The following is a 214720-nucleotide window of genomic DNA, read 5'->3' on the forward strand; positions in this document are numbered from 1 at the left end:
GGTTAAGACTCAATGCTCCCAATGCAGGGGGTGCGGATTCAACCCCTGGTAGGGGAACTAAGATCCCCCCGCACCCCCAAAAAAGAAATTACACCACAAAACTTCTTTGGTTTTTTTAAAAGTATTTCCCCCCTTTGCTTTCTTTGATATTATTTGGTCCTGTCTATTTGTACTCATTCAACATATTGATGTTTTATCACACTTAACATAACAAAGGTTTGGGGGGTTTATATTTAAAAATACATTTAAACTGCAGTAGTATTTTCTTAGGGAGTTCTATTTGTCTCCTGAGAACCTCAAGTGAGGGTTAGAAATACTAACAGTTTGTCCGGCTGTGTGCAGATTGGGCTTTCACTCCCTGGGACTCGCACAGACATTGAGCAACACAGAACAAAGGGCCATAGAAGCAGAGTGTGAGGCTCTTGAGCCGTAAGTAACCTTCTTGTCTCTGCTCTTTGCCCACTTCAAGGCCTATCCCGGACTGACCTATCACACCCAGACACCTTACCTAGGACACACTGTAATCACAAACACTTTGATATTCTCTTCAGTGTATATCAAGGACATTTAATCAAAGTTTTGGTATTCTTTACTCAGCCCGTGTTCTCAACCATTTTATCAGCAGAAAGGGTAAAAGGTTTTATGAGAGGAGGCCCTGGGCAGGGAAGTTGAGAACTTTCTGGGACCCACCAGAGCAGAGAGGATTCTCCTGGGAAACAAACCCAACCTGGATGCTTCCGGTGTGTCTGCCTTCTTCACCAATAAGTCACAATGAAAGTAAAACTCATAAGAGAATGGGGTAAAGATGTGTGCACCCACAGGGACTCTCTGTAGAGATGTGCACAAGATCCTTTTATCTTCCTATTCTACCTTCTTAGTTTTCCAATCGTGAAGGTCTTTGGAGTCTTATCTGGGCTGTTCTGTGAGAAGCCAGCACCATAGATTATTTGCAGGGGAGGGTTCTACTGATGTAACCCAATTTTTGGAAATGTAGAAAAGCATAAAGAAGGAAATAAAAATCATCCATACTCTTACTACCCAGAAATAAACACTGCTAATGGTTCAGTGTACTCCCTTGCAATGTTTATACACACACACACACACACACACAAACACACACACACACACACACACACACCCTGACTTAGGGTCTTAAGGTACATATAATAATATGTTATAAGCATTTCCCTATATCACTAAGTATTGTTTCTACATTCTTTTACAGCAACATCATTTATGTTGGCTGAATCATATTCCAATATATGGCTGTACCATGACTTATTACTTACTATATCTTTTATTGCTGGATATTAAATTATTTTAAAGAAGAACATTAGAAAAAATTAGAGCTAATAATGTTGGAATTCATAGCCTTGCAAAGCAGTGAGCTCTCCTTTTGAAGAGGCTAGAACATAATTTTTAGGGGATATCTCAGAAGGAACTCCTACCCTAAGAGGGTACGTTCTTTCTATTCTCTGGCCCCATTTCTCTTAGCAATTATTTTTCTTCCTACTATCTGTCCTCTTTCCCTGTGCTTCAGTCTCACCTCAGCTTTATCATCCTGGTCGTCTCCTTCTCCCTCCTTAGTGCAAGATTCAGAAAGCACTGCTTTTGCATCCCTGTCTCTACCATAGGGCTTTGCAGTCAAATGCTCTACCAATGTTCTATATCCCCACTATCATAGGGCTTCTCTCTTCCCTGGCCAATCTAACCAGATGCTCTCTAGGCCCAATAACTTTTTTTTTTTTTTTGTGGCCATGCTGCGCGGCTTGGGATCTTAGTTCACTGACCAGGGATCAAACTCGGCAGTGAAAGCCCCGAGTCCTAACCGCTGGACCGCCAGGGAATTCCCAACCTTTTCTGTTTAATAGTTGAGTAGCTTGGCATCACATCATAAAAATATCCTAGGCCTTCTTAAAAATGGAATACTATTCAGGGTGGGCATGTGAAAGAGTTGGTAGAAGAAGTTTAAATATGTTTAAAACAAGAAAAAAATCTTTAAGGGGGATGCTCTTTCTTCTCGTACCAGCTCCTCGGGCCCATATAATAATATTAGTATGTGTAAATAAGAGTGAAAATAATTCTGTTCTGTCATTAGTTATAAAGTTTAGCAACACTAAATTACCCTCTTGAGATCCTCAGTTCTGACTTTAATCACTTCAGGGCAGGGACTCTGCTCTTCTTATTTCTGTTGCATCCTTTACAGTAGCTACAAATCAGTATTTGTACAGTTGATTTGTGGTGAAAGAGTAAATTTAATATGTAGGATCCAAAATCAAAAGGGCATCCCTAAATTTTTCCAAAAGCTAGTACATAGCTTTCATTTCCTATTTAGAGTTTTCCTATCCTGCTATCTTGTCCACCTCTAACATTTCCTATTTAGAGATGGCTGTTTAATCGATATAAGTTAAACTAAGCCTGCAATTTAATTTCAGACAAAGAAATCTTTTGGACATACTTCAGCAACCCTTATCATCAATCAAAGGGAATAAGCCACATTGTCCTCGGAATGATGTGTTTACAGAGAATTATAAACACAATTCTGAATGCTTCTGATAAAACACCGACTTGCAGAGCTTCAGACTCAAATAAATGACTGACCCACTGCTGGTTTCTAAAGTGCTGATTTGCCCTTTTCTCAGCTTCTCCCAAGCTGGCTGTAACTTTGCACTTGCATTGAGAAACAGTGTTCTTTGTTTAGGGTCAAACTGCCTAGGTTTTAGGAAAAAAGACCCTTAGATCAAAGTCTTTGTTGGATATCAAACTTCTTTAGTGAGCCCTTTTCTTCCTAATACCTCATGGTTTTCTCCTTTGACATTGGATTTGACTCAAATTTAGTACAAACGACTAATAATAACTTGAATTAAATAACATTTTAGTTTATAAAGCAGTATGTGTACCTCATTTTGTTGAATTCTTACAACAGTTCCGTGGGGTTGGCAAGCCAAATGTGGTTTGTCTTTTCCTGACTGGGGAAGCTGAGTTTGAGTGACGTGGCTTACCCACTTGATTACCCCAGCTAATCAATCCTGGGATTGGATTGGCAACTTCCAATTCAATACTCTTTCTACTGCATGTAAGAAAATAAGGAGAGGGAATGTAAAGTGATGCAGTCATTGTGGAAAACAGTATGGTGGTTTCTCAAAAAATTCAACATAGAATTTTCATATGATCCAGCAACTCCACTTCTGGGCATATATCCAAAAGAATTGAAAGCAGGGACTTGAACAGCTAATGCTTCATAACAGCATTATTCACAAAAGCAAAAAGGTGGAAACAACACAAATGTCCATAGAGAGATGAAGGGATAAATAAAATGTGGTATGTATCTACAATGAAATATTACTCAGCCTTAAAAGGAATGGAATTCTGATACATGCTGTAGCATGGATGAACCTTGAAGGTGTTATGCTAGGTGAAATAAGTGAGACACAAAAGGACAAATACTGTATGATTCCACTTATATGAGATACCTAGAACAGTCAAATGCATAGAGTTAGAAAATAGAACAGTGGTTACCAGGGCCTAGGCTGAGGGGAGAATGCAAAGTTCTTGTTTAAAGGGTACAGAGTTTCAGTTTGGGATGATGAAAAAATTCTAGAGATGGATATTGGTGATGGTTGCATAACGATGTGAATGTGCTTAATGCCACTGAATTGTATCCTTAAAGATGGCTAAAGTGGTAAATTTTGTTATGTAAATTCTACTACAATAACAAAAAAGTCGGGGTTGGGGGGGTGAGTATAGGAAAAGCAGTAAACCTTGATTCTAGCCCTGGATCTGCCTCTAACTGGTTGGGTGACCACAGATAACCTTTTTAGTCCTCAATTTCTTTATCTGTAAATCAAGGGGGACTGGATTAGATGATCTCTTGGTATCCTTCCAACAGTCATCAGAAAAATGCATGTTCTGAGGACAAAGCCATATCAGGATTTCTATTGGGGTCCCACCTGATGGTCAAACATTTGTGGAAAAGCCACATCCCCTCAGTAAGTGATAGAGAAAAATTGACATTTGCTATGCATTTCAGAAATGAATGTTAGAGTTGCCAGGCTTATTAAAATACAAGTCTGTAGGAAGAAGTCCGGATAAACAGTCTAGATGCTTTCTGAGTTGTTGTTGTTTTTGTTGTTTTATTATTTAGGCACCAATTAGAGTCTAGAGAAACTACAGAATAAAGTTGGTAAAGCTAATTATCTCAAGTTTGGTGGGTAAAAATCAATCTCTTATACAAATATAGCTTATAGCTTTAAGTAAATAAACACCATTTTAACAAATGCAGTTTCCGATTACAAATATTTATGATCTCAAGGATGCAAGCCAACAGTCCTTGTAACCATCACAACGAATCTTTATATATCACCAGAAAGCTCTTTGCCCTTCGTAGCAAACAGCTTGAGAAACTCAACTTCATAATGACAAGCCACTGAATAAGTATAAACTTTATGGTACTTATGGGTAAAATTCATAGTCTTTTTCCTATCTTTTTTTTTTTTTTTTTTCTTTAAAGAGATCTGTTTAAGGGGAGCCTGGGGGAGAATGGATACATGTATCTGTATGGCTGAGTCGCTTTGCTGTGCGCCTGAAACTATCACAACATTGTTAATCGGCTATACTCCAATATAAATTAAAAAGTTAAAAACATTTTAAAAAAGAGATCTGTTTAATTTTGTTTAAATTAATTTTGTTCAAATTCCCTATCATTTAGCTGCAGAACCCTTTTTTGATATAACTCTTAACATTTCAGTGGCCTTGTGTTCCAAATAACGTCTTCCAGGCTTCCTATTGATAGGAGAGCACTGCAAGCAAAAGTGAAGATGACTTTAATGGCTCTCGCCCTGTCCCAACCCCTCCCTGCCTTTCTGGTCCTTCCCACCTTAGCTGCAACGTGAGAGCACCCCAGGCAGTGACTGGAACAAATCAGGGCCAAGCCGGTGGGCTGTGATCACGTCAGGCTGTTTGCGAGGCTTCAGCTGGGGACCCACATCGGGATCACTTGGGGATCTGTGCTGCTGCCTGGTCAGAGGGACTAGGGCATGTGTAATCTTTTTTGTTATATCTAGCTAAGATGCACTGCCTTGCTGAGTATTTGTCTTGTCAGTACTCGGGTTCGTTGTTGAACTGCTGGGGGTTGCTTCAGTAATAATTTGTAGCCAGTGTTGAATTGAAGAACATAGGCCTTAGAATTTTGTCTCCTCACTAAAAACCAGAAAAGGGAAGGATGAACTGCGAATAGGAAAGCTAGTTCTTTTGATGTGGATCATGTAGGAGTCAAGATATTTAAGAGGGCATTCCTGGTTGGGGAATGCTGGAAGGCCGGCCCTCCTCAGTGTTCTGCCGCAAGTCCTCCTTGAACTCCACACATCCGCTCTTTCCTATGTTTCACTATCTCTATAAGCTAGTGACACCCAAATCTCCATCACCAGTCCAGATTTCTCACCTGTGGCTTGGAACCTCTCCGCTTAGAGGTGTTTTAGGTACTTCAGAGTCAAGTCCAAAGATAAAATTCATCTGGATCATAAAGTGTAAGGAGGAGGAGGTGTGAGGAGAGCTGCAAAAGATGAGATTATAAATAATGTAAGGCCTTGTGAGCCGTGAAGGGAAGGAGGCGGGGAGAAGGAGGAGGAAGGAAAGGAGGGAGAAGGGGAGGAGGAGAGCATGAACTTGATTTTAAGAGCAATGAGGAAAACCTAAGTATTTTAAACAGGGAGTGACATGATTATACATCCATGATTTAGGAAGATCACTATCGATCCAATACAGATGATAAACTGGAGAGAAACAAAACTGTGAGCAGGGAGAACTTTTAGGTAGCTATTGAGACAATCTGGGAGAGAGAGGAAGGAGGCGGTGGATCTGGAGAGGGGACTCTGCTTGGGCCAGAATGCTGAAGGGGAAATGGAGTGCCCCGTGGCCAGCAAGCTGGTGCCACTGATAATGCCCACAGTCCTAGGAAGAATCCAGGGAAGGGAGCAGGGCTGCTTGGTCACCTGCCTCTCTCCACCTAAAGAGGCTCATCTCACACTAAACCTCCTTCATTCTTTCCTTCCCCCAAATATTTATTGAGTGCCTACTATGCGCCAAACACTATCCTTGATACCAGGGATACAGTCATTAAAAAACAAAAATTCCCTGTTCTTCTGGAGCCTACGTTCTAGTAGAGCAAGAGACAATAACAAACATTATGTTGGAGAGTGATCAATGCTCTCATAAAAATGAAGTAAGATAAGGAAAAAGAGGGATAGCGAGAAAGAAAGGCAGCAGAAAAGGGTGACCCCAGGTTGCTGCTTAAAAAGTCCTGTGTTTTGTTTTAGTGTTTCCTGTAAGAATTAGTTCCTTCCCTCCTTCCTTTTTACACTCAAGTCATTAGAGTGAAAAATCATTAAGCCCTCATAAGCTCTTAAAGGAAAAAGGATCCCTTCCCCAGTGCCACCTTCAAAAAAATGCCAAGAAGGATAGGATATAGTCAGAGATCAAGGTTAAGAGTCATGAAAATTATTTTTGCTAAAGAAGATGTAAATTGATTTGCATGCAGAGCTATACAAATAGCACACAAACTAGAAACCTGTTTGGTTCAGCCAGCAGATGTTCCTGAATAAATTATTTTGCACCAAAGCTCAAAGGCATTCTAACTTTCTGAATTTCTAAATGTACTTTCTAATCACAATTATACTGAATAGAAATAAAGAGGTAGTGACCTTGAAAGAAACTGATATTCTTCCTTCTAGTTTTGTACTTTATTTAATAGGCATTAAGGCCTGTATTTGGTTTCTTAATCAATTAAGGATCTTTGGTTCCAAGCAAAAGAAACCAACTAACTTAAATGCAGGAGTGGTTTTGAAGGATTAGGGCAATTCACAGAGTCAAAGTCAGACTTCATCAGCTCCTTAATAAGACCCCAGCTCATTAAGAAGACCCAAGGAGAGAGGGGAGCCAGGGTAGCCCAAGAATCTCTGCAGCAGATACTCTGGACCTTCTTTCCAGTGCACTGCTGCCGGATGGCATCAGCTTTCAGTGCCATCCATCTCAGTAGGTCGTCACTGTGTATGCAGCCCATGAGAGATGAAGTCTGATTGGCCTAACTTATATCACATGTCCAATAACATGCAAAGTGTTATCGAAAATCATATATGTAGCCATGAGCTCTAGTTTTGAAAAGGTCTTAATACGTACATATCTAAATTCCATAGTGGAAAAGCATAGCTGTTGGGAGTTCAATGATTTTGAAAATTTGCTTCCTTTCTATAATGTGTCTAGCTGGGAAGGCTGGGTGACCCTTCCATCAGGACTCTTACTGGGTAAAGCATTGAGAATGAAACTGCTCTTTGTGCTTCTAAGTAAATTACCTTTTCACCACTTTTCCCTGCCTGATAACACGGAGACTGGCTAGGAGAATCAAGGAAGGGAGAAGTGGGGCAAACATAATATACTTGAAAGCTAAACAACAGCTTCAGTCTTCACACCTTACCAGTAAAAGTTGGGCCACCGAGGCATAACTACTTACAGCTATTGTTATGGGCTCCTACTTCTCCTCTAAGGAAAAAAATTATTGCATAGAGTTTAAGAAAAGAATTAGACAGTCTGAAGAAAACCAACTAATAATTAGGCAGTTATGAATAATGGAATTTTTTCCTTCCAGTTTTATTGATATAACTGACATACAGCACTGTTTGTTTAAGGTGTACAGCATAATGAATTGACTTAGATACAGCATGAAATGATTATCACAGTAAGTTTAGTGAACATCCATCCTCTCATATAGATACAAAGTTAAAGAAATAGAAAAAATATTTTTCCATGTGATGAGAACTCAGGATTTACTCTCTTAACTTTCATATACAACATACAGCAGTGTCAGTTACATTTATCATGTATTCAGAAATTCTCCTAGGACTATATTTCAAGTCAGGAGGGCATATGGTTATCAATACTAGTGACCAAACTTACTAGTAAGAAACAGATTTTGTAATGCTGAACCTTAGGGGAAAGTCGTGATGTCATAAGGGGATGGATAATCACAGATAGAAGGGAAATGAAACTTCTCTCTTAATGTGGATAAAATTTATAACTTTCTTCACCAAATCCTACCAGCCTGACTTGGATGTGGAGGCAATCAATTACTCCATTGTCCCATTTCTAGGTTCTAATTTTAGAGGACTATTTGAGGAGCTTTCATATCTTCTACCTGCATCCCTAAGAAAATACTTTTCTTATAAAAAATTCTGTGAGCAAAACCAGTACCTACCAAGGAAGTGTGAAAATCTGGTTGAGATTGATGTCACAATAGTTATTTTAAAATCAGAAATTCCCAACACACTGCTATTTTTTAATCATTTCCTGGAAGACTGTAATTGTTCTGGGCTTTAAAAGCTAACCTAGTTTAGTAGCCATTTTTTTTTAATGAAGCAGAGTAGTGATTAAATTTTTATATTTGATGAAGTGAGAGCATAAGCTTTGGGGTCAGAAACTTGAGTTTGAATCCCAGATCTAATACTTCTTTTTGTGGCTTGCCTCAGTTTCCTCATCTGTAAACTGGGGAGAAAATCACCACCTCAACTATTGGGATGTCGTGAGGATTAATTGAGTTAGCATACCAATGGGACCTGGATTTAATGGCTAGATTTAATAGAAGTAAATGCAATCTTTACCTGTTGCTCACAGGGTTGATGTGAGAATGTGTGTTCAAATGAGAAAATGTATACAAAAATTTGGTAAACCAAAAAGTATTGTGTATGTTATTATTTTGAGGTGTGGGAGTTACACATGTGAGTGTGGAGCTCAGTCTTTAAGAGTGATTAGTAATGGTGATAGAGGAAGTGGTGGTGGGGATAGTGTGTGTGTGTGTGTGTGTGTGTGTGTGTGTGTGTGTAGAAGTGAAGGGTTTAATGGGTTCTGTGTTGAGCCCTTGGTCTATTTTTTTTTTTTTTTTTAGTATTATCTGAACCACAGCCTTTCCCACTCTCTTTGCCTTATCTTTTCCTGGGTCAATACTCCTCAAACCTGGCTGTCCACCCATGGAGCTCTTTAAGAAACACAAGTCTCCCCCCTAGAGATTCTCATCAAGTAGATCTGTGTGGACCCTGAGTATCTTTTTATTATTATTTTTATTGAGGTATAGTTGATGTACAATATTATATGTTTCAGGTGTACAACATAGTGATTCACAATTTTTAAAGGTTATAGTCCATTTATAGTTACTATAAAATATTGGCTATATTCCCTGTGTTGTACAATATATCCTTGTAGCTTATTTATTTTATAATAGTAGTTTGTACCTCTTAATCCCTTACCCCTATTTTGCTCCCCCCCATTCCCTCTCCCCACTGGTAACCACTAGTTTGTTCTCTATATCTGTGAGTCTGTTTCTTTTTTGTTATACTCAGTAGTTTTATTCTGAGGGTTTTTTTTTTTTTGGCCACGCCATGCGGCTTGTGGGATCTTAGTTCCCCAACCTGAGCCCTCGGCAGTGAAAGTGCCGAGTCCTAACCACTGGACTGCGGGGGAATTCCCTGAGTTTCTATCTTGTAATAGACCATGGAGTGACTTTTACATACAACCAGGGTTAAGAGTTGGCTGTGTCACTTGGCCTCCAGGAAGAGTAGCTCACCTCAGGTCTGTTTTCTCTTCCATCGACACTTGCTCTTGGTACTCTCACCTTGTCCTGTGGCTTTAAAAGCCCTGTCATTAGTATCCCCACGTGCAATGTTTTCCTTGAACTTCAGGTTCCTCTTAATTCCAACTCACTATTCACATTTCCCTCGGACGTTTGATAACTAGGCATCTTGACTCAATTTTCCCAAACAGAACTCTTTATTTCCCCCACAAATCTGCCCCTCCCCTTATCTTCTTCATTTCAGGAAGTGGTCCTCACCTACTCAGAGCAAAAATACTGAAATAAATCTTTACTTCTCTCTTTTCATACCCTACTTGCAATCCATCTGGCAATCCTGTAGCCTCTTCCTTCCTAACAAATGCAGAATGCAACTATTTGTTCCATCTCACCACCTTGGTATCATCCGATTTATCTGCTTCTGCTCTTGTCCTGCCTACTGTCCGTCCTCTACATAGCGACCAGAGTAATTAATCTTTATAAAACCTAAATCAGATTACAGCACTCTTTTGCTCGGGACCCTCTAATGTGTACTCAACACATTTGAAATGAAACCCCAGATCCTTTCTATGGACCACAAGACGTCATGTAATCTGGCCCCTGCTGCCTCTCTTGTGCTTGCCCACTCAGCTCCTGCGGCTCTGGCATCCTTGTCATTCCCCTTCAGAGCCGTTACACGTGGTGCTCTCTTTGCTGGTTGTTCTCCATATAGTTGCATGGTTTATTCTCTCACATAATCACATTTCTAGACAAATGTCACCCTCTCAGTGGCCTTCCCTTTCTGCTCTATTTTCCACTCTCCATTCCTTACCCTGTGTGGTTCATAGTACTCATCACTACTTGACATCTTATGCATCTACTGGTTTATTATCTGGTCTCCCCACTGAGGGCAGGGACTTTGTCCTTTTTGTTCATTCCTGCATTCCAGTGCCTAGGAGAATGCCTAGAAAAATAGTAGACTGCAATAAATATTTTTTGACTGGGTGAATGAATACTCACCAATCCTTCCAACAGGAATGCCAAACCCATTTTTACTTTGCTTTGTCTCTTTCACTTATCAACCAAGTCTTTGTCTCTGCCTTTGGCAAGGCCCCAGACTTTTCTACAAGGCAGGAATTTCCCAACAAAACGATAAATATTTGAGACCCAAAGGAAAAGAATATCTGCTGAGAATCATACCTTTTCACATAACTAATTCCATGAATTCTGGCAACAATCCTATGAGATGATATTGCTGTTTCCATTTTACATATGAAGAAACTGAGCCTTCAAGGAGATCACACAGCTAAGGGGTGGAGCTAAGGTTTGAACCCAGGCATCTTGACCCATAGTTCAAAATGGGCAACAGGAAATGTCTGTTAGCAGCGTTGGGATATAATGCGTGGGTAGGTAGGGTGGGAAATAGTCTCATTATTTTTCTGTAAATGAGACTTTTTAGATTCCTGGGAGAGAGTACTTTGGAGTTCTCTACTTATGCTCCTAACACATACCCTTTTTCCAGTCTCTACTTAACTGAAAGAGTTGCTGTCTGGAAGCATCTTGGGATATTTCATTAAGGTTAAGTGGTAAGTGCTTTAGAGGGCCGTTAAAAACTCTTTGCTTTCAATTCAATATTTGGTCACCACAAGGCTAATATATTTAGTTTGAGAGAGCAAATCAGGGACTGTTTGCCTGGTTTGAGTTGTTTGGAAAAGTCTTTCAATTCCACTCAGTTAAGTTCCTGGAACAAAGGTATAACTGGTGTAGTTTAAACATATAACCTCTCACCATAGTCAACCAAATAAAATTGAACAGACTAGATCCCACAACTAGATAATAAGAATAAGAATATCTTTTCAGTTTACAAAGTGCTCTTGCAAAAAGATTCTCACATCAACTTCATGAGTAATGAGGAATTTAAACATTGAGGACAGTGGTATCAGAGAGAATGTCTAAAGAAATTAGATTAACAGCTTTAATATGTGAGTGAACAATGCACAGAGAAATTAATTGCCTATTTAATTGACTTCTTTTAGGAATCCTGTGATTAAACTAAATGCAGAATGAGGGGATTATGCTGCCTGAAAGGGTAATTAGGATTTCTGTGTGTGTGTGTGTGTGTGTGTGTGTGTGTGTACGTGTATGTCCTTGTATGTGGTGACTGATGCAGGAAAACAAGAGAAAACTGACAAGATACATAGAACAAACATCTAATTTGAAGTCAAAGAGCCTTTTTGGAGAAGCTAGTCTATTATTTTTTCTTGCTAAGAGACTTGGGCTCTTGGGCTAGATATTTAACTTATTTGAGAGCCACTTTCCTCATTTATAAAATGGGAATATTTATCTCACAGTGTGATTATCGTATCTGGTACAAAGAAGACCAGTCAATAAATGTGTATTGAATTAAAAATTCTATTTGTTACCATCCATCATTAACAAACAAAATATTGTACAGTCATAGTTCATTTGGATTTCCTTGAAAAGTTATTCAAGTATTCTTTATAGAATTTATTCTTATGTTTTGAAAATGTATTAATTCCTAAGGTATCTTGGGATATGTAATAAATCAAAAAGAAATATAAACTTTAAAAAAAGAATAAGAGAAGCCACACAACAAGGTACAAACCAGACTAAATAAATGTGACTTACATCCTGCCCTGAAATGCAGCTCATAAAGGTGAGAGTGATCAGGCCTGGACAGTTACTTTGCTGAAAACATCTTTATTTTGGTAGCTGTAGGAACTCAGTGGGCACCCCATGTTCTGTTTACTGAACAGCAGATGAAATCCTCAAACAAACTTCTGCAGTGCACTCACAGCTCAGTTAAATGCATTCTCATGTCTACAACCCAAACAAAGTGAACAAAAAGATCCACTGATCTAGTCAATGGTAATATTTTAAGCACTTGCTTTTTACAGCAACAGCTGAGGATGAGTTAAGTTGGTGAACATCACAACCATGAGGAATGCAGTGGCTCAGGAAGCAGACCTGAAGACAGTCACCACTAAAAATCAGGAAAAAACTTTCCTATAGAATACAACAGCAGTGGGACTTCCCTGGCGGTCCAATGGTTAAGACTTCACCTTCCAATGCAGGGGGTGCAGGTTTGATCCCTGGTCGGGGAGCTAAGATCCCACATGCCTCTGGGCCAAAAAACCAAAACATAAAACAGAAGCAATATTGTAACAAGTTCAATAAAGACTTTAAAAATGGTCCACATCAAAAAAAAAAAAAAAAAAAGAATACAACAGCAGCCCAAATTGTCATAAGCATTTCATATGTATTAATCTTATTACCATTACAAACCTGTAAGCCAATTATCTGTGAAATGAGAATACCCCACTTCACAAGACCTGGCATGCAGGGAGAACTACTGAATGCTAGAACCTTAGAACAAGGAGTTAGAGTAGAACGATTTATTATGGCAATGATAATTAATGACTTACCATCATGCTTACTCTTCACTTAAACTTGTCGTTGACCTTGTAAAGTAGGAATGATTGTCCTCTACGAGTGAGGGAACTGGAACTCTGGAAGTGAGCACAGGCATCACGTGGTAGGAGACCAGGGACTTGAACCTAGTTGTTCTGACTCCAAATCGAGTCAGATTTGTACCTCAGCAAACCCCCATAGGTTCAATCTTGTTTTGGAGCACTGTAAGTGCTGAAACAGCAGGAGACCTGGCCCTGGACCCAAAAAGGGCCTAACAGTTTTTTTCCATCCAGTATAATTTGGCATCTGTCACACAACTGTCTTACCTTGTTGGTATCAAGTCTAAGTTTGTGTGATCTTATGTGACATCTCTGCATCATTTTGCACTGTTGATCATGCTCTTCTTGAGACTATCTACTCCTGTGGCTTCCATGTCACATGACCTATTTCTATCCCTCTGACCCAGATATTTTGTACTAAACTTAGCCTGAATACTAGCTAATATTTATTGAGTGCTTCTTACATGGAGAGTATTGTCCCAATCTCTTTACATGTATTCACATGTATTAATTTATTTAATCCTCATAATAATCCTATGAACCAGGTGTTATTGACTTTCTTGAAAAGAGAAGGAAACTTAACAACAAAAGAAAAAATAGGATTTTTTCTACATCAAAATTAAAGATGTCTGTGTGTCAAAGGACACTATCAAGAGTGAAAACACTACTCATGGAAGGGGAAAACTATTTGCAAAGTATATATCCGATAAAGGATTAATACCCAGACTATATAAAGAACTCCTAAAACTCAACAAGAAAATAAACAAATAGCCCAATTAAAAAATGGGCAAAGGACTTGAGCAGACATTTCTCCAAAGAAGATATACAAATGGCCTTATCTTTCTGGATCTTTTAGCAGCATTTGACATGTTAACCACTGCCTCTGTTATAAAATACTTTCTTCATTCAGCTTCAGGACACCAATCCTATGTCCCTGACTGCTTTCTTTAAGTCTTCTTTGCAGTTTCCTTTTTTCTTTTTTTTAAAAAAATAATATTTAGCTCTTTACATTCTGATTACTTTATATATATATATATATATTTTTTTTTTTTGGGGGCTGCGTTGGTCTTCGTTGCTGTGCGGGGGCTTCTCCTTGCAGTAGCTTCTTTTGTTGCGGAGCATGGGCTGTAGGCTTGTGGGCTCGGTAGTTGTGGTTCACGGGCTCTAGAGCGCAGGCTCAGTAGCTGTGGCGCACGGGCTTAGTTGCTCTGCGGCACGTGGGATCTTCCCGGACCAGGGCTCAAACCTGTGTCCCCTGCATTGGCAGGCGGATTCTTAACCACTGCACCACCAGGGAAGTCCTGCAGTTTCCTTTGTATCTCGATTTCCAACTTCAGATGCCCCAAGGATCTCAGTGCTCTGACTCCGTCCTCTGACCTATGTTCATACTTTAACCACCACCCTAAATGCTGACATCTCCCGGTCTGGATTGCTCTCCTAAACTTAGACTCATGTATCTAATTGCCTGTTCAACATTTCCACCTAAAGATTAATAAGTATTTCATATTTAGCCTATCCAAAACCAGCTCAATTTCTACCCAAACCTCACTTGGCTGCCCCATCTCAATAAATGACAACTCTGTTCTTCCAGTTGCTCAGGCCAAACACCTTAGAATTCTCTAGACCTCCCCTTATATTGCACATTCATTATATAAGCAAGTCCTGTTGGCTCTACCTTCAACATATATCCAGAATTTGATCACCCATCACTACCTTCACCACCACCACCCATCATCCCTCACAATCACTGCAATAGCCAACAGGTCTCCCTTCTCCCCATCCCTGTCAGACGTCCACATGGAAGAATGCTTTTTAAACTTAGTAACACTTTAAAAATCTTAAGTCATGTCACTCCACTGCTTAAAAACCTCCAGTTGCTTCCTAACTCAAAGTAAAAGCCTTATTCATTCCAAGGCCCTCCTTGACTGGCCAGCCCCCCTTCTCATGGGGCTTCAGCCACACTTGCCTCTTTGCTTCTGTTCCTGCCTCAAGGCCCTCTCACTTACTGCTTTTGTAATACTCTTCTACTTGTGGGGCTGGTTCCCTCACTCCCTCATACCTGACTGCCCTATATAAAAAGCACTCTGCATCCTCCATATCCCTTACTTGGCTTCATTTTCTGTATAGCTGACCCACCCAATATATTAAGTTGTCTGACTCTCCTCTCTAGTGTTCAATGAGGGCAGAAGGTTTGTTTTGTTCACTGCTGTCTTCAGCACTAAGACCAGTGCCTGTCATGCAGCACACACTCAAACTAAAAGGCCATTATAGCTTTGGCTAGTTTAAAAAAGAAAAAAAAAAAAAAAAAGAGAGAGAGAGATTGGGAGGGTGTGCAGCTTACAGGGTTTTAATTAATATATATTATGTGATAGGTGAAAATTATTCAAAGCATGGGGCCCATGGGGAAAATAGTATCAGGGGTCCTTAGTTGATAAAATGTTGAGAACCTCTGGATTATTTATTCCAGGTTTTGAAGTTCAACTGAAACTCAATTTCAACATGATTTCAGTAAGAAAACATTTTGAATTTTGGTACTGTGTCAGGTCATATCCTGGCTTCAGGACATATACAAACTTAAGGGTTTTTTTTTCTAGCCTAACATTTCTCTGTATTTTGACCAACTTATTTCTGCAAGAACAGAAGATTGCAGTCTTGTCTCCTTTTCTCTAGCCTCCAGCTTTAACCTAAGAGGTGATGGCTTATATGAATGAATATAAGCCCAAAATAACAATGACACCCTGTACATTTGCAACTTATCAATTTCTTAAATTACACTCTTTTCCCCTATTATACAAGTGTTTCACGTTTATCCTGGTGAAAAAACTGGATAAAAGTCACCCTTATGTTACTGTTTAAGAGATTATCACTGTTAAATTCTTCAGATCTTATAAAATATTCACATATATAATATACTGTACATAGTAATTTGGCTATCAGGCAAGGTAAGTAGTTTCATGGCTAATAGCTTCATAGGTGCTAAAGAATAAAGCGTTTTAGATCACGGAACCACACCAAACTCCATTTCGGCCAGCACTGGCTATAGATAGTCCTAGATATGAAACGAGAGATTCTTTTGTTGCTGAAATGAAGAAAAACAAGAAAATTCTCTTCCCAGAGAAAACCTTGCAATAGGACATCCCTTCATGATTTAAAGATTATGTTATCTAAGGGGAAAGAAATAATGTTATCAGAGAGAACTGTTCCTTTTGAATTCTTAGACTCTCCTGTTAAATACTTGTATTGGATTGCTTTAAAAAATAAGGCATACTTAGTCCTTAGCAGGTTCTGTTCTATGCTGGACCAGCTACATTGTTTTAAAACTATTTACTATCTCCCTCCCCTGCCACTTCTTCTTAACCTTTCTAATCTCTAAAAGTTGAGTAATTTTCAAGATGCTCACCTGCGCATAAATATAAGCTCTCTTGTACCCTGGAACAAAATGACAGATTTGGCTTTACATTTATTAAGAAACAGACAATCTTGAGAATTTTACTACTAGAAGAGGATTTTAGAGGTCTAGTCCAATTCATAAATCACAATTGTTAGGTTTTTTTCTTACTCAGGAAACTGTGGCTCATTATAGTTAAGTGATTTGCCTGAGACTTAGAGAAGTAGTTTTGTCCATAATCCAACTCTACTGACTTACAAATTCAGGGCTCTGTACTTTATCTTAGAGGTTAACTGTAAAATGAAAAGTATCCACAAGTAGCTTATCATAATGATGAACAGATGTTGGTGTCTTTTTAGGATTGGTTGGGATACTGGGACTGCCACTCCATGTGTATGACTATGAGTGAGAAAATTACTGAGCCTGTTTCTTTATCTTCAAACAACATATTCAAGTTCCAGGATCATGTTTATTACCTAATATTACTTTGTATATAAAAATAAACATTTTCTCGTAGGGACACACCTAAGATCTTACTTCAAACAAATAGGACTACTTTTCATATGGTCAGATTCTGAAAGTGTTTTATTAATTTTTACAGATGTACATTCGGGGAAAATTACTATTTGCCAACTTTATTTTCAATGGTTACGGCACATCTGTTAAGGACCTTCAAAAGCAAATTGTGAAGACAAGGAGGGATTATCATATGGGATATTTCCTACCCAATGACTTCAGAATTCGGTAGAGTAACCATATATAATCTACCTTATCTCACACTTTTAATTAACAAATCCCAGACAAGGGCCAAATTTCAAGAACTGCCTTTATGAATATTTATTCCTTGCCTCAAATCTTTTCTGCAAAGAGGTAGCTTTTTAATTTAAAAGTTCAGTTTGAGGAAGGTCACTTTCTCTTTAACCAGCATTCAGTCTGCAGAGCCACTGTGGAATTACCACAAATGTTCCCAAGACTATAGCTAAGCTTAGGAAAGTTAAAACCAATCATTCATTCATTACATAGGACAAGTATGATCCACTGGACGTTAACTCCCTTCTTAGTTCAGTATGTCCTTTCTGTCAGGGAGGCCATATAAGTCAACAAATACAACAGGATTGGAATGTATCCAGTGGCTGACAGTCACTGAGAATGGTTAAAATGGAGCTTTTAGACTTAATCTGCTGTTTTCACTCTGATAAAATATTTAATACAATGTGAGGCACCTGAATGACCAAACAAAACTTAAGACTAATGAATCCAAGGCCTAGACAACTGCTGTCTTTTGTGGGTATATTAATAAATTCTGAAAAAATACAATAGAAAAATAGAGACAGAAGAAGGAAGAGAAAAAGAAATTTTATCTTTTGGCTTATTCATGTTGCAAACACCAGAGTAAAAAAGGTACAAAATATAAAGAAGTACAGATTTTACTGGAGACTTCTTAACCTTAGAAGGAACAACAATAATACAGATATGTACAAACCTACTGTTGGGTTTTGGTAAAATCTTTTAAAACAGTTGACAAAAATTCAATATAATAAAACACATAGTTATTAAAGAAATTACTGTGTTAAAAAAAGTTATACTCTCAAGTCTTCAGTTAAGGTTGGAAATGTACAGTTTTACTATATAAGTAGTCAAAAGGTAAAAATTAAAACATATCTGAAAGAATATTTTTAAATTATATTTTAAAAATGCAGCTTAACACTCCAAAAGTATCTAAAGTGAAGGCAGACTTTAGAAACTTACTATCTAAACATGCCTGAACTCTGTTGGACAGTACACAAATTCCTGTTTTCAGTGTTCATATGTAACAATGTTAAAAGCGAGTACAAAGGCCCTCCCCTAACTGAGAATACTTACTGTACATAAACCTAAGATGGGCTCTGTCAAGAAATACAGTTAACTATGCTCACAGATTAGTGCACTCATACAAGAATGCCGATGACAGAACTTTTTCATGTTTGGGTAAATACAAAATGTCATAAATTCTGGCAGAAGCTGAATATAAGGCTCACCTATTTAATTCTATATAGTTCATTAGAGAAAAAATGAATGAGAAGACTTGAGGCATAAATTAAGAGTGAATTTACAAGACAATAAAAAGCATTTAAATCATTTAGCTTTAAAAAGAATCAAAATCCAAAACCATTAGATCCAAAGTCTACTGTTTTATTAAAATATATGTATATATATACATAGTAACATGTACAGTGTTTTGATTTATGCAAACAGGAAAACATTGTGCAAAAAGAAAAACACTGAGAGAGAAGCTTAAACATAATAAGATTTAAAAGGCAAAAATAATAGAATCTGTGGGATGAAGCATCTACATAATACATGTAGTACAGAACTAATCCCAGGGTTGAGTTCTTCAGAATGAGCTTCAACAGGCTCACAGTCCTATTTTAAAGGATTCCTCATTGACCCAATTTTTCTGGTGTGACAAGCTTGGAGGAACAGCACAGTTTCAGCTCCTGTCATGTGTAGAGTCCCTGATTAGTCTGCAATTATTTCTAACATGGTCTAAACCTACTGAAATGCCAGTATTACCAAAAGTATACATTTTCATTGTGTATAATAAATAACCTTTGGATTTGGGGGTCTTTTCAATGCCTTTTCAGAAATCTTGTCCTCCAAATTAAACAAAACATGTTATGTGACTATAGCGATGTCACAGTTACGATGTGAGACTATTTGATTAATCAACTAGGTCAGAATATTTTTAAAATCCAGAGCAGCAGGGAACAAAAAAAAAAGAAACCTGCTAAAAACCTTACAAAATACTTTTGTAAAATGTGAGGTATCAACCATTTCCACTCTATCATCCTAGATTTTCATCAACCACAGCAGATTCTAAAATGTAGCCTACGACGAGTCTAACAAGGGACAGTGTGTCTACAAATGATGCTAAGGTTCTTCCCAGACCTGAACCTCAAAAAGCAAGCTGAAGGCAATGTGGTAGATTCAGTAACAGATTAAAAGAAAAAGGCAGGGGCTTCTCTGGTGGCGCAGTGGTTGAGAGTCTGCCTGCCAATGCAGGGGACACGGGTTCGAGCCCTGGTCTGGGAAGATCCCACATGCCGTGGAGCAACTGGGCCCGTGAGCCACAATTACTGAGCCTGCACGTCTGGAGCCTGTGCTCTGCAACAAGAGAGGCCGCGATGGTGAGAGGCCCGCGCACCGCGATGAAGAGTGGCCCCCGCTCGCCACAACTAGAGAAAGCCCTCGCACAGAAACGAAGACCCAACACAGCCATAAATAAATAAATTAATTAATTAAAAAAAAAAAAAAAAGAAAAAGGCATTAGATTCCAGAAACAAGAGTTTAAATCACTTATCAATGCAGCCAGAATGCAAACACTAATACCTTTTAGAAACTATGAAAAATTAGTTAAATGAGAATGATAATAATATTGTTGAGTAGAAAGTCTTTGAGAAAAACAAAAACAGAAATCATTAATTTGGGGGAGAATTTGTTTTGGTGGCTAAGTTGTTTAACCTAAAAATAGAGACCTGGGCTTCCCTGGTGGCGCAGTGGTTGAGAATCTGCCTGCCAATGCAGGGGACACGGGTTCGAGCCCTGGTCTGGGAAGATCCCACATGCCGCGGAGCAACTGGGCCTGTGAGCCACAATTACTGAGCCTGCGCGTCTGGAGCCTGTGCTCCTCAACAAGAGAGGCCGCGATAGTGAGAGGCCCGCGCACCACGATGAAGAGTGGCCCCCGCTTGCCACAACTAGAGAAAGCCCTCGCACAGAAACGAAGACCCAACACAGCCATAAATAAAAATAAATAAATAAATAAAATTAAAAAAAAAAATAAATAAATAAAAAAAAAAATAAATAAAATAAAATAAAAATAGAGACCTGACAATTAAGAACAATTCTTCTCACTGGCAATTAATAATAACCATATTACATACCACATTCCCATTGTGATAAATTACTATAATGTCAAAGTCTGGTAAGACTTTATCTTGTCCACTGTCATCCCTTTATTTTAGAAGGATTAACCAACCAATTCTTGCTAACATGTAGGCACACATACAAAAAAAAGTGAACGCAGGATGTCTCGTCAGCCTCAGGTTATCTTCCGTCTTCATACTCTTGACGTTCCAGGAATGATGCGCGAGTTTAGGTTGGTTCTAGGATAGGCCCAGGGGCCTGGTTTGATCTGGGATCCCTGGGACCATACCTAGAACAAACCCAAACAAAACCAAACTCCTTGGGAGTGCTTTCAGCTCAGGCAGACTTCTGGGCTTTTCACTCATATGGACCTCCAGGGCTGTACCAGAACCATAAGCCAGTCTTTAAGGGATGGGAGTAACATATCTGGAGCTTTTTCTGTACATTGCCAGATGCTAGTACTGTGCCTGAGTGAGCATTATTTAAGTCATGGTATGAACAGAAGGTACAGGTTGGTGAAATAAAAGTGCAGAAAATACTTTGATTTAGAAATGGAGCTAATGCAGATTGACTTGGGAGGGGAAAAAGTATATGTAATTTCTCAGGAAATATTATAAAAGAATAAACTTGTAAAAGACATGTTTTAGTTTTTAAAAATATGTTCAATGATAAAATAATTTGTAGGTAGCCAACCTTTAAGAAATGCTACAAAGTGAAAAATGTCAAGTCCAAAATAGTAAAATTATCCCTTAGTTTGAGAAACTCTTAAAATATGAGAGGAAAAATATATTTATACAACAATATCTCATAGAATATACTCACTTTTTAAAAGTGTAATCTGAAGCATACACAACTTAAATACTGTCCTACTGCAGTAACATGTTTGATATATGCCAAATGAAATTCAGTAAATAGGGATGAAGCAAACTAATTTAATTGCTAACAGATTAAAATATATTAAAATTTACAGCATTTAAAACACTATCATACATATTTTAATTTATCACACATTTTAGGATATTCATAAAATCAACTCCTTATTCACGTTAAACTTTTATATGTGTGAATTCTGGAATCAGTTCATCCCTCTTTTTGGTTTATAGCAATTACACTAAGTAGAATCACTTTCCTCTCACAACTATACTCAAAGAGAATTTTTCTCCTGTACCACCAAACCAAGTTTGGCCTCATATCTATTTTGTAATAGCAGCCTCAACTCAAGAAACAGGTTTGGATCATCTATTTTTTGATGAATACTATATCATAATTCCCTTCTAGTAGCATGAATAACTGAAAGCTGACTTAGAGGCATGGCCATAAAATAAGTAGATTGATTCTCTAATTACCCTGTAATTAGATGGAAGGATGAATCAACATATGGTTACTAAAACACAATCAGCCTATCGGTAAAACCAAGTTGTTCAATGCTAATCCCAGACAAATACCCCTTTCTAGACATTTGAATTTTGCTTGCAATCATTATGACATGCAAATTTAATGTTTATTTTTCACGAGAAAAATCATCATGCTTGATTAATTAACATATTAAATTATCATTTAAACATGCAAAATATAGAATGACAGTGGGAATTTAGTCATTCAAGTATCTGTCAATATCATTAGATCTAACACTGTAACGTTTGGCCAGCTTTTAATACACATTTAATTGAATGAAAATAAAGATATTTTCTTAAAAACCTGCATAATCAAAGAATAAATTCTTTGTGTATAATTGTCTACAGTCTGAAAACCTTATTACTTCTCAGTTCTCTATGGTATCAATAATGAAAAGTTTCCTTATTTTCCAGGGCTCAACCTACTTCATATTTTGGAAATGAAGATACAGGTCTCTAAAAACAAAACCAACATAACAAAAACAACCCAGCCAAAGAAATTCTTAGCAGCATGTGGCATCCAACTCAAATAGAAAGTACTATAGGAAATGCTAACTTGAGTGGACTGGTTTTAATTGGAGCCGAACAACTAGAGGAGTGAAATATATAGAAGGTAAAGTATGGAAACAAAATGGTTCCTTTTGTACACTAACAGTTCTCCTATTTTGAGAACAGGAATCTAATCTAGTACACTTATTTTAAAGATAGCAATGAAATAGGTAGTAATAGATGTCACAAAATCCACATACTTAAGTATAATCCAGTTTTTCAGGTCTTCACTGAGTCAGTTTACTCTTACTTTGTATTTATACATTCTGCTAGCTGTCTTAGTCACCTGGTTTCCAAAACTGAAGCAGACTAGAAGAAGCATTATGAAGGTGGAGAAAGTCTATTGCTACAGGCACACTGCAGTGAGCACTAATATGAATTAGAGGAATCAGAACTATTAGAAAACAAAGAAAACAAAAAAGGCACAGCAGAATGGAGTTATTTAGTAAAGGGGCATATAGCTCTCAATGCCTAATTAGTCTATTACAGTAAAACTATTGTTAGTAATGATCATTTTGACATCTAATTTATTTCATATATTGTTTGAGAAGACAGCAATACATAGTAAGTTTTAAAAACACTTCCATCAGGGCCTTCCCTGGCGGTCCAGTGGTTAAGACTCTGCGCTTCCACTGCAGGGGGTATGGGTTTGATCCCTGGTCAGGGAACTAAGATCCTTCAGAAATTATTTCAAAATTTTTAAATGCTTAAAGAGGTTTAAGCGCCATAGAAAACTGGGATATCTAGAATGACTCATTCCCCAAATATTCAGTTAGGCAGTTCTTACTAAATTAGCCAGGCATGTTTAGTCTCAAACCAATTAGTTCTAGAATATAAATCTTGGTGAACACAGTTGAAGTCCATTTATAGTGCTCTAAGTTTAAACTCTGCATACTATACTAGGACATTTAACAAGAACAGAATATTTAACATTTCCCTAAAATATACACAATGATTTATACAAAGATGATAGTCAAATTTTCTTTTATAGCTGAATTCATTAATGGAAAGTCCTAGAAACATCACCATATAAAAACTGAATTAATACTTTAAATGTATGGCAATCACATATACAAACAGGTATTTTTAGCAAATTCTTAGTAAAGAACTAAGAGGCAAACAAAAGTATGCTAAGCAGCCAAACAGGTACCACAAAGTCCATGCACTTTACTGACAGAAAAGCCCCTTAAGCTTTGTTCAGTCTACTTACTCTTATTTTAGACACAATTCTAGCAAGCTTGGCAATCTGGTTTCTCAGTCCACAGCAGATTAGAAGCAGCAAATTAGGGCCTAGTGCGGAAGGCAGGCACACAAAACAGCAGCAAAAAGTGACAGTTGATTAAAGGGAAGATAGAGAAACCGTGAAAAACAGACATAACTCAAAAAGCATAGCAATACAAGGTCATGTAGTAAAGGGGCATTATATATCTCAGTAGCCCCTAAGTGAATTTCTGTTTATTACCCTATGATAAGAAGTAATGTTCTTAAAGATAACAAAGAAAACATGGACAAGTATAAAGTATATTTTAGAATATTTCTTACAAAACTGTTTTAAAAAATTAATGATTAAATTGATTTGCTTCAGTTAACTGAAAAATTAACTTATGCAAGTTAGTCTCCTGTCAATGATGATATAAGTGAATTGTTACTGTACTTAGGATATTTCCCCCCACATTTTCTCTTCTAAAATATTTGTAGCTTCATTTTGTAATTTTAAGTGTGATTTGCATAGATATGTCTTATAAATAGAATTGGAAGAATAAATCAATCTCTATGTTTTCTCTGGTTATCATTCATGGCATATCCAGTTTAGTTCAAATAATGAGTTATACCACAGCATTATGGTATTTAGCTCTTGTTTTGTTGGGATACAGAAACAATATACTATGATTAAACCAAACCCGTTGAACTTTTCTTCCCACATGATTTCTAATAATTTATCAAAATATTTTATATAACTGATGATGTGTAAGTAAAATCAGTCACCAGAGTGAAATGACCTCTAGGGTTTACTTTTGATGAACACTCCGTTGACTTATAATTTTGTGAAACGTATCAGAATTTGATTCTTTCTATACTTTAACATTAAAAGCTTTACTGTTTTTATTATGTGAATCAGAATATTACTATTTATTTTTCAAGAAAATTGAGTTTTAAATTTTTTAACCTATTTTACTAACATATTTACTAAGTAGTTACTAATATAACCAGATCTTGTCTTCTAGCCTCAAAAGTTTTATTTCCTTTTTAACTATTGCTGAGAAGTCAGAAGTCGCAAACATCATTTAGCAATTCAGAGAATTTGGGTTTTGCTGGAAAAACTCCCCATGATATTATTACAGCAGCTGCACTCAAAGCTTTTAAATGATGGTCTGGAACTTAAACTCAGATCTATCCTTCTGTATTAAACCCTTAAACCCATATTCTTAAATTTCCTTAGTAATTTGCCTTAAATGTGTTTCTCCTGACTTGCTTGTCTTCAACTTCAGAAATCAAACTTGAGTCAATGCATCAGTTCCTAATGAAATATATTCACAAGCTGTTAAGTACAATCAATTTTAATGAGGTTTTACCTTATGAAGTCAGATAAAACAGACAACTTGCGAAAATAAGCAGCAGACTGCAAATCAAAGACCAGCAAGAATCTGGCCCTACACAGGCCAGATATGTAGACTTTTACTGAAAGCTGGGGGAAACAAAGGGGGGGCGGATTTAAGATACGATAACTGTCACCAGATCATTTACTGCCATGACTTTCCTAACGGTAAGCAAAGGGCAAAAATCTTGTCTTCAAGAGTGACCTAAATGCCTCTTTTCATATATGTCGTACCTTAAGTACTAGGTTTAAAATAAACGATGGAAACGTTCACATTAAAAGCTGTTAGGATATTACTCCTTACAAGAATTATTCTGTCAAAATACCACTGTTAAATTTGGAAAGCACAATTACAAATTTTCCCCACAAAATATTTTCCCCAGAGGGCTTCTTTTGGACATAGGGTGGCAGCTATTAAAACTAGTCACAAGCCTGATAAGAAAAAGTGAAATATTATTTGAAAAGTAACAAGAATATCTAGTTATATTACATGGACTTATTTGTTTTATTTCCTAACGTATTCACAGCAAGAAGAATAAAGTCCTAGACAGAAGTTCTTAGATTTTACCGGGTATAAACATCAGCTAGGTCTCATTTCAAAATGACCAACTAAGAATAATTGGGAGTGTGGCACCAGATCTGTATTAAAAAAATAAGACCTACGATTTATTCTAACGCAGGTGGCCCCATGAAAAAAACAGAAAAACACTGACTTTTAGACTATTATAAGAGAAAATTAGGAATTTTCACAGGGAAGATAATATTTTATCTTGGAAATACTCTAAAAGTTGACAAATTTTGAAAACTACATAAAAAGAACATTCAATTAAAATTCCAAGATCCTTATTTCATGGTTTCAGTAAGTAGAATTTTCATGGAACTAAGTAACAACTAGTGAATTAAACAGATCAGACTGGAAGGTTAGGAATTCCTGATTAAAATTAGCCTTTCAATATTAAAAAGTATCACCTTAGAAAGCATTAAATAAAACTGATATAATATTATGAAGATATTTTCCCCAAGCTGGTATAATAAAAATCATATATAATAAAAGAATTAAAAATTATTAAACTCTAATTCTTCTTATATAAGGTTACAGATTAAGAGAAAGATTACCAAGTTTTTCCATAATTCTTCTAAATTCAAGGAAAAAAGGAGTCTGGCAAACTAAGCAATTTAAAATGAAAATAAACTTTAAGCATTGTTATGTAAGAATATAATAGTCAGTTACAACACAAGAGTTTTTCTTGAAATTTAGCTAACTATCTAAGTGGTAAACTAGGCCCACCCTAAGATATTGCTCCTAAGAGCTTAATTATGGGTTAAGTCCTATAATATTTAGCAACAGGCAGAATCACTTATAGTACAAAGGATCGCTACTATTCATATAAAGCATAAGCAAGTTTTTCCTCGGGGTAAAAAATAAATTTCCTTAGATTATTGAAAAAAAGTCCCCTTTGGTATACGAAAATTTACTCACTTGAAGTGCTAAGTTACAGGAATTCAAAAGCGTTTTTTAACTCCAAAGGCATACTAGATTCACAACTTCCTTTCTAGGACAGCAGCATAAATTGAGTTTTTCCTACATTTTCCTCCAATAACGTCTATAAACTATGTCACTGCATAGGAGCTATAGGTATTAAAAAACAATATACTCCTGGAAATGTCACTCTTTGAAAATGTAATCACAACACAAAACAGATGAGATTGGACGATTTGGAAAGCAACCCCTTTTAAGAGGTAGTTTGTAAATAAAGTATTAAGGAGACAAGGATGCTTTCCAGGAAGCCGACAGGATGTTTCCAGAATCTTATTAAGGTGGAGAGGGTACAGCTTCAGGCTAGAAATCAGCAGCATGGTGACCTGCTTGTGTTAATGGCACCCATTATCTCTAGGCAAACTGATAAAAGGAACTTTTTTGCAAAGTTGAGGATGAGGCCTCAGACTATAGGGATCCCACTTTGATATCATCTCTTTTCATTGCAACAAGAACAGAAAAAGATAAACACACAAAACTGAAAGGGTAATTCTTAAAAAGGTACAATGTGTTTTTTTAAAAGATCATTTAGAAATCTTAAAATTAACCACTGAATACACATACGAACAAGGAAACATAAGACACATGTTATAACCCAAGTAATTTTGAAACTACATTTTAGTTCCAAACCCCAGTACACATCAATTGCATGAATTCAATTTTCTTTTTATTCAGAACGTGTATCTTTGTTTTAAGACTGGTATAAACAAAAATAAAATACAAACAACTTGTTACTGACATGATAGCTGCAGTCATTAACTGCAAGAATACAGTAAAAAGGAGCCATACTAAATGTTAATGTTCTTGCAACAGAATTACCCCAGTCATTTTATGGTAGTAAATTCTGGCAAGAAATGATAAATTCATTTGTTATTAAAGATACTTAAAGAATTTCCAAGATCAATCAGTTGTGCTGAAAATAAAATAGCAGTTTATTCAAAAGAGCCCTTACCTTTCTCTTATTTTCCTAAAAGGTCTGCCATTTACAGGTAAACTACTATTTTCAGATCAGTTGTTCAAACCAGGATTCTTCCTGTAAATTCACATCTTAGCTTTAAATATAGTAAACTTACACTCATTTTCCCTTTCCAGTGGAACATCTAGTCTTGAAGTTAAAACACTTTCACAAAAAAGAACAATTTAAAATCCTTAATGTAAATCTTGGTTCTTACTTTTCTTCTACCTCATTTTCATTTTCTTCCATTATTTGTTCTTCCTCCTCATCACCAAAAGTCTGTTCCTGCATGGTAGTAAAGGAGAGAGATCGAGCAGCCACTTCTGCAGCGAGGCCAGCAGTGAAGGTAAAATCCGGTGACAGCTGTAGCTGTGCCAGCCTCTGCTTGATGGAGGGCTGCGATGAGGCCCCGTGGGTTGGGTGGGCAGGGGCCAGGCCACCTGCATCAGCCTGCTGGGACTCATCTTCGCTCTCACATTGATAATACACTCTTTCTTCAGCTCCTTGGAGGAAGACTTCATTTGCAGAATTGTCTTTATTTTTACCATCTAGAGGGTATTCACATAAATACTCAGTCCTATTACTTATTTCATTTTCGGTTGTAGAGGGTTTATTATTTTCCTCTTCAGTATCATTTTTACAAACTTTCCCCATATGTGAATCCACTGATGGTTCTGAATTACTTATGGGTTCCACTGGGTCTACAGGACACAAGGATTTCAACACAGCTTCAAAGGAAAAAAACAAAGAAAGAAAGAAAGGAAGAAAGAAAGAAAGAAAGAAAGAAAGAAAGAAAGAAAGAAAGAAAGAAAGAAAATAACTAAAAACCCAGCAATGATTTAAACTTTAATTTAAACTCCCAGTAGTTTTTTCTTATAAAGAACAATAAATAAATAAAAGCTAAATAAAACTTGCCAGTAAATCAATGTAAATTTATAAAACCAGAGAAATTTATAAGAGATAAAATGCCTAAGATATGAAATGAGATGGGGTTTTGATGAATATTTTACAACACCTCACATATCTCTTATTCAAAATATTAAAGCAGTGGTTCTCAAGGTGTGGCCCTTGAACCAAGAGCATCAGTCAGCATCACCTAGGAATCTGGTAGAAATTCAAATTCTTCAGCTCCATCCCACACCTACTGAACTGGAAACTGAGTGAGGATTGGCTATGTTTTACAAGCCCTCCACTGGATTCTGATGCACACTAAAGTTTGAGAACCACTGTACTAAAGAATAAGCAGCATGGTTTTCACTAGTAGTATGTCAGATAAAACACCTAACAGTAATCCAGGTAATCATCCTATCATCAACACATATATTTACAAGTTAAAACAGCATGGGGAAAAAATGCAACATACAATTCAACTCACTTGCCAACCACCTAACAAGACCCTGATGAAAATAAAGCCAAAACTTGTACACATTTTGTAATGCCACAGAAAAATATAAAATTAAATAAAACCTGCATTCCAGATCAACTACTGTACAAAGCGTAATACATAAATATTATATCCATACGGCAGAAGTTGTCCTTTCAAGGAAAATGAAGTTTTATTTAGCCCCTCTTGATGTTAGTAGGCAGTGGGTTGCTTGCTAGGCAGTCTCTCCTCCCATTATGAGGGGTTAGTACAATATAATATGTTATGAAGCATGACGGAAGAAAAAAAAAGCACGTCTTGAAGATCTGGCGTTTATTGAAAAAATAATTTTGTAAAACGTGTCCATTTCCAAGAAACAGATCCCTAAGCTGCAGTAACTCCACTAGAGAAGCAGCAACAACAGAAAAAAATGGCCACAGCAGGTTCCAGTGTAGAATTTCCCTCTCTAATTCCATTCGGACTTTACCCCTGTAGGCAGAGACGAAAACAACTCTGGAAGATGTACTGAAATTTTTCATGGGAAAAGCATTTTAAGGTTTCAGCTTTTTATTTATTTTCACAAACTAAATTAGCATTATTGCCTTTTCAAATGTAAACTATGGAAAACACATACCTGAAAAAGAGATACATTTCTCTCATCATTATATCTTTACCCATACTGTCAAGAAGATAATTTTAAAGCCACATGAAGAAAATACTAAACAATAAAAAAGGATATAAGTTCACATACAATGTTATTTTCAGATTTCATGTACAGTGTTAGTCTATAAATCTGCTAATTCTTAAAGAATGCAACATATATTAGAAGTAGATTGATATTCCTGATTATTGTTAATTAAATGGGGGCAGGTAATCTGTATAATGCATCAACTGACTAGTGTGTTAACTCTGTGCTAGAATATAAACCTCCAGGAGTATGGGGATTTTTGTCTCTCGATCTATGTGCTAGGGATACAGCAATAAACAGTATCTTAATATCTACTTGTTGAGTGAGTAATTTACTAAATGAATACTGTGGGGGATAATAAAGCCCCTATTTAAGACCAATTTAATTACAGAAACAAAAAAAAATTGAACGCATAGGAAACAACAGTGTCTAAAATATAATACTCTTAATCTCTTATTTATGTAGGCCTTAAATATATGGACAAGCAAGTTTCAGGAACTCTGTTTTTACTGCTGCTTCTGGGAAGTTCTTCATCTACTACATGCTTTGCTGCTCAAGATGTCCTTTCATTTCACTAGAGTGCCCCCAGGTGTGAGGGTCTGTAGTGGTGGGAGAGGTGGTAGGACTGGAGCAGTAAGAGGGGACTCATGGAGGAGAGACTGGTGGAGAGGACAGCATTCCTGGTAAAGGGATCACCATAAATGTTTTTCATTAATAAAAACAGTAACCATCGTCTAATTAGATAGATATAAGCAGAGGAAGATATCTATATTAGAAATAGTGGGGAACATAAATGGATATGATGAACTCATGATGGAGAGGCTTGAAACCAGGAAAAGGAGTTTAGATTCAATACAATTAGAAAGGGGGAACCACCATAGGTTTTTAAGATAGAAAGCTATAATCAGTGTGCTGTTTGAGAAAAATCTAAGTAGCTTTCAAGGATAGATGTAAGCTATCCTAAAAACTTAGAAGCTATCTTCTAAGAATAGCTTAGAAGAAAAAGGTATTGAAAATGCAAGTCAACTAAGAGGCTATCACAATATACGACCATAATCTTATGAGGACCTGGGCTACAAAGGGGGCCAATGGGAAGAAAGAAGGATAAAATCAAGAACTGGGGGTTTCCCTGTGGTGCAGTGGCTAAGAATCCACATGCCAATGCAGGGGACATGGGTTCGAGCCCTGGTCTGGGAAGATCCCACATGCCACGGAGCAGCTAAGCCTGTGTGCCACAACTACTGAGCCTGTGCTCTAGAGCCCGCGAGCCACAACTACTGAAGCCCGTGCACCTAGAGCCCGTGCTCTGCAACAACAGAAGCCACTGCAATGAGAAGTCCACACACCGCAACGAAGAGTAGCCCCCGCTCACCGCGACTAGAGAAAGCCTGCACGTGGCAACAAAGATCCAACACAGCCAAAAATAAATTAATTTAAAAAAAAAATCAAGAAGTGTACATCTGGACAAGGGAGGATGGTACGGCTCCTAAGAGAAGAAAAGAGAACGACAAGGAACCTTCCAGAGTATAGGTAAACTATACACTTCTAGTGAAAAAGAGAAAAGGAAGAGAAGGCAGTTGATTCTGAGGCTCCACATACTCTAAAATGGAAGGGAAGTCCCACTCTACCTTCTTAGAAATCCATAGGAATTAATTCCTGAATTACGAATTAGCTAGTTTGATATTGTCAAGTACTAAGCTTCCCCTCTTTCCCTCTCCTGCCTGCCATGAAGTTCGACTAAAGAAAAGAAGGGTGGTTAACATAAAGAAGTTTAAGGGTAATCTTAGGTATTACCAGTCATCCAACTTTGTCCGAATCCAAGTATGGAGATAGCGTGCACAGAAGCATCTCTGCTTCCCATCTACTAAAGTGCTCAGATCAATTAAGTAACCTAATGATATAGTTAAGGCCCTAGGTTTTAACTCATTTGTTTTAATAGTGAACATAGTTATTAATTTTGTGTTTTGTTAAAGTAATTATAAAATCAACATAGGACAGAGTTTAGAATCTCAAATTCACTAAATTTGAAAACACATCAATTTATTCACAACTCACTACCCATTTCGAAACAAATTTAGTAAAAAAAATCAAATAACCGATGAAAAAGTCTAATTTCGTATTCCCAATCTGATTATATACCCACTCTTTTATTGATCAAGTTAATTTTGTGTCCAGAAGAAAAAGCACTATACTTACTGGTGGATCCCTAAAATGAAAACCGTAAGAATTCTATACCTAAAATAAGATTTATAGTTCAAGAAAAAAGAATCCCTTACATCGAAATAACGTTTTACTCTGAAGTCAGTGCTTACCATGATCACTAAATAGAAGTTGCTTCCACTTCTGCCTTTCTGCCTCTGATGCTTTAAATCCCAGCACGGTTTTTAGTTCTTGGAGTACCCTCTTGGATTCTTCATGCTCACGCTCCTGTCTCTCTCTGTCTTCTTGAGACAAGTAATAAAAATCATCCTTTCTGAAATCACTGTCCATATCAATATCATCTACATAAGCTTCTAACTCCTGAAAATGAATAAAAGAAAACGCACTGTACTTCAAGAGGACAATTTTCTAGTAGCATTCATTTACCTGCACCTATTGATCGCCAAGATTAAAAAAAATGAGGACTCCTGGCACAGGTCATTAAAGCACAGTTGGGCGAACAAAGCAAACATAGATAAATTGAAATCTTAAAAAAACTTACCTGATATGAAAAAGGGTTGCGGATAAGAAGTTTAACAACTTCGATTGTTATTTTTCTACTCTGATACCATTCTATAGATCTAGTCAAGATTACAGCTTTAGCTTTGACAAAACCAATCAAAATGAGCAGGGCTGGTGGTCCGGGGAGGTGGTCAGGTATGTTAGTCTTCTTTGGTAGACATTTGTGGTTCTTTCTGACTTCCCAGGAAGTTTGAACACTATTGCTAGGATTGGGGAACACCTCATCTTATGGTTCTCCTTATCTCTAAGGGAGAGGGTAGGATCCTGGCTTACTCAGCTTCCCTTGCAGTTATGGTTAAGGAAAATGAGTTGAGATCCTCTAATCGGGTGTACCTGGATCAGATCTGATTCAGAAGTTTGTTATAAAAGAAATAGGCATACTACCAAATGTAAAATAGATAGCTAGTGGGAAGCAGCCGCATAGCACAGGGAGATCAGCTTGGTGCTTTGTGACCACCTAGAGGGGTGGGATAGGGAGGGAGGGAGGGAGATGCAAGAGGGAGGAGATATGGGGTATATGTATAGCTGATTCACTTTGTTGTAAAGCAGAAACTAACACATCATTGTAAAGCAATTATACTCCAATAAAGATGTTAAAAAAAAAAGAAAGAAAGAAAGAAATAGGCATTTTGAGGAATCCATTCCGGCAAGGATGGTGGCAGATCAAGTTTCCAGAGGTAGAGGTTCTGAAGATAGTTTTCATTATTCAACATTGATGGAGCAAGTGGCAACATCTGCACCCAGTGACTTAGCAGTGATGTTGCCACTGGAACAGTTCTTTTGAGTGATTTTGGCTGTTTACCCCAGCCTGCTTCAAGCCTGATTATCTGGACCTCTGAAATATTCTGTCAGCTATGTAATGTTTTTAAACAAATTTCTGGTAGGTTAAACTAAGTAGGGTTGGTCTCCCTTTGCAATTAAGAATACTGAATAGACAGTATGACCTAAGGAAAAGAAGCCTTCTTCAGAATGAGCAATCTGTTGTCAACATCTAACACAATCATTTTAAAAAGTGTTTTATAAAGGGTATAACATATATACATGCAGCCAAATGCACAAATCTTAAATGTATAGGATTTTTACATAGGCACAGGTACTGGTAAACCACCACTCTGATCAAGATAAAAACATTTCCAGCATCCCAGAAGGTACCTTTGCTAATGCACTAATTTTTAATGCATTTCATCACTTTTGAGTGTTTAAAAAATGGACAATTAGATATAAACAGGAAAATGTGTGGGTAGATTCAATGGATCCAAATTCAAGGCACTAAGAACTAATGATATGATATAAATTCAATACATCGTATTGTGATTTTGAAGTTCATTAGAAATATAAATTCAACAACTTACATGAACTTACCCATGTCACTTACAGAGAAAGTTAGGTAAGTTATGTACGTGAAACTCTTTAGGGGAAAAAAAAGCAATTTTCACCCTTACCTGCTCCTCAGGGATTGGATCCTTGTCTGCAATGTGTAGAGGAGGCTGCATCAAAGGTACCACAGTACAGTGTGGGTTTTCACATGCCATTTCAGGTTTGCCTTAAAAAGAAACACAGAAATGAGTGAACATCTATTAAAGTTAACAAGAGTAATATCTATAGATTTACAATTTAAGTTAAACTCTTGGAGAAGAAAAACCTGTTTTTTCTCTCCCTTTTTCACCTTACCATAGTATCTGGCACACAGTAGGTACACTAAATACTCGCTGAACAATCAACTTTGTTCATGGCACAGAAACAGGCTCAAGACAGACCCACTGTTCCCTACAAAAAACAAACTTTGATCTTGCACTTCGCTTATACTATTTTTATTCTCAGGAGAAGTTAGGATTGGAAATGAGTTTCACAAGTAAATAGATTGAAAAGATCACCCAGGTGAGCTTAACTTTAATTATTTAAAATTGGTGTTTGGCATCTAATCTCGGGGTTACTTAGCCTCATGTCCAGCTCTCTATCTTTTATCATTATCTCTCTACTTTCAAGAAGCAGGGGTTAAGCCTCTAGGTTTTTACCTTTCTAGAGTAATGATAGATACATGGTTGGGAACAGAGTTGGGGGGACTCTTGGCTGGCATGGGCTGGTGTGGTCAAAGCAAGCTAGGCTGGGGTGGGAAGAACCTTCAATAGGTGTGAATCAGCAGAAATGTGACTTAGCCCACAGCAGCAGGCGATTGGTTACATACAAAGGATTGAGTAAATAAGTAAATATATTGAAACTAATGACAGCCAAGCTTCTCATAATCACAAAAGGGAGGAACAAATATAGAGGGGGGAAGGCCAGAATAAACTATGTGGTATTAGAATTGAATTGGAGGTATTGGTATGAACTCATGGCTTACAACATATATGGATAGACAGATACAGAAATAGAGATGGAGTGTATACATGTATATACGCAGATGTATTTCACAGCTCTGTACACTGAGAAGTGGTCAAAGAAGTAACATCCCAGTGGCTCTGAGCATACCCAGCACCTAGATCTTGGTTTCTAAATGTCATTTTCCATTAAAAGGAATGAGGGCTTCTTGGAGACAAGGCTGATGTTATGGCTGGAGGCAGGGAAAGTATGAGACAAAGTAAAGAAGTGCTCAAAGAATGATGGTGACACGAATCACCTTGAATGGGCTCCCTCTGGTCAAACTTTGGACAACCTGGGCAACAATACAATATAAAAGTAACAAACTATGATCTACTGAATAAAATAAGAATCCATATATCCACATTGATATAAATAAGTGGAAAGGGGGGGGATGCTTAACCTTATAATAGAGTGTCAACTAGTAAGTGTAAATGGAAAATGGAAGTAGAAAATTACCATTTGGCAACCATCACAGTAATATCCAATTCAAGCAAGAACTATCAATGGATGCTAAAACTAGTGGGTGAAAAAATTTTAAGCTAATTTATTTTATTCACTCATAAAATTCACTTTTTTGTATATACAATTTTATGAGTTTAGACAAATTAGAGTCATGTAATCACCTCTACCACCAAAATCATGATACAGAATAGTTCTATCACGTCAAAACATTTACTTATGCTGCCTCCTTATACCCTATTCCTCCCTCCATATGCAACTCCTAGTAACCATTGATATGTTTCCTGTTCCTATTAAATTTTATCATTTTCAGCACGTCATATAAATGGAATCATACACTATGTAGTGATTTGAGTCTGGCCTCTTCTGATTAGCATAGTGAATCTTCCATCTTATTAATGTATCAGTAGTTCACTTCTTTTTTATTTCTGAGTAGTATTCCATCGTATGGGTGGATATAATGGCTTACCTATTCATCAGCTGAAGGAGCCTTGGGCTATTTCCTGATTTTGATGGCATACTATGGGTATGTAAAAGAATGTCTGTTTTTCAAAAATGTGAACAGAAGTATTTAGGGGTAATGGGGTTTCATGTCTGTATCTTACTCTCAAATGGTTCAGAATAATACCACCAAAAGAATTTATAGACAGATACACAGAGAGATAAAGCAAATGTGGTAGAATGTCAACAACTGGGGAATCTGGATGAACAGTACTTAGAATTATTACTCTCGTGATATTCCTATAATTTTGAAATAACTAAAAAAAAAAAAGATATGGCTAACTAAAAGCACCTGCTTCTTAAAAAAATTCAAACGAACAGTTTTATTTCAAGTTGTGTAGCCAAGGCTACTATGGGCATTTTAGTGAGAAAAGTTTGTGAATACTTGTATCTTACTTCATGCCATTATCACCTATGAGCAAAAGCCACATATACAGAGGATATCATGAAATGGCTTATCATCTGCCCAATGATTTGGAGACAATTTTAACAATCATGTTTGACTGACTAAGATTCAACATCTCAGAGTATGCTAAGGGAGGGGTGAATGAGATGCATCTTTTAACACCCAGTGGTCTTCTGAGTGTTTCTATTTATGGAAAATATACTTAAAAGCTCTAGAGTCATATCAAAAAGCTTAATATGTATAAATATTTGCACATATTAAAAATTCTTGGCATATTTATCCTTTGGAGAAAGAATTATTCACCATTTACATTTGAGATATAAAGGAAATCTATTGGTAGTATATCGGTAATTAGCTTGTTAACATTTCCTTTGAAAAAAGTTAATACTTTTACTATCTAAGGACTTTCTCAGTTTGTTTAAGACATTAAACAAAGTATTACAGATCTAGCCGTAAACAAAACAATGACTAACAGGATGATAAAGCATTACTCACCTTTGGCAGCAATACAATTTCTATACATAAATCTGATTAACCTCATAATAAGGTTCCAAGGGATAAACATGGTATTGACTTGTAGCATAAGTTTAAAGATTAATATGTCAGCCATTTACAATGGAATTAGTGAAATTAGTAAAAACAAGTATAAAATCTGGGTCCAAAGGAAAGCAGTTTTGCCGAAAGTTTCAAGACTGCCTTTTTACCTAGCAGTACAAGGCACTCTGATGCTCCTATTAAATAACGGCACATTTTAATACATTTTCTTTTTTTTTTAACATCTTTATTGGAGTATAATTGCTTTACAATGGTGTGTTAGTTTCTGCTGTATAACAAAGTGAATCACCTATATGCATACGTATATCCCCATATCCCCTCCCTCTTGCGTCTCCCTCCCACCCTCCTTTTCCACCCCTGTAGGTGGTCGCAAAGCACCGAGCTGATCTCCCTGTGCTATGCGGCTGCTTCCCACCAGCTATCTCTTTTACATTTGGAAGTGTATATATGTCAATGCTACTCTCTCACCTCGTCCCAGCTTACCCTGCCCCCTCCCCGTGTCCTCAAGTCCATTCTCTACGTCTGTGTCTTTATTCCTGTCCTGCCCCTAGGTTCATCAGAACCTTTTTTTTTTTTTAGATTCCACATATATGTGTTAGCATACGGTATTTGTTTTTCTCTTTCTGACTTACTTCACTCTGTATGACAGACTCTAGGTCCATCCACCTCACTACAAATAACCCAATTTCGTTTCTTTTTATGGCTGAGGAATATTCCATTGTATATATGTGCCACATCTTCTTTATCCATTCATCTGTCAATGGACACTTAGGTTGTTTCCATGTCCTGGCTATTGTAAATAGTGCTGCAATGAACACTGTGGTACATGACTCTTTTTAAATTATGGTTTTCTCAGGGTATATGCCCAGTAGTGGGATTGCTGGGTTGTATGGTAGTTCTATTTTTAGCTTTTTAAGGAACCTCCCTACTGTTCTCCATAGTGGCTGTATCAATTTACATTCCCACCAACAGACAGCACTTAATACATTTTAGATCCAATAATAATAACAAATATGCAGTACCAGCCAACATAGCATTTGTATACTGTTTTTAAATGACTGAAGTATTTTATCTTAAAAGTAAACTCAATTTCTGGCCCCTGACTACCAAACTCATTATTACCCTAACTGGAAAAGAGTTTCTGGAAGTCCTAATAATGGAATAACACTATTAAAATCTATTTGTTTAATTCAATTTTTTAAAAAGGAGGTATATGATTCAGGGAACTTTCAAAGCATATTCATTTTTTATTTACAAAAATAAGAGCCAAGGCTTTATATTCAGTGTCAATTGGTACATATAAATTTAACTTTTTTTTTTAGTAAACTAAGTAATTTTGTCAAGTCAGTTTCATCACATAGATAAGAAGTACACCTAATAAAATCTTACCAGAGAAGAATAAGCATATCTGATAAGGGTACGCAAAAGAACTCTCTCATAGGTACCTTTTTTATCTGTATTTCTTCGTAGCAACTTGTCCACTTGAGAAATGGCCTCTTCCCAGCAACTGTTGCTCGCTTGAACATGGGGCTGAATCAACTTTAATTTCTGTTCTAGGATTTGATAAGCTTCTGACACTAGTTCTTGTGTTTCTCTAGTACAAACAAGCTTTTCAAGTTCATCTTCAAAAATTATTACCCTGAGTAATAAAGAAAAACAGCAACAGATTTCTATGAACTGTGAACTGAAATGTATAATTCACAAGGTTGATTTAAGAAATAAGTTTATAAGATGAAAAAAGCTCTGGACATGGAAGGTGGTGATGGTTGCACAACAATATATATGTACTTAATGCCACTTAACTGTATGCTTAAAAATGGTTAAATGGTAAATTTTATGTTATGTGCATTTTACCACAATTTTTAAAAAAGCTTATGAAGAGTATTCATACATTTATTCAACAAGTACTTCTTGCATACATACCAGGCATTTTACAAACTGAAAGGATAAATTAAACCCATTTCCTACTTATAAGAAACTTATACCAAATCAGGGGAATTATACATATACAATACAATATCATAAAAAATTAAGATTAACATTTTATTTCCATTCCAAATTAGGTCTAGAGAGTTGAAGAAACTTGCCCAGGTCATAGAGCTGGTAAGCTGTGAAGCTGGGCTAAATCCAGGCACAAAATGACTGAGACATAAAGACAGACTTATAAGAATTCAGAAGAGGGGGAAGTTACTACCAGCTATGGGTCCAGACAGGGAACAGCTAAGGAAGAGGTACTTCTGAGGCAGCACTGAAGGATGGATAAAATCGGAGCATGTACAGAAGACGAGGAAAGTCACTGTAGATGGTACATGGGGAAAGGAATTTATACAGTTTGGCGGGACTGAAGGAAAGAAGTGAGAAATAAAGACAGAAAGCAGCCTGTAGTCAGGTTATGGCAAATCCTTTCTGTAGAATGTTTTATACAGACTTTAGTCTAAGCTGTTATAGTCCAAAACCAGTGAAAATTTTCAGATAAGTAAGAAAGCATATATATGCCTCAGAAACATTAATCTTGCACTCTAGAGGCCAGGAGAACAGTTAAAGGGTTAATGTCCTAGGGTAGGCAAGTGAGAGTGGGAATAGCAAAGGGGACAAGCGAGAGGGAGGGACGAAACACAAAATTTTTTAGATAACACTTTTAAAAGTTGTGTGTGGCAGTGCTAAAGGGCAAATCAGATATGATGATTTGTGACTGGTTTGCTCTCTAGTGAAAATATTTTGAAAGGTGACATGTAGTAGCATATATAGAATATTTCATTTTTAAATAGGAAACATACTTCCCATGCATCATTCATAATCCCTGACCAAGGTACAGAGCCCTTCTTTATCATTTTCATGTCCATCCAGTGTAGCACTCCTCCTTCTCGAGCCACCTTCCCTCACGCTAATGCACTCCATTACGCCCTGTATATTTCTGATTCTATTGCCAAACATTAATTCTTTATAGACCTTGGCTTTGCCTAACACAGTCTTTCCACTGAAATCTTTTTTTCCTCTCATGATGATCCAACTTTTGCCACCCACTCAAGTGGAGATTGCCTTATCTCCCATATTTTCTGTGGGAGACAGGGTTTTCTTAGAACGGCAGCAACAGACCACTGGAACATCCCTGCCTCACAGTTTCTTAGTTTTTCCCTATGCTGTAATCTTTACATCAAACTTATATACCCATCTCAGACCTTGAACTGATGGGTAAAAACTTCTCTTCTTAAAATGTCTTTCTGACCTTCATTTCCTATCCTTGTACATCACCTCCTTCTTCACTCCAGTAAATTAGCTTTTTGATTTTACTGAGACTTCAAGTCCTTTTGGCCCATTTTCTTATCTTACAAAATCAATTGCTGCCCTCCCCCTTCTACTTCTTGCCTGGTATCCAGGGTCAAGTACATCAACTACAATCTTCTCAACTCATTAAATTCCTATGACCTTCCCCTGATTACAATACAACATGAACCCAATCATTCATTTGATCCAGTCCTATACTATGAGTATCTGTTACAGAAAAATTTCACTGAAATGACTGGACCCTACATTTCACTAAGGCGGAGTATCAAAGTAGATCAACAAATATAAACTATGGATTCTGCATTTTTATTATTCAACTGGGGCCAAAAAACTTGTTCTATGCTATAGAAAAATGTCCAAACCTGCTCTGATTTATTCAGAAAAACAGCAATATTTTTCTCATCGACTGTATGTAATAATACTTCTCTGCTTTTGTCCTATCTTTCTAGGTTTTCTGTTGACATCAGGTAAAGTAAAAACTATAAATGGCTCCCCCAAATTACAGTACTTACAAATCACTGTTTGTCTGCTACATTTGTACCTTTAAACCATCGTTTAGGCTGCATGTCTCAATTTTGCTGCTGCTTTTTAGCTAGGACATAAGCCAACAACCACAATGGCACAAGACTGAAGCTTGCTAATCATGGGGACATTTCCTTACATGGCTTCTAAACTTACTCATTCAGTAATGCTTTCAGATGGAGCTGCAAGCTGCGTACTGCTGTGTGAACATTATTCAATTCTCTTGACTTCTGCTGAGTTTTGGATAAACGCTGGGGTACTGACTGGTGCTGAGTTTCAAAGTACCGATAGAACTCATAGCTGCGCTTAAGCTCTTCCAAACAGGCAGAATGAGCATGAGGTAGACCTTGAGTCACATCAGATAAAATATGATGAGGCAAAAGTGCTGGAGTAAGTAAGGGCCCAGGAGGTGAATTAGCCGTAGAAAGTAACAGGGCTAACCGCCTGAAGAACTCTGAACTCTGAGCCACCCAGAGTTGGAACAAAACCTAAAAAAAAAAAAAAAAAACAAGAAAAAAGGACTAGATCAATAAAAAATATTGGTCAACATTCAAAACAACAAAACAAACTACAGATTTGTTTATCTTAACTTCTGGTTTAAACTCTTCACTTTATTCTAAGTAATGAATATAGCTGAGTTTGAACTAACTCTAAGAGTAGCCAAGAATGTTAACGTCAAATTATATAGTCATGGCACATGGGAACTTCTGATCATAATATAGCAGCTAATACCAGTATATAATTTAGTACAGTTCTGTCCTAAAAGAGAAATGCTGATGGAATGAGACACAGCTAATTAGAAATGAATGTTCTTTGATGAATTATTTAAAAAATGTACACAAAGGAGAAAAGGAGACAGCAGGAATGACGGACCTACGTAAGTCCAAAGAAACAACTCATTGATGGAGCCAGAGTTTGGGCTTCAAACTATACCATTATTTTGGCCTAGGAAATAGCTAAGAAAAAACATAAAAATCAGTCCCAGAGTGATCATACTCAGGAATGTCTAGCATGAGAAACTACAACACTCATTCTCGTAAGACGCAACCTGAGTCTGGCAGCAAAGGATTCCTCCAGATAGTACTGTTCAAGAGGACAATATCAAACAAACAAATACAATCTAGTATGAACAGGAGTTAGCAGACAATAAAAAGAGGATAATTTACCAATCTGGATAATTTAGATTCCAATTTTTTATAACCATGAAAATGGACATTATTTACACTGTTTTATTAAATGAATTTTAAAATTATGCAAATAATGAATTAAGATAATTTAATGTAAACCTATTTTACTTTTAACTCATTTTTTTTTTAAATGGGCAAGGCCAAAATTCTAAATCACTGAAGATACACTATCTAGGGATTCTTAAATATAAATACAAGGTATCTCACAAGTCTTCTTATTTAACCATTAAATTTTGTTACTAAAATGATTTTCTTTATCCTTTATTTTTTCATTCACCAAATATTTCTTGAGCAGCTATGATGTGCCAGGCAGTACTCTAGGTGCTGATAATATAGCAGAGAACAAAAGTGAAAAATATCCCTGCCCTGATGAAGCTTATATTCAAGTAGGGGGAGTAATAGATATTAACAAGTAAAATAAGTTTCTTGTCTGATGGGTATGGGGAAAATACAGCAGAGAAGGGGAACAGCAAATGTGTGTTTGTGTGTGTATATGTGAGGGGAAGAAGAGGGAGAGAGAAGCAAAGGGAAGGAGGGGTGGCTAGGAGGGTCTCTAAAGTCATCTGAAGGAACTGAGCCACCATGAGCAAAGAGTTCCAGGGAGCAGAAGGTTCAAGTGCAAAGTCCTGTAGTAGGAGTATACTTGGCACATCTGAGGAACAGCTAGGTCCATGCGGCTGGGACATAGTAAGCAAGGGGGAGCATGGTAAGTGATGAAGTTACCGAAGTAACTCTGGTTTTTACTCTAAGAGAAATGGGGAACCACTGAAGGATTCTAAGCAGAAGAGTAATATTATCTGAGTTAAGCTTTAACAAGATCATTCTGTGTTGAGAGATCATAGGGAGGTGAGCACAAGTGAAGACAGTTAGGAGGTTACTGCAATAATCCAGGTGGGAGTTAACATGGTAGCTCGTACCATAGTGGTTCGTGGTAAGAGGTAAGTAGCGGTGAGACAACTGACAGAATCTCTTGACAGACTGTTTATGAGTAAAGGTGTCAACAAGGATGATTCCAGAGTTTCAGACCACAGCAATTAAAAAATCAAGTTGGCATAGCTTACCGCCATTTTAAAAAAGACAAATTTATTATCTAATCACTGCCATATTATACAATTAAACCAAAACTCAGAAATACACATTTTTTTGTTTGTTCTTTGAATAAGGGAAGCCGCTCTGGATGAGGGGATAACCATAGTTTATGGGCAATTAGGAAATTTTGATTTAAAGCATTTTCAGGGAATTCCCTGACAGTCCAGTATTTAGGACTCGGTGCTTTCACTGCCATGGCCCGGGTTCGATCCCTGGTCAGGGAACTAAGATCCTGCAAGCCGCGCAGTATGGCAAAAAAAAAAAAAGTATTTTCACAAAATGCAGATTTGTTTTTTAAAGCAGGAAATACACTCTTTATAATAATTTTATAAAAAAACTAGTTAAAGTTTTAAACTAAGAAAAAAAGAGGGATAAGGACTCTGTACTAGATATTTCACATGTCTCTCCTCAGGATGCAATTAGGAAGTTTCTTTCCTTTTCAAAGACGCAGCACTTGCAATTCCTAAGTTCTCCTGAGGGAAGATATGTGAACAATTAAAAAAGAAACAACCCCAAAATGTATTTTCTTTAAAGAACACAATGAAGATTACAAAGGAAAACAAGAGGCCCCAATTTATTTGTAAACCATCTTTCACTACATTTTTAAAAAAGCTTTAGTTAGTGTTGCTCTTTTGAGAAAGAATTTTAAAATTTAACTTACAAAATCCATTTTAAAATTCTTTATCTGGATATAATGCCAACTGTACAAGGTGGCACTACACAGTTTTTGAACATTACAGGGATTTTCAGCAGTTTATAAACTCTGTAAGTCTCAAGATAGGCTTCTTTTGGAGTCCGATATTCCTGGTAACAATGCAACACAATCATCAAGTTTAGTTATAGATTAGTTATATGTCAAAATAAAGCAGAATTAAAATACTAAAGTTTGTCTGACTTGTAAAATAATATGGGTGAGCAAAAAGGATCTAGCTACAACCAGTACCATTGGTGGTGGAGTAGAGAGATAACAAGTGAACAAGTCCCACAGTTTAGAGTAGGTCATGTCAGATGCAATTTAAAAAATCAGCTAACGTTTATTAATCACTTACTCTCTCCCAGGTATTGGACTGGCAAATATTTAATCCTTTAGTGATCAGCATTATGGTTATCTCATTTTATGAACGCAGAAACAATGACTTGCTCAAGACCATATTAGCAGTCAGGTGAGAGTCAAACCTAGAAAAGTCTGACTCCAGGAGGCCCACTGTTTCTTTTTGCTGCCTGTACTTGGGCCAAAATATAATCCAGGATTTAACAAGCTTTTTAAAAAGCATAAAGAAATAGGGAAATCACTGAGACATCTTGATGAGTAAACAAAAAAATAAGTTAAAAGGGAAATTAAGAAATATGACCATAATTCTTTCTCCAAATCCTTCTTAAAGAGTAACAGCTATTACCATTTTGGGTTAACCATTATACAACAAGCCCTGTTGTAGGTATTTTGTATGTTTTCTCATTTAATCTAACACCTTGCAGGGCAGGTATGGTAACCCCTTTTTACAGATTAGGTAAATTCAAAGAACAACTCACTAAAGGTCAAATGACTAGTCAGTGTCAGGGCTAAAATATAAACCCATGTCTGCTTAATTCCAAAGTCCCTGCTTTTTCATCATTAAGAATCTCCCAAATTGTTCTTTGAAAATAACTTTATTTCCATCATAGAGTAAAGCATGGTCATGGTATTGAATTGGGAAGTAAATGGAATTACCTATAGTGCAACCACACTAAAGAGTAGCTATTGGTATATTAGTATTTTCTCATGGTCTTTTTCTAAACACAGAGTTAGTAAATATATATTTATGTATCCTGATTGTTTCACTGGTTTCTCCAAGTTTTTACAAAATCTTTATAAGCAAGTTGTAGCTGGTATACAATGGTTCACCATGTTGGACTTAGTGTAATTCATGCAACTATTCCTCTACTGCTGCACATTTAGGCTGTGTTCCATTTTTCACTATCATAAGCAAAGCTAATAAGCAACCTGGTATATAAAGCTTTAATATATTTGAAATCATTTCCTTAAGAAAGATTTGCAGAAGTGGAATTACTGATTTAAAGCATATATCATTTTTAAGGCACTTTAAATGTCAAACTGCATTCTGAAACAAACTTTAGGGAACTAAGGAAACCAGTAAGAAAACTATTGTAGCAGCCTCAGTAAGAATGATGGCAGCTGGGACTAGAATGGTGGGAAATGACATGAAAAAAAGTGAATGAGTTTAAAATGTATTTTGAAGGTGGAACCAACACAAAAATCTACTCATAGCTTATACATGAAGGGTAAAAACAGGGATAAGGAGGATAGTGCCCAGGTTTCTAGCTTAATAAGTTGTATGATGCCATTTATTAAGATGGGTTAGAATGAGGTTAAAAATAAATCAAGGCAAATTTCAAGTAACTGGAAAGAAAAACAAACAGGAGAACTAGAACTTTTATGTGGATCTGAAAATTTTAAAGATGTAAAAGTTTATACGGTCTCAAAACAAAATGAATCTTGAAAAATATGCTGTTAACTACACTTGCACTGATTTCCATGGTATCAAGTGAAGTTTAAAGGCTAGAAATAAAAAAATATCTAAGTGGAGTTTGCTAAATACTGAAAAGGAATTTAAAGACATTTGGCTTGACTTTTTAAAAATACTACTGGAATCTTACAATGCATACAGTTAGTTTTTGTAAGATGCTTTAACTTATGCTTTTAAATGTTATTTTTTTCTACTACTAACTCCAAAGCAGTTTATTAAATGAATGTACCATAAATCTTATTACCAATCTCAAATCACTGAACTCTTAACTCATTTCGAAGATTTGCTGCCGTAGTAATATTATGAACATATATCTTTGATTACTTCCTGAGATGAATCTGTGAGCTTAAAATTGCTGGCGTAAAGGGTACATACCTTTGTGAAGACTGGTATTCACAGCTAAAGTGAAGCAGTTTATACTTTGACCACTGGTGTGAGGTCTCTCAGAATTTTCACTGACAATGAGTATTATCAACTTTCAATATCCTTGGCAAAATACAAGTAGGCTGAAAATTTTTATCACATTTATTGGCCATTTCTGGTTTCTGTGAACTGGCAATTCACACACCTGACCTATCTTCAATAGGTTTCACGTACCTTAGTGCTCTTTATACAGAAAGAATTCAAGCCCTTTGTTTATAAATCACTGCAATTGTTTTCCTGAGCTTATTTACATTTAAAGTATACAGCATTTGGGGCTTCCCTGGTGGTGCAGTGGTTAAGAATCCGTCTGCCAATGCAGGGGACATGGGTTTGAGCCCTGGTCCAGGAAGATCCCACATGCCGCGGAGCAACAAAGCCCGTGCACCACAACTACTGAGCCTGTGCTATAGAGCCCGCGAGCCACAACTACTGAGCCCATGTCCTGCAACTACTGAAGCCTGCGCGCCTACAGCCCGTGCTCAGCAGCAAGAGAAGCCACTGCAATGAGAAATGAGAAGCCTGTGCACCGCAACAAGAGTAGCCCCCGCTCGCCGCAACTAGAGAAAGCCCACGTGCAGCAATGAAGACCCAACGCAGCCAAAAATAAATAAATAAAATTAAAAATATATATGTATACAGCATTTCAAGTTTAGAAGTTTAATTCTTATGTAGTCAAATATATCCTTTTATGTGGTTTTTAATATATGAAAAAATTCTTGTTCTAAATAAGAATTTTGGAGATTTTCCAAGGAAAGATGCAGATCTTGTACGTTCTTTACCCATGTTTGTTGAAACAAATGGCTAGTAAATAAAATCACTCATATATTGGGTTCCTACTAAACTCATTTATCTTCAAACTCTAATTTAATACAAGAAATGCTTATAGTAAGAATTTAAAGTATTTCAATATCAGAACATAAGGATCTCCTCTATTCATTCATTGATTCATTTATTTATGGCTGCACTGAGCAGCATGTGGTATCTTGGTTCCCTGACTGGGGATGGAACCTGTGCCCCCTGCAGTGGAAGCGCAGAGTCCTAACCACTGGACCGCCAGGGAATTTCCACTCTTCATCCAATCTTTACAGTGCTGTCCCTCTTTAAAGGCAGTTTCAAAAACATCAGTAAGGTTATTATGGTAATGGTATCCAGCAAACAACAAAAGAAACAGGTGCACCATTTATGTTCAGAAAGCACAGGCACAATCCAAATGCATCCATCTTTTCTTCGGCCCTTCCCATCCATGAATGGATTACCTTCAATGCAGGCAGGCTGAAGCCATCTGTAAGGTTATGTGCTTCCTCTTCTGAAATCTGCTCTTCACTAAGTCCAAGGCCCAGCTCCTTAAAAGGCACCACACAGATGTAGTTGGTTACATTGTCACTCTCAGAGTTCAGGGGGTAGGTTAAATTAGGTTAAGGCAACCAACAAAGTCTTTTCATTAAAGCATAAAGAGTACAATAAAACTGTCCAAAATTACCTTTACTTATCTTTGTTCTGAACTTTGAGGAGATTTACATCAGTTTTTCAAAAAAAGAAACTAATCTTAAAATCTAATATATTAATATACCTCAAATCTTACAGGATACTTGAGAATAAAATATCTTTATAGCTAGAGAATTAAAAGTTCAAGTCTTCACAAGCGCTAAAGTGCTAATTTAGTTATTTTTCGCATCTACCTTTTGAAACTGTATTATGTACTTTATTGTATCATGGCTCAGGCCCTCACCACCCTACAGCAAATACTTCCTCTTTTCCTCCAGGTCTGCACACTGCAGGACATCATTACCTGACCGTTACCTGGAAACAAAAACTACTGATGTAACTAACACTAAGCCTGTTCCACCTAGGTTGTTGACATAGACGGCTGCTCTGTTTCTGCCTTCCTCTTCCTCATGCGCATCTATCAACATTACTATGTGATTTCCTCCACTTTCATTGTTTTTGTAAAGAATTATATCCATACAATTCTTGATATTTGAACTCTTCATGTATTTATAACATATCCCTATTTTGTCGTATTATAATAATCTTTTGATATAGTACTAGGCGGAATCTATAAATATTCTATTTGTGAGATTGGTTTTTATTTGGAACTGAGATTATAGCATCGGCATAAATAAAATGATGTACTGTAGCTTTCTATCTAATCTTTTCTGAAATAGCTTTTTTTTTTAAACTACAAAACCATCTGGACCAGGGAGTTAAACATTTTTTCATTCACTTAGTTTTTGAATAAGTAATATATTCATAGGATTAAAAATTTATAAGGGATTAAGGGGTATAATAAAAACTGCTTCCTACCTCTATCCCTTAGCCACCTAATTCACCTACCCAAAGGCAAAGGCAATCACTGTTACCAGTATCTGGTGTATACTTCAAGATATTTTATGGTTATGTACATACATAAAAGGAAATCCAAATATAAATGTGTGTGTATGTGGGGATATATATATGTGTATATACACATGCACACTCTTATTTATCCCCTCATATATACAATCCCTTCTATACACAAATGGAAGGGTAGTATAAATACTGCTCTGTGCAATTCGCTTTTTTTTTTTTCATTTAACAACATAATTTGGACATCATTCCACAATAGTGTATCAAGACCTTTTATCACTTTTTTACAGCTGCACATTTTCCATTGTTTACATATATAACCAGGTGCTTTTTTTTTTTTTTTAAAGTATTTGTTTATTTATTTATTTATGGCTGTGTTGGGTCTTCGTTTCTGTGCGAGGGCTTTCTCTAGTTGTGGCAAGCGGGGGCCACTCTTCATCGCGGTGCGCGGGCCTCTCACCGTCGCGGCCTCTCTTGTGGAGCACAGGCTCCAGACGCGCAGGCTCAGTAGTTGTGGCTCACGGGCCTAGTTGCTCCGCGGCACGTGGGATCTTCCCGGACCAGGGCTCGAACCTGTGTCCCCTACATTGGCAGGCGGACTCTCAACCACTGCGCCACCAGGGAAGCCCGCTTTCTTTTTTTTAAATGGAATTCTTTTTATTAATCTCCAGTTTCTGAATTCTTCCTAGGTCAGTTTTAGAGATTTGTGTTTTGATATGAAATGATCCATTTCTCCCTACAGTTTCAAAGTTGTGGCCACAAAGTTACAAATACTATCCCTTTATAATAATTTTAATTTCTTGCTCTGTTCTCATTACTAATCTTGTATATTTCTATTCTTTTTACTTTGATCAGGCACACGAGGGTTTATATAACTTACTGGTCTTTCCAAAGAAATAGTTGGTGGTGGATACTTTTTTAATTCCTTAAGGTTTCTTATATGGAGAATATGATCCGGCCCCTGCCTACCTCTGAATCTCATCTCATACTCCGACTCCCAACTTACTGTGCTGCAGTCTTCGAGTATGATGGTCCTTTTTCTATACTCCAATCATACTAAATTCACTCCTGCCACAAGATCTTTATACTCACTGGTCCATCTGACTGGAACTCCATCTCAAATCTAAGTTTAAATTGAAGGCCTTCCCCTATCATCCAATCAAAAACAGCAACACACCAATCACTCTCTATCCTATTCCCCTGGGGTTTTTTCCCTTTATAGCAAATATCTGAAAATATTCTGTTCAGTTTTTATTAATTATATCATCCACTAGAAGGCAAACTCCATAAGAACAAGGATCCTGTCTATCTTGTTCACTGCTAGGTTCCCAGTATCTAGATAAGTGACTGGCCCACGGAATTCATACCATCTGCACTCTTTGTTAGGGCCCTCTCAGCCCACCTCACTCCCAATCCCTCACTAAACTACAGGCTCCCCGAGGCAGGGACCATGTCTATTATGTGGACCACTGTATATCTAGTGACTAGCAAACTGCTTGGCATAATATTCACTGAATGAATAACTACTTGCAGTTAACATCCCACACTGTCATATCTCTATTTCCTTCTGTATCTTTTCTTCCTCCTACTTGCAATGCACACTTTTATCCTCAAGGTCAACTCCTTACTCATTCCTTGAGGGTCAACTCAGGTGTCGCTTCCCTGAAAGCCTTCTGTGTCTTCACAGAAGTCACAGGTCAAGTACATTGTCCTGCTATGCTGGAAGGCACCCTGGGCACTTATACTGTATTATGAATATCTACTGACTACACTCAAAAGTCTTTAAAAGTAGGTAGTACAGGTTTTTGCTCTGTCTTCCTAGCACATTGCAGGCAGGTATTTAGGCAGTAAACAAATTGAATAGACAAGTTCTTGACTAAAATGAAAGTGCTTTCTCCCAATTTCCAAAGAGGTAATACAGTACAGTATGTGTATGTATGTATGTGTGTGTGTGTGTATCTAGATATAGTAAATCTATACATATATAGAAAAGGTTTAAAGTCCTAAGTCCTACAGTCAAGACACAATTTCACCTCTTACTAATTGTGTGACACCGGGTAAATCCCATATAAAGTAGAGATTTTATTTAGTTTTCTCATAAAGTGGAGATAAGAAAATCTAGATGGAAAGGTTTGTATAAGGATAAAATGATAGAACATAAAGCACTCTGTAAACTTTTAAGCATTATATTTGTCAATGTTAACAATACTCAGCATACTGAAGGTACAAAGTAGTTTTTGTATCCCATTTACTCATAACTTACCTAACTAAATTTTAACTAAAATAAAGATCTTATACACTTTTATTTTCTAACAGACCTAATTTCCTGATTTAGTAAATTTAAGAGACAGACTTATTGTCATGCAGTCCTTAAGTGCTTATTATATACCAGACACTGCCTAAGCACTTTATATGCACCAATTCATTTGGTCTAACAAAAGCAGTCAGGAAGATTTTGTTATTATTGTCAGTTTACCAATAAATAAAACAAGGTACAGAGAGTGAAGAAACTTGCTTACGGTCACCTACACAGTAACTGATTCAGCCCAAATTTAGACAGCCAATCTGACTCTAGAGCCTCTGTTTTTTGAAAGGGGAAGGATTTCCTGTTGCCAGTTTATTTCCATGTCATGACGCAAATTTGTCACGTTCAGCAATTTGAAAAAATGTCTGACCTAGAGAAGCCAGGTTATTTTGACTTTATTCTTTGGACCAGTGAAGGGAGGGACTTCAAGTGTTTTCCTTGTTAAAATGAGCCACATGAGAGCAGAAGAACTTTCTTCCTGTCTATTATTGTCATTCCCCTAGTTTTAAAATAGAAGTGATGATGGAAATAAGCTTCAAAATAGGCAATTTCAGTTTACAGTTAACTTTTATAGGATGCAGCTATGATATCTATATTCAGGACTCTGGGAACATTGCTTATTCTTACATATAGACAGAAAAGGATATTTTTTCAGCATATATAGGGTAGCTAGCCTTGCTGCTTGAAAGTTGGCTCTTACAGTTCTGTAGACAGCTTTCCGAAGACCGATGAGATGCTGACTGGGATGCTGTCCAGCTTTATTAAATGGGCAAGCAGCACTGACCCTGTCAAGCAAACTTGAAAAGTAAAATGTGATACAACTGTACAGGTGTCCTAAAGTTTTTGTTTTCTAAATCCACAATTCTATTAAACTTAGGAAAAAAAATTCCTTTTTCATGATTTTCATTAGAAAATGCTTATAAATATCCCAACTCAGGTCTCATAAATAGATATTTCCCTGACACATATATAGCCACCAGAAAAAAGACAAATGAAAAATTAAAATCTCAAAGAATAAAGGCTTCCTCTGATATGGGGAAACAACAAATTTTAATTGAAATATAGTAGAACTGTAGGAATATTTATGTAAGAAACTGTAACTTTTTGATATAGACACTCTATCTGCCAGAATATACTAAAGTGGTACTACTTTACATTTAGTTTTCAAAACCTATGTCTACAGTAAGTATGAAAGCCTTAATTATAAACACTTTCACATTCTTAATATGCATTTACATATGTTCATCAATCATATTTTTGGTCATTTGTACAGAACAATCAAATACTGTATAGAAATACATTCTGTACATTCATAAAAGTAGGGTAAAATGACTTACCCACCTGCAGCCACTGGCACTTACCTACTCAAAATGAAGTAGGGGACGCAGAAAGATAACAGGACCAGTGGCCAACAGGGGAATGCAAGTAGAAAGGCAAAGTAAGGGTTACTACGTAGTAGCATAGCTACTCTCGAAACTGTTCAAGAGGAGGCACATTTCATAAGCACTTTTCCAAAGATAAATGGGGAGTACCTATTTGCAACAACACCATGTAACGTATTATGCTTTTATAAATGAAACTATGAGTGATTTCATATTACACAGTTTTCCAGACAATAAGTTTTTCACCTAACTAGTGACCTCTCCTAATAGTAAAACAAAGTATTTGGAATTTATAAATTTCTTACACTATAACCACAAATTTGTAAAATAAGACATCTAACTCAAAACTTAAAAAAATGTTAAACCAAACTAAACATATTCAGGCATTAAAAATCTATAAAAAACAGGACAATGACGGATAGGCTTATTTTAAAATAAAGAAATGAGGCAAAGAAGGGTTAAATTATTTGCTAGAGAGGAAAAGTTGAGGTAGAATAAAACAGCACTAATATTTTCAATATATGGACACTATCGTTTGTGTTCCATTTTACTAACTCAGTCTTAAAAATGAAAATATTTCTAAAAAATTATGATTCAAAATTTATTATTCCTCATAATTTTTTCAATCCATTTTCCAGTTAGATGGAGACAAGTGAAGTACAATTGTTCCAAAAATTTTTCTGTCTGTCTGCATTTGAATAGATAGAAGTCATAATCCAGAGGGAAATCATGCCTAATGGGCCCATTTTAGCTCTTCATGCCAATTCTATACATATGGGTAAAAGTGGGACAATGACAAAAGGCACAGAATCCTCTATACAGGCCTAAGCATTAACTGGACACAGAGCCACTTTGCTTAACCTGTCAGTCCTCTTGTTGTGCAAGTCCAGGATGCAAAGGAGCTATATTACTTACTTAGTATGATTTTTAACTTTTAAAAATTGACACTCAATATTTGCTACGCTCTATCAACAAGAAGTGGACTTTAACTACAATGGAAGGACCAAAATTAACAGACACTAAGGACTGTTACATTTTGAATTAAGCAGAAAGAGAAGTTATAAAATCTCTCTCATGTCTCAGGAGTTTAAAACACTGTTCCAGAACACAACAGAGTGAAGAATGAGAGGATTACTGGAGACTCTCCTACTTTCCTGTTTCATGATATTCCAAATACAGCTTTTATGTCAAGATTGTTTAGGTACTACTCTAGAGTGAGCAGAGTGGAGGATGCAATGACTACCCAAGGTTCTTCTGCCCGCCTCTTTTCATGACTTTCCAGATACAACTAATTAAGAGCAACAATTATTCTCTGCCATATACTTACTTTCTCCCACCTATAGGTTGCAGACGTTATATGAGTTATATAAATTATTAAATATACTATACTACAGCTGTCATCTGTAAGTGCTTAGCTGGCAGCCTAGTGTACGGGAAACAAGCTTTAGAGGCAGATGGAATGAACTTGAACATTTGCTCTACCGCTTATAATTGTATGCCTTTAGTTGTATGCAAAATTGTCTGGCATAGAATATGGAACATAATTGGTGTTTTCCCTTTAATAATAGAATAAATAGCCTATCCATCCGGTAGCTTAATACACTTACAGCTAGACTGTTGAATATTTAATTTCCCGTATTAAATATCAGTGAGAGTATCTGAGAGCATCAGTGCCAAAATATCTACTAATATTAACCTAAAGAATATTATTAACACATGGCAAGATTTTTCAAAATGAATTCTTGTCAGATACATCTATCATGTAAACTGAGTAAAGAGAGCATCTGACAGTGAGTAAAGAGTACAAGTATTTATTGGGTAACTACTGCATGCGAGGATCAAGGCTCTCTCTTTATATTATCTTATGTAATCACATGGTAACACACAGAAATAATCATGATTCTCAAAGCACTTTGGTTTCTCAAAGTAGAAAAAAGAATCATACCACTTATTAAATCTAATATATAATGTATTTATTCCTTCACTTAGCAGTTAACAGACTTTAATAAGTGCTAAAGAGAAACCTAGTTTTTTCTGTAAATGCAAAACAAAAATGAAAATAGGTAACATTCTAATTTAACTATGTAGTAGAAAAGAATTATTTAAAAAATAAAATGAAAAATGAACTCACAGTGTAAATCCTCTGGAAATGACTTCAGTTTCTTGAATGAGACGTAAAGCTTTTCTCACGAGGTTAGTAAAACCTCGGCTATTTGTTGCTATATCTTCCAAATGGACATTGTATTTTTTTAGGGTTATTTGTAGTTTTGCTGTCCTCCATAATCTCAAAGCTCTTATGATCAGATAAACAAATAGAATCACTCCCCATAGCAGCCAGGAAGATACAATCCACCAAGTGGGAAGCATAATGAACAAACTAATGAAGGCAAATAGCACTGAGACATCCCTAGAATAGAGAAGCCAAAAAAATGATATCCATCAGTCCAGAGAAAGATGAGTTACTTTAGTCAGCAATTCAGGTTTCCTAAAATAGATAAAATGCTAGCTTCTTTATAAAGTATGACTTTATAAAATATGACATTTTAAAAAGTAATATGAAACAGTTAAAAAATATCTAGCACCACTGTCTAGTTGCTAGATACCCACTGTCTAGAGCTAATCAGTTTAGGTAAAGGACATAAATAGGTATCTTCTGAAAAAACCTTTTTTTTTTTTTAAGATATGTGCTCTTTAACCTAAAAACAAATTACAGATTTTAAAATCTGATTTTACAAATATAAAATTTAAAAAACTTTAATTTTTACTACTAAAAACCTTTAATATTTGCAGATATCATGAGGTCTTTTCCCCTAAAATTAGACTTTAATTATCTGTGCAAAAAACATATAATACCTCAAGAAAATATAAGCATTCTTCCAATTAGAAATAATATATACTTCATGAGTAATTGCTTTGAATAAAGTCATCTTATTTTATTTTATCATTAATTTTAAATAACCATCACCACAATTCTGGAATATACATATTTATTGCAGACTGTAACATGGACAAGCTTTGTACTTTTATTTTATTTGTACTTTTATTAAATTTAGGTCAATTACAAATCTACAGACTAACATACATCATTCAAGCAATGAAGGCTTAGATGAAAATGTGAAAATATAAGAAAGAGGTAAATATAGGGGAGCTGTATCTGAGGATATCCGAAAAACAACATCAACACTACTTGAAGACAGTTATATAGTCAAACTATAAAGAAAATGTAAGAATGCTTCTTAGTAAATATTTGCCTGCCTTAATTTCCCTTGGAATCCTTTACTGTTAGACAATATTGGTAATATCATAAAGCAAAATCTCATCATATACTTTTATGTATTTATAGCAAAGTCTATAACGTATTTATAGGACTCAGAATTGCTTAATGACATTTGAGGTCAAAGAAAACTTGAATATAAAGTTATAAAATTCTTAAAACCTATGCTTCCTTCTAGCAGCTCCTTAAGTTCTTATATTTTTAAAGGGTAAGATGCTTTACTTCATCATGACATCTGAGTGACTACATATTTGGAAAACACACCATACTTTGCTATCTATTACAATATGAAGCATTTGTCAATGTGACAGGAAAGACAGATAAATTCAGAACACTGAGGCCAATGAATGTAACTGCCCATATAACTTGAACAGCTGGAGCAATAATTTAGTTCATTTAATAAACTCATACTTTAATAGGAAGAGGATATTAACAGTTCTGTATATATAATCCCTTTTTACTATACATGTATATTTCTTTTTAAGAGATTATGGCCTGAGACTTCTGCATTAGACCCAAATACTTCAAGTGGTTGACAAGTTTTAAGATAGTTTGAATTGTCTATTGTCTATGATCTCTTCTCACCCAACAAAGCAGGAATCAACTGTTTACCTCCATGCCCCATGTCCTATCCTTGGTGTCTCTACAATGTAATTATTACATAGTCTATTAATGGTAAAGAAACATGAAGCACAGGCTAGGCCTTCATGCGCACATGTGTATAGGTATATGGGTAAGAGAGATTTTTTTTTTGGCATATGTTATACCTGCTTATTGGGTTGTTAAACACAGCACTAACTATAGTGAGTTGAAAGTATATAATAATCAAACTGGATATTTTTTCCACCTTCACTTGGAATAGTATTTACTTTAGAAAGGGACTTTTTTTTTTTTAACCTCTAGCATATCATTACATTAATTAAAATGCTAAAATGTTTATAATGCCTTTATAATGGAGAGCGTGATGATGGATTTCCTCTGGTAATACTCTGTATGTAAGCAACGGATAGATGTTTTCTGGACAGTACCAAATATTAGGGGTCGCCAGGGAGCAAAGTGTTGGAAGGTGTCCATTTTCCTGTTGTTGAGGTTGCCCTGCAGACAGGACACTGGGATCAAGTAGCTCAATCAGTTCCACATCCTCTTGTAACAGGACTTCCTGTTGCAGGATGGTATGTAGTGAGTCGAGTCGGAATCCAATATCCTTGCCATTAAAAGACCGGAAGAGAGGTATTAATACATGCATTATTTTGTATTAAACATTAAGCTCCTACCATGCTAATAAAATTAGAGGTGTTTATTTTCAGTACAGGCTCCAAGAAGAAGAAACAATAGTCAACCTATTTTCAGTATGATGGAGAGGGTTTTATTTTCATTATAAATGTGAAACAATAAAGACTGAGGTAGACATTATGGAGCCACATGTGAGTGAAATATATATTTTTAATAAACAGATGTGAAGTAATTAGATTAATAAACCTGTTGAGTTAAGCCTAATTAATTAAATTGTTGGAAAACAACATGGAAAATATAATCCTGTAACAGAAGATGCTGTCCCTGGATGCTGTAACAATATAGCCAATACCTAAGAATTATATCAGCAGGATCAAGGCTTTCTAAAAATGGACATTTAGAATGTATTAAAAATACATCATTAAGGACTATAATACAAAATGACAACAACATGTGCATAGCACTTTATAGTTTACAAAATGCTTTCACATATACAAGCTTATTTATTCCTCCCTCTTTTCCTTCTACCCACCTATCAAGGAATACATACCAGGCAACATGCTTGACATCAAAGGCATAAAAAAATGAACAAGACATACAAGACTTTACTCTTAGAGAGTTCATAGTCTAACGCAGAGGACTGAAAAGTAAGTGCAAAGAAGTGCGATGAGGTATAACTAGGTTATTATGAAAATGGCATAGAAGGAACAAAACCTGCAACAAAGAGGAAGTAAAAGAGGTGATGCCTAAACTGAATCTTAAAGATGAACCAGATGAAAGAGTCGGAAGAATGGGATGAGACAGAATGAAAGCAAGTCTCTTCTAGTTTGGGGACCTGCAAGTCACCAATATTAGTTTTTGCAGAGTGTAGCTGGTGGAGAGGTGAGAGATGAGGTAGCAACGTTAGAGCAATTCTCACAGGAACCCTGTGATGTACATTATCATCCTCCTGTCCATTCTACAGAGGAGGAAACTGAAGCTCAGAGAGATTAAGTAACTTTCCAGGATTATGATTTCAAACCCTAAGTCTTTGGTAGTTGATTCTTCTTCCCTGAATATAGTCTTCGCTACCAGAAAATCTAGTTTTATGTTGTATTAAACTTAGGAATAGGGAGATACTATTGTATGATAAAAATAAAGAGGACTTTTAATGGACAAGACCCTTAGCAATTAAAGTAAAACCAGTTAGGTCTAGGGTTTGAGGGCAGTGGGTTTGCTCTTCTTAATCATCCCCGCACCACAGGTTCTAGCCGCGGCTAACCATGAGGACTTAAGCAGTGATCCATACGCTAAGAGCACGTATCCTCTTGATCATGGGCTACACGTCACTTTTAGAGAAGGAGAAGAATATTTTTAATATTAGGGCTACTTGGATATATTTCTTTTAATTATCTAAAAAAAAAAAAAAACCTCAGTGGAATGCTGATCTTCCTTTTAGCCTATATGGCTTTTTTACCATCTACTGATACACCCTGCACATACCTCTGCAGCACCTTTACGGTTCATATTTGAACTACTGCCTCCTCTCTCTTACAATCCTAACATTAGGAACCACTTAGTTTTTCGACATTCCACCCCACTTTCACAAAGAGAGAACAGCACAACTCACTTTATATTACTGTTGCGGGTGGAGAGGGGGAAGTGGGCTGCAGGGTAGCGACAGCAGGTGGGCAATGGAAGGCAGGAGGGCAGCGGGTGGAGCATGGTAGCTTTTCCAGTAATCCTTAAAATAAACCTTCACATATTGGCCTTATAATTTGGTTTGGATTCCCCAATCAGACATGACCATATTCAAATACAAGTATTAAAAATAAAACTTTTGCTACAAAAACTTGAAATCAGGCCTTTTATGAGACCTCTATGTAATTGTATAGGGGTAAGTTTAAAGAAGCCTAATTAAATGAAGGCTAAGGCTGACAGAGAGGGGGAGGCTGTTAATGCAGATTGGGAACTCTTCCTCTGCACAGACCCTCTTCTGGGCATGCCGCTTAATCAGGAACTCACTTTCTTCAACACCACTCCTTGGCATCAGACCTGTTGCAGAACTGGGATAAAGCCTCCCCAAAACCAGTGTGATTCGAGGCAGTATTAATAGTATAGGTGCTCTGTGCTGGGGGGAGGTGTGCTATGTGAACTTTGGCTCGCCCTCAACAAGTCTCAGTGTCAAGACTTAGTTAGTGCCTGGGTTTATATTTTGGTCCCACAACTTAAGCAAGTTAATAACCTTTCTGTTCCAGTTTCCTCATCCTCAAAGTGAGGATAATAACAGTACCCACTTCACAGGGTTGTTGCAAGGATTAAATAAGTAAGTATTTATAAACTACTAAGAATATCTGGCGCACAGTAAGCGCTATGTAAGTGTTAGCTGTTAGTGTTGTTAGTACATACGAAATAATTAAAAGTACAATAAAGAAAAGCTCACAGAATACAAAAACTTACAGAACATAGCATAGATAATTATTACGAGGTGGTTGTAGAAAATAAGAGATCCAACAGACTGAAGTTTCTGGGAAAGGTCTTGAGGAAGAGCTAGTACCGCTTATTGGAAAGATTCCAATAATAGAAAAATGGAACAAATTTCACAGTATAATAGTACAAATATAGACATAGAGAATAGGCAAGGAATAAAGGAAAAGGAAGAGTGTATTGGGCTGATGAAAATATTGGGGGATAAAGCTGGAAAGGTAGATTAGGGCCAAATTACGCAGACTCTTTCATGCCAGCCAAAGTGATGAATTGGACTTGATTTGATAGGTAGTAGGGATCTTTTTAGAATTTAAACAGAGAAATAGCATGAGAAGATAACTTAGGAAGAATTCCGCTTGGATGGAATGAAAAGACTATGAGAAGCACAGCTAAAGAATAAAGAGATTTCTATTTTGGCCCCTAGGGATGGAGAAGAGAACTTATTCATGTGTCAATATACTTCAATGATCTTACACACTTTTTAAAATATACAGTGTTATTTAATAAAGCTGATGAGGATCAAGTGAAATAATGTATGATAGCACTTTATAGGCTAAAAAGCACTTAAAAAGTGCCAATACCACTAACATCATACTTGCTATAAAGGAATTTTTTTTTAATCTTTAAGAAGAAAAGTACTACCTTAATGAAAATGAACAATGGTAAAATGTTCAGATATCATGGAGCAATTGCCAGTATCTTTATAAAAGGAAGAGACTGGTTCAAGTATAGCTAACAAAATTTAAAACGTTTCATAATCAAGGGGAAAAGTCAAGCAATCTCATGCCAGATGCTAACTGGGCAATTCCTTGTTCCATTACTAGTAAACTATTTCTCAGGAATGTACTTCCTACAATTCTGCATAATATAAGCACAAAAGGGATGCATTCAGAAGCTGGTACTTTACAGTGAGATATGACATGAAGCATGTGGCCAGTGACAAAGAACCAAGAATGAAAAGATCAGGACTCTGCAGACTATGATTAAACCACAGAAAAATGTATATGGATCCATATACCTTACCACAGTCCTAGTATCACTGAAGAATGAGGATGGCTCCATCTGGCTAGAGATGATGTCTACGTAGATGACAAGACACTTCATTGACCTTTTCAACACACCTATGAAGATGAAACCCTGAACAGAGAACTTGCCCATATAGATTGCTAAAAAAGTAATTTTAGTCAGTCAAAACATAGTAATACTCAAGCTAGAAAGGTGGTACATTATAATGAAAAGAGCCTGGGCTTTGAAACCAGGAGACCCGAGTTCAAATTCTGATTCACTTTCTAGCTGAACATTCTTGAACAATTCACTTCATAAGTATTCTTAACCAAACTGAAATGTCTGAACCTCAGGCTTCCAAATGGTAAAACACACTAAACCTTATACAGCGTTTGGATTAACAAATCAAAATGTGAAAGCACTTTGTAAACATCCTTTGACAAATGATAGTTTACAAGAATGATAATTATCATCTTAAGGTCACAGGGCAGCAGAAGATTCTGAAATCTGCTTACTTGTGAGAGCCATAAGAATTTTAAAACTTTAATTTTTTTAGCTATATTACCTAGACTTCATATTGTTAGGATGTACTCCCTCTTGGGGCTCAGAGATCAAGCTAGTCTTTGGGAAATTCTGTGATTTATCAGTCCCGGAAGACTAAATTTTATATATGAAGTTGTCAGAGAATGGCAGATTAATGATAAATAAATTAGGGAGGAACCACTCTTGATTTTGCCCAGACTTTGTGATCATAGGCTGTGGAATAGAGACAGTCAAGTTCCTAATGAAAAGGGGGAGGACCCCACTAACAGATCCATCCCCTTCCTCACGGAGAGGAGTACCTGTCAATGGAGGAAGACGGCAGCAGGAAATGAGTAATCTAACAAATAGGGCTTCAATAATTACCAGAATATCCTACTCTCAGTGGCTAATAACCTCTTAGAAGACCTATGAAATAATACGAATGAGTCCAAATGCAAAGATCCCCAGTTACTGAAGAACTTCCTTTCCTTTTTTTTTTTTCCTTAGGTGATACAAACAAACTTTAACACTTCATGAAGCAGACAGTCTCCTTTTGAAGAACAGCCCAGAATTTCTAATCAAAATCAATCACTGCCCAAATCAGTAGCAAAACAAATTCGGATTCATCAATTTTCTCACTAATAAACCGGAGTCCTGAAAAGTGACAAAAAAGACGTAAAGTGAACACTCACCAACTTGTGAAGTAAGTCATCATTCTTACTGCACTGAACCAAAATCCAGCTTTTGATGGTTTCAGCCACTTTTAACAGGATGCCTCGCTGAAGATGAATGACATTGTAAAGGATTATTAAAGCACACATCAATAGCAGAAAAACTTCAAATAAGTTACTTCTAATTAATCATAATTTTTATCAGAAAAAGGAAGAAAAAAGTCATCTAGGTTATATTATATATGCTTTGCCAGTGTGTTGCAGCCTCCTTATTAGATCCCCAGTTTACTCGCACGTCAGAATCACCTGGAGGATTCAGTCAGAAACATACTCCTGGGCCCCCCGACTAAAGATTCAGATTCAGTGAGTTGGAATGAGACCTGTAAACCTACGTATCTTGGGTACACTGTATACTACCTATGTCCACATGACGATGGTATTGGGTATGTATTTCAAAATGAAAACCAAGTACTCCAAGTTCTCAAATATTAAGAGCATTTCATTCTACAATACTAAGGCAGAAAGATATTTTAATCAATTTTAGAAAAACTGTCTCATATTGAAATAAAAGTTTTATTATTGAATCAATCAAAAATTCAATTTACCTTAATAGCCCATTTCCTGAGCAGGCCAGTAAATGGAGTTTACAGTCACTGAGTGACTATTATATTCCAGGTACTGAAAAAGGGTCATGGGAACAAAGATGAATATACATAACTGCTGTTTTCAAGAACTTAGAAGAGACAGTACAAATAATTACAAACCAATGTAAAATCTGAAAAAGTGTGGGAAAAAGGAGGTCAAGAGGAGCTGACACTGGAGCTAAGCCCTAACAGATGAATAGGAATTTAATAACAATGGAGGGAAGAACACTCCAGGCAAGGGGAAAGGATGAATAAAGGAGAGAGCCATGGAAGTACATGCCATTGGGGATGGCGGCATAGTTTGGGACAGCTAAGACCCAAGGGAAGAATAATGAAGTTTAAAAGGTACACTGAGATAGGTTTTAAAAGACTGTGGTCTTAATAATAGTTTGGAATTTATCCTGTAGACTGTGAGGAGTCACCAAAGGTTTTTATGTAAGGAAGTGAAACAATAAAAATCAGCACTTTAGAAAAATAACTGGCAACAGTGCAGAGGCTGTACTAGCAGGGAATGAGTGTTGCCAAGAAGCATGATTAGAAGGATATACAACAGCCCAGCTAAATAATGATAAAGGCTTGAACTAGGGTCGCAAAAATGGTAATAAGGATTGGCTTTTAGAGACAAAGAAGTTGAGTCACTTAATGACCAAATCAATGTGGGAGTGATGGGAAATTGCAAGATAATTGAGATGCTGGTAATTTGGGAATACAGAAAGAATATTTTGTTTCAGGAGTGCTGAGAAAAAAAAGTTGTTTTAGACATATTGAATCTGAGTTGCCTGGAGCACAGGCAAATGGAAAAGTCTAAGAAGTATCTGGAACTCAGTGAAAATGGAGAATAAACAAAAGTGGCCAATGAGGGTAAGAAAGTAGATGAGATAGCTCAGAGAAAACAGATCAAGCAAAGAGGACTGATGCTGAAACTTTGTGGGAGGAATGTTTAAGAATAATCACAGGAACAGAAACCAGAAAAAAATATACAGAGAATGAATATTCATGAAAAGAATACCAGTACAGACTACTCAATAAGTACTCTAACAATCACATTTAAAAAAAAAGTTTAAAAAGGGTGATTAATGCTAATGACTGTTTCATCATGAACTCATACAGAAAATTTGCTTTCCAAAGAAAATAACTGCTACTTCATAGCTTGAACACAATTTGGGGGGCAATTCTAAAAATATATCCCCTAAGAAGGAATAACAACTCTTTCTAAAATTTAGCTGCCTCATATCTAGAAAAACTCCATCTTAGAAAGATATAGCTTGTACAGTTGAAATGTGTAACATGAAGACTCAATGAATTTTCTAGACATGTGGTAATTTTGAAAAACACCCTCTGGCTATGCTTTTTACTGTTCCTCTATTTCTAAGAGGATGAAATTTTAAACTCTCATTTATTTATAAATTAATAACAACATTTCTATATGTAAAAATACCTGTCATAAATGAAAATTAAATACTTACAAAACCCAAGTTTACACACACACACTCACACACACAAGAGGTCAATGTCCATCTCCTGCCCCAACACTATCCCTTGGCCCATTCTTTGTCTTCTGTTGCCAAGTAATCTCAAATTCAAATTTTAGTCTGTAAATAATCTTTTATTTTTATTATTTTTTAAAAAATATTTATTTATTTGGCCATGCCGGGTCTTAGATGCGGAACTCAAGATCCCCACTGCAGCACGCAGGATCTTCAGTTGTGGCATGCGAACTCTTAGTTGCAGCATGTGATATCTAGTTCCCCAACCAGGGATTGAACCCGGGCCCCCTGCGTTGGGAGCGCGAAGTCTTAGCCACTGGACCACCAGGGAAGTCCCAATAATCTTTTAGATATATCTTTAGATTTTGCTTTCAAAACTTTTCCCAGGAACATTCATATTTGAAAGGAGCAAGGAGAAGAAAGGGTTTAAGTACAGAGGACTCTTGCTCCCCTAACTCCCACCTTGTGAGTGTTAATGGAAAAAAAACCCCATTTCTCTGGTGTTTACTCTGCTGTTGCAATTGGGCCCAGCTTGGTTACCTCACATTTTACAGTTTTTCTAAGAAGTACAGAAGGAAAGATCTTTTCCTTTCTATCACACAGAGTAAATGACTAATTGAAAACTTTAAAATCCTCCTCCCAAAAGGAACTTGAATTATAATAAAACACTGATTAAACTAGAATGCTTAAGAAATGAGGTAATCTGGTTATATTTTTTTCTGTTAAATTAGAATTCCTTTCGTTAAAACTGAAATGTACTGGAATTTTTCTGATTTTAATAAATACAGTTAACAGAACATGAATCAATCTAGTAAATGTATTTTATAGAACATAATTATTGGTGGCTTCTTCTAGTATCTCAGCCTCACGATGTACATCAACTATGAAATATTCACTGTATAAAAGTATATGATACTGCAGATATAAAGGGCACCAGAAATTGAGGTAAATACACCCACTCCATCATATATCCTTGAAACTGTTTATTAAGTATTAATTTGCTTTCTTATAATTTGCATTCTCTTTAAAAAAGTTTTTGTTTTGTCTGCACTTGCTATCCCACTATTTTTTTCTTTTTTTTGAAATTAGTTATCTATTCTATACATATTAGTGTATATATGTGAATCCCAATCTCCCTCAAAGAAAAAAATTCTAGTTACTATAGGAATCCTATAGTTGGGTTCTCATTAAGGTTTTAGTTTATTTTTCTGGTTCCTTCCAGATAACTTCAATGTTTAAATATGTAATATATTTTAATCTTCAATCACATTAATTTTAATTCATTATACAAACTACCCATGAGATAGTCCAAAACAGCAAGGATTCATGTTTATCTAAACAGACACGTACTACTGATGAAATAAAAATTAAAGTCTTACCAGTGCAAGGGAGAACATGGAGGTGCCAACAAGGTGTTTTCTTGTTTTTGTTTTTTGCAAGGATAAGGGTAAAGGCAGTTTAAATAATCAGTAAAGAACAAAAGATTGAGTCAAAGAGAATGAGTATGCCTTCTTACTTTTGGCAGGGCTCTTGCAGGAGGCTTTTGTTGTCCCTCTGTCACTGTGCATTTTTCTGGTTTTGGTGACAGAGAGGAACATACTTCGAAGTCTGTGTGTCCCAGATCCTGTAAGTACTGGTAAAGTGGAGAATTCTGAAAGAGACATAAAGTAAATTTCAAGATCATTACTACAGTTGACCCTTTTAACAATAAGGGTTTGAACTGTGGGGTTCCACTTTGATGAAGATTTTAAAAAATAAATACATATTATAGCACTACACAATGGAGGGTTGGTTGAAGCCCAGGAAGAGGAACTGAGAACAGAGAGGGCTGACTGTGAAGTTATACGCGGGTGGGTGCCTCTAACTCCCCTATGTTTCAAAGGTCAACTGTATTTCAGAAGTTTTAGAGGCCAAATTCAACATTATGACAAGTATGCCCAAATTCTTTAAGGCTTCTTCTATAAAGAATTGAATTATCTGTCACAATGCCACGTAACATTAAAAAAAAAAAATCAACAAACAATTCAACAGAGTAACCCAAAAAAGGAAAAACTAAATAAAACACAGACTTTTTTTTTTGAGTGAGTACCAGCAAGAAAAAATGAATTTAGGAATATAAGTAGATTTGTTAAGCAATTTCTTTGTCCACATTTTTGTAGTATTAGAATAGATTGCTTCATAATAGCTAATCCTGGCTAAAGATAGCTCCGAAAAGGACCTACAGTGAAAAATAGTTATTACTTGAAGCCAAGAAGAATTAATCAATGATCATACTATATCAATTATAAATTTATCATACCGTCATATTAATTCATTCAAGCACAAATGAGTGTTATGTATCATATGCCAGCACTGTAAACAAACTTAAAACTCCAAGAAAGTTGGAGTTGCCTAAAATATGCCTACATACAAGCATATAGCAAATAAGAGAGGTAGGTTTGTGCAGGTTAAGAATACAAACTCTGGAGCCAGACTGCAGATTCAAGTCCTAATTCTCCCTCTTACTAGCTTGGTAACCCATGGCAATTTATAATCCTTCTCTGCTTCGGCTGTCTCATCTAAAAACAGGAATAATAACTAATACCTAACTCATAGGGTTCTTACGAGGACTAAATAAATATAAAGCATTTAGAACAGTCCTTGGCACATAGTAAGCATTCAATTTATACCTCAACTTTACATAAGCTATGTGGAAAGAGCACAGGTTTTGGAGCAGACCAAAAAAAAAAAAAGAACATCGAACAGAAACATCATCATCACTACTGAATGAAAATCCATGGGACAACTCTTTCTAGGTAAGTGGCAAGCTTTAATTTTAACTTTTAGTCTTCTCTAAAGCACAAAGTTGGTAAATGTTTAAAATAAATCTTGATTCCATTCAACAAGATTTTTAATACTTAAAAAAGACATGTCAGATACTAGAGATACAATAACAACCACCACCAAAACAACAGCCACTCAGATGACATAGTGCTATGTGGCAAAACCTCAACTAAGCATTTTACATGCATCGTCTCAGTTAAGGTTTACAACAAACTAAATTACCATCATCATTACTACTGTTATTCCCATTTCATAGATGAGGAAAGATTCACTCAGCTACAGAAAGCAGGATAGGTCTGACTCCAAAGCCAGTGCTCTGAAATATTGTGCTATATTACCTAAAATTACAAATAGTCCCTCCTGTGTTTAGAGAGGAAGACACCGAAGAAACTTACTTATAGTTTAGTACAGAGACACGAAGCAAATTAATAATTACAGGAATGTACTGGTTGCTATGGAAACAGGAGGTAGCTAAATTAGACCAACGCTTTTAGGGAATGTATCTTTGAGTTTGGAAAAATGAGGAAGAGTGGGAATTTGCTGGACTGGTAGCAATTCACTGGATATTAATTTGAGGGAACAGGAAGATGAGTCAGATGCCTTCCTTTTAAGCTATGTTTAATTTCTCTTTTGAGAAAAATATGCAAAAATTTTAAAAATAAGGAGGAAGAATTTACTGTTTTATCCCTGTTATCAGACTTAAAATCTCTGGTGGCACAAATGGTTAATCTTTTTATCACCCATAATGTATCTTCAAATATTGCCTTGAGTTACTCAATCTGTATTTTCAAACTGAACTGTGAACCCCACCCTGCTCTGCCCCCAGAGTGGCAAAAGAACAAGAACGCTAGCTCTTTGGGCTGACCTTTGGAAAAGTTTACATACTTTAGAAAAAAACCCAAAACTTGTTTTTAAGGCAGTAGAACCCTTTCTTCAAATGAACTCCCATGGGGAAGAACAATAAATAAGATGGATCAAAGTGGAGTTACTCTAATTCAAGGGTCATCAAACTTCTTCTGTAAAAGGCCAGATAGTAAATATTTTAGGCTTTGCAGGCCATATGGTCTCTGTTGCAACTCATCAAGTCCGTTGCAGCAGTGTGAAAGCAGCCACAGACAATGTATAGACCAATGAATGTGGTTATGTTCCAGTAAAACCTTATTTATGGAAATACCAAACTTTATAATTTTCATGCATCACAAAATATCATTCTTTTGGTATCTTCCCCAACCATTAAAAAAATGTAAAACACCATTCTTTGTTCACCAGCCATATAAAAAAGGCACAGCGGGAGTACAAATTGGCCCAACAGCCTTAGTCTGTTGACTCCCAACTTAATTAAGATCATGAGGTACACTCTTGCCTGCTAATTGTTCTCTGGGAGGAGGCCTAGGGGCTGGGGACGGGGCCAAACCTCTTTTTATTCAAACTGTAATGTCCTTCCTTACAGCACACTTAGCTGATGTTAAGTCAGCACTGACCACAATATCCCTTCCTTTTCCAGCTTATGTCACAGCTCACAAAATAACAAAATGGAATATCTGTAACACAGATTTTTTTTTTCTTTAATTTTTTATTTATTATGTTTATTTTTGGCTGTGTCGGGTCTTCGTTTCTGTGTGAGGGCTTTCTCCAGTTGTGGCGAGTGGGGGCCACTCTTCATCGCGGTGCGTGGGCCTCCCACTATCGCGGCCTCTCTTGTTGCGGAGCAGAGGCTCCAGACGCTCAGGCTCAATAGTTGTGGCTCACGGGCCCAGTTGCTCCGCGGCATGTGGGATCCTCCCAGACCAGGGCTCGAACCCGTGTAACACAGATTTTTAAGAAGTGATTACACAGAAGAGATACAATGAATACTTTGTTCTCCCTTTTTGTTTGCACATTAACTAAGAGCATACACACTCAGTGTGGATCACCATAGTCTGGAACACTTGTTATTTCATATTTCACAAAACAGCAGCATTAATTGTTTACCTTGTGTACTACTGATAATGTCCAACGGTGTCTTTTTTTAAAAAAAATTTATTGATTTATTGATTTATTTTTGGCTGTGTTGGGCCTTCGTTGCTGTGCGCGGGTTTTCTCTAGTTGCAGCGAGCAGGGGTTACTCTTTGTTGTGATGTGCGGGCTTCTCATTGTCGTGGCTTCTCTTGTTGCAGAGCACGGGCTCTAGGCGCACAGGCTTCAGTAGTTGTGGCTCACGGGCTCCGGAGCACAGGTTCAGTAGTTGTGGTGCACGGGCTTAGTTGCTCCGCAGCATGTGGGATCTTCCCAGGCCAGGGTTCGAACCTGTGTCCCCTGCATTGGCAGGTGGATTCTTAACCACTGCGCCACCAGGGAAGCCCCAACAGTGTCTTTTGATACGGTAATTCTACCAGTAACTTATTCCGACTTTTCTCCAAACAAAACTTCTCAATAACTTTTTGGCTGGTTCATAAGCTTCTGGTCAAAGGTGTGACATACATACCCATTTGTGCTACGCAACTATGAATGATGCCTTAGCAGTTCTGGTTTCTTCCTCATCTTTAGTGATAGAATTCATCACTTTCAGCCTAGAAAGCACTGTTTTACAGTTCTGGAAAATTCTGGCTTGCCAAGGCCATCATTGTACTTTGTTTCATGGCTTTATGTAACTAAGTTTTTGGCAAAATTTCAGAGTAGACCACCTCTGGAGACAACAGATGAAGGTACTGCAGGTCCAATAAAATGTTAATTCCAGTCATCATCGTATTTCATGTCTGCACTCTTCTCTTTTTGGCTGTTAATGCAAATCATATCACTTTCTAACACATATAAACTCAGACTATACGAACACTAAAGCTCTACTGACTATGTTTATGATAGTATTCTGAGTTGTAGCATTTATTTTACTGTTTTATTTCCACTTTTACGATTCAATCACCTTTGAGCCAAAAGAAAATTTAACCAATGATGGGACTTCCCTGGTGGCGCAGAGGTTAAGAGGGGACACAGGTTTGAGCCCTGGTCCGGGAAGATCCCACATGCCGCAAAGCAACTAAGGCCGTGCACCACAACTACTGAGCCTGTGCTCTGGAGCCCACGAGCCACAACTACTGAGCCCGTGTGCCACAACTACCGAAGCCCGCGCGCGCCTAGAGCCCGTGCTCCGCAACAAAGAGAAGCCACTGCAATGAGAAGCCTGCACACTGCAACGAAGAGTAGCCCCCGCTCGCCGCAACTAGAGAAAGCCCGCACGCAGCAACAAAGACCCAACGCAGCCCAAAATTAATTAAAAAAATTTAACCAATGATAACACACAAATGAAAAACAAACATCCTTTGGTTAACAAACTGAACATTAGCCAAGAAGAACTGACCAAGACAGATCTTGTAGCACAAGAGCAATTTTTAAGAATGCAAAGGGATTTTTAATAAAGTTATTTTATATTAATTTAAAAAATGTCTGGCAGATAAAATTATCTTTTTCTCTGAAACTGCCAAATAACCTGTGCACTATTTGAAAGATCTCAGATAACCAAATCATGACCAGTGGTTCTCAAATTGTTTTGGTCTCAAGACCACTTTATGATCTTAAAAATTACTGACGCTCCCAAAGAGCTTTTGTTTATGTGGCTGTCTAACAATATTTACCATATTGGAAATTGAAACTAAAAAATTGAAACATTTATTAACTTACTTAAAATAACAATAAACCCATTATAAATTTATGTAAACAACATAATTTTAATGAAAATTTTTTTTCCACAATGAAAGAAATGTATTAAGAGTGGATTGTTTTATATTTTTGCACATCTCTTGAAGTCTACCTTAACAGGAGGTAGCTGGATTCTTATATACACTTCTGTATTGAATCAGTTGTAATTTTTTATTTTGGATTAAGTATATAAAGAAAATCAGAGCTTAAACAGATATGTAGTTGGAAATGGAGGAGTATTTTAAGTCTTTTCTGATAATTGTGTTATCAAAGAATAGCCATACAAAACTTGACAAGTGATAATTTTGAAAAGGTTAATTTTAACAGGCAATATGAAACCATATTGATTAGCTTTTCATACTCTGTACATGCATGACAGAATGAGAAAGAGGCAAATAATGTCTTTGTATAAAACCTGATCACCCAATATAAAATACTTTTTCTTTTACAGCAAGGTGAGGCTCCCTATTGCAACAGCCTTAACCACTATATTTGGAGGTTTGCAGCTATTAGGCTTAAAAACGAACACAGAAATTTCTATGATTCATATAATGAGTATTATTATAGGTTGATCCAGCTTCAGAACGGGACTTTTTTTTTTTTTTTGTGGAGGGTAAGGCAGAGTAGGTGGTGATAGGTAATTTTCTCTGTTATAACTTTTTCCTTGGTTCAAGCGAAACAGAACCACAAATGTTTCAGTTAAGTTGTTTTCTTGAAGAGAAATTATTAGCACTGGACTCAAACTGTAATTCTGTAGTATTGGAGAATGTTACTGCTGCCAAAAGAAATATGAGAAATCCCAGACACAGCATGTGGGAGCTTCTCAGGAAATCCTTGTGGTTCACTATTCCTGTAAATTTTAGCTGACAGAAAACACACATCACAGAACCAGAAAGAATTTTGCTAAGTGAAAAAATGCCAACAGTCCTTGGTTGTGCTAAGATTGCTCTGATGACTGAAATATATTTTTGTAAGAAAAATAAACAAAAATAGACAGGAAACCCCAGTATTTTTGCTGAACAAGCACTGCAATAAAATGACTCTTTAAGTCCCAGACTACCTGCACTTCATGCTCCCTCCAAGATATCAGATCCCACACTAATGGATATATAAAGTTTGAATGCATTTTAATGCATTGTTTATTTTCTGCATGATTTATGGTGCATTCTACATAAGTGCCAGTACCATTATTGCTGGTTTGCATTTAGAAAGGAAGATTAGGGCTTCCCTGGTGGCGCAGTGGTTGAGAGTCTGCCTGCCGGTGCAGGGGACACGGGTTCGAACCCTGGTCTGGGAGGATCCCACGTGCCGCGGAGCGGCTGGGCCCGTGAGCCACAATTGCTGAGCCTGCGCGTCTGGAGCCTGTGCTCCGCAACAGGAGAGGCCGCGATGGTGAGAGGCCCGCACACCGCGATGAAGAGTGGCCCCCACTTGCCACAACTGTGGCAAGAAAGCCCTCGCACAGAAACTAAGACCCAACACAGCCATAAATAAATAAATAAATAAATAAAATTAAAAAAAAAAAAAAAAGAAAGGAAGATTAACTAGTGCCGAAATGGAGGTGATGAGTAAAATGCTTTTATTATTAGGTTTGCTCTCCTAAACCGCTTTAAACCCTTACGGATAGAACAAGTTGTAATCCTTCAGGTTCTAGCCCAGAAAGGGAAGAGTAGGCCAAACCTGGCAGAATTAGACAACTCATAATAATAAAAAATACTAATTAAATATCCTCCATGTAGCAGGTAATATGTAGGCACAGGGGAGAAAACAAAACAGGTGAGGTCTTTGCTAAAAAAGTTTCATCCTATGACACTTCTGATAAAACCATGGTACACTGGGCTTTCAACAGTACAAAGGAAAATGCTGAGTAGTCTGATACTTTCCAAATAAGTTGCTAGTTTCAGGAAAACCCTCTCTTGGTCTTAGCTTCCTTAAGTACAAAATAAGAATGCTACGAAGTTCTTAAACTTTTCAGGTAGTAAAACAAAACTCACGACGTTCTTTGGGAAACAAGATAAAAAAGTGGTATGTTAAAATATAGAATTTTGTGCTAACTAGAATGCCATTTTATCCTATGTAATCGGCCAAGTCCACAATGTGGAAATTCTACAGATCAAATTACCCAGTTTCTTCAACAAATAAATGATATAATAAAGGTGGAGGTGGAGAAAACTGCTAACGACTAAAGGGACGTATCACCCAAATGTGATAGATGGACTTTGTTAGGATCCTGGTTTGAACAGTTGTAAGAAGACATTTTTGAGATACTTGAGGCAATCCAAACACAGATTAGGTATTAGATGATATTAGGGAATTATTATTAATTTTTTTAGATAATTGTATTGGAGTTAGCATCAAAAAAAAGAGAGAGATTACTTATCTGCTGGAGATGCATACTGAATTTTAAAGGTGAAATTAAGTAATGTCTGGAATTTGCTCTAAAATACTCCAAGAAAAAAGATGGGGGTGGGAGGGGAACAGAAGAGACAGTTTGGCAAAATGTTAACAGCTGCTCAAGCTGAAGCTGGGTGATGGGCACATGCAACTTTCACTGTATTACTCTTTTTATGTATAATTTTAAATTCTATTATAAAAGTTTTGAAAAGTCAGATGCTAGGTTTTCCCAGAGTCTAGTATAAAAGATTTAAGAAAATACTATGGCAAAAAAATGTAAAATTGAAAAAATTCAAGTTATTATTTTAATCTGGGAAAAAGATAAGTTTATTAAACTTTAGAATAGAACACTCAAGTCTTTACAAACTTCCATATAACGGTAGTGGTACTTTTACTATCTACTGAAAGAGAATATGACAAAAAGCGAACATTAATTTAGTAATATCTTTAAATGAACTTGTCAGTTAATCACACAAGCATCAAACAGTATAATATGTGTACATGATATTTTATTTATTTACTAAAAAAATTTAGATAACACTGGGCAATGTTTGGATTTGCAAACTTCCTGCAAAAATTCAGGCCACTCAATACTTCCACCTAAAACAACAAACGTCAAAAGTACTCTCCAGCAACAAGATTTCCAGTTACCAGTCTTACTGGAGGTAGAAATAAATGGCTAATTACATATCGGTGTCACTTATTCATATTTACTTTTCAAAAATTAATGTGAAGTTTGTGGAACAAGCAATTCTCAATTATGTGATTTTTGAAGCCATGTTTAGACAGTGAAAAACAAAACCCCAGTATATTCCTATGGAGCAGTAGTTCTCAAAGTAGACTTTGCCCCCATTCCCCAACTCCGACATTTGGCAATGTCTGAAGATGTTTTTGGTTGTTATAACTGAGGAGGCGAGGAGTGTTACTGGCATCTAATGGGTGGAGATCAGGGATGCTACTCAACATCCTGCAATGCACAGGATGAGCCCCACAAGCTATGCAGCTCAAACTGTCAACAATGCTGAGGTTGAGAAACCCTGTTTTAGAGTATAAGGAATCACAGGTTGAAAAAATTCCCCCAAAATAAGTAGCCCAGCAGCTGCTTTCATTACTTATTTCTTACTTTGGGAAAATGATTCAAAAACCAAAATGGAGCACAGAAACAAAGACCCAACACAGCCAAAAGTGAATAAAAAATAAATTTATATAAAAAAAAAAGAAAACCAAAATGGAAAATTAGTTATTTTTCCATGACTTGCAATCTAAAAACTCAATAGGCTCTCTAACAGTGAAATGAGTTACCTTCAAAATAACTGTATCAGAGTTTATGCATTAAAATTTTAACCAGCCACCAATACTATATAAAACCAAAATAATTACAGCACTTGGTTATATTTGGAGATTATTTCTAAATGAACTTCTTGTTTGTCTGAACTTCAGTTTTCCAATAAAATAATTTCCTTATTAAAAAATTTCTGGGGCTTCCCTGGTGGCGCAGTGGTTGAGAATCTGCCTGCCAATGCAGGGGACACAGGTTCGAGCCCTGGTCTGGGAAGATCCCACATGCCGCAGAGCAGCTAGGCCCGTGAGCCACAATTACTGAGCCTGCGCATCTGGAGCCTGTGCTCCGCAACAAGAGAAGCCATGATAGTGAGAGGCCCGCGCATCGCGATGAAGAGTGGCCCCCGCTTGCCGCAACTGGAGAAAGCCCTCGCACAGAAATGAAGACCCAGCACAGCCATATATAAATAAATAAATAAAAATAAATAATTAAAAAAAAAATTTCTGTTGGGGTCTCAACACATATATTTCTTATATATAAGAAATATATATGTGACTAACTGGGCCACATATGTAACTAGGAAAGTTAGATATCTAAATAAATTTAGCTTCTTCCACAAATGGCATCTTACTAAGAAGTGGTTTCCTTTGGCTACTGGCACACCTCTGTCAATGCTATAGGCCCACAAGCAAGCACCTGCATCAGGCTGAGAAACAGCCAGCAGAACCCTAAGATGCTCTTTCCAAACTAATCCTGATGTACCCTCTGGACACTCTCCTTCTCTTCCCCAGAAGAGCTCTCTCAGAAGAGCTGTATACCTTTTTAGAAAAGCAATCTGTAGTCTGCAACAACTACTGGCCAAATTCTGATTCTGGTTCCTCATTAACTATTTGCTCTGTCTTCTAGATGCTAGTGATTGACTGCTAACAGCATTCCATTAGAAAAGTTTAGCAAAAGGGAAACTTAAATGGCAATCATCATTTGTTCATCTACCACTAACCAAATATTTATCGAGCACCTACTATACTAACTACAGTTATAGTAATTTTCTACCATTAACTTCTCCCAGAGGATATTCAAGGAAAAGTTAACTTTGCTTTACCTATAAAAGGAAACTAAGTTCAACTGCTCAACTTCATGGATTTTTTTTTCTTACTGTTTTTAAATTAAAAATTCAAACAGTACAAAAAGATATAAAATGTGAAAAAACTTTTTTTCCTACCCCTAATCACTACTCCTTCTCCCAAAATGTAATAAGCATTCTTTAGTTTGTGAATTCTTCCCCCCAAATTTGGTATCCATTTATGACTGAAAGTGGCTGTCAATAGAGATGACTAAGATGACTCCCACATTTTTGGTTTGAACAAGTAGGTGGTGCTATTTACTGAAATATAAAATAGCAGCAGAGGAACAAGTCTGAAGAGGGAGGCAATGAGTTAGAGGAACCTGTGAGATATTCAAATGTGAGTAATTTGGACCTAAAATATTTGGAGATCAGGAGAGTGGCCTAGTCTGAATGAATAGAGTTTTTGGCAAATAGGTATGGTGGCAAACCCATACAAGAGCATATAGGTATGGTAACACATGGAGTAAATGAGATCAGCTAAAGATAACTCATAGTGTGAGAAGACAAGAGGGCCCTAAGAGAGATCAATATTTTAGAAGAGAGTAAAGCCAAAGCTGGAAAATAATAAGAGTAAAAGTAAAAACAGTTAAGATTTGTTGAGTTGATTATATGTTAGGCATTAAGTTAAGCATATTTTATAATACCTCATTTACTCCTAACAACAAACTTCTAAAGAGGTATTATTACTACCACCCCCATTTTAGAAGGAAACTGGTGTATACGGAGGTTAAATAAGTTGTCCAAGGTCACCCAGCAGAACGTGAAGCTAGCTGGTCTGAGTCCAAAGCCTACACCCTTAACCATAACACAAAATTGCCTGAGGAAAAAGGAGATGTAAAGGGAACAACTAACGCTTCTCTCACAAATTTGTCTCACTATTTTAAAATATGTTTTTAAAAAAAATTTTATTTACTTTATTTTTGGCTGCATTGAGTCTTCATTGTTGTGTGCAGGCTTTTCTCTGGTTGCGGTGAGTGGGGGCTACTCTTCGTTGTGGTGTGTGGGTTTCTCTTGTTGTGGAGCACGGGCTCTAGGTGCACGGGCTTCAGTAGTTGTGGCACGCAGGCTCAGTAGTTGTGGCTTGCGGGCTCCAGAGCGCAGGCTCAGTAGTTGTGGCACACGGGCTTAGTTGCTCCGCGGCATGTGGGATCTTCCCGGACCACGGCTTGAACCCGTGTCCCCTGCATTGGCAGGCGGATTCTTAACCACTGTGCCACCAGAGAAGCCCCTAAAATATAGGTTTTATTGTACAGGTGTGGTGAGGCCAACAGATCAGCAGACAACTGCCATTGGAAAGATAGTTTGTTATATTCACAGATCCCAAGGGAAGGGAGCAGGCTGTGCCACAAGGGAGGGATGGGCATGTGGGCAGCACCACGGTCAGTCAGGAGGGAGAGGAGGGAAATTATGGGAGAGAGCCTTTATTGTTCTTTCTGTGGGAAGGAATGGGCAACGCAAGGTAAGCAGGCTTAAGGCTGGCGAAATGGATGATTTCAGCAGTCTCTGGAGCATAAGGGCTGTCCCTAGTAGGGTCTGGTACCTGACCCCAGTATGATTAGGCAGATAGATAGTAGCCAGGTGAGTAGTGTACTATCATTTAGTAACCTGGGAGGAGCAACCCCTCCAGGGTCAGCAAGGCTCCAAGTTGTTACATGCATCAGAATACAGAAAGTAAAAGAGATGGCTAATATATGTCAGATTTTATATTCTGTAAGGTCTAAAATACAGGCCCTGCATGGTACAATTTTTAATTCACTTATATATTTCCCCCCTCTCTTCAGGCTGTCCTCATCTCAAATTATTCCCCTTTCACTGGTGGCTCTAAGTTTCACAGAACTACAGTCTCTTAAATCTGGAAAACAAATCTGGATTTTTTTCCCTGTGAGTATATTTTAGAAAATGGCAGCTCCTCCAAACCTTCACAGAATTGGTATTCTTATGATCTATAGGCTCCATGATTTTTCTGTTTACTCATTCCAGGGTTCCAGTTTCCCACAGGCTATGGGGGCCATAGGTAGTGGACATCTGGAAATAGCCCTTGACTTGCTCCCTCTGCCCATTTCTCAGGCTAAAGCAGTGTTTACCTCTGGTTTGGAAATGTCAATGGAGGCTGCTAATTCTGTTTGATGCTACCAGCTGCACTTTTTTCTCACAAGAGGATGATCAGTGTAGACGCTCATCTGTTTGTTGATTCCCTCACCACTAATTTCTCCCCAAACAGCAGCACTAAACATTTACTGAGTAACCACACTGCCAGGCATTGTTCTAAACATTTTTATGTACTAACTCTCATCGTTACAATAACCTTTTATGGCAGAACTCATTTAAGATAAGAGGAAACTAAGGCACAGAGAGACCAAGTAACTTGGCCAAGGTCACAGAGACAGTAAATGGTAGAGCCAGGATTTGAACCTAGGCAGCCTGACAGAGTTAAAGCTGTTATTTACTCCACTACATTGCAAATAACTTAAAGTAAGTAAGTTCATTAACTTGGTCTAATATAGTATTTTGTATAGTTTGCATATTTTTTAACCAGAAACTGAACTTGTAATTTTTAAATTACTTAACAGATTAAGTTAGAAAATTCAAAACAGGTCAGCATAAGTCTCCCAATAATATCTACATTTATTACCAATCATTTCTCTTTCAGATGAGCTATAATTCATATGCATTTGCCTCAGATTACACAAGCCTAGAAGCTGGCTACAAAGAATCTTGTTTTAAAAATCCAATGAGCTGGACTTAAAAGTGGTTTGAAAGAATAGAGTGTTATTACAATGACAATATATTCATGTGTGTTATTTGTGTGGAAAAAGGTGCCCAACATAAGGTCTGATTACAAAGGTGCTGAATTCTTAATTTAGCAAATGAATAGAATGATCCCGAGCACTTTTCTGTATCAAAACTAATGATCTACTCGACTATTACACAGTTCCTTTATTGACAGCATCAGTACTATATCAAAGCAAAATGCTAACTACTGTCAGATGTCAGATGTTATGTGATCTCTGCAAGTCTATATTAAACACAAAAAGCAATAGGAAAATTGTTAGCTACTAACAGAAGGTAGTAGGAGGCAGGAAGCATTGGCATAGAAACCTGAAATTGTGTGATGTAGAAGTAACTGTTAACGAAGACTTTACAACGATATAAATCTGTGCTTCGAAGCCTTCAATTTCCATTCCCTTGTTAATAGAATTTATCAAATTACTTACAGGTAACTTTTTTTTTCAAGTCTGTATCAATTTTTAGTTTCTTCAGGAAAAAACTACTATAATTCAAGTTACATACTTTAAAAAGTTTCTATCATACCAGTAGAACCTCTAAAAGATCTTTTATTCAAAACAAAATCTTTAAGGAAAAAGATCTGTAAAAGGAATCTGATGGAGAATATTTGTCTGGAAACAATTATTTATTAGCTATTAAAAATATTTTAAAAGTCTTTTATCTGAATACTGCTTAAAGCTGTAGGTCTAAATGTGATTATCAATATAGAACAGCATTTTTTTTGGAAAATATGATCGAAAAGGATGAACTCCTGTTGTCAGTTGCTATGATTTCCTTATTTCTTCCCAGTTAACTGCAGAACCCCACAAAATAAGCTGATGAGGAAGACAAGACTGTCATGACCAAATTACGCAAGGTAGCTATTTTCTCTATTTTTAATGAAGAAGCTTTTGGTATATAAAGAGCTAAAACCGTCACAGTTAACAAAACCCTACAAAGGGAAATAAATTTCTCCACTACTATTAATTATATTGCCAATATACAGAATTTCTATAGACCTTCCACTTACCTTTAATCAGTACACAATCACAAAGTATAATTTAAAAATAACTACTTATTGCCCCCCCCACCTTAAACCTTGAATAATATCATAGAAAAGTACCTTGCAAAATTAAAGATATTATAAAATAACAGGAAATACTTTTTGGAGTATACACATTTCAGTATAACTTCTAAATTACTATTCCAAAAGCCCCAAATCCATGTGTTAATTTAATTGTTCCTCATTATCAGCAAAGCAAAATCTAATCATAAAACTTAAAAACATTAAGTAAGCTAAAAGGGTTCTTTAAAATTGGTCCAATGAATTAAACTACTCACAGGCAGCATAGTTCTAATTTCTCCACTTGACCTAGAGGAAAAATTTACTGCCTCTTGACCATATTCCTTTGATCCGTACACTTCTTTCTTTGATGGTTCCCACTTGTTTCTCCAGCACTACCGTACAAAATGGCCACTGAACTGGAGGGCGTGTCTTCATCATTACTAAGCATTTTCCTATCAGAAGCAGTTCTTTGAAAAAACCTGAACGTAATTTCTTCAGTGCCACTCAGTATTACTCCATAACTGCAGAAGTAGTAATAGGGATAGTGGTGTTTAAAAAATACCATTAGAGAATATTACTTAATATTTACATTTACTTAGGTTATTTTTTTTAAACCAACAGCAGATAAGACATATATTCATAAATTTTCCTGGCTGCAGGCTTCTGATATTTTCCAACAGAAATTCATTCTATCCAATTAATCTTTCATGAAATGTTATAAACAACAAAAAGCTTTAAAAACATTAACTTTACATTTTTTCCTATATAATAATACAAATGTACTTAAGTACAATAACATCTAGTCCAAAACAAAACATATCCATCAAAAGAAAGATGAAGAGATGCAAAGGGAGAAAACTCACACAGCTTATAGGCTCAACTGATTAAAAACAAAGAGCAATAGTGACTTGGTCTTAACTAAGGAAAGAGAAGAAAGTAATCCTGATTGAGCTCTCTCTAGTTCTGATGCTACCCTTAATGTTATTCAGTATATGGTTCATCAACTGGCATATATTGGGCACTTACTGAAGGTACAGCAGAAGCAAGATGAGAAAGGAAAACTATCATTTTTAACTGCTTTAGAAAAAAAATTAGAGCCAGGTTAAACACACTGGCAAAATGTTGGGTGTGAGAAGAGCGTGCAGTAAACATTAAAATGAGGTTTGGACATTATTAGATCACATCCAACCTTATTTTCTTTTTTCCTTATTCCAAATAGTAATAATAATAAAAAAGGTGGAGACAGAATTTGTGGTTCTGTTAAGAGATAGAGGGGAGGTCTTTCTCTCAAAATGATTCATTATTCCCTATCATCAGGGAGCTTCTGCAAGGAAAAGTAAAACCAAAAAAAATGGCAAAATATATACTAAAGTAGAAAATCCACTTTAATAAATGTGTTAAAGAGATATGAGGTTAACCACTGTGGATTTATCAGCAAAATCTCAACGATAGGATATAGTTGGCCAGATTCTGTCAGCAAAATAAATTACAAAGTGGATTTAAAAATAAAGGATGTCCTCAAATATTTCAAATAAAGATGAATAGGCATTCTGATCTTCTGTAGTGGGAGTAACATTACATGTGTTAGCAATATTCTAAAAACCCAGAGACAATGAAGTCAGTACACTAACACTATAGCCCTGTGGAGTACATTGAGCTTTGGGCCTTTTCTCCTAACTCCTTAAGGCATGATTTGCTCCTGGGAACTCAGAGAACACCTGGTAGAGAACCAGGAAAACTAAAATTGAGCCAGGGTTTCTGATCTAAAAATAGACTGGAGGGCTTCCCTGGTGGCACAGCGGTTAAGAATCCGCCTGCCAATGCAGGGGACACGGGTTCGAGCCCTGGTCCGGGAAGATCCCACATGCCGCAGAGCAACTAAGCCCATGTGCCACAACTACTGAGCCTGTGTTCTAGAGCCCGCGTGACACAACTATTGAGCCCATGTGCCACAACTACTGAAGCCCGTGCGCCTAGAGCCCATGCTCCACAACAAAAGAAGCCACCGCCATGAGAAGCCCGCGCTTGGCAACGAAGAGTAGCCCCCGCTCACTGCAACTAGAAAAAGCCCGCACACAGCAGCGAAGACCCAATGCAGCCAAAAATAAATAAATAAAATAAATAAATAAATAAATAAATAAATAAATAAATAAATAAATAAATAAATAAATAATAGACTGGAAATGAGCAGAATCTCTTCCTGTATTTCCTAATTAATGGAAGCCCCTAGGGGCCTACTCTCATTTAGTAAACCAACCTACCAGATTCAAGAAAAATTTAATACTAAAGGATGATCTGGTATAACTCCTTTATAACAGATGGGAAACAAGCTTTAGAGAAATTAAGTGATTCACTTAAGATATCATTGCTAATCAATCTTAGTCTCTTGACTACTAGTCTAGTCCCCTTTCCACAATGTTTTCAAAAAATGAAAGCTGTAGGGCTTCCCTGGTGGCGCAGTGGTTAAAGAATCCGCCAGCCAAGGCAGGGGACACGGGTTCGAGCCCTGGTCCAGGAAGATCCCACATGCCGCAGAGCAACTAGGCCTATGCGCCACAACTACTGAGCCTGCACTCTAGAGCCCGCGAGCCACAACTACTGAAGCCCGCACGCCTAGAGCCCATGCTCCACAACGAGAAGCCACCGCAGTGAGAAGACGGGCCCCCGCTCGCCGCCAATAGAGGAAAGCCTGCATGCAGCAACGAAGACCCAACACAGCCAAAAAATAAAAAAATAAACAAAATAAATAAATTTAAAAATTTTTTTAAATGAAAGCTGTTAATATAACTACATAAGTAATTAAAAGTAATTTAAGAACTGTGTATCATAGCGTGAGACAAAGGAACCTGCATTTTAATAAATGCAATAAAAATACATAAAAGAGAGACTAATTTACTACCTTTTGTGATGTTTACATATTTTTAAAAATGTTAAAATCTATATTGGAGCTCCGAGGATACGTGATGAAGCCAAAATAGTAGAAACAACATGACCCAGACAGAAAAAAAGCAAAGACTTGTCCCTCAAGAAAAATTTGTACAATTCATGTGAAATAAATTTATTCTTGCATATATGGTAATAAACTAGCTTTGGACTTAATGGTCAATCTTGTATGTCAATAGGTTCCGATTTAATAACTCCATTAATAAATTCCCTTTCTATTACAGATACTGATAAAAGCAGGAATTTTGCTATGCTTCTGATCTCAGCTGCTATTCAGAAGTAAATTACAAAATACAACTGTAAAGCTTTATGTACTACGGTTAACTGAAAATGCATTTTAAGGAAAAATAAGATGACACAACAATACCTACAATTTTATATGTATAATTTTTCCAGACAGCAAGCTCCATTATCAAAATAGCAAATACTGTCAATGTATACATACACAGACGAAAACAATTTCCTTCCATTAGTGAAATCAATAATGCAAGTAGGAAAGAATCTACAAACATTACTTATAAAACATGCCTTACTGTTCTTTAGAGATGTATAATAACCTTTAAAAATATAAAGAAAGAAGAATCTTTCAAGCAAGAGAGGATTTTTTTTTAACTTTCTTTTAAATGCGGGAGATTATGTGAGAGCCATCTCACATTCATTTGACTGATTTAGTGCTGGGGGTCAGGGGAAGCTAAACCTGAACACACTACCAACAAAGGGTTAACATTTAATAATTTACTGAGAAGGATGAAGGAGGGAAAGAAATCAACACAAGAGGGGCTTTCCCAGTTCTGAACAGCTACTTTCCCCAGTCATGAACAAGGGAAAAAAGAATGAAGTTCAACAAATATCAAAAGGAATTCAACTACAGAAAAGGGTTACCATGGATGGAGAGTTCATAGAGTAAAAAGGTCCCTTGAGGACAACACTGTCCCTCTAAGAAAGTTACCAGAAAATGGTTTGGATGCACTACAAATAATGCAAAGAGGTAGAAATATTAGTCCTTTAAATAATAAGTTCTTATTTTCAGGAACTCTTCCCTCTAGGAGTAGAAGGATTCAAGATAGGATAAATGACTCAAAATTTCTGCAATTAATCTATAATGAAAAAATCTAACAGCTATGAATGAGCAATATCAGAACTAGTCTCCTAAGGTGACTAGAGAATTTTTACTCTCAAAACATCTTAATTAGAGATTACAATAACAGAGCAAAATGACAACATTGGTATCTTAGTACTTATCTTGCTTAATACCCACGTTAGATATGGAGTCCCTCATTTTCTAAACTTTGTCCTGTTGCTGCTCAGCCTGAGTGTGAGGTTATGTTGTCCTTCCCACTTCAGCCTCCAGGGGGTAGTCAGGCTCCAAGATAAAGGAACTAACTTTGAAGATATATACGGAATCTAGCCTTGAAGAAATGAAAGTGGTCAGATTCTAGGGCAAGGACCAGAGGACCAGAAGTTGGGCCTGGGAACCTCACTCTTCCTTCCTTTTCTTTAATTCATCTACTACAGCATCTTTCAGACCATCCCCAGTCCTCCCAGACTAGGAGGACTCAAAGGTGACTTCTGGAGGGAGAATACAAAAGACCAAGATTAGAAGATAGTAAAACTGACTAATAATCAAGGAAATTGGTATTAAACCAAGCGATTTCAAAAAGGTTTTAAATAGGGAAAGGATGAGATTAGAATAGTTTCCAAAACTTTGCTTGATTTAAAATTAAAATTTTAACACAGCACATGACTCTCTGAGTTAGTTTTAAGACGTAAACGAGTCTGATTTCCGATTCTGAAAATCATTAAAGTAACAGTATTACACCAAGGATACTAAAAACATCCCAGTTGCAGGTGGAGTCAAGATGGCGGATTAGGATGACGTGGAATTCATGTCTCCACACAACTAGGGGACCTACCAGGCACCGGTAGGGGACCACGGACACCTAAGGGGATGGGAGGAACCATCAGCAACCAGGTAGGGCATGGGGCGTGGGGGGAGTGAAGGGAGAGAAGAAGTGGAGGTGGGAGGGGACTGGCGCTGCTGAGGGGCAGCTTGGGAAGGGGAAGGGATCCCACGCCCGAAGGGGTAAGTTGGGGGACCATTGGGAGGACAGAGGATCAAAAGGGAGCATGGACAGGTTTCCCCAACCACTTGAGCCCCCAGGAACCTGCTGAGATTGGGCCTGATCCTCTGCCCACCTAGGCCCCCTCCAGCCACGCAGGTCCTGAGGGAGGGGGAGCAAAAGTAAAGGCTGGACCCTGAGCGGGGGCTGGGGGAGGGGAGGAGTTCTTACACCCAGTGGGACCCACCCATGGTTAGGGGTCCAGCGGCAATGGGGGGGACCCTGGGGGAGACGGTGGGGGAGGGGCACGAAGGAACGGAAGGGAACGGGGCCAGCGCTTTCCCTGTCTACTTAGGCACCAGGGAGCCTGTTGGGCTCCTGGGCCTAATGCTCTGCCCTCGGAGCCTCCCTCCTGCCCTGCAGAACCCAAGCCCCGCCCCTACACCCCCACCCAGGGCCCCATCTCTACACTCGGAGACCCCCTCCAACGTGCTGGGCCCAAACCCCACTCACACACCCTCACCCAGGGCCCTACCTCCAAACTCCGGAACTACATACTCCAGAGGCCCTCCTTTCCACGGCTGTCTCTCTCCTTCCACGCAGGTCCTAAGCAGAGGCTCCGCCCCACGCTTGAACGTAGCTCCGTCCCACGCTTGAACATCGCCCCCGCCCCCCACCTAGGTCCCACCCCACCCTAAACCCTGCCCCTGCCTAAACTCTGCCCCCATAGCCAAGGCTTTTTTTTTTCCTTCTTCTTTTTTCCTCTTTTAGGTTGGGGTTCTATTTTACCTTGCTGACTCATTGTTGTTGATTCATTTATATTTCTATTTTTCCTAATAAATCTTTTATTTTTCTAATTTTATTTTATTCTTTATACTTTGTTATTGTCCTCTCCTTTTGGCTTGTTTCTCCCTGCCCCACCCCCCACTTTATTTTTCTTTTTTCTGATGTGGTTTTATTTTACCTTGTTGCTGTTGTTCCAATTATATTTTTATTTTCCCTAATATATTTTTTATCTTTCTAATTTTATTTTGTTTCTTATTCTTTCATATTGTACTACTCCTTTTTTTGTTTCCTTCTTTTTTTTTTTCTTTTCTGCTACGCCATTAGGCTTGCGGGATCTTGGTTCCCAGGCCAGGGGTTGGGCCCGAGCTCCTGTGGTGGGAGCTCCACGTCCAAACTGCTGGACTAACAGAGAACCTCAGACCCCAGGTAATATTAACTGGAGTGAGGCCTCCCGGACGTCGAAGACCCGGCTCTATCCAACTGCCTGAAAACTCCAGTGCTGGATGCCTCAGGCCAAACCAGTAAGACAGGAATACAGCCCCACCCATCAAAAAAAAAAAAGAAAGAAATGACAAAAAAATATGTTACAGATGAAAAAACAAGGTAAAAACCTACAAGACCAAATAAATGAAGACGAAATAGGCAACCTACCTGACAAAGAATTCAGAGAAATGATAGTGAAGATAATCCAAAATCTCAGAAACAGAACTGAGAAAACACAAGAAACATTTAACAAGGGTCTAGAAGAACTAAAGAACAAACACATGGTGATGAACAACACAATTACTGAAATTAAAAAATACTCTAGAAGGAATCAATAGCAGAATAACTGAGTCAAAAGAACGGATAAGTGAGCTGGAAGATACAATGGTGGAAATAACTGCCAGGGAGCAAAATAAAGAAAAAAGAATGAAAAGAATTGAGGACAGTCTCAGAGACCTCTGGGACAACATTAAATGCACCAGCATTCGAATTACAGGGGTCCCGGAAGAAGAAAAGAAAAACAAAGGGTCGGAGAAAATATTTGAAGAGATTATAGTCGAAAACTTCCCTAACATGGGACAGGAAATAGTCAATCAAGTCCAGGAAGCGCAGAGAGTCCCATACAGAATAAACTCAAAGAGAAACACACCGAGACACATATTAATCAAACTATCAATAATTAAATACAAAGAAAAAATATTAAAAGCAGCAAGGGAAAAGCAGCAAATAACATGCAAGGGAATCCCCATAAGGTTAACAGCAGATCTTTCAGCAGAAACTCTGCAAGTCAGAAGGGACTGGCAGGACATATTTAAAGTGATGAAAGGGAAAAACCTACAACCAAGATTACTCTACCCAGCAAGGATCTCATTCAGATTTGATGGAGAAATTAAAACCTTTACAGACAATCAAAAGTTAAGAGAATTCAGCACCACCAAATCAGCTTTACAACAAATGCTAAAGGAACTTCTCTAGGCAGGAAACACAAGAAAAGGAAAAGACCAACAAAAACAAACCCAAAACAATTAAGAAAATGGTAATAGGAACATACCTATCGATAATTACCTTAAATGTAAATGGATTAAATGCTCCAACCAAAAGACACAGACTGGCTGAATGGATACAAAAAACAAGACCCATACATATGCTCTCTACAAGGACCCACTTCAGACGTAGGGACACATACAGACTGAAAGTGAGGAGATGGAAAAAGATATTCCATGAAAATGGAAATCAAAACAAAGCTGGAGTAGCAATTCTCATATCAAACAAAATAGACTTTAAAATAAAGACTAATACAAGAGACAAAGAAGGACACTACATAATGATCAAGGGATCAATCCAAGAAGATATAACAACTGTAAATATTTATGCATCCAACACAGAAGCACTTCAATACATAAGGCAAATGCTAACAGCCATAAAAGAGGAAATCGACAGTAACACAATAATAGAAGGGGATTTTAACACCCCACTTTCACCAATGGACAAATCATCCAAAATGAAAATAAATAAGGAAACACAAGCTTTAAATGACACATTAAACAAGATGGACTTAATGGATATTTATAGAACATTCCATCCAAAAACAACAGAATACACTTTCTTCTCAAGTGCTCATGGAACATTCTCCAGGACAGACCATATCTTGGGTCACAAATCAAGCCTTGGTAAATTTAAGAAAATTGAAATCATGTCAAGTATCTTTTCTGACCACAGTGCTATGAGACTAGATATCAATTACAGGAAAAAAAACTGTAAAGAATACAAACACATGGAGGCTAAACAATATACTACTAAATAACCAAGAGATCACTGAAGAAATCAAGGAGGAAATCAAAAAATACCTAGAAACAAATGACAATGGAAACACGACGACCCAAAACCTATGGGATGCAGCAAAAGCAGTTCTAAGAGGGAAGTTTACAGCAATACAATCCTATCTCAAGAAACATCTCAAAGAAACAACCTAACCTTACACCTACAGCAATTAGAGAAAGAAGAACAAAAGAACCCCAAAGTTAGCAGAAGGAAAGAAATCATAAAGATCAGATCAGAAAAAAATGAAAAAGAAATGAAGGAAACAAGAGCAAAGATCAATAAAACTAAAACCTGGTTCTTTGAGAAGATAAACAAAATTGATAAACCATTAGCCAGACTCATCAAGAAAAAAAGGGACAAGACTCAAATCAACAGAATTAGAAATGAAAAAGGAAAAGTAACAGCTGGCACTGCAGAAATACAAAGGATCGTGAGACATTACTACAAGCAACTATATGCCAATAAAATAGACAACCTGGAAGAAATGGACAAATTCTTAGAAAAGTACAACCTTCCGAGACTGAACCAGGAAGAAATAGAAAATATAAACATAACAATCACAAGCACTGAAATGGAAACTGTGATTAAAAATCTTCCAACAAACAAAAGCGCAGGACCAGAGGGCTTCACAGGCAAATTCTATCAAACATTTAGAGAAGAGCTAACACCTATCCTTCTCAAACTCTTCCAAAATATAGTAGAGTGAGGGATATGCCCAAACTCATTCTACAAGGCCACCATCACTTTGATACTAAAACCAGACAAAGATGTCACAAAAAAAGAAAATCACAGGCCAATATCACTGATGAACATAGATGCAAAGCTCCTCAACAAAATACTAGCAAACAGAATCCAACAGCACATTAAAGGGATCACACACCATGATCAAGTGGAGTTTATCCCAGGAATGCAAAGATTCTTCAACATATGCAAATCAATCAATGTGATACACCATATTAACAAATTGAAGAAGAAAAACCATATGATCATCTCAATAGATGCAGAAAAAGCCTTCGACAAAATTCAACACCCATTTATGATAAAAACTCTCCAGAAAGTAGGCAAAGAGGGAACCTACCTCAACATAATAAAGGCCATATATGACAAACCCACAGCCAACATCGCTCTCAACGGTGAAAAACTGAAACCATTTCCTCTAAGATCAGGAACAAGACAAGGTTGCCCACTCTCACCACTATTATTCAACACAGTTTTGGAAATTTTAGCCACAGCAATCAGAGAAGAAAAAGAAATAAAAGGAATCCAAATCAGAAAAGAAGACATAAAACTGTCACTGTTTGTAGATGATGTGATACTATACATAGAGAATCCTAAAGATGCTACCAGAAAACTACCAGAGCTAATCAATTAATTTGGTAAAGTAGCAGGATACAAAATTAATGCACAGAAATCTCTTGCATTCCTATACACTAATGATGAAAAATCTGAAAGAGAAATTAAGGAAACAATCCCATTTACCACTGCAACAAAAAGAATAAAATACCTAGGAATAAACCTACCTAAGGAGACAAAAGACCTGTATGCAGAAAACTATAAGACCCTGATGAAAGAAATTAAAGATGATACAAACAGATGGAGAGATATACCATGTTCTTGGATTGGAAGAATCAACACTGTGAAGATGACTATACTACCCAAAGCAATCTACAGATTCAGTGCAATCCCTAGCAAACTACCACTGGCATTTTTCACAGAACTAGAACAAAAAATTTCACAATTTGTATGGAAACACAAAAGACCCCGAAGAGCCAAAGCAATCTTGTGAAAGAAAAACGGAGCTGGAGGAATCAGGCTCCCTGACTTCAGACTACACTACAAAGCTACAGTAATCAAGACAGTATGGTACTGGCAGAAAAACAGAATAGAGATCAATGGAACAGGACAGAAAGCCCAGAGATAAACCCACACACATATGGTCACCTTACCTTTGATAAAGGAGGCAAGAGTATACAAAGGTTGGAGAAAAGACAGCCTCTTCAATAAGTGGTGCTGGGAAAACTGGATAGCTACATGTAAAAGAATGAAATTAGAACACTTCCTAACACCATACACAATAATAAACTCAAAATGGATTAAAGACCTAAATGTAAGGCCAGACACTACAAAACTCTCAGAGGAAAACATAGGCAGAACACTCTATGACATAAATCACAGCAAGATCCTTTTTGACCCACCTCTTAGAGAAATGGAAATATAAACAAAAATAAACAAATGGGACTTAATGAAACTTAAAAGCTCTTACACAGCAAAGGAAATCATAAACAAGACGAAAAGACAACTCAGAATGGGAGAAAATATTTGCAAACAAAGCAACTGACAAAAGATTAATCTCTGAAATATACAAGCAGCTCATGCAGCTCAATATCAAAAAAAACAAACAACCCAATTCAAAAATGGGCAGAAGACCTAAATAGACATTTCTCCAAAGAAGATATACAGATTGCCAACAAACACATGAAAGGATACTCAAGATCACTAATCATTAGAGAAATGCAAATCAGAACTACAATGAAGTATCACCTCACACAGGTCAGAATGGCCATCATCAAAAAAATCTACAAACAATAAATGCTGGAGAGGGTGTGGAGAAAAGGGAACTCTCTTGCCCTGTTGGTGGGAATGTAAATTGATACAGCCACTATGGAGAATAGTATGGAAATTCCTTAAAAAACTAAAAATAGAACTACCATACAACCCAGCAATCCCACTACTGGGCATATACCCTGAGAAAACTGTAATTCAAAAAGAGTCATGTACCAAAATGTTCACTGCAGCTCTATTTACAACAGCCAGGACATGGAAGCAATCTAAGTGTCCATCGAAAGATGAATGGATAAAGAAGCTGTGGCACATACATACAATGGAATATTACTCAGCCATAAAAAGAAACAAAATTGAGTTATTTGTAGTGAGGTGGATGGACCTAGAGTCTGTCATACAGAGTGAAGTAAGTCAGAAAGAGAAAAACAAATACCGTATGCTAACATATATATATGGAATCTAAAAAAAAAAAATGGTTCATGAACTTAGGGGCAGGATAGGAATAAAGATGCAGATGTAGAGAATGGACTTGAGGACACGGGGAGGGGGAAGGGGAAGCTGGGATGAAGTGAAGAGTAGCACTGACATATACACACTACCAAATGTAAAACAGTTAGCTAGTGGGAAGCAGCCGCATAGCACAGGGAGATCAGCTCGGTGTTTTGTGACCACCTAGAGGAGTGGGATAGGGAGGGTGGGAGGGAGATGCAAGAGGGAGGGGATATGGGGATATATGTATACGTATAGCTGATACACTTTGTTATACAGCAGAAACTAACACAACATTGTAAAGCAATTATACTCCAATATAGATGTCTAAAAAAATTAAAAAATAAAAATATCCCAGTTAAATTTTTTTAGGAGAAGGGAGGTTAGGTCCTATGATGGATATGGTGGGCTGGTTTGTTCAGTCTCTACACTACATTCCTTCCTAGTATGACTCCTGTATTAAAGGGATGGAAAGGCTAAATGTGGTATTTTCCAAATTATCTTGCAGCTAGGGTTCTAGATATAAATGAGGGTTCCCAATTTGGAAGGAAGCAAGGAAGCAGAGATCCACTTCTTGCTGCCTTTTTTTTTTTTTTTTTGCTGCTGAACAAAGCTGTGGATGCAAAATGTTTCTAAAGCAGTATTCCAATATGTATTCTCCAGCTTACCAGTAAGGCAGAGGCAGTTGTGGAAGAGACAGTGGATGGTTAACCTGAAATACACTGCACAGGCTTAGTAGCAGTCAAATGGTAGATGGCAAGGAAACATATTGCAGGTTAAAAAGCTAATGACCCATTCCAGCCAAATGGCAAAACATTTTATAAAACTACTGCCACTGTAATATTTGTACCTTGAAAGACAAACCATGTGCCCAACAAGCTTTCAGCTCTGCAAAAGAAGGCTGTCTCTGCCTGTGGCCTGAGATTCCAGCTAACTGAAAACAGTAATGGGGGGAGGGGGAGAGCAGTGTTCTCATGGCTGGAAAAGCCAAAAGGCAGGAAATAAGATGGCGGCCTGAAGCCTTTCCGAAGACCCTCCCTCAAAATAATGGGAACCAGTCCAGCTGCTAAGATCTAATTAAGGGTGATACCTTTCCACCGAAGCCTCTTATTGCAGATGATGCCATGAAGTGGAAAAAGTCCAAAACAGAACCAGTATATAATCTACAGACTTCGGATTTAAGAGCTTGGTCTAAATGAGCTCTTTAACTGTGGTTACTTGTGTATGAAACTGCCTAGAAGCAAACAGACTGGAAATCTACTACATTTCAGGGAACTATACTGCTAAAGAAACCAATACCCTGCAAAAACTCATATTCAACCTTTAAAGCAACTCTTCGGTCCACAACTTACACCAGCAGGAATCAGGCTGTGAAAGGTATGCAGTCCCCAAGAAAGGTATACTTTAAAACCCATTTCATATGAGGCAATGGAGTGCTAAGAGATGAACATTAAGTTCTCAGAGGGCAAAAGCAGAGGTCGTTGGTGACAATGGGTAAGAGTTAATCCTAGAGAATAGAACAGGGGCTACAAAATAAGTTAACCAAGGAAGTCTTCTTGAAGGAAGACTTTACAAGAAACAGATGGCACACTCAAAAGGGATAACTTTGAAAGAGTTTAATGAAATGACCATTTATTTACCAAGCCGTAAGAAGGGTTGAGGCAACCAATAGGGGATAGTGAAGCACCCAGGGACTAGCAACAGCAGGAAGTTATTATCTTCCACAGGCCTAAAGGCCAAAGGAAAGAAGCAGTGTCACTGAAGCCCTGTAAGAGATGAAGTTTAAAAGAGTCCCCCAAGAAGACTTGCAGCTTTAGGTACAGGAACACAATCATTACCAAATGGTAGTCCTGCTGGGAGGGAACTAGGAATATAAATATCTCTCCAGTGCTCTCTCTTCTACCCTCTTGCTATATGTTTGCGTCCTCCCAAAATTCATATGTTGAAACTTAATCCCCAATGTATCAGTATTTGGAGCTGAGGCCTTTGAGAGGTGCTTAGGTCATGTGGTTGGACCCCTCAAGAATAGAATCAGTACCCTTATAAAAGAGATCCCAGAGAGTTCCCTCACCCCCTCTACCATACAAAGACACAGGGAAAAGACAGTCATTTATGAACCAGGAAGTGGGTTCTCATCAGAAAGCCATGCTGGCACCCTGAATCTTAGGTTTCCCAGCCTCCAGAACTGTGAGAACTAAATTTTTGTTGTTTATAAGCCACCCAGCCTATGGCATTTTGTTATAGCAGCCTGAACAAATTAAGATACCTCTGATTTAAGAGATCTTTCTCATTGGTTGAACCTAAATGGAATCCATAGGACAAGGAAATACAGGTGATGCATTCCATAATGGTCAGGGTAGAACTACGGGTCTGGAGGAGCACATGAAGAAAAATCATCACTAACAATAACATCAATCCCTTGCCCATACACCTATTAAATCACCTACTAAGAACAAATCACAAAGGAAATTACAAAATCGTGAGACAAACCACATTTCAAAACTCATGAAATACAGCCAATGCAGCACTCATAGGGAAATTTATAACCTTACAAATTATTTTTAGTACTTAAGTCTTTAACTCAAGAAGCTAGAGAAAAAAAAAAAACAGCAAAATAAACACAAAGTAGAAGAGAGAAAATAGATAAAAGTTAAAAATTAAAAAAAGAAAAAAACACTAACAAATTCAATTGGGTCCATCAAACAAAACCAATAACTGATTCTTTGAAAAATATATCTGGTAAGTCAATACTGCAGCAAATCTATGCAACATAAAAAGAGAGGGCATGAATAACATAAGTAATAAGACCTAATCAGGTCACTTACATTAAGTCATTTAATACTCACAACTGCTCTATGAGATTGATACTGTCATTTCTACTTAATATTGAGAAAACTGACACATAGAGAAGTTAAGTAAACTGCTCAAAATCACATTAACTATTATGTACTGGAGCTAGGATTTCCTATGCTGTCCAACTCCAGAGTCTGTTCCTTTGACAACTGTATTACACTCCCTTTCAGAATAAAAAAAGACTATCAGGGGCTTCCCTGGTGGCGCAGTGGTTGAGAATCCGCCTGCCAATGCAGGGGACACGGGTTCGAGCCCTGGTCTGGGAAGATCCCACATGCCGCGGAGCGGTTGGGCCCGTGAGCCACAATTGCTGAGCCTGCGCGTCTGGAGCCTGTGCTCCGCAACAAGAGAGGCCGCGATGGCGAGAGGCCCGCGCACCGCGATGAAGAGTGGCCCCCCGCTTGCCACAACTGGAGAAAGCCCTCGCACAGAAAAGAAGACCCAACACAGCCATAAATAAAATAAATTAAAAAAAAAAAAAAAAGACTATCAAAATATCCCCCAAAATAGAAAAATGGAACTAAGCAATAACCATAAAAGAAAAGGAACCAATAGACATCATCCATTCCCCACACCCCCAGCAAAGGCCTAGACCAGGGGTCCCCAACCCCCGCCAGTACCGGTCCGTGGCCTGTTAGGAGCCGGGCCGCACAGCAGGCGAGTGAGAGAGGCTTCATCTGCCGCTCCCCATCACTAGCATTACCACCCGCACCATCCCCCCCCTTAATTCCTCACCCCACCCCCACTCCCCCCACCCTCCCCTGCCGCCCGGTCTGTGGAAAAACTGTCTTCCACGAAACCGGTCCCTGGTGCCAAAGAGGTTGGGGACTGCTGGCCTAGACAGTTTAAGGGCCAATTTTAGCTATGCCTTCAAGGAATAGATCATTCCTGAAAGGTAGCAGAATATGCCACCCCAAAATTATGTCATTGGGCATATTGATTATTTTGGGCTGTAGGCACTTGAAAAAACAGCAAATGAAGGAGAAAACTTTCTCTGAACTCCCCCCCTTATTCTGCCTAAAGACAGATCTTCCAAAAGGAACTCAATTATCATAAATCCCCTCCCTGGGAGTTTCATCAACTAGGGAAGACTGACTCATCACAGGAGAGGAGGCTACACCCAGACAAATTTTGTCCTATCTCCCATCTGCTCTTCTAAGGGTCCATTTATCTTTCCTAAGTAAACATTTACTCTTCCCTAAGAGGTCTACACCCCCTCCCCCCCATATAGATGGTATCTGAGCCTGAATTCTAATTTTCCCCTGGGTATTGACAAAGATTCTTTCCTTAATCAAACTTTAGTCAGGCTCCCAAAACTTCTCCTAGGCCGACCTGTGCACTTCCTTGCAAAATCTAATTTTAACAAGAACCCTGGTATGTCAGTTTAACAAGAGTCTCCCATCTGCCACACCTGATCACCCTCAATATTGGGTTCCTCATCTTCTACCATTCCCCTAGGTGTAATCATGCCCTATAGGGTTAACAGAAGCTGGTGACTAATAGAGATTCTTGAGCTAGTCTTACAGAACAACAGATAAGGGAACAGCTTGTTAAAACCTCTCTGCTTATGAACTGCCGTCACTGATCAGCTTGCTTTAGTTTTTTCCCCTCTCCTTAATTGCATACCCTCCAAGCTTCACATAGCCTAGGTAATACACCACAAGACTCCTTAACCACCCCACAGATAACACCTCTGATGTATGGGTTGCTATAGTAATGGGGACAGAGACTTAAGTTGTTTTTTCGGAACTTAGAGTCAGCTCTTGTTCAGTTCGAGCTAAGACTGGTTGGGACCACGGGCCCTAACACTGGGCCTGCACAGGTGTTGGATGAATGCTCTTTTGTTGTCAGAGGGCCAAAACCTCCACCCCCAAATCGTGCTAAGCACCTCCATTTTTTAACATGCATCCCTGGAAGAAGCATGTAACCAAGATATGTCTGCACAGAACACCGACTACTTCACTTTTCCCCTACCTCCAATCACCTTTCCTTGCACCTAAGACCACCCTGCTCCTTTACCCCATAAATATCCCACCTTTGGGAGGGTGGATTTGAGACTTGTTCTCCTCCCTTGGCTGCTTTGTGAATAAACTCTCTCTGCTGCAAACCTTGGTGTCTGAGGTAACAGAGGTAATGTCTGACTACCCTAGCCTGTCTTCAGCAAGAATCCTGTTATATTGGTTCGGCCAAAACCCCTCTTGACCCCGTGTTTCCTCTTAGTAATTGAATTCCCATTTATCCATACTGTATTTGCAATAGAACCCAGTTCTATACTGAGGTCTCTTTCCCACTATTGCACGTCCTGAATGAAATATGTTTTAACTGCTTTAACTACTGTCTAGCTCTGTTTTGTTTTTTTTTAAACAGTATCTCCCGTATATATATGCAGTATACATGTTGTTAAAAACTGGACAACAGGCCCCATATGGAGCCACTTATACTAAGATCCACCTTACCAAATCAAGACTTAATTACACTTTTGGCCTCTCCAAGAAATGTAACTGAACAGGACCTGTGGAGCCTTCCCAGGACAGAGCCCCTCCCCCATATCTTCTGCTGTAGCTCCCCTTAGAAGTACCAAGATAACAGTGTTTCATGCATATTTCCAGAGCTTTTCAGATGCTAAAACCGCCACCAAATGGAAGAAATTAGCTACTTGATGATCATGAGCCTGTAGCCCCCAGACCTACTGGTACCTAAGGATTGATAATGTTAACTGCCCTGTTACCTCAAGATCAACCAATTAGAGAATTGTGCATGAACTGAGATGCCAGCACATACCCTGGGATGCCCCTCCCCTCACCTGACCTTTAAAAATGCTTTGCTGGGGCTTCCCTGGTGGCGCAGTGGTTGAGAATCTTCCTGCCAATGCAGGGGACACGGGTTCGAGCCCTGGTCTGGGAAGATCCCACATGCCGCGGAGCAACTGGGCCCGTGAGCCACAACTACTGAGCCTGCGCGTCTGGAGCTTGTGCTCCGCAACAAGAGAGGCCGCGATAGTGAGAGGCCCGCGCACCGCGATGAGGAGTGGACCCCGCTCGCCACAACTAGAGAAAGCCCTCGCGCAGAAACGAAGACCCAACACAGCCAAAAATAAATAAAAAAATAAAAAATAAAAAAAAATGCTTTGCTGAAACCCTTCAAGGAGTTAGGGGGTTTTTTTGGGCACAAGCCACCTGTTCTCCTTGCATGGCCCTGCAACAAACCTTTCTCTGCTCCAAACTTCGACTTTTCGGTTTGTTTGGCCTTACTGTGCCGTCAGTCACAGGAACTTGCGTTCAGGTAACAGAAACAGAATCTTAAGCCAGTCAGTCAGGAACTACCCAATCAACACTAGTGAGGTAATCTGCCTGACAGACCCGTGCCATCCCCTAAAAGAACATGACCTCGACACAACCAATCCACTCCTTTTTTTAAATTTATTTTTTTATACAGCAGGTTCTTATTAGTTATCTATTTTACACATATTAGTGTATATATGCCAATCCCAGCCATAAAAAGGAACGAAATTGGGTCATTTGTAGAGACGTGGATGAATCTAGAGACTGCCATACAGAGTGAAGTAAGTCAGAAAGAGAAAAATATCGTATATTAACGCAAATATGTGGAACCTAGAAAAATGGTACAGATGAACTGGTTTGCAAAGCAGAAACAGAGACGCAGATGCAGAGAACAAATGTATGGACACCAAGGGGGGAAAGTGGCAGGGGTGGGTGGTGGTGGTGGGATGAATTGGGAGATTGGGATTGACCAATCCACTCTTTGCTAGCCTAACTTCCTTGTCCCACTCCCTTCTGCCTACAAAAGTCTTTCATTTTTTACAGATCCTGGGAAGAAGATCCTTTCCGTCTGCTGGATGGGATGCTGCCTAATTCATGAATCGTTGAAGAAAGCCAGTAAGATCTTTTAAATTTACGCCAGTTGAATTTTGTTTCCTAACAATGTTAATAAACTTTTGTTTTTCTCTTGTTAATCTATCTTTTATGACAGGGGTCTCAGCCAAGAACTCGAAGGGTAGAGGGAAAATTGTTCTTCCTCCCCTGTATTCCCAGTTTGTAAAATCAGTCCTAGAGCACAGAAAGTAATGGGAAGCTGCTTGACTCATTTATGAGGCAAGCAATAAAAATGCTATTGGAAGATTCAATACTGTATAGATGTCAGGTCTCTCCAAATTAATCCATAGATTCAAAGCAATTCCAATCAAATCTTGGTAGTTTCCTTTTTCTAAAGTGAAAATGACAGGCTGATTCTAAAATTCATTCAGAAATACAAAGGGCTAAAAACAGCCAAAGCAATCTTGAAGGAAAATAAAGCTGGCTGGTTTTATTCTATCAGACACTAATATGTATTATAAAGTTACAGTAATTAAAATAATGTGGTATAGGCACAAGAATGATCAAATTAACCAATGGAAAAGAGAATACCCAAAAACAAGGCCACACATACAAGGTATCCTGATTTATGACAAAGGCAACATTGTAGTTCAGTGAGGAAAGGATGGTCTGTTCAGAAAATGCCAGGTTAGGACTTCCCTGGTGGCACAGCGGTTAAGAATCTGTCTGCCAATGCAGGGGACACGGGTTCAAGCCCTGGTCTGGGAAGATCCCACATGCCTTGGAGCAACTAAGCCCATGCACCACAACTACTGAGCCTGCGCTCTACAGCCTGCGAGCCACAACTACTGAGCCCACGTGCCACAGCTACTGAAGCCCGTGCGCCCAGAGCCCGTGCTCCACAACAAGAGAAGCCACCACAATGAGAAGCCCGCGCACCACAACGAAGAGTAGCCCTCACTCGCCGCAACTACAGAAAGCTGGCACGCAGCAACGAAGACCCAACACAGCCAAAAATAAATGAATAAATAAATAAATTTATAAATAAATAAATAAAGTTGTTTCCTGAAGATGGAAGTTCTTTCTTAAAAAAAAAAAAAAAAAAAGAAAATGCCAGGTTAACTAGACATCCATGTGGGAAAAAAACATATTGACCTTTACTTGATACCATACAAAAATCAGTTCCAGATGGATAGCAGATCTAGAAGCAAAAGGTAAAATAAAGCTTTTAGAGAAAATAATCTTTGTCACCTTAGAGCAGGCAAATATTTCTTTAAAGGCACTAACCATAAAAGAAAAAGGTTTACTTGGATTATGATAAAGTTAAGAGCTTCTGTTCATTGAAAGACACTATTAAGAGAGTGCCACACACCTCCTGAGATATTTGAGGTACACAGATCCAACAAAGGACTTATATCCAGTATGTGTAAAGAACTCCTTCAAATCAGTAACAAGAAGAGATAATCCAAAAGGAAAATATGCAACAAACTTGAATTGGCTTCACTAAAGTGGATACACAAGTGGTCCTTAAACATATAAAAAGACTCCCTCTTTCCTTATCAGGGAAATGCAAATTAAAGCCAAGAGGAGATACCCGTACACCTACCAGAATGGTAAAAAGAGAAACTGAAATTAGCAAGTGTTGGTGAGGCTGTAGAGCAACTGGACCTCTCCTGTACTGCTGGTAGGAATATAAATTGGTACAACCACTTTGGAATAATGTTGGCAATATCTACACAGGTGAATGTATATATTTCCTATGACTTAGCAATTCCACGTCTAAGTATATACTCAACAGAAATATGTTCAATAAGACATATATACTAAAAGGTTCACACTAGCACTATTCATAATAGTCTCAAACTGGAAATCACCCAAAGACCATTAATAGTAGAGTGGATTTAAACATGGTCATGCATTCACATGGAATACTACAGAGAAATAAAAAATGCTCACATGACCATATGGATGAATCTAACAAACAAAACCAGAGAGCAAAAAGTCAGAACAAAAAGAGCATATACAAATGGAATTGCCCAGTGTGTAAACTATAAAAATAGACCAAAGGAATCTAAGTTAGTTATTACAAAACTGAATTGTGGTTATCTTTGGGGTGGGGAGAGTGACTGAAAGGGAGTAAGAGGGAGTTTCTGGTGTGCTGGTTGACGTCCAGTTTCTTAACATGGGTACTGGTTACATGGATGTATTCAACATGTGAAAATTCATCAATCTGCACATTTATGATTTGTGCACTTTTCTTATGAACATCATGCTGCGATAAAAATTAACGGATGTGACAAAAAGCAAATAAATTAAACTACAAACTAAAAAAAATTTCTACAAGTATGGTAAGGTTAAGTAACATATGAAAAACGTATGCAAGGAAAAAAAAAAAAAAAAAAAAAAAAAACAAAAAAAACGTATGCAAGGGACTTCCCTGGCAGTCCAGTGGTTGAGACTTCACCTTCCAATGCAGGGGGTGCAGGTTTGATCCCTGGTCAGGGAGCTAAGATCCCACATGCCTCACAGCCAGAAAACCAAAACATAAAACAGAAGCAATATTGCAACAAGTTCAATAAAGACTTTACACCGGGTTCACATCAAAAAAAAAAAAGAAAAGAAAAACGTATGCAAGTCATAAGAAGCTAACATCCAAGAGTAAAATGAGCAAAAAATACAAAAAAATGCTCAAGAAAGAAATAAAAATGTTTTCAGTAAATGCACAAAATGTAAATTAGAACAACAGAATGCTATTTTTCCTATAAAATTAACAAAGATTAAAGGAAACTAATAAGGTTGTTGCTGAGGATTTGGTGAAAATACTCCTAATGGAAACTTGAATAGGTACAACCTTTCTGCATAAGTCTTAAAAAATGTTCATATCCTTTGACCCACTAGATTTCCTTCTAGAAATTACTCTAAGGAAAAATCAGAGATGCAGTAAAAGATGGACTTATGTCAGTGCTGATTACAGTTGTATTTTGAAACAATATAATTATCCAAGAATGGGAAAATAGTTATATTATGATACACATACATGATTGGATATTATGTTATTGTTTTCAAAGAGTAATGAATAGGAAAAGACTCACTGAAAAATACATATAAAACTCTATGTGGTATATTTTTTGTGTTTAAAAAATATCAAACATACATTTGAGTAGAAAAAAAGTCTGTAAGAACACATACTATAATGTTAATGGCCAACTGTGGGTGGTAGGAAAATGAGTGATTTTAATTTTGTGGCTTGTTTTCTACAATGAAATGTTCTTTGAGCATGTATTACTATTATACTCAGATATCTAAGAATAGGGTAAAAAAGTATCCACCCAGTTCCCTCTCTCTAGCAATCTAAGCAACATAGATTTTTGTCTCTTCTTCATCTCCCACATTCAATCTTGTAACTGTTTCCTCGATTTTACCTTAGAAGTATCCGTCCAAGCCATTATTCAATTATTTCTTCTCTCTTTTCCAGAACTCAGGTGCTTGCCTTCCCTACTGACCTCCTCAAATCCAGGCACTTCCTTTTGGTAAAAGAGCCCTATCTTCCACTACTTTTACATTCCAGCCCCATCAAACCACTTTATATAGCGACACTCCACACTCAAGTCCCTGAAAAATCTACACCAGGTACTTTCACACCTCCCAACCTTGGCATACTCTGTTCTCTTTCCTTATAATGCATTTTCTCCCTTCCATCTCTCTAAACATATTCACAGTTCAAGATCCACCTCCAATATCCATTTACTGGGTGTAGTGTCTCCGAGGCCACAGGAACAGACGGCGGTTTCCAAATCAATCCTCCAATGACAGTTTGTATATATTTCAACATTTACCATTCTGTACTATTTATTGCGTAGCTCTCTGATGGTATGGAATGAGCCGTTTCTTTTCTTAAATTTCTTAAAATCTTGTCGGATGAATGGATTTTAGTAAAGTATACATACATGCCTTATACAGGGGTGTGACTTTTCACCTGTGTCGGATAGACAAATGGCAACAAAAACACTAGACTGTTGTTTTTGTTTTTGTTTTCATTCAAGATGGCAGAGAACGTCTTAAAATAGTCCCACACAAAAGCACTCACACCCGAGCCTCGAATCAGAAGAACTAGCTACACCTAGCGCAAGAGCGAAGGACAAAAGAATTAGATGCTGAGATACCGCGGCCCAAATCACCCACAGTAGGTCCCACACACAGATCTTAAACCACGGTATAAAAAAACAAAAACAAAAACAAAAACTAGCACCTGCTGCCTCCATTTCGAGGGCCACGCCTCGACCGCAAACTGTGACCTGGGGCATTTCTGGATACTGACCCGAACAAATCGAGGACGAAAAAGGGGGAGGCTAAATCGTACGGGTGAGTAGGAACAAGCAGGGCTCTAGTCCACCGGCCTGGCTGGGAATTCTGGGAGGGCCCGAGGCAGAGGCCAGGCGCGGCGAGAGTGCCTCAGGCTACACCTGTCAGGCTGCGTCCAACATTAGGCCCGGAAATTGCCGAGATTCGGTGACCGAGGCCGGCAGGAGCGTCACCCGATTCCTCTCCCCGGGATCGGCCTCTCGCCCGGCCTCCTCGCCTTCTCACTCGTCCTTCTCAAACAAAGGCAACTCACACGCACCGCCATTTTCCCCTTACCTCAAAAACCACCTCTTCGTCAAAATCCGGTGTCATCCTTCTCCGCCATGCCACCCGCCTCAGCACGATGGGAAATGAAGGCGGGAGAACCGGCTGCATGCACCCAAGCGTCTGCTTCTGCAGGTCCCGTGAGTCCAGAAAACTACAATTCCCAGCATGCCTCGCAGCTCACGCCCCTTTTCCAGGCCCGCTCATTGGTGCTGAGCTTGAACGTGTGGGCGGGAGGGGCGGGAACGGGCTGAAACTCGGGCCCTCTGATTGGAGGAGGCTGGGGCTTTTGTCCGCCTTTTACGGCCGCGACTAGCAGGGGGCGCCTGGAGCTCTGATTTTTTTTTTTTTGGAGCTGGAGAAGGGCGCGAGCCGGCGAAGCCGCGGTGAGCACTGCTCGTGTGCGCGCGTGGCCGTCTGCCGGGAGCTCGGCTGGGCGGCGCTCGTGCCCGCCCGCCCGTCGCCGGCGGCTCGCGCCCGGGAGCGCCGCCGGGTCCCCGGAGCCGGCCGCGTCCTTTGTGCGGCGCTGGGGTTGCGTCTCGGGGCCGCGGGACGGAATGTGGGCTCCGCTGGGGCTTTTCTCTTCTGCCCAAACTCTTGAAACAATGGACTGTAAGGGGAGCGGGGATTGAGGGGGGCGAGCGGGGAAGCGAGCTACACGGGGGAATCATGACTTCTGCCGCCGGTAAGTGACGGCGCTCGCGCTGCCGCTGGAAAGTTTGTAGCGAGCGCTGCAGGTCTTGGCCTCGGAGAAACTTTGTCCTCCGGGATGGGTTAGCGATATTCTCTCTACCTTTCCTCAGGACTGTGCGGAGGAGACGGTGTCTGCTGCCGGATTTTTTCGTCCCTTCATGCCAAGAGGGGCTCTTTGGAAATCGTGTGTCTCTTGGGACCTCCTTTTAAAAGAAGACCGTGTTGGGGTCTCTTAGCGCCAGGTGAAACGGGAAATGTAAAGAGGGCGTTTACTCTTCTCTCTTAAAATTTGAGCGACTTTGCCTTTGCGTATGAAAATAGTTTAGATTCCCATGTTAAGAAATCAGTTATTCTAGGAAAGGGCAGTGTTCCCGGAGTGTTGAACTCGGCGACTAGGCTGAGTGGCTTTAACCCCTGATGTCGACTGGAAACCCTGACCCTTATTAAGTAAAGAGGTTTAGACATTTTTACTCCTGTTTTGGTGGTTTTCCCCCGGTTACCTGAGGAGCAGAGGAGTAGAATTGCCGATGCCAAGGTTTTGGTTCATTTTCATCCAATTTTTTATGGATTTTTTCCCCTATTTCTACCTGGTTAGTGTAGACAAAGCCTTATTTTCTGTCTGCCTCCTGTCGTCCTTTCCCTTTATCCAAAAGGCAAAGCCTGTTGTATTACCTTTGTGTAGACGTTGAAGAATTCTGGACGTTGTATTTCTAAACATTCTGAAGGAACAGTTCCTATTTTCCAAAATAATTACTAAAGTGGTGTTAAATTCACTTATAAGAACATAGGTTAATTTTTAAGCCAGAACTTAATAATGTATTCAGTATTAAGGAACATTTTTGCCCACGTTGTAATAAATAAACTTTCATTAGACATTTTATAGTAAAATAGTGTAAAGCTTCACCACAGTTACTTCTAGAACCAGCATGTAAGTATCAGATTAAATTTTCTTAGCTTTTCTTGGCATTTATTTTAAATTCCTGCATCTTGCAACTGTCAAACAGCACTCTACATATTCTGGTTTGTATTCTTTCTAAGCCTAGATATATTGGAGGTTGTACGGCTAGGTGTAATCAGATTACAACTAACGAGGCAAGAAGTTTAGCCAATAGGAATAAGAAAGCAAGGGGTGAAGTGTTCCCATAGTAGTATTCCTGAGGAAGATGTGGATCTTTCCTTTTTGATGCTGTATGTGTGTACAGGAGATATGTCATCGTGTACTGGGAATTATGTTATTTATAAACTCTCTTTTCCTTACCAAAGGGAGGCTTTCTACTTACTTGAGGTGAATTATTTTCATCCTAAATTTCTGTGCCTCACTTTAAGTTTTATTAAGGAACAAGTCTAATTTAATTTCAATTTAAAGTGGTTGGAGATTTTAAAATCCTTCCAGCCAATTTTAACTCTCCCCTCCAGTGTCAAACACATTTAAAATTCATACCTTATATGTATCAGTTTTCAGTTCCACTCCTAACAGTTTATAATGAACCTATACAGAAGCATTTAATTCTACATTTAAATATGTAAACCGGATCTAGGTCTCAGTCTGGAATTTTATTATTCTTTCATTTGAATGACCCTCGAATAATGCAAACTATTTTTATATTTTATCAACTTTATAATTAAAGAAGTCCACAGACATTTTTGTGGTGTTTTAAAAGAGGGACACTTCCTGTGTTTAGCTGAGTTAGTTGGTTTTTAGCATGGCTTGCTGAGAAGCATTAACTACTTTTTTATTCGCCCATCTGTTAAGATTTATTATTTTTTCTCATGTCTAAATGGAGACTATGGAAAAGAACTGGGGTTTTATTTGCATCCTATTCTTATAAAATTATGTGTTCATCATTCTTACAAGCTGTTTATGATGCTCTTTGGAACAGTATTCAGAATTCATTAAAACTTTAGGAATGTTATTTGCAGTTGGGGGAGGGGATGTTTGTTTACACTGAATCTAATCTGTGGTATTTGGGATGGTTGGCTTAATTTAAGGCAATAAGAAAAATGTAGAACATCTAAGTTATATGTATCCTGAAGAAGAGCTTGCTTTGTTTTTCTGTGTCTATGAAAGAGTAGGCCCACAATAGAGATTTTAGAATTATTCTAATCAGTATATGAAAAAAGGAGAGATGATTATAGAAATATATTTCATATATTTTTGAACATGTACAGGTCTCGGTGTATATGTGCTGTGCTCTGCTTTTTGGCTGGTCCAATAGCTAAGAAAGTGTTGCACGTGGACCGCCGCCATCTGTGTGTAACAGACGATGAGTGTGTTTGTAATTGTTAGTAAAATGGTACCTAGTGCTTTACTTTCTTACCTTATTTTCCCTGGAGCCAAACAGCTGTGTAAATAAAAGATTTGCTGCTATGCTCTAAAAAGCTTTGGGTCTGACTGTTGATACAGTATTAAGATCCAAAGGTGCTGGATCCATTTCCAAACGTCGTGCACTTATTTCAAGAGTTTGACATTGGAGCAGACCGTAATATAAAGGCTCGTTATTTTTTGAGCTGTGTTTCTTTCAAAATAGAGCTACTAAAAAATAAATAAATAATTTTAAAATTAAAAAAATAATAATAATGAAGGACTTCAAATATTGCTATTCTAGTGACTTAGTTGAACACTTGTTCCTACTAATAATTAAGAACTTAGGGACTTCCCTGGTGGCGCAGTGGTTAAGAATCCACCTGCCAATGCAGGGGATGCTGGTTCAAGCCCTGGTCTGGGAAGATCCCACATGCTGTGGAGCAACTCAGCCCGTGTGCCACAACTACTGAGCCTGCGCTCTAGAGCCCACAAGCCACAACTACTGAGCCCGCATCAACCACAACTACTGAAGCCCGCGCGCCTAGAGCCCGTGCTCCACAACAAGAGAAGTCACCGCAATGAGAAGCCCGCGCACCACTAAGAAGAGTAACCTCCACTCGCTGCAACTAGAGAAAACCTGTGCGCAGCAACAAAGACCCAACGCAGCCATAAATAAATAAATTAATTAAATAAATTAAAAAAAAGAACTTATTCAGTAATCCTATTGAAGTTGATTCCTGCTAACTTTTCAAAATATTCTACATTTAAGTGGATATTGATTTCTTTTTAAAGAAATATCTTGTTATTGAGACATAGTAAAGACTATGCCTATGTGGCAGCTCTGACTGTTCCCAGGCCCTATGTTTATCATTGGGGATACAGCAAAGAGACAAAGTACCTGCCCTCCTGGAGCTTGCCTTCTAGTGGTGAAGACAGAGGGAGGTACACCGAAGAAAAATCACACAGGGCAAAGCGGCTAGAGAATCTAAGGGTTCTCCTGAAGCAGATATCTCCTGAAGTTATCATCTCAGAATCATTTAGGCTTTAGAGATCTGTTGAGCTCCCTCATTTGCAAGTAAGGAAACTGAGGCAACCAGTTCTCCACAGAGGCACACCCAGTTATGTTATTGGCCTCTTTATTTAATTCAGTGAGTATGTGTTGAGGCAGTTAGGTACATAATGCTGCGCTATATCTGTTGGTAATCGACCATAATTCATATAGTTAATTGAATTTCTAGGACACTAAGAACAGAGATTTATGAAAAATGATTGAACTAAAATAGCAAAAATTGGTTGGGTAAATGACCCTGAAGCTTCTGAAAAGGCTCTAAGATTCAGAAAGTAAAAGATTAATGAGACAGGGGTTTTTTTTTGTTTGTTTTTTTTAGTTGTGGTAAAATACACCTAACATAAATTTACCATCTATACTATTTTTAAGTGTACAGTTCAGTAGCGTTAAGTACGTTCATACTGCTGTGCAGCCAATCTCCAGAACTCTTTCCATGTTACAGAACTGATTTCTTTTTTTTTTTTTTTAATTCTTTCAAAATGCCCAGAGGTAGGATGTTTTCAGAATGCTTACAGAAATGAAATCAATGTGATGGTCTGTCTGTTTTCCTTATCTTGAGTAAGATGGGAGGTAAGAGGCCTAGGGCATTCATACTTTCTCTTAAGACTTTATAGGTCAGGAGTTTAATTTAATAGACCATGACACCAAGCTTTATCATTAGGCTTTGAATGGTTTTAAAATTTTTTCTACCTCAGAAAACAATAATAACATGCTTATTGAACACAACTGAAATTGCATGGTGTTGGGAATTTGTATTAAGTCATTTTGGAAATACTTCATATCTTTTTTATTATAACATTATTCTGAGGAATTGAATGAGAAGGCATCTGTCATCAGGTGATCTTGGTTGAACACAGAGTATTAGGGGTTTGAGAAATTCTTCCTTGGTTGGTAAAAGGAAGTAGAGCACCCTACTCTTTTTTTTTTCCTCCCTACTCATGTCCCTGTAATATCTTCCCGGGTTGGAGTGTTGTGACTAATTTCCTTTGTTGAAAAGAAACTCCTCACCAAGTGAAGAATCAAAGCCCCTGTGTATTCAAGTACTTAAACAATGTCCAGCAGATGATATTTTGAAAGGTTTATGTTTATGTTTTTCACTAACTAAGTTTTCATTAAGCGTTAGATCCTGTTGGAGGAACAAACATAAGTATAAGAAGTATAAGATAAAATATGTTTTACCTTGTCTTGGGAAATATGACGGGGTGATAAGTGATAGTATAGGTAGAAAAACATAAAAGAACGTTAAAAAATGAGGATGTTCAGACTCTGTGTAACTTCATTTTATAGGTCTTCTGTGTGAAGCTTTTATTTAGGTTCCTGTAGGTTAGTAGCAGATCTTTGCAAATCTAGCACAGTGTAATAGGTGCTCATTGAGTCCTTTTTACGTAATGCCAAGAAAGAATTACTACAATAGGAATCATGGTCATCTTTTAAATGCACTAGAATAGTGGTTATAAATGAAGGGTACACAGCGTAATCACCTGGGGTAGAGCGTAGGCATGTGACATTTTTTTAAAAATAAAGCTCAGTGAAGGATTATAATGAAAATTCCCATTTGACAACCCCTGCACAGAAAAAATACCAACCTTATCAAGAGCCTCAAATATTACAGTATCATTACTTTTCAGTTTGGAAAATTTCTGATTTCTGTATTCCTTTTTAGGTTATTTTGTGGTTCTAGTGAGATAGGTCATTGATAAAGGGCATTCATACAATTCTACTGTATGTCATTGAGATAGAAGAATATGTACTGCTTATTCACATGAGAAGCTTAGAGTTGCATCCTACATAAACCTTAGGCAGATTCAACTCTTAGCACTCAGCAAATGAACTGAAGTGCCTTCTCCTACCTACGGATCTCAAGCAGAAGCCAGTTACTGTATTTCATTTAGTGTTGCCTGAAGATATGGTAATCCATTCCAGAGTTAGAAGAAAAACTGTGTTGGACTTATTAAGCAATGTACAATATATCCAAAGCTATGTGTACTGGAACTGAAGGGCAATTTAAGGAATTTTCAAGAGTAATAATAGACTCTGTATAATATAATATAAACTACCTAGTAAAATGCAAGTTCAGCATATTGTCAAAAGTAAAAATGTTATCAAATTTAATCATTTATCTTGTGCCTTGGTTTTCTTGGTTATCAGATTTTTTTTCCTTTCTAGAGATTAAGAAGCCACCAGTGGCCCCCAAGCCAAAGTTTGTGGTGGCAAATAATAAGCCAGCTCCACCTCCTGTTGCACCTAAACCTGAGATCGTGGTTTGTAGTGTTCCACAGTCAACAAAGAAAACCAAACCAGCAATAGCTCCGAAACCAAAAGTTCTGAAGGCCTCACCTGTTCAAGACATCAGGCAGTCACCATCAAGGAAAATCATCGTGAACCTGGAAGAGCATAAACAGGAATTCCCTGAAAGCACTGACAACTCTAGCTGCAAAAACAGAGGGCATCAGAGCAGTGATTATATTTTACCAATGTGTTCCTGCCGTTCTGAGTGTAACCATAAGCTTGGAAATAGAGAGAATTTGTGTGTCAAGCAGCTTGTCTTAGGGCCCCTGGAAATGCATGAAAATTTAGAAAATAATAAAATTGGTGAGTCCTCTTCAGCTATAAAAACTCAGCGTAAATGTGATTCTAATGATGAAAAGGTCAAGAGCCAGAGTGAAGTAGTTTTAAAGGCAAACATCCTGGAAGAGAAGCTGAAAGATGTTTTAACACAACGAACGTCACCTTTTATTTTTCCACAGAAGCACAGATTCACAGACAGTCCAGAAATGAGTGATGGCTGTAATTCCAACAGACAATTCAGAATTGAATTTGCAGATTTGTCACCTTCCCTGTCCAGCTTCGAAAAAGTTTCTGATCATCACCATTGCCACCTACAACTTCCTAGTGATGAATTTCAAAATTTTGAAACTAGTCAGGGTGACAGTGAAAAAAGCAACACTTACTTTCATTCATCTGAACAAGAAGCTCTAGAAAATGGTAAAAGGAGTACTTTTTTATCTTCAGATAGAGATATTAAGAAATCAGAAGTCAAAGACCTTGGTCCCTTGGAAATTCACTTAGTGCCATACACCCCCAAATTTCCAACTCCCAAGCCCAGAAAGACACGTGCTGCACGCCTGTTACGCCAGAAACATATAGATACTCCTAGTGAAAGTACTGAAGAACCAGAGAATGTAGACAGTAGCTCTCCTTGTCTTTTTGAAGATAGTTTGAAAAACAATAAAATCAGTGTTTTTCATCGGAATGTTTTGTGTAACCAGGAACAGGTGGACAAAGTGAAGCCAGGAAATAAAAGTGAATTGAATGTGGACTTCAGCGGTGACAGACAAAACTTAATCAACTCACAAAAAGCTCTGTGTCCTGAAACATCTTCCTTTGAAAATATGGCATCTCCTTTAGAGACAGACTCTAATTTGAGTTCTGACAAGACAGGAGATGGTTCTAGTATGTCACCTGCTGTGGACAAAAGGACCAGTTTTATAAGATGCAGTACTCTATCTATGAGCCTGCCCAAGCAGCTCAGATTAACCTGCACCGAACATTTGCCTACTGCCTGTAACCCGGGAGTGTCTGCCCCTCAAATGCAAAAGGAATCTATGATAAAAGATGAAAGTTCCTCAAGAATTGTCCCCAAAAAACCTCAAAGACACAGCTTGCCTTCTGCAGGAGTGCTTAAAAAGGCTGCCTCAGAGGAGCTTGTGGAGAAAAGTTCTTATCCCTCAAACGAAGAAAAAAGTTCAGAGAAGGGTCTAGAAAGAAATCACCTTCAGCATTTATGTGCCCAAAACCATGGTGTGTCGTCCTCCTTTGATATGCCTAAACGGGCTTCAGAGAAGCCAGTGTGGAAATTACCTCATCCTATTATACCCTTTTCAGGGAACCCAGAATCCTTAAAGTCTGTTACCATATCCTCAAACAGTGAGCCTCCCACTGCCCTGACCAAGCCTAGAGCAAAATCATTATCTGCTGTGGATGTAGAAAGGTGCACTAAGCCTTGCAAAGACTCTCAAAAGAAGAACTCTTTAAAGAAGTTGCTCAACATGAAGCTGTCCATCTGTTTCATGAAGAGTGACTTCCAGAAATTTTGGTCCAAAAGTAGCCAACTCGGAGACACAACCTCAGGCAGCCTTGCGGGTGGGGAGAGAAAAGGGAGTGAAAGTGATTGGCATGGCTTGTTGGTAGAAGAAAAGAGAAATAAACCCATTAAGGCATATTCGACAGATAACTATAGCCTGGAATCCCAAAAGAAGAGAAAGAAGTCGCGGGGCCAGACCAGTGCAGCTAATGGACCAAGAGCTGAGTCTTTGGATGACCAACTGCTCTCCAGGGAGTCATCCTCGCAGGCACCTTGCAAATCTGTTATAAGCGGCTGTGCACCAGAGTATGAAAATATACGCCATTATGAGGAAATACCAGAGTATGAGAACTTGCCATTTATTATGACTGTGGGGAAAACTCCAGAGCTGGAATGGCAGAATTCCAGCAGCGTGGAGGACACTGATGCAAATGTGTATGAGGTAGAAGAGCCATATGAAGCTCCAGATGGCCAGCTGCAACTTGAACCCAGACATCAGCATTCCAGGTAACACTTAGGTGTCAGACAGACACTACCCTTTTGCTTGCATCACTGAAATTAACCTTCAGCAGCCCTGTGAGGTAGGTTAAGATCTCATACGTGGGAAAAAAATCACTTCCTGAGGGAGTGGTTTAGTTAAGCGTATATTAAATTGTTTCCAAAGTGCAGTCTCTTTTTATCATATAGTCGGGATGGGTGTTTGCCATGCAGCCTTTAAGTAGTTGACTTATTTTAGTAGCTGATTCAAAGAATTTGAACCAGTAGTAGTAGTAGTATAGGTACTACAAGGAACACCTAGAACAGAGACATCCCATTTCCTCTAAAGCACCAACTTGGAAGTCATAGCAAGAACCTACGGGAGGAAATTGGCCAATTCAATGAGGTTTATTTGCGAGGTGTAAGAAATCTGTGAAGTTTTTGAAATCTGTGTTTACCTATGTTGCCCTTGTCAGGTAAAACCTCTAAATTTGCAAAATTCACTACTCTTTGAGGATTAGTTATTTTACTTGTTGAAGGCTAATTAACTTCAGATGGGCATAGGAAAAATGCAGGAAAAACATAATTACTGTCCTTTCTCACTTTTGTATGTGTACTTCCTACCTCTGGTGTACCTACTTCATCTGTCTTAACTGAAACCTTGCACATTCTTGATGGTCCTGCTCAGCAATCCTTTGCATCGTGAAGCTTCTACACTTACTTAGTGGGAAGTGTTTATTTCCTATTCTGACTTCCCAGTTATGCTGTGGTATCCTTTATCTCAGCCTGTTTTATGGTAGAATTGTCTGATTGGTATTCGGTTTTAAGCTCCAAGAGTTCTAGTCATATCTTTTTGTCCTGCATAAGGCCAAGCAAGGGGCTTAGTAGGAATCAGTAGATGTTGGTTGAGTATATGAGAGAATGAGTGAAAGAGAGGCAAAGGAGGTTACTGTGGGAGCAGCTTCCTTCTCTCTCCGTAGTCACAAAGGGAGCCTTGGCATTGTACTTAAAGTGTTTTGTGTTTAACACGAAGTACACAGACCCTTTTTGAAGTCTTCATATTCTTAGGTTACTAACTTCAAGCCTTTGAGAGTGCTTAGGTCTTAAAATAGGACTTCTGTAGAAATAGTAACACATGTGGCACATAGTAGGGGCTCAAAAAAAAAAGGATTATTGGGTGAATTGAATAAATCAAATTATTAGGCAAAAATCGCATCGAGTAAAGTAAATTGTTCTTTTAACTTTCAGATGGTCTCCTAGCACTTTTCTTTACTCAATCCTCTCTGCCCTTCCTCCTTTAACCCATAAAAGACTTACCTTCCTTATCTTACTTCCTTTTCTCATATCTGACTCCATTCTGTTTACAACTGTCTACTCTCTGAATGTTAGTACCTAGGCAAAAGCCTCTCCCCTGGCATAAACATTTCAATGGAGAGTGGAGTTAAATATCCAACTTAAAAAAAAAAAAGTCTATTTTCATGCCTGCTCTTCTCACCATGGGACAAGTTTGTTGGTACTGCCCTCCTTTTAACAAGTTTTTGTGTATTATTTTGTGTGTGTGTGTGTATGTAAGGAATGAATTTGGCTTCTTTGTGACATACTACTATCCTTAGCTAAGATGGAGTTTTTCCTTGAAATTGGAGGTTTGGCCCTTAGTGTAAGTTTCCTGTTGGCCCTCAGGCTTAATCTGAAGGGTTTGTCATTATCTCTAACACAAGCTGTAAATTTCTAGAACTTGTTCTTATGCCTTTAGGGCACTGCTGCTCGGGTGGGGGGGAACCAGCATGGAAGGGGTTAATGTTCGCAGCCAGCTGGTGCAGCTGGATGGCATTCATAAGGAGGGTTCTTTCTCAAGGCTACAGGAAACCGAGGGCGGCTTTGGACAGGTTGAAGCTGTCAAGTAGGGCAGCCTGGTGAGGAGTGGGTGAGCTCTGCTTTTGAATTTTGCTTTCCATGGAGATTTTTGTTTAGGCCTGGAGCAGGGAGGCCTAAACAGCCTTGAGATTCCTAAAATGTGCCAGCTGAATCAAAAGCCTTCAGTCACAGGGCTATACTAACGGTTTTGCCTGGGAGGTTGTACCTTTTGTAAACAACATCACGTAGAAAGAGAAAGCAAAATTCAAGCCTTCATGAGGAGGACACCTGGCCACCCCAAAGTAAGGTAAATGAGAAGTGGGGCATCTGTTTCAGGTGAGCTGAGTGGATCCAAGTGGAATCCTGTTTGGGAATATGGCTGTTGAAAATATAGATCTGTGTTTTAGAGTAATTAACTCAAAATCCAACACCCTAGTTTTCTAAAATGATAAGAAAAAACACAGATGAACCCTGATTAAGATTCTTCTGCTGAAGTGAATCAAGAGAGTGTCTTTAACAGTTTCTTAGGCCTTGGGGAAGAGGTTTTGGATCTTACAGAGGGGACTGGTTCAGAGACTAACTAGTTTTCCCGAGTCTACATATATAACCAAGAAGATTCTGGATTAGTAAACAGACATTTGCCAAGCTTGGGGTAACCCATATGGTCACCTTCTTTAGAGTATAGATGTTTCATGAATCCAACTACTTAACATTTACAAATTTATAACAACGTGTTTATAACTTATCAGGAAAGAATTGCAGGCAGCCCCCAATTCCAAAAAGGATTGTGTTCTAAAAGTTCATGATAATTTGGAACTCAGAGTGTGTTTTCCAAAGAAACAGCTGTGGAAATGGTGGTAAAGGTCCCAGTTTAGTCCCCCAATTATATTAACCATTACTGCACTGGCTTCCCCTTCCCGCTTCCCAGGAAAATTCTTCCTCTCTGTGCTTTGTGCTGATGCAGGAGAGTTGGCCAGGGTGGAGTTGAGCACCGGGATGTCAGTGGAGCAAATCTGCTGCTTCTGAGGCTACAGGGTTTGTGGAAAGGGTGAGGTGACTAAGGAAAAATGAGGAAATTGGGGGCTGGGCTTGCGATGAGAAAGACTGTAAGGCTCTGAAGGCACTGCAAGTGATAAGGAGAAGGGAAGGGCTGGGTGGTTGGGAATTAGGATGCAGTGGATTTGCTTTCCCTCCTTTCTTCTTTATTATTCCTATCCCTCCCCTTTCACCCTCCCCAGTCTCCTTTCTCCTGAGTGGAAGAAACTGAGGGAGGGGGCCTGGATGGTCAGGAGTGGCACTAGGAAGCCTGAATGGCCAAATCTCAAGGTGAAGGAGGGTAAAGCCAAAGAAACATAGCTTTAGGTATTCCCAGGTAAGTCATCATTGGGCCATTGCTCTGGGTTCTCAGAAGCAGTTTTGTCTGAAGCAAGATTGTGAGCCACTTAGGAGTATCCCAGTACGTTTGGGGTATAGTTACCCTCTTCCTTGGTATGTTTCAGACATAATAAATCTAAAACAACTATCAGACAGTGGGCCTTTCTCTCTCACTGGCATGCAGGTGATGAGTGCTCATTTACTACTATTATTTAAGAAGTGTGATTTCCATAAGGAAGTTCCTCAAGTTTGGGCTTCTGATATTAAAGAGGGACAAATCGCAAACTATTCGTGCCCAAACATTGGAATTTTCCTCTTAAAAGTGTAGCGGATTTCTTGATTCTATAACCAAGAAAAATTTTCCCTGGAAACATTCCAGGTTTTTCCTCTGTTGTTTTAGTTTGTTCTTATTACAAGCACTTCGAAGAAAATGTGTGGTAATTGGGTTTTCCTGGGTAACGTAGCAAGTCCGCAGTTTATTTACTGCACGAGGCTGACCCTGTGTCAAGCACTGTGCATTCAAAGGTGGAAGGGGGTGCTACTCCCTAGGAGTTTCTGCCCAGTGAGGTGGCTCAGTTGTAGGACAACATGGTTTTGGTAATCCAAGCTTTGTCTGAGTTATATCCCAGGCAGGGTGTATGACTTCACAGAGGTGGTGACACTTGACCTAAGGCTTATAAAATGGACATGATGGGATCTGGCATTTAGGAGGTCATTTTCTAACCTGAATAAGAGCAGTTTCATTGTTGGTTTTCTCCGTATTTCAAACACAAAACTGGGCTTAAAGAGCTGCCGAATGGTATTTCAAGTCTCAAATCCCATTATGGCATTTGTGTTATAATTCTTCAGACCCAGTCTAGAAGCTATCTCTCTTGGGTTGCATGTACCATCTAGTAGTATTGTTGGATTTTAATATAATGATGAAAGTATAAATTAATAACCCTAACGAGCATTTCCATGGTTGTCATAGCACCAGTGAGATTAAGCACAGTTAGAGGGTGAGGGTTGGGACTCATGTGTCTCAACAGCAGCCCTTTCCTGTAAGTTATTTTCAGCATCAGCTCAGGAAATATCAAACATTTGTATGGCTCTTTAACTCTGTGTTTCTTGTGTTGGAACCATAGCCACACAGGTTTGGCAAATCTATTTGTTTACATACTTACCCTACATTTGAAACTGCGGATTTTTATTTCTTGGCAGTAAAGCTTTTCTTTTTTCCTTTTAAATATGTATTAGGAATTAGTTAAAGTGCAGTATTTTGTCCAACTGTATTACTTTGGTCTCATTCTTGCCAAAACAGAATAAGTGATATTTTATCAAATATATATGTTTTTAAGTGATAGAACGTCACTTTATACTTTTAGAGTGCATATTTTTAGCCAGAGATGGAAAAACAAACATCCTACATTGTGATTGTGTGTACACACACACACACACACACACACACACACACACACACACACATGCATCCTGTCTTCCTTGGTAAAAATACATTGTTTTGAGATAGCTTATATTTGCACATTTGGGAGAAAAAAGGTGGCATTATTTTTTGAGATAATTGATTGGTTTTCCATTGCTAGGTTTTTATTAAATTTTGAATAGTAAAAATCAAATATGTATTTTAAAAATTTAGCCAAGGTTCTCATTTTGTTTTCATAAAATTGCAATTAAAAGTTGTATCAGTGATTTTCAAAAATGAAAACACTGAGCAAGGAGGTGGAGCTGGGGCACAGGACCATGGAGATCTGCCCAGTGTGGTGTATCTTGGCGTGGCTTTTCAGCATTGCGTGGTCCAACTGGATCTAACCCTCCAGGTGACAATGACACACACATAGCCCTAACAGTTCGCAAGTTGGGAGAGGGGTATAGGTTTAAATGCAGGTGGTTTGAAGGAGGGATGTTTAATAAAGGCTTTGATTTAATCTTGAAAAAAAATTATATCAGTGGGCTTCCCTGGTGGCGCAGTGGTTAAGAATCCGCCTGCCAATGCAGGGGACACGGGTTCGAGCCCTGGTCTGGGAAGATCCCACATGCCGCGGAGCAACTAGGCCCGTGAGCCACAACTACTGAGCCTGTGCGTCTGAAGCCTGTGCTCCGCAACAAGAGAGGCCGCGATAGTGAAGAGGCCCGCACACCGTGATGAAGAGTGGCCCCCGCTTGGCGCAACTAGAGAAAGCCCTCGCACAGAAACAAAGACCCAACACAGCCAAAAATAAATAAATAAAAGATTACTATAAAAAAAAATTATATCAGTGAGATAGAAATTGCTTTGCAAAATGAGATTCTGACCTATTTTCTGGAGAAATGTTCCCAACATGAACTTTTTGGGAAAGGGCAGATGTGGGAAGGATGACAAAGAGGGCCTTCATTCTTTTCCTAAGCATTTTAATTCCTGTAAGGACCTGATAGATAAAGATAACCAGACAATCCATCAGTCTGTGAACGGATTAATCATATTAGTAGGATGTTTGGAACCTAATGAATTTTTGCAGTAGAAATAACCAGAGTAGGAGTTGGGTTCCCAGCCAGCCCACAAGAGCATCGTTAGTATATGAAAAATGCAATGGAAAGTAACAGGAAGTGAGACTGGGACAATAGCATTAAAACAGAACAATAAAGTTAAATAAATCGTTTTTATGACTCTTAAATGCTGGTGTATCCAAAGAGGAAAAGGTTAATGTGTTGATGAGGAAAATATTAAGGGAGGAGGGAACAGGATGAAGAGGTGGAGAAGATGACCTTTGGCTCACCAGTCCTCCAGGTGGTTCAGGGGAATTCCAGATGCAGGCTCCTGTTCAGACATAAGGGGATGAGTATATTCATATTTCAGGTATTCATAAGTAATGCCTGTGCTTGTATGATACTTTGGTAAGCTTTCTGTGTTCTCCCAGACATTTCTTTTAAATGCATCATCTTTTCCTGGAGTTGCATAGATTAATTTGGTATTTAGGGAAAGCCCTTTATTTAAAAAATAGACATGTTTATATGAGCCTGTTCATTTTAATACTTTCTTGAAACTATATTAGGTACAAAGAGAAGGTCGAGTCATGGTACTTTTGGGTGTGGGAAGCTACAAAGCAGTGCTGACCTTTTTATTAAAGACTGAGTTTAAAAGTTAAGTTCAAGAATGGAACTGCCGAATTTCTTCTGGGTGGTATGGAAAAACTACTTTGGTGGTTTGGTCTGGGTCTGGTAATTGTGGATCTGTGGAGGGAAAAGAGTATTTGCAAGTAGTTTTGACATCAGGCAAAGACAGCCTATCACCGGGGCTATAAAAATTGGGTCTGTAAAATAGACTATCCATGGAGTAAAGTACTGTGATAGTATTTCCAGAAAGGACAGCTGTCTTCCGCAGTTTTCATTCAGTTTTCTCATCCCTTCTTATTTGCATGTATTATAGATCCATTCTGGTTCCATGTAAGTGTGAATTGGAGTAAGGCTGTATTAGTTATTATTACCCTTTTATATATAGAGAAACTGAAGCATAGTGGTAGTGACTTCAGGGAAAAGGGGCAAAGATGGGAATGCAACTGGATTAGTGGTTCTGAGCCCTAACGTTCAAGGGTCTGTTTACCAGACTATCCCATTTATCAAAGTGTTTTGGTTTCTGCTTCAGGAAAGGTAAAATAATAAACACTGAACAAAGCAAGTCAGTTTCCCCTGAATGTTTGGATAAAAAATAAAAGGAAAACAAACACATTTAGCCTTTTTCTGTTTGAAATGATGTAACTGCTTGTTCTTTTAGCTCCTGTGGATTCTGTTGAAAACTTTGTTTTACTTAGATCATGTATTTTTTTAAAGTCAGTTTCTTGGTAACATATTTATAACAGTTGATATACTTTGGCATATGTTATTATCACTTGAAACATTAGGAATTAAAGTAGAGACTTGGTTTTTAATAAACTTAGAATAGCTTGGTTTTTGTTTTGTGGTTTTGTTTTTTTTTTCCCCCCTTAATCTGATAGGCAGTTCTGATTTGAATTGCATGGCAACTGTAATTTCAAATCCAGGAAAGAAGATATAATGAATAAATAAGGAGTAACTGGTAACTGTTTTTTTCCCTCTTTCTGTTGGTCTTTAGATGTATCTACAGTCATAAGTAAACAGATTTCAATTTAAATGAGTAGTTTTTTCACTACTTAATTTTTCTTTCAATAGCTTCACTATTAGAAACAGGAGAATAAAGCACAGTTCCTCTCTAATGCTGTTAGGTTGCGGGAAGGACTCTGGAGAGGGGAAGGAGGGGTAAATAATGAGATCGTTCACTAGTCCAGGTATGATTTATTTGTTAGCCAAAGTTGGGGTGAAGACATTTAAATGAGGGCCTTTGGGGTAGTTTGAAAAATTTGGAAAGTATGTCTTTTAATGGCTTTGGGTCAAATGTAGCCATAGAATCATTAAAGTTTAAAACTAAAGGAGTCATTACAAATCATTCAACCCAGCCTCCTCATTCACTGATAAGACCAAGCACAGCAAGACTTGTTGACTTTGCCCACACCACAGAGATGGGAAATTGCAAAACCATGGCTCCAACGTGGTGCTTCAAAATACCACGTTGCCACTTCTAACGCTGCTGTGGAAGCATTACAGAGACTGCAAGATTTAGAAAGCTCAGCTGATCTTAGTTGCAAAAAGTTTCAGGATTGCTTGTACCATTGCTTTTTTTCTCCTGCTATGACAGATATTGTTCCCCCTATCAGGAAGGAGGGCTGCCGCACAGCTGCATATGAGCATAGGACTATATGACTCCTATTTTTTAAACGGTGATTTCAGGGAGGTTGAGTGTTCAAACGAAGGGGAAACTTTCAGCCAACAAATATCTGATGCTGCTAATATATGTTAGTATATTAGTATTTCTTCCCTTCAACTCTCTGATTCTCACCATCAATCCAGTTTTTTCCCCACTTCACCGAAACTTTATCAGACAATATCAAGGATAAGAAATGCTGTTAACATCAGATAGCATGGATTCCATGTTTAATAGTAACAGCTACTATTTACTCCATATTTCTGACATGCTAGGAGCTCTCACAAGAATTATTTAGTCCCTATTATCCTATAAGATAGATAATATCTTCTATTACAGATGAGGAAACTAAGACTTTAATGAGGTTTAGTAACTTGCCCAGGGGCACACAGCTGATATTTAGATAAACTGAGTCTGGAACCAAGTTTTCTGATCCTGAGACATAATGATTTTAAATCAGAACATGTTCATATTACAGAGTTCTGTCTACCCAGGGGACCATGATTGAAAAAATATTACTGTCCCCAATTTGTTCACTGTCTAGAGGGAAGACACAGGGACACCTGCAGTGATACGTATAGAATTTAATGAGCAGTTTCAGAGGCTCTTTTCATGCAAAAAGAGCTCGTGAATTGGAAAGGTTTTATTGTTAGGAAATAGATACTTCAGTCGTTGAAAATGGAAGTAATCATGCCATGTTTGCATTTGGTCAAGTTAGTAGTGGTTACTCTTCAAAAGTTAAAATGGTTTCTGTCATTTACCAGTTGCATGTGGACATCAGTGACACAGAAAAGAATTATGCATGTCTCGTATTTCCCCACTGATTTACCTGACACTTGCTTTTTTATCTGTTATCCCAGTTCCTCATTTCATTTTCTGTCAAGTACTTTCTGAGCTCTAAAGCACTGTAGTTTAATATTAATTACTATTTATGGATTCCCCAAAGTAAATAATTTTGTAGGGCTGAAATACCTCTTATGATAACATAATATCCTTATTATCTTAATGAAAAATTAGATTTAAGTGAATGGTAGGGTTTTTTCCCCAAAGAGGCAGGTGATACACTCTCCCTAGTTGAAGATTAGAGGAGGTAGGATTTCTGGAGCCTTTTGAGTTATGAAAGTATAAGACCTGGAAACTGGGCGAGGGAGCACATTCAGTTGGGCTGTAGGTTGAAAGAAATTCATAGATAAAGCATTTCTAACATTGCTGGGACCACTGACACGGGTCACAATCACTGACCCTCTCCACCTGCAGGCTGGCAGAATCTACCTCCAAGGGGAAACTGATTGAGATGCCTCTTTGTGACTTTTTAATTCAGCATCTATGTTCATCCTGTCTAGGCTCAACTAAACCTGGCTAGTCTTCATTTTAAGCAAATAATGCTATAAATCATATTATAGAAAACATTTAAATTCCTTCTGTGCACATCCTGCTGGAGATTTTAATACTGTGTTGGCATAAAATAATTACAGTACTTATTTTATAACAGACTTCTCTGAAGCAAGCCTGGTAAAACCTCTGCTTGGCTGTTAAAGGTAGATACGTGTATATGAAAGTACTCAAACTGTATTTCATGTTCAATATCCTATTATTCTAATGTTTAATGAATTTTAAGTTATTTTCTCTCAATTTAATCCAAATTAAAAATCTACCCAGAAATAGCTACACAGTTGGCTTCATCATGAGGATGTTTCATTGTCAAAGCCATGTAAATCAAGTTTTTAGTCTACAAACGTAGATACATATATGTTTTACTGCTCTACATCACGTGTTTGCTGCCTCTCCTCTTCCCAATGTTTTATGCTAAAACAGAAGATGGAAAAGGGACAGTGGAGTGGTACTGCTTTGAAGGCTTTTGTTCTAAGAGCCAGCTGAAATCCCATGGCATCAATCTGCCACTTTTCCATGACTCTGATGCCCAAAGACTCCTACCTAAAGACAGTTGCTTTCAAAGGCATCTGGTTCTCATGTAAACACAGTGACATTTTAACTGCTAGAGGGATATTTTCAAGTGATTTTATTCCCTAGTGGCTAATCAGTGACTTCAGAGAGAGTTGGGTTTTTAGATTTCATCTTATAGAATTTATATGGAGAAGTTTAGTAAAATATAGATTTTTACTTTTATAGAAATTGATAAACTTAATTTTCCTTTGGATAAACCAGAAACCAAATAGTTACTGTTACCTCTTATTATGCCCTTCTCTCAGGCTGGTCTCAGCATTTGGAAATTGCAGGAGTGAGGTGGAATCAGACTAGAAGTCAGAGAAATTAAGGACATTAATTTCCTATCCACAAGGAATTTACAATCTGGTTTACTGTTTTTTGATTGAAATTGCTATTGATATAACTGTAGATTCACATGCAGTTGTAAGAAATGGTACAGAGAAAAACTAGCTATACTTTAGCAAGATTCCCTTACTGGGAACATTTTGCCCAACTATAGTAAAATAGCACAACCAGGATATTAACATAGATACAATCCACTGACCTTACTTAAATATGCTCAGTTTTACTTGTACTCAGTGTGTGTATATGTATTTAGTTCTGTAGAATTTTACCAGGTGTGTGGTTTGTATATACACAATCACAGTCAAGATACCATACAATCCCTTCACCACAAAGCTCCTTCTTGTTGCCCTTTTATAACCACACCCCCCTCCCACCTACCTCACTCCCCAATCCTTGGCAATCAGTACTCATTTCAAAAATGTTATACATAATAGAATCATACAGTATGTAACCCTTAGGGATTGGCTTTTTTCATTTAGCATAATTCCTTGGAGATTCATCCATGGTATTGCATTGCATCGATAGCTCTTTCCTTTCTATTGTTGAGTAATAGTCCAGTTAAAGGACATACAGTTAAAGGGCCATTTCCACTGTTTGGCTCTTACAAATAAAGCTATAATGGACATTCATGTAAAGGTTTTTGTGAGAACATATATTTTCATTTCTCTGGGATCAATGCCCAGAAATACAATTGTGGGTTATATGGTAACTGTATGTTTAGTTTTTAAGAAGCTGCCAAATTGTTTTCCAGAGTAGCTATGTCGTTTTACTTTCCCACCAGCAATGTGTGAGTGATCCAGTATCTCTGTATCCTCGTCAGCACTTGGTGTCTGTCACGTTTTTATTGTAGCCATTCTGATAGGTGTGTAGTGACATCCCATTATGGTGCAATTTGCATTTCCTTAATGGCTAATGATGTTAAATATCTTTTCATGTGCATATTTGCTATTTGTATTTCTTCTAAGGTGAAATCTGTTTCTTCTGCCCATTTTCTAATGAGAATTCTGGTTTTGTGTTTTAAAGAATTATTTTGTAATTAAGCATCATTTGGTGGCCTATTCCATGGATGATAAAATTCAAACTCCTTAGCTTAGTATATAAGACTTTTTGTGGTCTGGCCTTTCTAATCTCATGGTCTTACCCATTTATATAAGACTGACCAACATTCCTAAACACCCTATTCCTTTTCATAGTTTTGTTCTACTACCTGACATACCCTTTCCCCCAGACAGATTATCTCTCAACCCTGTAGACCTTATTCAAAAGCTACCTTTCAAGGAGGTCTCCCCTTCCAAAGTAGGAAAGGTAACAAAATACCTCTACTTCCACCTATCTACTTATCTACCTACTCAGTTCTATTTTTCTTTCCAGTACTTCCTATTCCTGTCAGTAATTTCTATTTATTTATTTGCTCATCTGTCTCACCTACTAGAATATGACCTACATGAATGAAAGGCGCTTAATTTTTTTTTATTGAAGTATGGTAGATTTACAGTGTTTTATTAGTTTCAGGTATACAACAAAGTGATTCATTTAAATTTTTTTTTTTCAGATTCTTTTCCATTATAGGTTATTACAAGATATTGGATATAGTTCCCTGTGCTATACAGTATATCCTTGTTATTTATCTCTTTTATATATAGTAGTGTGTATCCGTTAATCCCAAATTCCTAATTTAGCCCTCCCCATCCCCCAGTCCCATTTCCCCAGTGGTAACCATAAGTTTGTTTTCTGTGTCTGTGAATCTATTTCTGTTTTGGAAATAAGTTCATTTGTATATTTTTTTAGATTCCACATATAAGTGATATCATATGACATTTGTCTTTGTCTAACTTACTTCACTTAGTATGATAATCTCTAGGTCCGTCCGTGTTTCTGCAAGTGGCATTATTTCATTCTTTTTTATGGCTGAGTAATATTCCATTGTGTATGTGTGTGTGTGTGTGTGTGTGTGTGTGTATGTATATATATATATATATATATATATATATATATATATATACCACATCTTCTTTACCCACTCGTCTGTTGATGGGCACTTAGTTTGCTTTCATGTCTTGGCTATTGTAAATAGTGCTGCTGAGAACATTGGGGTGCACATATCTTTTCAAATTATGGTTTTCTCTAGATATATCCCCAGGAGTAGGATTTCTGCATCATATGGTGACTCTATTTTTAGTTTTTTAAGGAACCTCCATACTATTCTCCATAGTGGCTGTACCAATTTACATTCCCACCAACAGTGTAGGAGGGTTCCCTTTTCTCCACATGAGAGGCACTTAATTTTGTTACATTGCTTTATCCCCAGGGCCTAGAACAGTGCTTGGCATACAGTAGGCACATAGTAAATGTTTTTTGAAGGACTGAATGAGCAAGTGAATTTGTGGATACTTGTGTTGCCACTCCCTTCCATAGCATATTGCCTGGCATGTCCTGTTTGTAGCATTATAAAAGTAATAGCTAACATTTACTGTATTGACTGTATACTAAGCAGTACAAGGCACACCTTTCCTTGTTCAATGATTGTACAACACTAACTTATCCTTCTACCAGAGCTTTATTAACCTCACTCTTACCACTCCCTCCAAAAGAGGAAACATGAGGTACATGAAATATAAGAATAAATGGTGTAAGAGATTATAAGCACATTTGTATCCTTGGCCCCAGCACATTCCTGGCACAAGCCAGGTGACCATAGGTGGTCACATCTGAGTAAATAGTTGTCAGGTTATATATTGCTTTTACTTGCGTGAGGTCAGAATCCAGCTGCATTTTGAGTAAACCAGGCTTCCAGAATGCACAGGAAACACCTGTTAATTTTGGAAAGCAATTACACTAATTTGGAGAATTACTGCTGTTCACTAAAACAAAGCTTCCTTGAAGAAGACAAGTGGAGTTAAAAGGCCTCACATGCATCTGTCTTTATTAATTACGTAGTGAACACCCTTCCATGTGATGGATTGGTGACACAGGAAACATTCCAACTCTCACTCCACTAGTCCTTTTATCAAACCTGCGGAAAGAAGCCATGGAGTCTAAATTCCCATGTCAATCAAAAGCAGTTTTTAACGATTTCTTAAGTAGTACAGATCTTAAGATCTTCATATGCTATTCAGAAAACAGACAGACAATTGTATCACTAAAAAAATCAAAGTTTTATAAAACTCTTCTTAGATGAAAGAACTGTCCCTGTGTCTTACATGTAAAACTGAAAGTAAAAAAATCTGGGCAGTCTGTAGGTACCTTTGGAGGTAGCAAAAATGTACTAAGATATCCCAAAGTCAAGAGCCTGGTAAAGGGCCTGATGCAGTTTTTTTTTTTTTTTTTTTTTTTTTTTAAGAGCTGTCCACACAAAATTTATTTAAAAATTTAAAACTCAGATAGGTCACAAGTAAAAGGATGAAGACTTTTGCTTATTACCCGGTTAAGTAGTTCCTACCAGACCCAGCTATGCCACAGATAGCAAATATAAGCTTAAAGAAAAATACACACACACAAACTTACAAAAACTATCCAAAGGCAGCAAGATTCTGAAGGCAAGTCAATACTTGGAAGTGGTTACACATTTTTCCAGCGTTAGCTTGAGTGCTGGCTAAAGTCAGTGTATTGTGTAAAGGATAAAATCCTAAAAAAATAAAAACAAATAAAACCCACAGTCTTTCTGGCCTAAAAAATCAGAGGCAGAATGTAAGGCATCCATATTTGCTAGAAAATAAGGTTTTTATTTATTTATTTATTTATTTTTATTAATCTTTGCTGTTGTTTTCTTTGTTTCTTTTTCTTAATAGTTATTTATTTATTTATTTATTTATTCAAACACACACACTGTATTTTATTTTTACAAGAGATAAATAAACTGACACCAAGGATTGTAAATGGATGACCACAACAAAAGCAACAATGACTGCAATTACCAAACATGAAACACACTCATACTATGTCATAATATTGACATTCAGTCCAGTAGTCCTCCACTGTAACAGCTCCTTTACTTTGCGGTGAAAATTGATGTGTATATTTTTTGATGCAGTTTTTATACTGATATATATGGGGAAATGCTCAAACGGTTTAGTTACAGAAAATATGTTTTCTCTTATAAGGTGAATTATTCATAAAATTGTCTCAGGATTTGAACATCTGTCTGCTGGAATATATTATTTCAGACTCTTTGCTCCACTGTCTCCAAATAAAGTGTGTTATGAATCCCAGTATGGACTAGTTGGGTATCCAGATGGGAAAGATGTAAGAATCTTACCTAAGAAAGTTATGAAATCTTTTAGAAAAGTATTAACTTAAGAAAACTCCTTACCTTTATCTTTTAGAATTCTCACTCTGTAACAGGTAAAATCCTATATCTTAGCTGTTAAGAAGCTAGGTAAAATATACTTATGGATTTGCATAGATAACCTGTGAAAGCTATTTAATAGATTACATCTTTCCTCAATGTATTACGTACTGTTTCTAGTTAACAGGTACTTACTGCACGTTGACTGTGTGCTGGGAGCCGTATTTGAGGGAGTATAAAAAGAACTCTTAAAATGAAAACTGGTATTAAGGTTTTAGTGAAGAATGTAAAATAAAGATCTAGAGGGTTAAAGTTTTCTGACTATCAAAGAAATGGGTTTTCATCTTAATAAAAATGCATGAAATCTTTTTGTAGGACAAAATTTAAATTCTATAGAAATAAGAAAATACATCAGCTCTAATAAGTTCAAGAGTTTTTTTGATGGTAAAATGAGTTTAAGTATGTTTTTATACCCAGTTACTTGAATAACTGTTGATGCTTTCATACTGTAGGCTAAAATGAGATCTTAGCCATTTTCTGGAATGTGGCTTCATTAGATTGACCCTCCATGGTAGGAATTCTAAGCCACTTTAATTCATATTGAGCCCTTTCACTGTTAAGAAACAAAGTATTTTTGTAGGCTCTTCTATACTCAACAAATTAATGTCTTCTCTGCCTACTCATTGAAATTTTGGCCCCAGTAAATATTTCTGCTGGCCTTTCTGCTAATGCTCTGTGGGTGGATCCATGAGTAAAATCTGAGTATGAACAGAGGTGTTGGAGTTTATAGAAGCCTCCATTTCACTATACTTACCTGATGCTAAGGTAAAAACATTCTTTCTTCCCTGGGTTTGCCTTACAGGGAACTTATCTTTTTCCCTGATGGGGAAACACTAGACACTATAGAAGGTTAGAAGTGTGTTCATTTATAAGCTGTCTACAGGAAACACACTAAAAATCATTGCCGTAAGCCACATGTCAGCATGGTCTGATTTTTTTTTTGCATTTTGGTGGAGGTCCAGATGAGGATGACTGTCTCCAGCCCATCCTTTCTCTTGCCTTTGACCTTTCCTTCCTAAGTATTAAAAAAAAATACTGTTTATGAGGAATGCTTGAAATAATTCAGATAAGTAAGCTTGGAGAAGGGAGAATGGGGGTTTTCAATCCTTTACATATTATTATTTTTTAATTATAAAAGTTATATAGAATCCTTTTAAAAAAAAAAAGTCAAATATACATAAAGTGAGAAGTAAAATGCTCCCTCCTTTCCCTCTCATTGTCCCCCTACATTCCAGTTGAGAGAAAAGGGTTTTGTTTGTTTGCTTTTTAATATGGAAAGTTTTAGGATAAATGGAAAGTTTAGGGGTAGTTCATCTCTGTCCCTAGGAGGCTATTGTTGTCTTGGAGGTATGTGAGAAAGGCAGAGGCTGTCAGTCCTATTTCCCTCTTGGCAGGAACAGTGTCTTCCTTCTTGCCTGTCGCCTCAGTACCTAAAACCAAGACTAACCCACCAGGAGCTCAGTAAATGGCCGGGGTAACACACATAACAGATGGAGGAGCGGATGACGCTTTGTCTTTATAACCTGCTCCTTATTTTTCTCCTCTTCCCCTCTTTCCTGGTATCTTAATTTCTCCTTACTTCCCTCCTCTCTTCTTTTTTTGTGCTTTTAGCTAGTGGCTCAGAGCAGAGGATCAGTGTTTTGAAGGGCTGTCTACTAGACTCTTTCTGCTATTTAGTCCCATATGAAAGTCTGTACAGGTACTTGGCTTTACATTGCGAAGTGAAGTTCATATTAGCAAAGAAATCTGCAAGTTTGTTCCATCAGTGACACTTGCTTCTTATGTCATTCATAGGCCATTTCAACCTGTTTGGTCTTTGAGGTTGCCATCATTGTGATCATTATGTACCAAAGAGGGATGAAGATATTTATTTATTTATTTGGCCACGTGGCATGCGGGATCTTAGTTCCCCGACCAGGGATCGAACCCATGCCTCTAGCAGTGGAAGCGCAGAGTCTTAACCACTGGACCACCAGGAAGTCCAAAGCTAGCTTTTAGAAAGATACTTTAAAAAGTATCTTGAGACCTAGCAGGATACCTTTAAGTCATTTATGTTGGTGATGGAAATTCTTCTATAAACCGGAGACTGTATTGTGATAGGCGTGAAACCATTATTATTCTGAGCTTTGGATCTTAACTGTACAGGTAGTAAGCTACCACAAAGAAGCAGTGAAATTAAACATGGAAGCCCAGGAGTGACCTGCAAAACCACAGCTCACATGATCTCACTGCAGGAGTTCTTTACTCAGACGTGTGTGCGCTGGTGATGAGCTTTTTCACATGACTGATAATGCAGAAGCTTCTCTGCTGTCCTTTTTGCTACAAGTCTAGACTTTTCAGTGTCTAGAATACTAATTTATTTTTTTTAATATTAGAGATGACCCCCTAAATATATATATGAGGAGAAAGAGAGTACACACGGCAAATGAGCTTTCTATGTCTCAGGCATTGTTAGAGCATTATTTGTATTAATTCATTTAATCCTCATAAAGCCCTGTCAGGTAGGCATTATGATTATCCCCATTTTATGGATGAGGAAACGAAGGCATAGTGAGGTTAAGAGTCAGTTTCACTTAGCTAGTAAGTGGCTGAGCTAAGATTCAAACAGGCAGTTTTGCTCCCAAGCAGAGCATTTCTAGCATCTACTTCTAGAAACGTATGAAACTATGATGAAATGTTTGTGACCCTGTTAGAAGTGAATCTCTTTATCTCACTTCTTGAATGCATGTTTATTTTTACTTCCCTTACATTTTCTCTGACTCTAGCTTTAGAAGATTGGGTAACAAGTTTGATAGAAATGTTGTGATTTTTTTTTTCCAATCAAGGGAGCTAAAGATAAGCAAGGAGCTGGTCAGCAGTGTAACTAGTGGAAATATACACTGATGCTAAGAGTGGAGGACAAAATGCATGTCCTTTCCCGATGCTGTCTGCAGCCTCTCAGTGTACTCTGAGAAAGAAATGGGTTCCATATGGGTCTTTGCGGTTGTTGATGATTCATAGCTGGTATAGAGTAGACCTTTAAGACAGTTATTTTGTGGATAGTGTCTGAGGAAGAGAAATGGTAAATAGAATCGTTCACGTATGGTTTTATTTATTTATTTTAAATTTATTTATTTTTTGGCTGCGTTGGGTCTTCATTGCTGCGCGCGGGCTTTCTCTAGTTGTGGTGAGCGGGGCTACTCTTTGTTGCGGTGCTCAGGCTTCTCATTGCGGTGGCTTCTCTTATTGTGGAGCATGGGCCCTAGAGCGCGTGGGCTTCAGTAGTTGTGGCTCATGGGCTCTAGAGTGCAGGCTTGGTAGTCGTGGTGCCCGGGCTTAGGTGCTCCGCGGCATGTGGGATCTTCCCAGACCAGGGCTCAAACCCGTGTCCCCCGCACTGGCAGGCAGATTATTAACCACTGTGCCACCAGGGAAGTCCCCACATATGGTTTTAAATAAGGAAGTGGACTGATTTATTCATGAGCGATAGTTTAACCTTCTCCTCTCTAGCTACTTATGGGCTCCCAAGGAGCCTACTATCTTTTTCCCCCATGTCAGTGGGAAATCCGAATTACAGGTTGTGATTCCTGTTAGAAAATGGGAACATTCAAGTAGGCTTGGATAAAATAAGATCTAGGACTCTAAGCAGATGTCCTTTTGGTTTAACTACTGGTTTCCTTGTTAATTCCCCACTATTTTATTATAGTGGAGTCTGTATGTAATGTAACATTTAATTTTGTGTAACATGGACTATGTCATATTTCTATAACACATAACAGTAATATGTTTAACTTGAAAATGGCTTGAGTTTATCCAGGCAGAGTCTGTTTAGATGTATATGAAAAGTATAATTAGGTATTCATGAAGCTAAGTTCATATACCCTTCGATGTGATTTCTCAGGATAATCCTATTAGAAACCACCAGTGCACCTGCTTTGTACTTAAGGATCCCAGAAGATGGCACCCTCTTTGGTGGCTGTTTTAATTATGTCCTATTCACTCTGTTGGTGAGGGAGGGTCGAGGATGGTCAAACACATGACACTGGACAGATGAGATTGATAGCAGTTTGTCAGTCACACACACCTTAGGGGAGGAGGACATAGCATGCCACACAGGGCCACATGGAGGTTGCACTTGGGGACAGAGGGAACCACCAGGGGCTGTAGTAGGCAGACTATGTAGTATCAAGGGGGTGAGGTGACCCTTGGTTTCCAGGGGAGGATGTGATTGACTAGTTTGACTAATTCCACACATTGGCAAGGAATTAAAATTCTCTACTCAGGGATAAGCCAGAGCAGTCTCTGTGGTAAAGAAGATTATTTGGCTTGGGGACCTTATCTGAGGGAGCAGAGCGGGAAGAGCAACTTGTAGTTAGGCCCGTTGGGCCCTCTTGGTTTTCCCCAGATGTCAAGGCAGAACACCATAGTGGTTTCATACTGAGTCACAATCAAGAGCATGGGCAGAGGGCCTGGTCATATTTTCCAAAAATCTCACCGCCTTTTCAGTGACTTAGGATTATGATGAAGAGACATTAGCAGAAGCACTGTGGTGTGTGATGATTGACACAATGATTGACACAGAAACACATGGCCACCCTGTTAGAGATGGTAGTCAGAGGGTGAGCTGTTCACCTCTTCCTCCTCGCCACCCACTCTCACTCCCCTAGCCTGACTACCCCGCTAGGTTCCCTGCTCTAGTGTTGGAACTTGATAAAGCCAAGGGGAGGGGTTGGGTTTGGATCTCCAGCTCCCTTCATGGATGGGTGATGTCTCTTCTGTCTTGCCTGCCTGCCAGCCATGTTAGCAGTAGGAACCTCTTTCTAACTAGTGCATCTCCAACTTCTCATCACACAGAAATGCACTCACCTCTCGCCCCTCATCACCCTCCACATCACTTCCATTCCTACCTCCAAGCCTTTGCTCGCAGTATTTCCTCTCCAGTCCTCTCCACTTAGGAGGCCTTTGCTCCTCCTTTCATTCACTGGAGTCCTCTCTCCCAAGTGCCTGTACCCTGCCATCTCTCTGACTGCCGCAGTCTGCATGCGCTACTTCTTTCTCTGGTTCTGTAGCCCTTAGTGCCTGTGCACTGCCTTTAGCATTTAGCATACACTTACTTTTAGTTGTTCTCTTTTTAGAAAATGGTCCCTGCCTTTACCCTACTTACTGTGGTTATACTGATTCCTTTTGCCTTTATCAGTTTAAGACAGTTTCAATTAGCAGGTGAAAAGAAAAGCAACCAATAGCATTTACAGTTTGAACATTATCTATGACTAATTCTATTAGATTATCTTCATACAACCCCTAAAAAATGATGCATAATAAGTCCACAATAAATATTTATTGAAATAAATGGCATAGTAGTTTTATATATATTAAATATTATAAAATATATATGTGAAAATATATGTATATATTGTACCTATATATGTATATATTGTACCTATATATATGTATATAGGTACAATAAATGTGTGTGTGTGTGTGTGTGTGTGTGTCTAAATATGAAGTGCCTGCGTGTATTCATCCCAACCTCATTATTTCTAGTGGCCTTTATTTGGTCTGGTATTAATGAGTTACACATTACATAATGAGGAGGTAAAGAGAAGAAATGATGTTGGGTCAATATCTCTAACTTTATTTAAACATTTTTAAAATTTTTCAACGATATAAATACCATCTTTGCCACAATGAGAAAACTGGATTGGGAACCTGCTATACATTTTACTTGGAGGCAATTCTTAGCTCAGTAGAATGCTTTTCTATTTGTATTACAAATTTCTATCTATATTTCTTGAAGAGCATTTTAAAGAATCATTCCTCAACACCCCTAAGAAAGCAAAATTGCAGGTAGTTAAATGTTTGGTACTTATTTTAGCTAGTCCTTGTTTCAGTAGGCATGTTTATAACAATTTATTCCACTGTGGCTAGGAACAGCTCAGGCTCTAACCAGATACCTCCCAGCTGAGCCTGAGGGGCAGGAGGGTCTGTTGGATTGTGACTGGCCTTGGGCTCCTTCTTTGTCCTTAAGATTGGACCAGGAACCCTGGAGGGCATGATCCTTACAGGCCAGGAGTTCTCCCACAATCCAGACAGCACTGTGGCAGATGCCTAATAGTATGGTGCTGTTTACTGTGGTCTCCTCAACAGTTGTGTGGTTACTCTGTGGCCCCTACAGACTGTTGAACAATCCCTTTACAACCTCTTTTTCTCTTTTTAAAGCTATCAACTGGCTAGCCAGAAGGTCAGTCCTCCTACCTATTATCTAGAGACTCATGCTAATGGCTTTCCTAAATAAGCCCCTACAGGCTGTAAGGGAAGGCATAGTCTATGTAACTTTCCCACATAAGAAGTAGTTAAAGGGAAAAAATAAAGACAATCTTGAAAATGTGCAGACATCTGGGACTTCCCTGGCGGTCCAGTGGTTAAGACTCTGTGCTTCCACTGCAGAGGACCACGGGTTCGATCCCTGGTCGGGGAATTAAGATCCAGGCCAGGAACTCTCCTACAACCCTGACAGCACTGTGGCACCGCCAAAAAAAAAAAAAAAAAAAGTGCAGAAATCTAAACCTGGGGTGTGGGGAGAAAGGAACAGGAGTTTCTCTTTTTCTTCCTTACTTCCTTTTCTTTCTTTCTTTTTTTTTTTCTAAATATAATTCTCATCTCCCTGTGAAGAAATAAGCTATCTCTAAAGAGTTGGTGCTCTGAACCATCTTTTATAAAACTTTTCAAAGTTTCTGAGTTTGTGGGATATGTGTGTGTGTGTGTTGTCTTTGAAAAAGTAAATAGAAATGTTTTTATTGTAAAAGCACCAAAGGGTAAATAATGAAGTCTCTGTCTTATCTCAGACCGTAGTCTCAGAGGCAACCATTGTTATCAATTTCTTCTGACTCTTTCTAGAGATATCTATCAGCATATTTGTGTTTGCCTGCCTGAGTGTCTACATGTTATATGCATGCATATATATGTATATACACGTATGCACACATATATATATGTGTGTTTTTCCTTTTTACACAGATGGATACACACTGCTGTATGCCTTGAATTCTTTTTAATCTAGCAGTATTCTTGGAGAGCAACCTGTATCATGGTACATAGACCTATTTCATTTTTTAAACAGCTGTTTAGTAGTTCATTGTATGGATGTGCCCAATTTATTTAACCAGTCTCCTATTAATGGCCATTGATGGAAACTCCTTTTAAAACTGCTTCTTTGTCCTTAAACCTTACTGACTCTAAAATCCGCTTACATAAAGTGGGTGTGAACATCTGGGTAGGTTCTCTTCTACTTTAAGGAATTTTGAATTTCATTTGGTTGTTAACCAGTTTTCAGAGTTGTTCTTCGATGACTGTATTTTAAATAGCAGCTTCAGGTACTTATCTGATTTTGTTTTTGTCAGTAGAGTACAATTTTAAGAATCCTAGTAATAAATGCATTTCTGGGGAAGGGGAAGGGTATTTATAAGGGTAGAAGTTGCCCCTGTAAAATGAAGCAGGCCTGTTTTTCAAAGTTCATCACTAAAACCTGGTTTTCCTTCCTACAGAGTCACCCAAAGCCAGGTTTTTTGTTGTTGTTGTTGCTGTTTTTATTTGTTGTTGTTGTTTTTTTTCCAAAGCCAGTTTTTAAATAATCCTGTAGTCTGTATTTCAGGGGATACTGGATATTTTTCTGTGTTTTCTTTTTTTGAAGCCATAGAACTGCAGCTTGCTAGTTTTAAAGGCTTGGTGGTTAACACCTCTAAAATTAATGAACCAATGAGTAAAAACACTAATTGTGTACATTTTACACTGCAAGTTTTTGTTTTTGTTTTTACACTTCTTTTTGGTAACAAATTCCTGCTGTGCTATCCCTTATTTTAGTGATTTTATTTATTTGTATAGTGTGGGTTTTTTTTTTTTTTTAGATTTTTTTTTTTTTTTCAGTGTGGACCATTTTTTTTAAAGTCTTTGAATTTGTTACAGTATTGCTTCTGTTTTATGTTTTGGTTTTTTTGGCGGCGGGGCATGTGGGATATTAGCTCCCCGACCAGGGATCGCACCTGTACACCCTGCATTGGAAGGCAAAGTCTTAACCACTGGACAGCCAGGGAAGTCCCTGTTCTGTGGTTATTAATCAAAATGTTTAATTCCAAAAAGTTAATATACGTTGTTATATATTTTTTTACTGAAATCAAGATAATAAAATCATTAATTTTTTAAATTAAAGTTTGCCCTAAACTTTAGGCACTCTCAGATACTGGGGTGAGGGGGTGGAGGGGAAGGGGGGTGGGGATTTCTGCTCTTAAGCTGTCATAACATGAGCCATGTATAGCCTTACATATTATGGAAGCATCAGTGTTTATTTTTAGTCAAAGCAGTTAGTAATGGAGAAGACCTATCAGATGATTTGGTTTACCTCTCAGCACAGAGGGTCACACTTGATAAACCTGATTTTTGTTGAAGTCAGATAAGTTTGTTTCAGACTCCGTGTTATTTCTTGGCTTTTATGTTCTGTCACCCTGGCTCTGCACAGACTTAAAATAATTATGCGGGCTTCCCTGGTGGTGCAGTGGTTAAGAATCCCCCTGCCAATGCAGGGGACACGGGTTCGAGCCCTGGTCTGGGAAGATCCCACATGCCGCGGAACAACTAAGCCTGTGCACCACAACTGAGCCTGCGCTCTAGAGCCCGCGTGCCACAACTGCTGAAGCCCGCGTGCCTAGAGCCTGTGCTCCACAACAAGAGAAGCCACCGCATTGAGAAGCCCACACACCACAATGAAGAGTAGCCCCCACTCGCCACAACTAGAGAAAGCCCGTGTGCAGCAACGAAGACCCAACGCAGTCAAGAATAAAATAAAGTAAAAATAAATTAAAAATTAATAATAATAATTATGCAAGATCCTGCATTTGGAAAACATAAAAACATGACATGAATATATGAGTCTTGCTTTATTAGAGGATGAAAATGCCTGTGTAGGGCTGATTCCCAAGTTGTGCCATGTTTCCTGAAAGAAGTAGAGAGAAAACTTGCTTATTTTAGGGGTAGTTCCGAGGAAAATCATGTGAGTAGGGGGTAGAGAAAATTCCACATGTACTGCATAATTGAGAAGATGACCTGAAAATAAGAAGAGGAGTGGTTTTTAAATTGTTTTTTGTTGATTTGATGCACGGTTTTCAACCTGACACTGGAGTCTGCAATTCCATAAGGGAATTGAAGTAAAAGGGTAAAAAGTTTTCTGGGGAAACTAAATAGAAACAATTTTCCAGTGAAAATTGTAAACCTATTTTATATACTTGGCATATTGTAATACATAACTTAATTTAACATTTTTTTGCTAATTTTTCCATGTAATGTTGTTCATCCTTCAAGTTTTCCTTGGTAGTTTTTCCCACTCATTCTGTGATAAATATGAAAGCAGCCAAAGGAAACACGTAATCACCAAGTCATAATGAGACAGCATTTGCAAAAGAATTTTGACAACCTGAGGACTAGCAGGTTCTGTTCAGTTTGGTCCAGGAGTAGAAAGAAGAGGTGGAGAGAGATGACAGAAGTTTAGATTTATATGTTGTGACTTGGAAATGAGAAAGAAACTTTGAAAGTGAGGATACTGGAATGAACTTCTTTCTTCACATTTGGGAGGAATTACATGCAGTATTCTTTGTTTACGGGGCTCAGAATAAAATCACAGACAAGAGAGGAAAAAGATAACTGGATTTGTAAACAACTGAGAACAGGCTTCAGTGCTTTGAATGCATTCTTCAGTTAACTTTGCTCCCCTTTTCCTTTCTGTGCCATCCTTGGCCTCTTTCCTCCCCTTGCTGGACTCTTTAATTTAATAGAGTTTCACAAGGATGTTTCGGTGCTGAACCCTGGCAGCTTTTATGCCTGGCTTGGCACTGTGCAGGTTTTATGTTCCTAAAAACTCTTCGAGGAAATGGATTAAGTATTTTTTAAAAGACAATTTCTTTTGAAAATGAGATCATCCTTGATGTGACATCTTACCTGAAAGAGAAATTTGATGTACTTCCAGTATAAGATGTGCTGTTTATATATAGAAAATAACATAAGTAATTTTTGGGACTTCCCTGGTGGCGCAGTGGTTGGGAATCCGCCTGGCAGTGCGGGGGACATTGGTTTGATCCCTGGTCTGGGAAGATCCCACATTGCCACAGAGCAGCTAAGCCTGCATGCCACAACTACTGAGCCCACGTGCCACAACTACTAAAGCCCGCGCACCTAGAACCCGCGCTCTGCAACAAGAGAAGCCACTGCAATGAGAGGCCCGTGCACCGCAACGAAGAGTAGCCCCCCTCACTGCAACTAGAGAAAGCCCGCGCGCAGCAGGGAAGACCCAATGCAGCCAAAAACAAATAAAATTAAATCTTTTTATTTTTTTATTTTTATTTTTTTAAATTTTATTTATTTATTTATGACTGTGTTGGGTCTTCGTTTCTGTGCGAGGGCTTTCTCTAGTTGCGGCAAGTGGGGGCCACTCTTCATCGCGGTGCGCGGGCCTCTCACTATCGTGGCCTCTCTTGTTGCGGACGGAGCACAGGCTCCAGACGCGCAGGCTCAGCAATTGTGGCTCACGGGCCTAGTCGCTCCGTGGCATGTGGGATCTTCCCAGACCAGGGCTTGAACCCGTGTCCCCTGCATTGGCAGGCAGATTCTCAACCACTGCGCCACCAGGGAAGCCCCCAAAATTAAATCTTTTTAAAAAGAAAATAACATAAGTAATTTTTTTATAAAGTGATGGCAGTAAATAATCATCACTCCAAATGCAAGGGTCCTTGGCATGTGGAATTGAAGGAACAGTTGCCTAATGAGTAGAAATTTACTTCTGGCTTTACTTGTCTCTGATTTTATCCCCGTGTACTTGGGAAAAAAAAATTATTTTCTAGAAACCAGGCTTCTTCCCTGTTAGAAGCAAATCTGACTTGGAAAGGATGGGCTGGGAGGGAGAGCCCGGTTTTGACTCTTTCTGGTTGTTGTTGCAGCTTACTGTCCTCTACTTCAGTTATCAAATTATGTAACAACTAGGCAGGAAAGTGAGGAGGAAACACTATGTCCTGTTCCTTTAACCCTAAAAGTAGACTGTATTAGGATTTATCTTCTGACAGTGGGAAGGAAGTGTAAGGAATGGAGGAGCGGCCTAGGTAAGGAATCCATGTTTCATTATCAGGAATCTAAAATTATTAGATGGCTTTGAAAGCGGTTCACGGTTATATGGGAAAATAGATTAATCAACAGGTTTTTTCTGTTTAATCATTCAGAGGTGAACACGTATGTGGATACTAGGTACCGTCTTTCCTGATTTTGCTGCTGATCCCATTATCTTTCCTTTAAAATCAGATCCTTTGTTGACATTTCTGTTTCGATTGATGTCACCCTCATTTTGCTGGTGACTGTTCACGAAACCTCGAAGGAAGACTCGAGTTTCTCCCCCCCCCCTCTTTACCCTAGCTCTGGTGATTTTTCTTCTTCTTACATACAGCCCTTCCTCTCAATTCCTGATGTAGCCACCCTGGCTCAGGCTGCCTGCACTATTGAAATTAACTCCTAGATCTTCCTCCACTTCTGTCACTGTGCCTACCTCCATTTCACCCTTAGTTCATTGGTTTTGGGTTACAAGAATAATACTCCTAAGACCCCATTTTGCTGTACTCACTTTCCTCCCTCCTAAGCTTCAGAAATCATAATTGGTTTCTACTGTTTACCATTCAGGTATGGGGGGAGCTCCTTTAGCTTCGACTTAAGCTGTGAGATCATCAAGGTGATCTCACTGATGCTAATAAACAAGGATATCCTTTCCTCTGGTTGGTGGGGGTGGGGGGGAAGGTGCTGTGCTTACAAAGCTTGACTGACCGAAGAGGTGCCCTTCTCTTCTCTGTTGGCACTAACAAGAAAGAAGTATGGTAGTGACAAGCTTGGAGGTATAGTAAGGAAATCTTTGAGGTCTACTGGAAGATTTGAGTCTCCTCGTTGAAGGCCTACAAAATGAGTATAAACTTCTTAGCTATTGTTCATGCTCTTTGACAGCCTGGCACCTGTTGTCTTCTCCAAGCTTGTTTTCCGTTAATTACTTACAGGAGATTCCACTTGTAGCCAAAATTTTTTTTTGTTTGTTTTGTGAATACCAACATTCCCACTTCTACACCATTGATTATGATGTCCAGATGTCCCTTCTCCTTTAAACCATACAGTTTTTCCAGTATTCCCCCCAAACCTTTCTTTGTGATCACCGCTACCATATATACTATTGGAAGTTCTGAAATTTAATACACCTTGGTTTCTAATATCATTTTGTTCATTCAGTAAAAATTTGTTGAGTGCTTATTACATATCAAGTAGTATGCTGGGGATTCAACTGAAAAAGAGAATTTCCTTGTCCTTGGGAGTTCACATTTTCATGAGAGAAACAAGTATACCACCGAGTAAGATCACGTAGGATTGAGAAAAGCCAGGTAAACTTATTTGTGATAGGGAGGGGGCAGTCAGGGAAGATTTTCTGTAGGTAAGCAATTTTCAGAACTAAAATCTCCCAAAGTTTTATGGCAGTATGTTTTGATCCATGTTTTTAATATTTAAAGCTTATTTATTTATTTATTTATTTGTCCCCTTGTTCTTAACTGTTAACTTTTGTAAACATTTATATCCCTAAATGGATGTGGCAACTAACTGGTTACTATCTTCTTAATCATAGATCTCTGAGTGTTGATCTAGGAAACACCTCTGAGTGCTCTTTAGACAAAATAAACCTACATTTCCTCACAGGTGCCACAGCCCTATTACTGATTATTTGAAATTTTTACACTGTTGAGTCCAAAAGAGCTCACAGATGGGCTGATCCAAAAAATCAAATTACTGGGGTTTTGTTGCAACCAGATTCTGATTCAGTGGGGTGGGGCAGGGACTGAGGTTTTATTTTTCTAAAAAGCTTCCTGGTAATGCTGAAGCTGCTAATAGATTGAATATGTTTTGAGTAGCAGAGTTTCAGAGTATCTCTTTAGAGTTGAAGAGATAAAGAATTAAGATAAAAACAGGTTGAAGGTATATTTTCTTCTATTTATATGGATGGATCCTGCAGTCTGTACATCCTAACTCTCATTTACTGTCAGTCATCTAAATCAACTAATTTCCCAGCTGGGTTGGGCTCCTATCCCTGCACCCAGAGACAAGTGAATCTTGCCAGTGATTTGACTAGAAAGCTTCTGTTCTCCACCCCCCACCCCACCCCAGGGGTGAGTCTTCTCCATGTCATGGGGAGCTATGATAAGATATGCACCCACCTAATTGAAGCATGTGCTATGATTCCCTGAGTTCCCCAGCCACTGAGTAATAGGAAACCCCATCTTTAGCAGAAGGAAGTGTTCCTTTTGGCATTCTGCCTCCATCCAACTGGTTTGTGTAACTGTTGGGCTCCAGGAATGACTTCTGAGGCAAGTCTGTATCCTACAGTGTGTAATCAGGAACTGGAAGAAAATTTATCTTCAGCTTTTAAGATTCCCAGTCGAAATTCTCATAACTTGTAGGAAGCTTGGCAGTTGAGTGACCTGCCCATGACCTGGGAAAGGAACCTGCCAGAGTGAAATGCAACTGTCTCTTTATTCTGCCTGAGTATTTCCCCTGATGAATTTCTATGGATCTTTTCCTGACTCTTCTATTCTGCAGGTATTCTTTCTTTCTTTATTTTTGGCTGCATTGGGTCTTTGTTGCTGCGAACAGGCTTTCTCTAGTTGCGGCGAGCAGGGGCTACTCTTCGTTGCGGTGCACGGGCTTCTCATTGCAGTGGCTTCTCTTGTTGTGGAGCACAGGCTCTAGGTGCGTGGGCTTCAGCAGTTGTGGCACGTGGGCTCAGTAGTTGTGGCTCACGGGCTCTAGAGTGCAGGCTCAGTAGTTGTGGCACATGGGCTTCATTGCTCCGCAGCATGTGGGATCTTCCCGGCCCAGGGCTCAAACCTGTGTCCCCTGCATTGGCAGGCGGATTATTAACCACAGCGCCACCAGGGAAGTCCTCTGCAGGTATTCTTGTTGAGTGCAGACAGGAAAGCAGTTGCTACAGGCAATTTGTTCCTGACTCTTTACAACTAAATCTAGAAAGAATTATTTCTGTTGCCTTTCTTGGGAACTTTCCTATGGAATTTCCCCCCACAGATTGGACTGCAACAGTGGCTTTTAGATTCAAGAGATCTAAAAAATGTTAGATCTGAGAAATGTTGTTGATGACAGGCTGGCGAGAAGCAGTTGGTAAATGGCCTGGTACAGGGGTTTTCAAACTTTAGCCTGTATCCCTTAGGGGTCCTGCACCTCTAGGGTTTCTGATTTAGCCGGTCTGGAGTAAGCTGGAGAATTTGTGCCCATCCTCATTCCTTCCCATGTCTTGTGATGTGGTTACATGAAAAGCAATTGGCGATAACCAGAGAGGTGGGCACATGTCCACAATAGTACATTGTGATCATCATCATTACCTCCCAGTCCTTGTAGATTTGTTACTTGCTTTTTAAAAAAAAACAAAAGCAAACCACTGAGGCCCAAAGAAACAGCACCTCTTCTAATGTTGGAACATGAACATGGTTGGTAACCCAGCTCACCTCCTATGAGGCTTTTTGGTTTGTGCTAGTAGAGACCTGATTGTCTAGAGTTAAGGGATAGGATGGGGGCAGCTGGGAAACTTGCTCCTTACCCACCTTCCTATCACAGAAATACATGTTGGTTTTTTTTAATTTTTAAAATTTATATAATTTTTGACTTCCCTGGTGGCACAGTGGTTGAGAATCTGCCTGCTAATGCAGGGGACACAGGTTCGAGCCCTGGTCTGGGAAGATCCCATATGCCGCGGAGCAACTAGGCCCGTGAGCCACAACTACTGAGCCTGCGCGTCTGGAGCCTGTACTCCGCAACAGGAGAGGCCACGATAGAGGCCCACGCACCGCGATGAAGAGTGGCCCCCGCTTGCCGCAACTAGAGAAAGCCCTCGCACAGAAACGAAGACCCAACACAGCCAAAAATAAATAAATAAATAAATAATTTTAAAAAAATTATATAATTTTTAAAGGTCACTTTCCATCTACAGTTACTACAAAACATTTGGCTATATTCCCCATGTTGTATAATACGTTTGAGTCTATCTTACACCCAATATATTGTACCTGCCCCCTGCCACTAGTAACCACTAGTTTGTTCTCTGTATCTGTGAGTCTGCTTCTTTTATGTTACATTCACTAGTTTTTTGTAAAAATACATGTTTTTCAAGATGATCCATTTTAAACCCAAAAGTAATTTGGGTTTTTGACAACTGAGATAGGGAAAGGGAAGGGAGAGTTTTGTTGATCTGACTCTTTTCATCCCTCCAAATCCCTTAGGTGTGCCTTGCTTACATCACACAATTTGTTTTTGGTAGCATTCCTTGTTCTCAAAGGTGACTAATGAGATGCTTTCTATTGCAGCAGTTCTGGAGCATCCCAGGAGGGACACAATGATTTGGACCTTCGTCTTAGTGACCTTCCTTCAGATGAAGAGGAAGTCATCAACAGTTCTGATGAAGACAATGTCAGCTCTGCTTCTAGTAAAGGGGAGCCTGACCTGCTGGAAGATAAACAAGTATGTTGTTGGTATTTAAATATTTCTACTTTTGTGTTTATTGGCCTCTCAGGACACTCAGAAGTAATATTTATTAACATGATAGGCATAAAATCCCTGCTTAGTTTTTTAGTTTAGTTTAGTTTTTAGTTTAGTTTTAGTTTTTTTAAACTTATAAAACCTCTTTCTAGTTCAAATTTAATTCCTGCTATAATGTGGTGCCTGAGATGTTTTCATATTTCCAAGAATGTATCGCTTCGAGATTATTTAGTAATTTTTGAGAAATTATTTTTGGTAATGTCCATTGGTTTTCTTTTGAAAACAAAAACCCCTTTTAGGATTGCTCCTTGAACTGCCGGTGATTCTACTGGAAAGAAAGGCATTAGATGCATTTCAGACTCATTCAAATCTTTTTAGGGATAGAATAAAGATTGCTGTCAGCAGTACATCAGGATTTGCTTTGAAATAATCCAGTATGTGTGTGTTTTCTGTATACATGAAGCAGGATTGTCCATGTACTGGTAATTATTTAAGATGTGTCACAGATACATGGGGGTTCATTATATTGTTTCTCTAGTTTGATATGAGTATCTATTTCATTTTAAATTATAATTCTTTGAATAAATAAATAATTACAATGGAAAAAATTAGTATATCAGCAATATCCCCAGAATGTGTTAAAAATGTTACAGGAGGATGGAATTTGAAAGGATTCATATAGCAAGCATATCAAGCCATAGAGAAAATCCATGTCACTTAACTCCTATGTCATAATTATCAAACCATTATGCTTCCTGCTTAATACATTTTTGCTTTGTTTAAACTCATTTTCAGCCTTAAATGAAGGGCACATGTTGTGTAATTGTCTAGTTTTAAATTCTAGTGCCACCACCTATGGTCTGAGTAACCTTGGGCAAATTATTTAACCTCTTTAGGCTAAAGAGCCCCATGTTATGAAGAAAAAGATAGTACTTATTTTGGGAAAGGGGGAAAAAACATAGTACTTATCTCATAGAATTGTGACAACTAAATTAGTTGATGTGTGTACAGTCTTGGAATACTGTCTAGCACATGGTAAGAACTCAATGACTTTTTGTTATTTATTACTTGCAAGACTTCATCTCTATGCTGTAAAGTATTGGATCGTGGAGTTGGGAGAAACCACTAGTTTCTTTTGGGGGGTGATGAAAATGTTCTAAAGTTAGATTGCGGTGATGGTTGCACAACCCTGAATATATTAAAAACCATTGAATTATACACTTTAAAAGTGCAAAAATATATTGTATGGAATGCAAATTATATCTCAATAAAGTTGTTAAAGAAAATTAAAAATCCTGATAAAGGGGAAATGATAGTGCTAAGTGGAAGATTAGTACAGAGTCATGCATATCATGTAGTCCTATGTACATCAGCCCAGGATGGGCCACAAATGTGGCTTTAGCCAACTAATAACTCAAGGAAAGAAGGTGATAGCAGTTTCTAAAAGAAGAAGTCTTTGGTGTAGAAGCATAGGAAGAGACCTTCTTTTATAACTTCTTTGATTTTAAATTTCTCAATTTATACAATGGGACAATAATGTTGTTCTGAGGCTCAAACAGGATAATAGTTGCGGAAACACTTCGTAAGTCAAGAAAGTTTATGCACATTAAACATGTATAGGTCTTCCCTGGTGGCACAGTGGTTAAGAATCTGCCTGCCAATGCAGGGGGCACGGGTTCGAGCCCTGGTCCGGGAAGATCCCACATGCCATGGAGCAACTAATCCCGTGCGCTCTAGAGCCCACGAGCCACAACTACTGAGCCTGTGTGCCACAACTACTGAAGCCTGTGCACCCTAGAGCCCGTGCTCCGCAACAAGAGAAGCCACCGCAACGAGAAGCCTGCACACCACAACCAAGAGTAGCCCCCGCTCGCCGCAACTAGAGAAAGCCCTTGCACAGCAACGAAGGCCCAATGCAGGCAAAAATAAATAAATAAAATAAATAAATTTTTTAAAAAAATGTATAATATACTTCTATAATTGTGTTTGTGGTAGGTTATATTAGTTTCCTAGGGAAGTCGTCACAAAGTACCACAAACCGAGTGGCTTGAAAACAGAAATTTATTGTTTAACAGTTCTGGAGGTCAGAATTCCAAAATCAACATGTTGGCAAGGCCATGCTCTCTCTGAAACCTGTTAGGGAGAATCTTTTCTTTCTTCTTCCTTGTGGTTTGCCGGCAATCCTTGGAGTTCCTTGGCTTATAGCTACAGCACTTCAAACTCTGCCTCCATCGTCACATGGTGTGCACCCTTCATGTGTGTGTGGCTGTGTCTCCTCTTCTTATAAGGACAACAATCAGATTAGATTAGGTACCCACCATAATCCAATATGACCTCATTTTAACTTACTGATTACATCTGAAACAACCCTGTTTCCAAATAAGGTCACATTCTGAGGTCCTGGGGGTTAGGACTTGAACATTTATTTTGGAGGGATATAGTTCAAACCATAACAGGTACCATATTCCATGGACATATAATGGGCATATCACTGATACGTGTCTAGATGCCAGTAACATTCCCTCATGAAAGTGCCAGACTCAGTCTTAGTAGGAGGAGAAAAGAAAGAACATGTGCCGCTGTGCCCTTGTCTTAACTTTGTGAAGGAAAAGCAAGCTGATGTTCAAAAAGTTATTCCTGGAAAGATAAAAGTATCACCATTAAAGGAAGAAAATTACCGCTGCACCACACCTGTGTGCCTGTGCTTATCTATGTGCAGGTACTGAGGTTTTTAACCAAAATCTGTCTCTGCTTATAACTTGGTATAAGCCCCAGAATCTGAATGATTTTTTTTGTTTGTTTTTAAATATTTATTTATTTATTTGGCTGCGCTGGGTCTTAGTTGCAGCACGCAGGATCTTTAGTTGAGGCATGCAGGAACTTTAGTTGTGGCGCGTGGGATCTTTTAGTTGCACCCTGCGGGATCTTTAGTTGCAGCCTGAGGGATCTTTAGTTGTGGCATGCGGGCTCCTAGTTGCAGCATGCAGGATCTAGTTCCCTGACCAGGAATCGAACCTGGGCCCCCTGCATTGGGAGCACGGAGTCTTAGCCACTGGACCACCAGGGAAGTCCCCAGAATCTGACTGATGTTGATGGAACATATTTGGGGTGGGGGTGAATAGCCATGCTAATTTTTTTTTTTCCTCCAAGTTTTTAATTTTATATTTTTTGATCTTTACTTTCAGTGCTTAATAAATGATTGTTTAAAAATGAGATCTATTCATTCTGCTTCATTGTGGTTAGAATATTCACCACTGTTCACCCCTCCTAAATATTGACTTCCCTGCATTTTTTACCCCCAAATTTTCTTTGTAAAATAGCTCATCTGATATATACCCTCACGAAGAGAGGCGAAAACCTAAGAGAATATTGTTTTTTAGAAGTTAATCATGTGTCACCTCATTTTGGGGATAATTTGATGATAAGGATATGTTTCTCAGGCAGATCTGGTTGTTCAGTTTTTTGCTTTTTAGTAGAACTCTTGAGTAATATAGCAGAGGCCTTTTATGAATTCTGTTTAAAAGTAATGGATAAATTTCACTGAATTTTACTTGTAGTGAACAAATATGAAAAGAAGAGAACAGAGTTAAGAATTTACAAAGCTGGGTCTGGGCTGTTATCAGGAGATCGGAACATAAAACTGGATTTCAGATCAAAGGTTCTGTTTTGGAATTTGTTTGAATTATTTTATGGCCTTGACAAAGTAATTTCATTTGTGGCCCATGTTTCAACTTCCATGACTGTATACTTTGGGTAGATGCAGTTATTTAACAGGCAGTCTCCTTTGAAATGCGTTGTAATTTAAGTGAGGACTTTCATTAACTGAGAAGTTAAGATACCAAATAAGGCCTCTCTCTCGCAGTTTTACATCATTGTTTGACTTGGGTCGGAATCGTTGTTCTTACAAGTTGAAGTTAATATAGAGCTTTTTATTTTGTTTTGGTTTTTGGTTATCTTTGACTTTCTGTCTATTTTGAAAATGGTTGTAATCCACTGAATCATTTTCTGATAGTGACTGTCCCTCTCTAGCTCTGTAGTCTTCCTACTTTAAAAGGTAAAGTAGACAATAGAATACACAGACTCCTAGAATTTTAGAATTGCAAAAGGCCTTAATCGTCTAGTCCAACACCCTACTCTTTTACATGATGAAATAGCTATAATGAGCTTTTTGTTTGTTTCAGTTTACATATTCATGTTACTCAACACATATTCAAAAGCAATGTGCTCTGGTCTTAGATTCTGAGAAGGTGGCAGCCACCCTTGTACACTTGCTTATTCAGGCATCTTAAGTGCATAGTGAACCAGGCTCTGCGGTCTGCACAGAAGGGGGCAAGGGTGAATAAGGTTACAGACTAGAGAGAATTCAGACGTGTCAGCAAATAAACACAATCCACTGGGTTAAGCCCTAAAAATTCTCCACTAATAAGAGAATAATCTTGGGACTTCCTTGGCAGTCCAGCAGTTAAAGACTCTGCAGTTCCACTGCAAGGGGCGTGGGTTCAATCCCTGGTTGAGGAACTAAGATCCCGCATGCTGAGCGGTGCGGCCAAAAAAATTTTTTTAAAAAAAGAGAATAATCTTGTCATTTGGGGATGGTAGGGAGAGAATATCAAGGCAGGCTTCATAAAGGAGGAATCCTTTGAGTGCCTGTCACCTTAAAGGATGAGTTGAAATATGACAAGCAGAAATCTTTGGGAGAGGGGGAGGTGGTGAGGAGAGATGTTGAAGCAGAAGGACAGACATGTAAAGGCAGAGCACACTTGGAGTTGCAACGTGGTGGTTGCAATTTGGCTGGATACACAGTGTGGAGGAGTAGGAATGAAACTAGTGGAGATAACTAGACACATTGTGGAGTGTCTTCTAAACATAGCAAAGAAAGTTCAGTCTTTGTTGCCCATAGGTGATAGGGAGCTGCTAATGTAGCTCAACCTGAGAACTAATGTGATTATATTTGCATTTTAGAACTAGTACTCTGGTGGCCGTGGAGAGAATGGGTTACAGTGGGGTAAATCTAGAGCAAGGAAGCCATTTAGGTTACTGCAGTAATGTAGGCAAGAAATAAGGAGGCAATATGGAAGGAGAGGAAAGGATTAATAAAATATTCAGAAGCACAAATCAACAGGGCTTGATAACTTAATTGTGATCATAGAGTGTGGAGAAGAAAGTAGAGTCCAGGTTTCTGGCTTTGGTCAGTAGGTATATACAGTACCTAGCAACGAGTGACTGAAGGCCATCAAATGCTTTATTCTTTTTTTTTTTTTTTTAACATCTTTATTGGAGTATAATTGCTTTACAATGGTGTGTTAGTTTCTGCTTTATAACAAAGGGAATCAGCTATACATATACATATATCCCCATATCTCCTGCCTCTTGCTTCTCCCTCCCACTCTCCCTATCCCACCCCTCTAGGTGGACACAAAGCACCGAGCTGATCTCCCTGTGCTATGCGGCTGCTTCCCACTAGCTATCTGTTTTACATTTGGTAGTGTATATAAGTCCATGCCAGTCTCTCACTTAGTCCCAGCATACCCTTCCCCCTCCCCGTGTCCTCAAGTCCATTCTCTACATCTGTGTCTTTATTCCTGTCCTGCCCCTAAAATGCTTTATTCTTTATGAATCTTTTCCTGATTATGATTACACCACTCCCTGATTATGATCCTTCCCTCCTTCAAGATATCAGCACATTTCATAGTTGTCCTTATGCATAGTTATTTGTATATATGGTTTGATCCCTTGTTCACTTCTTGAAGACTGGAGCTATTTCTTATTTATCTTTAATCTCCTCTTCTAACATCTACTTTCATGCCCCGTTTCAGAACTATGAAATCAGAATTTCCAAGACAGTTACCTAGGAATCTGAAATTTAAGAGCTGCCTGGTGGTTCTAGTGATCAGTAATGTTTTCAGACAGCTGTAGAGCAATGAATTAGCTGACGGTGCAGCTGTTTTCTACTACTAACCTTGCTATCAAATTATGGATATTGAATTACTAATGTCAGATTTTTAAATGATGGAGTAAAAATGGTACATTCTTCCTTTTGGGAATGATCTCAGAATAACAAGGAGGATAAGAAATATAAACTCTGCCTTCAGTGATATTAGGAGACAGCTAAAACCCTAAATCACAATATGTGAGTAAGGGCTACCATGAAGTTCCAGTTTCTCCATATACTCACCAATACTCGTTATTTTCTGAATTCTGATTATACCATTCTGTGGGTATGAAGTGATATCTCATTGTGGTTTTAATGCATTTCCCTGATGACTAATTATGTTAAACATCTTTCATATAGTTATTGGCTCTTCTTAAATCTTCTTTAGTGAAATGTCTATTCACCTCTTTTACCCATTTTTAACAGAGTTTTATTGAATTATAAGAATTTTTTATGTATTCTGGATACAAAATTCATGATTTGCAAGTATTTTTTCTCACCTATGGCTTATCTTTTTCTTTTCTTTTTTTTTAAAATTTATTTTATTTATTTTATTTTTGGCTGTGTCGGGTCTTTGTTGCTGCGTGGGCTTTCTCTAGTTGCGGCGAGTGGGGGCTACTCTTCATTGCAGTGTGCGGGCTTCTCACTGTGGTGGCTTCTCTTGTTGCAGAGCTCGGGGTCTAGGTGCACGGGCTTTAGTAGTTGTGGCGCGTGGACTCAGTAGTTGTGGTGCACAGGCTTAGTTGCTCTGCAGCATGTGGGATCTTCCTGGACCAGGGCTCGAATCCATGTCCCCTGCATTGGCAGGCAGATTCTTAACCACTGCACCACCAGGGAAGTCCTCTTTTTATTTTCTTTATGGTGTCTTTTGAAGCATAAAAAATTTTAACGTATGACGTTCAGTCTAGCAATATATTTTTTTTTATGGATCATGCTTTTGGTGTTATATCTAAAAACTGTTAGCCTAAACCAAAGTCACAAAGATTTTCTTTTTTTTTTTTTTTTTAATAAATTTATTTATTTATTTATTTATTTATTTATTTATGGCTGTGTTGGGTCTTCGCCTCTGTGCGTGGGCTTCCTCTAGTTGCTGCGAGCGGGGGCCACTCTTCATCGCGGTGCGTGGGCCTCTCACTATCGCAGCCTCTCTTGTTGCAGAGCACAGGCTCCAGACGCGCAGGCTCAGTAGTTGTGGCTCACAGGCCCAGTTGCTACGCGGCATGTGGGATCTTCCCAGACCAGGGCTCGAACCCGTGTCCCCTACATTGACAGGCGGATTATCAACCACTGCACCACCAGGGAAGCCCAAGATTTTCTTCTAGAAGCTTTATAACTTTAGCTCTTACATTTAACTCTATGATAAATTTTCAGTTAATTTTTGTATATGGTATCAGGTAGAGTATAAATTCATCTTTTTGCTTGTGGATATCCAGTTGTTCCAGCAATTTTCAACCATTTGTTGAAAATAAAGAAAAAAACCCCAACTATCTTTCCATTGAATTGCCTTGACAACTTTGTCAAAAATCCATTGACCAGGGACTTCCCTGGTGGCGCAGTGGTTAAGACTCCGTGCTTCCAATGCAGGGAGCCCAAGTTCGATCCCTGGTTGGGGAACTAGATCCCAAATGCATGCCACAACTAAGAGTTCACATGCCACAACTAAGGAGCCTGCAAGCCACAACTAAGACCCGGGGCAACCAAATAAATAAATAAATACATTAAAAAAAGAAGTTAAAAAAAATCCATTGACCATAAATTTAAGGGTTTACTTCTCTCAATTTTTTTCCTGTTGATCTACACATCTGTCTTTATGCCAGTACCTACCATTTTTTCCCCAAAATTTATAATCTCAGCTTCTAGAAAAGAAACACATACTTTATAGTCACCATTCCCAGTGCTGCCTCTGAATCACTGTCACCCTTTGTCTCACTGACTTGCCATGCAACACCTGAGATCTGAGATATTTAATGTTTAAATATCAGAATTTTAAGGTTGAAAGTTCAACACTCTAATTTTACAGAGGAGGAATGTCAGGCCCACCATAGTTGTTCTCCTAAGTTAAAGTATTGTTGTCCCCTGCTATAATATCTGCCTAGGGATAACATTATTATGGAGTCACTCTGCACAATTCTCTTTAACCCAGGCCCCGGCAGAGCAAGGTCCTGAAGAGGGGGGAAAAAAAAGGTTCAGAGTAGAGTCTTAACAAGGGGAGAGTGATAAAAAGAGGAAAGGAAATAAAAGGTAGATGCCAAAAGTAAGGTACATCTACTTGAAAATTTTGGATAGAGCTGATACACATTTTAAGTGGTTCTACTTATTAAATGTTTCAGCACCTGTAGTGTGCCTAGATTTATTTAGAGCTAGTAATAAAACCTCCTCTTGACCTTTAAGGAACCTCACATCATTTGAAAATGGAGCGTGCAGTACCAAGGCTTCAGTTCTTTCGGTGGTTTAGGTTTCTGTTTTTAATTTTTAATGCAGTTCTTCTGGCTTTCTAATTTTTAAAAGACATACTGTATTTTACAAATCTTAAACTTCCTTCCTAGCTACAGACGACATAGAGAAATCATTATAATAGTTAGAAAGCATTGATTTGCTAAAATATTTTTCAAAATAACAGTTATCTGTGTGTGTATACGTGTATGGCATACATAGTCATGGTTATTAGTGCCTGACTGATACATGGCCTTTAAGATCAGGCTGTGCTTAGGACTGCTTCCTGAGGAATGTTATCTACATGTCATTTAAAAGGTAAGTGAATGGAGTTGTTCAGTTGAGCAGAACTTATCCAGCGTTTTAGTAGCAATCATTCAACAACCTGTCTTAGAAAAGAGGAATGAATGGGGGATAGGGGTAAAATTCATCTATCTAATTGTCCCTTTAAAAAATAGAGCTAAAGTCAAGTAGCAAGGCTAATTAGACCAGACTGTTACTCACTCGGAATTAATAACTGATTGTTCTTTAAAGATTATTTTTGGGGACATCCCTGGCAGTCTAGTTGTTAAGACTGCGTGCTTCCAATGTAGGGGCACGGGTTCAACCCCTGGTCAAGAAACTAAGATCCCGGGCTTCCCTGGTGGCACAGTGGTTGAGAGTCCGCCTGCCGGTGCAGGGGGCACGGGTTCGGGCCCTGGTCTGGGAGGATCCCACATGCCGCGGAGCGACTGGGCCCGTGAGCCACAGCTACTGAGCCTGCGCGTCTGGAGCCTGTGCTCCGCAACAGGAGAGGCCGCGACGGTGAGAGGCCCGCGCACCGCGATGAGGGGTGCCCCCCGCTCGCCGCAACTAGAGAAAGCCCTCGCACAGAAACGAAGACCCAACACAGCCAAAAATAAATAATAAATAAAAATTAAAAAAAAAAAAAAAAAAAAGAAACTAAGATCCCGCATGACGTGCGGCACGGCCAAAAAAAAATAAGATTATTTTTGTAAGTAGTTGATTTCATAGCTTACTTTGAATATTTTTTGGATGACAATACCTATATTCTGATGGAGGGTTAGGATTTCTTGATATTGTATGTAAATTCTTCTGTAGTAAAATATGAAAACATGGAAGCGACAAATGCACACTGTGAGGTTAGTGTTTACTCCTGGAGAAGGAGAGGACCTTAAATGTTATATATAATAATTTGTTTCATAAAAAGATTTAAACCAAATATTGCAGAATGTTTGGATTTGTAAAATCTTGAGGGGAGAGGAGAGGAGATATACGTGGGTATATGTTTAGCAGTGAATGTTTGTAGGGACATGCCATGATTAGCAGCAGATAATGAAGAGAGATTCAGTGTGTAATAGAATTTCTGGGTTAGATATTGGGAAATCTGTGTTCTCGTCCCAACTCTGCTAATAATCAACTTTGAAGCTTGGCAAATCCCTGTTTTAAATGGGTGTTCTTTGGGATTCTGCTCTTGGTCCAATTCTGACTTTATATATTCCTTGTGTTTCATCTCCTTCACTTCCAGGACTTCTACCATGTTCGATTCAGTGGTTTTCGATACACTAAAAAAAAGAATCTAAAAATAAAGTTCTTATATTTCTTATATCTATATCTGTGTGACTTCTTATGAGAATAGAAATGATTATAATTAAAAAAACCTAAATTTTAACATGGTGTAAAACCTTGAGGAATCCTCTTCCTATTTACTCATTTAAATGTCACCAATGCTTTAAGTTAATAAAAGTGTTTTAATGTATACAGAACATAAACAGACATACTTTAAAAAAATCATTAAACTGTAATTTTCAGAAGAGCTTCATTCATTGTTAAACTGCATCTATTTCTTTTTAATAATAACTTTTTCTTAACATCTTTATTGGAGTATAATTGCTTTACAATGTGTTAGTTTCTGCTGTATAACAAAGTGAATCAGCTTATACATATGCATATATCCCTATTTCTCCTCCCTCTTGCATCTCCCTCCCACCCTCCCTATCCCACCCCTCTAGGTGGACACAGAACACCGTGCTGATCTCCCTGTGCTGTGTGGCTGCTTCCCACTAGCTATCTATTTCATGTTTGCTAGTGTATATATGTCATTGCCACTCTCTCACTTCGTCCCAGTTTACCCTTCCCCCTCCCCGTGTCCTCAAGTCCATTCTTTACATCTGCATCTTTATTCCTGTCCTGCCCCTAGGTTCTTCAGAACCTTTTTTTTTTTTTTTTTTTTTTTTTTAGATTCCATATATATGTGTTAGCATACGGTATTTGTTTTTCTCTTTCTGAGTTACTTCACTCTGTATGACAGGCTCTAGGTCCATCCACCTCACTACAAAAAACTCAATTTCATTTCTTTTTATGGCTGAGTAATATTCCATTGTATATATGTGCCACATCTTCTTTATCCATTCATCTGTTGATGGGCACTTAGGTTGCTTCCGTGTGCTGGCTATTGTAAATAGTGCTGCAGTGAACATTGTGGTATATGACTCTTTTTGAATTATGGTTTTCTCAGGGTATTGGGATTGCTGGGTCATATGGAAGTTCTATTTTTAGTTTTTTAAGGAACCTCCATACTGTTCTCCATAGTGGCTGTATCAATTTACATTCCTACCAACAGTGCAAGAGGGTTCCCTTTTCTCCACACCCTCTCCAGCATTTATTGTTTGTAGATTTTTTGATGATGGCCATTCTGACTGGTGTGAGGTGATACCTCATTGTAGTTTTGATTTGCATTTCTCTAATGATTAGTGATGTTGAGCATCCTTTCATTAAACTGCATCTATTTTTATACATTGGTTCTGACACTGAAATTCTGGAAGCAGGTAAAAACAATTTTTTTTCCAAATAATGAAGTAAGGCAAGATAGGGGTAGGGGATTAAGAGGCACAAACTACTATGTACAAAATAAATAAGCTGCAGGGATATATTGCACAGCACAGGGGATATAGTCAATATTTTATAATTCCTTTAAATTGAGTATAATCTATAAAAATTTTGAATCACTATGTTATACACCTGAAGCTAATATAATATTGTAAATCAACTATACCTCAATAAAAAATAAGGTTAATAAAAATTATAAAGGCTTGGGGGAGGCGTCATGAGCCAGCAACCTGTACAGTCACACAGGGCCCTCACTTCATTTAATGCTCTACTGTCACAATCTTGATATTCTTAATAATTTTGAACAAGATGCCTACATTTCACTTTGCATCAGACCTGCAACTTACGTAGCCAGTCCTGTAAAAACTGAAGCATACAAAATATTCCCTCATCCTCACACCTCCTAATCCTGCCCCGCTGTGAGTGACTACCACTAATAATTTAGTTTATCCGCCTGGAGGCTTTTTAAAATAGGATGCATATTCAAGTGCATACATTATCATGCTTAAGTCTTTTTCTAAAAACTGCTAAACTGAAATCTACACAAAGTCACTGTGTACTGTATCTTCTTGGAAAACACCATAATCCAGAAGGCTACAAACTTAAAAAAATAATTTTTTTTTTTTGGCTGAGCCAGGCCACACAGCATGTGGGATCTTAGCTCCCGACCAGGGATGGGTCCTGTGTCCCCTGCAATGGAAGCGCAGAGTCTTAACCGCTGGACTGCCAGGGAAGTCCTAAAAAATTTTATTTATTTATTTATTTTTGGCTGTGTCAGGTCTTAGCTGTGGCACGTGGGATCTTTCCTTGCGGTGCGTGGGCTCCTCTCTAGTTGTCGTGTGCAAGCTCCAGAGCATATGGGCTCTGTAGTTGCGGTGCTGGGGCTTAGTTGCCCTGTGCCATGTGGGATCTTAGTTCCCACCAGGGATCGAACCCATGTCCCCTGCATTGAAAGGTGGATTCTTAACCACTGGACCACCAGGGAAGTCCCCCTAAAAAAATTTTTAAAGGGGCTCTAAAAATCTCAGGCATAAGTTGGTACTGAACTGCAGTTTCAGATTTTATATTGGTGTGTTTGTTTTAAAGCATGTTTTACTTAAAGCTTTAGGGAAATAGCTTAAGTTTCAGAGTATTAAGATACCTATCCCTAATGAGATTTCACTTTCTAAAATCTAGTAAAATAAACACTAAGCCTCTCATAGGCAAGTCAAGAATGAAAATAAAGTTTATTCATCAGTTAGGCTCAATTGAACAAGGGATTCACTAGTGGGAGTATAGGATTATTTGGGGCTGTATTTAGTTTGGTGAAGGGGAAAGGTAAAGGATTCTTAGAAGTAGCTACATTAAATGGTAGGAGCAGAATGAGCTCACAGTTGTTAATGAGACCTTTTGTTAGGGAATTTAGGTAAACTATTTCGTTTAATCCTCCTGACAACCCTTGCCAGAGGTGGTATTATCTTCATTTTACAGATGATGAAGCTGTGGCTCAGGTCTCAGAAACTTTCCTAAGGTTACAGATAACATATGGCAGAGCAGGAACCCAAACTTCTATCCTTGCAACTTAAAGTTCATGTACTTTCCACAGCCTCACTCCTTCTAGAGGTTTGTGCGTTCACACAGTACTTGTTGACTGCCTACAGTGTCCTAGGCATAGATACCAAGAAGGTTAGACCAGCAGCAGGACTTGCAGGAGACTTACTGGGGCAATTGCCTGTGAGGGGAAAGAGGGAGGGAGGGAGGAAGCAGGAGTGGTAGGAAAAGCCTTTGACTTCCCTGCAGGTGTGGCCTGTGCTAGGAGAGAGGGGAGGAGGGACTGGGGGGAGAGCAGCCTCAGGCCAAGGCAGTTCTGAGAAAGTCTTGATCAGGCTGCTAAGGGGTCTGCATCAGGCAGGGGGGCCTGGCTCTAGTACCCTTTCCTGGTCATCCTTGCTGGGGGCAGCCTGCGGGACTCGTGGCCTGATGTTCTTGCTGTGGTGACTCTGAATGTGCAGCAGCTAGAGGCTCTCGGTCAGCCTGGCTCCCTGCAACAGGTTCCCTTGATGGGCTGTCTGAGCGGGGCACCCCCGTGGCCACCACACGCAGCACTGTTCTATCCTGGTGGGGATGGGGAAAGACTGACAGTGTGAGGAAGCAAATGGATACAAAAAAAAGAAAAAAAAAAAAAGAAATAAGATAGTCCTTTCCTCGATGCTCAGGTAAGCAGATGTGCTAGCATCCTAGCCATGATTTCAGTTTAGAAAAGAAGACTATTATTTCACACTGTTACTATTATTATTTTTAGAGACTTAAACATTGGGTAAAACTTTGAGATAATCTGAGAGTTCACTTCCTAAATAAATAAATAAGAATTAGTCACTACCATTATTTTTTTCCTGTCATTTTATTAGTGACTGACTACTGGACTGTCATGGTCACTTTTTACCCTTATTTTGACATTGCCTTGTCCAACTGCACTCTGTGCAGCACAAAATAACTGGGTCCTGGTATTGCCAATGCCAGCATGAATGTAGAGGCCTCTTTCTAAAACCAGATCTGACATCTCTTCAACAGAAACATCAGTGCACTTTCCTTCTAATGGCAGCAGTCATAATTTTCACCTTACATGTAATACCTGAAATTTTATGACTGCTTGTTCCTTGTTTACTCTCTTGTCCTTCACTCTGGAAATGTAGTGTTCAGATCTTTCACCAGAATAGAAATGGAGAGAAACTCCTCTCCTTTCCTCTACTGCCCTGGAGTCAAAGCCAGCTCTATCAGTATTTAAATGAAAACAACTACAACAATAATCTCGCATAAATATTGAGACCTCATTCATAATCACCTCTCTTTTTTTCAAAAGTGTACATTTTTTGTCCCTGCTAGAGCTTTTAATTTTCACACCATACAATACATACTAAAATAAATTCTTTTCAGCTCTTTAGAATAAAACTGCCTTGACTGTAAGAGCATATTTCTAAAAGGGATTTTAAGTAAGTTGAGAGTGCCTGTGGCTATAATGTTGGCATGTGTGTGGTATAGACTGTGAAGAGCACTTTTCAGATGGCACTTAAGTTGCCTGACTTAGAGTGTCTTTACTAAGGGTGAAGTGCTCATATACATGCCTATTGAATCTTTCCTAATCTTAAATTACTTGTGTGCACCCCAAGAACTCACATCATGTGATATCTGTAGGCTTCAGTGGCTGCAGAATGTGGCTTCAGTTTTGAACCATTGACAGTATGCCCCACCAGGGCTCTGGGGCTCCTGGGGCAGTCTGTCAGTCCACTGTTGATAATGGTGAGGATTACCGATTGCTCTCAGCAAATCCTGTATCATGGTTTAATAACCACATCTAAACCTCCACGTTTGCCATCTGAGACATTATATAGTATGAAATGTGTTCTAATTGAAACCTATAAGTATCAGAGCTTGAATGTACGTCTGACTAGCTCCAAGCTGATCTTCATTATGCTTTTATGAGTTCATGTTTTCTTAATGCACTCTTATCACAGGGTGAAGATACTGGAATGAAAAGTAAAGTCCATCATATTGCCAAGGAGATCATGAGCTCAGAGAAAGTGTAGGTATCCAGTTTCCAATTCAGAAGACTATTTGTTTCCCCATTGATTCATTTAAAACATGTCTCATTGCTGTTTTTTACAGGTTTGTGGACGTGTTAAAACTTTTGCATATTGTAAGTATCTGCTAATATTTCTTGAAGTTTGAGACTATCCACTTTTACATCTTTCCTTGTCCCTCAATCTGTTCAGCATAATTAACTTAAATATATTTTAATTAACATGTATATACATGTATGTGCTTTCTAATACATGATTATATTTTTAAATTCACACATATGTGAAGAGAGAAATTTTCTAAAATGTATTAATCTCATGTATGTGTAGTATACCCAGATGATTTCTGAAACATAGAGCCTTTATATCTGTATTTCCAAAGTCTTTAAACTTTCTATCTTCATAATAAAGAGTTATTGAAAGGATAATATTTCTTCTTGGGCATTTGCAGAAGATGTCTGCTACAGTAGAATTTTGCACAGCAATGGGTAAAGAATGTCATGATCAGTGTTTAAAACTGTTCTAACTGAACAAACTCCTAGAAAGACACTTAAAATAGACATTTTTACAACTAACTTTTTAAAGTTCTATTTTCAGTTTTTATAATTGTGAACTTGAACAAACCTGTTGGGAAACAATTATGTCTGACTGCATATTCATTTTTCTCATGCACTCCTTTGTACCTGCAAGTTTTCACAAGTTTCATTACTCATTGGCAGTTAAAATGCTTTTAGTGTTACTTTATTTTAATTATATTTGGGCAAGATATTAAGACTTAACAAATGAAAAGGTTGAAGTAGAGGAAACAATAAAAAAAGAAATGGAAATGAATTGAATTACCATCCAAGAAGTTTACTTAGATGGTAATTATTAACATCATATTAAACTGAATTGCTGAAAAACAGTAGGTTTACAAAATATACACCCATTTATGTCTCTGCAAAGACTATGATTTTCAGTGGTTTTTTTTAATAGATATATAAACATGAAAAGTGGGTTATACTTAAAGGCGGGATCATTCACCAAATGATCCCCCTGTGCTCTGTACTTGGTCCAATAGACACATGGAGGCCTAATTCCTGTGTGAAAAATCTCTAGCTTTGGAAATTTTTTCTTAAAAATTTCTTAACATTGCTAATTTGTTTTGAGAAGTTATTTTCCCATGAATAGCTCCTCATATAACTCTTGACTATATTGGAAAGTTCCCTTTTAAAATTCATATATATGTGTGTGTGTGTGTATATATATATATATATATATATATATATATATATATATATATATATGGCAGTATTTGGTCACCCAGAGTTATTGACAAGCATATTGTCAATTCAAAAATTAATGATAAGCTTGATAAATATAAATGACTTAGCAAAATAAACTCCATATACATTTGCTGCTGTGCCCCAGCCTTCTCCATTGTACAAGCAATTGCAGGGGGAGAAGAAAATGCTAAACTGCTTTTTCTGGAAAACTTAGAACATATCTCTAGGATGAGCAAATTGTATCTATTGGACATATTTTCTGATAGACATGTTTAAATACAAATAGTACCACTCCAAGGAAATTTTTAAGCATCTGCAAGTGAATGAGTAAACTTATAGAGGCAAAAATTGCTGTGTTTAACTTCACTGTTCGATTTGATCAAACCTTGCATACCAATAACAATTTGTAGACCACACTTGGAGAAGCATTGGCTTAGTAGATTGTATTTCTTACCAAGTATGTGAATTTTGGAAAATAGTTTGGGGAATTTCCCGGCGGTCCACTGGTTAGGACTCTGCACTTTCACTTCTGAGGGCCCAGGTTCGATCCCTGGTTGGGAAACTAAGATCCCACAAGCTGCGTGGCGTGGGCAAAAAAAAAAAAAAAAGTTGTTTGACCTGTTAGGTCTAGCTTTCCTCATTTGTAAAATGGGGATAAAAATACCCATCTCTCAGGTTGTGAGGAATCAGTGGAATAAAGTATGTGAAAGAACCTAGTATTGTACAATATACGGTAGGGTCTCAAATTGCTGTTACATTTTCTTCTTCTTCTTCCCTTGTAGAGCATCAATGAATGGGAAGTATTCATTTTAATCTTACCAGGCAGTAGACTTTTCACGATTCTGTCCCTTTCAAATGCCCTTTTCTCCCCGTATTAAAATTTCATTTTAATGAAGGAGGTTCTGATTCCAGTGGGTAGAGGAGCAATTAAAAGCTTTACCAGTATGTTTATTTGATTTTAAAATATATATATATCCTGGTTCTTACCTATCTATTTTTGGAACAAAGCATAAGCCCTATAAAAATAGACAATTAGACCAAAATATTTCCCTTATCTCAGATCTGATTGATGGCCTTGGCCTCTTCCCCGCTGATGTTGAACAGAGTGAATCATCCATAACCCACCTTGATTTGCACATCTTCAAAACCTCCTAAGCCTTTAATGTAGGAGTGAGAGTAGATCATCTGCCAACCTCATGTTAACATCCTGTCTGGTATGTGCAAATGTTAACTCACTAGAGCCCAACATAAGCGGGTATCTTAACAACCAGGCATTAAACAGGTTCTCAGCCATTACTAGGAGGGGTTTGTCACCAGGATAATGTGGGTGAAGCCAAAAGCATCTCTTGTTTCAATCCAGCACTCCCACTATGCTGTTAAGGCTCATATTTACTCTTCTACCAAAAGTACGCCATAAAGGTAGCACGTGGATTGTTTTAATCCTGAGCGCTCCTGCTATCTGATTTCCTCTAAATGGATTAACTTCTGTGTTATATGATAGAATATGACTGCTTTAAAATATCTAACAGGCTTTAGATAATCCAGTGGGTATTTTTGGAAATCAACCAGGTATCCGCATGGCTTGGGAGAAGCTATTGTTTAGTTATATATGATTTCCCATTAATAGTCTTCCATATTAGAGACTCTAGAATAGCATTAATAGATCTTTCTGTGAAACAGAAATCTTCAGTATCAGCACTGTCCAATAGAGTAGCCACACTTTAAAAAGTTTAATATATCAGAGTAGTTTGTTAACACTTTATATATCACTTTAATATGTTACTGTAGCTCACTATCACTTCTTTGTTTTGAATTTGCTGAACCAGGTGCTATAACTCATAAAAGTGTTTTTAAATCTAATGAATTTTATCATATTACATTGGGAGGAATTAGATTTGGGTAGAGGTTATGTGATTTAAAATATACTTAAGGTTCTAAGAATTGGTGAACTTAGCTGAGGGCTTTGATTCTTCTGATGTTTGTGAGAAAAAAATGGGCCTGCAGAGGCAGTAGCAAGACTGTAAGTAATATGGTCCTCACTCTGCAGTACCTACCATGAGCTCTTGGACTTTGACCTGGATTTGAAAAAAGGTCCAATATACACATTGTCTCTAAGTCAATACCCTGTTGAGTCCAAAGAAAAAAGAGATTCTTAAAAGGCAGTCTTTCCCTTTTCAAAATAGTAGTGCCATCTATATAGCTGCCAAAGCCAGAAAACTAGGATTTGTGCTTCATTTCTCCCTCTCACCTCTCCAGCTGAACTATCAGCAAACCTGCTGATTCTGTTTCCTCTTTACTGCTACCAGCCTAGTCCAGAATATCATCTCATACTCAAAACAGCACCGGCCTTTTAACTGGGCTTCCTATGTCCATTCTTACCCCCCTTCAATCTGTTCCTTAAGAGATTTTTTTTTCATATAAAGTATTAGGAGTGATTTTCTTAACATATATATGAGATCATGTCACTCCTCTGCTTAAAACCCTTTAAATGGGGCTTCCCTGGTGGCGCAGTGGTTGAGAGTCTGCCTGCCAATGCAGGGGACACGGGTTCGAGCCCTGGTCTGGGAAGATCCCACATGCCACAGAGCAACTGGGCCCGTGAGCCACAATTACTGAGCCAGCGCGTCTGGAGCCTGTGCTCCGCAACAAGAGAGGCCGCGATAATGAGAGGCCCGCGCACCGCGATGAAGAGTGGCCCCCGCTCGCCGCAACTAGAGAAAGCCCTCGCACAGAAACGAAGACCCAACACAGCCATAAATAAATAAATAGAACAAAAAACAACAAAAAAAACCCTTTAAATGGTTCTCATTGCATTATGTAATAAAAACCATGCTATTTACCAAGTCCTGTAAGTAGGATGACCATCTGTCCTAGTCTGCTTTTGACCACCTTGGTTATTGTCTTAGCATAATATTATTAATAGAGCTCCCTTTTACTGTCAAAAATGATCTAGTTTGGATAGTAAATTATGGTTCCCCCTGCCTGTAAGGTGCTCTGTGATTTGGCCTTTAGTAATGAGGTGAAATGTTGGTGAAAGAGAGAAAGGCATTCTCTCACTTGCAGAGCATGTTCTGGCCATACCAGCCTCCTTTCAGTTCTTAGTTCAGTGCTAAAGTTATTCCTGCTCAGAGATTTTGCCCATGCAGTTTCCTAGAATGTTCATCCTTCCTTCATTTGTTCGTAGCTAGTTCTTTCTTTATCCTTCCAGTCTGGGCTTAATGTGACTTCCTCAGAGAGGTCTTCACTGACCATCCTTTTCTCTTCAACTTTCCTGTGTTTCTTTTCTTCTTGATACTTCATATGTTTTGTATATCTGTTTGTTTACTTGTTTGTTTTTGGTCTCCTGTACTAACATGTAAGCTAGGTGAGGGCAGATATCGTGTATCTTCAGAGTCTCCCATCATTCCTATTCAGTGGAAGGCCCCCAGTAAATGTTATTGAATGAATGAATGGGACTAATTGGTTAGTGGTTAAGAATTCTGCTTCTGCCGCTAACTGTGTGCTCTTGGGCAAATTAATGAAGCCTTGTTTTCTTCTGGAAAATGGGAATAATAATAACCACATAAAGTTGGTGTAATGGTTAAATGTGATCATACAAAAAACTGTTAGGCACCAATTAGTTTTAGCTGCAGGCTAAGTGGAGGTCCTTCAAGATAAAGTGCTGTTATTTAGAATGTATTTATGTCAGTCAAAATCCATACTATTTAGTTTTAATGTTATCTTAGTAAGCTTTTACTCAAATCAATCAAAATAAAATTTGTTCCTGAAAAATACCCTACTAGGTTTCTTCTTCCGTTAGAAAGTAAGCTCCATGAAAGCAGGGATTTTTATCTGTTGTGTTTATTGGTATCGTACTAAATTCGTATGTTAAATGAATGATAGGAAACTGATGAATAAAACTTGGTTTGGTGAAACTCTAGTTGTTTATATTTCTTTTCCTCTTTTGTAGCAGAAGTTGTCCAATCCAGAAGTTGCTATTATATTGTATATAAATGCCATTTTCCAGATAAAACACCTTAGACATCTAATATAATTAAGTACAAATGATACAGTGTTTTTTTGCTTTTGTTATCTTATTTGCTTTCTGATGGGAGACTGGTTTAATAGACATATCTATAAGCTTACTTTTTAAATGTCTAAATAGCATGATTTAAAAAATATATTTTGAAAGAAAATGATTAGAGACTTTGAGGTCTTTTTAACAAAGATGGGCTGGTTAAGTAGTAGGTAAGTGGTACTCGTAATGAAGCATCTTTGTTCTACCAGTTGCCTTAGACTGGGATATACGTTACCTTGAAAATTTGAGAGACTCCCAATTAAAATCCATAGAGTTAGAGGCAAAGCTACTTGGACATTCAGATGTCTATTAGTAAATAGAATATATCTTTTTTAAAAATGCATTATAAAAGACTTCCTCGGGCTTCCCTGGTGGCGCAGTGGTTAAGAATCCGCCTGCCAATGCAGGGGACACGGGTTCGAGCCCTGATGTGGGAAGATCCCACATGCCGTGGAGCAACTAAGCCCGTGTGCCGCAACTACTGAGCCTGTGCTCTAGAGCCCGTGAATCACAACTACCGAAGCCCGTGCGCCTAGAGCCCATGCTGTGCAACAAGAGAAGCCACCGCAATGAGAAGCCCGTGCACTGCAACAAAGGGTAGCCCCCATTTACTGCAACTAGAGAAAGCCTGCGCGCAGCAATGAAGACCCAACACAGCCAAAAATAAATTAAATAAATAAATAAATAAATAAATAAAATAATAATAAAAGACTTCTTCATAGAAGCCTCCAGTTTTTACCATCTTAAAATGACTTCATCTTGTTCTACTGAATACACCTTGTCTTTTCAGTTTTGAGAACCATTTAAGTATCATTTGTTCTTTAGTTATAAAGATTCCGCCTTTAGTGTCTATTGACATGGCTACCAGACTTTCACTTCTGAGCAGCTTCCTTCACGTGAGGACTACCCTTCACTGTATGAAGTTCATTGGTTTTTTTGGTTTGTTTGTTTTAATTTTTGACCACAGCTTGCGGCATGCGTGATCTTAGTTCCCCGATCAGGAATCAAACCCGTGACCCCTGTACTGGGAGCATGGAGTCTTAACCACTGGCCCGCTAGAGAAGTCCCTGAAATTCATTGTTAAGAGTGCCTTTGTCTTGCTGCTGAGGTGTTTGTTTCCCTCACCTTGGTTTGGTATAATGTTTCCTTCTGTTTATAAACCTCTGTTTGAGGGCTCTCTTTCCAAGCTTCCAGGGACTTGTGGATCTTAAATGGTAATAATGTATCATTTAACATAACCAAATCTCCTTTAATTAAATAAATGGCCTTATTGAGTGCTCTCTGTGCACCTGGCAGCATGATATGTTACACAAATTATCTGTTTTAGTCCTCATAACCACCCTATCAGATAGATGTCATTTCTGTTTTTTTAAATGAAGAAAGTAAGCTAACTGCCAAAAGTAACCCACTAAATGGCAAAACCCATTAAATGGCAAAGCCAGACTTTGAACTCTGGTCTGTTTGAGCCCTTGCACTAAGTGAATGTTCAGAAATTGATTAAAAGTTGTTACTTGAAATCTCTGCCATGCTGTGTAAGGTACAGTGTATCTTTGAGTATATTGGCTTGCATTCAGAATTCTTTCAGTTGGGCCAGGAAACTGGAGAAGTTCTAGTTTTTCATCTTCTAAAGATGATCATTTAGGATATATTATGATGATTATTTCTTAATGTTATTAAGCAGGGGTTGGAGATTTGAGACAAAGGATAGGTTTCATTCATGTTTTATACAGTTTTGCATTGATGATTGTACATGATATCACCAGGTCTGAACATAGAGGGAGGAGTAACTTCATTGGTCAAATATTTTCATTTTAAAACAAAATCAAATTGTTAACATGGAGCCTTCCCACCACCCCCTTTAGTATCACACTGCTTTCTGTATATTTTTCAAAGCTCTTTGACCTTAGCAGCTGCTTTGCTTTTGCTTAATATGAAGTGATTCTTAATGCCCTTCATGTAGGCAGGGAGCCCTGCAGAGCTCCCTGTCTGCTCATATGTCCATTTAGTCTTTGTAATTCACTGTGTCATCATAGTGGTTAAATAATGCCCTAAGGTCAGGAAGCCCAGTCAGGACAGCTGGTTATTAACTCACTTACTTCTCTTTGGTCCTGGAGATATAAAGCCTGACCTGACAAACAAGGCCATCTGTTTTGTGCTTCATTGCTTTAGATGTTCAGACTTGATTTTATTTGCATTGATTTTTGCTTGCTCTTGCCCAAGTGATCAGAGCTGTTAAGGATAGTATGTTAATACCTCAAAGGAGCTGAGTTTTTTTAAAGTTGATCTGGTTCTTATTTGTAGGTTTTCTTGGAATTATTAAGAATACTATTATGGTATGCTTTTTAATCCAGAAGCCCATTTCTGTTTCTAAAAAGGCCAAGTTGATGGTGATCAGAAACTAGAGTGTAGGTGGTTCAGTTTTGCATACAGAATCTTTGGTAGGTTTTATGTTAGAACAATAGATTGAAGTATATGTAGTTGATATCAAAAAACTCACCCACTTACCTAACATTTTTACACTCTAGCTCCCCTCACCTCTTTTATTTTAATTACCCACCTTTTCCAGTGTGAAAAAGTATACTTTGGATCTAATTGAAGGTGCCAGTCCTGTGGTCTTGCATCCTCACTGATTTAGTCAAGGGGATGTTGGTAAATTTAGATTCTTCTGCCTCAAAATAGTTTTGCCTCTGGCTCTTAAGTGTCATCACACTTTCCCAAATTACCCTGGCTGTTAGCATTTAGAAAAATAACCAGACATATGTTGTAATCATCTTTTCTATTTAAAAAAAAAACAAAAAGTTTCCTCCTTCCAGTGGCACGAGTTTGGAAATGGTTGAGGTTCATGAAGAGCTGAGAAGTTAGAGATTGTGTGTAGTTCCTGTGTGAATTAGTTGCATCTGGCACTGGGGCCATTGCACATGGCTTTCAGGGGATGGTAGCCCACAAGGTGAGGGAATGAATTGGGGCCAGGGCTGCGCTGTGTGGTTAAGAAGGCCATCAGTTATGAGTAGAGCCCTTGGCCTGAGTTGCACTGGCCTGGAGGAAGGGGTGCTCTTTTCTGTTTTCAAAAATCCACCATGAAGGCTAACAATGGCCCTGGTAGTACTTGTTTAGAATATGTAACTCTCTAGGTCTTAGGAATAATATTTAATAGCTGGGTATAAACTCTCTAAATTCCTATTGTCTGTGTTAAACGGTCTTCCTTTGCGCTTATAGTTATATTTTCTCTTTTATTCTGACATGCTACTCATAATTTTTAAAAAGGCATCATAGCCCATTCATTCCTCTAGAGCTGTCGACACCACCCAGTAGTACTGGAAAAAACTAAAGTTTTGCCTGGTATGTGACAGGGACCTCCAGTTAGAGGTGGCCACCTCACTGGTCAGCGCAGTGTGGATTTGGCTAGTGTCTGTTGAATGTGTCTTAAATAAACCAGTTTCCTTTTTGGCAATGGTGGCAGACATATGGAATACAGACTCTAGCAAAAGCTGTGTCAAACAGGATCCTTAAGCTACATAGCAGCTAATGTCTGCTGTCACTGTCCTGGCTGAGGAAATGCCTTCCAACTGGAAAATAAAAGTCATCCTGCTGCCAAGGGACAAACATATTAATCATTTATCCTACCAGAAGAAAGGGCAGTGCTTCTTGTTTTGCTGAACAAGGAAACTCTTGCATCTAAATTATATTAATCATTAAACTGGTAAAATAAAAAATAAAATGCTATAGAAGATGTTTAACTGTTGTGCTTTGAATACATTTACAATTGAGGATGTTATTCGTGGTATGTAAATATATTCTGTATAGTTCTGCCTGATGGAAAGTCTAATGACTTTCGAAAGTGTTAAGTTGGCTCTATTTTCTCTTACTAAATGTGAATGCTGATAGAAACAAGCTGTTGGGAGATGGAATTTGGCACAAATCCATTTGGTTTCTGGAGCTGTTTTGTGTGGTTTTCTGGATTGTAGTTTATACAAGTAACGAATTCTTATTTTATATTACAGTAATTAGTTGTCAAAGTAGTTCTTTAGTTACTGGTCTAACTAGTTGGTTCCTTTGGGTTAATATGACTGTTTTGGGCTGATAAAGTTAGTCCCAGGTACTGAGGCCTAAGTGAAGGGATTATTAGCACTTCTTGAACATAGGATTTGACTTGTCTAAAATATACCTTAGAAGAGGAATCGTTTTTTAATTTTTTTTTGGCCATCCGTCACGGCATGTGGGATCGCAGCATGCGGCATCGCAGCATGTGGTATCTTAGTTCCCTGACCAGGGATAGAACCCATGCCCCTGCAGTGGAAGCCCAGAGGTGGAGTCCTTACCACTGGACCACCAGGGAATTCCCAGAAGAGGAATCTTTTTGTGTACTTTTATTTATTTATTTTTTACATATACATATATTCATTCTTTTTTAGATTCTTTTCTCGTATAGGTTATCACCGAATATTGAGTAGAGTTCCCTGTGCTATACAGTAGGTCCTCGTTGGTCATCTGTCTTATATATAGTAGTGTGTGTGTTCATCCCAAGCTCCTGATTTATCCCTCCCCCTCACATTTCCCCTTTGATCACCATAAGTTTGTTTTTGATATCTGTAAGTCTTTCTGTTTTGTAAATAAGTTCATTTGTATTGTTTTTTTTTAAATTAGATTCCACATATGAGTGATATATGATGTTTGTCTTTCTCTGTCTGACTTCACTTAGTATGATAATCTCTACGTCCATCCATGTTGCTGCAAATGACATTATTTCATTCTATTTTTAATGGCTGAGTAATACCCCATAGTATTTGTACACACACACACACACACACACACACACATATATATATAAAAACATCTTCTTTATCCATTCATCTGTTGATGGACATTTAGGTTGCTTCCATGTCTTTTTTGTGTGTGTGTCTGCCTGCACCACAAGGCCTGTGGGAATCTTAGTTCCCTGGCCAGGGACTGAATCCGTGCCCCCTGTAATGGAAGTGTGGCGTCTTAACCACTGGACCACTAGGGAAGTCCCCCCCATGTCCTGGCTATTGTAAATAGTGCTGCAATGAACACTGGGGTGCATGTATCCTTTTGAAGTATGGTTTTCTTCTCATATATGCCCAGAAGTGGGATTGCTGGGTCATATGGTAGTTCTATTTTTAGTTTTTTTAAGGAACCTCCATACTGTTCTCCAGAGTGGCTGTACCAATTTACATTCCCACCAACAGTGTAGGAGGGTTGCCTTTTCTCCACACCCTTTCTAGCATTTATTGTTTGTAGACTTTTTGATCATGGCCATTCTGACCAGTGTGAGGTGGTACCTCACTGCAGTTTTGATTTGCATTTCTCCGATAATTAGTGATGTTGAGCATCTTTTCATGTGCCTCTCTGCCATCTGTAGGTCTTCTTTGGAGAAACGTCTATTTAGATCTTCTGCCCATTTTTTGATTGGATTGTTTTTTTGACATAGAGCTGCATGAGCTGTTTATATATTTTGGAGATTAATCCCTTGTCGGTTGCTTTGTTTGCAAATATTTTCTCCCATTCTGTGGGTTGTCTTTTTGTTTTGTTTATAGTTTCCTTTGCTGTGCAGAAGCTTTCACGTTTAATTAGGTCCCATTTGTTTATTTTTGTTTTTATTTTCATTACTCTAGGAGCTTTTTGTGTACTTTTAAATTAGGTATGAAGTTGTTGCCCTTCACAAGAAGCATAAGAAATACTAATGGTTAATGTATGTAGGTAAGGGTTAGGTGCTGAAAGGATCAGGGAAGAAATCAGGGTCTTTTTTTGTTTATTTGATTTGCCCAGTGAATTCCTGAAGGGAAAACAGCTAGAAAGGAGAAAGAAGATAAAGCCTAGTAGAGAGTCTGTTTTACCCAACCTTTGCTTTACGGTTTTAATTAAACCTCCTGTTTCTAAGAGGGAACAATCTTTGTTATTGAATCCTCAGGACGATAGAACAGAGTCCACCATTGTTTTACTTATCCCCTGGGGGGAGGCCTCAAGATATAGTGAAATCTAGAGAAGTACCATCTCCAACCCCACCCTTTCCAAGTCCTCTGGAGTGATAGGGTGGGGTGGGGTGGGCCTGTCTTAAAACATGGTATAAATAGTCTTACAGGGAAAAGTGATATGTGACGAGAAAAGTTTTTATTTGTGAAAAGTATAGATTCTGGTGAATTTATGGTGAGGGAGGAAAGAGTTTAAGGTCCAGAGTTAAAATGTTTTGTTGATTCTGTGTGCCAAATACATTGTAAGAAGCTTTGTGTGCAGTATCTAATTAAAGTCTCATAACCCATTTAACAGATGAGGAAAATGGAGCTAGCTCAAGCAAACACAGTATTTTAGGAGTAAGGGCTTGGATCCAGTATTCTCTGATTATCAAGAATGTACCACCCTCCACATGCCTCACTTAGAATGCTCCAGCATTTGGGAAGTAATTACTGAAAGTGGACAAAGGGACACTTCCAAAATAAAATTAAGATCTGGAGACTTTTAAAATAAATGGATTTTGTTCATATAGTAGTATTGGAATAATTTTAAGGCCTACTTAGAGTTGCAATACAATTTCCAGATACCCCCTTAGTATAATTACTAAGTTTGGAGATCAAACCAAAAGATTTAAGAGAAATATCACACAGTCTGTTTTAAAACCAAATATCCACCCCAGCCATTGTGTGTGTGTGTGTGTCCTAGCCAAGTAAGTGGGATAGGAGGAAGTGGGTACTTTTCAATTTGAGTTCTTCGTGGGAAATACAATTTGCAGTTTATATTGTTTTAGGGAAGAGAGTGACTGGGGAAAAAGCTTTTTATTAAGTTACATATGTATGTATATTGTTTTTCCTCCTCTGAACTGTAACAGGATTTCCGGGATGCAGTAGCCCATGCTTCCAGGCAACTTGGGAAACCAGTGATTGAGGACCGGATCCTAAATCAGATCCTATACTACTTGCCTCAGCTGTACGAGCTCAATCGGGATCTCCTGAAGGAACTGGAGGAAAGAATGTTGAACTGGTAAAAATGGATTGACCAGCTTTCCCAGTTTCCAAGTTTAGATGAAGCCATAAGGGCCCTGCATGTGACAGGGAGGCATTGTTCCTGACATTGTGTTTTTTCAATATATTGAGTTTTCTTGGCAGTTACCTGTGGATTGATCACTTTGGATGGCCAAAATTCACTGTTGCACCTAGCTCGGTACTCTAAGTTTTTAAATTCTTTGGTAATGTTGCCTCAAAAGCAGGAAGGGCCCATAGTCAGCCAATTTAACTTTCTATAGGTGACCTTTATAATCAGGATTTTTGAAATTGGGAGAGTTTAGTTGATGTATTCACATTGGAAACATTTTTAAATGTCTCATCTATCTTTTTGGAGCTTCAAGCCAGGAAACTCTGCATTTTGGAAAGGAGACCATTCACCGAGATAATAGGAAGATATGTTGTTTGGTTTAGAAAATTTACACATATATGACATCATTGTAGATGTTGTAGATTTTAGAACAGGAAAAGAAGAATACCAAAGATTAACTGCTTTTATTGGTCTTTAGACAGTAACAGAAACTTTGGTGATATCTTTGGAAATGTGTAGAGTTTGGTCTGGGGGATTGAATTTATTGTTGAAGTCTATGGGGAACCCAAAATAACAACATGGTGTATCACCTACTTTCATGATAACAATTTCCCTCTAAGCTTTCTTTACACATAATCCAGGAAAATACCTCTGCCTGTTTTGCAAATATCTTGCTTCTGCGTATTGGGAAAATAGGCTAAATAGTGATTAATACTTAGCTGCAGCCTAAGTATAAAATTACACAGAGTTTAAGGGCTGAGGAATGATTAAAAGCTATTTTTTTAAAGCATGATAAAATAAAACATAATTAAAAAGAGTTTTCCTGTCCATACTTTATCATTAACTCTTATAAAAAATTATCTTAAAAGTTCATCTGAATTTTCTGAACAGTCTCTGGCTATACAGAAGCATGAGATGGTGAAAGCAGGGAGACCAGTCAGAGGACTGGCAGAATCCAGGCAAGATGTAATGGTAGCAATAATGGAAATGGGAAAGAGTGGGCATTTGGGGATATTTCTTACAAGAAGAGGAAAAAAAGGTAAGTTGATGGCTTGGAAATGGGGCTCTGCTCATCATTGGATATGTTTTGGATACTATAATGACTCTTTTTCTGTTTTTGTCTATCTCTTCTCTATCCTTAGGACGGAACAACAAAGAATTGCTGATATCTTTGTAAAGAAGGGACCATATCTAAAAATGTATTCCACATATATCAAAGAGTTTGATAAGAATATAGCTTTGTTGGATGAGCAGTACAAGAAAAACCCAGGTTTTGCTGCTGTTGTTAGAGAATTTGAGGTATTTTTGCTACCGTCCTCTGTTTTGCTACCATTTCTCTGTTTTGAAACTAAAAATATTAGTGAATTCCAGTTACAGCAAACTAGAAAAGTTTTGGAAGTATTAAGATATGGCTGATTTCTAATTTGTACGGTAATTAAACTTTAAAATCATTTGTCGTCTTTTCTTCGCTCTTTTCCTTTCTTCTGAAGTCTTTATGCTATTGATATTAAGAATGGAAGTGTGGTATATACAGCTATGGCAACTGATAATTGACCCAGGTTTTCATCAGTGTCCAGTGAGTTGTTCTGTTGCCTTGGCAGCAAAAGAAAACATGACGGAGAAAGTTAGATGTCTAATATCTAATGATGCTTGCATGATCGATGCTTTCTTTTTTTTTAAAGCTTATGTCTCATTACTTCTCATTTCTTTTTTCTTTTTTTAAAATAAATTTATTTATTTATTTATTTTTATTTTTGGCTGTGTTGGGTCCTCTTTGCTACGCACGAGCTTTCTCTAGTTGAGGTGAGCGGGGGCTACTCTTCGTTACAGTGCGCGGGCTTCTCTTGTTACGGGGTATGGGCTGTAGGCGCGCGGGCTTCAGTAGTTGTGGCACATGGGCTCAGTAGTTGTGTCACACGGGCTTAGCTGCTCCACGGCATGTGGGATCTTCCTGGACCAGGGCTTGAACCCGTGTCCCCTGCATTGGTAGGCGGATTCTTAACCACTGTGCCACCAGGGGAGTCCCTCGATGCTTTCTTAACATGCATTGTCATTATACTTTCATAATTATTCTACATACCAGACCCTGGATGTACATATTTAGAAAAAGATAGAACCATCATATTTGAAAAAAGTCTTTCCTTCCCACTTGAGCTGTGTAAGAACACCAGGACATCTTAGGAGGCAGGGACATTTTCACTTGGCCATTTTGATGTCACCCCACAGTAAATACCTTTATTGGAGATAGGAGGTGAGGCTCAGGAATGGGCACCAGTATCTGTTGTACATACTAAGAAAAAAACTTTAGGCAGAATCGAATGTCCTTGTGGTCAAGTCAAAAGCGTTCCGGAATCAAATGTTCCCATATACAGTGTGATTTGGGGGATGTCTTTTGTAGCCATTCATCTGAGAAATTTTGCATTCTTCAGGCTTATAAGACGAGGTTTGCTTAGCAAGGCTGCTTTTCAGGTTGTCCCTAATTTCTGCATTCTCCCCAGCACCAACTGTTGTTGTTATGAGTATATTGATGATAGGCTCTGATGGTTATTTGAATCCAGTTCCCAGTAGTTTTATTTCTGCCGTCTTATTTTGGGAGCCAGGCATTTCCTTCTTGGTTGTTGGGTCGGTGTGTGTTATAAATACATTGGTAGATGCTTTTCTAAGTGGTAGCTGCTGCCTCTGATTGGCCTACAACGCAGACTGCAGCCTCCACCCTCCACCCTCTGCGAGAGGGCTGTGAATTTCCCAGTGAGTCAGTGATTTCAGAGATGTACCTACAAGAGAGGGTAGACTCCGTGGTGAGCTGGTTCTGATTTCCCACTCAGCATAGGAGCTGTGCCTTGAAGGGAGCTTCTCCATGAATCCCAGAGTCGCTGGCTATTTAAAGTTCGGCTTCCGGAGCACTTGGATCTGGGTCCCTTGCTTCTTAGGAAAATGCATGTGTTTACTTTGGATGCCTTTTCCTTTCAGATGAGCCCACGCTGTGCTAATCTGGCCCTCAAGCACTACCTGCTCAAGCCGGTTCAGAGGATCCCCCAGTACAGGCTGCTGCTAACAGGTGGGCTTCTCTGGCACATTACCAACCAAGCATCTCCTGTCGTTCTTAGGAAACCCTGCCTTTCCTAAGAGCACCTCTCTTTTTCTACCCGGTAGCCGATTTTCCTAACACATGAATTTATACATTGCTGGCAGCCTCACGTGGACATAGCCGGCACTGAACTTCTTTAGTTCTTTGGTCATCCGTGTGCATTCTCTGCTCTAGGCATTCATACATGTTAATTCCTTTTGCTCAGAACTTCTTTTACGGTCTCAGCCCCACAACGCTGTGTCATTTTATCTGGTTAATATTATTAATTCCAAGAAGGTACTTTCCCAGCCACTCAAGAATGAGGTTTAGAGGGTCACTCCCACATATTTGTATATCAACTACCATGGCCTTCTAGTCACTTACTTCAAAGGGTTGTTATAAGGATTGATTGATGAGCTATGTGCTTAGAATAGTGCCTTGGTCATGGTAAGTTCTAAATAAGTATTAACTGCTATTATTAGTATTATCCATATCCTTATCATCATCATGATTGTCATTATGTCTGGTCATCGTCTGTATCTTTTACTGGAGCTTCAGGATTACAGGGCTGTGTGTCTAGTTTACCACTGTAATAGTTAAAAAAAGAAAAAGAAAGCTATGATTTGAGTGAAGGCACACACTGTGCTCAGGACTTTATATTCATCGGGTCTTTAAGTCTTCACCATAGCTATGCATATATCACAATATTATTTACATAGATGAAATAACAGGCTTATAGTGATTGAGTGGTCTGGCATCACGAAAAGCCAGTAGAGTCTCAGTACCAAGCATAGTATCCAACACATACTACTACTAGGTCCTCTGTGGTATTTGCTGAAATGTATTGGATATTCAGTGACTTAATATACATGTATAATGTGCATTAAGAACTATGTCAAGGACTTCCCTGGTGGTCCAGTGGTTAAGACTCTGCGCTTCCAACGCAGGGGGCACAGGTTTGATCCCTGGTTGGGGAACTAAGATCCTGCAGGCTGCACGGCATGGCCTAAATAAATAAATGCATAGCTAGATAGATGCTGCACGGCATGGCCAAAATAAATAAATAAATAGATAGATAGATAAGTATCTAGATAAATAAATAAAGAATTGAAGAATTGTGTCCAAATGCACAAGAATATTCAAATGCCACTGCCACTCTAAATTCAATCAGCTGTAATTTTATGTAAATAGATTTTGAGGTACTTGGTTCCTGTTAGTGTTCTTAAGCAATGGCACCCCTGCTTTAATCCTTAATCACTTTCTCTTAAGCCAAGAGCTATACTGAATGAGGTAGGTGAATTCTGGAAAGCCAGGATTTCCCGATTTTGCTTTAGGCAAAGCCTTCATACCTTCCAAGCTTGCCTAGTGAACTGCTGATGAAGAAGTCCTGCCTTTCAGCCCTAGGACTGGCTACCCTAGGTATTTCTACTTAATTTGAATTTCTAACTGTGAATCAGGCACTAGATTTCTCTCTGGAATGACATAGGCAAACCAAATAATTTGAGGATATCCTGTCCATCTGTACTTTCTTTCCTCTGCATTTGGCAGAGATTTAGACTACACAGGGCAAAAGGAAGTGCCCATGCATGTGTTGTGTTTTTGCTAGATAAATTCAATGCTGTATCATAAATGAGCTATTGAATGGCTTAGGCTATTTCTACAGCTATCGAATTAAGTACTGTTTTTAGTGGCAAAAGACTATGGTTTCAAATGAGAGAAGGATGGAGCAAGGTTCTGAAATTTTCATGTAAAAATATTTTTTTTCCCACACTGTGATCTAAGTAAAAGAGTTACACATGTGTTTAATGTAGGTTTCATACTGAGTTTGATTTTAATTGATTAATGGTGAAATAGCAACGGCAAGTTTTAAAAATTCTCTTCAAGAGAACAGATTTCATTTGTTTTATAACCAACATGATGTGAGCTTGGGGTTAGTTTTGAGCTTTGTCTTCTTTAATCTTAAAGCCCTCCCCACCCTTAGCTTGGAAAATCTCCATTATTTAAATGATGTACCATACTTTATATATAGCAGACCCTTAGTAACTGTGGATTTATTTGTTCAAGGTTACAAAGTCAGGACTAAAGTTAAAGAAAGAACACAGACTTTGTAAAGCAATAACCGACGATTCATTCTATGCCTTTTCTTCCATTGATTCAAATTCTTCCCTTCCTCCACCTGACCTGAAGTCCTCCATTACCTCCAAAGCCATCTCTGATTACTCCAGTTCTCCTTAACCCTTTGTATTGGTGCAGTGTGACTTAGTAAATATTTATTTGATGCCTTGTGAATTTGCTAATATTTATATGACTTGAATGTTGATTCCTTAATTTGATTATAAACTCCTTGAGGTCAAGGAGTGAGTCTTTTAATTAATAATTAATAATTTAGTGCACCCCAGTATATCTGGGTCCCTTTGGGATAGCTTGGAAGCTGTTTAGGAAATAATTCTGGTTGGTTTTAAGCTACATTTAAAGCATCCCTTTAACCAAAATATCTTTAGCTTAATTAAAGGACAACATTGAGAGAGAATTTCAGAGACAGTCTCTCCTCCAGAGAGGTGAAGTGTCTTGCCCCAGCAACACAAATAGTGTCTATTAGTTGAAGCACCTGTGGTCATATAATCCTAAGGACATATGGGGGTTGGTACCAAAAGTTTGTTTTATACGTATTTTTATTTAAAACTCTCATTTTCCAGTACTCCTTTTTGTCATGTTCTGATTTCTCTCTACTCTGCAAGATATTTCTACTTTTGTTATCAAAGTGCCCCTATCTACGCACTTAGATTTTTAGAAGTTGGATTTTAAGTCTTACATTTGCATCTATTCAAACATGTGAATTAACTCTGGATCCTCATCTTTGGATAAACAAGCTCAATGATTTAATCCTCCACACAACCTTGTGAGGGAAGTATTGATACTTTTATTTCCATTTTAGAATTTGGAATAATTCCAGGGGTACAGAGTATACAGGAACAGAGAGAAAGAGTGAGATTGTTTCAGGCAACTCCTGACAACTTCGATTTATTGAGTTTCAGGCAGAAAAAGGGAAGGATTCCTACCTGACTTGGTATAAGTAGGTTTGTGCCCACCTTGGCTTCTTGGGAAGGGAAGATTGAGAAATGCAGGGATGAAGTACAGATAAGATAGTTTGTTTTGGAGTCCTTTAGAGAAAGGTAAGTGGAAATCCCCAGATACAGCAGTCCTGCCCCTACTGTTCAAACAAGCATCCTATTGTCTGCAGTGTTTTCTTCAGGACCTAATTTGGGTTTCTAGTGGGTATTTCACTTAGGCTATTTCTTCCTTCATTGTAGTAAAAAATTTCCAACTGAATTCTTGGTAATATTTTTTTAAGCTCAGCTCAAAATAGGATCAAAGAAAATGTATATGTTGTATAATGAAATGCTTAAGATTAGAATTGTTTTTTTTTAAGTAGTAAAGAGTGATTTACTTAATTTAAGCAGGAAAAACTTGTAAATTTTACCTTTATTTTGGCCACCTAAGAGCAGTGGATCTGGCCAGATCTTTCAATCTGTGTGGGGCCCAAATCCTATGTGAAGTTAGGACAAAGGGGGATCTTGAGGCAGCAGTGAGGGAGCAATTTTTAAAAAGTGAACAGATGCTGCTAAAGGAGCAGCATTAATTTTTTACCGCTGCTTATTTCCTTCCTCCTCATCAGTTCAGGGTAGAGACTATCTTTTTTTATCCTAACTCAGTGTCTGCATAGATTCTGGCACATAACAGGGACTCAGTAAACTGAAAGGCTTAGGGAAATAAACGTTGTTCCTTTTTATGAGGTTGAGAATCCCTACGCAGTGATGCCTGTGAACATTTGACGGATGGATGGATTGATAAATTGCTTTTAAGAGTAAAAACACTCTTCCAGTTACCCAGAAACGAAACTGTGGAAAGGACTAAAATGCTTCTCTTCCCTTGTCTTTCCTCCGTCGTAAGATCTACTGACTAGTTTTCCTCTGCTTCTGCTTCCTGCCCTTTCCATTTCCCTTGTTATGCTCCAGGCCAGGCCTTTCTAAACTCACGCCAAGTTGTGGCAATATCTTCCTATTGGTCATGCTCCCTTTATCACGCCGGCTTCCAAGAAGACCATAGAAAAAACACACTTCTCCCATGTCTCCACTTTGCTTTCACACTACCACACTCAACACTTCTGACACCAGATATATAGGTTTTTTTCCCACACCAAGAGACTCTCTTCGGCACCAGCTACGTGTCCTATAATTCAATTCAATTCTGACACTGTCTACCTGGAGATAGTGGGCTCAGTTCCACAAGCCTGACCCTTCCAAACTTCAGATGCCATTCGCAAGTCCCAGGCTGTAACCTATATTTCTGACCAACCGACTGTAAATCTGGGTTCCCATGGCTTTCTCCTTGGGTTTGAAAGTTTGCTAGAATGGCTCACAGAACTCAGGGGAACACCTGTGTACGTTTACTGGTTTATTATAAAAGGGTATGCTAAAAGATAAAAATGAACTTCATATGGAAGAGGTACCTAGGGCAAGGTATGGTGGTTGGAACTCCCATGCCCTCTCTGGGCACACCAGCTCCCTAGAACCTCACCAAACCCTGTATTCTGGGGTTTTTATAGAGGCTTCATCACGTAAGCATGACCCATCATTAACTCCACTTCTAGCCCCTCTCCCCTTCCTGGAGGATGGAGAGTAGGGCTGAAAGTTTTAAGCTTTTAATCATGGCTTGGTCTTTGTGGTGACCAGTCCCCATCTAGGAGCCGACCAATAGTCACCTCATTATAACAAAGGACACTACTGTCACTTAGGAAATTCTAAGGCGGCTTTGTGTCAGAACTAGGGTCAAAGACCAGATATTAGAACAAAAGATGCACCAACTGCTCTTTTTTTTTTAATAAATTTTTGATATGATATATTTTAATAAATTTATTTATTTATTTATTTAGGCTGCATTGGGTCTTTGTTGCTGCGTGCGGGCTTTCTCTAGTTGCGGTGAGCAGGAGCTACTCTTCATTGAGGTGTGCGGGCGTCTCATTGTGGTGGCTTCTCTTGTTGCAGAGCATGGGCTCTAGGCATGCGGGCTTCAGTAGTTGTGGCTCGCGGGCTCTAGAGTGCAGACTCAGTAGCTGTGGCGCACAGGCTTAGTTGCTCCGTGGCATGTGGGATCTTCCCGGATCAGGGCTTGAACCCATGTCCCCTGCATTGGCAGGCAGATTCTTAACCACTGCGCCACCAGGGGAGTCCCACTCCTAGTGCTTTTATCTCTCAGAAAATTACGAAGATTTGGGGAGCTCTGTGCAAGGAACCGGGGGCAGAGACCCTACAGTTGGCCCTTGGTATCAGCAGATTCGGAACCCATGGATAGGAAGGGCTGACTGTACTACACCACTTTATATAAGGGAATTGAGCATCCACAGATTCTGGTATCTGAGGGGAGTGCTGGAACTAATCCCCCACAGATACCAAGGGATAGCTGTGTATATGTTTTCTATCATTTCACAGATATACTTTTATTCTGCTTATTAGGAAAGTTGAAAACCTGCTTATCCTACCATAACGATGGATACATGTCATTACACATTTATCCAAGCCCACAGAATGTACACCACCAAGAGTGAACTCTAATGTAAACTGTGGATTGTGGGTGATCATGATGTGTCAGTGTAGGTGCATCCATTGTAACAAATGGATCACCCTGATGGGGTATGTTGATGACAGGGGAGGCTGTGCATTTGTGGGGGCAGGAGCTGTATGGGAAGTCTCCATACCTTCCACTCAATTTTGCTGTAAATGTAAAACTGCTCTAAAAAGTTAAATCTTACTTTAGAAAAAAAATGATTTATCCACAGTATAAAGACCACAATTATAAACCTGTTCTATATAACCAAAGAATTGCCCAAACCTTATTTTCCTTTGTTCTAGCTGCACTCATTTTCTTACCCTCTCCTGAAACCTGACTTTCAAGGCCAGATTCTCACCTCCATTAATCAATCACCTACTCATTCAACCAGTATTGATAGAGGCTGGTGCTGAGCTGGGCACCTGTATACACTGGCAGACAACACAGTGGTGGTCCCTGCCCTTATGGAGCTTACAGTCCTACTCTTTGGGGCCACCCCAACCCCTCAGGGTCCCTCCCAGCTCTTCCTCTTCTCAATTCCTAAAATTTATATTGATCTGGTCACTTTTTTTTTTTTTTTTAAGGAAAAGCCAGATGCCCCACTTCTTTTCCTCCAGGGTTTTTTTTTTTTTTTTTTTTTAATACTTATTTATTTACTTATTTTATTTTTGGCTGTATTGGGTCTTTATTGCTGCATGCGGGCTTTCTCTAGTTGCGGCAAGCAGGGGCTGCTCTTCATTGCGGTACACTGGCTTCTCCTTGCGGTGGCTTCTCTTGTTGCGGAGCATGGGCTCTGGGCACACGGACTTCAGTTGTGGCACGCAGGCTCAGTAGTTGTGGCTCGCGGGCTCTAGAGCTCAGGCTCAGTAGTCGTGGCGCACAGGCTTAGTTGCTCCACGGCATGTGGGATCTTCCTGGAGCAGGGCTCAAACCCAAGTCCCCTGCATTGGCAGGCGGATTCTCAACAACTGCACCACCAGGGAAGTCCCTGGTATTTTTTTAAATTAATTAATTAATTTATTTATTTATTTGGTTGCACCAGGTCTTAGTTGCAGCACGCAGGCTCCTTAGTTGCAGCTCGTGGGCTCCTTAGTTGTGGCAGGTGGGCTCCTTAGTTGTGGCATGCAAACTCTTAGTTGCAGCATGCATGTGGGATCTAGTTCCCTGACCAGGGCTCGAACCCAGGCCCCCTGCATTGGGAACACATAGTCTTATCCACTGTGCCACCAGGGAAGCTCCTGGTCACTTGTTTGAGTGAGAATATTCTGAGGATTTATTTTTGTAGGGGTCCCTTTTTTTTTTTGAAGGGATCTTTTGTGCCTATAAAAAATATGTTACATATTATAAAAAAAAAATTCCCTCTTCATCTTCTACCATCCAGGAATGACTATCATATATCTTTTTAGGGTTGGTGTTTTTTTGTTAGGTGTTTTTTTTGTTTGTTTGTTTGTTTTTGTCTTTATTTTGTGTTATATGTATTATAAACTTTTCAATGAAAAGCCTTTTATTTGTGGAAAGCTACTACATTGGTGTTGAAACAAGGTGAATCAGTGGGGATCATAGTGGAGAAAATATAATGAAAAATATAATTTAAAAATTTCTCTGAAGTATTTTTTCCATTTCTGTATTTGCGGAGGGGAAGAAAGGCTTTTGAACTTTGATTAAATTTGGATCAGGTAGTTTCTTTGATCTTGTTCAAAATATTTATAAGTGACTTTAACAACATATTATATTACTTTTCCTGTAATCTTTGCCTTTAGTCTGGGATGGCATTAACTCCCTCTAGGTTTTAGAAATCCAGGATTTCCCATGTTGGTAGAAAATGGGATATTAAAAACATCTGTTCTGTTCTGAAGCTATAAATTTGAGTTATGAACAGGCTAATAAGCAGATTTGACAAAAGATCAGAATCAAATTAATGCATGACTTTTAAAAATCCCTTACTGAAAATTGAAACTTTTGCTTCTGAAAATTCAAACTTCTGCTTAAAAAGTGTTTGTTTGAAAACCATAGGCTAAAATCATTCTAACACTTTCTCTAGAGCAGAACTTGATGAAAGGCGAGGCTGTCCTGGACACCAGCCAAAGAATTTATTTTCTGAGGAACCCAAAGGCCCTGATACAAAGCAGCTCCGTCCATGTAAAATGGGAGGGTGATAACATTCAGAATTCCCGTTGTAATTAGCTCAGCTCTTGTTCTGTTGCAATTCATTTTTTTTTTAAGTCTTTTTTTTTTTAAATTAATTAATTTTTATTTATTTATGGCTGTGTTGGGTCTTCGTTTCTGTGCAAGGGCTTTCTCTAGTTGTGGCAAGCGGGGGCTACTCTTCATCGCGGTGCACGGGCCTCTCACTATCGCGGCCTCTCTTGTTGCGGAGCACAGGCTCCAGACGCGCAGGCTCAGTAATTGTGTCTCACGGGCCCAATTGTTCCGCGGCATGTGGGATCTTCCCAGACCAGGGCTTGAACCCGTGTCCCCAGCATTGGCAGGCAGATTCTCAACCACTGCGCCACCAGGGAAGCCCCGCAATTCATTTTTAATCGTAGTTGTGAATAAGGTATTTTGAGAGATGATATGTAATAAATTATGTCCATGAAGTATTTTAGTACTACAGAAAGACTTCAGGATATAAGAGGTAAGCACATTTTATCTGCTTGTTCTATTATAGCTTTTAAATGTAATCTCACTTTCTATATAAAACAAGTGTTCTTAACCTTTTTAAGGTTATACCAGAATCCCTCTGGGAATGTGGTGAATCCTATGGATCTCTTCTCGGAGTAATTTTTGAAGTTACAGAATAGAATTCGTAAGATTAAGAGGAAACCAATTGGCCTGAAATAAAGTTATTAAAATAATTTTGAAGAGTGCAGAGTAATACATGTGCGTCTTTAGGTAATACATTAAATAGGAAGAGGTGGTGTGGATCTAATAATTTTCATGATTTTGAAGTAGTGGTGAGAGTAAGCAATATTTTGAGATGCCTGCAACAACCATAATGTCATATAAAAAAACATGCGATTTCTATGGTGATAAAGCCCTGGTGTCATTGATAATACTGTGATTTGTTGACTATATTCGTAATGAAATTCCGTATTTCACTTAGAGATTAGTAGAAATTTTGGTTTTGCCTGTCCAAGTTTGCAGACCCTCTGAATTCTACCCATAGACATTACTGCAAAGCCATTCTTTTTCCAATTCTCAGTATAGATTTGACTTGGATTCCCTGCAAGTAACCGAATGCCTCTATTGCTGGAATGGGCCTTGCCAAAGATCTAGGAAGCTGAGTCTGTCGCCAAAGAGTTTCCCTCTTAGCATGTGTCAGAATCATGGGCTCACATCAGGAACTCTTCCAGGGAATTCCTTCGTGGTCCAGTGTTTAGGACTCTGCCTTTCCACTGAAGGTGTACAGGTTTGATCCCTGGTCAGGGAACTAAGATCCCCCAGCCGCACGGCCATTAAAAAAAAAAAAAAAAAAAGGGAACTGGTCCAGTTGGAGAAAACACTGAAATTCAGTCAAACTTGAATTCACTTTGGTGTTTATATTTGCTTTATTCTTCACTTAGCAGTTCTTTGGGTAGTAAAATATACTTATCTCCCCAAACCTCAATTATTAGGGTGGTGGGGACCAAATTTGGATAAGAGGTTCCTTAAGTGGGACTTGCCTGCATCAAGGCCATTTCTGTACGTGTGAGGTTCTCACTTGATAAACTGGCAGGCTTAAATGTATCCACGAAGAAAAGCAGTCTCAATGAAGTCAAAATAATGGATGTTTACATTTGTTGACTTTCCTATGGGTCTGACTCCCCTAAGGGCATTCTGTGTATGCCAAGCCAACATGTCCTGCTAAAAAGGGACCAAAGGGAGATTCTGTCCATTGTAAGATCTGATCCAAAATTTTGTCCTAGGACGAGCCTGGCATCAGGTTTGGTTTGTGAGTCCTTAGGGCATGCCACCTCTGGACCAGACTTATCAAAGTAAGACAGACCAGGGCTGCCTCATGTGGCTATGCCCTGACAAGGGCTCCCGGCTGAGTTCTAAGTCCAGCCAGCGCTCCGCTTGCCATATTGTGTGCCCTGGTGAGGGGCTGCATCAGCCCAGGAGAAGTGGCCTTTTTAATTCACAGAAAGGCATTGCCAGCTTTCCAAGAACATGAATCTGTGAACCTGAGAGCCCGGAAAGGTCACTTTTCTAACTTAGGCATCTCTGGGCCACATTCTCAGAGGCCAGAACTGACCTAATATTTGAGAAGCAGGAGAATTAGAGCAGAGACTGGAACACTTTTTAATTAGACCCTCAGAGTATCATCTCAACTGCTTAGTAAAATATGGAGCAAGAAGTGGTAACCCTAAATGAGTGTCATTTAGTCCATCATAAATTAAGGAAACATTTGTTGAATATGCACCAGACCTTGTTCTAGGTGCTGGGGGATATAAGGATAATTAATTCAGGCTCCTGGTCCTCCTGAAGCCCATGGTTTAGCATTTGTGCTTAAAGGGATACTAGACACTATAGAACCATTAACTTAGCTTTTAACTAGTTGCTGACACTCCATATTCTCATTAAGGTTAACTTAGTTTGCAATTTTATCGATACATATCAAAATGATTTTGTGTATAGTAATAAATAGAGTACATCATTAAAGAATATTCTGAGAGGGAAACATCAGTCAATACATATTTTAAAACATCAACAGTTAAAGACACGTAATACTGTTGCAAAAATAGACCTATTGATTAAAAATAATAATAATTATCTGCCATTGGAATAGGGAGGTAACTTGAAATAGACTGTTTATAAGAATCTAATGTTGACAAAGTAGGAAGTGCAAGACAATAGAAGGATTATTTGGTGAATAACCTGTTAAAATTTGAAAAACTAATTAAAATTCATACATTATTGGATACACTAAAAATAAAAATCAAAGCTAAATATAAATAGGCAGAGCACAGAGGATTTTTAGGGTAGTAAAAATACTCTGTATGATACCATAATGATGGATACATTTCATTATATATATTTGTCCGAACTCATAGAATGTACACCAAAGTGAGCCGTAATGTAAACTATGGGCTCTAGATGCTAATGATGTGTCGATGTAGGTTCATCAGTTGTAATAAATGCCCAACTCTGGTGGGTGATGTTGATACTGAGGGAGGCTGTGCATGTGTGTAAGCAGAAGGTATATGGAAAATCTTTGTACCTTCCCCTCAACTGCTCTAAACATAAAACTGCTCTAAAAAAATAAAGTCTTAACTTAAAAAAAAAAATTTACATATGAAGCATTAAACTATAGGAAAACCAGGGAAAAAATAAAATTGGTTATTTATTAAAACTCTCAGGGTAGGGAGAGGAGGAGGGATGATTTTCTAAGCCCCCAAAATTAAAGAAATTATAAAGGAAAATATTGATACCTTTCAACTCTTCTATATAATAAAAACATTATAAAGGTTTAAAATATAGTTGAAATAAAAAGATAAACAGTACATCAGAAAACATATTTGTAGCAAATACGAAAAAATACTATTTCATTAAGAATATTAAAACTTTTATAGGTATCTGGACTAAAAATATGAATAAACAATTCACTCAGAAAAAGTATACATAATAAATACACTGTGGCATGTTTAAGATCCTCTGAATCATAAATATCAATTAAAATAAGTTATCAGTTCCCCCTACTACATTAGCAATAAAAAACTACAATACACAAAACTGGCAATCATTTACTGAAGCTGGTATTTTCATATATAAATAATGATATTTTAAATTGGTATATCCTTTTAGGAAAGGTTTCTCATGATATATATCAAGTACTTAAAAAAAACAAACACCTTTTCATTCCCATTGATCTTCTGCCCCCTTCACATACACACCCAAAATGTGAAGTATAGAAAAAGACAAATATATCAAGATATTGACCACTGTTACTTGTAATTAAAATAATCACACAATTTATTATTCAAACACAGTACCTTTCAAGAGTGCAAGGGGCAGTATTTATAGTAATACCTGGACAACAGGTATATGGCAGAATCATATGGGCAAATTAGGATGTATGGCCATGCAATTTATAACAGCCAAAACAAGATAACTAAAAAATGACTTAAGTCTAATAATAGAGTACCTAAATCCCATATCATATATCCCTGTAGTGGCATGTTCGCTACTCCTATTTATTAAAAAAAATGTACGGGTTAGAATACTTTAAATGTGCTATAAAATTCTATATATTATTAAAATTAAGTAAAGTCAAGCATTTATAAAAATAGAAGGAAATACTTCAAAATAAATAGTTGTTTTAGAGAGATGTTCGTGGTATGCTTCATGATACTTTAGAATGAGAGTCATTAGTTTTTGAATCTGGGCCAAGCCTACTTATTTTATGTATGGGGATACTGACACCCAGAAGTGCCACAGGACATGGTCAGAGTCACATACATACCTCTGCTAGACATGGCTGGACAAAGAAAGTAAGAATCTGTCTTCTCACTCCCAACAAGAGCTCTTGAGCCCTTCGCCAAGCCACCTTCGAGATGGCAGCAGTGTGTCTTACAACCTGATACTTGATCTTTATTTTGGTATTTAAAATAATCTCTACTCTGTTTCACAAGTCAGGATAATTTTAGGTGGCTTCTTTTAACATTTGAAATTTTGGCAAACAGGCTTTCATTGACTAGACTTATTATTCTCTAGATCTCATAATTCTGTATTTTGTTGCTGATTTCATTACATATGTAGGGAGGAAAGAAGAAATCTAGATAATACAAAGCAAGACATGTCCTTAAATTCAAAACACTTGACTTTGGAACGTTACCCCGTCCTATATGCTAATTTCCTCTGTGCTCTGCCACCAACCGTTTCTGAGCACGCAGTCCAGGAATCTGACTGGGTGCTGTTGAATTAAAAAGTCCCCGATTCCCACAGATGACTCATTTTTAGGAAATGGTTACTGTACCTCTGAATCATTTTCTGCTTTAAGTTGATTATTCGTTGATTAGGCAATCAAGGGATTGTAAGGCTTACTAGGAGCCCATGTATTGGAAACTTAGACCTCTAACAAGGTATGGTATTTGTTGGGTCCTCATTCTTTCACTCTGGGCCTCATATATGAGGACAAAGTTAACTTGCATAGCCCTTAAGACTGCACATGCTATGTTTTGGTTAGTTTTGTGCTGCTAATGTTGGATGATGGTGATGGGGACTGATTAACTTTTAATCAACGATGCCACCTGGTGGCCAGAAAGTACATTTTGTGGTGTCCAGGCATGCTGTACCAACCCTTTTTTCTTTGATATAAATAACCTCAGTAGCATTTGAGGCATTTTTATTACTGAAGTTTTGAAAAATCCTTGTTTGGTTTGGTGGAAACAGGAAAGTCATAGAATACTAAAAGCCCAACATGGCAAATTGAGATGACTCCTCTGCTCTCCTCGATTTTTTAATGAAGCTCCAGCAGGATGCTAGGACCTAAATGATATGTAGTAAACAATTCCAAATGACCAATGCAGGAGTGTCTGTCTGGTTTCCCTTCCTGCGTTTCACCTGGGTTATGACAGTCACTGGGGCAGCTGGTGATTCCATTGCTCCTTCCATCTGACTCAGCGTGATCAGTCTCGTTCTTCTCATTCTGTAGTTAAGGCACTAGTGATTCTTAACTGAGGGGATCATGGTCTTGTCTTCCTAGAAAAGGTAAAAGTTCTCAAAAGGAGTAGGTACTGCAGTGAGATGCCCTGAAAATATGGATGAATACATGAGAAAGTTGAATTTCTAAAATTCAGTTTTGGAAAGGTGAATTTTGTAAGTTGAGTTTTAAGATTTTTTTTTTTAATTGGCAAGGAAAGTAAACCTTAACCCCATTTTCTCCTTGATTAATAACATGATTTTGCAACATTTTCATCGTGGGTTTTCTGCCCAGCCAGTTTGTGTATTTCCACTTCGTTCCTAAAAGTTTAGGTTGGCGAGCAGCAGCTGAGCTTGAGTACAAGGAAAGAAAACGTAACTCAGAAGATTATTGGGCTCAGCACAGTGATTCTGAGGTCAGGATTTCCTAATATGGACATCTTCCAGTGACCTCTTTTGGTTTAGAGAAATGTCTCAGCTTGTGTGGATATGCTTCTGTATTGAAGAACAAGAATTGAAGATAAAATGGGAACTTGCTATGAATCTGATACTTAGGTAAATCTGCTTTCATTTCCACACTCTTCAGCTACCTGCAGCTTTAAGGAACATCCCTTTTGATTAATGAAGTAGCCCAAGAAGAGTAGATTTTTCTCCCTAACCCTGTCGCTCTCATGGAAAAGTTAAATATTTGGATTCACTAAACGTGGCTTATATATGGAATGCATTCTGAGTGGGGTCAGAGTGAGATTAAGTTCATTTTTCTTCTCCAGATGAGGCTAAGTGTAGTGTATAATCAATGTATTTTGTTAATTTTTGTGGGTTTCTTATTTATTTGGTTGGAAGAATTGCTCTCCAACTTTTATGTTCAGATTACTTTCAGATCTAAATTGCTTGTGATGGTCTCTGGCAAGGTGGAACCTATGCTGTGGTGCACAGAAGCTTAACATCGTCATACACGATATCTCGCTGTGGCTTGTTGCCAGGGCTGGGTATTTATAATGTGCATGTCTAGACTCACACAGGTTCTTGGATCACTGTGTCAAAGATGTATAGTTTCAGCAGTTGGGTGTGTATGTTAGTCGTCTATTAAGTTTGAAAATCTGGCACTAACGTCCAAGTTCTTCTTTGTGCCTTTGAGCATGACTTCATAAATCCATGGGATGAAATTATATCTGTTCCATAATATTGCTAAATGGAGATTGGATCTGATAAAAATGCATTCAGTCTTTTAATATGCCTTTCCTCTTTCCATTTCCCAACTCCCATGGGCATTAGGATTGGTTTCAGCCTTTATTGCCTTTTACCTAAAATAAGACACAGTCCTGTCTAAAAAAAATCATTTTTTAAAATTCATTAAGCATTTCTTGTCCCTTGCATGCGAAGTCTCTGGCTAAGTGCTATGAGAGATAGAAAGATGAATCAGATATAGGCAGGCCCTGCCCACAGGAGCCTTGAGTCTAATGAAAAAGAAAATGATAGAAGGCATACAGTAACTGCTGTGTAATGTGTTATTCAAAGGGAAAGAATATTTCTTTCAAATGGAAAGTTTGGTAAGAGAGGAGGAATTTGAGATGAACCTTGAAGAATTATGAGTAGAATTTTTATACGCAGAGACAGAGAAAGGATTCAGAAGAAGGGAACATTAAAGACAAAAAGTATAGAGCCAGGGAACACATGGGAAGTGTTTAAGGAATTGTGCAGAATCAGACTTAAGAACAAAGGGCCTGTGTAAGGCAGTAGCAAGAGAGAAAAGCAGAAAAGTCAACAGGGACCATGTAGCGGGGACTTGAAATTCCAGGAAATAGAATTTGTTTTAATCAGAGAGTTAATGGGAAGTCATCCAGCATTTCTCAACAGAGAAGGAAGTATTACTTTGAAATCCTGTAACATTCCTTGGTTACAGGATTTATGAAATATAACCTATTGCCTTAAATTTTTTTTCGTATTACTAGAACCACTATATACCATGTTACTCGTTTACAGACCATCTTCATCTAGACCAGGGTTTCTCAACTGCAGCCCTATTGACATTTTGGCGCAGATAATTCTTTGTTGTAGGGCTGTCCTGTGCATTTGTAGGATGTTTAGCAGTGTCTCTGGCCTCTAACCACTAGATGCCAGTGACATCCCCTTTTCCCCAGTTGTGATCATCAGAAATGTCTTCAGACATTTCTAAATTTCTCCTGGGGGGCAAACCTGCCCCCATTTGAGAACCACTGGTCTAGATACATGTATTGCATTTTTCTGGTGCTCTGGGCATTGTTAGACTCTTAAGATTGCCAAATCTCAGAGTTCCTTAGACATTCAATCTATTAATGCTTGAAATTTGGTACTAAACATGCATCTGATCTTGAGATTAAGGTACTTTGTGCGTGTTGGAGTTAAAGAGCTGAACTGGGCATCAGGAGACCTGGGTTTGGGTTCTGGTCCTGGCTCTGCCACAGAGAGGTTGTATCACTTGAGTGAGACCGTGTCCTCGGTAGCCTGATTCCTCATCTCTAAAATCACCAGTGCAACCTCTCAGCCTCTTTCTAGCTCTGATTCTGTGTCCTGATTTCAAATTGATCCCAGGGCTTTTATTCTTTCATTTTTAGAAAGGTAGCACAAACAGAATGAATATGTATATTAACCAATAAGGCTGACTAGAGTATTGAATAAGAAAGACAAATGTTTTTTCCTTAGTGCTTTATTATACTAAATACCATAACTTTTTTTCCTTTTCTAGACTATTTAAAAAATCTCTTAGAAGATGCTGGAGATTACAGAGACACTCAAGGTAAACAATTTTTGTGGTCTCGTGTGTTATAGAAGTTTTTATATTATGTTCGTTTGAACCTGGAAAGTAAAAACGTAACAAAACCCACATACAAAACTGTGTTTTATTCATAAGAAGCCTTTTTAAACTTTGTTTTAGGCAGATTAAAATAGAACTAGATAAAGTGGTGCTGGATGCAAGTGAAATTATAGGGGCAAAAGATGCCCATGGTCAGGCAGCCATTGGCGCCAGCCTCCTGAGAGAGTGGTCCCAGCATAGTCTGTGGTCAGGGAACTTCGTCCTCCTGGGCTCAGTCTCTCTGTGCCGGGGTGCACTCACCTTCTCTAATGTCCACTGCTTTCAAAAACAGAGATTGAACCAGTTGATCTGCAAGGTCCTTTCAAGCTTTAAAATCATGAGTCCATGAAGTGACCAAACTACACAAATTAGAGATAAGGTCTAAAATATTCTATTATTCTGGGACTGTTTAATGATGGGCATTAGCCTTACCATCCTTCCACCCCCTCACCCCAGTAGTACTTAAGGAAAATAGTCCATTACAATACAAGGGACTCATTGATATTCATGGGATAATCCACTGTGTGTGTCTGTGTCTGTGTGTGTTTGCATGTATGTCTGCTGTCTTTCTCTCTCTCTCTCACACACACACACACACACACACACACACACACACACACACACACACACACGAGGATTTAGTTCTGTTTAGGAGAGTAGTGTTTCTTTCTATTTATTCCCAAACTACCTCTTTTAAATGTCATAGGTATATCCCTGGTTCTAATCTACAGAAACACATTAGACAAATCCATCTCCACGGCATTCATTTTATGAATTTTGATCACATTCTTGTGCATCCTTTACATTATCAGATTACAAAGCTGAAAGGTTTTTAACCCATTTTTGTAGAGATTCTTATTCATTCTATTAATCATTTTACTTCTTCTGTAACATCTTTTATTCGCAAGTGTTATGCTTTTAAACGTGCTTTTTTAAAGGAAAAGTTTGGAGTGGGGGACATGACATGCTTCTTGTCTCTGATAAACATATAATTTAGTTGAAGAAGAAAGTCTGTGATAGGGACTTCCCTGGTGGCGCAGTGGTTCTGACTCGCGCTCCCAATGCAGGGGGCTTGGGTTCGATCCCTGGCTGGGGAGCTGCATCCCGCGTGCATGCTGCAGCTAAGAGTTTGCATGCTGCAACTAGGGAGCCCACGTGCCGCAACTAAGACCCGGCATAACGAAATAAATAAAGAAATATTAAAAGAGAGAGAAGAGTCTATGATACCTGTCAGATAAAGAACAAAGCAGATAGCTTTAAAGTAAGGATGCACTTAGCAGTATAGAATCATTTGGAAGACGGAGGAAAGTGTGAGGATTGAAGAGGCAGAGCTTTGCTTAGAGAGAAGTGGAACCAGAGATGAGTTGATGAGAGATGGTGGACGAGAGGAAGAGTGGGCATTCCAGGTCAGAGTCTGTCTCATGAAGATAAATATTTTAGACAGATTTTAGCAGATCGGGCCTCAAGAAAACATCTGTCCCAGGGCTTCTGCCTTCAAGGAAAGTGAGTTATTAGCTCCATTTTGCAGGTAAAACAAATACAGGGTCAGAAATTAAGGAGCTTGTTTAAAGAAAATTACACACTTTAACAAAGACATCGCTTAGGATAAGCAGCGAACAGTGATGTGCACTGTATGGCCAGAGGCAATGCAGTAAAGTGATGAGATTGCCCAAGGGTGAGGGAAAATGAGACTAATATACCTTTGGAAGATAAGCAGAAGAGTTAAAGGAACAGAGTCACCAGGGCCTCTTAAAGGGATGATATGAGGAAAGTAGAATTGCAGAATGGATGGGAGAAGTCAGAGCTTGGAGGCCAGGTGACCAAATAGCAACAGCTTTATTACTTCATCTATTCATTAAATTTTAAAGCTTTTATCCCTGTCCACTGGAAGTTCAAGCAGGCCAGAAAGCAGGGAATGTGTCCAAGGTCACCTCTTGAATATCTGCCATGATGAGAGCCAGATACAGTAAATTCTGATACGTGGTTTGAGTCTCTATAAGGAAATACAGCTTTCCTTTAATAATGGTGATAATAATACATTTAAAGACTATAGGCACCTCCAGGGTTGGTACCAGAAAGAGTATCCCTTGGTAGGTATAGTAACTGGACCAAAACACCTCAAACCCTTTCTGGAAATAGATTTTTTTTTTTTTAATAGTCCTTTTAGTGACGACTACTGTCATTGCCACACCATCCTCAGAAGGGCATGCTTCCTTCTTTAACACTCTTACCAGTTTTTCTCAATGATAGGGCTTCTGTCATATGAGATAACCTTCTTTGTGTGGATTTCTAATTAGCATTGCAGGATGTTTAACATCCCTGGCTCCTACCCATTAAAGGCCAGTGGACCTTCCCAGTCATTGTGACAACCGAAAATTATCTTATACATGTCCAAGTGTCCCTAGGGGAACACTACTCTCTTGAATTGAGAACAACTGTAGCCCAAAAGGAGACAAAGTATAGACTTTTTCCTTTATATCTAGTTATGAAGATGACAAACTGAAGCATTCAAAAACATTTAATAAAGGCAAGAGGTTAATAAAAAGAATAAAACACAGGTGAAGCTAAATAACCCAACTCACAAAATAATGTGCGTAATTTCCTAAGGTCTAGTATGCTTCCATGTGGCATTTCTTCCCTCTTGGGATCAGACTAAGAGAAGGCAGCTAAGCCCTGACCCTCTTAAATAGCTGGTCCTCATAATTCTGGTTTCCTATCCCAGGATCCTTCTCTCCCAAGGCAGTTTATCCTGGAATGGTCCTCAGCTTCCAGGTAAAATCCTATCTATCCTTATAAACTTCAACAGAATAATCAACTCTCAGCACAAAACAACCCTGACGTTCATGCTATTGATACACATGGTCTGTAATGTATCTTTAGAGTCTTTCTTTGGCTCATTGTTTTATAAGTACTGTTTTTCCTTGGTTTTGCTCTCATCGAACCACATCGCCTCTATTTCTGCCTACTCACAGTTAACTGGTCTCCTGCAGTGGTCCGTGGCTGTGAACTAGCTGTCTTGTCGTCTGGAGTTGCTCAGTGTTGCAATTCATTGGTAATGATAGTGATCGAATGCCCCTTCTGTTCCTACATATTTTAGATGCCCTTGCTGTTGTTATAGAGGTAGCCAACCATGCCAATGACACCATGAAGCAAGGAGTAAGTATCTTCATTTCACGGCTGCTGTACTGTTGAACCTGGGAGCCCGTGCCTTCATATGCTCTGCATTCTCTTTCTGTAGGACAACTTTCAGAAACTTATGCAAATTCAGTACAGCTTAAATGGACACCATGAAATAGTTCAGCCTGGACGGGTAAGTGTTTTAGACTGCCTTTTGCAAACTTAATACAATGGATCTAGGCACCATTTGTAGCTGTTTTCATTTGAGTTATGAAAATAGGTTATTTGTTATTGTTACTCTTCAGTGACCCAATCTGGATCAACTAAGTTCATTCTATCCTTTCAAAACATTCATGATTTAAGTCATTGTGACAAGAAGTCCAATTCAATTAGAAGAATGGCAAGGGACCCCACAGAGTAACTGATTAAATAGGATCATTTTATTGTGTAATGCTAGCTGACCTCACACAGCTTTAAAGACAGTTTCAATTAAAATCTTTAATGTAAGAGAAGATTATGAGGGGAGGGAGAAAATTGGTATTTTGATGTTCTTCATAGAGCACAAAAGTGACTGAGGGAATGAATTCAGGAAAATTACAAAGTGCAATTGTCAGGATGTTGGCTATGCCTCAAGATCAAGTACACACTCAGTCAATTACATTTCAAACCATATGGTACCCCTGGGCTCAGTATTGGAGTTATGAAACTCTGCTGGCTTATCCAATTCCTAAGTGACTTACAGGGTTTGAAAAGAAGCCACGGCTGTAAAAAGTAACAAGGAAACTACATCTGCCCAGCCTCCACACAAAATAATTCTGGGGAAAGAAGGTCGAAAAGGAAATTACATGTATATGTATATTGTAGTTGTGTTGTGAGGGTACTAAATGGGTGTTTGTTTGGATGAATCAGGTTTTTCTCAAAGAAGGAATTCTGATGAAGCTATCTCGGAAAGTCATGCAGCCCCGAATGTTTTTCCTGGTAAGTGGCCACGTGTGTTTCTGTTGCGCCCGAGGCAGGGATAATTGCTTAATGAAAGGAGATGGTTGTTCAGGACAGATAAGATTGGCACATTCAGACAGCAGTTTTAGTAGGATCTTTGACTGGCTGGATTGCTTGTTTGCATGTCAAGTATAGGAAACAAAGTCTTGTATGATACACAACTAGAAATTCACTTCCTTTTTGAGTTTAGTTTATTTCATCTCTGATTTGGAAAAATTGATTCAATCAGTGGTTTGTTTTGGCAGATTATAATACCTTAGGTGGGATTTAGAATTCAGAAAACGTTAAATCTGTTACAGAACTTGGAAAGAAAGCACATTTTCTAGAAATTGCCTTCTAGTAATATTCTAATAGTACATTCTAGGTGGTTCTGGTTTTATAAGCAGAATATAAGTATTATATTCAGAGAGTTTTAAACAAAGAGGTAATATTGTTCCTTTATTCCTGTATCTTACCAATATCTTTGTAGCTGAAATTTGTTGCTTTACTTTGCCCTATGAAATGTTTCTACTTTCAGTTTAATGATGCTCTGTTGTATACAACACCAGTGCAGTCCGGGATGTACAAACTGAACAACATGCTCTCCTTGGCTGGAATGAAGGTCTGTGCATCTGTTAGAAGATATATTTTTACCCAAATGTATTTAGAGAAAAAGCCCTAAGATAATCATCTTCTCATATCCCTGTCTCTTCTCTCTCCATGTGTTACTGTTCATTTGTTCATTTATTCATTTTTGTAGTTATTTGTTCCCTCATACATTAATTTAGTCATAAGATATTTACTGAGAACTACTATAAACAAAATGTGTTATCGGTTTAGTGAAAAATATAAAGATGAATTGAAGCATTCTTTTGTCTCCACCTCTACTCCAATCCCTCCAGGAGTTTAGCAACTAGTTGGGAAGCTAATACGCTGCATATCAATACCTATAAAATAGATTGTAATAAATATCACTATAAAGGCACAGTTAAAGTTTGAGGGAGCTCAGAAAATAAAGAACGTGCAGCTTTTGGTGGGACATGGTAGAGGGATTGGTGGTAGTTAGGAAGAGGGAGACTTGAGGAAGTCTTTTTGGAGGAAGAGCCAAGAGCCTTACAGAATTGGTCACATTTGGCCATGCTGAGATGTAGGGAAAGGCATTCTAGGTACAGGGAATAGTGTGAGCAAAGGCCTGAAGGTGGGGAAGTTGGGCCTTCATGTATGTGGGTATTTAAATTCATCTGGAGCACAGAGCAGATGAGGGAGAGTGATGGTAGATCAAGCTGGATATGAAGGCTGGGCGTGGGTGTCAGCAGTGGGGGCATTGGGCAATTTTAGCTGTGCTTCAGCAGTGAGGTTTTCAATTGGATGAGTCTGCTCAATCATTTTGTTTTCTTCCAGGTCAGAAAACCCACTCAAGAGGCATATCAGAATGAACTAAAGATTGAAAGTGTAGAACGTTCCTTCATACTCTCAGCCAGGTAAATTTTAAAAATGTATAGGTGAACATTTGTCAGTATTGCAGAGTCAGACATCTCCAGCATTTTTCACATTTAGGTTAACTAGTAAACTTATTTTTTTCCCTTTCTTTTCTCTCCTAATACCATGCAGTTTACTCTTGATTTACCATGTAGGTAGAATGTCTAAGAGCTGATGCAATAGTGTGCTAGAAGTACAAAGACTAAAATGTTCCTCTGAATGGAATAATCATGCCGAAAAGTGCTTTGCTGATCATTTTTTTAAAGTGGTTATTTCAAGTCATTTTACAATGATAACGTAATGTTTTTAAAAACATCTAGTGCTTTATAGTTTACTAGGAAGCTTTCGTGTAACATTCAGAGGTCATAACAAATCTACTGAGGTAGGTGTCATAAAAAGGAGGAAGACTAAGTTACAGAAAAATTGAGTTGATTTCTTAAGGATGCATAGCTGGCAAAGTCAGGATACAGGTAGAAACTTTCTGCTTTTAAATCTGTTGTTATTGTGACACACCACATTGCCTCAAATCGGAACCTACAGTGACTTATATGTAAATCAAAATATATTACCATAATATAAATCAAGTACTGAGGAAACCTGGGGCTGTGTGACTCAGACACGCATAGTATTCAGTTTTGGCTGAGTGGTAGAAGTGCATGTGTGGCAGGATGTGACTGGTGAAGGGAGAGCCACCAACAGCCACAGCTTGCTCCACTGCTGAACCTGCATAACAAGTCTGGGCGGCTCTCAGATCTCACCTTTGACATAATAAAAACAGAGGAAACATGGATGTAGCGCTTACTTTGTGCCAGGGACTATCCTAAGCACTTTCTGTGTATTAATTCATCAGATCTTCACAATAACCTTTTAAGGTAAGTTACTACTATTATACCCATTTTATGGTGAAAAAAGCCAACCAGCTGTTAAGTAGCAGAGCAGTGGAGCTGAAATTTGAATCTGACACTAAAATTCATGCTTTTAACCATTCTGATATTGCCTATGTCTGTGGATGTCAAGGACTCAGACCAACTATGCTGACTTCCCAAATCAGACCACAAGAGCATCTCCCTGGGTCGTGTCACTCTTCTGAAATGGAATGGCCACTGCTGCCTGACACCAAATCTCAGGATGACAGGAGAAGGCAAATTCCTGTATTCAGGGTTTGTCAAGTGCTTCCCAGCTACCAGCTAGCGCAAGCAGAGTTCCGTCAAGGGAGGGGGCACCTGAAGCATCCTCCAGATCAGTATTTAGAAAGTGAAAGTAGGGGAATTCCCTGGCGGTCCAGTGGTTAGGACTTTGCACTTCCACTGTAGGGGGCATGGGTTTGATCCCTGGTCATGGAACTAGGATCCCATACGGCCAAAAAAAAAAAAAAAAAAAAGTAAATGCTTGATCACCTGGAACTATGCCCTTTTTTTTCTTTCTTTTCTTTCTTTCTTGAGTTTGAACAAAAGTGCAAAGAACATCAAGTCCCTGTACATCAGGCTCCTGGCAAATACTTAAGCTTGGTTCTTAAAATCAAGAAAGTTATTTTCAAAGATCCAAAGAGGACATGCCTATAGGGAAGTTAAGTTTTCAGTTGCACTTAAGTTTTCTAACTAAAATAGGCTTTTATAAAAACAAAATTCTGTTTATTAAAAATTAAACAATTCAGGAAATGATGGTTGATCTTTCTTTCTTTGGTTGCCTATCAGGTAAATATCTGGATGTCGAGTGTTTTTTCAGATGGGCCTCCTAGACCTTAGTAAGATCATTGGATTTTTAAGTGTGATGGGAAACCATCCAAAGGTTTTAAGCTAAGAATTGGTGTGACCTCATTTTTATTTTTAAAAGAGCACACCGTCTGCCTTGTAGAAGTAGACCACCAGAGACTAGAGTAGAAGCTGGAAGACCAGGTAGGAGGTTGTAGATGGTGATGTCTGGACTATTGTTGTAAGAAATGGTTCAATCAGGTAGAGCCAATCAGGATGGAGTGAATGTGGGGTATGCAGGAGAATGATAAAACTGGAAAGTTGTTGATAAAAGAAAAGTAAATTTCCACAGGAGGGTTAAGGTGGCATGCAAGAAAGGGAACAAACACATACTGAATGCCACCCATATGCCAGGCTCTCCTTCTGAATTCCCCCAACCACACTGAGGTACTGTGTAACAGGTAAAAAAGGGATAGGAGGCCTCTTGTGATCTTGGTCCTGTCTGCCTCACCAGCCTGATCTCCATTCACTCTCCTTGTCACCAACCCCACCAAAGCATGGCATGTTCCATCAGCATGGATCTGCTAATGATTCTCCATGCATGCCAGCCTACTTCACATCCTTCTGCCTTGCACAGGTGGCTACCTCCACCTAGAATTCATCCCTTTGTTCAATAAGTAATATGGAGCGTCTACCCTGGGCCAGGCGTTTTGCTAGGCATCAGGATACAGTGGACAGTGAAAAGAGCCTTTCCTTCCCTGAGCTTACAGTCCATTAGGAAAGACATACACTTAGCAAGTATTACCACAGTCAATTATCAGGGAGATTAAGTAGTATACAGGGAAACTACCAGGTGCTATGAGGCTGTAAAACAAGGGATCTTAAATTAGATTTGGTGGGAAAAGGGCAGTTAGGGAGAGCTTCCCTAAAGTCCTGTGTCTGTTGAGTTAAGGAGGATAAGTAGGAGTTGGATAGCTAGGCAAAGAGAAAAGGAGGAGGCTCCTGGCCATTAGGAACAGTGTGTACAAAGGTCCTGAGGTGGAAAGGGACATGGTGTATTCAAAGAACTAAAAGGCCAGTGTGTCACGGACATAGTGAATGAGAGGGAGAGTGACCCAAGATAAACCTGGAGGGCCAGGGAGAAAGATTATACAGAACCGTCTTGTGGATTTTGGTCTTTAGCCTAAGAGCCACAGGAAACCGCTGAAAGGTTTCTACAAGGGAATGATGTGATCGTATTGGCATTTTTTAAAAGAATATCTGGTTGCTGTGTGGAGGATGGTTTGGGAGGGGAACTGAAAGAGACGAGTAATGGGACAGAGAGAGGCAGTAAGAGTGAGTCTCCAGCCCGTACAGCGTATTGGATTGCTGTGATAAGGAAAACTGGGAGAGGTGCAGCTTTAGGAGAAAAATCAGGAATTTAGGTTCAGATGTGCATATTGAATGTGTGGTGCCTATAAATCATCAAAATGGGGTCATCAAGGAGGCAGTTGATGTCAGGAGCTGGATGTCAGAAGGAAGACTGGACTAGAGGCGTATCCTGAGGAGTCATCAGCCTCGAGACGATGATCAAAGCTAGGAGACTGGCTGAGGGTGCCCAGGGAGACCGCAGAGTTCCCTGTCAAACACCTGTAGTTGTTCCAATAGCGCCTTAGTCATCACCTCTGCAAAGCCTTCCCTGCTACCCAAATAAGGTAATTAACTACTTCTATGTTACTTAGCTATCTTACATTTATTATATCATATGGTAATTATTACCTGACTTTATGTCTCACCTCGATTAGATGTGAGCCCTTGCAAGTGAAGTGTACTTTGTGTGCCCAGTTCATGGCGTAGTACCTAGAAGTCTCCCAGTAAATGTTACTTAAATAAACTGAAGTGATGTGGCCTTTGGACCTCAAAGTTGCATCCCACAGTTAACACAAGAAGTAAATAGTGTGGCAAGGTCTAACACACCAGAAATCTCTTCTGTTGGAGAGTTTTTTCCCTTAGAAATTATTTCCAGTCATTGGGGAAATGGTGCTTGTTTAATGCAAATTTGCTGTCTGGTAATGTCCACCTTCCATAAAGAAAAGAATACTTGGCTTAACTGTGTTTTTCTGCGACGAAGATGCTGATTCTTCCACTAGCCATGTCACAAAGGCAGAGCTAGAACGTCTCCACTCGATGCTGTAGGCAAATGTGTGTGGTCTATGAGAAATGTGGTATCAGCTGATAAACATTGTTTTGGCAGAACCCCACACAAGAGAGAGCCAGGAATGATTAAATGAAAGAACAGCATATGTGACATGATTTGCACAGTCGAGTCACATTCCACGTGCTCCCAGGGCTCCAGAAAAATCAGACGGCAATCCTCAAATTAGCCATCTGCCTCTCGACTTTCTGTTACTTTTTCCAGTGAAAAGTTGGGGAGGGAGAGAGGGCAGGGGGGACAGTAATATTTTATGAATGTTTACTTGGAACCTGAGCCTATGTTCTCATAGCGTAGTCCTTCAGAGAACAGGAACAGAGGCCAGAGGTGACATGGTGGTGAAGGGTTCCATCCTTAGCCACACTTGGGTCTGATACCAAGTCACCATTTAGTACAGAGCCTGTTATCTAAAGCAAATTATCTAACAGTTCAAATCCTCACATTGCTTTTCTGTAAATGGTGATGGTGTGTGACGTTGGGATTGGGGGAATGGAGTGTAAGATCCAATGTATATTCCATGGGGTACCTCTGAGGATGAGAAGTGATGATACTTGCAAAGAAAGCATTCAGCATAGTTGGCTGATAACGTAGTAAATGTTAAATCAGCGGCAGCTAGTTGGGGCAGTGATGATAGAATAGTAGAGGTAACTGAGGCAGGTTTTGTTTGGTTTAGAGAGAGAGGGGCTGTTTCTATTTTATTTTGGTTTTGGTATATAATGAAACTTTGAGAAATATACTAGTTTTAAAATTTTATTCGTAAACTGGATATCTTCCTTTTAACATCCATATGAGTGCATTTTCTAAAAGGCACTGAAGCCATTTAGTAGGAAGATACATTCCTGAGAATGATTATTGTGGGGAAGGTGAGTGGTTTTTAAAGTTATCTCCTTGACCTGCTCTGGATTCATCAAAATATGCCTATTTGTACCATTTTTTTTGATGGAATTTTTCATTTTAGAGTCATTATTTAAAAGTTAAAATATACTTAAAATTAGAGTGAATAATACAATGAAACTGCATATTCAGTCACCCAGACTCAAAAATTACCAAGATTCTGCCACAAATTTTCCTGTTTTCTAAAGTACTTTAAAACAAATTGCAAATATCAGGTCATTTTACTCCTACCTACTTTAGTATGCTTCTCTTAAAAAAAGGAAAATGGACATTTTCTTATACAATCACATTCCCATTATTATGATGGATTTTATCATGGTAGAGATTTAAATTTATTATTAAATTCTGTCTCTCTACGAACACACACATATACACACACAATACCTAAAATGTGCCTCTCCCTCTTGAGTATGCAAAACAAAATGGGCGATACCAGTGATGATTCTGAGTTACCATAGAATTTTTTTTAGAGGGAGGTGTGGTTGCAAAAACGGAGAACAAGAATGTGTTTTTCTGAGCAGGCTTTCCCCCTGTTTGACCCATTTCCATCTACATTCAAGTCGCATAGCTCCTGATGAACTGAGGGTTTAGAACAGAAAATGTGATGGGCCGAATAGGTAGGGGAGCCCTAACAACCACTGAAGGCTATTTCCCTTATTAACCACTCCTTCAGCATCTGTTTATGACACCAAAAATATGTTTCCTTTACTCCAGTGCCCTTTCTAGAATATTTAGTAACCTAAAAATATTTAGTATTCTATGCTGTAAATTTGGATTTGAAACTTGATTCTTGGAATATTTTTAAATTCTAGGATTATATCTCAGGATAATAATGGCTTTTGATAATCATAATTATTAATTGCATGAATAGCCCTTAAACCAAACAAAAATACCTCCAAATTTAGGAGACTTCAAAAGCCATTCAGTAGAAAGCGGTATTTTTGGAAAGAAAAAAAGCATTGTGTTTGCTAAAATGCTGCGTGTTCTCTAATGCCTGCTCTGATTATTTGTGCACGTAAACCTCAGAGTTGTTGCCTGTGACTAGCATTGTTGGAGGGTGGTGGAATCTGTTGCCATGGCAGAAGGAAAAGACATAAGAAAAAGGCAAAGAATAAAAGCTGACATCTGGTTGATAGAACTTTCTTCTGCCCCCAACAGTTCTGCCCCAGAAAGGGATGAATGGCTAGAAGCGATTTCCAGGTCAATAGAAGAGTATGCCAAGAAAAGAATCACATTCTGTCCCAGTAGGAGTCTTGATGAGGTATTGTCTTTTCCTTCTTATGTTTTTGCAGTGCATTTCAAATAGTTTTTACCTTAAAGAAACTTTTCCCAGGGGTTTAGAAAAGCAACATGTGTTTCACAGAAGGATTGGAGGTGTGTGCGTAATTTCAGAGCTAAATATTCATTCTATTAATGTCTTAACTACAAGTCAATGATAGCATATAGTGCATTCATATTTTTTCTAGTTATAAAACCTCATTGTAGAAAATACAATCTAGTTTAAGGAAGAAACTAATTGGCTGTTATTGCACTACCACAGGCATCTTTTAAAGTTAATTTTGCACTAGAGGATTGTTGGAATGTAGCTAATCTTAATATCCTAATAACATGAAAACTATGATAGCTCATATTTCATCCACATCCTTCATGATACCGTCAGCATTGTGAGCTGCCAGTCCAAATAAAAAGGCTTGATGCTGTAGCAGGCAGTGTGCATAGAGATAATCAGAAGTCATTCTTCCACAGGCAGACTCAGAAAATAAAGACGAAGTTAGTCCTCTTGGATCCAAGGCTCCCATCTGGATTCCTGATACCAGAGCTACGATGTGTATGATCTGCACAAGTGAATTTACTCTGACCTGGAGACGACATCACTGCCGGGCCTGCGGAAAGGTTGGAGAGGATCACACTCACCTCCCTTGTGATTTTCAATAGCTCTACGCTGTACATAACGAAGAAGCATGTTTCTCCTTGTAAACCATTGGGGGGGTGGGGGAGATGCTGAATCGTGGCTGGTATCTCCTCTAAATATTTAGGCACAAGGCAATCTTATTAGGGAACTTAGCTCCTCCTAGCCCAAGATTACTTCAGAATGTCAATAATAGATCATGTTCATTTTTTAAAAAACTAATAAATTCAAATTAAATAGATGCTCACATTTACAGATAATTATTGAAACTGCATTTATCTAAATACTAAGTTCTTAATAGGAGGAAACTTTCAGTGTTGAAGTTATCACTAGTGATGTTCCTAAGTCTTCGTGACGTTATTAGTAAAATGAGCATCGTAACAATGACATCAGAGAGTTACTGTAAAAATTTAATGGGTCTTATTTAGACAGCATTTAATCTGGGCCAGACACTGGGAAGAGGCACAGCAGAGGTGTTCATAGTTGCAGCAGTGATGATGACAATGACGATGATGACGAAGATGATAAATACAGCTAACACAGGACTTACTACACACTGGGCACTGTTCTAAACATTTTGCACATGTTAACGCCTTTAGTATATTATTAGCTGTAGTAAGCACTCGGTAATAATCTGTGGCCTCTTCAAGTGTGGTATTGTGTGTGAGTTCCCTACATGCCTGAGCTCCACTGAATTTTTATTCAGACTCAGTGACTATGAAAAGGTTTTGAAAAGTAGACAGAACTATAAATTGTAACATAACTGATGGTTTAGATACAAAGGTTATTATTCTAAATGAAATAATTCCAATGTGTTTTCAGATTGTATGCCAAGCTTGTTCATCAAATAAATATGGATTAGATTACCTGAAAAATCAACCAGCAAGAGTATGTGAACATTGTTTCCAAGAACTGCAGAAATTAGGTAATATATAAGTAAAGATTTAATTGAAAATTCCATTATCCCCCAGATACTTTCAAACAACCTTCTGAAAGAATCATCTTAGGCACATTAGCAATATGATTGGTGATACTTCTCTCAAAATATTAAGTATCTTGCTTTCTTAACTTACTTAAGCTTTCTTAACTCATATTTTGTGGTAATTCCAAGAAAGGTTGGACTGAAACTTATTTTTACTCTGAAAACGGTTTTGCTGAGGATCCTGATTGTAGAAATGTAATCACAGGATAAAATGCTTGGAGTAGTTACAGGGGAACTTTAACTTCCAAATAATTTTCAAGTTTCTGGTTTCTAGTTTCACAACTGTGTGCTCATTACAAATCATTTTTATCTATTAGTAAAGTAATTCTCTATGGAAACATACTAGGTGGCACTTTGTTAGCCTTATTCTAATCACTTGGACTGATGTAGTGAGGTTTTATTTTACATCTAAATGTGCGGCTTTTCGCCAACTACAAAATGATAAATCATATCTGCCTGTTCGTTATTTGCAAGTATCCATCCCTACAGTTAAGGTGAATGCAGCTCAGGTCTATATTTTGGGACGAGATCCTGAAACTTATAGGATCTAAATTTTTAAAAGATTATCCTTCATGTTGATGAAGAATAGCTTTTCATCATCAATGAGAATAGCCAAATGAATATAACTAGATGACAGGCCATTTCAGAATCCATTTGTTTATAGAGGAATCGTTTGTTATTATCTGTATACATTTTCCAAAAAGACACATCCACCTAATCTTTTGCCACCCTTATGTTCCTCCCTTTGTTCTCTGGGTATATAATATAGGCTCAAACATTCAAAATTCATTTTTGAATACTCCTCCCTCATCACACACACCCATTTTGGTCAGTAAATCTTGTCAAATTTATGTTTGAAAAACCTATCTTGCTCTTGAATTCTTTATCCACCTCAGCCCTAACAAAGCCTTCATTATCTTTCATGTGGACTACTGTCCTAATTTCCTAACAGGTTTTTCTGCTTCAAATCCTTCCTCTTTCCTACTGCCAGATTTATTTTTCTAAATTCAGTCTGCTCGTGTTACTTCGCAGCCCAAAAGGCCTTTGATTTCCCACTGCCTAAAAGACAGTCCTTAGAACCAGCCATTTTTTTCCCAGCCTCGCCTTCAAATACATGATCTAATTTCATATCTGTGTGCTTTTGCTTGTGCTGACTTGTCTTCATGGAGTGTTCTTCCTCCGCTTTTTAGCTTGGCAAACTCCTACTTATACCTTAATGCTAACTCAAAACTCTCATTCTTTTCCCAGCTTTCCTTGAACCTCTGCAGTGAAAATTAATTACTTCCTCATCTTGTCTTATAGTCCCTTTTCTAGCATTTTGTTCATTGTAATATTATTTGGTCATGTATCTAGATGCTAAATGATGTTGTCAGTTTGGTTTTTTTTTAAAGTCAGGAGGGAAATTTTTTCAATTTTTTTTTAAGTTGGTAGTACATAAACATGTTTCATAATTCTTAAGGCACAAAAGGTCAATCCTTTCATATGGCTTGCAGTTGGAAAAGTATAAAATCATAGACAGTGGGAAGTCTTCCTCCCACTCAACTTCCAGCCTGGGGAAGTGTCATAAGTTTCTTAAGTATCCTTCCATGGATATTTATGCAACAACGTTTATTGACTTGGATTAAATTGAATTGCAGAATGCTTGCCATTGGTTATATAAGTGTACCTGATTTGTTTTAGATCACCAGCACTCTCCTAAGATTGGATCTCCTGGAAATCACAAATCTCCTTCAAGCACCTTATCGTCAGTCTTACATAGTATTCCATCAGGGAGGAAACAGAAAAAAATCCCAGCTGCTCTCAAAGAAGTAAGTGTTTCCATTAGACTTGCAACCTGATAGAGGCTGAATTATTCATACACATATAATACACTATTTTTCTTTCATAAAGGAAGACGTCATTTCCCACCACTATTAAGACATGCATTTTAATACTGGTGATGGATGTGGTTGAGGCCTCACTGTCTTGCTTGATCTCCCTTATGACCTGAGTCATTTAGAAAATGGCTGTTGAAAGGTTTGGAGAACATTTTATAGCAATGATAGAAAGGAAAGATAACTTGGACACGTGTGAATTTTTAAAATTACTTTGAGGAGACCCCTTCCTTTCTCCTTTGAGGAGAGGGAAGAAGTCTATAGAACATTTGGGGCATTTTATTAGCATTTACTCGTCTGCATGGCTTGTTTTTTATAGGCGTTAGTTGGTTATATACAGCTGATATCACTGATAGTGCGTTGTTCTTCCTTTAACTTAAAAGAAAAAATTTTAAGTGGTAATAGACTACAGAGTTAGACCTGCCACTGGAGTAAATCCACAGGCATCAATGATATCCTATCCCAGTTCCTCAAATTCAGGTGTTCAGTCAGCCAGTGTCAAGAGTTTAGACAGTCCTGCCTTTCTGGTCACTCCTATTTTGATTTTTATTAATTAGTTCCATCCATGCTAGTTTTGTGGCCAGGAGAGTAGTTTTAAATTCTGTTCTCTTGCTTGGTTGCTGTGGAGGTCTTCTATCATGGAAAAGCAAACAGCTCTAAAAATTTGACCGGGATCGTGTTTCTCATATAAAGTTGAGTGTATTTCATCATGGCCATTGAAACACTAGGAAGTGATTTATAGCCAATCTCATGATATAGTAAGAATAGGACTTACAGTTCCATTTGCCAAGTTTCATGTGGAACTGGGTAAGCCAACTGAGTGAATACCCCTGAGCTCTATTTCTTCATCACACAGTTCCTGAATCTAAATCTACATTCAAAAACTTTAATGTTCTTAACCAACCAAATTAATGTTAAGTTCTCTGTAATTTTTCACCTCTCCATGCTGATGTCACATTTTATAAATATAATTCTTACCTGTGCTCCCCTCTTTAGTTGAAACTCCACAGCACTGGCTGCCAAAACTCATTATGGTCTATAGACTAGACTCAACCTAATTCCAATCCTTTTTTGTACATCTTTCCACCCAGCCACACAAACAGGCCTTCCTGGCTGCAGCCATTTCTCCCTTGACTCCACTGGTTCTCAAAACATCCTCCAGAGCGGCAGCAGCACCGCCTGGGAACTTATAGAAATGCAGATTCCTGGACCCACCCACACTGTATGGAATCAGAAACTTTAACCAGAATTCTTGGTGATCCAGATATATGTCTACTAAAGTTTGAGAGCTATTGCCTTGCTCCTTTGTGGTCACACGGGGAAATTTATCCAGTTAAGTGCTATAAAAGTCAAAGTAGTCTCCTCAGAAAGCTGTGTTTTTTGTCTTTTTTTTAAAACTGAGGTGAAATTCACATAACATATAATTAACCATTTTAAAATATACAATTCAGTAGTATTTGGTGTATTCACAGTGATGTGTAACTGCCATATTGCTCCAATTTCAAAACTTTTTCATCACCTCATAAGAATACCCTGTGTCTGCTAAGTAATCATTCCCCACTACCCCCTCCCTCCAACCCCTGGCAACCATGAATCTGCTCTATGTATTTGCCTATTCTGGATCTATCATATAAAAGGAGTCATACAATATATGACCCTTGTGTCTGGCTTCTTTCACTTAGCACAATGTTTTTAAGGTTCATCTAAGTTATAGCATGTATCAGCACTTTGTTTCTTTTTATGTCTGAATAATACTCCTTTTTATGTGTGTACTACAACTTAGCCATTCATCTGTTGGTGGACACGGGTTGTTTCCACCTTTTGGCTATTGTGAATAATGCTGCTATAAACATTTGTGTACAGATTTCCACGTGGACTTATGTTTCCATTTGTCTTGGTTATATACCTAGGAGTGAAATTGCTTGATCATACAGTAATTCTATGTTAACTTTTTGAGGAATTAGGAAGTTGTGTTCTTATTCCAGTGATGTTCAGTACATTTTTAGAAATTCCTCTTTTTTAGAATTACATACATTCAGAGCCTCAGCACCCTCAGTAATGGCAGGCTGCGTCTCTTGAGTTGGATTTCATTTATTTTTTATTTTTATTTTTTATTTGTTATTTATTTATTTTTAAATATTTATTTATTTATTTATTTTTGGCTGCTTTGGTTCTTTGTTGCTGTGCGTGGCTTTCTCTAGTTGCTGCGAGCGGGCGCTACTCTTTGGTGCGGTGCGTGGGCTTCTCATAGCGGTGGCTTCTATTGTTGCAGAGCACGGGCTCTAGGCACGCGGGCTTCAGTAGTTGTAGCTCATGGGCTCAGTAATTGTGACTCGTGGGCTGTAGAGCGCAGGCTCAGTAGTTGTGGCGCACGGGCTTAGTTGCTCTGTGGCATGTGGGATCTTCCCGGACCAGCGCTCGAAACCGTGTCCCCTGCATTGGCAGGCGGATTCTTAACCACTGCGCCACCAGGGAAACCCATTTATTTTTTAAATAAATCATTGGAAGGAAAGTTTTGTGAATCAATTAGGTGATTAAGCTGGTTAACACCAATTTTGCTTTTAAAAAGATAATAGAGGACTATGTATGACTATTCAGTATTGGGATTAATCTTATATGGCTAATAAATTAATTGTAAAATATTCCCAAAGAGTAATGTACAAAATATTTTGGGCAATGATAGTAACACTTAACATAAGTACATAGTGGATATCCCAATGTGACTACATTTTAAGAGAAACCTCCTTTGAATGTAAACATTTTAGTTTTTTTTTTTTTTAATTACTTAGTAGTCTTATACAGGGATGTTATTTCTGTATACAAATTTACTTGCACTTGAGAGATATTTCTAATTTAACATTAGATATAAATTTTCCACTTGGGACTTCTCTGGCAGTCCAGTGGTTAAGACTCCACGCTCCCAATGCAGGGGGCATGGGTTCGATCCCTGGTCAGGGAACTAAGATGCCGCATGCCACTCGATGTGGCCAATAAATAAATAAATAAATAAAATTTCCACTAAACAATATATCATCCTTTTTATGAAATGTATAAGAAATTAATACAATTACTACATGATTAAAGATATACTTTAAAATTCATAGACCCCATCTCTCTTAGTCTTCTATTGCTTTGTACCAAATTACCACAAATGTAGTGGCTTAAAACAACACACATTTATTATCTCAGGAGCTTAGATGGGATCTCTTCAGGGCGGCAGTCAAGGTGTTGGCCGTTGGCCAGTGTTGAGTTCTCATCTGGAGGCTGACTAGGGAAAGATCTACCCTGCTCTTAGGGGCTGCCCTCAGCTCCTTGCCACGTGGGCTTCCCCACATGTCTGCTTACTTCTTCAAAGCCAGCATGGTAGAAAGTCTCTAGAGCCAGTCTGCTAGCAAGATGGAGTCTTATGTAATGTAATATAATCATGGGAGTGATAGCCCATCACCTTCACCATATTCTATCGGTTAGGAGCAGTCACAGGTCCTGCCCACACTGGAGTGGAGGAGACGCTACAACAGCCTGATTCTCAGTGGGAAGCCACCTTGGGAGTCTGTTCACCATACCACCAATAAGGCAGTTCCTAAACTTGGCTTTTATATCTCTATTTTTCCTATATTTAAGAAGAGAAAAGTTTCAACTGCCACATTATAATCACTGAAGGCTTACTGTCTTTTACCTAGAGATTGAAATACTTTCAGCCTTTTATGAAGCAAAACAAGCTTCTTTTCTTGTAGACCAAAATTTGGGGAGCAGAAACTGATCTTTAAAATCACCATTAAGGGACTTCCCTTATGGTCCAGTGGTTAAGAATTTGCCTTCCAATACAGGGGACTTGGGTTTGATCCCTGGTCAGGGAACAAAGATCGCACATGCCGCGGGGCAACTAAGCCCGCGTGCCACAACTACAGAGCCCACATGCTCTGGAGCCCAAGAGCCACAACTAGAGAGAAGCCTGAGTGCTGCAACGAAGAGCCCTCACGCAGCAACGAAAGATCCTGCGTGCCGCAATAAGACCCGACACAGCCAAAAATAATAAATTAATAAATAAATAAATATTTTTTAAAAATCATCATTAATAATAGAATTTTCTGGGAATTCCCTGGTGGTCCAGTGGTTAGGATTCTGTGCTTTCACTGCCAGGGCCCGGGTTTGATCCCTGGTCAGGAAACTAAAATCCCGCAAGCCACACAGGCATGGCCAAAAAAAAAAAAAAGAATTTTCTATTTACTTTTCTATTGATATAGTTTTTAGAAATCCAAAAAGTTATTTCAGGAACTGAGTTAAAGGTTTAAGTAATTTTCCCTAACACCCAAAATAAGAAGAGCAATAAACAACATATACTGTCCCAAAATACAGCTTTAAAAAGGCATTTTTCTGGAGTGGGTGTGGAGAAAAGGGAACCCTCTTACACTGTTGGTGGGAATGTAAATTGATACAGCCACTATGGAGAACAGTATGGAGGTTCCTTAAAAAACTAAAAATAGAACTACCATATGACCCAGCAATCCCACTACTGGGCATATACCCTGAGAAAACCATAATTCAAAAAGAGTCATGTACCACAATGTTCATTGCAGCTGTATTTACAATAGCCAGGACATGGAAGTGGCACATATATACAACGGAATATTACTCAGCCATAAAAAGAAACGAAATTGAGTTATTTGTACTGAGGTGGATGGACCTAGAGTCTGTCATACAGAGTGAAGTAAGTCAGAAAGAGAAAAACAAATACCGTATGCTAACACATATATATGGAATCTAAAAAAAAATGGTTCTGAAGAACCTAGGGGCAGGACAGGAATGAAGACGCAGACGTAGAGAATGGACTTGAGGACATGGGGAGTGGGAAGGGTAAGCTGGGACGAAGTGAGAGAGTGGCATGGACATATATACACTACCAAATGTAAAATAGATAGCTAGTGGGAAGCAGCCACATAGCACAGCAAGATCAGCTCAGTGCTTTGTGACCACCTAGAGGGCTGGGATAGGGAGGGTGGGAGCGAGATGCAAGAGGGAGAAGATATGGGGATATATGTATATGTATAGTTGATTCACTTTGTTGTACAGCAGAAACTAACACAATACTGTAAAGCAATTATACTCCAATAAAGATGTTAAAAAATAAAGTGGATGGATCTTAAAAAAAAATAAAAGGCATTTTTGACATTTGGAATTATTATTCATCTTCTGGCAACTGAGAAAATACAGGTGAACCCGTAAAGAAACACATACATGCAAGCACAGTTAAACCAGATAAAATTCTGGAATTGCTTCTTAAAGGAAGGATTTTATGCTCATGGCATGGCAGTGTTCAATTTGTACAGTAGCAGATTTTGAAAGTAAACAATTTCATTCTGAAACATGATATTCTTATTATGGTTATTGCTTTCAGCGCCAATGATCAAAAGCAATTTTGTGATTTTAAATTTTGTTTTTGTCTGAAAACTATTAAACTGTGTGTGGGGTTTGCTTACCTAGGTATCAGCGAACACAGAAGATTCTTCTATGAGTGGCTACTTGTACAGATCAAAGGGCAATAAAAAACCTTGGAAACACTTGTGGTTTGTCATAAAAAATAAAGTGCTATATACGTATGCTGCAAGTGAGGTAAGATCTGAAATCTAAACATGAATAATTTGAGGGTCTTGTTTTATAGTGCCACCTGGAAATAATTACAATGTTTGCCTAATTTATTTGTTTTGTCTCTTTTTTGTTTTGCTTTGCTTTGGGAGGGGGGAGATGTTGCTGTTATTTTTGACATGAACAGTGTCCTTGTTTTGTATCTAAAGAGCTGTTAGGAATTTTCCATAGTGTTAAAATGTAAGTTTGGGGAGTGTCATGTGACTACTGATTACTTCACTAAAGGCAGAGGTTCGATGGGACTGGGGTGTATCACCTTTCTGAGCTACGTTTTCTGCATCCATAAAATGAAAGTAATATAATTACTTACCTCCTGTGGTTGTAGAGAAATAATGTGAAATTATTATTTCACATTATTTCACAGTGGATATGAACACACTGAAAACTGTCTGGCACAGTGTCTGGCTCATGGTGTAGGTGAGGCAGGGGTGTCCCAATAAATATCGTTGAATAAATGAAAGGTGAATAAGTTGCTAGAATTACCATTGTTTTATATATATGTATTTGAAATTAAATTAGAGTTATATAGATCAAGAGTTTGCAGATCTGAATTTTGTATCAGTTTAGAAACCCATCTCCTTTTGTGTCTTTGTAAATTTAGGACGTGGCAGCTTTGGAGAGTCAACCTTTACTAGGATTCACTGTCACTCAAGTCAAAGATGAGAATTCAGAGTCGAGAGTGTTTCAGTTACTGCACAAAAACATGTTATTTTATGTATTCAAAGCAGATGATGCTCACTCGGCTCAGAAGTAAGTAATTTAGACGTATTTTTCTTTCATACATTAGATTTCAAGTTGTTACTTTAACTGATTGATTTTAAAAACAACCTACTTCCATGCATGGAAACAATGAAGAATTTAAATCAGACATACAATTTAGAAAGAATTTAACGTATTATTCAAACTCTTTAGAATTGCTTTAAAGACAGGCAAGAGTATCTGGAATATTTTCAGGAGGCAGAGAGGAAAAGAAAATAGGTAGTTGTGTCCAAAATATTTTGTGTACACATGACCTTCAAGGAGGAAGCAGCATGATTCTCCTCTGCTGAAAGGAAGGGAAGCTGAGGTTATTTGACCTCTCCTCCAGTGAGGTTAAGAATCTTCTCTTGAAACATTCTGGGACTTTGGCAATCCAATGATTCAATTGTGCCATGGAACAGCAGGGGTTTAAACAGCTGCTTGCTGACTTACTCCTTTGGGGAAAAGGTCAAACACATTAAGAGGCTCCCATGCTGTTCCCAATGACTGAGTAGAAAGAAATGGATATCATTTTAGGTGGAAAAGGCTGAAATAGTCTCTTCAAAATTCCAACAAGAATATTTATTTAGATGTCATGAGATTGCTTAACATAGAGAAGCATATCTCTGTGAAACTGATGTCCTTTCTGAACAAAACAATTCAGTTCGCCTCCCTTTCATTTGATTTTCATTTTGGCCTCACAAAATATACATTTTGTTTTCATTAAGAGGTGCTCATGTTTTCTCAATAGGCTTTAAAAGTGCATGCAGATCAAAAAGAATACTTTAAATAAGCCAGGCTTGTCTTTTCTTTAGGCAGTTAAAATTAATGTACCAGAATTACATATGTTCCTGAATAATAATCAGGTACTTTTGGGTACTAAAGAATATTTTAAAATTATGACACAACTATTTTTTCTTTAAAAAATAGTTACTTGGATAAAATAGTAATTGCCCTAAAATTCTGTTGGATATTATATTTCTCATCATTTTTACCTGAATTCATCATCAAGCTGATAAGCTTTTGAATATATATCTTTATGTCATTAAGTTGACAAGATAGAAAGCCCTTCAAGACAGAGCTGAATGTAGTTGGGTGAAGGGTGTCAGCTTACTTGTTATTTAGAATTAATACAGGCTAATTTATAAATTTCTCTTTAGGTTAATATCATATGCGTTACTGTATTTGCACATTATAGAGTATTAAAATGTGTTAATTTTAATGGAAACTTTTGACTTTTAAAAAGCCTTTTTATTATGATATAACTTATATGCCATTTGCATTTTAAATTTTTTTTAAAATTCCATCCTTAAAATGTGAGATAAATCTGCTACAGGCTACTTTTATTAATTAAATTGAATGATTTCAAGTGTTCATGGTAAGTTTAGAAGCCATTACACTACTGGGGAGGTACAAAGAAACTACCTCCAAGTGTCTTCTGAATAACTGTAGCTGTGTATATTGTCAAATAAAACTTTTGAGACAAAAGAATTTTAGAAAGACTTCTATGAAAGTGAGACACTTTTATATTGCATGCAAACTTTAGATCAACTGAGAGTAGACTACTAGATGCTAGATTCCCTTTCACTGAAAATATTAGAATAGGTCTGGACTACAGATGCCCAAGGAGTCTCTGGCTGGTAGAATTAAGAGATGAGGAGACAGGGACAGAGCTAGTATTCCCAAAGGCAGAAAGGGGGTTGAAATAAAGGCCTCTGCAGATATATCCACTTCCAAAATCAATTAAATGGGATCAGTAGAACTTCATAGAGCCTTTACATGAAATGGCCCCTTCCTCATGCTTCAAAGAAATAAGAGATGCACAGGAATTCCCTGGTGGTCCAATGGTTAAGACTCAGCGCTTTCACTGCCAGGGCCCGGGCTCTATCCCTGGTTGGGGAACTGAGATCCTGCAAGCTGTGTGGTGTGGCCAAAAAAGAGAAAGAAATAAGAGATGCACTTTTCAGGCCAAAGTTTGGTCCAAATTACCAAATAAAGGGTAGTTCCATACATACAGAATTCTCGTTTGCTATAGGAAAGATCTTAAATATACTGTTAGAGTAATTGGATCCACAGGCACAGCTATTATCTATACTGTCTTAACATATATTGGATGACTGTATTTTAAAATCTAACAAATTTCTCTTGTAGGTGGATAGAAGCATTTCAAGAAGGCACAATATTGTAGCTGTATTTGTTTCATCTCTTGGTGATTCCAAAAGGGTGGAATTTCATCAGAATAGAGTAAATGCAGTACAAAAATTTTATATAAGTGCACACTGCCAAGATAAATCCAACCAAAATCTTCATCAAAGAAATTATTTTGTTAGGTATAAGGTAATTTTTATAAAATGTTTGTTTTTCATGTATGTTATTTATTAAAAATTTGATGTTTACTTAATGGTCAGAGTTATTTCTGAGACTCACACTGAATTCTAAAGTATCTTTTCTTTAGAAACCAGAAAACTTATCTTAATACTGTATTAGCTGTTTGTGACACAGTCCATACTGTTTTCTCAGTGTGTTTTACAGTGTTACTTTGTAACATTCTCACTAGTGGTAAGTCTTTGTAAATAAAAAACACACATCAAGGAGCAAATTTCCATGCAGTGTTTGGTTTGGAAATTATGATTATAAAACAGCTGGTGAAAAAAACGCATGTCTTTGAATCAATAAATTTAGATGAATTTTTGTATCTTTTAATGGAAAAACACATGGCCAGTTTCTACCTCAGTAACTGTGAAATGAAATTCCAGTAAATTATCAAAAGTATTTCTACTGTTATGTACCTCTTTTGGTATGAGATAATGTTACATCATCAAGGAATTATAGCAAAGGGATAGAATCTGAATTTTCATCTAACTCAACCATGAGTAGGAAAAAGGATGTTTCCATTTGCAGGGGAACACAAATAATCAACTCTATGGCCTTTACATTAAGTCTAATCTTTTTTTAAAAAACTACCATTTCAACACAAACATAAGTGTATTATTTCTTTAAAAAGCAAAATATGGCAAGCATTATATTACATGATGTCCCTTGCTGTTGTAAGTATTCTGAGTCTAAGTCAATGGTGGTATTTGTATCTAAAAAGAATGTTACATTTTCTATAATATTGTGATTTTTTAAATGAACTGGAATTACCATATCAAAAAACACAAATTCTAAGCCAGTATTAGCGGAAATTGTATAGTAATCATTTTTTAAAGGTTTTTTAATACCACTTTGTGTTATGTCCTCTCTGCTAATTAAAAAAGTATATTTTTCTTTAACCAACTGTCAGCGTACCTCATTAGGAAGGGTTTATATTCCTAATTTTGGGTCACATACTGTTTAACATATGAACTACTTTATATATAAAATTGATTAGCAGAAGTAAAATGAAATTAACACTATGATTAAAGTCATTCCTGATGTTCAAAATATACATTTATTGACTGAGCTTAAACTAAATATAAATTATCTTAAAAGGCAAGGTTATCCATAGAATATTTCATTAAAGGGCAAAATAAATTTCCCTTCTGCTTTTATATAAAGGATTTCCTAACTCAGTATTATATTTATGATTGCCAAGAGAATTACTGAGTGCCTTCTGAAGCCTTCTGAATGTTTGTTGCAGCACCAGGGTATCTACTAGATCTAGAGTTGGCTGCTGCAGTTTTTTGGCTATTGCTTGCTGTGGAATCACTTTGAATCCTCTTGCAACCTCACATACAATCCTCACATGCTATCTCCCAAATCTTTTTGTCACTGTACGTAAATTAACACTTCTTTGCAGCTCATTAATTTTAACCTAGATAGCATAAATAAGACTTCCATGTTAAATCCCTGCAGTTTTTAGTGTGTCCTTTTTGGAGACCAAGGTTATGCCTTATACAGTGTTTCCTTCTGTTTCACTGGGACTAGCATTTTGCAAAACAAGTTATTGGAGTTCCTCCCTCCTCCTCTTGAGCTCTCAACCTTCTGACTACAAGGTTTGGTTTAATTTGAATCTAAAAACTATCAACCAAGGCTATTGTATCTTCCAGCTGTTGGCTGAATCAAGAACCAGTTAAACGTTTAAATACAAGAAACATTGCATAAACTTCTTATAATTCTCCTAATTACATGTGAAACTCATGTATGATTTTTTTTTTAACTCATGTATGATTATAATAGCTATTGGCTTAACCCCATGGAGGGCTTTGAAAATTAAAAAATATAGTGCCTTTTGAGGAAGCTATCAGATTACCAGCACCCCTCCGCCAAGATTTTTTTTTTTAATTTTTTAATCTTATTTATTTTTTTATAGAGCAGGTTCTTATTAGTTATCCATTTTATACATATTAGTGTATATATGTCAATCCCAATCTCCCAATTCATCACACCACCCCCCCACCACCATTTTCCTCCCTTGCTGTCCGTACGTTTGTTCTCTACATCTGTGTCTCTTTTTCTGCCCTGCAAACTGGTTCATCTGTACCATTTTTCTAGGTTCCACATACATGCGTTAATATACGATATTTGTTTTTCTCTTTCTGACTTACTTTACTCTGTATGACAGTCTCTAGATCCATCCACGTCTCTACAAATGACACAACTTCGTTCCTTTTTATGGCTGAGTAATATTCCATTGTATATATGTACCATATCTTCTTTATCCATTCGTCTGTCGATGGGCATTTAGGTCGCTTCCATGACCTGGCTATTGTAAATAGTGCTGCAGTGAACATTGGGGTGCGTGTGCCTTTTTGAATTATGGTTTTCTCTGGGTATATGCCCAGTAGTGGGATTGCTGGGTCATATGGTAATTCTATTTTTAGTTTTTAAAGGAACCGCCATACTGTTCTCCATAGTGGCTGTATCAATTTACATTCCCACCAAGAGTGCAAGAGGGTTCCCTTTTCTCCACACCCTCTCCAGTATTCGTTGTTTGTAGATTTTCTGATGATGCCCATTCTAACTGGTGTGAGGTGACACCTCATTGTAGTTTTGATTTGCATTTCTCTAATAATTAGTGATGTTGAGCAGCTTTTCATGTGCTTCTTGGCCATATGTATGTCTTCTTTGGAGAAATGTCTATTTAGATCTTCTGCCCATTTCTTGGTTGGGTTGTTTGTTTTTTTAATATTGAGCTGCATGAGCTGTTTATATATTTTGGAGATTAATCCTTTGTCCATCGATTCATTTGCAAATACTTTCTCCCATTCTGAGGGTTGTCTTTTCATCTTGTTTGTAGTTTCCTCTGCTTTGCAAAAGCTTTTAAGTTGCATTAGGTCCCATTTGTTTATTTTTGTTTTTATTTCCATTACTCTAGGAGGTGGATCAAAAAAGATCTTGCTGTGATTTATGTCAAAGAGTGTTCTTCCTTTGTTTTCCTCTAAGAGTTTTATACTGTCTGGTCTTACATTTAAGTCTCTAATCCATTTTGAGTTTATTTTTGTGTATGGTGTTAGGGACTGTTCTAATTTCATTCTTTTACATGTAGCTGTCCAGTTTTCCCAGCACCACTTACTGAAGAGGCTGTCTTTTCTCCGTTGTATATCCTTGCCTCCTTTGCCATAGATTAGTTGACCATAGGTGCGTGGGTTTATCTCTGGGCTTTCTATCCTGTTCCGTTGATCTATATTTCTGTTTTTGTGCCAGTACCATATTGCCTTGATTACTGTAGCTTTGTAGTATAGTCTGAAGTCAGGGAGTCTGATTCCTCCAGCTCCGCTTTTTCCTTCAAGACTACTTTGGCTATTCGGGGTCTTTTGTGTCTCCATACAAATTTTAATATTTTTTGTTCTAGTTCTGTAAAAAATGCCATTGGTAATTTGATAGGGATTGCATTGAATCTGTAGATTGCTTTGGGTAGTATACTCATTTTCACAATATTGATTCTTCCAATCCAACAACATGGTATGTCTCTCCATCTGTTTATATCATCTTTAATTTCTTTCATCAGTGTCTTATAGTTTTCTGCATACAGGTCTTCTATCTCCCTAGGTAGGCTTATTCCTAGGTATTTTATCCTTTTTCTTGCAGTGGTAAGTGGGAGTGTTTCCTTAATTTCTCTCTCAGATTTTTCATCATTAGTGTATAGGAATGCAAGAGATTTCTGTGCATTAACTTTGTATCCTGCAACTTTACCAAATTCATTGATTAGCTCTAGTAGTTTTCTGGTGTCATCTTTAGGGTTCTCTACATATAGTATCATGTCACCTGCAAGCAGTGACAGTTTTACTTCTTCTTTTCCAATTTGTATTCCTTTTGTTTCTTTTTCTTCTCTGATTGCCGTGGCTTCCAAAATTATGTTGAATAATAGTGGAGAGAGTGGACATCCTTGTCTTGTTCCTGATCTTAGAGGAAATGCTTTCAGTTTTTCACCATTGAGAATGATGTTTGCTGTGGGTTTGTCATATATGGCCTTTATTATGTTGAGGTAGGTTCTCTCTATGCCCAGTTTCTGGAGAGTTTTTATCATAAATGGGTGTTGAATTTTGTCAAAAGCTTTCCCTGCATCTATTGAGATGATCATATGGTTTTTATTCTTCAGTTTGTTAATATGGTGTAGCACATTGATTTGTGTATACTGAAGAATCCTTGCATCACGGATAAATCCCACTTGATCATGGTGTATGATCCTTTTAATGTGTTGTTGGATTCTGTTTGCTAGTATTTTGTTGAGGATTTTTGCATCTATATTCATCAGTGATATTGGTCTGTAATTTTCTTTTTTTGTAGTATCTTTGTCTGGTTTTGGTGTCAGGGTGATGGTGGCCTTATAGAATGAGTTTGGGAGTGTTCCTTCCTCTGCAATTTTTTGGAAGAGTTTGAGAAGGATGGGTGTTAGCTCTTCTCTAAATGTTTGACAGAATTCAGCTGTGAAGCCATCTGATCCTGGACTTTTGTTTGTTGGAAGATTTTTAATCACAGTTTCAATTTCATTACTTGTGATTGGTCTGTTCATATTTTCTATTTCTTCCTGGTTCAGTCTGGGAAGGTTATACCTTTCTAAGAATTTGTCCATTTCTTCCAGGTTGTCCATTTTATTGGCATGGAGTTACTTGTAGTAGTCTCTTAGGATGCTTTGTATTTCTGCGGTGTCTGTTGTAACTTCTCCTTTTTCATTTCTAATTTTATGATTTGAGTCCTCTCCCTCTTTTTCTTGATGAGTCTGGCTAATGGTTTATCAATTTTGTTTATCTTCTCAAAGAACCAGCTTTCAGTTTTATTGATCTTTGCTATTGTTTTCTTTGTTTCTGTTTCATTTATTTCTGCTCTGATCTTTATGATTTCTTTCCTTCTGCTAACTTTGGGTTTTTTTGTTCTTCTTTCTTTAGTTCCTTTAGGTGTAAGGTTAGATTGTTTATTTGAGATTTTTCTTGTTTCTTGAGGTAGGCTTGTATTGCTGTAAACTTCCCTCTTACAGCTGCTTTTGCTGCATCCCATAGGTTTTGGATCGTCGTGTTTTCATTGTCATTTGTCTCCAGGTATTTTTTTATTTCCTCTTTGATTTCTTCAGTGATCTCTTGGTTATTTAGTAACGTGTTGTTTTGCCTCCATGTGTTTGTGTTTTTTAGTTTTTTTCCTATAATTGACTTCTAATCTCATAACGTTGTGGTCAGAAAAGATGCTTGATATGATTTCAATTTTCTTAAATTTACTGAGGCTTGATTTGTGACCCAAGACGTGATCTATCCTGGAGAATGTTCCATGTGCACTTGAGA

The 214720-nt window shown here is 38.2% G+C and overlaps 2 protein-coding genes across 19 annotated transcripts; one reads left to right on the forward strand and one right to left on the reverse strand.

Annotated features, from left to right (window-relative positions):
- Window positions 1–27358: 27358 nt before the first annotated feature.
- VEZT (vezatin, adherens junctions transmembrane protein) lies at window positions 27359–100563 on the reverse strand. 11 transcript variants are annotated; one of them, XM_082418798.1, is made up of 13 exons: window positions 100423–100563; window positions 64342–64476; window positions 60716–60802; window positions 59520–59633; window positions 55826–56001; window positions 53655–53930; window positions 50842–50926; window positions 46747–46833; window positions 40423–40754; window positions 37905–38098; window positions 33620–33720; window positions 31769–31976; window positions 27359–28133 (listed from the first exon to the last, which is right to left on the reverse strand). In XM_082418798.1, exons 1-13 carry the CDS (start codon window positions 100519–100521, stop codon window positions 27619–27621), a joined length of 2409 nt encoding a protein of 802 aa, XP_082274924.1. In that variant the 5' UTR covers window positions 100522–100563; the 3' UTR covers window positions 27359–27618. The 11 variants fall into 11 exon arrangements, with proteins under 11 accessions (XP_082274924.1, XP_082274918.1, XP_082274922.1 ...); XM_082418792.1 differs by having other exon boundaries at window positions 46747–46894; window positions 50789–50926; XM_082418796.1 differs by having other exon boundaries at window positions 50842–50938.
- Window positions 100564–100835: 272 nt separating this feature from the next.
- FGD6 (FYVE, RhoGEF and PH domain containing 6) lies at window positions 100836–211148 on the forward strand. Of its 8 annotated transcripts, none has more exons than XM_082418786.1 (22): window positions 100966–101095; window positions 101214–101345; window positions 106644–109068; window positions 139058–139211; window positions 153975–154042; window positions 154126–154156; window positions 166201–166352; window positions 167546–167702; window positions 169374–169461; window positions 185423–185473; window positions 188628–188686; window positions 188769–188840; window positions 189557–189625; window positions 190164–190247; window positions 191027–191106; window positions 197039–197141; window positions 197627–197773; window positions 198612–198714; window positions 200452–200579; window positions 206127–206255; window positions 206890–207038; window positions 209178–211148. In XM_082418786.1, exons 1-22 carry the CDS (start codon window positions 101080–101082, stop codon window positions 209212–209214), a joined length of 4434 nt encoding a protein of 1477 aa, XP_082274912.1. In that variant the 5' UTR covers window positions 100966–101079; the 3' UTR covers window positions 209215–211148. The 8 variants fall into 8 exon arrangements, 6 of the variants coding, with proteins under 6 accessions (XP_082274916.1, XP_082274912.1, XP_082274913.1 ...); XM_082418787.1 differs by having other exon boundaries at window positions 139061–139211; XM_082418790.1 differs by lacking the exon at window positions 101214–101345 and having other exon boundaries at window positions 100836–101095; window positions 139061–139211.
- Window positions 211149–214720: the final 3572 nt, after the last annotated feature.

The sequence above is a fragment of the Balaenoptera physalus genome (assembly GCF_965194825.1).
Source record: "Balaenoptera physalus genome assembly, chromosome: 13".
NCBI classification, from domain to species: Eukaryota; Metazoa; Chordata; class Mammalia; order Artiodactyla; family Balaenopteridae; genus Balaenoptera; species Balaenoptera physalus.

What these genes read in the sequence shown, in the direction of transcription:
- VEZT (XM_082418792.1), bottom strand. Translation starts at nt 100,521, where the DNA reads ATGCAGCCGGTTCTCCCGCCTTCATTTCCCATCGTGCTGAGGCGGGTG. An exon ending in CTGCAAGAGCCCTGCCAAAA is followed by an intron (nt 60,803 to 64,341) that starts GTAAGAAGGCAT and finishes ATTCATCTTCAG; the next exon opens with CGAGGCATCCTGTTAAAAGT. An exon ending in ACCCTATATATGCTGAAAAA is followed by an intron (nt 46,895 to 50,788) that starts ATATCCTTTTCT and finishes ACCTAATTTAAC; the next exon opens with CTACCCCCTGAACTCTGAGA.
- FGD6 (XM_082418786.1), top strand. An exon ending in ACCTGCTGGAAGATAAACAA is followed by an intron (nt 139,212 to 153,974) that starts GTATGTTGTTGG and finishes CTCTTATCACAG; the next exon opens with GGTGAAGATACTGGAATGAA. An exon ending in GAGGAAAGAATGTTGAACTG is followed by an intron (nt 166,353 to 167,545) that starts GTAAAAATGGAT and finishes CTCTATCCTTAG; the next exon opens with GACGGAACAACAAAGAATTG.